The 288,358-nt window shown below is 34.9% G+C and overlaps 2 protein-coding genes and 1 pseudogene across 5 annotated transcripts; 1 reads left to right on the top strand and 2 right to left on the bottom strand.

The window, feature by feature from the left end:
- Nucleotides 1–59,809: 59,809 nt before the first annotated feature.
- On the bottom strand, nt 59,810–198,582 carry LOC149568347 (phosphatidylinositol deacylase). 4 transcript variants are annotated; one of them, XM_089821293.1, is made up of 18 exons: nt 197,986–198,582; nt 179,673–179,954; nt 147,488–147,678; nt 147,153–147,324; nt 144,646–144,783; nt 144,349–144,541; nt 113,397–113,548; nt 111,353–111,535; nt 107,426–107,536; nt 78,976–79,095; nt 78,593–78,749; nt 78,072–78,235; nt 77,863–77,949; nt 76,592–76,920; nt 76,395–76,476; nt 60,878–61,017; nt 60,451–60,685; nt 59,810–60,339 (listed from the first exon to the last, which is right to left on the bottom strand). In XM_089821293.1, the coding sequence occupies exons 1-18, from the start codon at nt 198,274–198,276 to the stop codon at nt 60,001–60,003; spliced, it is 3,366 nt and encodes a 1,121-aa protein (XP_089677419.1). In that variant the 5' UTR covers nt 198,277–198,582; the 3' UTR covers nt 59,810–60,000. The 4 variants fall into 4 exon arrangements, with proteins under 4 accessions (XP_089677419.1, XP_089677418.1, XP_089677421.1 ...); XM_089821292.1 differs by having other exon boundaries at nt 60,451–60,709; nt 197,986–198,578; XM_089821295.1 differs by having other exon boundaries at nt 197,982–198,550.
- On the bottom strand, nt 81,459–92,306 carry LOC149568349 (uncharacterized). Its single transcript, XM_089821296.1, has 5 exons — nt 86,743–92,306; nt 85,759–86,597; nt 85,440–85,661; nt 84,845–85,032; nt 81,459–84,747 (listed from the first exon to the last, which is right to left on the bottom strand). The coding sequence occupies exons 3-5, from the start codon at nt 85,622–85,624 to the stop codon at nt 84,704–84,706; spliced, it is 417 nt and encodes a 138-aa protein (XP_089677422.1). The 5' UTR covers nt 85,625–85,661; nt 85,759–86,597; nt 86,743–92,306; the 3' UTR covers nt 81,459–84,703.
- Nucleotides 148,384–150,917, top strand: LOC149568348 (shaggy-related protein kinase epsilon pseudogene; annotated as a pseudogene).
- Nucleotides 198,583–288,358: the final 89,776 nt, after the last annotated feature.

Raw genomic sequence — 288,358 nt, 5'->3', positions numbered from 1 at the left:
GAATGCAAAGATGTCTTCTCTACCCTCTTGCATGTATGCATTGATCTTCTACTGGCACTTGAATGTAAGGTCCATACATACAGATAAAAAATAAATTAAAAATGTGTACATAATAGTTTTGATTAGGTAAAAACAAGTTCGAAGGGGACATGAAACCCCAAACAAAAAGTAATAGGAGTTGGTTTTACAAGGACCAGTAACCTAGAGTTTCAAAAAAAATTTGAAGGTTGGTTTTACAAGGACTAGCAACCAAGTCTAGCTAGTTTTACATGGACCAGCAACCAAAATAATTCAACTAAACTGATAGGGGCCAAAAGACTAGACAAATACAAAAACTTAAATCAATTCTTTAATAGCTCTAGTGATAGAAGAACCTAAAATAGAAACCTCTTTGAGAGAGTCATGGATTCTCTTCACAGGGATCTAGAGGTCAATTTTCTTGGTACTTTGTCTGGTGTGCCTGCTCGAACCACCATCTAGCATCGGAACATGATCAATTGAAGTAGCTTAATCTAGAGAGGCTTTCCCTATTAACACAGCAATAGCTAGGATGGATGAAGTAACACCCTATATTCCCATTTCATTGTCCTTTATCAACTTCTTGATGGAGGCTTCATACTTTTAGTTGGGATGTTCCCAACTAGAGCTTCCAACTCTGTCTACTTCTAGCAATCCTCAACCAGCTTCACCAATAAACTTAGAGTCTTTTCCTACAAGGAAGAAATAGAAATGTGGAGTTTTTTATTTCATTATACAACCAATTTTTAAGTTCCATCCCAATATTGACTTTATTTTTATCTTTGTTCATAAATTCTAGTATATTGTCATCATCTTTTAAATCCTAGGCCTCCTTAGAAACCTCATTCAATTGAGGCATTTCCTTGAGTTCCTGGGTGTGGGTAGTGGGTTTTCTAGGATTTGTATCATCATGGTCGCTATTGGCCAGAGCAGTATCAGAAGACCCAGGATCAAGGGTAAGGGTAGAAATAACAAGGGTCACAATAGTCTCTATTTCCATAAGCATGGGAGGATAGGTTGATGGCATCATCAATACCTTTAGTGTTGGTATCCTTTGAATCATTTATACCCTCTGTTTTCACCAGAGTTTCACTATCCTCATTGATGGTAGCCTCTTTGGTCTTCAAACTAGAGATAAACCTTTTAGTTATTTTATGCTTTGAGGAGGGAACAATGTCCTTACCCTTAAAAGAGGAGTTCTTACCATTCTTGTTGACAGTGCTTGGGGAAGAAAGCAAAGAATCAAGAGTCAAGGTATCATCCTGACTTAAAGAGGCATCTTTGTTCTTAGAGGAGCACCCATCACTCATGTTCTGGGTCATGTCATCATCCAAGGGAGCTTTGAACTCCTCCATATCTTTTGAGTTGTGCTCAGATTCCATTTCCATAGTCAATGTATGTTGATAGCTACTTTTTTTTTTTCAACAAAGAGTCACCAACAGTTTCATTTTTTCTTGGCAAACCTTCCTCTTCCCTCTTCTATTTGATACTAGAAAGAGAAATAGAGTGAGTAGGGGTGTTATCACAAAAAAACTCAGTGATAAGTAGGATGAGACCCTCATGGATAATAGGTCTAGATTCTTTTTCCTTGTGGGATTTAAGAGCAGAAATGAGAGAATTTCCAAGTAGTAAGGGAATGAAATTCTTTTCTTGTAGCGAAAATGATTTTTTTTGAAAAGTGATAGAGATGAACATTGGAAACCCTACCATCTAGAACGAAATACATCCACACACAAGTGAGAACCTCCTGCCAGATTTCCTTAATTTGAGCAAGGTCATAAAAATTACCAACCTTAACTAGTTTAGCATCCTTTTAATCATTTTTGGGAAAATGCTTGACTGCCTCTTCGAAATCTTTTTTCTACTTAATAATTTTCATTCCTTCATTTGGTAGCCCAGTTACTTCAGTAATGAACTTAGCATTAATGGTGAATTGTCTCCCATAAAGGATAACCTTGTTTGCATCCCAAGTTTTGTAGAAGGTGTTTGTCCCATGAGGTTTGTAACCATAAAGTTTCTCAATGAAACTAGTCACGTTTCCTTTCTCGAGCTAATGCCAGACCTCTTTTTTCAATAGTGGCACTTCTCAAGTTCCAATTTTTTTGCTTCCCCGCCCATAATCACAAATAGAGTTTCTTGTAGAATGTTATGATTGAAAAAACATAGAGAGAAGTATCAAGAAAATATCTATATATTACTTCTTGAAAGCCCAAAAAAATACACATAATTCATGTGAGGTTATAATAGACATGCAAGCATGGAAACCAATTCATTTAAAATAATAAATGGAAGCATTAATGATTTGATAAGTGGAGGCCGCAGGCATATCAAATATTAATTTTCCCTTTTCAAGATTTTTTTTCTCATAATTCCTTTTGCAATTAATACGTCATCCATGCTTAGTTGGTCAATCCACATGACAATATCATTACTTTGAACTGCCAAGTTGGCCATCCAATCTGCCAGCATGTTCATCTCATGGTAGTTATGAGAATTGAACACATTATGAAAAAAATTGAGGTTTTCTTTACTTTCACTGAGGAGGTTAGAAATATTCCAAGTAGGTTCATGTTTATTGTTTAGGATATTGACAATATTCCTAGAGTTACCTTCCAGCCAGAGGTTCTTGCATCCACTATCCTTAGCCAACTTGATCATGTAATGGGCCCCTGCCATCTCAGCTTTATGACTTGAAGTTATACCAAGGGGAATTTCCTAAGCTCTTATGATATTGCAATTACAATCCCTTATGATACCCCCACAACCAGCCTTGTCAAGGTTGCCTTTGGAGGCCCCATCAAAATTAGCCTTAATCCAACCATGGGGGGAGATAAACAAATGGAATTTTCCCTCAAATTGTCCTTTTTAACTATGTGATTTTGACCAGGATGCTCCATGTTGAGATTAGTTGAGGGACCAAAATGAGATATAAAATTATCCTTTAAGTTTCTAATAACCTTTTTTCCTATGACCCAGGAGGCAGTGTTAGTATCTCTGAAGATCTAGCTTTGAAAATTGTCAACAAGATTCTCTTGAAAGGTCCATTGAATTTCCCATAAATTTAAGATTTCCTTCCAAATATCCCTAGCATAATAGCAATGAAGAAAAATATGGTTGACAGATTCCATACCCTTCTTGCAAAGACAACACCAATTGGTAATGATCATCCCTCTTTTTCTAAGATTGTCTATCATGAGGATTTCATTCTGTAGAGCAATCCTGAAATGTCCCTTCCTCTGATTTTATATGATATTTCAAGCCTCTAATCAGATCGTTAAGATCAAACAACCAATCTTTCAGAGATCCACCAATTTCTCAATAAACCCCAAATCGGGTATGCCGAAAATAGTGCCAAAAACTTCACAGCTTCACCTATTATTAGTAAATCTGAAAGTGGAAATTTTTATAGAAATTTAAGCAGCATAACAGCCCACAAAATGACATTTTCAGATCTTTATAACATTTACAAAACAGCTCCCAAACGGAGGATAAAAACAATGCTCATCGAGCTCCCAAAAATAACATAGAATAGCCTAGAAACACCACAAAAACACTAATAATCTATCACAGAATTATAATCATGACCAAATACATATATTCAGCTCTATTTTAACATCTAAAAGTCTGAAATACAGCAGCAAGACAAACTGATATGAAATGCTCAACTGAAAACACCAAACTCTTACAAAAAACACACCCGAAAAACCACAAATCTGCACTGTTCAGCACAAAGGCACACTCTGCATGAGAATGCACATGGAATGGCTTCAAACTCCCATCTTTATCCTTCCTATAAACCTGAAAAATCCCATTCTTAGGTCTCCTTCTCCATAGGTTTGGCAGCCTCTGAAGAATAACAAAGAAAATGAGCAAAAATAAAGTTCTGGAATCAGCCCAAAATGCCTCCAAACCCCTTAAAAGAGGCCATAACCCTAACTCACGTCCAAGAGGGGTTAATAAAACATATTTTAATAATAATTTTCATTTATTAGTCCATTCTCTTCCAAAGATTATCCCCTTTTTCTGAAACTTTGCCTTTTTGGGCCTGCCTACCTTAGAAAAGATTATTATTTTTAATTATTTGAAAAGGGGACATGACAAGTCCTCCCCTTCCAAATATTTCTTGTCCTCAAGAAATGGCTGAACAATAAACCAATCAATCCACCTAGATCCCAAATTTATTCATGAACTATACTATTGTCAATTAACACAGGCTCTTGCAATATCCTCTGCAATATAACCAAGAGGAATCCATAATCAAACTGACAATTACTACTCAACCAAACTCCAAAGTCACAAATTCCACAGTCAGAAACCCATGAGCCACAAACTCTTAGAACATCAAAACCCAATAAAGTGGACAAATCAAACTACCAACATAGTAAATACCATCAACGCATTCCACTAGCCTATACGGAATGTACAATCCAACTCTGCAACAATGGTGAATGCTCCCGAATGAAACTATACCAAGTATGGAGAATCCACACACTGTACAACTCCTACAGTCAACACAACTTTGTAGATCACCGAACACTGTCTCATAACCATAACTCCCATGCACCCCTAATGGTGAAAAGCCATCACAAGATAAATAGAAAGAATTGGAACCCAAACCAAATTTGTCTGCCATCAACTCCTCAACACAAGGATCAAATGCTAACTGATGTACATACCTTGCAATATAATGTTGATAAAAAAAACCAACCTCAGTCAACAGCTCACCATGAACAAGTGATACAACCCACTATGACTGATCACCAGCTAAGTCAGGAGATGTCATAGCCAAAGGAGTAGAATCAATAACAACACTCGCTAAAGCATCACTCCAAAACTCCTACTCTAAGTCATGTATTATCAAGTTGTCAACTATAGAACCTATCGCCATGTCGTGCCCATCACAACTCTCATCCCGAGGCATCAAATTGTCCCATAACTGATGATAAGCACTAGGAACCAAAGTACATCTCTAAATGATCAATAGATAGGAAACTATTCAGAGTGGGAGAGTGTTGAAGATATTTACTCTTCCATATTTTACTCCAGTCCATGTCTTCATTGAAAAATCTCCAACCTTGTTTATCTAGGAGGGCTTTGTTCATATCTCTAATAAGTCTAATGCCTAGTCCTCCAAGATTCTTGGGTTTGCAAATAGAGTCCCAAGCAATGAGATGAAGTCTTTTTTGTTCTTAGTCCCAAATCATAAAAATTTTATTTGAATTCTATCCATAGCTTCAGCATACTTAATTGGCATTTTGAACAAACTAAGAGCATAGATGGAGAGAATTTTGAGACAAGATTTGAGAAGAACAATTTTTCCAGCTTGACTTAGCAAATTTCCCTTCCATCCCACAAGTTTTTTGTTGTCTTTATCAATGAGAATTTTCCAGAAAGATTCAAGTGGTTTGGAACAAAGGGGGAGGCCCAAATATAATCTATGGAAGGTTGCAATGCCACAGCCCAAAATCCTAGAGATTTTATTCTATCTCTCCAAGATAGTATTCACAAAGAAGATTGAACTCTTCTCCGAATTGATTTGTTGACCAGAGGCTTGAATGTAAAGATTTAAGGCATTCTTATAACTCCTAGCTTCTATAATCGTGGCAAGCCCCATTAGAATTGTGTCATCCACAAATTGTGTCAATGCTAGGAGATAACTACCTTGAACATTGAGATGCTTAATGTATCTTCCTAGACACTCTGCCATAATAATAAATAAGATAGGATAGATGGGATAGCCCTTTTTGAGCCCTCTTGATGGAGAAAAGAAGTTAGAAGAAGATCCATTGGCCAGGATAGCCAAAGAAGCCATCAAAACAAGCTGAGAAATGAGTTGGATACATCTATTACCAAAACCAAAGGACTTTAAGATATTGAATAAGAAACTCTAGTCCACATGCTCATAAGCCTTAGAAAAATCCAACTTCATGAGGAACCCTTGGTTAAGAGAAGCCACCATAGAATGAATGTTTTCATGTGCAATAATTATCGAATCTATAATTTGTCGACCTGAGACAAAGCTACTCTGTTTAAGGGATATGATGTCCAGGAAAATAGCAAGGATTCTCAAGGTAAGGACCTTGGAGATGATTTTGTAAACAAAGTTACAAAGACTGATAGGGTGAAAAGCATCCAAGGAGTTAGCCCCAACCTTCTTAGGAATAAGAGCCAGAAAGGTGGAATTAAGCTCTTTTAAGAGGCATCTAGCTCCAAAGAATTCCTCAACAGTATCACACACATATTTACCAACAATGTTCCATTGTTTTTGGAAAAAAACCATTGGGAAACTATTAGGGCCTAGTGCTTTATCACCTTTAAAGGAGAAGACAACTTTATGAATTTCAGAGGCAGAGGGGATTGCAACTAAAACAGAATTTTGGTGGTTAGAAATGATGGAAGGAATAGTTTCCAACATAGTTAATAGTGTACATAATAGTTATCACCTAACATATTAAATATAAATTTGATTCAATTTAAATATTCAATTAATGTATCCCTGATACCTCCCAAAATACTCTGAATGGTATGACTTGATCCACTTGTGATGACATGTTATATGTATTTGTTTGCACTATAAAATATGTTTTACACCACTCAACCACCTCATGAGCATTATTAATATGATATCCTTTATAGTCCATTTGATACTTTCTTAAAGCACATTTGATACAAGCTCATGCACTATCATGTTCACCTTTTCCATGTCCACTCTCAAAAAAACTCCAAATGTTGGGTATATTAAGGTATCCATGATATCTACATGATACATCAAATGGTCTAGCTGATTTAAATTGTGTTGCACATCCATCCAACCATGCAAAGTATTTTTCTATTTTTATGCCTTTTTTTTTCAAATATTCAAAAAAGGTCTTAAAAAATGTTCCACAAAATGTGTATCATGTTGTTTGTCATCACTAATGTAAAATTTATGCTTTTTTTTAATGACTCATGCTTGATCTTTACTTTCCACACCATCCAAATTGAATTTTACATGTCGATGAGACACTTGAACCATAATATAACTTTCTCTATAAAGTAGTATTTTGCTTAAAGTTGTTTTTGAGAAACAAAAGAGTAATTCTCAGCAAAGTCAACAATAGATAAAATTGTTCTGGGTGGAAAAGTCTCTCTTAGTGTTTGAAGTTTTTATGCTTGCAATTTAGAAAAAAAATCATGTCGTATATATGGTTGAATCAATTTATGAAAATTTGACATAAATTATCCAATAGTTATCTCTTCCTCTACATATTCCAACCTTATTGATTGTTTTCCAACTTTTTCCCCGACTTTATGTACTTACATCTCTTACATTTTACCATCCTCATCATATCAGTATCTTCATCTCTTAAAGGATATTTACTCAAGTACCACATGTTTCACAAGTTCCTCTTATGCAATCTATTTCACCTATTGCACGATCATCTAGTTTGTTACATAAGATTGATGCTATGCAATGACTCATTCATTTAGGAAAAGAATTTTGAGAACCACCTCTTTCTTCTATCATCTTTCAAAACCCTTGATAGTAAAAATCAAATGTAACATGATATCGGCAACAAAACATTTCAAAATATTTATTTATCTTCACAAAATAAGGCTTCAATCTTTCAAACATTGTTTGTCCAAACTTTGTTTCAGGATTTAAATTACAAAATGAGAGATATAATTCATGTTGTGAAACATTCAACCAATGTTTTGTGTGTTACAGATATTCCTTAGGCTCAATCCTCTACTTAATTATATCTCTTCTATTTGGTGAAGGATAAGTATTATCAATCCAAAATTGGATAACTAAGTTCTTAACCATTTCCCTAATCCTATTAGATTGAGGAGCTCTACACATTAGTGTCCAATTACCTTCTAAAGTATCATCCAAATTATTTCTCCTTTCTAAATAATGTAATATTCTCTTCCGACTATACCCGATATGAGATGATAATGAAGAGATCTGACTTTTTGGGATGTTTTCTTATTTAAAATATGTCAGTATCACTCTTCGTGCAATGGGTTTATCTACATATCTAGTTTTTTTTCCCAATGGAATGTAATCCTTCCTTAACACTTTCAACAATATCTTTTTGTAATTTAGAAGTCATCATCTTTTTTATACTTGTATCTATACCCAATAGTTTGAATGGCTCTTTTAATTCATCTTTAAGAAGTGAAATTGATAATAATTGAGTTTTCTCCACTGTATCAAGATCCTCAAATTGTGCAATTATTTCCTTGAATTTTTATTCAATTTCCTCTTCATAGTATGTGTAGGTTGACTAGCATATTCTCTCAATTTTTTCACATCCATTTCAATTAAATGATCTATGTTTCTATGACTAATTTTTCTCTTCAATCTTTTAGCTAGATTAACATTCTCATTTGTTGTTTCATCTCAGGCTGCAAGAAAAATTTTTAAAAAGTCTTAAGATACAATCTTTTTAGGGGATACACACACACGCACACACACACACACACACACACACACACACACACACACACACACACATAACTTGAACTATTATATAATTTTATCTAAATCCCAACATCTGCAAATATTATAAAGTTTTAACTTTTAATTTGAACTAAAGAGATCAATATACATAATTCTTTGACCTTGGGATGATCCTTCTTTGATATCCATTGCTTCAAATTCAAATTCCTCATGTCCAACATTTCCATCATTGAATACTGTACTCACGATATAAAAAATAAAATAAAGCAAGTTTGTAAGGGGTAAATGTCCCTAAAATTAAAAATAATATAAAGTTTGCCTAGACCTAGAAATATAGATAGAGATTGTACTTGTGAGAGATGTGTGTAACTGTTGGAGTTTGGGATGAACCTTCTCCAACCTCGATAAGTTATCCTAGTTAACTACAACCTAAATATTCATAATTTAATAAGCCCTAATCTTAAATATTCTTAATTTAATAAAACCTAATCTTCAGTTAATAGTAACCCTAATTTAATATTTAACTTATTCCTAATTCAATAAAACCTAATCCTAACAAAATAAAACCCTATCTAATAAGATTGTACACTAAAAATTAAAAAATGCACTCAAATTGTACATGTGTACCTTTCCTCTTATTGTGTCTTGCTAAAGTTTTTTGACAATTTTTATCTTCTTGCTCCTCTATTTTTTTTCATGCATACTTAATTGTTCTTCTTTCTTTATTTCCCATCAAAAATTCTTCTTCAAAAATTTGAAAACAGAGAAGCTAAAAATATTTCCTCCCTCCTAATTGAAAAAAGAATTATTTGATTTTTTTTATTCTAAATTCAAATAAATGAATATTCATTTATATGGGAATCAAAAAATTAACAAAATTCTCACAAAAGGTCAAACAAAATTTTGATTGAAACTACTAATATAGTTTCTATTGAAACTACTAATATAGTTTCTATTGAAACTATCTTGCACCTAGTTAACTTGATGTTAACCAGACCTTATAATTTCAATAGAAACTAACTACAATAGTTTGGATCGAAACTATGTAAAAAAAAATTGACAGAAAGTTAGTTTCTATCAAAACTAGCAAACTAGATGGCTTTTACAAAGTCTATAATAATTTCAATTGTTTTCATGGCTTCCAAGGTCAATTGCTAGGTTCATATGGGCCAGTGAACACATATTAGTTTGCATGACACAAGCACACAGAACAAGCTTTCTAAGGACTATGGATTTGATACATTTTAAATTTATTAGGTATACATTTTTTTAAGTTAATTGAATATAGGTTCGTTATAAAAAAATAAACCTCTATATTGGACACTCATGGAAAAATAGTAACTAAGAGAATTTTTTTTAAAAAATAAGTACAATCTCCATAGTGGAGTCCTCTTTCAATAAAATAAATAAATTTTGAAATCAAGTAAATATATAATAAGTTGCATGTGTCAAAAGCCATGTATTTCCAAATTAGTGTTAGGTCAACTTTAACTTCGATAAAATATGAAATACTAAGGATACTGACATCAAACCACCTCCACGATTTTGGTATGGATGTTAACAAACTAAATTCAAAAGAATCACATTAATATATATTGTAGAAAAATGTTTTTTCAAAAATAATGTCACTCTTTAAAAATCAAATTTTTTATAACATACCAATTTTTGTGGGAGAAACAATAATTCAATCAAATCAATTCAAAATTAATTAATTAATTAATTTTATATATATATATATATATATATATATATATATATATATACAAAAATTCCTAAAAGACTCTAATTTATTTCATCTTCAAATTCCTAACTATTAAACAATAATTTGCATCTGCAAGTGGAAGTTTTCTTGAAAATTTATAGTTAAGAGTTAGTTTAGGCAAAAAAGTGTAACCCATTATTGTGGGTCCACCCTTTTACGAGTGCATTTAACTAGCCTTTCTTGGCTTCCACCACATGTATGACTCTTACCTTTCTTCATGTTAGATGTCTATGATTCTCTAAAGAAATATAGGATGCCAAAAAAAATAACTTGTTGAAAAAGTGATAGTCAACTATTGCATATAATTATCTAAATAGGATTCATTGGTTGTATGGCCTACACTATAAAACATAGATGTCTTATGACTCAGTAGTCACTAGACCCAAGTGATAATTGACCACTAATAGTCTAACTTGTGCCTACTAAATAAGGACAAACAAAATTATAGAGTCCAGACGGATAGGGGTTTGAGTTACTCATCTTTACCTAATTTATAATCGTCATTTTCCTATGCTCTCAACAATTTGAGAAATTAAGACTTCACTATCAATTGAAATAGAGATAACCTACTTATTAATGAATATATTTATACCAATATTTCTTTATAAACTCCACAGGAATATTATAGCATATACAAAATATTCAGCAAAGCCCATGTAATAAAAATATGTCTTATGTAATTTCCAAGGTGATTATAGTTTGTCCAATATATGACCATGCTAATATAGTTGAAAAATTAAATTGAATAAGTGTGGGACACGCATTCACATATTTGTGGGGTGAATTTCATCCCGCTCCCAAAAAAAATTTAAAACCATGGGCAAATTTAGACTGTCCAAAAAATTCCTTTCAGAAATCATAGGAGAATGTGTTTAATTTGTCGTATGCAAAAAAAAAAATGTGTGATTGGCTATCGTGTGAAAAGGAGAGCAAATGGCATAAACCCTATGATGATGGGACTAGGGGTGTGAGCCATTTTTCGTAAAGTTGGGATGACATGCCCTACCACATATGTGGAAATTATTGCTAAACTTATGTAGGCCGATGTGCAAAATTTTCCAATTGGCCAATATTCGCCACTAAAGTAAACCTTGGTGGCCTTGAGATTCATCTTCATAGATTTGAGGTAATATTTTTTTTTTTTTTAAACTTTTCATAAGTATTTCAAATTTTTAAGTAGAAGCCAAATTGGATTTTTTAGTTTACAAGTCATGTCCCAAGGGGTTTTAGTAGTTGTTGTTACACTCTATCAGAATTTTCTATGCATTTTTTGTTGTTGTGAATAATTTGTACTATTAGATCTCATATACATGCAACAATCTAGTGGATTTGTGACTATTATACAAGCCTATAAAAATCCAAAAATATATCATCGAAAACTATGAGTCATTGGTATGGGTCATACTAGTTTGTTATCATCAATAGGATGTTGCAGTTGATGTTATACATTTACTAGGAAGTTTTAAAGGTCAAAAAGTCCTTAAAACTCCATTAAACTAGTTGTAAAAGTTTTCAAGGCTCTCATGCAGACTTAAGAATTTTTCCAAATGTGTTGTATTCAATAGAAGGAGTTGTAGTAGGATTAAGGAGACAATTTTGGACATCATACTTGTAACGCCCCGCCAAGGGATCCAAAAGAACTAACCTAAAGTTTTACTAAGTTTGCCAATATTTTTTTTTTTTTTGAACAAGAAGAATAACCAGAAAGATAAATCATACACATCAAACACATAGTAGCATAAGTAAAAACATACAATCATCTATAAGCATACATAACAGGTTACATTCCTTAAGGATCCCATGATGTTGAATCACATTTAAATTTAACTAATACTAACTCTAACAACTACCTCATTCATATGAAAGAATGATTTAAAAGTCCAAAGTCCATAATATACATTTTTTCCTGAATGCCTCTTGGCAAATGAAATTTGGAATGATCAATCATCCACTGTACATGTCACAAGGTATGAAAGGCTAAAAGAATATACATATGTAGAAATAGAAATACATCATCCTCCTTAGATCCATGATATAAAGTACAATAAAGTAAATGAAACCATCCACCATACATGATATAACCATCCATCATAAAAGATATAAACATCCATCATAATGATACATAGAAAGAATGAAAGGAAATGTAGACAAGGAAACTCCAACCATGGTAGTAACGAATGGATCTCAATGGTAAGAGTGAAAAAGCACTACCACCTGACCGTATGGAACCTAAATGGCCCACTCCCACTGCGTTGAGAAGATATTATCAAGTCCCAAATAGGATATCAAACCACATATCAAAGTACACTCTAAGTCCAAGAAATCCTAAAAGAAATCTAACTCAAAGGTTCTAAGGTAGATCGACATCTAATTCCTAGAGGCACACAAAGACATGTAAGAAACCTACTATGTAAGTGGGCAAGTTTCATCACATGAATCATGCTAGAGTTACCCTGGCAGTCTCTCAGGACCCCGGCCCCCTAGTGATCCATATTCAACCACTAGTATCCTCTCGTACGAAAAAGGCATACTACAGATGCAAGGTCAAAACCAAGCATTCTCTCTACTCCCATCCTAGTCTATACTAACACTTGAGGCATGGGTGAGAACATACAAAGACTCTTATTAGGTTAATTTTAATCCCATTTAGTGTAATTTTTTCACTTATTGAACAACTTACAATGAGTTACCCTAGCAGCCACTTAGGGACCCCGCCCCCATTGCAAGTCACTTCCTAACACCACAAGTAGATAACCTACCCTAGGCTCATAAAAGTACAAATCAATAATCATATAAAAATCACCTCAGTTCTATAAAAGTGACTAGAAAGCATCAAAAGATAATTTATAATGATCACATCAGTTCTCTATGAGCAACTAGAAAGCATCCCAAGATAAATCACAATACCCATCGGTTCTCAATGGGCAACCAGAAAGTATCCCAATAATATTGATCAATGACTCAAAATGGTACAACGAGTTGAAAATGGTGAGCAAGAGAGGGGAGACTTTGGGCGGGAATCAAAATTTTAATTCTTTTGTACCTAGTTTGGGGGATTCCCCTATGAAATCTAGGGATGTTGAATCTGGGGATGCTGATGATGGTAGGTTTTTGGCAGACTCGAGAGGTGGGCCCAAGTAGATTAAAAAATGGTCTAGTCTTTTTGAGATATGACCTACTTGAAAGTCTACTTTCTCGCCGATTAAAGATATCTCTGTCAAGGATAAAGGTAAGTTCACAATCAAAATCCCTAATCAGATTATTGATAGAAATATTTCTTGTATGGACTCTACTTTGGTTGGGTGTTTCATTGGACCTAGACCCAATATTGAAGATGTGCGAGCTTTTGTTCAAAAAAAAATGGTGTTTGAAGGGTCAAGTTGATATCTCTACGATGGCTAAAGGTTGTCTTTCCTTTTGTTTTTCTTGTGAGGAGGATAAGTAGGATATCTTCTATAGTAGTCCTTGGATTATGGATAGACATACCTTGCTGCTACAGAAATGGACCCCCAACCTTTACTCGCTGGATGATTTTGATCTTCAAGCCCATGTCTGGGTAAAACTACATGGCCTCCCTCTTGAGTTCTAGGTGGAAGATGTGTTCAAGGGCATTGCTAATACTTTTGGGGAATTCCTTTCCTTAGATCATGTGACTATTTCTAGGAGGAGACTAAACAATGCCAAATTCTATGTTGGGGTCTCTTGTGGTGTGGATCTACTTGAATCTATCTCTTTGAAATCTAAACTTGGTATTTGGGACCAAAGGATTGAGTATGAATCTATCCCTTTTGCTTGCTTCCATTACAAGAAAGTTGGTCATTGGGCTAAGAAATGTCCTTCTCTGAAAGGAAAGGCTTAGAAGATTAAGAAAGTTTAGATGAAGAAAGATCTCTCTAAGGGTGCGGGCATAGATGTTGATGTGTCAGCTCCCCCAAAGGACCAATCTAAGTGCTCTAAAGGTGATGTGGTAAGTAGCATCCCTATGAATGTTTCTAGTGAACCTTCTGAGATTAATGTTCCCCTTCAAGATCTTGGTGTAGTCTCACCTTTGAAAAAAGAGTCTGGTGTGATCACCTCTACCTAGGTCCTACCAAAAAATCCTAATAGTGACAGTTTGTAGAGAAATAAAGAAGATTTGGTGAACATTTCTAAGGAGGGTAGGGTTTCTATTGAAGAAGGATCTCAAAAGGAGAAAGGTTTACCTTTTCCTTCGGTACAAAAAGCCATGAATCCTATAATGAAGGATGGTAATTTTGTTAGTGGTGAAGTTGAGGACCTTCTTACTATTTATCAAGCTAAGGAAGTAGTTTGGAAGAGGATAGTTTTGAGGCCAATTGGACTTCAATTGGGAAATAGTCGAAAGGTAGGAAGAAAGGTAGAAAAAAAGATGAAGACTTTGTTCAAGTGAAAAATAAAAAGAAAGGAACCAAAGTTGATTCCAAAAATGGGGATTCAAAATCTTTTAAGGTTAAACCTAGTTCTTCATCTAAGAATGGTGGAGTTAATATCAAAATTGGTGATGTTGGTTCTTCTCCATCTTCTATTGGAAGGCCTTCCAATCAGCACAAAAGAATAGTTGAGGCTAACAGGAGCATTGTTGATGGTAGTCAGAGAACCATCCTTGAATCAAAAAAATTTCTTAAACTATGAAGATAATTTCTTGGAATATTTGAAGGCTTAATAACCCTCATAAACATGACATTCTAAAAAATATGATTAGGGATAAAAGGCCGAACATTTTTGTTATTCAAGAAACTAAGATGCTCAAGAATAAGGTGGAATGCCTTTCTATTTTTAAGGGAGGAAAGATTATTGGTAGTGATTCTAATGGAGCATCAGGTGGTATGGCGGTTTTTTGGTCTAGCAAATGGATTCAAGGGGAACTCATTTCTCAAAGCAGAAATATGATGCATGTTCATTTTTTTAATTCAAAAGATAAGTTTAGTTGGGTCCTTACTAATGTTTATGCTCCCAATTCCAAATGGGGAAGGAAGTCTTTGTGGGAAGAAATTTCTAATCAAAGAAAGCTTTTTTTTGAGGATAATTGGTTGATTATAGGGGACTTCAATACTCCTTTAAAGGAATCTGAAAAATGGGGAGGTAATCAGACCAATCTGGATAATAGATTAGATCTAATGAACTTTATTGATCTTCATCTTCTCCATGACCTTGATTTACATGGGATTGAGTACACATGGATAAATAGAAGAGCTAGTAAGGATCTTATTCAAGTTAGGTTGGATCATGTTCTTATTAGTAATGATTGGTTTCTGAATTATAAATTTGCACTCAATGCTCAAGTTCGAGTGTGATCTGATCACTACCCTATTTTCTTTGTTGCTAACAAAATTAATTTTCATAAGAATTTTCATTTTAGATTTGAAAAAATATGGACTCTTCATCCTAATTTGGAGAGCCTCATTAAGGAGTGGTGGGATATCAAATTTGAGGGTATAGCTATGTTTAGAGTGGCTGCCAAATTATAAAATGTCAAGAATAATATTAAGATATGGAATAAAAATACCTTTGGCAACATTTTTGAGAACAAAAAAAAGATTTTGGAGGAGCTTAAAGACATTCAAGATAGGATTCAGGCTTATGGTTATGAGGTGGTCTGTAGAGAAGAGGAAAGTAGCAAATTGGTTGAACTTCATGATCTTATTACCAAGGAGGAGATGTTTTGGAGACAGCGTTCTCGAAAGGTCTTTTTGAAGGAAGGTGATCGGAATAACAAGTTCTTTCATCCAACAACCTTAAAGCATAGGATGGCTAACAAGATTTTCAAACTCAATACGGATGAAGATTTGATTGATAGTGAAGAGATTTTCAAAAGGGAGGTTGTGGAATTCTTTGGTAGTTTGTTGCAATGTGACCCTAATTTGAACTTAGATAAGCAGAAAATGTTCTTGGAGAGCATTCCTTCATGTATCTCAAAGGCCTGGAACTTATCCCTTACTTCCATTCCTTCTTCAGATGAGATGTCTAAGGTTGTTTTCTCCTTTGAGGGTGATAAAGCCCCTAGTCTAGATGGGTTTCCCCTTTTGTTCTTTCATAAATATTGGCATATCATTGGGACAGATGTTTGTAATGGCGTGAAGGAATTTTTTGGCACCAAAAATATTCTAAGAGAATTAAATAGGACCTTTATTGCCCTTATTCCTAAGAAGCTAGGTTTTGATAGAATGGATCAATTTAGGCCTATCAGTTTGTGTAATTGTTTTTATAAGATTATTTCTAAAGTTCTTACTCTTAGAATTCTTTCCCTTCTCTCAGCTATCATCTCTAGGTAGCAAAATGGGTTTGTTCCAGGTAGACAGATCTTGGACTCCATTATCTCCATTCATGAAAATATTCATTCTCTTCTAGTGTCTAAGAAGGAAGGGTTTCTTCTTAAGCTTGATTTCTCTAAAGCCTATGATAGAGTGGACTAGAATTTCCTTCTCAGGAGCTTGGAAGCATTTGGCTTTAATAAAAGATTCAGGGACCTTATCTTCATGTTAGTTTCCATGGCTTCTTTCTCAGTGCTTGTTAATGGTTCCCCTACATCTTTCTTTAAGGCTTTTAGAGGTCTTAGATAGGGGGACCCGATCTCTCCTATTCTTTTTGTTATCTTGGCTGAATGCATGGGGAGATTGTGAATAACATGGTTGTGAAAGGGGACTTTGTTGGCCTCAACCCATCTTCCTCTACTCTTGTGTGTTCACACCAACAATTTGTTGATGATTCTATTGTCTTGGGGGAGGCTTCGGTGAGAAATGCTAGGAACATTAAGAAGGTGTTGACTAATTATGGTATGGCTACTAGTCAAACTATAAATTGGAGTAAAAGTGTGATTTGCTTTATCAATGTTAGTGAGGCAAGACAAATAAAGATTAAAAGGATTATTGGTTGTGAGAGTGGATCCTTAGCAAGAACCTATTTGGGTTTACCTTTGGGCTTATCTCCTCCTAACAGCTTTTGGAACCTGTTGATTGATAAAATTCATTTGAAACTTGCTGGTTGGAAGGGTTCTCTCCCCAATCATGCTAGGAAGGTTATTGTTTTGAAATCTATCCGTCAAAGTGTCCCACTTTATGCTTTGAGTGTTTTTAAAATTATGAGAAAGTTTTCCCTTGCTATTGAGAAAATTTAGCAAACTTTCTTATGGATTGGTATGGAGACTAAAAAAAGACTTCCTCTTATTGCTTGGGAGAATGTGTGTATGCCTAGGGGGAAGGGAGGGCTTGGCTTGCAATAGATTTCAGCAATAAATGAACTCTTACTAGCTAAATTAGTCTAGAGATGGCACAAGGAAGAGGGGGAATGGAGGAATATTTGGGTTGATAAATATAATAGGGACCACTTTGACTTTCAACACTTCCTCTCTTCTAATGTTGATCAAGGGGGGTCTCTAATATGGAAGAATGCTCAGAAATTCAAACATATTTTAAGGAGAGAGGTTAAATGGAAGGTGGAAAATGGAAGGAAAGTTCTTTTTTGGGAAGACCTTTGGATCCTAGATTACCCTCTTTGTGATGATCCATGGTGGAATGAGTATATGGAGCAGTGCAAGAATCAGTTTGGTACTTTAGTGAGTGATTATTAGAAGGATGATTTGTGGGTGAATCTTCTTAGGGTGGATCAAAATTTGGCTGAGCTTGCTAAGTGTTTGAATGCTTTCTTTCTTAACCATGAAGAGGATGTTCTAATCTAGAAAATTGATCCTAGTGACATGTTCTCTATTGTCTCAGCCTTTGCTAACTCTTTTGATGACCATGATGAACCTTTCTAGGCTAGGGCTTGGGTGAAAGGTTTGACTCCCAAAGTTAATATCTTCTTTTGGATTCTTTTGCAAAATAAAATTTTAACTCTTGACAATCTTAAGAAGAGAGGCTTCATCATTGTTAATCAATGTGTTCTATGCAAGAATGATGGGGAATCGGGGGATCATATTATGTTGCATTGTCCCTTTACAAAGATGGTTTGGGATAAAATTTGGAGTTTAATGAATTTGGATTGGGTTTCCCATGCTACCATCCAACTATTCTATTCTAGTTGGAAGGTTCCTTCCAAGAATGCTTTGATCATTAAATTGTGGGACTTTATCCTTCCTTACCTGTGTTGAGGCATCTGGAAGGAGTACAATGATAGGATCTTTAGAGGGGTGGATTCCAATCTTGCTTAGGTTTTCCACAAAGTCAAGGCCCTTTTGATTGAAAACATTAAAATTTGTGGTTCTGGACAGCAACCTTATAATGAGTGGCAAGATGGGGTACTTAGTAACTAGAATATAAGGAGTTTGAGTATGAGTATTAAGGATCCTAACCATAGGGATAATTCTAGATGGTATTGTCCTCCACTAAATTGGTTTAAGATTAAATTTGATAGGGCCTCAAAAGGGAACCCAGGCATTGCATGATGCAGAGTTGTTATCAGAAATTCTAATGGTGACTTTTTTGGCGGCATGGCTATACCTTTAGGGAGTCAAACTAATCACATTGTTGAAGCTTTTTATGCTCTTCATGGTCTTATTTATGCCAAAGGTATGAATTTGAAGAATATATGGATAGAAGGTGACTCCCTCAATATCATTAATTGTTTAAATAAAATTAATCCACCTTCCTAGACTATTAGTAATATTATTTCCAAGGCTTTTAATATTATTAATTTGTTCCAAAACTTCATTATATCTCATAACTATAGAGAAGATAATGGTTTAGTTGATTGGGCTTCAAATGTGGCATGTATAAATGATCATATTATCATTTAGGAGTCATATGATACCTTACCTCCAGATGTCCACGATCATGTCAATGATGATAAATGGAGATCTTAGCAAAAATCCTTTAATTATGATGCTATCAGTGAATTATGAGAATTACTCCTTTGGAGTGAGGTGGGTGAAAATTTTTAGGAAGGTGAGCATTTCGCACAAATTCTGGGTTCTTTCTTCCTTCCCTCTTTTTGGCAGTGGTGTTCGCTGAGAGTTTCGGGGTTTTCAGAGAAAGATAACTAGTGATATCGACTTAGAGATTATGGGGGGAAAGAGGAAAAGGGTGGAGCCACCTAGTTACACAGAGTGGAAGAACAATCCGAAGGTGTGGGACATTTTGAGGCATGGCAACTTCACCGTTTACATGGAGAGGCTCAAAGGAAATAACCCTACAATTACATATTAGTTCATTAAATCATGGAAGGACAGCTTTGTGATGGTCGAGAATCAGCATATGGATGTCATTAAAGAGGTCATTACAGAGGAAACACGGTTGGATATGGATGGGATAAATTTTTATAGGGAAAGGAAGCTCTCGGATAAGGCTATTTGATGGCTTTGTTGAGACAGAATAGGAGAGGAATTAGCTGGTTAAAATAGGTAACTCGTATTATAACTCGGCCTCTATTTCTTGGCCTTGGCATTTTGTTCTCCTTGTGATTATGGAATACTTGACTATGGATGGGAGATTCACAAAATTGTATGGTTATCACTTTATGTTGGCAAATCGTTTCCAACATGATGTTAGGATCAAATTTCCTTTTTATCTTCTGCAGTCTCTTAGTGTTTCTACCCAGGCCATTCAAAATGACCTAAATGGAGAGCATGTTTGCCATGCGGATCTCATGGTTTCGATTATGAATTTGTTAAAATCCAAAAAAATTTTAAAACCTAGGACTTTGAAAGGGGCTGATCAGGATACGGAGGGGAGTATTGAGGAAAAGGGCTACAATTCTGAGACACAAGATGAAGCTAAAGGGGGTATGGTTAGTTCAAAAAAGGGCTCGGGTGGAAGCTCAAAAAAGAAGAAAAAGATTGTTGAGGATGTTGCTTCTGACCATGACCGGGAAAGTGACTTTGTGGACGAAATTGTCAGAGAGCATTACAATAAGAGGAGTGGTAGAAAAAGTAAGGGCAAAGGCTGTCAAGATGAATGGGTCTCTCCTCCTTCTGATGATGAGCCTTTGGCTTGACGGTTGGAGAGGAAAAGAAAATCCTCAAGGTAATTGGAGGATAGGTTTAATACAAAGAAGAATGGGGAATTAGACAATGAGGATGATGGAGAACAAGGGCAAATGTCAGATTTGGGTGATAAAGCTAAAGGTGGGAGAGGGTCTTCTAAGGGTTTATTCGGCAACCCAGGTTCTATTCTGAAGGAGATTGGTACCCTCAAGCAACAAATGTAGTTGTTGGGTAAGGAAATGGAACAACTGAGTAGAACTTCCAAAGGGGAGCGAACTTTGGGCCAGCATATTGACAAGTTCTCAAAAGTTATAGGGAATGCTAAAGAAGTGAAAAATCTCATGCATAAAGTCTCAATGATCAAAGCTAAACAAAAGGTCATGGATAAGGATATCAGCAGCTTTTAGGGGAAGGTGTCCAAACTGGAAACTAGGATGGGTAATATGAGGAAACTGGTCAAACAACTGGTGGACAATGTGAGTATTCTCTTGAAGAGGAATGAGCCTGATAACGGCTAGGATTCCCCTCTAGGAGTTGATACTCAGGGACCAAGTAAATGTACCCATGCTTTCTCTAAGAAGAACGAGGAGATTAGTAAGAAGGACGAGGTGAAGGTTATTGCTGATAACATGCAAACTCTAATGGATTGGGCTATTGACCTGATAAATACTTCTTAGTTGGTCAATTTTTGTTCCTTTGTTGTACTTTTGTTATTTTTTCTAGCTCTATCTTATGTGACCTCTTGGATGTTTTTTTTGGAGGTTTTTCTCATGTTGCTTTTGGATACTTTTATCTATTGTTCTGTTATCATGCTTATCTCTAGACTTCTGTTGATGTAAAGGTTCTGGGTCCTTTAAAACCTATTTTTACTTAATCAAAATGACTCAAAATGGTTAAGTCAAACATGTCACAACATGACATCACCAAGATCAAAGCAAACAGTTCAATCCCATCAAGGCAACTGTAAAGTAACCCAAGTATAATTGATCGAGGACTCAAAAATGGTTAAGTCAGATATCTCATAGCATAAATCTCACCATCCCACAAGGCACTGAAAACAGTAATCAGCAATAAAAATACACTCAACATAGAGCATACCATCACATACCATGGTTCGGTTTAAAAAGATCGAGAACAAAATATTAGCATGACATCACAAACACATAACCCACGAGCCTCTGGTAACAACGTAAGACTGGTCAAAGCTAGGACAATCCCAAAACCCCAAATCATAAAATACACCTTACATACAAAACATACAATGTAGCTTTCTCAATGCATTACGTTTTGAAAACACAAAGGTTTAATTTATTATATATTTTAAGTTTACATTTTTGTATAAATCCAACTAGGAAATAAAATCTCAAGTTCGCCTATTAAACATTAACATCTAACATTTCCAATTTATTTTAATAATAATTTAATCAAATACTCTAATTAAATATTATTAAATTTCAATAATCAATTTTCTCCTCCAAAATTATTTTAATAATAAATAATTAAAACTTTTAATTAGTTATCATTAACTTCTTTAATAGTTTTTTTTAAATTAATAAAATAACTATTATTTTATTAATGAATAAAAATGACATTAATAACCATTTAATTATTCACTTACAACTATACTTTAATAACAATAATTCTTTAAAAATTATTTATTATATATTAAATATATTTAAGCTTAATAATAATATATATTAATAAAATCTTATTAAATTAACCTTTAAACAAATATATTTATTTTTAAATTAAATTTTAATTAATTAAAGAAATTAATAATTTAAAATTTCATATATTAAATAATCTAAATTTTTTTTAAATAATAATAATTAATAATTTTAAAAGAAATCTCATGCGATTTTAAAATCATTGTCCATTAAAGGGACGGCCGACCAACAGCCTGTTGCCTAAGGTAATCGCTGCCTTGGGAGTTGTTGCTACGACAGCTGCTACCTTGGCAACACCGAGGGAGATAAGAGGATGGGGAGGTGGGGGTGTCACTACATCGCTTCCCCTTTTAATATATATTAATTTTTATTATATTTTGTTTTAAATTTTTATATTAAAATTTATTTTGTATAAATTTCCTTTTTTAAATATTATGTTATAACAAATAAACAAACCAACCCACCCCCCCCCCCCCCCCCCCCCCCCCCCCCCCCGCCCCCCCCACTTATTACAATTTTAATATTTACTTTTTATAAACATTTACAATTTTAGTCTCATAGGAGAAATACGAATATCCATTCAAATTTTTGATTTAAAAATTCCATGTTATTTCAAAACTCATTTCCTCGTTTAATTTTCCATAATCAAATCTATTGAAAGAACGTTTCAACAATATTATATCCCCCATGTATTCATAAAAATTACCACAAGCATTCTAATAAATTCAAAATATAATATTGAAAGATTCATCGCAAGAAAAATTGAACAAACAATTCTCAGTCACGATGAAGACAAGAAAGGAAAGAGAGAAATCAATTGTGCAAAAAATCACAACCATCTACCTGGACTCTGATGCTAATCGCTATGCTCAAGATGATTGTAGAGAAATCCCTCCTCTCGAAGCCTTCTCTTTTCTAAAATTCTTTTCCCTTCCAAAATTCCCCAATGATTTGAAAATGAACCCCCAAGTTGTGATATGGAGTTCTCTCCCCAAAATCGGGGCACTAATTGTGCGTTCACCCCAGAGAACTCCTTGCTCACTAGATTTCAACTCCTATTAACTTTTCTCAATCTTTGTTTTATATTTTCCATGCACGTTAAATAACTTTATTTAATTTTCACTTGACTTCTTTTTTAATAAATTTATTAATTCTTAATCTCATGCAAACTTTATGCAATTAAAATATCTTTATTAAATTCACTTGTTTTATTTTTTTTAATTAATTTCTTATATTTTAATCTCATGCAAACTTAAAACTTTTAATTAATATATTTTCACTTTTAAATTTATTTTTGAAACTTAATTGATAAAATATTTATTAACTTGAATAATAATAATAATTAGCATTTATTTAAAAATGAACTCTAAATATATTATTATTAAATTAAATTAATATTATCACGTTCTAAATTTAGCCTTATAACTTTTATCTTCAAATTTAATTATTTTTATTTAATTAATTTCTCAATTAATTAAATATAATTAGATATTAAAATATCATAATAATTTACAATTGAATTAAATCATTAATTTAATCTTTTAATTTGACTTAATTAATAGAAAATTCACCAAAGACTCATAAAATAAAATACGAAAACACATCATAGCAAAACACATACAAAATCAAACTAAAGGGTTATAATCACAAATTAACGTCATCTGACACATTTGGAGGGTACACAACTCAAATACTTGTCCTAATTTTCTAGGACAAATGGCTTAAAGGTTTAGGATTTGGACTTAAGAATTTATCTCCCCTCTCTTACCATTGAGATAATGCGATAGAGTATGCTCATCTGGCAATTCAGGGAAGTCGATACCCTATACCTGCAACCTGCATAAAATTAATGCATGTACAAACACAATATTCTAAGCTAAATAGGCAATGGCAGGAAGTGGTGCATCGTGTAGATCTCGACTAGCAAGTGACTATGACTCCCTTCCTTAACCATATCAGAAATGCCATACATAAAGAAAACAAACACGCACACCATACATATGCAATATGGGGTAAGTATCCATAAGAAAATACATATGATAATCCATCTAACTAAACATCATCAATAACTGAAAAAAACTATAATAATCATCATGCATACATGAAGTATAGAGTACCAAGTAATCTCATCATATACTAGTTGAATCTAAAACAATATCTGATAATCCCAAAATAATGCTACTAATCATCAAACATAAAACTAGCCTAAAAGAGTTTGGTAATGAAAGAAAAAATGAAAACTAGGGGCAGGCACTACAATACTAGTTCTTTGATTGTATTTTGGGAACTTCTTATGTTATGGGTTTCCTATTAAGTCTAGTTGAGTGGAAAACAAAAAAGGCATATGTAGTCGACACCAAGTATTTTAAAAATAATATACATTGGCATTCAACTTCATCTCTGATTATTGTTGCAAATTTGAATCTTGTTATATTTTTGTTGTTATCGTTATATGTGTGTGTGTGTGTGTGTGTGTGTGTGTGTGTGTGTGTGTGTGTGTGTGTGTGTGTGTGTGTGTGTGTGCATTGGAAACTGTTGGTATGTTTTTTCTAGATTAGTTGTTAGTAAAATATGTTAGATGCATTTGCACATTAGAAATAAATTTAAAATTAGTAATTAGTTTGCATGTCAATTATTTGACAAAATACATTGAGTAAAAAACACAAAATATGGCTTAAAAATGGGATGTCTTTACATAGACAATATCTCAAATATATCTTAGATATTTACTTACAGTACTTGTCTATATCCAAATAATTGAAGTCAATATGACTCTTGAGTTCTTACTAATTAATAACTCTGGATGATTTTAATCATTTAAACAATTTTTTGTTGTATTTACACTTTGTTCTTTTGGTGCAATACTATATGCAACATGATGGTTCAATGAATTTAACATTTTTTATTGTGCTTATGAATATTTTCATTTGTTAAGCACAAATGGATAGAATTTTCAAACTCAAAATTGGTTGCAATATCAATATTAGAAGGGACTCTCATCATTAGTAACTTCCGATCATCATTTGGTGTACTTTCATCTCATAGATTTGTCAAAATTTGACCAATTCCTTCTTGTTTGATTCTTTCCCCCATCTAGTTTAAATATTTTATCTAAAGTAAAATCTTGAATTCATCCCATAGTAACTTTTCTCATCTGTTATTTTCATATGTTGTCTCATCATTGCTTCTTGATTGATTCTTTCCCCCATCTAGTCTTAATATTTTATCTAAAGTAAGTACAGTCTTGAATTCATCCCATTGTAATTTTTCTCATCTATTATTTCATATGTTGTCTCATCGTTGACCAGATGCAACTAAGCCAAATCTCTTAGAAAAATCATAGATATGCTTCAAATATAATTGACAACAATAATTATTTTGAAATGTGTATTTTTTTCTCATATTTTGGTTAAGTAAAGTACGACAATATAAATCTGTTGTATTGATGATACAAAATTGAAATCTATACCTACAAAGCTTATGTGTATACTTTGTGGAAATTCTTATCAAAGTTTTGAATTTTTCAGCATGGTTAAGCAATGAATCTCATTTTATCAATTAGAATATATTTGATGTGTCATTTCCTTTTTTAAACTTGTGAGTCTTTCTCCTAGCTTTAAAAACTATAATATTAGGATTTCAGTTTTGAATGAAATACAAAGCCTCTTATACTGAATATTGTGACTTCTTTTGGTGCAAGTAATAAATAGGAGAATGAGAAGGAATCACGATATTTTCAAGAGATTGTTGGCTAATGGAACCAATTAGATGGCTTTCTTATTTTTTTTGTTCCTTGAATTATCATGAACAGTGGCTCTCCATTTTGATTTTTGTGGTAGTGTGTCATAATAATGTCGACGATCCTTTTTTTATTGTTGAGGGTAATGTAATTGATGTATTGGGCATGTCATTGTAGATAAGAAATACATGTTCCTTCATGTTACTTGTGAAAATGATTTATCTTTGAATGTTCTCTTCTCCTTGATAATCAGTAGAACGGTTTCTATGCCTATCAAATTATTTTTTCCCTAATATATCTAATTCTAAAAATTGTATATTTTGATTTGTGATTCAACCAAGATATCATTTTTCATTCATGCTTTGTAGTATTTATGTGAACATATTCAATCACTTCAATAGAATCACTTGTGTTTTCAATAATTTTTTGAAATAGATGTTTGTTCAACATGCCAAGGATTATAATTAAATCACTCCTAGTTTTCTATTATGGAGTCATCACCATGACCAATATGCCCATCTATATCATGGAATGATTTGTAGATAAATAAATATACTATACACATTTCAATCCATTTACTTGACTCAAATGAAGGAATAGATACATGCCTAGAGGAAACTATGATAATTGTTTCTCTTTCTCTTGGCTCCCATTTGTTGTTTCTTTTTTAGGATTATATATTTATAATTTAGGTGCATCAATTAATGTGATGCCTTCCATATCTAATGGCCTTATTTTTTATTTATCAATAAAATATTAATTTATTCATAATTATTCTCTTCATTATTTATAGTTACATGTTTGAACACCTTCGTCATATTAATAAAATTCTACTACTTTCCACCAATAAAAGTTCCAATGACATGTGACATGCATCCCGAGCCTCTATTTCTATAATTGTCTCAATTAGAAGTCTTCTATAGACACATAGTTAAATCATCAAGGTTCTCCATGTTAGAGAGGTGCATTAATATTCGGTGGTATGCTACAATTTTTTTCCTTTGCTTATGTTGCATACTTAGCTCAATGTGTTTGATTACTACATTTTTGGAAAGAACAAGTTGCCAATCTATATTTACACTCCATAACTATAATATATAGCACTTATATGAATTCACTCGATCATCATTTTTTTTTCTCTTTTTTTTCCTTTTTTTTTCTATGTCTTCATATAACTCGGATCCCCTCAAGTCTAATGGCCAAGGAGCATTGTACCTAGAATTAAAAGGCAAAATTTCTACATTTAATTACCTTATTTTTCTATTAAAGTTAATTTTGATATTTAAAAAAAATTTGCAATGAAATGTCGACCTACAAACCATTTTTCCTCTTTTCTTATGTAGACATTCATCCTCCTTGCAAAATGTTCATCATTGTACATAGTATGGGATCTCTTTATAGTCATGGTACAAATTCACCTTTGCAAGTTGTCTCATGTTTTTGAGACATGGGTGTTGTTGAAAAATTAGGAAATGCTACAATTCAAACCAATGATATTAAGTATTTCATCTATATCACAAGCTATAAATTATTATAGTGATTATATATTATATCCAAATATCCATGAATGTACTTATATATTCAATTGATGAGGATATTCTCTAGGGTTACATGCATGAACAATGTCTAAACCCGAAAAGGAAAAAGTTTAAGCAAACATCGTTTCACAAAACTAAAAAAATAATACCTTGAGGAAAAAAAAATTGTAGGAATGAAGCAAATATGATAGAGGGTTTCATGAAAATTTGGCTGAGAAAACATTTACAAACAAGCAAATCAATATATATTAAATGTTTGTCTACTTTATTCAACAAGGTCAAATATTTGCAATGATTTTTGCTTCTATTGAAAAAAGTATCTCCACTTAACAATGATTTTGCTTCCAATAAAAAAAGCCTAATAACTTATGTATAAAAAATAAAATTTTATAGACATTATATGAAAAGTACTCCAAATATTATTTATAAGCTAATTAATTTATATTTTTTAAATTTTTTTTAAATTCAATAACTAGATAAGAAAAATGCAAAAATAAAAATTTGAAATTGAAAAATAATTAAAATTAAATAAATCTTTATATATTTTTTTATTAATTTACTTTGAGAAAAAGTTCCTTATCATTTTAAATATCAATTTTCTAAAAATTTGATATTAACACTAATTTTAACTAAAATCATTATCAACTGAAATTTAAACTCAGATTAGCTTGAAAAGATTTTGTAAAAATACATGACAAATAGGTTGTATTAAAATGTACCTATTCTTCCAAATTCCAAGGTAATCCTCATATTCTTTGAAGCTGATATGCAAGAGTTGTAAATTGGAATCATCTAGCACCCAAAATTTCTAGACAATAAGAAATATTGAAGCAACCAGATCTTTAACCAAGTTATGAGCAAAGAAAAGTTGATTAAGTGTGCTCGAAGTCATTCAACTATGAATATTGATAGGGAAAAATAAATGACCAATAAAATGGTTGTAGAGTGAACAGTGAATGCCATTACCAGGTTTTTAGACTCTACTCATGATTAATATGTATGCCTCGCAATAATATTAGAAGGCAAATTTTACGCTATGATAATACTTGTTCCTTCAAATACACTCCCGAGAATAGTGAAGGAATCATTCTTAAAATCATGCATATTTGGAACATTTAATGACCATTCTCACGTTCATATGAAATTATTCATTAAAACTACAAGTCAATATAGCTGAAGTGAAATTGATTAGAAAATAAACTGGGGGTTTATTTGCATTGTAAGAGTTCTATCAACCCCTCGTCTTTGTTTGAGTCATTTCTCTAGTAACTGTAATAGATCATTTTGTGTTGCTACATATTACAAATTGCTATCAAAATGACAGAGCAGTAAATAGAGAAAGGGGTAAAATAGAGTGTTCCGGGAACATGCAACAATAATCTAAAATGCACAAAACCCATTCAAGAAATTGGTTATCTTTATATTAATCATTCATCAACAATTATCTACAGACATCTTACATTATATTTATATAAAGGATATTTAATGTATAAAATATAAGAGTAATATTAATAGGGTGCCAACAATCAAATTGAAAGTCTAAACTAGGCACCAACATCTAGAAGCTCCATAAAATCAAACTTTGTAAAAAATGCTTCACCTACTCGTAGAAAACTCTTACATACATTGTCTACATGACATTTGTGATAGGCCTAACATGACACTAACCAACAGAATGTATGAATTGTGACTTCATTTTCTTCACACATATAAAACATTCTCTCATTTGAATCCAATGATGTGGGATTAAACAAAATAGTAGTAGTCAAATCAACCTAGGCCTACTAAATCTCTGCACAACTCATGTTTTTCTCTTGGCCAAAAATTTGTGGACATATTAACAAGGTTTTCATTTGTATAAATCTTTTCCAAGTGTAATTGTCCTTCCTCTAGCACCTACCTAATCTAATGGTACCTCAAGTCAATGTGTTTGGTCTGTGAATAAAATACTAATTTTTTTTGCCAAATGAATGGCACTCTTACTACATAGTACAACACATATTTGTCTTGTTTTCTCCCAACTCTCCAAGGAATCATTGTATCCACAACATCTCTTTGCAAGCTTTTGTTACAGTTACATATTCAACCTCCATTGTTGAGAGACTTATACTTTGTCTAGTCTAAACACTCAAAATATTGCAGCATGTGCAAAAGTATATAGATAACCAATGGTGGACCTTTTAGTGTCTAGATCTCTAGCCATATCTACATCTATGTAACCTTTAAGCACAATAGAATTATTACCAAAACATAAATAATACTGATTGGTACCCTTAAGATACCTCAAAATCTATTTTACTGCTTCCCAATATTGTTTATCTAGGTTTGCAAGGAACCTACTCACAACTCCCAATGAATGTGTAAGCATACATCAAGATGTTAGTGTAGCTGAAGCATAAGGAATTGCACTCATTTAATTTTTCTTTTTTTATCACTAGGACATGAATCATTACTCAACTTGAAGTGTGATGCAAGATGTGTACTAACTTGGCATCCTTCATATTGAACCTATTAAGAACTTTCTCAATATATTTTTCTTCTGACTGGCATATTCTCTTCTTCTCTCAGTCACACATGATCTTGATGGTCAATATATTTTTTGTTGGACCTAAATATTTCACTAAAAATTGTTTACTCAAATCCTCCTTCAGCTAATTAATCATATTTTTATCATGTCCAACAATTAACATATAATCCACATACAACAATTGTACTGCCCCACCAGGGAAACCAAAAGAAATTAACCTAAAGTTTCACTAAGTTTGTCAAAAAAAAAATTGAAAGATAATAACAAACAATATATATAATACAGCAGAAGCAATAACATACACATATACTTAAGCAACACATAAACAGATTACATATCTTTAGGCTTTCATGACATTGAATCACATTTAAGTTTAATCAATACTAAATCCAATATATAAAAAATCCACATTAAAGAATAACTACAAGTATGAATCCATTTAAATAATATCCAATTACAAAGGATGACAATTGGCATAACTAAAATCCATAAGCATCCATTGTAGAAATCATTGGGTATGAAAAGGTCATAGAACATACATCATTAATAAAATACATCATCTCATGATATCTCTAGTAATCAAATATAGTATAGCATAATATAACCACCATTAGAAACACAAGATCAAAAAGAAAGGTACAAATGCATAAGTACATCAAATCTCAATGGTATAAGAAAAATGCACTACCACTCGACCTCGTGGAACCTAAATGTCTCACTCCCACCATGTTGAGGAGATAAACTCAAGTCTTATATGGATATAAAAACATAAGTCATAACCAACATCTAAGTCAAGGAAACACCTAAAAGAAAACTATCTCAAAGGGTACCAAGACACAAGTATCAACTAATCCCAGAGGTAACAAAGATATGTAGGAAATCTACTATGTAAGTAGGCAAGTGTCATTGCATGAGCCAACTTTAAGGTTACCCTAGCAACCTCTATAGACTTTAGCCCCCTAGTGTCTCTATGTGGCATCAGTATCCTTTCGTACAGATAAGGCATACTAACGAGTCAACTCTAAGGTTACCCTAGAAGTCTCTCAAAACTCTAGCCCCCTACTGACTTTATGTGGCACTGATATCTTATTAATTCATTTTAAACCCATTTAATGAAATGTTATCACTTATTAAAACAACCTACAATGGGTTACCCAAGAAGCCACTTAGGGCTCCAACCTCCATTGCAAGCCACTTCCTAACATGACATATAAATAACCTACCCTAAGCTCAACAAAAGTAGAAGGTCTCATACGACCATAAACCACACATCAATTCTTAAACAAGCAACTAGAAAGTACTAAAATATCACTAATCAAACTCATAGATTTTAGCAATACAATCATCCTAACAGGACTGATCCAAAATCAAGTACACATTTACCAAACCATGACATAACATGATATCCAAAAAAAAAATTCACATAATCACCTCAGTCCTAACAAGCAACTGGAAAGAAATCCAAAGATAACTTATCGAAGACTCAAAGGTTACACCAGAAAAGTCATACTATTCACCTCAGTTGTACACAAAAAATTGGAAAGCACAACAAAATTGTCGTCACTTAGGTTTGCACCCTTGTCCAAAGCCTATGCATGAGGACAACCTAGTGAAACATGGAAACAACCTCTAAGTTGTGGGACTTGAACTGTGAGGTTGAGTCTTTGGAGAAGGCCAACTTCCTCTTACTATCAGGATGCACCTAACTACTCTTGGAGAGGAAAAGGGAGAAGGAGAGCATGAAATAAAATCTACCTAATGTAATCTAAAGAGGTGATGCACCAAAATAGAGTGTTCAGACCAATCTCTGTCCATATATGCACTATTGAACCAAAATGAAACTAAGGATATACACATTGAAACTTGCTTTAATCTAATAATCACATGCAGATCAAAAGACCAAGATGAATGACACAGGGAAGAGAGATTCACTTATATTATCATTCATAAGTCAGTGAGATACATTCGTGCAGATTACTGATTTCCATAGAACACTAATGGAGGCAAAGAGTTCTTGTACTTCACACCAATGGTTGAAAGAGATAAGGTAGAAATCATGCAGTCCAGAGCAAAGGGAATGTTACACTATAATTGCAGAGCAACAGCAGAGAACAACAGAGAATGATCGACCTCAACAAAATCTACAAAATTTGCCTTTATAGTTCAGGCATAACTGAGATTTTTCCTCCAAAACTATCCTGCAACCACTGCCATCAAGTCCTGTAAGGAACAATCATGGGAAAACCTAATCTGGATGCAAATCCAGACACAATGATTTCTGATCTTGGTTGGAACAGGGCCTTGAGAAGATAGAAATGGTGTCATTAAGCTATTCTGACCAGGTACATAGATAGATCGGGTCGGTAGAGTGTTTTTCTTTGTTTCGCATTCACTTCTAGTGGTTGGAAAGGATCATGAAGATTAGATCGCACAAGAAACCCTCGACTTCCCTAGTTCCTGTCTCATGAATCAGCAAGTCAACCTAGTCCACCTATCTTTGGCACCAAGATGAGCCACGTGGGCTAATAGTCTTTTATCTTTTCGCCACCCTGCAAAGTCTCCCCAAGTTGACCATGTATTTCTCTAACTAATCACGCCATCTTCCTAAACCCTGACCGCGACAACTACAACATAATCGCCAGCCTTTAATTGTCAATCTTGGCCAGGCTCACAAAGACACGTGTCATCTAGGTGCTATGTCACTATGCGTATCCTTTGAGCACTTTCCCATAGCGAGATAGTGCCCAACGTTGATTTTCCTTGGATCTGACGATCATGAAGACTCGCCATATTATGGCGCTTTGCCCCCTAAAACTTCTAAGCCCACGAAACAGCTTAGCACACCTGGCGCCTGACTCGACCTGAATTGGTACCATCCCTGCATTTTCATAACGCTCGACCCCACCCTACTACATGTCACTAAGATGCTATGTCACTATGGTTAAAATTCTCACAGCTTTCCATAGCGAGATAGGGCCCACCGTTGATCTCCACAAGATCAACGATCGTGGAAGATCTTCGCTTGCCTTCATAAAATTTTTGATTCGTGAATCCACTTGGCAACCACCTGGCAAAACCTAGCGTCCAATTGGCGACCCATAGAGAAACTAGTCCCATGGAAACACGTGGCGGCTACCTGCTTTCTTGCATTTTTTACTTTCCTCACATCTTGATAATGCGAGAAAGCGTCAGCCCTTGATCTACCTGCATCAGATGTTGAACATAACTTGTACTATCCGAACCTCTGAGAACATTCTTTGTGACATCACCTAGGACATGTGTCGCCAAATTGCTTCCCCGCAATATTTAATTTCCTCGCATCTTCATAATGTGGGAAAGTGCTAGCTCTTGATCTTCTTAGATCTGACGATGATCAACAAAATGGTACAACTGCACACTGAGTTGGCTGAAAGGACCAATAGGAAACCACCATGTACTATGACCCACATAAAAACTGCCACTAAGGACGAGCTATACTATCACTTTGGAGAAGGGCAGGGCCATTACATCATCTGTGTCATGCATCGCCAAGGTGCTATGTTGCTATCGTTAAAATTCTCGTAGCTTTCCATAGCAAGATAGCGCCCATCGTTGATCTAGACTGATCTGATGGTGAGCAAGATGGATTTGGCCTATCAGTGTACCAACCAATGAGAACTGGCCATGTGCCAACCTATCTGACAACTCTTGTTTGTAGCCCACCAAGTGAAGCAGGACCCACATTCCACGTAGTCATACTTTAGCCAATGAAAAGATTGATCAACCGCTAATGTGTCTGACAAATCTTCGCTAATATCTGATGAGGCATACTTGGGACCCACCTAACAACTGACGTCACCATAGTAACACTTTTCATCTGGGCAATATGTCACTATCGACGAGAGCAGAGATTTTTTGATAGTGCCATGGCGCCCACCGTGGATGGAACAAAACCCAGTGTCGGAGAATAATGGGGAAAGGGAGGACCCATCGGACACGTGACAAAAGGGCATTATGTCACTAATGCAAAACAACGTGCATCTTTCCATAGCAACAAAATACCAACCGTTGATCTGGGGAAGATCTGACGATCGTGAACTTGCGGGCCTGCGAAAATAAGTCATAATGTTTGATCTTTCAACAATTTTTTGATATTTCTAGGGCATTTAAAATAATATTAAATGGGGAAGTGACTGTTGGCTGGCAAGCATTTAAAATTCAATTTTTGGCAGGGGCAAAAAAATAAGCAACATTTCTAGTGACTCATAGGGGATGCGAGCCTGCTACGCATATGACTAGTGGCCTGAAGCTTCCATTGGGCTATAGGGTCAAAAAGATGTAGATCCTGTGCACACCATGAAACCCTAACCCTACCTCTATGACAAAAGCAAAATACTAAACAAATTTTGCTTCTGCAACTGGAGTCAGCAAACAAAAACCTCCTTCTGCAACCTTCAAAATTTTTAAACTTGTTGTCTCACAGAGACAACTGTGGTCGTGCACTTCTTGGAAAAGCAGGGAACAAACAGGAAAACAAAACTAAGCTAACTATATACATGTAATCTCAAACCCTCAAAAACATGGCTTGAGATAAATCCCATTGACTGGGATGGGCAAAATTTCACCACTGGGCCTGCTTAACTGAAAAGCATTGGCCTATTTGCAACTGATAATCAGATAGGGGCCACTCCACAATGCATCAAACTTTGAGTGTCTTCTTGGTTTTGCCCTATCTGCATCCCATTTTAGAACCAAATCACCTTCTTTGAAAGTCCTGACCCTAGCCTTCCTGTCAAAACTCTTTTTTACCTGCTGTTGATTTGTCTCTAGGGTCTGCATGGCCTTACTTCTCTTCTCTTCCAGCTCCATCAGCTCTACCATTCTTACTCTCATGGCATCATCTCCAATCAACTCCATTTGATTAGCTAGCTCTAGGGATGGGAATTGCAATGAAATTGGAAGCCTTTCTTCTCTACCATAAACTAACACAAATGGTGAATTCCCTATTGACCTTTTAGGCATTATTCTATCAGCCCACAGAGCTGTCCTTAGTTTCTTATGCCAACACCTCTAGTTATCCTCTATTGTCCTTTTAATAATTCTGATGAAGTTCTTGTTAGATGATTCAGCCAGGCCATTACCTTGAGGATAGTCATTTGAGTATGTGCTCAAATAGATATTATGATCCACTACCCATGCACAAATCTGAGCTCCAACAAAATACTCTGCATTATCTGAAATAATGGTTGAAGGCACACCATACCTGGTCACAATTCCATCAAGGAACTCAATAACTAAAGATTCAGTGGCATCCTTCAATGCAACTACTTCTGTCCATCTAGTGAAGTAATCTGTAGTAGCTAAAATCCACTTGTGATCAAAACTGGAAGGAGGATTGATAGGGCCTATGAAATTCAATTCCCATTGAGCAAAAGGTTGGTCCACCTGAATAGGATGAAGGGGAAGAGCTGCAAGTCTTTGTTTTCCAGAGAAGAAGGCACATTTTTCACACTTCCCTACATACCTATGACAGTCATGGAATAAGGATGGCCAAAAGTAACCAGCCCTCATGATCTTTATTGCAGCTATTCTAGCTGAGAAGTGACCACCATCAGGACCATCATGAAGTTCTTTGATCATTCTTTCAGCCTGGTTTGTATCAAGGCATCTTAATAGGGCTCCATTAAAATCTTTTCTAAAAAGGATACCATCAACTATGACATAAAGAATTGACTACAATCTATACTATCTCCTTTTATTTCTATCTAATCCTTGAGGGTATCCATTCCCTAATAAGAAACTCTTCATGTCATTCATCCAACTCCTTGGGTCACCATTTCTCATCTCTTGTCGCTCTATCAGTATCATAGCAGCTTCCTCATCAGGTTCTTGAGATGATAACATATGTTTACACAACCCCCTCCCTCTTACCAGCTTGGTAATCTTAATTTCAATATCATATTCCATCACTTTAGTAATCCAACCAGCTCTTTTCTCACTAATATCTTTGCTCAAAAGGAATTCCTTCACACTGGCATGGGGTACTAACAAATGAATCTTATTATGAGATAGGAAGTGTCTAAATTTCTTTAAAGCTCTGATGACTGCAAGGGCTTGCTTCTCTACATAGTTGTACTTATCTTCATATTCCTTAATCCCTTCACTAAAGAAGGCTATTGGTTGCTCTTCATTCTTGTCATTTGCTTGAGTCAGGACAGCAGAAATACTTGACTCACCACCTAGGGTATAAAAGATGAAATGCTTCTCAAAATTTGGATTCATGAGAGTAGGGGTTGAGGCTATGGCTATCTTAATCTCTTCAAAACTTTTCTTCCCTTCCTTGGTCCATGCAAAGACCATACCTTTCTTGAGCATAGTTGTAAGAGGTTTCACCATGGTAGCAAGATTTGGAATAAATCTTCTCACAAAATTTATCCTACCTAGGAAACTTTGCAGCCCTTTCTTATGTTTAGGAAGGGGCAGGGCAAGTATTCTTCTTGTTCTCTCTGGATCAATCGTTAAACCATCCTTAGATACAATGTGTCTTAATAATTTTCCTTGATTAGTAGCAAAGACACACTTTCTTGGGTTAAGGGAAACCCCAAACTCTCTGCATCTTAGGAATACTTGTCTTAGATGATCAAAATGATCGTCTACATTCTTTGAATACATAGTGATATCATCAAGGTAAACTAAGACAAAATTGTCAATCAATTTTTTAAAAGCCATCTCCATTGCCTTCTGAAATGTAGCACCTGCATTGGTTAGCTCAAATGGAATCTTACAATAAGAATAGGTACCCCATTTAGTGGTAAATGCAGTCTTGTACCTATCAGACTCTTTAACCAGCACTTGATTGTAGCCAAAACATCCATCAAGTAATGAAAATCTCTTTGAACCGCTGACCTTGGACAAAATCTGGTCCATAGAAGGGAGAGGATGGTGATCTTTAAGGGAAGCTTGGTTAAGGTCCCTAAAGTCCACACACAATCTAATTTCTTCATTCTTCTTCCTAACAGGGACAAGGTTTGATACCTATGATGAGTGTTTGATGGGAAAAATTGCGTTGGCCTTAATCAACTTGGATAGCTCTTTTCTCATTAGGGGTTCAATCTTGGGATTCACTGGCCTCTATTTTTGTCTTACTGATTTTACATCATTAATTAAATCTATGGTATGCTGAAATAACCTTGGGTCAAAACCCTTTAAATCATCATATGTCCAAGAAAATATATCATTAAACTCTTGACATAGATGAATAAATTTTTCTTGCTCAATTTCAGAACATACCTTCCCCATGTTTAAGGATTTTCCATCAGCAACCATGACTGGAGTGTAGTCATCTCCATCAGTAGCTAGGTTCATGGCCCTGCTTCTTGCTTGATCATTAGGATTAAAAACACTCTCCAAGGTAATGAGACCTTTAGGCAGCTTGTTGGAGCTAAGGTTAATGATTTGGTTACCATACTGATCCTGCAGTCTTGACTGATTTCTCTCTGAAAATTTTGCCTCATTCTGCAAGAAGCTTACAATTTTCTCATCAGACTCAAACACTTGCCAATGGATGTTGTTATCATGGATTGCAAGTCTTACTACCACTCTGATTTGTTGCTTCTTCTCCTCCTTAAGGTTCCCTAGCACATCATAAGATGCACCTATTGCTACAAGTCTATCAGCATGCCTATTTTCTTTTCTAGGGATGCTTTGAATATTAAATGCATTGAAACCTTCAAGCAAATCCCATACCCTATTTTTATAAGACTTGAGCAAACCATTCTTGGTGGTATTCTGATTTCTCACTTGATTAACCACCAACTCACTGTCTCCATACACCCTTAAGGCTTGGATTCCTCTTTTGTGAGCAAGTAGGAGACCTTAAATCAAGGATTCATATTCGGCTACATTATTCGTGCAACTGACTTGGAGCCTGAAGGAGAAGTAGTACCTTACTTGTGCAAGAGAAATCAACATCACACCAGCCCCTAATCCATTTTTATTCCTTGATCCATCAAAGTACATACTTCATATCCCACTCATATCTTCTTTAGTACCCACAAGATTGGGAACTAGAGAAACCTTTTCCAATATACAATATGTACTGAGACCTGTCTCAATTTCTGATGTAGAATCAAATTGATATGATTATCCCATTCATCTAAGAAAAAATCAGGTATCTCTACTAGGGAAGTGGTGGTGGGCTCATTCACTATGTCATTCTCATCCATTTCTAGAATAGGGAAATTCATGTTGATGAGATTAGGGGTGTAGGGTTCAGTATGATGGAGGGCTTGAGGCTCTTCTCTGATTGAAGCATTGGCTCCATATCTCATCTTAAAAGACATATATGACCAATCAGAAGATATGAAACCACCTATTTGGGCAGTGAAGTCCCTTGACAGACACATGGCAAAATATGGCTTGACCTCAGCAACAGAGATATCTTGGGTTATAGTATAACCAGGGCATGCATGTAAGGCCATCTCCACATTCCTAAGACATCCAACTATAATACATCCCTAACAATGAGCTCATATTGCATTCCTAAAACATCAGCAACACACCTAGGCATCACTGAACTACTAGCCCCTGAACCAATCATGCAATTATGGACTAGTTTTCCCCCTATAATTAGAGGAACATAGAATGGAGGAGGTCTAACCTTTTTACTTTTTTCTACCTCCCTTGATGGTTGTACTAGACTTGTAGCACTTTCCATACTAGGTGGCTGATCCTTTGGTTCAATTCTTTCCAATTCTTGCTGCAACAACCTCTTTTGCATGGGTATAGTAGGAACAGCATCCCACATGGAGATATTCACATTTTTCTTCTTCATTTGCTCTACCACACTAGATGGCATAGCAGGTGTTTTGGTAGAAACTTTGGGAGCTGCAATTGTATGAGGTTGAGATGGAATAGCTTGAGGATCACTAGTATCCTTTCTGCCATGATTTTTCCTTTGCTACTGAAAGGTACTTGATTGATTATTTGTTGCTTGCTCATGAGATACTGTATTTGAAGTTGAGGCCTGATTGGGAGGAAGAGGGATAACATCTTCTATAGCTCTTCTTTTTCTTCTAGTGTTATGAGCAATGGAATCCTGGTTTACATTACAATGCTCCTCCATCTAATGATTCATAAAAGAGCAATCACCCTGTCTTTTTATATCTAAGGCATCCTTAAATTGGTCCTCCTTGTATGATTGTTTTGCTACAAGTTCTTGGACTGTCAAGGCCATAAAATATTTAGCCTTTTGACACATTCAATAGGCATAGGAGTAATTTCAGGATGGACAAAAATCCTGATCTTAGGCCATGTCATTTTGAGGGACTATGGCCCTACTTTGATTTACATTTGAGGTTGAAGCATGGCCACCCTACCTATTCTGATCAAAAGAATTGTTCCAATGATTAGGATTTGTAGGCCTAGCACTATTGGGTGCTTGATATTGCATTACTACCTTGAGCTTGCTGTCTTTCTAAAGTCACCACCTTGTTGCTTACTTTCTACATCATAGAGAAATTATCCTCCAGCCTCTTTCCTTGATCTTCTAACTTCTTCCCTTGATCTTGCAACTTCTTCCCTTGATCTTGCAAACTTTTCTCTAGGTTCTTTTCTCTTTTATCCATGGTTTGCATCAGAGATTGCATCATCTATTTGATTTCATCTATCCCATTTGAAGATGTGGAAGCTTGAGGGACTAGGACAAGGGATTGTGAGGTGGAAGCTGTGGGAAGAGGAGCCATTGCTGGTTGATGTTTGGAACATCAGGAAAGAAGTGCATAGGAGGCCTTGGAGCTAGCTTACCTCCTTGTATCAATATATTTTTCGCACTTATTGATATGTCATAAGCATTAGGTAAGGTATCTCCTCCCATAGTTTGGATTGTAGTGGAAATATCACTGTTAAAAGCTCTAAGATAATGCAAGAAGGCATTACCAAGGGTAGGCTTCACTGAAGTAGGTATTCTATCCCATGTCTTTTGAAATCTATAATTAAAATCATTCATACATTCATGGGGGGCTCTTTTTATAGTAGTCAACTGCTCTAAAAGCGACAAGTAGTCACTTGTATCCTCAAAATGTTTGCACAATCCTGCTCCTAATCCATCCCAATCTATTATAGAACCATGAACTAAACCTCTATACCATTGTAGTGCTTTTCCTTTCAAGGATGAGGCTAGGAGCCTACCTGCAACATCATCCTCTGTAATACCATGAATATTGAAGACATTTGCAACCTCTTGAATGTGTTCTGAGGGAGAGATAGAAGTTTCACCAGTAAACTCTGGTATACTTTTGAGTGCAATTTTTGGTTAGTCATGTCTTTGGGCTAATAAGAGAGGACTCCCACCATTAAAGGTGGAAAAAGTATGAGCTCTAGGTAACGCCATATAGACAAGTGATCTATTGATATGTATTGATGGCAATCTAGGCTAAGATCTAATAGTAGGAGGAGTAGAGATAGATCTCATAGGTATATTTGTTACTATTGCACTCCTAACTGGTGATAAAGATATTCTAATCTTCCTTCTTCTAGGGTTTGAAAATGAAAGCTCTTGATATTGGAACTTACCTTGAGAAGATGCCATTGTTTCAGCTCTGGGCATGAATTACTACAACTTTGGTCTTAAACCAGATATGTATTTGAAGCTCAGAGTCACCAAGTACTTTGAAGAATGAGCCTCTTGAAGGCTTAAACACCGAACCCAGTACTATCTCCTCGGTACTAGTCTTGAAATCTTCCCTTTTGACACCAGTAGGCTTGAAATTTTCTCAAGATTTTTCTCCCACTGGGCGTGCCAAAAATTGTTGTTACTTAGGTTTGCACCCTTTTCCAAAGCCTATGCATGAGTACAACCTAGTGAAACATGGAAACAACCTCCAAGCTGTGGGACTTGAACTGAGGTTGAGTATCTGGAGAAGGCCAGCTTCCTCTTACTATCAGGATGCACCTAACTACTCTTGGAGAGGAAAAGGGAGAAGGAGAGCATGAAATAAAATCTACCTAATCTAATCTAAAAAGGTGATGCACCAAAATAGAGTGTTCAGACCAATCTCTTCCCATATATGCACTATTGAACTAGAATGAAACTAAGGATATACACATTCAAACTTGCTTTAATCTAATAATGACATGCAAATTAGAAGACCAAGATAAATGACATAGGGAAGAGAGATTCACTTATATTATCATTCATAAGTCAGTGAGATACAGTCATGCAAATTACTGATTTCCACAGAACACTAATGGAGGCAAAGAGTTCTTGCACTTCACACCAACGGCTGAAAGAGATAAGGCAAAAATCATGCAGTCTAGAGGCAAAGGGAATGTTACACTGGAATTGCAGAGAAACAGCAAAGAACAACAGAGAATGATCAACCTTAACAAAATCTACAAAATTTTCCTTTATAGTTCAGGCATAACTGAGATTTTCCCTCCAAAACTATCCTACAACCACCGCCATCAAGTCCTGCAGGGAACAATCATGGGAAAACCTGATCTGGATGCGGATCCAGATGCAATAATTTCTGATCTTGGTTGGAACAGGGCCTTGAGAAGACAGAAACTACGCCATTAAGCTATTTTGACCAAGTAGATAGATAGATCGGGGTGGTAGAGTGTTCTTCTTTGTTTCGCATTCATTTCTAGTGGTTGGAAATTATCATGAAGATTAGATCACACAAGAAACCCTTGACTTCCCAAGTTCCTATCTCATGAATCAAGAAGTCAACATAGTCCAACTATCTTTGGCACCAGGACGAGCCACGTGAGCCAACAGTCTTTTATCTTTTCACCACCCTACAAAGTCTCCTCGAGTTGACCATGTCTTTCTCTAACTAACCGCGCCATCTTCCTAAACCCTAACTGTGACAGCTACAACATATCTGCCAGCCTTTAATTATCAATCTTGGTCAGGCCCACGAAGACACGTGTCATCTAGGTGCTATGTCACTATGCATATCCTCCGAGCACTTTCCCATAGTGAGATAGCACCTAACATTGATTTTCCTTAGATCTGACGATCGTGAAGACTCGCCATATTATCGCGCTTTGCCCCCTAAAACTTTTGGGCCCACAAAATAGCTTAGCACACTTGGTGCCTGACTCGGCCTGAACTGGTACCATACCTACAGTTTCATAATTCTTGGCCCTACCCTGCTACGTATCGCTAAGGCGCTATGTCGCTATGGTCAAAATTCTCGCAGCTTTTCATAGCGAGATAGATCCCACCGTTGATCTCTACAAGATCAACAATCGTGGAAGATCTGCGCTTGCCTTCATAAAATTTATGATTTGTGAATCCACTTGGCAACCACCTAGCACAACCTGGCATCCAACTGGCGACCCACAGAGAAACTGGTCCCGCAGAAACATGTGGTGGCTACCCGCTTTCTCACATTTTTTAATTTCCTCGCATCTTGATAATGCGAGAAAGCATCAGCCCTTGATCCGCCTGCATCAGATGGTGAACATAACTTGTACTTTCTAAACCTCTGAGAACATCCGATGTGACATCACCTAGGACACATGTCACCAAACTACTTTCGTGCAGTATTTAATTTCCTCACATCTTGATAATGCGAGAAAGCACCAGCCCTTAATCTTCTTAGATCTAATGATGATCAACAAAATGGTACAACTACACACTGAGTTGGCTGAAAGGACCAATGGGAAACCACCATGTACTATGACCTACCTAACAACTACCACCGAGGATGAGCAATACTAGCACTTTGGAGAAGGGCGAGCCCATTACGTCATCTGTGCCACGCGTCACCAATGCGCTATGTTGCTATCGTTAAAATTCTCACAACTTTCCATAGCAAGATAGTGCCCATCGTTGATCTAGACTGATTTGACAGTGAGCAAGATGGATTTGGCCTATCAATGTACCAACCAATGAGAACTAGCCACGTGCCAACCTATTTGAAAACCCTCATTTGCGGCCCACCAAGTGAAGCGAGACCCACATTACACGCATTCATACTTTAGCCAATGAAAAGATTGATCAATTGCCAATGTGTCTGAAAAATCTTCACTGATATCTAACAGGGCATACTTGGGACCCACCTGGCAACTAACGTCCCCGCAGTACCACTTTCCATCTAGGCGTTATGTCACTATTGGCGAGAGCAGAGATTTTTTGATAGCGCCATAGAGCCACCGTGGATGGAACAAAATCAGACGTCGGAGAACGATGAGGAAAGGGAGGACCCACTGAACACGCGGCAAAAGGGCCCTATGTCGCTAACGCAAAATAATGTGCATCTTTCCATAGCGACAAAGTGCCAACCATTGATCTAGGGAAGGTCTGACGATTGTGAACTTGCGGGCCTGCAGAAACAAATCATAAGGTTTGATCTTTCAACAATTTTTTGATATTTTTGGGGCGTTTAAAATAATATTAAACGAGGAAGTGACTGTTGGCAGGCAAGCATTTAAAATTCAATTTTTGGCGGGGGTGTAAAAATAAGCAACAAAAACATCTGATCAAACTCATCATAGAATGTAACGCCCGACCAAGGAACCCAAAAGAAATTAACCTAAAGTCTCACTAAGTTTTCCAAACAATTTTTTTTGAAAGATAATAACTTAACATCAACAGAAATAATATAGCGGAAGAAATAAAATACACATAAGCACATACCATAAAACAGATTACATTTCTTAAAGGTCCCATGTCGTTGAATCACATTTAATTTTAATTAATACTAAAACCAATATATAACACATCCACATTAAAGAATAACTACAAATACAAATCCATTTAAATAATATAAATTATCTCAAATGCCACTTGGCAATAATCTGAATGCACAATCATCCATTGTACAAGTCACAGGGTATGAAAGGCTGAAAGAATATACATCATAAAATAGATTACATTACATCTTAAGATCCATTAAATAAAATACACTACAATAGGTATAACCATCCATCATAGTACACAATAATAGAATGAAAGGAAATGCAAAACAAGGAACTCTAGCCATGGCATTGAACTGACAAATCTCAATGGTAAAAGTAAAAAGCACTACACCCAACCTCGTGGTAACCTAAAAAGGGTCCACTCCCACCACGTTGAGGAGATAGTCTCAAGTCCCTTATAGGATAAAAAACTTAAAAGTCAAATCGAACATCTAGGTCAAGGCAATCCTTGAAATAATCTAACTCAAGGTACCAAGACACAAGTGACATCTAAACCCAGAGGTAACAATCACATGTAAGAAATCTACTATGTAAGTGGGAAAGAGTCATTGCATGAGCCAACTCTAAGGTTACGTTGGTAGCCTGACTAGACTCCGGTCCCCTAGTGACTCTATGTGGCACTAGTATCCTTTTGTACTGACAAGGCATACTTACAAAGCAAGGTCGCAACCAAGCATCCTCTCTACTCCCATCCTAGTCTATACTAGCACTCGAGGCATGGGAGAGGAAGAAAAATGACTCTTGTTAATTCATTTTACTCTCATTTAATGTAATGTTATCACTTATTAAAATAACCTACAATGGGTTACCCAGGAAGCCTCTTTAGGGTTCCGACCTCCATTGTAAGCCACTTCCCAACAAGACATATAGATAACCTACCCTAAGCTCAATAAAAGTAGGTCTCATACGGCTATAAAATATACACCAGTTCTTAAACAAGTAACTAGAAAGCATTGAAAAATCACTTATCCAAAAATCACAGGTTTCACCAATATGATCATCCTAACTGGGTTGATCCAAAAACAACTACACCTAAACCAAATCCATGACTTCACCAAAAATATTAACTCCCAACCTCTAGTAGACATCCCAAACTAGTCAACACTCTAAGTCAACCCCCGAACCCAACACACAAGAAAGCATACAATTGGTAGTGTAGTTTCATAGTTTTGTTTGGTTTTGAAAACACAAAGTTTGAGTTATCAGTAAGGTTCAAGTTTTCATTTTGTTATAAGTTTTCAGTTTGATAAAGTCTACAATTGTCTCTTTGCAACTTAACCCATTTTCACTTTTAAATTTGAACGCACAACTATTGCTAACTCATAAAATAATATTGTCTTTATTAATCATTGTGAAATAATTTAAATAATAATTATTAAATTATTAAAACCATAGTTATTGTTTTATTAATAAAGTACTAAAATTATTAATAACCATATTTTTCAAATAATAGTATAAAAAACAACTTAATCTAAACCTTTTAATAACATTTAATATTAATTAAAAATAACAATTAATTATTATAATCATAAAACTCAATTAAATTAAATTAACAAAACTATATTAATTAACATTTAATAACATATAATAAAAATTAATTTAAAAAATTAAAAACTTAATTGTATCTGCTACATGCGCAATAGCTCTGCTGTTGGTCATCATAGGTAGAAGAAAGGTGGGTGGGGGGTTGATGGCCCCACCCACCAATTAATATTTATTTTTTGTTTTTTGTTTTTTTGTTTTAGTTTTATGAATACAGAACAACTCATCCCCCCCCCCCCCCCCCCCCCCCCCTCTTCATAATTTTTTTTTTTTTACAAAAATTGTGAAGTTAAATCTGATAGGGAAAACCCAGATAAATAGTCAAATTTTGTATTTTATAAATAAATTTCTTTCCCCAAAACTCTACCTGATTAAAAATTATATTCTCTTAAATTAACAGAATGAGGGTTTATAAATTCTCAATTCTCATATACAGATAATCTCAAAATGAAGAATAATTAAAATATACGACAAGGATTTCAATTTAATTCATTCATTCACAGACATGATCAAGAACAAAGAAAAACAATAAATTTTAACACAAGAGTTTCAACCAAATCTAAAAATTCTGAAAACAAATTAATCTAGACTCGAAGAAGACAGGAATTTGGAGAATGGAAAACTACTATGCAAATAACCCACAAGATTCTACCTAAATCTAATGCTAATATGACAAGGCACGGAGCACACAAGTATTTCCCTTTCCTTCTAAAACCCTTCTTTTCGAAAAATTGCTCCTCCAAAACCTCATCCTCGAGAAATGAGCTCTAAATTGCCAATAAAGAGTTTTTTCCCAATTTATGACTTTGATTGTACAATCATGCAAAAAGCCCTTTACCTTTATTAATTTATTATATTTTAATATTCATGCACAACCTTTTTGCCATTTAATTAACATATCTTTATTAAATGATTTTCTTTCTCTCTTTAATTAACTCTTGAGACATTTTTTTATAAAAATATTTATTAACTTAAATTATAATATATTTAGCACAAATCGAAAAATTATAACAAAACAAAAACTTGAACCTTACTATTAACTCAAACTATGTATTTTCAAAACCACAAAAAACTATGAAACTACACTGCCAGTTGTATGTTTTCTTGTGTGTTGGGTTTGGGGGTTGACTTAGAGTCTTGACCAGTTCAAGATGTCTACCAGAGGTTGGGAGTTATTGTTTTTAGTGATGCCATATGATGTCATGGATTTGGTTTATCTGTACTTATTTTTGGATCAGTCTGGTTAGGATGACCATATTGGTGAAACCTATGATTTTTGGATCAGTGATTTTTTAATGCTTTCTAGTTACTTGTTTAAGAATTGATGTGTATTCTATGGTCATATGAGACCTTCTACTTTTACTGAGCTTAGGGTAGGTTATCTGTATATCTTGATAGGAAATGGCTTGCAACAAAGGCTGGAGCCCTAAAGAGGTTGCTTGGGTAACCCATTGTAGGTTAGTTTAATAAGTGATAACATTACATTAAATGAGAGTAAAACTAATTAACAAGAGTCATTGTTCTTCCTTTCCCATGCCTTGAGTGCTAGTACAGACTAGGATGGGAGTAGAGAGGATGTTTGGTTGTGACCTCGCTTCGTTAGTATGCCTTGTCAGTACAAAAGGATACTAGTGTTCCATAGAGTCACTAGGGGGCTAGAGTCTAGTCAGGATGCCAAGGTAACCTTCGAGTTGGCTCATGCGATGACACTTGCCCACTTACATAGTAGATTGCCTACGTGTCATTTTTGCCTCTAGGTTTAGATTTCACTTGTGTCTTGGTACCTTGAGTTAGATTACTTCTAGGATTGCCTTGACCTAGATGTTGGATTTGACTTTTAAGTTTGTTATCCTATTTGGAACTTGAGACTATCTCCTTAGCGCGGTGGGAGTGGACCCTTTTCAGGTTACCATGAGGTCGAGTGGTAGTTTATATTTTACTTGAATGATTGAGATCTGTCAATTCAATGTCATGGCTAGAGTTCCCTATTCTGCATTTCCTTTCACTTTATTCTTGTGTACTATGATAGATGATTATACCTATTGTATTGTATTTTATTTCATGGATCTTACGAGGTGATGTAATCTATTTTATGATGTATATTCTTTTAGCCTTTCATACCATGTGACCTGTATAGTGGATGATTATGCATTCGGATTATTGCCAAGTGGCATTCAGGATAATTGTATATTATTTAAATGGATTTGTACTTGAATTTATTCTTTAATATGGACGTGTTATATATTGGTTTTAGTATTAATTAAACTTAAATATGATTCAACGTCATGGGGCCCTCAAGAATTGTAATTTGTTTTATGGTATGTGCTTATGTGTATGGTATTGCTTCCATTGTATTATTTCTATTGATGTTAAGTTATTATCTTTCAAAAAAAAATGTTTGGGAAACTTAGTGAAACTTTGGGTTAATTTCTTTTGGGTTCCCTGGTGGGACCTTACATAGAACAGACATGACACATCACCATGGTCAGGTATAAAAGATCGTAACCAAAATAAGCCATAACATCATCACAAAATAAAAACCCCCAAGCCTCTAGTAAACATCCTGATTGGTCAAAGAACTAAGTCAACCCAAACCCAACATTAGTAGACCATACATCACATAAAGTGCCAAACAATGTTACTTTCATAATTCATTTGGTTTTAAAAACACATAAGTTCAATTTTCACTGTAGGTTTTCAAGTTTTCGTTTTCATTTTCAAGACACAAAATTTGATATACAAATAGGGTTTCTATTTCCATAGTGTTATGTCTGACAAAATATTCGAGTCCACAAGAACCTCAAAAGACTCCATAATTCATTAAAAGTCATTTAAAAATAAAACCCCATTTTAATATAAAAACAATGAACCTATCAGTTCAATAACACCAATATCCATTCAAAATACTTTAATCAAAATATCATTATATTTTCCAAATTTTATGGATAACCTTATAACCATACTCTTAATAATTATTATTTAAAATTAAATAAAAATTATTAACTATCATACTAATTAAATTAATAATAAATAATATTAATCTATTGATGATAGTTACCCTTAACTTTAATATATAATGAAATTTATTAACACATAATGATAACAATTATTATTAATTTAAACCAATTAATAATATTAATTAAAATTGTATTATATATTTTAAATATTACATTATATATATATATATATATATATATATATATATATATATATATATATATATATATATATATATAATTTATCATATTTTAAAACTATTAAAAAAACTAAATTTAAAATAAAATTACAAACCTTACCTTATTATTTTTAAAGCCTATGGGTTGGATGGGATGTCACGGCAACCTTGCTTTCATAGTAGCAGGTCTGTGTCAACAGTGTGTGTTGTTATGGCAGTAGGTCTGTTGCGCATGGACCTACAAAGGTCGTCAGCAAGGAATTAGGGAGGAGGAAAGGTGGGTAGGGGGTGGTGGCCCCCGCCCACCCAAAAAAACCTTACCTTATTATTTTTAAAGCCTATGGGCTGGATGGGATGTCGCGGCAACCTTGCTCTTGTAGTAGCAGGTCTACGTCAGCAATGCGTGCTATTATGGCAGCAGGTCTACCACGCACGAACCTACAAAGGTCGTCTGCAAGGAATTAGGGAGGAGGAAAGATGGGTAGGGGGTGGTGGCCCCTGCCCACCCAAACAACTTTATAGTTTTTTTTATTAAAAATAATTTCATGCCCCCCTACAAAAAAAAATGAAACTTCCAAATTTTATATTATATTTTATAGTTATCACAATAATTATAAATTACTGTGGTAACTTATATATATATATAAGATCCTCCCAATAAGATCTGATATAGAAACCTGGAATAGACAATAGAAATAAATTAACAATTATGGGTTTTCTTTGCTAAACCCATAACCCGATTTTTAACAATCCATATATGAATCCTCAAATTAATAAGGGTTTCAATTCCTCCATTCATTACAGATGTTTTTGAAAATGAAGAACAATAAAGACACAAACAAGGGTTTCAATAAATTAAATCATTCACAGACATTTTCAAAAATGGAAAACAATAAATTTCAACACAAGGGTTTCAACCAAATTAAAATTTTGAAAATAGATTTATCCAATCACGAAGGAGACACGAATTCAAAGAACAGAAAACTATTGTGCAAATAACCACAAGATTCTACCTGAATCTGATGCTAATATGACAAATGCACAAAGTACATAAGTAATCCCCTTTCTTCTGAAAACCTCCTCGGAAATTACTCCTCCAAATCTCCAGTAATCAAGAAATCAACGCTAAGTCTCTAATAAAGAGTTTTCCCCAATTTAGGACTTTGATCATGCAATCACGTGAAAACCTTTTATCTTTTATTATTTTATTATATTTTAATTATTTATGTGCAAACTTTTTGCGTTAAAATAAAATAACTTTATTAAATCAATTCCTTTCTTTCTTTTATTAAATCACAAGATGCTTTTAAATCATATATTTATTAATTTAACTAATAATATTATTTAGGGTTTATTTTTAAAATTAAACTCTTAAATAATTATTATTAAATTAAATAAATATAATTACGCCAAAATTCAAACTTTAATTAATTCTTTAAATTTAATTCTTTTATCTAATGAATTAAATATAATTAAATATTAATTTTTCTTTATCAAATTTTCATTAAATTAAATCATTAAATTATCTTTTAACTTGACTTAATTACAACTAAAAAATCATAACAGACCCACAAGACTAAATATGACAACTCAACTAAAGACAATTAACATAATCAAACTCCAAGGTCAAAATCACGAATTCACGTCACTAGATGAAATCAGATGGGTAAACAACTCAGATACTTGTTCTAATTTCTAGGACAATTGGCTTAGGTTAAGATTTGGACTCAAGAATTATCTCCCCACTTATACCATTGAGATAAAGTGATCGGGTACACTCATCCTAGCAATTCAAGGAAGTCAATACTTGGTACCTACAATCTGCATAAAATCCACACATGTACATAGTCATATATTCTAAACTAAACAGGCAATGGCAGGAAGTGGTGCATCGTGTAGATCCCGACTAGCAAGTGACTATGACTCCCTCCCTCAACCACATTAGAAACATCAATCATAAAGTAAAACAGACAAGTACACCATACACATGCAAGTATGCAGTAAGTAACCATATAACTACATATAATTAATTCATCTACCATCATCATGAGATAATTGAAATTATTGCATGAATATACATGTATAATCATAGAAATATTCCTGAACACATGAAATAACTAAGTAACTCATCACATAAATCAACTAAGTATGAAATAACATCTAATCAAATCTAGTAACCAAGTACCGCTAATCATAAATCTGGCCTAAAAGAATCTAGCAATACAACAAGAAAGTCAACTAGGGGTAGGCATTACAACAATAATATAAAGTATCTTGGTCATATCTCTTGATATAGACATAATTATCATATTGTAACCTTTTGAAACCATGTTCCAACATGAATTAATCAAATTTCTTATACCACTAGTGAGGTGGTTGCCTCAGACCATAGAGACTCTTCTTCAACCTACAAACCAAGTTTTCTTTAACTTTTTCTTTAAAAACCTTTTGGTTGCTCTGTATAGATCTATTCCTCCAATTTGCCATGAAAAAAGGTTGTCTTTACATCTAATTGTTCATATTCTAAATCTAGACTAGCAACAAGACCAAGAATTATTCCAATAGTTGACATTTTAACCACAAATATGAAAATTTTAGTAAAGTCTATACTTTTTTTTAACAAATCCTCTCAACACCAACCTGGTTTTGTATATTTTATTTTTTTCATTATCCTTGTGCTTGATCATGTATAACCATTTTTTTTGTAGAGCTCTTCTTCTTGTTAGAAGCTTTACCAACTCCCAAGTTCTATTTTTAAGCAAGAAGTTTGTTTCTTCCTTCGTTGCTTTATTCCAATCTCTTCTATGGTCATCTTCATAAGTTTCTTGAAAATCAGTAGGTTCACCTTCATCAGTTAACAAGATATAATCTGAAGCATATACTTTTGTGAGGGCTTATGAGGTGTAGCCTATTAAAACTTGAGCCCATAAACTAAAAATGAAATACAGTAATAAAGAAACCATTAGAGAGAAAATCAACACCAAAAGATATCTTAAGAAAACCCTTCTAGAATGAAGCTAAGGCTCCTGCATCTCGCCCGGCCTCTTCTACGGATGGGGGTAGGGTCTCGTTTGCCCCTCTGTCGGCTTTTGGTTCTCCTGCTCCTGGGTTAGGCTCTTTTGGTTCCGAGGGAAGAACTTTCGCTGACGTTACCGCCTTTGAGGCTAGGCTTCATGGTGCTTTCCCTCATGTTAACTCATCTGGCCCCTCTCTAGTTTCGCCTATAAGTGCTTTAAAGCCTATTAGGGTCCCTTTGGATCCAGATTCAGTTGAAGACATTTTCCAAACGGTAGATGACCTTTCTTCTTTTGCTGCAATTTTTCGCTTCCGTGGCTATTGGCCCTCCCTTGCTGATCTACATGGCTGGATCTCTAAGAACTGGTTGCCACTGATTGACTATAATGTTCACATATTTCCGTGTGCTAAAGGTTTTTTTATAGCTAAGTTTCAAGATTTTAATGACAGGAAGATTATTTTATGTCACAATAATTTCTCTTGGGAGGGCAGATTTCCACTTATGGCCAAACCGTGGCATATGGATTTTGATCCTCTCTCGAAATCATTTAATAAGTACCCTATCTGGGTTCAGCTCCCTAATCTTCTGATTCATCTTTGGCAGGATTCAATTTTTGAATCTATTGGGAACGCTATTGGGGATTTCTTATATGTGGATGCTGACACTTCGGATATTTTCCACTCGACCTGTGCTCGCGTCCTTGTTGACTTGGATGTTTCTAAAGGTCTTCCTGAGGTGATCTATTTGGATTCCCCGAGGGGGTCTTGATCTCAAATGTTGGATTTCAAGGGAATCCCTTTTCATTGCAGGAAATGCCACTTGAGGGGTCACGTTGTTGCTCGTTGTGTAGCTGGGAAATCCAAACCCAGGCGTTCCCCCTCTTGGTGGACCGGGGCCTCCTCTGAGCATTATACAGTGAAACAATCCTCGGTTGCTCCTGCGATTTCAGAGGTTGAGACTAGTGTTCCTTTCGTGTCGATGGTTGCGGAGGTTGCTTTGGCGTCTCATCCTGTGGATTCAGTGGTTGTGGGCAGCATTCTTTCCAAGCTGGTGGTTAAGGATTTGGTCTCTCCCCCTGCTTCGGTTGACCCTCCTCGAGGTCAGTTGTCGTCTCTCTCATAGGGTTGTTGAGGCCTCTGCGTCCCCTAGGTTCCATGGGTCTTTGTCCTCTCAGGATTGGGTGTCCAAGGCAACAAAGTTTGAGGACGGTTGGATTGCGGTTAAAGGGAAGAAGGCTAAGCCTTCTGCTCCCCCTTTAGATATGACCCTTCGGTCACGTAAGGGTAACCTCATTTTAAAAGGATAATCTTTTGTTCCCTTATTCTGATTGGTTCTTCTGGGTTGGTGTTATGGTCTTGTCTCTGGTTTTCTGGTATCTGGTTTGAATAGCCTTCCTGGCTGCTTTGCTCTAGTCTATTTGTCCTTTCAGATTCCAAAGTTTTTGGTTAATTTTACTGGTCATATCTGTTGGTTTCAGGTCCCTACAAAACCTGGTATAATTGTTTGGCTGGTTTCAGGTCCTTTTAAAACCTGGTTGTGCTTAATGGTTTATCTTTCTCTTTGATGTAATGGGTTTCAGGGCCCCTTCAAAACCTACTTTTATCTTAATCTAAAACAAAAGATCATTTTATTGATAATAAAAGTTCAAGTGTACAATATCCTTTGCTTGATGCAAATATATAACAATAGGAGAGACTCTTCACATTATAACCGAAGGTCTCTTGAGATTCTCATAACTCCTATAATTAATTATAACTCTTCGAATATTCATGCCACAATGCATGTGAATGACATGTGGCATTTACATTTAATATTATAAATTAAACTCAAGTGCTTTTCCAGCTGAAGATGACAATAACGGTAATAACATCCAAATTTTGAGAGATAAAGATCTCTATCGCAGCTACAAACTTTAACATTGTCGATATACAAACCAATTGGTGTTCAAGTTGAATTTCTTGTAAGAGCTTCTACAAGATTTCTTGTTGTTGTTCCTCATTCTCCTCATGTTATCCATCACACTCTTCATTTTGTTGCTCAATTTCTTGCATTGGTGGGATATTTTCTTGTTGTTCTTCAATCCTATCACCAAATTTCTTTATCTCCAATTTTTTTGCAGTCCTCTAGAACATCTTTGACTCATTAATATACCATCTCTACTTCTAACAATCTTAAGCTTGATTGGATCCCATAAACAATAACCAAATTCACCATCTGCATATCCCAAGAAAATGCATTTCATGGATTTATAATCTAACTTAGTTCTACTCTCTTGGGTATGCACAAATGCTTCGCATCCAATATTTTCAAGTGAGAATACTTTGTCTTCTTACCAATCCAAACTTTTTTAGGAATGTCATTGTTTGAGGTTGTAGTAGGAGATTGACTTATGAGGTAGCAAGTTGTCATTAATGTTTCTACCCAAAAATATTTTTCCAATCTGGAGTTTGACAACAGACTCACCTTCTCCCTGATAGTGTGATTCATTATTTCCATATTCTCATTTTGTTGAGGAGTAAGGGGCATTGTTTTCTCATGCTTTATGTTAAACCCATTGCAATACCCCTTGAATTCTTTAGAGCAATATTCTCAACCATTGTCTATTCTCAAAAACTTAATCAATTTATTAGTCTCTCTTTTAATAGCAACATGAAACTCCTAAAATATCCCGAATACTTCATCTTTACTTTTCATAGGGTAAGCCTAATCCTTCCTAGATGAATCATCTGTGAATGTGACAAAGTATGAGGCTTCTCCTAAAGATATGATGTTTACAATTCCAAATACATTAGAATGTATCATTTCTAATGAATTTTTTTCCCTCTCATGACCACCTTTAACAAATGAAACTCTTTGCTACCTACCATAAATACAATGCTCACAAAGATCAAGGTTATAGGATTTCAAACCTAATAGCAATTTTTTGTCCGTGAAGATTTTTAGATCCTTCTTACTCATATGACTCAAGCACTTATGCCACAAATCCGCTGAAATTTCTTCTTTTGCAATAGCAACAACATTTGATTTTTCTTCAATTGCACTTGAGGTATAAAGTGTTCATGTTTGAGATCCTTTAGCCACAAGCAATGCCCCTTGAATAATTTTTCAAACACTTTTTCCAAAACAGGTGGAGTGGCCTTCATCATCCAAACATCCCATAGAGATTAGACTCATACACATCTCTAGAATGTGCATAACATATCTCAAAAAAATATTTTGTCTATCCTTTGTCTTGATTTGGACATCTCCCGTTCCAACAATATTACAAAAAGTATTATCTCCCAAATGCACTCTACTAGAATTATCAGGATTATACACAATAAAGTTGTCCTTATTTGGGGTTACATGATGAGATGATCCAAAATCAAGAATCCAATCAATGCTACTGAAGTATATAAACATGCATCTTCCATTGAAACAATAAATAGAACCTCATTATCTAAAACTACAGTTGTGGTCTCACCTTCATCTGTGTTGCTTGATCTCTTATTTGCATTGCCCAATTTTTTATCCTTTTGCTCTCGCTTCAAGACTCTACATTCCTTTTTCATGTGTCATTGCTTTCCACGGTGATAACAAGGCATCTTTCCTCTTATTGATTTTGATCTTCCTCTTGACCTTGAATGCCCTTAATGGCTTATTTCGACTCTTCTACAACAGTCAATTGTAGTTAAGACTTCTTATTGGAGTTTTGTGATATATTTTCTTCGGAGCTCCTCATTGATTAGCTTACTACAAACATCATCAAACTTCAAGGTTCCTACTATTGCAAAAGTTCTTCTGGCTACAATCAAATTCTCCTAGCTATCTAGCATAGAGTGCATTAGTAGGATGGCTCCAATCTCATCATCTAGAAGAATTTAAATATAGGCAAGTTGGTTGATGGTTATATTGAACTCATGTAAGTGCTCTATCACTAAAGCACCTTCCTTCATCTTGATGTTGTATAATTTTTTCATTAAAAAATTTTTATTTGAAGTTCTGCTATTCTCATACAAACCATCCAACTTTTTCCATAATTCTTCTATTCTCTTCTCTCCAACAACATTAAAATATGTTTCTTTGGCCAAGTATGACAAATGGTTGCAATGGCCTTTCTATCCAACTTCTCCCAATCTTCATGTCATTTTTGTGGATTTCTTTGATATTCCTTCAATTGGCAAATATTGATCCTCCAGAATCAATAAATCCTCCATTTGGGATTTCCATAGTGCAAAGTTAGCTCCATTTAACTTCTCAGTATCACTAACTGTTGTTGACTCCATTGCACTCAAACAAAACCATTCAGCAAACTTTGCACCAAATTCTAGGTACCTATTACTTGAATTGCTCTCTAGCAGCACTTCACTCTTTCTTTTTTTCTTTCTTTCTCTACGGGTTAAACACGATTGGTTTACCTTCTACCTCTGCAGGATACAAACACGACATGCCCGACTAAAAGATTCAATTTCTTTTAGTCATACCCAACCTTCTGCTCTCCTCCCTATGTCTCCAACAAATTCTCACAACTACAAACCTTTGGCTTTCCAAGATCTTCAACCTGGTGCTCTGATGCCAATTGTTAACAAAATGGTGAAGCAATGAGCAAAGAAAGGGGTAAAAACAAAGCATACATGGAACATACAACAATAATCTAAAATGCACAAAAACCACTCAAGAAATTGTTTCTTTATATTAATCATTCACCAGTAGTTATCTACATCTTGTTTCCATTACATTCATACGAAGGATATTTTGAATGTATAAAATACAAAAGTAATATTGACAAGGTGTTAAAAACCAACATGAAAGCCTGAACTGGACGCCAACATTTGGAAGCTACATAAAATCATTGTAATAAATTTTTCAACTACTTCCATACAATTCTTATGCATGCAATTAACATGACGTTTATGATAGGTCTAACAGGACATTAATCGACATAATGTACGAATTACAACTTCATTTGCTTCACATACATATAGCACAGGTTTGGGATGATTGCGACCGCATTATAAAATATTGAGTTGAATCATTATTTCTACATGTACCAAATATTAAATGATTGTAGCAGCAAACGATTTCAAATTTGACTCAAATCTCTAAGAAGGTCAATTTGCAATAACTTTTTAGAATTTATGGTAGAACCCACAACTACTTCAAATTCCATAAAAGTTGTTTATCTTATATTATAAATTGTAGTGCATGTCGAAAGAATCTTGAAAATCAATTCCAATGTTGTAAGTAAAATGACATGTTTAGTTGGAGAGAAAGTTGCAAATTTTTTGAGATTCTGCGATGGTTACTACAAACTTGGAAAATTATCCAATCTCTTTGTGAGACTATTTTTCTTAAGTGTGATATGAGTTGAGTGGTGGATTCTAGAGATATTGATATTTGCACACATCTTAACTTTTCTCTTCATTAAGGTGCTCAAGTGCATGCAAGTTAGATCAAAGGTAATAGATGCTAACATCTTGTAGGATGGTTCAATCGGGAGGGTCATTGGACTTTTCAAGGAATTCTCAAAATTAATATTGATGATTCATCTTGGGAGGATTCTAGGAATACTGGAATTGGTAGAGTTGGTTGAGATAGTTCTAGTGATATTCAATTTCTGTTATGTTTATAAGGGCTTTCATTCAAATAATTTAATGGAGGCTCTTGCCAGTTTGCATGCTATTGAGCATTGTTGTACTCTTAGCTGGCAAAGGATTATTTATACATTTGATTCCCAAGTGCTAATGACTTTTTTAACTTGAGAACATCTTGAAGGTGTTCGTTGGCACTTTCTTTTGGTTATAGAACAAACAGATTCTTGGAATCAATTACTTTCACTCACATTCCTAGGGAGTGGAGTAGTGTTGTGGATTGTCTAGCCAAAATGAACTCGTGATCAAACGCAAGTTAAAAATGTTGTGGATAAGGGGCAATTAGTTCCTAACATACTTCATATATTAGACCACCTAGTGGCCAAGTACAAGATCATATAAGGCTCTCTCTCTCTCTGTGTCTCTCACACACACACACACTCAATTTATTGTTCTATATTTTTTTGTGTTTGAATAAATTTGTACCTATCTTTTACTTGAAGTTATTTTTTCAAGTAAAGTAATTGTTAAGAAATCAATAAACTAATAACATAAAATCATCCTATTAAAATAATAGAATGACTTGATATATATATATATGTGTGTGTGTTGCTTCTACCATTTCAACAATGATATCTAAGTGTCATTGAAAACGGGTCATAATGGGGAAATGGTTGAAGCTTGTTGCTACATAGACAAGCACAAGTATGTTAGAAAGACATTTTCAGCCACAGAAGTCGAGGGTTTAATAGAATTTCAAGCCGCAACTACTCTTCAGAGTATAATCTACTTGCATAATATGACATTTGGTCTAGAAATGATAATATTCTAAAAGCTAGCAATTTAGGCACCCTTTTTGAGGAAACGCAGATGCATGGAACAAACGGCTTAATGAGTTAAATGTATTATCCAAAAGCTGACTTAAAAACGTGGTTTCAAAATATCTAAAGTTTTGGCACCCTATTATGGATGTTTCTTATTTTTTAGGGGGTCCCATAGGCTTCTTTGGCCGCACAAATGTTATTACAATATTTCATTCAATCAATCATTCATTCATTACATTAGACTTCGAAATGTGCATGTGTTTTCTTAAAGAATGAACGTGCTACAAATGGAGGAGGCTCGATCATTATTTTATTTTTATTTTATTTTTTCAAACTGTACAAAAGGAAAAAACCAATTAGCTCCAAAAGGAGATAATCGATGTCATTTATGAAAAACAAAGCATGATATAGCAAAGAAGCATTGACATTTTTATAGGGTTTGATGGAAGATTATAGGAAAAAACAAATACATATTGGTTTTGGAAAATATGTAATTATTTCTAATCGGTAAAGATCATCAAGAAAATACAGGAGGTTTGAGGAAATTATACTTTAGCTTCTCATTCAATAGTAATATTTTGCTTGAGAAGTACTTTTCTATTTGTATCCCTAAAGAAAAGAGGATACAATGGGAGAAAAAGATTTTCCTGTATTTAGATTTTGATTGTTGTCTTGTATAATAAAGAAAGATTGTTTCCACATCAATACTGGATACATGGACGTTTTTAAGACAAGCATCTTATTGTGTACAACAGTTAAGAACACTTTATGTTCTCTCATGCGTTTGTTGAGTTGTTGGTTTGTGTATTGATGAATCTACGAAGTTGGAAAATTGTTGGCAATTAGATAACTGAAGAAATTATGGATAGTTGTGTGTTAAATAATCAGAACATTTGTCTAAACACAAGGCGATCAAGTTAATGTTGATGTCAAATTAGGTAATCAAAACATGTAATCAGATGTGGGGAGTTTGGATTGATACTAATAATCAAGTCACTTACCTAGACCATGAAGTTTAGCTTAATGCTGATAAAACTTTTTCTGTTTTGTTTTCAAACCGTACCAAATTAATAGAAAATAAGGCTTGTATTGAATACACTAGCTAATTAGTTGCAAATGTTGTTCCCATAAATAAGCTTTATACAAGAAATAATCAATGTAAAATTCATCTTATTTGCGGCAACGAATTTATTTTATTTTAATAATATTGGCTCCACCATTTCCCACAACTAACGAGACCGCCACATGAGAAATTGAGGTGCAGATTGGTGAGCCTATATAGATAAATTATTTCAATTCATTATTCAGACAGCTCTGAGTCAACCAAAACAGTGGGATCACCCGTAAAATGATGTTGCTAAACGGTCAACAACTTGTGTACAAAAGACACATGCAAGATTTGTAAGAGCAGAAATCTCTTTTGCCAATAAATAAATTTAAAAACAGATCCCAGCTAGTAACTTTTACGTTTCGTTATTTGAACATGCATTTTAATTCTATATTAGTTTGTGTTAATTTACTTCCACTTCAATTAGTTTGAATTAAAGCTTTTCCATCTTACTTTGAACGATTCATCATTTTCAGATTTTATATTAAGTGCGGTATATCATAGTAATTCCAGGGTAGTGTGACGTCATTTTGGAAACTCGTAGCTAAAATTCCTATTAAGGTGCAGCCCCTTTGGCCAGCATGTTGTAATTACTCTAGTTCATCAGTCGCTTCCATCCTTGGTCTCATTGGTTAGATTCCCATTTAAGTGAGACCTCCTTTGTCAACTCAACTTGTCATCACTCTCTTTCATGTTTTCCTTTATGAATGTTGTATTAGAAAAAATCCATCCGCTGGATCTTCCACTGTCACCATTTTGATATTGTGGTTTACATCCAATGACAAGATATCGAGGATATCAATAGCCAAACAAGACGAAGGCAATGCTAAAATAAATAATTCCCTCTTGCAAAATGTCACCAATTTCCACTTGAATGGTAACTTGGGATGATTTCTCACATGTAAATCAGATGTGACCCTGTATTCATTCAATTTTCCATGTTTATCTACTGCTCAGTGGGGCTTTTGCAGATCATGGAAATAAGATTAATGTATTCCTGCTGCAGTGACAAGTCTATATATCATTCTGTGTTATATCTTTATTGCATGTTGGATAGAGGCAATTCTTTTATGGTTGTGACATCAAAATACAATGTAACCTAAAATATAATTCATGTCTGCAATTACCAAATTCACCCCGGGACAAAAATGATCATTTTATAAAAATGGTACAATCAAATGAATCCTAAATAAAACTATTTTCAACAATCAAAGGAATAATAAAAGAATCTATTTTAACTCGTTGAATCACACATTTGAAACTCGTGAAATTACTGACCATCCTCATCACTTCCAATAATGATCTATTTTCATTCTGATTTTACAAAAGGTAGTCCTGCTAGAGTAGATCTAGACTTTTGGGCCACCATTAAATGGGAAAAAGAATGAACCCGATGGTGCTAATTTAAGTGCACCGTCTTGTAGAAAGTTGTAAATGCACAATTTTTAATGCCGGTGGGAGTGCCTTCTATTCAAGTAAAAATCTCCTTTTTCTCTGTATCTTTTCTCAGCTATTCTAAAGCATACCGAAACTAAACCAACTGTTGCCATAGCATAGAAAGAACGGTATGGGGCCAAGGCTAAGCCAGAAAAGTAACAGTAAAACCCTGCCAAACAATACGCAATGCTCAAGCCAGCCTCCTTTACGCAAGCAATCCAGAAGTGTGGGAAAGGAAATAATAGAACATTGTAGTTTGCTCTAGAAGCACAAAAAGCATGAAGAACAATGCCAAGTGAAAGAGCTGAGTCAAGGAACCATGGAATAGTCTGGTCCATCCCAAGCCTCTGTATAACAATAATGTACACATCAGTGAATGAAGAAATTTGATTACACAATAAAGTATCCATAAGCTACCACATTATGAAGAAGACAAAATAAATTGATTGTATTACAACCTGTCCCCAGGCCACAAGGGATGGAACCAGCATGGCTGTTGCAGCCAAGTGTAACAAAAGCATGCCTTGCTGGTAGTTGAAAGTTTCTAGCTGTGTATCACCAAAGCTAATGGCAGAATTAGGCGAATGATTTCCCTCTATCTCAAAGCCATCCATCATTACACGATCAATTTGTGGCGGAAATATATCGGCTTTTAATTTAGAGTTCGACCAATCACCCTTTCTATATCGATGGCTGCGAAATGAAGCCGCCAAAAAACTGTTACACAAACCGAATTATATTTAGGTCAACACTACCTGAACAGTTGCTAATCAGACAAGAACTTTGAGTCTATTTATTCTATCTTCCAATAGTGAAGGAAAAATGTATGTCAGGAAGTTCTGTTCAAAGCTTTTGGATTACAGGTCAATTTACTCCATCTCTTACCTGCAGAGAGCAGTATGGCACCACCATGCATGAAATAACAACAAGAAAATCAATCCCAGAGCTGGATGGAGAAAAGAGATGAGCACTGTTGCAATCACACCAACCGTAAAAGTGGGTCTCCCCCTAAACATCTTGACTATCTGATTCACAAACAAATTACATCTGTTACTAACAATGTTGACTAACAAATGGAATATGCAATATATGAAACCTAGAGATACAATTGCCTTTGGTACATCCAGAATTACAGTATAGAGAACCCTTTGTCCATTTTTTTTGTCTCATTCTGTATTCATGTTGCAATTTTTCCAGCATTTAATGGCAAAAACTCCCAATAAGTAATAGAAATGTAAATTTTTAGTAGATTTAAAATAAATCCTCTGAAATGAGAATTGCATCATGTTCACAATAAATAAAATACAAAGGCTACTTTTATTTGAGAAACAATGGAAACATCGGTTTTCTAACATTCATCAGAATTGGATTTAAATTTGAAGATTATTTATCAGGCACTGATTTAAACAATACCATACAGAATAGTTAGATCATCACTTTTTTCTGGTACTTATCAGAACCCGTTGGGAAAAGATCCATATGATAGGACCTCAATAAAAATGGACAGAAAAGCACATGTATCACCCCCATTTGTGTCCCCGGTCAGCCTGGGCCCAGTGATTTCCTGAATTAACCAATCAAATAATAGTATTTTGACACTACTTTTATGGTATGACAAAACTACATGATTACTAGCACAGTTTCATGCTCCCATGGCAATTTCATATGACACTGTTCTGGAGCTCCGTGGCCAATGATAAATCTTGGACTATGTGACAAGGTTCCTTTAAAAGCCACCTTGTACCCGTTATGGGTATGGTTCAGAGCCACATGCCAGGTTTACTCCCCATTCCCCACTGGGTTTGCCCAGAGCCCCTGCCAGACACCTGAAATTTCAACCGACAAGGAACCCAAGGTACTTCGGAGGGGCCATGGACGAACCTATGCCGAACCCACATAAACCCAAGGGCTGCCCAAAAACACAGAAAACATGAATTCAAAGGCTGTTCAATGTTCAAGTATATAGTATTTGGCATTTGCAATTTTGCTAATTTACTTGTTACAGTTCATAAACATTTTCATAACTAGCATTTCAAGTAGTATATGTAAAGTATATAGTATATATACAGCACCCACACACCCCACCCCCTGCCTCCACCCCCAACATCCCCAAATTCAGGCCCTTTGTCCCCCCGTCCCCCAGACCTGGTGTTACACTGAAAAAAGGTTATTTTTCAAAACAATTTCATTAGCGGAAAGTATTTGCATACATATGAGATAAAATTGTGAAAATGGTGATTCACGAATGTTTGTGTGGTTTCCACTCATAGACCCCCTCTTTTATAAGGTCTTGTCAAATAGAACCTTGGTTGCAATGAGGGGTGATGAAGAATCCGAGGCTAACCCCTAAGTATGGTAACTTAGGAGTTGCTGATGCACAAATTGCCAGAAAATAATTTTAATTGAGGTATTTTGTACAGTATATGGCTAGTGGAAGTGGCATTGTAACTCACTGTGGTTTAGGTGAAGATTATTAAATTAATAAACATTGATTGGAATTTTCACTGTGTATTGACATTGATAAATTGCTGAATTAAGATTTTTTCAGTATTTTCAGTTTAGCAAATTATGAGGTATATATATGTTTTTTAGGCAAACTGCTACCGAGGGGGCAGCTCCCATTATATTATAACAAAATTAAAAAAGGAAAAAACACTACACAGTTTCTAGCCTTTCCGCCTATTACATGAAAGAATATTTGAAGGCTTTTGAAGATTTCTTGCAGTCACTCTATCTGTACAAGAGAAGCATTATGAAGCATATAAATAAAACATACATACGTATATAGTGTTTTTGTTTTCAGTCAAGCCAATGGGGCAGTTCATGTTTATTATAATATAAGTAAAAAACAATACATGGTTTCTAGCCTTTCAACCTACTACATAAAAAAGTATCCAAAGGCCTTTGAAGATTTCTTGCAGCCACTATATCTTTATAGAGCCAAAATAATTATTATTGTATCTCATAAAAAATGTGTAGGTCTCCCTATGGTTCCATTGTAGACTGTCCCTTATTAGTATGATTTTTTGTTGCTTGTCCCTATTTTCCTAGCTTCAGTGACACATATTGATATTGTGTATCCCACCAACCCTTCTTTCTTATCGCTGCTTAAGTTTGATATGGTGTTGAGGACATCAGCTCAGAAACATTGCTTGACTTACTTTTTCACTACTCTCTGGCCACACTCAAAGTCTTCCAAGGTTCTTATGATGCTGCAAAAGAAAAGCTCCATGAATACAGCACCAAGGATGTGGCTATGAGCCAAATGTTTCTCACAACGATGGTTTGGATCACACCTTTCACCACCTTCATTGAGATTTCCAAAACTCTGCATAGCTGGTCTTCCAATATCCTTTGTTCACTATCACACAAACAATTAAATATTATTTTCAACCTCTACAACATTGTGTAAGCCAATAGTGCCATTCTCCTAGCATCCTGATTCCAGATTTTATATAGCAACTAATGTTGTCGAAAGTTTTTTAATGGACCAAGGAGATCTAGGTGCACCCCTGCATCATAGATCATCTAATGATCGTATCCTTTTCTTGGAGAAGGACCTCATGAAGACCGTTCCAGGTTATCATCTCCCTGTCTTGTTCTCCGTCTTGATTGAACGAAAAGTCTACTACCTTAGTTGGTTCCCAATAGATGTGCCTGCATGAAATTTCTCCCAGATTGTCCAACCACTTGTCAATCTATTAAATCCACTTTGCGATATTCCAAATTGTGGCCTTCCAAGAGCAAATACTATGGATCATCATAATTGAATTTCCTATGTCCATGAATCCCAACTGCTTGTTGATGTAAAATATCAAACTGGCAAAAAGGGCAGAAAACTAAACATCATTATCTATTTTATCCAGTAATTTAACAAATCCTATCAAACACATACCCCCAAGTTCATTTTTTATGATTACGCCAAATGGACCTGAGTTCCCTTTCACAACACTGTTGAAATTTAGCTTTAGCCTCCCCTTGGAGGACTGCCCCTTTCAGTATGGGCAGAAGGGTTTAATGCATTTTGGTTCTCTCCAAGTAAGTGTGAGGTCTCCAACAAAATCCACACTTTGCTCACTTTATCGTCTCATGTAGTGATGCACCATGTTGTCTTGGATGGTGCCTTGATATTGAGGAATCCATTGTTCCTGACCTCCAAAATCTAGAAATAGAGTGTGCTCAAGCAGCTCAACTATCTCCAAATATTTGTGCCTTGATCAGGTCATCCTCAATATTGATATCTAGCCAACACTTATCATTAAACACCGGGACAAATTCAATGAGCATAATTGTGAAGTGGCAATGCCCATTAAATTATCAGTCATTGATGAAATGCAAGCAGAAATATCTATAGGAAGATCTTTATGGAAATCTGGAAACATTTGTGAGATTTGCATGAGAAATTAGATAAAGGCAAGGCCTTCTTCCTTAAATATGTGTTGTTCTCAATAATGATGGACGAGAAGATGTCTTTGCTAGACCATTTGATGAAGATTAAAGGTGTTCACAATCAATTAGCTACTATTGGTTACACGATGGAAGAAGCCATGGTAGTTATAACACTGAAAATCTTACCACAGCCATACAAGCATTTCATACAAACAGTACATCACGTCTACCAGTGTTGAGTTGAATTTTAATGATTTGTACAACAACACTCTTGCAACTGTAGAAATGGGAGAAGCAATTTCGTAACAATAATGATATACTGAATAAAGCACAGGCCTTTGCAGCCAAGGCCAAGGGCAAAAGGAAGTGGCCTCAAAAGTAAAGTTAAGGGCAGAATGAAGAAACTTCAAGAATCTGACTATCATATGTCATTATCGTGGTAAACATGGTCACATGATGAAGCACTGCGGAAAGAGAGTGGTTGATCAAAAATCCAACCAAGGAGGGCCTTTCCCTTTTTGTGTTTAGCCAGTTTGTGCACATTCAACTAACTTCATGTCTTTGGAAGGCTAATTGGTTAGTTAAGGAGAACCCAAATGTTCTTGGAGAAGCATTTGATCAATCTTATCGTACAATTGTTCTTGGGTTTGAGTCCCAACTTGTAGATGGAGGCCCTTTGACTTCTAAAATTGATTTCCGACCTTCAGGCTTTCTTTCCAAACTTCTTGTAGTAGGCTATATTTAGAAAGTCGCTTGGTTGCCTCCAATCTAAGTCCGTACTCTTTAATGTCACTTTGGTACAATAAAATTTTAAAATCATATCATTTGGGTGCTTTTAGCAATTGGAACATATTTTTTGAGTTATTTTACTAATATAACTTATGTTGTCTGATGTTGAAAGTATTAAAAGGACAAACTGAGTGTAATAGGCTATAGCTCATTTTCAAGGGGTTGAAAAGTTATTTCTAATGGATACCTTGGAAATTGACTTTATTCATGAGAAAACATTATTATTCCTAAAAGGGGTGAAAAAAAAGTTAATTATTTATTTTTTTAATGGAGTTTTGGAGCAAATAACAAAAGAAGCAAAAGTTTATCGCTTCAAAGAAAAATTTAAAGGAGGTTAAAGGCTAATTGTTGGAGTTGTTCAAGAATTTTTTTCTTCTAGATTATGGAGGAGAACTTGTGTTCTTCCCAAGAACCCTCAAGAATGACAACCCTGTTGAGTTGCTAGTTTCCATGGTGAAAGATCCTCCCTAGATGGTTTATGACAGTTTCACTGTCGAAATCACATTGAAGCTTTGATGAAATTGATTATACTATAGAGACCTGGTTCACTAATATATGTGAAGTTTTGGTATCATTAATGTGCAGAAATTTTTGTGGTGTTTGAAGATGCTTCATATTTTCTGAAGAAGCAAGTCACACCTCCCATTGGTACCAATAAGGCTGTTTTTTTGTTTATAACGTTTTGGGCATCGATCCAATGTTATTGTGATTGTTGGGTGCCCATTTTTGAATTATTTTTCTTGGGGTTTGTTGGGTGGATATTTTGCAACCGACGGTTTTGGGTAAAAATTCAATCGCAAAATAGGATGACCAGCCACAGCGTGTGAGACAGTGTCTCCTACCTTAAAGGGAAACCTCCCCATTCTCACCATTCCTTGGATCAACTAAAAGTAAGCAAGAAGTTGAGAGACTTTGTAAGGGGTGTTACTAATATTCTTTCCTCTTAGCTTTCAGGAAAGAATCCACTTACCTGCGGAGCAAGTAATGGGCAGAATGAATCTTTAACTACACTTATATCTAAGGATGGAAACAGTGATACCAATAAACTAATACTAACTCAAAGGCTAGCTAAAAGTGTATCAGTTTGGCTCTAAGTCCGGTCATACTTCTATATGAAAAAGCTTTACAATTAGGGCACAAAGACTCCTAAAAGTTTTTAAAAACTTAACTATTTTGCGAATTAAGAAAGAAGTATAAGCTACAAACAAAACTTCTAGCTTTATAATTTCCACAATTGCTCCTAGTCAAAGCTCCAGCTCCAATTGCTTCTTAATTCTTTTATATTCAATTACCAAGAATGCAAGATAACATGAATCAAAGATAACGCATGTGAATTACAAACAAAGCTTCTAATTTACACAAATAACAATCTAACTCAATCAAAGTTAAGTCTAAATTGCTTCTTTGTATTCACTTTTTTCTCAAAATAGTGCTACACCAACAAAGTTTTGCTGGCACAATTTCTCCAAAGCTCTCTTGCATACAATAAAAGATGATTTTTACAATTAGACCAAGGCATCTAGATCAAATCTTACCATTTCATCCCAATCATTGAGGATTTCCTTCAAATCATTTGTTTCTCAAGTCAAAGAAGAGATCAAGTTTCGCTCCATTTCATTCATCTCTTTGACGCACCTAAGAACTACAAATGTTTCCGTGATGGCTCGAACTCCTTCAGAGATGATTTCTCCTTTCCAAGACTAGGCGGCTTCAATCAGCTTCCTTTCCTTGGATGTTTGAGACATGACAATAGTACTTTGAGAAGATTGTTGTCGGATGACCTCGTTTAGGTGAGAAACCTCCTGTTTAAGTTGATTTTTCTTCTCCCATAGCTCATGATTGCTTTTTGATACATTAGCTAATGCATCTTGAGCATCTTGTAAACAACTTAGACATGATTGTTTCCAATTTCAACCTTAGTGAACTTTTAATGAGAACGAGTAAGTTCTTCAATAGGGTTGTCCACCAAGTGCTCAGCAACTTCTACAAATTTGGTTTTATCCGAATCAACCAAAATCCTTGAAACAAACTTATCTTTCAAAGATTTGGATTTGGTTTTCTTGACAAGCAGATTATCCGGAGGTACAACCACTTTTCTTCTCTTTGTTTTTATTCTACTCGACCATGTAGGCAAGTTGAAACTTTCATCCACGGAAACAGGTATAGTGGAGACCTATCGGCATTGATCCCGATTGTATCTCCATCGTGACTGAACAAGATTCAGTCTACACAGTTGAATGCATAGGAGCATGATGAGAGGACTCCATCATGAAAAGCTCAAAACCCATCAAAGATGTATCAAGTTGGGAAAATCGACCACTTGGAAGAGTTTGAAAATCCTCAAACACATTTCCCAAATGCTCATATTGTTCATTTGCGAGGATAAGAGGAGCAGCAGAAGAAATAGGAAGAGCCATTGTATTGATTTTCGAGACTAGAATAGGTGGTGTGAAAACAGTGGAGAATGAATCCACATCATCATCTACTTCATCCAGAAAGGGTGCCTCATGTATGGGTGGTGCACGAGTTTGTGCAGGCCTTGGGGGAGATATGATCATGACTTCCCCTTCTTCCTCCTCATCTTCTTCATCCGATTTTGTCTCCAGTTCCTCCTCTAATTCTTGAACTAGTTCAGAGATCTAAGATGACTTAGATCCCTTTCCGCCCTTTAACTTGAATTTGAGGGAATACTTAGCATCAGAATAGGAAGCACCATCTTTCCCTGTAATTTACAGTTGTGACTTCCTTCCAGGAGGGCCAAAGCTTCCACAATCCAAACCCAACTTAGGATTTACTCTTCTAAGGTCTTTAATTTTCCCATTTGTTGGTATTTGCCAAAATGGATTGGAATCTATCCAAGATAGATGTACCTTCTTTCTGTTGCCACTGAATAGGACAAGGGCATCTTTTATTAAAACTGGCTTAAAGAAATTCCGGATCAAGAATGTTGTCATCATCTTCAACTTGGAAATCTAAAGGAATCCCCAGATGTTAAGATCAATTATCTACTACAAAATCAATCTGCAATAGTCCATCTTCATTATATCCAACTCCCTTCTCATATCAATCCAAATGTCCTCAATGCGATGAACATGCGTGTAAGATCTTTTGATGTGAGAATTCATTTCTCGGTAATTAAAGTCGAATCTGTCTTTGAACTTTTTCAAGGTGATCAACTGCAACTTTGCTTCCATATTCTTTTCTTTGTGCACGGAGTTGATTGAATAGTTACCAATTTCCAAGGGTTTGGCAAAAATGATAATGAAACCAAGCCAATGCAAAGTATGTTGATCACTCTACACTTCCATGAGTTGTCTAGCTAACTCCATCAGGATGATTCTATTTGTAGCATACCTAGGTAAGGTATACAGTTCACCTTTGAAATACCCAACTCTCAAGTATGTAAAAGTTGGAAACTAAATGAAAATACAACCGTATTGATTCACCTTTTCCCATGCTACATCAAAGACCCTCTTGATGGATAACTATTTATCGAAAAAACACCAGAAATGCCCAAAGAAAGCATCTTGGACTCTTTTGTAATGAAACTTACTATTAGCCAAAGTGATTTGGTCATAGTAATCCCAAACTAGAATCTAAAGATGATCTCCTTTGGTTGAGACCAGAGAAAGATCGCATAGCAATAGCAATGTAGACGAGGTAAGAGTTCATGTAAAAGGGCGTTGAAGTGCCTACATTGAGCAACTATTGGCAAAGTGCAGTGCTAATCAGCTCTCCCCAAAAGATGTGTTTTTTGTTTTCCATGATTTGGAAGATGAACTTGTACATCCATGGCTCGAAATCCATAGAATCTTTAAGACCGCAAACTCTACTAAGTAGAATGTTGAGATCTTTGTATTCTTGTTTGAAATTAGACCAATGAACGGTCTTCGGCCATTTTGAGAAGTTATTCCTTTTATTGTCTAACTAGTATTGGTTAACATACTTCTGATAATCACATTTCTTCTCATTCTAGCTTGTCATAGATGATTCTTTGGTTAGATCTACACACTCCGCATTATGTGGTACTTTGAAGATCTGCTCAATGGCCTTTGTATCAAGACTAATGACAACCTTGTCATCAGCATCCTTGATTGTCTTTGATTTGGGGTTGAGATGTCTTGCACATCCAAGAACGAAATTAGGTTCCATGGCAGCCATAGGAAATGCAGAGACCAAGTGAATGTGACTTCTTTTAATATGCTTCATCTCGTGGCCAATAGGAGTTTCTACTCTCCGCAAAAAATCAACCACATCTACATGACCGATCTTTGTGTCCATCACATTATCAAGAACAGATGCAACTGATGATGGAGTTGCATGAGCCAACTCTTATCAAATTGATATTTCATCTTGTCTTTGGATTTTGATTTTGATGGTGAGGGCATCTCTTGCGCTTGCACTGCAACACAAAAATCCCAAAACATAAACACATCATCAACAAAGGTTTGAAAATAGATTGGAGATTTTATAGATCCGATGAAATGATCTCAAAGAGAAATCATATACGTATCCAGTGAATGGAGATGAAATGTGAATGGAGGTGAAATGCGGAATGAAGTGTTATGAAGGTGAAAAACAAAAGATGGAAATGAATATGTATGAAGGTGAAATGCATGGGAATGTATGAAGGTGAAATGCATGGGAATGCGCACAAATGGAGATTGTTGATTTTCAAACGTGACTTAGGGTTTTCAAGATGTTATTGCATGAAAAATGACTACATGTAAATGCAACATGCAGCAAGAGATGAAGGATGAGATGAGATGCCAAGGTGGGTGGAAGATGAGCTTTTACATACAAGTGCGGATTACAGATGAGATGCGAGGCATGGAAAGATACAGAAAATGGAATAAAATGTATTTGCTTATGAAGGCGTGAGTGCATATGGAGAGATGGAACTGGAAAATGGAAGAGGGGCAATGTACTTCATAGTCATCTTTGGTGAAAAGGTGAAGTCAAAGTACATGAAAATGACATTTTTGACTTTTCAAAAAGTGACTTTAAGTCAAAAATAGGGTTTTGAGATGCAATTATACGTAAGGCTTTTCGTGTAATCATGTCATGCGAGTGAATACAGAAAGTGAGATGAGTGAAAATGGAAGCGGAAAATGAGATTATATGCATGTCTAGATGGTGAATGAGGTGGAAAACATGTAATCGCATTTGTCGGATGAGATGCGAAGTGTTGTGACATGGAAGATGGAAGTGAAATGTGATGATGCTTTCCCATGAAATGAACCAAGAACAAGTTCTTGGGAAAGAACTTGTAACTTCTCCAAAGTGGAGAAAACCAAAAAACAAGTACACAAAACACAAAAACTTCAAAAGAAAAACGTACCTTTGGTAAATGACTCGAACATGTCAACAAGCAAAGCACTTCAGCATACAAATTTGAATTTGGAGATTGGGGAAAAACCAAAAACATGAAAATGAACAATTTCATCATTTTTAAAGGAAAAATGCACTTTCTATGGTATCAATTTCAACAAGTGGCAATCAACAAGCAATAATGTGCATAAAATCAGCAAGATAAGCACAAATTAAATAGCAAGAAAGAATAAGTCCACTTACATGAAGATTAGATGCCAAAAATGATGGAGAAAAATGCTCCAATATTGAAAACTTCTTCAAAAACACTTTGAATCTTTCAAACGTTGCAAATTTGAAATGGAGAAGGCAGCAAATAAGGCGTTTCAAATGGTAGATGCCAAAACGTGCCCTATCTTTGCTCCAAATCCCAACATTTTTTTTTGGTTGCACGCACATGGAATGTTTTTTTTGCCAAAAATTGATTCTCAAGGTGTGAGATCAAAATGTTTTGGCTTCCAAAAGCCAAAACATGTATCAATATGCAAGGTAAACACCAAGAAAGGCCAAAACAATTCTTCTTGGGGCAAAAACGTGGGCCAAAAATGGATTTATTTGAAGATTTTTCCAAAAACATGCCCTTGGAAGGAACTTGGAAAAATGACTTTTAGCGAGATAAATCGATTTTCATTGCTTGAAAACCCATGGCTAACCAAAAATGACCCTAGTAGAGAAGATTTTGTGAAAAACCGTGAAGTAAATCTCCCACAATCTTCAAAATCGGGTTCTTGTAGGCTTTGTCCTTCCAAAAACGAGTATTTTGAGGGCAAGAACATGAACTTTTAGTGCAAAACACACCTTTTAGTGTTCATACCATGTTTTAAAATATGCATAAGGTGAAAATCGCGCCTTTTGGTGTCCATTGCATGCTTAAAAATCCCTCCATAGTGCAAAATGCACCTTTTGGGAGGCATGGCATGTTTTAAAATATGCATTTGATTTGAAAACTCACCTTTTTGTGTTGATTGCATATTTTAAGTGAAAGCTCATTTTTAGATGCAATAACATATTTAAGTTATAAAACTCACATTTTTTATGTCATTGCACATTTCAAGTGAGTTATATGCAATGGCATCAAAAAGGTCCACTTTTGATAGACTTATGTTTCTAAGTTGAAAATTATATGCAATGACATGTATTTTGAGTATTTTACATATAATAGCATATAAAATGTTCACTTTTGATATCTTAAGTGATTTAAGAAGCACATGTCAATTTAAATTCATTAAAATGTTACTTAAATGGGACATTAACCATATTTACATATCATATTAAAAATATAACATATAAATCTCATTTAAAAAGAAACATTTAAATGAGCATTTGAAATGTCAAAAATTAAATTGAACCATATACTTAATATAGTCACTTAAGTGAAAAATCAAAAAAATAACTCAATTTAAAATTATAACATAAAGTGCACTATAGTTACTTTAAGTGAAAATTTAATTGATAAAATAACCTAAAAATATAACATAAAGTGAATTTAAGTTATATTTTTCAAAAAGTGAATGTCAAATTAAAAATATAACAAGATATTTTTAATTTGTGTTGCTGCATCAAAAAGGTCCACTTTTTGGGCACTAAAACAACTATATCACTTGACTGACAACTCCAATTACACTCTAGGTTAGATCAAATCAAAGGGGAAATCGGAAGTCATGACTTGAGCAAGACCAAAGGACTAAAAATCAACAAACGCAAACTCAAAAGCAAAGAAAAGGACGATGAAGGCTTCAAAAATCAAGCATAGGCTCAACAAAAGAAAAACGAAAAAGACTTGACAAAAGCTTTCAGTATAACAATTTGATATAGGAATTGGAGTTAATTGATCGATCAACATTAAGCAGTTGAATATCAAATTCAACTTAGAGAGATGTGAAACTAGTTTGAAAAAGTTTCATACTGTTACCTACATTTTGTGGTGACAAAATGTAGGACAATAGGGTTAACTGTTGGATCTCCTTTCCCAGAAGGGTCCAACAAGATTTGGCAAGTTATACAAGCATACTAGAGGTAGCATGTGGTATTCCTCTAGTCTAGCACAGACCTTTAAGGGTATGTGTGATGTCCCTTTCTTGGATCACCTTATACTTTAACCTAAAATCACAAATCCAAAACAAAACAAAGGGCACATATAGTGTAATGTATAGGATTTAATAATAAATAATAATTAAATAATAAAAAAATTAAAATTAACTATTGGATCTCCTTTCCTAGAAGGGTCCAACAAGATTCAGCAAGTTATACAAGCATACTAGAGGTAGCATGTGGTATTCCTCTAGTCTAGTGCAAGCCTTTAAGGGTATTTGTGATGTACCTTGCTTTGATCGCCTTATACTTTAACCTAAAATAACAAAAAACAAAACAAAACAAAGAGCATATATAGTGTAATGTATAGGATTTAATAATAATAAATAATTAAATAATAAAAAATTTAAAATTAAAATTTATAAATAAATAATTAGATATAATACAATATAATTACAAGTTAATTAACTAAGTTGTTGGTTCGGATTCAAGTGTTAATTTGGTTCAAAACTCATTCAAATTCTTTGGGGGTTCAATTCGGATTAGTTTTGGGTTCGTCCATACAAGAATATATGTTTTTTTTAATTTTAAAATGTGTGCATGTGTGCATGCACGTGCGCATGTGTGTGCATGTGTCTGCACGCGTGTCTGTGTGTGCATGTACATGTGTGTGGGTGTGTGTGTACGCGTGCGTGCAGCAATAAATAAGTTCATACACTACTATGCTATTACTAATAACAACATAGCAAAATACACCACCATATATAGCAACATTTTAGTCCAAATGACATAACAAAATGCACAAATGGCATATAAAACAACCTTTTCAATCTTTTTAGTGGTCACTTTTATGGTTGGAGGGTCGAATAGACCTAATTTGTGCAAAAAACCTATTCAAAAGTGTCAACAAAAGTGTTTTTGGATCAAATTTGCTCAAAATTTTGTGAAATTTTGTCCAGGTTTTTCTGCTGTAAACCAATGTTGACCAAAATTTGTTTAAATACCACCTGGCTTCCTCACAATTCCCAAAGAATTTTGGTCTCTACAGCAAACTTTTGACTAAATTTGATAAGGACCTAGCTTTTGAGCAAACCAAATTGGGAATTCCCAAGTCGAGGAGTGAATTTGGTAGGCATAGTTAATGAAGATTAATGAAAGGTCAAGAAATAGGCAACGGAGAATTGTGACTCCCTCAACATAAGATATATAAAGGAGGAGAGTTCATTTGAAAGGAGATAAGGAGGAAGGAAGAAAGAGGGAAGCATAGGAATCAAAGATTGATTAATGTGAGAAGAAAGGAATGGGAAGGAAATAAGGAAGTGACTCTTTCAAAGGGCGGCAATGATGAAGGGTTGTGACTCTTTCAAAGGATGGTAAACATGAGAGGTTGTGACTCCCCCAAAAGGTGGTAATTATGGAAGGCTGTGACCATTGAAAAAGGTCATGGTATTTATGTAAGTTGGAAATAAGTAAGAGAAATTGAAAAAGGAGCAGCAATAAAAGAATAAAATTCAGGTTTTAAGAGCAGATTGTGAAGATGAATAAGAGCACGAATTGAGGAAATAAAATAGAACTCCATTTATTGAAGGAGATAGTTCTAAGAGATTAGTCAAATATGAGAAATCAGACTTCAGATATATGTACACACGGCGATTGACTTTACATCCATGAATTAGTATGGAATTTACGTGCTTTATGCGTGCAATCTACCTATTTGCAATAACGGATAATAATGTACTTAATCTGCCCACATGCAATTATGGATAACCATGTGTTTGACCTACCTATATACAATCAATTCCATATATGTATTAGTAGTCATTGAGGCCAAGAGGGTCAATACTTAAAATGTGTGTTTGCATATATGAGTGTGTTTATTTCTTAATCGATCACATGAGCTGGAGGAAATAAGATAGAAGATGTGGATTACCGATTCCCTTGAACTAAGTATGCCACCCCACAAGGATGGAATTGCTCATAGTTGGGCATTACTGCCACTTGTGGGCTGAGAGGCAATTTGGCTTCCCCAAAGGAGGAATTGGTCATTGGTGGGCATTATTGTGACTTGTGGGATACCCCATGAGGGTAACTGGTCATAGTTGGATATTCCTGAAGCTTGCGCGATGTGGGTAAGTTTGCCATAAAATGAATGTGACATTCTCTTGGGCATAGTTAGACTAGTGCCATTGTGAGATTTCTACCAGACCAAGTTATGATTAGTTATGAGAAGGTAAACTCCAATTTGGGACATTACAAAGGTACTCCATTAATGAGGTTAGTAATACCATATGACTGAGTTAATGTACCTAAACCCTAGAGAGAGATATGCATTCACATTATATTGGAACTGTAATTTTGGGGAAAAAACTAGTGCATTGGAAAAAGGCGACACTGCATATAGTTAGAGATATAATCCTTACTCAAGAATAGTATGAGATAAGCATGATTTAAAAACATATGGACATGCAGACATCAATAAAGCTCACACTCATCAACATGAGGACCTCATGGTAGTAATCAATGGTAAGGCTTCACAGCACCTCACATAACACTTGGCAAGATGCAGACATCAGTAAAGCTTAGACTCATCAATGTGAGGACTTCATGGTAGTAACCAAAAGTAGTGTTTTACAGAACCTCACAAGTGACATTAGTTTATTAATTGGTTAATCATATATAAACACATCATTCTACTATTTTCACATAGTTCTTCGATTTCATTCCTGCAATATCACTATTACTTATCAAGTGTGTTTACCTCCTCTTGATAGGATTCTAAAAATACAAACTGTTCCACTGAGTGAGTTGATTTAGTAAGTGTTTCATACATCAGTTCTTATTGATCACATTAAAGGTCCCTTTTATCTGGTGAAACATTTTATTTTCTGGAAAGAGTGATCGAAATGAACTTTTCAGATCAAACGCATATTGTTCTCGTTACTCATGAGTAAACCAATGCACTCATTGATTATTCAATGTCAAAATATCCAGATTCACCCCTTAAATCCTAACTTGTCGTTTCTAGTCATCATGGGATGTAATGATAGAAACTGATCACCAAGAATTTTTATAATAACAGACGACCAGAAATCTTCTTAAATAAGAATTACAAACAGTTTAGCTGACAAGGATAAATCAACAACTAAGAAATATGATAACTAAAAAGAGAAAGAATATTCTATCTTAACAACTTAATTGACCATTTTAACGTAATATTACTATGTTATTTTACAGGCTACCTTAATGGCCACCCTACTAACTACATCAACCCATTCATTGTACAAAACCTTTTATGTAAATCTCATTCTTAGTTCATGTGATTCATAGGCATTATGTCGTAATGAAAGACACATTTATGTCCATACAAAGTAGTGAATTCACAACATTGTAAAAATTGCAATATGATTGTAACAAGCATTTTGATAATCAATTGATAAGTCCAGAATCAGTAGTATAACATTTGATGTTCTTGGATTATCCTATTTGGACTGGCTTTAATAATATTAAAATGTGCATTAATTAATATGCCTTGTATAAGCCTCGACACTTTTTACTTGAATATGGCTTGTAATTTTACTGAGACTAGCATCATATAGATTATTGGAACAAGCATATATGTTGAGGTTCTTGCAAGTCTCCATTTGTTTAAAATATTAGAGATAGGACACAATAACATTGAGCTACTGTGCAAACATAAAATTGGTATATTACATTGTTGAATTTAAATTATAGTTACTGAAAGAAAGCTCAAACAGAAAAATGCTATACCATAGAAAGTCATGCTAGAATAGGAAATAAAAACAGGGTGGAAAATAAATGTGACCTGAAAACTTGAAAGAGTGGAGAAACGATCCAAGAAACGACTGACAAAATCCACATGTGGTCTGTGTTCCCAGGCTTGCCACCTACAGGAAATAAGAAATACAGAAATAGAGGTAATCCAATGAGATGGCATAAATTATATGCTCTATAAATTTCAGAGAATCAGCTTCTTCAATGTTAAAGAATTTAATTACAAACCTTTGTTTAAAGAAGACCTGAATTGATGCGGCCACGTAGAAAAAAAGCTGCGTACTTAAAGTAAGAATAACCACGGCCCCATTTGCAAATGTATAACAAACCAAAGATACCATTACAAAGCTAGCAAAAGGAGGAGTAGGTTCTTTTGCGAACACTGCTAGGCCCATGTAAACAGCCAATGGGCCTAATGCTAATAAGGTGAATGATAAAGGCAATCTCAAATTAGACTCTATTGCGGATAATACAGATGGAATTGGCAAATCAAGTTCCCACGCACGTGCTTGTCTCATCAACATAAAAAAGAGTATTGACATCATAAACCCAATGATCTGCACCAAGATAGAATACAAGGTACCATTACAAATAAGGTGAATAAGTAACATAGCATATCACTAATGAAAATAACTCAATATGTATTCTAAGAGAAAACACAGAAAAGTAAAATAAGTTGTAAATGGGACGGCTATATTATATTTTGTTTAATGTGCACAAAGGTACTTCACAAACAATGTCAAATATAACTTAAAGACAGTAAGCTAGATGCCAAAGAACTGAGTAACAACAAATTGTGCATAACAAAAAAGTACGAGAAAAAGCAGCAGAATCTGAATTACTGCTATACAATATAACAACCAGTGTTCTAGATATGCTATAGTTGCTATTGTCCATCAAATTATCTGATAAGTTGTTCTAGCTTTCATAGGTTATTGTATGCTCATGAAATGTATAAAATGTGTATGCTTGTCAAATTGAAAATCATGTTTGTAAACCTATGTAACCCAAACACAAGCCTAGATCTACAAATTAATTCAACAGCATACTAATGAAGCACTTCTCCATTAATGCAGACATTAAAAAAAACAAATTATACCATCACATTCATTAAATGCTTGACTCCACTGTTCTCCTATCCTTTATGATACTATGTGACATTCTAATCTTAACTGATGCTTCTAGGTTGCATATATATAACATGTTTCATGTTTTTGTACTAACAAACCCAAAACCCTTCTAAAAATTTTGCCATACAAGCACACCGGCTCTTTGAACCCAACCTTGAATCGGAACCCGACTGGCAACTTAGCTATTTAGCAATGGGCAACCCAAAAGTGCTTCAGATATAGCATATGTGGATCTCTTGGCATGATCTATACGGAGAGAAACTTTGAATAGACATGATCATATTTAAGACATAAAGGAAACAATTATTAAATGACAAAAAGTTATCAACATTCTCCAGATTTAGTATGTTAAGCATAAACCATTTTTACCTGTGACCCATGTAGAAGTATAAATTTGCTTGCAGCAGCACTAAGAGAGATTGATGAGCTTATTTTGTAGGAGCAATGTGGGTCTACCTGCAGGAAGGAGATGCAGTAAGCAGCATAAGGCAAAATGAATTTCTGTGGAAAATGATCATAAAAATTGTTATTCTGTTCCTGTTCTCCAATCATTAGCCAAATGCCCTAAACTACCATACCATGAGCAACAAAGTAGTTTTTTCAGAATCGTGTCTTGAACCCCATAATGCAGGAGATGAATCCATGGCAATTGTATCAGAGTATAAATTTGGAATGACATTTAGACCGGACTCTGTATCCCAAGCAAGCGCAACTGGAGGAAAACATCTTAACTTGCAAAGACCTGAATCATCAAAGCAACAAAGACACACCCTAGTGATATATATGGCTTACTAGATTAAAAAAGAAAATACTAACTCAAAGCTATTTAGTATAAGAACATATTTACTGTAAACACAAGAATGCAATCATCAAGCTCCAATTTAACATATGCAGTTCAAATTTCCAGCTGGGCAATATAATTTAAAGTTAAAACCAAAAATATTTAAGGGAAACTGGTGAAATTGAAAGGAAAATACAAAATTTATGCTTTGCTTAATGGAATTTTAAATGTTTCATGCAATGTTTATCAATGATCAGCAAGATAAAGGAATCTATAGTGCCATATGGCTATACACCCAAGTAAAATTAGAAATATTACTGCTGTGTTCTTCATCGCCTGTTTGTTCATTTGCCAGTACAGAATCTTTTATTCCACAGCCTAATGTTTTGACTTTAAGATTAACAGGTAAAATTCCCATGCTTATTGAGAATGATAAGTTCAAAATCAAAGGATGATTCTCCTGCAATATTAAGTCCTGCAAATGAAAGGAGACAGAGTTCAGAACAGTTGTGCAGTACTGTCAGTGTAATTGTATTTCAGAAAGCTTGATATAAAATCTGAAGGGAATACGCCTGCATGAATACCCACTATATTAAATGTTCCATATGGCACAGGTTAAAGGGATTGAAAAATATTTTTTTATAAAGCTTTAACGAATGGGAGGTAACTGTCCCCCTTTTGTACAAGTTGTGGGGATTTACCTGTTCCTTGTAACTCGACTGCAGCAGCGACTGTGGAGAAAGTTTTACTCTCCCTTGTCTTGGATTGAAAAACTGACCAACAGCCATTGAAGCTGCTGGAGGTGGTCGTCCAGAAATTGTCTGCAAAACACTGAATCATTTTTAAAATCCTTATCACACTCTATGTTGTGGAAAAAAAAAGAGAACAGTACAAGATAGAAACTATTTTACTGCAGCACATCCCAAGAACAATAATAAAAAGTTGTCTTTTCTTATTGGATACTTCCAGATATCAAAGAATAGACTATAATACAATGTACCATTGTAGGCACGTTCTGAGTAAACCATGAGAGGTGCAAGTAAAATATTAAAAATGTTAAATTAAACAAACATTGGGGAGAATAAAAGAAAAAACAACTTAATAGAACTATTTCAATCAACAATCCCAAAGCACGTAGAACTTTTCCAAATGGAACTTTTACATGGCAATTGTTAAATGTTTAGCCCAGAAATAATAATAACAGCAATAAACAAAAGACACAAGAAATTATCCTAGGAAAACCCTTCAGCTTGAAGGGAAAAACTTAGTCACACCAAATAAATATCTCTTTTATTGATATAATAAATGTTCAAGTACAATGCTTTCCAATTGATACGATATGTAATCACACAAAACAATCATGTATATATATAGAATTGAAAGATACGTCATATCACAACTGAAGGTCTCTTCAATTTCCAAATACAAGACTATTCATATTTCCAAATGCATGATTCTTTATATGACATGTCTCTTCATAATATTATCTCAAATATTATCATAAATATCTTCTCTAGTTGTTGACACAAAATGAAAGTACTATCTCTATTTCAACATATAGCAAAATCAGAGATCCCTCTTAGCACTCCAATCTAGCAGCTACAATCTTCAACTCTCCCTCTTAGCAAGAGAGAGATCTTTAATATGGCAGGCACACATAGCTGCAACCAAATATGTCAATGATAAATTCTCATCACATAGATAAAATCATGTTATCTCAGCATAACATAATTCACCATAGTTGCTTCATAAGTACATAAAATTAAAGTCATGGAGTCACGCACATGACTTCCACCATGCCTACTCGCAGAGGGTGATCCACCATACCTACTTGCAAAGGGTGTAACAAGGGTTTTCACCTCAAATTTCTCCTAGAGAAGGATGCAATTCCACCATGCATATGCACAAAGGGTGATCCACCATACCTACCCATAGAGGGTGGAACGAGGGCTTTCACCTCAGACTTCTCCTAGAGAAGAATGCATTTTCACCATGCCTCTCATAGAGGGTGGATCAAGGGATTCCACCTCGAACTTCTCACGCAAAGAAGAGCTCAATAACAAGGGATTTCACCTTGAACTTCTCCTCCCCAGAGAACTCATTAACATGACAAGAATGGTTGAGTTTCTCACTCTACAAGGACTCCCTCTCAGCAAGGATAGCTTTGATCACCATAATAGGATAGTTGATTCCAATTCGACCAAATAGGGAATTTTAGCAATTACACTACCACATTAGCGTGCAATGAATTAGATGCAACTTCTCTATGAATCCAAATAATCTCCCCCTCAACATCATGATCTTTCTCTTTTAATGAAGATATGTGTTGGTTCCCAAAGCCGCAGATTGGAATCCTACGAGCCTTGCCTGCTCGATGCTAGGATATCCAATTGGTTAAGGCCAACTTGACGGAATTGAACAACAAGGTACGAGTTCCCTGCACTTCCGGCTCTGCAAAACCGAGGCGAGTGTACCTAATCCTGGACGAAACACTTAGATCCAAGATGCTCAATGCAGATTAATTAGAACACGAATGTTATGAAGGCTTCCAAAATGGCAAGAATTATAGAAAGCTTTAAGATTGCGAATTACCTAACTGAGAACAAAAGTAAATGATTGAAGTAATGTTTAAAATAAAGAATAAGTATAGATTAACGCAACAGATGAATATATTATTTCTTCAATGGAAAGAAATGAAACATTTGCCAGCATATGGATTATGAATCAGGAGTAAAAGACCAGTGCCTAATTAAATGGGCAATAGAGTCAACATTATTAGTTGAAATGTACAACTTTATAAAGTTTAATATATCCAACTATAAATAAATTTAATGATTCAGATGCGACGGATCAATTATATGAATGCAATTCAAATTAGTCTAAAATGCACTTTAACTCCTGCAGAGACAAATTAGACCTAAATACGGAAACAATAAAGTATTTCACAATATTTAAGTTTATCAAATTTAAAATGCAATAATGATCCAGTCCACTTACCAAATATTAAAATATTTATAGAAAATAATAAAAAACGTTTATAAAGGACACAACTTAATAAAAAATTAAAACTCTAATGCAAGAAAATTAAATAAATACTTCTTACTAATCTCGAAATAAAATCGTACTGGAGACATTCCTACAGGTGATCCATCCAATATAATTCAACTCCGGAATCGCACAAGAATTTATTCCATAATTCACCATCCAGAAGCTTAGTTCAAAAGGTCATTTCCTTTGCCAATTAAAAGAATATAATACATCATCGCAAGGCAGAAATTTTAAAATATGAATAACAATAATGTCATCAGTCTCTCCTTGCTTTGATTTTACATCATGTATTTATAGGCGATGAAAGGGTGTTTGGGTGAATAGACACACCCATTCGGTCTCTAATTTTTCCAAAATGATGCAACTCTTCATAACAACAAACTAATCATAACTCCCTTTAAATATCTTGGCAGTTTATTCTTAATACAAACTTTGTATAATCAATGCCAATAAACTCTTACCCAAAGATAAATCAGATAATTTAATCAATGCTTCATTTTGGAATTCTGCTTCAAAGACCCGCACGACAACTATTTTCCATCGTTCCAGACTCTCCTCATCACAATGAAAACTCCCTCTATAAATTTATTTATGCTTTCAGACGGCCTCCCCTTAATACATGATGATCTTATGCTCCTGACGGCTGGTTCGATATGTCTTGTTTGAAGGCTTCCATATCTCCCATGCACCTGGACCTGCAAAACAAAACACAAAACGTCAAACCAATGATGAATAGGCAGAACTTCCACTCGCAATCTTGGAAAATACTTCGCCTGAGAACATAATCATAGCATGAAGCACAATACGTGAAACCCCTTGCCGAAGACAAAACCCAGCCATACCTCATGCAGTTAGCAACATAAAGATCAATTATTACCATCGGGTTGATTTCACTACAATATACAGGTATAAATAATGGAATCCTCTTGACAATGATTGATAGCCTTCCAGTGGTTTATCCTGTGCGTGTCCTTTCAGGCAGAGGTTCACTTCATCACCATATATACTTTTCACCAAATAGTTTCTAGAAAATTTATGTCAACGCATATGTATCTAAAAGCTCTTCTACAATTGCTCTGGATGCCAAAGCACCATTATAACTTGTCTGCACCGATAAATATTCCTTAACGGGGCCCTTCTTGTATCAAATTTTCTGTAGCATTTATACCCAATGTGTTTCCCACTGCCAATATTCATTATGTACTACTTTGAATGCATTCTTCTGTTCTGAAAACATTCCTCATGCATCCTAGATACTGGTCTAGAAGCTTAAAGTGAGAAAAATACTATGGAGTGCACAGACAACACAAGGATCGCCCACATGAACACGCAGGGATTTTGACAGTACAAGAAGCTCCTCCCAAAATCTCTATAAATGCCATAGTGATTGTATGATAATATTAAAAAAACAGCTGCACTCGCCAACTTCATTCTGTAGTCCTTTCCCCAAAGTCTCCACTTCAGTCACCACTTTTAGATGCAAAACAGTTGAGGTTTGTACAATGCCATCTGTTATAAGATATCCACCTTAAGTTTTGGTAGCTTCATGTAAACTTAATAGAACTCTGCTTGGCATTATAGACATAAAGACTTTGCCGAAATGTTTGCTCAATATCTGCTTGAAAACGTTCTTCGTTGTCTGCCTTAATGTCTTTGAGTTGTTTTCACCTGAAGCAACTCCAGATTTCTCACTAAACATCTATACACCTTGTTTTAGACCTGGTCTTGCCAGTGCTGCAGCAAGTTGTCTATCATGTTTTTTAGAGCCAGAAATAGGTAAATGATTATGCGGAAGTGAATCTGGAAGTCCTATCATACTGTTCTCAGCAATTGGACTATTTTCTTGTTTTACAAATGCTTCAGGGATGTATGTATATGTGCCACATTCTGGTATTTGGGTGTTACTCTTCTATCTATTTCAATGTCCTCGAGCCTTTTGTCCAGATGAAGATAGCTTTTCACATTTCGTCACCATTACGAAATTACCTCTGCCACTCCTAGAATTAGAATGCAAATTGGAGCTCTAATGCAGATTGGAGCTCTACAATCTGTGTCTCTCATAATTCATTGTACTATTAGATATGCTTTCAAGGAACACAGGCTCTCCAGAGACTTTGGAGTCCATTTGTGTCCTTATCAATCTGCTCTTATCATCCATCAACAGACCTCTATCAACATGATTAGACATCTTCACTGCCTGGTGGTTTTGTTGCCCGAAAGAACCAAGATAAGATTTATCTTTTCTAGCACTTGCATATTTATCTTGATCTACCGAATAGCTATAACAGCTATCTAGCCAAAAATCTATCTCTTCGGGAACTGTAGATGCTTCTCTAGGATTACTACCAAAAGAAGACATTCTCTTCCCTATATGACTAAGCCCAGGCTTAACAGCATTGACTACTGCATATGTTATTGCTATCTGATGTAAACCCTCAGAGGATCCTTTACTGATGTATTCATAGTTGGAAAACTCGCCAAATGCAAAAACTCGCCAAGCCCCCCAAAAGTTTAATCGGGAAAAACTCGGCGATTTAAAAAAAAAACTCGGGAAAAACTCGGGAACCTAAAAATTTCAAATACATTTATTTTGCAAAATTTAATGAGAAGATGAATCTTATAAGTTAATTAAAGACAATACAAAAGAAAGAAACAAAGTTTAGATATATATAAATGCATAATGCGTACAAAATTGAATTCTCATGCAGAATGCTCATGGTAGGAAGCAAAATAGTAAATTACTAAATAGTTTCAATCTGTCAAACTAGAAGTAAATACTAAAAGTCTAAATACATCAATACAATGTCAATCACATCTTCCTCTTTCCACTTGCACTAGCAGGAAAGCGAGGGGGTCTAGTCCTAGAAGAAGTGCCCCGCACTGGGATAGGGCATGAGCTGCGTGACTGTGAACTCTGTGGCTGTGCCCCCTCGCTCGACGTCCCTACTGACTGGCTCGGCGTCCTAGAAGAGGATGCATCTCCTCCTAATGGTAATGACTGATCATCGCCTGAATCATCATCATCCTCGTCCTCATCCTCAATGTCATCCATAGTGAACTGAAAATCAGTGTTAGCCTCCCCCTGCATGGCCTACCTCTCCAAATCAGCGATCTCATCTGGTGTAAACAATGGACTTGGCTCCTGTGCTGTCCAATCAGAATAAGGATCTATCTCATCTAGATCAAGCGGACCAGGTAGTTCTAAGAGCTGTGCCTTTTTTATGCGCAACTTAAGATTATAGTGCACATAAACAAGATCATTAAGCCTTTTTTGAGTCATTCTGTTTCTTTTCTTTGTATGGATGGACTCAAATAAGCTCCAATTGCGCTCACAATGGGATGAGCTACAAGGTTGGGATAGGACTCTTAGAGCAAATTTCCTTAAATTGGGGGGGTATTGCCACCCCAACTTGCCCACCAAGCATCTGCAAAACAAAATTAAAAAAGTTATAAAGCAATAAAAAAAAAAAATCAGAAGCAAAACTTATCAATTAGCAAAAGTTTTAAAGTTTGATGCTTTACCTGGTGCTTGAGTAGATCTTGCTCTCTTTGCTAGCATAGAAGAGAACAAAGGACCCCTTGATTCCACATAGATTTGTTGTTCGGTCACAATAAGGTCTCTCTCCTCTTCACTTGATATCATTCTCTCAATGCATTTAGAGAGACCTTCCATGACCTCTCCATTAGAATCTGAGTAGGAATCATCAGCCCTAAAACAAATAGAAAATGATATCAAGTCTTACTACACAACCTTAAAAAGTAAAGTAAAATAAAGACTTATTAAAATTCCAACTTCAAGGACAATCAATTATCATAGTACCTGAATTTGAGATCGAGGAAGTAGCCTGCTGCATGAATAGGTTGGTGGAGCATATTGTTCCACCTCCTATCAATTATTTCCCAAATGGGGTCAAATCTGAGACTGTCCCATTGATATCATTCTCTCAATGCATTTAGAGAGACCTTCCATGACCTCTCCATTAGAATCTGAGTAGGAATCATCAGCCCTAAAACAAATAGAAAATGATATCAAGTCTTACTACACAACCTTAAAAAGTAAAGTAAAATAAAGACTTATTAAAATTCCAACTTCAAGGACAATCAATTATCATAGTACCTGAATTTGGGATTGAGGAAGTAGCCTGCTGCATGAATAGGTTGGGGGAGCATATCGTTCCACCTCCTATCAATTATTTCCCAAATGGGATCAAATCTGAGACTGTCCCAAATGGTAACTTCTAACAGCCTCTTTCGCCCTATCCATGGCCTCATAAAGACTTCCCATTGGAGATTGCTGCCCATCACATGTGCGCAAGACTAGAACCAGGGGCAAAGACATCTACATTTGAAATTTGAAAAATACAAATTAGTTAATAACATAGTAAGTTATGAATTGATAATGAAACTTGAATAAACTAAAAATATAATGAAGTTACCTCCACAATCTCCTTAGCCTTTGCAAAAAAACTATCATCAAAGCCTATTCATGCCACAGCCTCTCCTTCGAGCTTCTTTGAGTAAGGTGAAGCAACCCAATCAGCACACACAAACATTTGCTTCAAAGCCAATATGTGGTCAAGAATACTTTGCAACATCAAGAAGATCGTTGCAAACCTTGTCATAGCAGGTCTCATCAAATCTTTGCCTTTAGTGGCTTTTCTCATCAAACTGAGAACCCATGGGTGATTATAGATATATTTCGTGACTCGCCTAGCATCTTCCACAACTGGACTCACCCAATCAAGTTTTCCTATGTCCTCCAAAAGGAAGTCAAGGACATGTGCTGCACAAGGTGACCAAAAAAGTGTGGGATGCCTCTCTTGGAGGATTCTACCTAAAAGATTAGCAAAAAATCAATAATCAGTAACAAACTTTCCATATTTAGTATTTACAAATTACATCAAATCTAAATTGAATAATACCATAGCATTATATTCATGATTCATATTGATTCAAATATAAAAAATTAAATCTACCTGCTGCCACATATGCTGCTGCATTATCTGTGATTATTTGCACCACATTCTCTATTCCCACCTCCATGACAACATTCTCCAACATTAAAGCCAATGTGGCTGCATTTTTCACTTTGTTGGAGGCATCGACAGATTTTCAAAACACCACATCATCTTTGCAAGCAATCAAGAAGTTAATAATGGTTCTACTTCTTCCTTCTGTCCACCCATCAGATAAAATGGTGCAGCCATACTTCTTCCACTCTTTCTTTTGGTCTTCTATCAACAATGTTGCCCTACCAACCGCTTTGTCAAGCAACCTACAAAATTTAGGTGTAATATTAAATAAAGTGTAAGTGTTAGTAAAAAATTAAGAAATAAGTTATAACAATTAAGATTTAAAATATAACAATGAACTAAAGTGAATCACAATTATTTACAATTACTAAATAGTAAAATACTAACCTTCCACTCATATCCTTACGATTAGGCGGCTTGTACCCTTTGCCTGATATTGTCATTGCATTCACCATATTGACCCAATAGGGACTATCAGTGGCATTCATTGAGATATTGTTGAAAAACCAAAAATCAGCTGCTGCAATATCAATTTGCTCATGCACCTCCTTAAACCATGCAGTGCCCTCTAATGATGGCTATGCTCCAGGTGTGTTCCTGGGCACAAAATAACCACCTATCCCTGATGGGGATCCAGATGGTGATGATGAAGAAGTAGGAGATGTAGAAGAAGTGGAACCGGTAAAAGAGAAATTTTGTTTGCGGATCCGTGGGCCACGAAGAGATCCTAGTATGTTCTCAAGTGCTTCTTCTTCCTCTTGCATATCAAAAGGAGCTCCTTCAGATTCAGCTATGGCTGCCCTCATAGATAATTTTTCCCTCTCCCTATTCAATTTTTTCTCTTCAGCAGCTGCAAGTAGGGCATGGATGAATCTTTTTCCTTCATCAGTTACCTTGAGACAAGGATTTGAATCATGTTTCTTTATGCTTGCAAGGTGGTATTTGAGGCGGTTTATGCCTCCAGAAATAATTCTCTCACAAGGAATGCATATCACCTTCCCAATATCATTTGGACTTGGAGCTTCATAGGCATACCGCCATGCCTTATCTCTTGCATTTTTAGGCCGAGTGCCTATATATCCAAATGGGCATGGTGTTTGTGGCCACTCTTCTTGCGGGTTTGTCATGTTTTCTTAATGCTTGTCCACTGCCCTACACATAAATAATTAAATTTATAGAAAAACGAATAAACAAAGTTAGAACTTAGAACTTAGAAGCTAGAAGTTTAGAACAACTAGGGTTTCAACTTTCAAATGATTTGAAATCATTTACAAACAACAACAAAAACAATAAAAGCTTTGCTTAAAACTATAAAAAGTTTTCAAACAATGATAAGATGAACATACCTGGAAAGAAATTTCTCTTCTAAATTCGGTTAGAATCCTCCAAAATCCACTCCAATCTACCTTTAATCACTTGCAATTAGCTAAAACCTTCTTTGCTCCACACAAATGAAAGAAACAATGCAAAAAACAATGCATTTTGACCTATTTAGGCGTCATTGGCCGCGGGTTCCCTGAACCGCGAGTTTTTTACATTAACTCGCCGAGTTTTTGACTAAAACTCGCCGATTACTCGGCGAGTTTTTGGACTCACGCCGAGTTTTTTGGCAGGCGAGTTTTTGGGCAATTTACTCGCCGTCCCAAAATACTCGGCGAGTGTTTAAAACTCGCCGAGTAACCGGCGAGTCTTCCATATATGGATGTATCTAACTGCTTGCTCTGTTTCATGAATTCTACAAATCTTTTGGTGCCTTTATGAATCTGCATCATTATGATTATCTTCATCAATATATTCAGAATTTGAAATGTCAGTCCTCTCTGACAAGTTTCGTGATATAGACTTCTGATATCTTCAATTTTCAACATCATTTCACAAGTGGAGACCTAAATTTTTAGGCTCCATCAATTCAATCCAAGACTGTAAACAGTGTCCCCATACAATCTTCATTACTTTGCATATAATCTCTCATCATCCAATCACTTCCTGATCCCTCCTGCAACGAATAGAGATTAATAATAACTTCAAAAAAATGTCATTACATTACATATGACCTCTATGATTAAAGCTAGAGAAAATGAAAGAGTCTCCACCTTGGATAATGAAGAGATAATGGTTAAAAAAGTAATTGACGAGATCAATGCAATTATGAAAGAAGGAATGATAGCATCTAAAAGAGACCATGTCAGAGAACAAGCATGGCCGCATTATGGCATACTTGGTGCCATGTCACATTAGCTACACAGTGAGGATGATAAAGATAAAGTATATGAAATAAGCAGCTCTACAATATGATATAGATGAATGTCATAATCACCAAAAAGAACAAAACAAAGTTGTAGCTCGAACATGACACAGAAGACACAACACAGCCATGAGCCCAAAGACAAACAATGGTAGCAAGAATAGAGAAAAAAGAATGAAGCACTACTCTCAATCAGAATTAGAAACAATAATATCTCTGCAGCCATTGTGCAAAACAGAGTAAACAGAAATCATCAAGAATGAAGGAGCTCTATCGCAGCTCCATCACTTTTAACACTTGTGCAATCTGCATCAGATATACAAACTAGATAGGGAGAAAGACTTTCTTAAATGTTGTTATATAATTTGGCTTGGATACGATGTTAATGTTTAGACCAAAGATAATGATAAACAGAAGTAAACAAAAGACGCAAGAAATTATCCTAAGAAAACCCTTCAGCTTGAAGGGAAAAACCCAGCCACACTAGAAAACTATTTCTTTTATTGATATAATAAATGTTCAAGTACAATGCTTTCCATTTGATACCATACATAATCACACAAAATAATCATGTACATACATAGCATTGAAAGACCATATCACAATCAAAGGTCTCTTCACTTTCCAAATACAACACTTCATATTTCCAATGCATGATTCTTTGTATGACACATGTATCTTCAAATAATGTTATCTCAAGTATTATCATAAATATCTACTCCAGATGTTGACAAAATACAAAGGTATTATCTCTATTTCAACATATAGCAATATCAGAGAAAGATCTCTATCGCACCTACAATCTTCAACAGCAATAAAAAACAATAAATGAAGAAATTATGGTTGGAGAATGTGTCATTTGGATCCAAAGAGATATCCAAGAACAACACACAAATTGCAGGACTAGCTATATTGTATGTGTAGAGGCACATTATTAATAACTAGAGACAAGAAATATTTGAAGAAAGCCATATAAGAGAGATATTAATAGTAATTCTTTAAAAAAAAGTTAATTTCAACATTCTATCTATGCCATACTCACAAGGGAGAGGCATGTCTATTTATCTTTCATTGACAATGTTTAATCTATTGCTTTGATCTATGTTGCCAATTTCTTCAAATCCTCTCCCCCCTCCTTCAAATTCCCCACTTATCTAGTCAAACCTTGGGTCTTGGTTCAAGAGCAGGAAAACTAGGCATTTGTCGAAGGTGCCTGGGGCAAACCTTGGACAAACCCTAGGCAAACTAAGGTCACACCTATGAGCAGTAGTGCATGCCCATTGGAATACCAAAAGATAAACATCAAAAGAAAACTTATTTTTTAAACAAAAGAAAAAATGATCTTTGTTCACTTATTTAAAAACTATGCAGTCTTCATAATTCAAACTAGTTACACTCTTTAGCTTCGCTGTTAGTATTATGAAGAATAAATATTTGTTAGAAGCAATAAGGACTTACTATTGCAAAAAACATAGTGAAACTTTGTGAAAATGACTACCTCTTTCCTTAATGAGGGCTCTACCCCCAAACCCCTACTAGCTATAATCCCAAAATCTAGGTCCTTAACCTTGCGTGCTCACCTTCAAAAGATTCTCAACCAGATTCTTGTTACAAGCTAGAGTTGTCGTTGCACCAAAAGATCAACCTGTCAATTTCCGATACAACCACTAGACTTATAGAACATAGGAGGCAGTTAAGTCGTGTCATGAATCTTGAAGGGTAATGTTGGTAGATAGTCCAACAATTCTCCCCTCAGCATTACTCGAGGAGATTTGAACCTATGATCAAGCTTTGATACCACTTGTTACAAGCTAGGGTTGTCATAGTACCAAAAGATCGACTTGTCTATTCCCAAAACAACCACTAGACTTATTAAACACGAGAGGTAATGAGCCATGTCACGAATCCCAACGGGGAATGTTGGAGGTTAATCCAACAACTCTTATAGCAATTCACTAGTGTTTGTTTGCTATCTTGTCTTTGACCATCATTCCAGTGAGGAGTCTACCTTTTTTTGTTTTTTTGCACTGTGTACCTTTCTTGTGTTTTTCTCTTTTTCTGATTAATTTCAAAATCTTCTATATTTGGGATGCAATTGCTAAAAAAATAATAATAATACTAGAAGATTTTAACAGTGAATAATGAACTCCAAACAATGACTAGATGTTGTTCTTTAATCATCAAACAATCAATCCCATTTGTTCCAAGACTATACAGTATCTAGCAAGCTTGACAAGCAGTTAAATATATGCAAACAATTCTCCACCTCTGATTTGTATATGCTAATTGATTTCTGAGAAGACTAGTCCCTTCTTTAATTATGTTTCGCTCTTCCTCCAAACCTTAACGTTAACTCTGGAAGGATTGGAATTTTGCCTAGAGTTGTATAGTTGCCCCCAACTTCTTAGACAATGGTTAAAATCTTACAATCAGGAAGTACCAAGGAGTGGGAGGTGTATGTGGAGTGGGGGGTTGAATCGATGCAGTAATTTTCACAATCTTCTAAAATCCAAACCACAATTTAATACTAAATGCAATTAAGCCAAACAAGACACACAACATGATCATCATAACATCATGATTTGCTACCAAGGAAAACTCGGTGATGATACCCACAAATAACTCACTATAGCAATAATAAGTACTCGTTCAAAGGCATAAGTACAAAAGGAGAACACACTACTCAATTACACAAACCAAGTTACATCGAGGCATATAGCTAAGTACATAACCAAAATCGACTTATAGTCGTATACCAAACTAGCTAGTACCATACAATACTTATTCACTTTCAATGAAGCTACAAACATAAGTTTGCACATCAAACATAGCCTACAATCACCACATTCGCATTGTTATCTTCTTCTGTATCTGTCATCTATATCCTTCGCAACCAAAAACCAATCTAAATATAAGATCACAACCCAAAAACTCTAACTTTGTCGGCCAAAACAAAGTGATCAAAAGTGTAGAAGTCTTCATGCCAAGACAAGATCAAAACTCAAATTGAAATCTTGCTTGCCAACACAAGTATCCTATAATGTTGGCTTTATCATAAGCAATCACAAAACCAACAATTAAGTGTAAGAGTAACAATTATACCAAATTGTCTTGGTTTTCCCAAAAACTATCAACCTAATATTCAATAGTGAATATCTCGTTCATCAGACAACTTCAGGTGTTGTGATGAACAAATTAGACATAAGAGTATGTCTACATGCATGCCCTACAATCACACCCTCTAACTCTCCAAAACCTATCCAAACCAAACTGATCTATTTGACTGATTTGTACTCTGCCTTTCGGTACTTAGAAATATATTATTTCTAAATGTTAAGTCCTTCAATAAACTATCTTAACTGTAACATGGTCAAGAGTAAATGAAAGTAGTTGCCATAAGTGGCAACATACCATGCATATCATGTCATTCTTGCAAACAATCTCCCCCTTTGGCATTGATGGCAACACTTAGTGAAAAATGGCTAAGTGTCCATCCCAAAATGCAAGGTCCAAAACTGAACTACCCCTAAGATGATTAAGCATTTTTCACTCACTTCTTCTCCCAGTTTGACATCAATCACAAGGGTGGTGCCAAAAAACAAAATTTCTACCAAAATCCTATACCATTTGCAGTCTATATGCACAAAATATACGATCATACTCACAAAAATTTGAACACGACCAAAAAGTCTTTCTTCAAAGTTGTCTAATCTGCAATCCAGGACTTTGTGAAGCTATCAAGAATCTGAATGTCCACGAATCAAATAAGTTGATTCCTCAGCATGAATGATGTCTAGTGGGGATGGCACCTTGCTAGTTCCTTCAACATCTTCAATGCTTCTTTGCAAAATGTCTAACTTGGGAACTATTACATTCTAAGTCAGAGAAATGTCCAAGTACTCTTTGCCTTTCCATGTAATGCCCTGCCCAGTAATCTTTGGACACAAGGATAAAACAATAACAAACATTTTTTTTTTTTTTTAAGTTAATTGCAACACAACAATGTACCCAATAGAAACTATAAGCATTAATCAATATAAGAAGTATAGGGAACATGAAAAATCTAAATGCCCACATATACAAGCGAAAGTCTTCTAAACACTGCAAAATATTCCCAAGCTACTACGAAGTCCACGGGACGAATTACACAATCCACTAGTTCATTACATTAGAAGAGATTAACATACAAGAGTTTATCCAAGAGTTACTATGCTATCCATTTCCATTGCAATGTTCATTTTAAGCCCAAAGCACAATTCTTGCTATGGTTAACCATACAAGTTCATTTACCAGTCTAAATGCATAAACAACATGAGTATTGCATTCAATTACTACTACGATGATCAAAATCCAATCTGTTTTGAGTTAGAAGGATACATCTCCAAAAAGGGCATTCGAAACATCAAACCAAACTTTTCAACCAAGGGCCAAAGTGTCAACTATTTGAGAAATACAGGACAAATAATCGTATGAACCACAACTGACCCTAGTACGACAATATACTAAGTCCTAGACGATATTGAATCCAGAGTCATACGAGCAAGCACTTTCCCATACAACAAAATTACTCTTGCATACAGCAGATTGTCTCTCATATGACATAACCCTTGTTTCGTACGACAAACTACAAGATGGCCATTCCGACAAGATAAAAAAGCCTAAAAAGCAATCCAAGTCCACACCAAGAAGATTTGAAAGTTTGCATATTGAGGAAGTAGACACTTAGTTGAGTGATAAGCCTAAATAAAGCATACATATAACATTCTAGATCAATGAACAACATAAATCTACAATCTAACTCATCAATTACTACTACAATGATCAAAATCCAATCCGTTTTGAGTTAAAGGATACATCTCCAGAAAGGGCATTCGAAACATCAAACCAAACTTTTTAACCAAGGACCAAAGTGTCAACTATTTGAGAAACATAGGACAAATAATCGTACGAACCACAACTGACCCTAGTACGACAATATACTAAGTCCTAGAGGATATTGAATCCAGAGTCATACGAGCAAGCACTTTCCTGTACAACAAAATTACTCTTGCCTACAACAAATTGTCTCTCATATGACATAACCCTTGTTTCGTACGACAACTACAAGATGGCCATTCCGACAAGATAATAAAGCCTAAAAAGCAATCCAAGTCCACACCAAGAAGTGTTGAAAGTTTGCATATCGAGGAAGTAGACACTCAGTTGAGTCATAAGCCTAAATAAAGCATACATATAACATTCTAGATCAATCAATAACATAAATCTAAAATCTAACTCATCACAATCAGAGTAAGTATCATCAAGTACATATGCATACCATCAATGTATATACAAGGTAAAAAGTGAGCATTCAAGCTCCAGTCCGATAGTTGGAATCAGACCGTCTCTATACATTGATCCTCAACAATGGTGTAGATTAATGTCTCCCAACCATATGGAACTTGTAGGCACACCTCATCATTCTCATGGAGATAGCAACCCGGCCACAGTCAAAGGGAATACTAAAGCAAAGGCTACACACATCATATGATATGCACGACACAAGGGCAACACAACAACACAAAGTGACAAGGTAATGCAATACATTGAATAAGCTAGGAGAGTCGAGAATAGAGTGTCATCACACAACTCATGAGGGCCAATGTGGCTTCAAGTTGTCCTCTCATCAAATGTGCTCTACTAAGGCATATCAAAAAACACAGATGGCAAGGCTAAGCCATATCAACATCTGTATATGCTAAGACTGATCAATACCATATCAACGTCCTCAACGACAGCAAGGTACTAGGTCAATCAAAGTCCGTAGACAATAGCAAGACCTACCATATCTACATCCTCAACGACAAAAAGGTAGTCTTAAGTCACTCATAAATCTTAAATTAAGTTTTACACCATTTTGTTATTTATGCTTATCAATTGTCTATTAAGAACTCAAGCAAGTTTTCCTAAGAGCCCCTGTGTGCTTGAATACAACTTGAAGAGCCACTTTACCCCACTACTCAACAAGTCAAAACACCAAAATCTATAAAACTCAAAAGCCACAAATCTCGAAAATATCACAATTAACTTAATTGGTCCAAAGCCAAGTTCATAGGATCCCAATCAAGCACACTCATTGTGCTCATGGTGTGATCTCAATACCATGACCACACATCCCAACTACGATCCAATCAAGCATGGGGGTAATAATCTCAAAAGCAAAAGGCCACCGAACAAAATCACAACAAACTCAACAAGGCACTATGTTGAGAGCATGGGTTCGTCCACAATTCCAAAAACTATAAATAAAAGCTTGAAATGGTTGGAATCATGAAGAACAATCCATTCCAACATCAAACACATTCCAAACAAATTTACAACAAAACTTGCGTGACACAAGAAACAAGGCGAACACCAAAAATGTCCCAAACTTCAATATCTCAAAACTAAACAAAATTAAAAATTCATTTGCAAAACATGCCCTAACTCCTAAAAATCAAATAACAAGTGGAAAACTTAATTTACGCAAGAAATTAAATGAACCAACACATCCTTCCAACAACTAGTTCCCATCGCACAATCCAAAAGCAAGTGAAAGAAATCGAAAAGGCAAAGCAAACAATTAATTCTAGAGAGTCCTACCTCAATCCAAAAGCTCAAATAACTGGAATAAAATGAAGAAAATAACACAAGCATGAAAAGGGATAAAAGTCACAACAAAGATGAGGAATCTCACCATGGATCCAACAAGTTGCTCCTCACAAAAATCTGGCAAGCCAATCTCACACAAGCAAATTCCTGATTTTCTCCAAGAGGGTTTTGGAGAGCAAAACTCAATTCTTCAAAACAAATTAAAAGAAGTGAGTGTGCCCACTCACTTTTTGCCTAATATAAGCACTCTTACAAAAGTGACTTACAAAATAGATTATTAACCCATTGGCCCTTTTTCCCCTAATAAATAAATCAATCCCAAGTATATGGAATCCAACTACAACAAATTAGCTAGTAAAATAAATTAAACAATTAAAAACCCCAACATACAATTAAATCAGCATTTTAAATTAAAATCCTTTGCAAAAACCGTGGAGATCTAAATGCATAGATATGCTTACTCATCTAATCACATACTACATTATGATGTCCAAATTTATCAAATGTATTGGAGGGATAATTATGTAACCATAATACAGACACGTTGTCCATACAAGTACGATATTGGCTCAAAATAAGAGGTCAAGGTCACTATCTCTTGGTGTTACTACTGATGATACAGGTACACATTCAATTCCTGCAACTCAGGATGAATGTACCTAGTACTTGTTTAGTAAACAAGCAAACATCATGTGTAGATGTTTAATATATAAATAGCTGAAGCACATAACCACAAACAATCATAGTGAAGGAGAACGAGACACCGTGAAGATCTCACAGCAACTACGACTTTGTTCTCTCTTCAGACTAGCACCAATGGGTGAAATGATAGTAGTGGTTCAGTACAACATACAAGACATATAATCATACATTGCATTTAAATTAAACCATTTGACTAATTATTTAAAAGTTATTTGAGCATATATCAACTTAACGTAATAAATAAATATCAGCAGCAAAAAGGCACAATAATCATGAGTCAAATAAACATCCTCGGGATGCATAATCCATAATCCAAGTCTGAATACAAAATAAACCATGTATCAGCATAAAGCATCACGTCACATTACTAGCATCATCATGCATATATGATCAAGTTGAATAGCTACATAATCTAACATCTAATAGCTATGATAATGGTAATCAAAATAACATATAGTCATCGATGCATCTCATAATGCAGATAATCAAGCAATTAACAATTATAGTATCTATTAAGTCAAAATAACCACTGAACAAAATGCAAACACAGCCAACACTACATTCCACTTCAAGACTCTAAATCTTGTCATTTATCTTTACAGTTTCCGTCATGTTTAGATGCGAAATCCTTTGGTAAATGAAAGGTTTTTGCTTTATCTGCCAATAATTTCTTATATTCCTCAAAACTTTATCAATGTCTACAACATGTATGAAAGGATTTATACATAATTTTAAGACAACGTTGTCATCTTTATAGCTTTCCTAATCTCATTAATTTCATCATCTAAAGATTTCTTATCCTTACTGATCATTCAACATTAATGAACAAATCTTGTTTTCTCCAATGATTCAAATTGAGTACCAAAATTACTTAATGATTCTTCTAACTGATCATTAACAGAGTTACCTTGACCCAACTGCATATTCAGTAAAGCTCTAGAAAGTACATCTGCTGCCTTGTTCAATATTTTATCTTCTCCTTCTTACTCAAAGATTTCTCAATTGCCTTTCTATGGGCTGACATCGCAATTCTTTTCAACTCATCTTCCTCCATATTCTCTAAATTAATAGGACCTTGTAAATCAAATGATTCATGTGATCCATGAGAATCTCTTGCCAACAATGCATCAATTTTGCTACAAGATGGACAGTGATATTGTTTGCTCATGGTTAGAAACCTCTAGTGTCTTTTCACCAACTATAACCTATGCTTGCTACCTAAGCTCTTCAACCTTTTCCTCTACTCTTATTGCCTCAAGAATATCAACAACATTATCTGTCATTTTTTAAGATTATATGGACAAAAAATAACAGCTACATGCAACTATAACCAATATCACAAAGGAATAAAGCACACATAAATGAACAAAAGACACAAAGATTTAACGTGCTTCACCTAATCCTTGGGCTACATCCAACAAACAAGTCCAATATTATTATCCAATAACTTTAACCTATTAATATTTTTAATCTCCCTTATGGCTCAATATTGTTACAACAAGCTATATATTTACATTAGGAAAAAACCTAACCCTAAGCCAATATTATATGACTTATGTTGGGTTAACAAGTTGACCCTAAACATACTTGATGAGTAAACCTTGGGAAATGGTTGACTAGTCAACTCGAAAATGTTGATCGAGTTAACAAAAAATAAATAAGGCCAATGCTTTGAATCCCATGGCTTATGAAAAGTTTACAGGTACTTTCCTAATCAGTCACCACAAATCAACAATCTCCCACTTGGGGACTGATCAAGCTCCACACTAAACTACCTCCCACTTGGAGATTGGCCCTCTAGCCACACTACTACTCTTAAACCTCCCACTGTATTTATACACCCTAGACTCTGTTATTCTTTTATTATGTTCAATCTAAATGACCAACCAAAGCTAAAGAGTTCAGCTTCTCCCTTGGCACTGCCTTTGTAATCATATCTACTAGATTGTCATTTGTTTGTATCTTTCTAGACTAACCAAATAAAATGGCACTGCAACTATATGTGTCTTGTCTTTGAATGTAAAGCAAAACTCTTGGCAAGATGAATGGCACTTTGCTATTTGTATACAAATAATTTCAAGTCTGAGCGTTCCTACTCTACTATGAAAAATTAAAACCAAATCATCTCCTTGGTTGCCTCTATAGCAGCAACATACACTGACTTTGTATTGGACAAAGCATTCACCTTCTGTAATTGAGAAATCCAACTCACTGTTGTCCCACCAAAAGTAAATACATGTCTTGTAGTACTCCTCTTGGTATCTAGATCCCCTACCAAATCCATGTCAACATAACCTTGTAAATCAGTCACAGAGCCCCCAAAATGTAAACAGACACTAGATATATCTCTCAAGTACCTAAAATTCCATTTGACTACATTCCAATGTTCAATTCCAAGATGACTCATATACCTACTAACAACTTCCATAGCATGTGCAATATCTGGCCTAGTGCATACCATGGCATACATTAAACTTCCTACAGTTGAAGCATAAGGTACCTTGGACATTTCATCCTCCTCTTCCTATGTCTTTGATAGATCTCCTTAGTCAATTTCAAGTGACTAGGCAATGGTGTGTTGGCAGCTTTGGTATGCTTCATATGGAAACGCTACAACACCTCAATATAATCAGCTTGAGATAATGTCAAATTTCTAGTTTTCCTATCTCTACAAATCTTCATACCAAGGATTTGATTTGTTGCCCCCAAATCCTTCATAGTAAATAAACATGCTAACTATTGTTTCAATCCCTTGGTGTGATTCCTTGTCAACATAAAAATAATGTAGATGTAATCATCCAACCTCTTAAAATAAACACAGTGGTCTGAATGATACCAAGTGTATCCATGCTTATTCATCAAACTATCAAATTTAATATATCATTATTGAGCTGCTTGTTTCAAGCCATATAAACGTTTTTTTAATCTGCACCCCATGTTCTACTGGCCTTTGACCTCAAATCCCTATACTTGTTCCATATATATTTATTCATCCAAATCACCATGAAGAAAAGTTGGTCCAAATGCAAATCTTCAATAGCCACAATACCTAAAACAACACGAATAGAAGTCATTTTAACAACTGTAGAAAAGATCTCATCAAAATCAATGCCCTTTTCTATGCAAATCCTTTTACAACTAACTGGACTTTAAATCTTTTCTTACCCTCATCCTCTTCTTTTATCCTATAAACCCATTTATTTTGTAAAGCCCTTTTACCTGCAAACAGCTTACATAAATCCCAAATCTGATTTTTCAGCAAAGAGTCCATTTCTTTTGTCATTGCAAACTCCCGGTGAATCTTTCTATCCACCTACACAACTTTATCATATCCTTCTAATTCACTAGCATTTGTTAATGAGATAGAGTATAAAGAGAAAGAAAATCTTTCGAGAGGTCTACGTAGCCTTGTTGAACGTCTAACATTCACTGGGGTTTGTGGTAAATGTTGTTATTGCGAAGCATGAGGGATTGCTCAAACATCATCTTTTGGGGTATCATTCAGCACTACATAATCCATTTTTTCTTCTTAGGTTGTTGCAACATATCTTCGTACAACATTTTCTCATTGAATTTGACATCCTTGCTTCTTACAATTTTATAATTTTTAGAAACTCAAAGTCTATAGCCAAATTCATCAAACTCATATCCAACAAATACACATTTCTTTGATTTCAGGTTCTACTTGGTTCTATTTCTAAAATCTATATGTGCAAATGCTTCACAGCCAAAGGTTCTAAGAAAGGAATAACTCACCTTCCTGCATGTCCATGCTTCCTCCGGAATACCACAACCCAAAGGAGTAGAAGGACCTCTATCAATTAAAAATACAGCAATATCAACAGCCTCAACCAACATGTTTAAGGGTAGCCCAGCATGCAACCTTATACTCCTTGAACGCTCCATTATTGTCCTGTTCATGCCTTTAACCACTTCATTTGCTTGTGGAGTCCATGGAACAATTTTCTGCCTACGAATATCAATAGTGGAACAATAATCTTTAGTCTTTGCTACAATACTCACCACCATTATCAGATCTAAGACATTTTGGTCTTTTACCAATCTCATTCTCAATTGTAAGAACCCCAGTCAGTTATGGCTCAAACAAACTCCAATTAAAAACTAATTTGGGTTTGACATTTTGTCAAACACTTGCTAAACAATCTCTAATGATAAGTCTACCATGTAATCAAATTTATTGCTTTGCATTTTAGACCCATAGATTGAATTTTCAAAATGTTGGAACTTATTTACCAGTGATAACCTTTGCAAATTAACACAACTCTCAAAATTTCCAGAATTTATTTGCCAAAAGAAAATAGCTAGAATGATAATGTTTGCATTAAACTTATTCAATTTCAAAATCAATAGAACCTGATTATGATTTGTATGTCCTTTGCACTACCCACTATAGAAAGACAGAACTCCAAACAATATAATGGCTAGTATGTGGACTTGGAAGTTGATGGTTACCCCTCCTCTACTAATACAGGTTCCCTGTATGCACTGCGGTCCTTGGAAAGTAAAACACAGGCTGCATATATGTAACATTGGCCCCCCACTATGAACAGTGGATTAAAACAAGAAATTGCAGGTCTGCAACCTTTCACGCAGCACATGCAAATTGCACCTGCGGCCTCTAATATGCTCAGTTTGAACTACCAATATCCAAGGAAAAATGCTGCCCAACCTCCAAAGATTATTTATAGGATTGGTAATTGCTGATGACACCTGAGATGATTAAATAGCTGCCTCCAGGTATGAATCGGAGTCTACAAGCTCAAATCGTGGCCTCCAATAACCCAGGTGTAGGCTAGCAATTACTACATACACTAATCCTTATTCAGATTCTCACCAATTATTCCAACAGATTCGATCTCCTTGCAATATAAATGCAGTCACATATCACTGCTGCGGTAATATGAGACAGCAGCCTCCAACCAAATTACTAATTTCATTCAATAGCAGATCACAGATAATTGTTGCCTCCACAGGGCCAAACAATTTCACATAATTATTCTTCTCCTAGATACAGAAAGAACAGTAGGAGAATAGAGCAAATATATTTGTGAATGCAATTCTTATAGTCACCTTCAAAAATTCAATCTTACAGCAAGAAAATAACTCCCAGCAATAGGAAACACATTTATGGAGATAAATATTCAGAATATCACAAATCCCTAAGACCCTTATACCACAACAAGGGCGAAGGATTCAGAACTCAGAAAAAAGCCACAAAGGCAACAAAAGAAAATTAATTTTCAAGCATGCTTTTCCCAAAGAAATGAGCTCTCATTTATAATCCTTCGTTGGTCAAAGTTTCCTAAAAAACTCAACTTCAGAAATTGTGGAAGTTTCCCAAAAGAACTCAACACTAGAAACTTTCCAACACACTATTTAGAAATATCACTTAATGTTATTATTATAATAATATAAACATTATTATAATAATGCAATTTAATAATTAATGAATAAATAAGAGCTCATGCAATTCTTAAATTTACTGCAGGTGATGACCAACTGCCGAAGCCACCCACTGCACTGCCAAAAATAGCAACTGCAAAAATAGACCCACTAAAAATAGTAAATCTACAATTCAGACCCCCAAAACACCCTGTCAGCTCATGAGGGTTGCTATGATGAGCTAACTCCAACAACTACGTAGACCTACCAAAAACAGGGACATTACATCACCCAAGTTCTTCCATTTTTTTAAAGTTTCAAATACGTAGGATTTTTGTCTACAAAAATAAATCCATGCTTTTCTAGTTGCATCATCAATGAATGTAACATAATATAGAGAGCCACAAAAGGAAGATACCTGAGTTGGTCCCCATACATTTGTATGCCCAAGCTCCAGTTTCTCATTTTTCTTTTCCTTCCCACTCTTCAAAAAACTCTCTTTTGCTTTCCATACACGCAACTTTCACAAAAACCCATATTATTACATTTTAGACCTAGTAAAACTTTCTTGGAATGAAGTAATTCTATACCTTTTTCACTCATGTGCTCGAGCCTGTTGTGCCATAGTGTTGCTTTAGAATCTACAGCAATTGTTAGATGTTCACCTTGCTCAACTGCAACAACTGTTCCTGAACACTAATTTTTCTACGAAAAAATTGAAGTAGAAGGAACAGTATAGCCTGTACAAACATATAAGGTGCCTACTTTCACACCATTTGCTACTACTTAGGAATCCTTTGAAACTTACCAATTTTTATCATTAAAAGTACTGTGCAACCCTCATAACCCACTTGCCCTATTGAAATAAAATTTCTACTCAGCCTTGGAACATGTCTTACCTCTTGTAGTAGCCAAAGATTCTCTCTCTGCAACTTAATCTTAATTCTTCCCTTTCCACCATTCTAACAAGATTCATTATCTCCCAAATAAACTAGCCCAAAATCTCCTTGGACATAATCAACAAAATAACTTCTATGGGGTGTAGCATGAAATGAAGCCCCCGAATCTAAAGCCCATGAATTGTCAATATTTTCTAAGGAAAGAAGCAAGGCATCCTCTTTAGATTTATTACTTACCACATTGCCTTCTTATTCTCTTCTTGTTTGTATCCTTCTTTGTTCTTCCGAGACCAACAATATTTTTTCTTATGACTTGGTTTCCCACCGTACTAGCAATCTCTTGATCCTCTAGATTGAGACCTCTTTCCCTATGATTTTCCTCGAGTTTCCACAATTTTCATAATTGTTTCCTCTTAATCATTCTACCCCTACTTTGTGCATTCAAGCCACTTCTTGATGTAAATCCACCTAGACTTTTCCTACAAGTTTCCTCACTTAAAGTAACACCAATAACATCATCAAATTTTAGGGTATTTTATCCAGAAACAGAGTTATTGCCATTACCAATCCATTCCATCTTTCAAGAAAAGAACACATAATCGAGAGAGCCCTAATTTCTTCATCAAATTGACATTTAAGAAGATAACTAACTAGTAACCATATTAAACTCATTCAAATGATCAGCAACAGACTCACCTTCTATCATCTTCATATTAAATAAACGCTTCCTAAAAATACCTTGTTTGAAGTAGAAGGCTTTTCATAACACTTCACTTGTCTTTGCTTTCGTAATATTAAATGTCATTGATTGTGTCAAGCATAACCAAATACTTTCCAAGTTCCTTTCTATCCAAAATATTCAATCCTCATCTATCATATTTGGGTCTCTCTTGCATTTTCCCCAAATGGTTGCCATAAATCCTTCTAATAAAGACAGTCCTCCATTTGCGTTTTTCATAACTAAAAGTTCTACCCATTAAAATTCTCAACCTTCAGCTTACTCTCGTCTGCCATTGCTCCCACTCAACCGTGAGACTTTCTTGCAAAGGATAACTGGAACAACCTTGCTTTGATACCACTTGTTAAGATTAGATATACATAAATTAATAGTTACATGCAAATATAACCAATATCGCAAAGGAATAAAGCACACATAAATGAGCAGAAGACATAAAGATTTAGCGTGGTTCATCCAATCCTTAAGCTACATCCACCAAACAATGAGTCCAATACTATTATCCAGATCCTTCAACCTGTTACTATCTTCAATCTCCCTTACAGCTCAATACCACTGCAAGAAGCTATATATTTACATTAGGAAAAACCCTATCCCTAAGTCAATATTACATGACTTAAGTCAACTTAACAAGTTAACCCTAAACATACTTGACAAGTCAACCTTAGGAAATGGTTAACTAGTCAATTCGAAAAATGTTTGACAAGTTAACCAAATAAATTAGGTTGATGCCTCGAAACCCACATCTTATGAAAAGTGTACAATACTTTCCTGACCAATCACCACAAATCAACATCCCTATCTCATCACCTCTGGTAACTTGGGTGTCCATGACATCAATATCATGAGTGCCATCAATATGCATATCAAATTCCTTTACCAGTTCATTCTCAAAGTCTAATTCTTGGTCAACAGAACAACCAATGCCTCTCAACTCTTCCTCGGTAATCAGGTTGGCAGGATTATCAAAGGGATCCTTAACGTTTAGACCTTCATGTCGCTCTTCATCTATTGCATCTATGTCATCAAGTGTATTCGTTACTCCTGCAATGAATACATTTGGTTCCCGAGCTATTGAAAAGAATTGTTCAGTGTGTTTTTCTACGGAGTTGGATGCTCCATCAAAAACATACTTGTCTTCCTCTTAGTCCTTGGTTCTTTCTTCTTAATTGCAACTGGCACTGATTTCTTCAGCCAACATCTGCTTATAATGTCATCACTCTTAATACTAACCTCATTTAATCTTCTCACCAAAAGCAAGTTTACAACAGAAAAGCCACAGAAAATATCTTGGAAATAGAAACTTCCTCATTCTCTTGTCTTCCACCTTTCCTCTTTCAAAATAGCATAAACATGTTCAGCGATCTGATCTTTGAATCCAACTAAGGTTTTACTGAATTTAAGCACATGGTTTACCACTCCTTGTTCTAGTCTTCTTCTTTCTTCCATACTGAAAAACTTGATAGTACATTTTCAACTTAACAAGAATATCTTGATTTACAAATTTGTCAAAAAACTTTTCTACTCTATCTCCATTTTCCTTAATTCTCATAGGTTCATCAATAATTACTTTTGCAACTGTAGCACCTTCTATTCTGACTTTCTTCTTTAATTGATTTGACTTAGTGGATGACTCGTCATCATCTTCCTCACCTCTCTTCAATTGTGGACCAGTACTGTTCTATTTTGTTCTTCTCACCGGCTTTGACTGAGTCCTTTTGACCTTAGGTCTAGATGCCTTCGGTGAAAAAGTTGACTTCTTCCCTGGAGGTGTAGACGATGTCCTTGTAGAATTCCTTGTAGCTCTCAACATGGAAATATGTGGAGGAGATGTCTTCTTGTCCACATCAATAGGTATCAATGCCTCAACTTTCTCCTTCTCATCCTGCTTTCTCCTTACTTCTGCCATCTCTTCTTTGGTAATACCTACCTTTTTTGCAGCAGCATCTACAATCTTCCTTATTTTTCAGTTCCTCGTTTCTTAGGCAATTGTGACTTAACCTCAACATACTTCTCCTTATAGGTTGACTACTGAAAAGTTGACTACTTCTCTAGAGTGCTACCTATATGTCTTGCATTCTCCAATTCTATATCAGACTGACAATCGTGTGCACAACCCTTATTTTAAATTAGAGCCTCAGCACCACTCAAAGAATATCCATGAAATGTATGGTCTAAAAATTCTAGTACGTGATGTTTCTCCTTCAAATTCAATTTTGATGGAGGTGCTTGGTGTTACACTGGTTCAGAGGGCAGAGGTTTTTCTCTTAGAAATTATCCTATGAAGGATCTCTATTTTTTCAATATAAAGACAACTAATGAAGCCCAAATTCTCAAAACCAGGAAAAATTGATTATAGAGGGGTACTCAATGGTGGTGACTGATGCAATAAAAAACAATAGGAGCCCAAAGGGAATTTAAACAATATGAAGAAGGCAGACAACTTTTAAAGGAGACCTTTGAATTTATTAGCTTCATATACTGCAAGCATCATCTTGATTCTGTGGCAGAGTTTCTGGCCAATTCAGGAATTAAACAATAGCCTATAACACAATTTCCAATCATTGAACAAGCTTTTGGAAATAGTTAGACTGTATCCTCATTTTCAAGCCACCTTAATCAAGCAGGATTTGTACAGGAAGCTAAAAGATACAACTAATTCACAAAGGAATGCATAGAAATATCTTTAATTTAGAAGCTGTGCAAAGAGGTAAGTCCTCTTTGGATTGGAATGGCACATTTGCTAGATTCTCCACTGGAAAGGAGGTTGCTAGGCTGGTACTCATTGAAGGAGATATGGTATCACTACTAGCATTAAATAAATCAATGTCAGATCACAGAAGTGAATTTTTATAGGGGATTGGAGTAAAAATCTATATAGGTTGGAAGGTCTCCACCTTGCTAGTTAAGAAAACGAATGTAAGAGTGCTTAGCTCTAAAGCCAGTATAAGAAGAAAGCATAATTCTGTAGTCTAGTAAGACTAGCAATTATCTATGGATATGATTTGTTGGCATAACTTGACAGATCTGAATAAACTGACAACCTTTTGAACACAAAAAATTAAAGGAGAAGGCTATCTAGATCCGCAAAATTGAACACACAACCTGCTAGCATTAGATAACCTGCCAAGAAATAACATACTTTGAAAAACATCAAATATTGAACAATCTGGAAATGACACAATCATTTCTAATGTTAAGAAATGCTATCACATTTATGCAACTTTGCTTGAAAACAAAGATATCAGATTACCATCTCTAGAATAAATTGTTATTTATATATTTTAATAGTCAAGGTAAACCCAATAAGTCTAGTTACAGCTCTTGATTTTTAATGTCTCACATCCTTCTATATTCAATGTTGGCAGACAGATATTGGTCAATGTGTGAGTAGTGAAAGAGCAATGATTGTGTGTAGAGTGTCTATCAACTAAGAATCAATTACTCGTGTGTTAAGTATCTCAAGCTCCATGCATGTTTCAATCAAATATCAAGCTATATTGGGTAGGTGCCAAGCATATAAAAACTGGAATCAACAAACATTAAGCTAGTGTTTGAGGGATGTCTGTTAACTGCAAGTCGCTCACTGAAAGCATGCTAGGAAGAAGTCTGCCTGTCCGTCTTCCTTAATGATGTTCCAACATAGATAATTGGCAACTTTTGGCTAAAATACGATTACATAAATTTAAAATTGAATACCCAAAAGGCCATTATCATAATAGCTTTTAGAATCTTACTAAGATGAATATATTCCATCTCCAGCCAAGTTTTAATAACCAAGAGCCATTATCATAATAACTGCTATCTTTTTTACATAAAAGTTACTCTAAATCTTCATTTCCTACTTAAATCCACTCTTGCAAAGCACATTCCTGATACCTCAGTGCTATTCTCACTATTTGAGTATGACATATCTTTTGATTTCTTTGTCACCATGTAGACCTTAATATTTAACTCCCAAATTTTCCAATTTACATTCCTTCACTCCCATGCACTTAAACATAAAATATTATTAACTTCCACAAATGAACTAATAGTAATAAACTATCTGAACCTCAATGGGCATCAATTATATTTCCAAGAACATGATTAATTATGATTAAACAGTCCCTAATCAAAAGAAGCAGTACAGGGATTTTCCTACAATAACTACTGTATCACAGAACCATCTCTCTTTTCTTTCAGATTAACTAAAATTCCAATTAGCATGTTAGTCAAAAATTTAAGTTGACGGATAAGATATGCTATGACCATCAATGTTTTAACTAAATTCTCATCCATAATATACACTGTAATGTCAGATATAGTGACCATCAAATCTATTCCTCAGCATAATCCTACAATGCAATTGGTATAGACTAGCTCTGATAGTAGCATACTGATAAAATTATAGCATTTAACTGAATGGCAGAAATATACTTTTTACTTGGCATCACAAATAAGGAAATGTCATACCGGACGAGGTGCAACAGATATTGTCAGAAAGCGAAAACCATGCAGCTCATCTGGATCAAGACAGAGGACTGCTGAAGGAGGAGCCTGTTCTGTTTGGCTTCCAGGCTCGATCTGAAATCAGAAGCAAATTTTAGGTTAGGAATAATTTATATGAATATCATGCTAAATAATAAATCATATATATATATATATATATATATATAAACACACACTAAGTTAAATAAATTTTGTATGAATATTATACTAGATATATATATATATATAAACACACACTAAGTTAAATAAATTTTGTATGAATATTATACTAGATGATAAAATATATATATATATATCAAGGTTGCATGGATACGTGGGTACGGGAACGGGTACGGTTACGGGAGCAGGTACGAGTACACATATTTTTCAAAATAGGGGACGGGGGTACGTGTGTATGCTTAATTTTTTCTATATAATTAATATTTTATAGAAAATATAAAAATCAAAATATCTGTCATGAGTCATGACATTGAGCATTCAAAACAAGATATTTGAAAATATATGCCATAAGTAAAATATATATATATATATATGTTATTGCTGAATGTTTAAAGTATTTTTCATAATAGGGGAGGGAGGTACTTGGGTATGTCAAACTTATTTTAAAATTACACTTTTATATTTATAAAAAATCTGATTTTATGAGTCATGACAATGGTTTTTTAAAACAAGAACAGTGATAAAGTTTGCAAATTTAACGTACTGTTTTCAGTTTCAGATTTCCTATATGTTTGAAATAATAATACATGATAAATGCTTAGATGTCTAACAAAGAAGGCAGACTTTAAACATGAACAAGAAGATCCTAAACCATATGACATATTGTAAATGATAAACTTTTGACTTGAACAGTGATAAAGTTTATTGTTAATGAGTATCAAAGTTTCAAACTGATTTGGTATTGAATTAAGTTTGATAAACAACAAGCTAATACAAAAACAAAAAATCAAAAAAAAAAAATCAGAATCTTAATCAATGTCCTTAGCTATGATGCTCTCCACCGAGTACCCGGTACGTGGGATACGTGTACCCGGTAGTTGGGTACGTGGGTACGAGTACCAAGGGTGTGGGTACGAGTACCCATGCAACCTTGATATATATATATAAACACACACTAAGTTAAATAAATTTTGTATGAATATTATACTAGATGATAAAATATATATATATATATAAACACACACTAAGTTAAATAAATTTTGTATGAATATTATAATAGATGATAAAATCATATATTTAAACATATAGACACGTGTGTGTGAGAGTGAGAGAAACAAAGTGTGAGGGAAATTATAAAAGTGAAAACTAATAAGCAGAACATGCAGTTTTACTTATAATTTATTAAAGTGGACATCAAATTTTGATTTACAAATTCATATCTTGATATGTATAAGGAAAATCCATGCAAGCAAGGTTTGTGTTGGATCAGAACATGGTTGAGATGGGATTTACTGACAAGTGGGGAGGACTGTGATGGAGCCAAAATTCTTGAGTCTCCATTCTAATTTAAAGAGTACAGCATAGAGGCAGCATTAAGTTCTTTGTGACTCCAACCTCTGTCACCTCCAATTTTGTCTACCTAACAAATGCCTCTTTTCAACCATGTTTCCTCTTTTAATTACCAAACCAGGCTGCTAATATTATGAGTTTATATAGTTCCTCCCTGTTCTAAACCGTGTGTGGCGTTTCTCCATTCAGCTAAGTAGGCATTTTACAAGACAAATCATGCATTCATTAGTTACAGAAAATACAACAACTATCTTGAGGACTGAATGTAATTATCTCTCTTCTGTATGATAAAGGATATAGTCACTGAAAAGCATCAGATTAATGTTACAAGATTATATGACCACGTGAGAAACAACAATTCTATTACTTCTGGGGCCTTATTGATATCAGACATCGTTACAAGGATCAGATCAAGACACTGTTCGTAGAAGTAGAACTGATAGTCTTGAAAACCAGAGGATGCCTGAAAAAGTCATTTTGATGGATGTCTCATTGTATCTACCTGAATGAAAATATACTACCGTCTGCTTCAGTATTCTGGAAATCATCAACAGTATTGAAGAATCTATTTTGTTACATACACTTTGCTTATCCTAAAGGGGCTTAAACATGACTTGTAATATAAATTCATTTATTTTATTTTAATAATAAAATAAAATGTTCTTTGTTTATTTTTAAGGCATGGAGATTTAAACTGCAGATGATTCGTCCTTTGTAATTTTTTTATGGAATTCTATATACAATTTAAATGTTAGATAAGTGGACATGGTCATTTAACATCTTGAATATGATCATCACAGATATTGTGAAATATTGAATTGTTTCCATATCTGTGTCAAGTTTGTCTCCCTGCTAGAGGAGTTAAAGTTCAATCTAGACTAATTTAAGATTGCATAATATTTGTTCTGTTGCATCTTGATTATTTAATTGTTGGTAGTATAAGTGCATAGAACATTATAAAGTTGTACGTGAAAATCTTCGCTTTAGTTGACTCTATTGCCCAAATAAGTTAAATTACTGGTCTACTGAATTTTTATTTGTAGTCAGAAAATCTATAACGTCCTTACAAACCTCAAATCCATTATTAATAAACCTTACACAAAACATTCAATTATTTCAAATACTCAACATTCAGCAGCATTTTGGTCGTGTTCGAGGATTTTGCCAGTCGGAGAACTCCAAAGCTTAAATTTGCTATAGAAAAGCTTTGAACCAAGTGATCAGGGTCGAGGAGAAGGTCTACCCGCCTAGGTGTAGCGGAGCCTGAAGTGCACGGGAATCAATGTGATTCTCGTTCGTTGGCCAAAACTGATTGTGGAATCCTGTCAGAGAAGTGGCAGGCTCTTGGATTTCCAATTTGCAGTTTTGGGAACCAATAGACTGTAGGGCTTGGGTGTTGGGAAGTGAGTTGTTTGTCAATTCTTTGGTGTTTCAATGGCATATTGGAATAGTCACAATTGTTTCTCAGTGGTTGTGGTGTTGAAATAGAGATTTAAGTGGGATAGTTTCATGAAGCTACATGGTCTCTTTAGTTTTGGTCATAGAATACAATGTTCATGATAGTGGAGCTTTTTGTTCAAACTTTGAAGAGTTGTTTTCTTTTAATTTGATTTACTGTATTTTTTGTAATCTTTTTGTTTTAAATTTCCAAGCAAGGTCCTTATAGATTCCGCCAGCTACCTTATCTACAAATATGATACTTTATGGGAACAACATTTATGACTTCAATGAGATGAGTTCTTTATCGGTTTATTTCACCATCCTATCCCAATAAATTATTAATATTCCTATACAATCTTATGCAACCACAGGTTCCATTCATCCCATACCATTCTATAACTGAACTGTTTTTCATTTCTTTTAAGTTAATTTTCTTCTTTTCCATTAATATTGAAAAAAAATTCAGGAACCAACTATAAAAGAATTTAGATGATTCTTATGTGTCATAGTACTGCTCATTGGGAATGATTTAGCAACCATACAATACTATAAGGAAGAAGGTGTCATTCTTTCTTTCTCCTCTTCTTCTCCTCTTTTGTATTTTCTTGCACAACCAAAGACTTTCTTTGCTGCACAAGATGCATCAGGTTGTCTCTTCATCAAAGAAAGTCTTTCATTCATTCGATAAAACTATCCACATGTAGTAACTAGCTTAACAGATCTTAGTAAAAAAGATGTATACGTACACAAGCATGTGAAAACACATACATAAAAGTTCACATGTGTCTCTATGTCTGTATGCGCACTTGTGAGAGAGAGCAGATTAACAAGCAAACCATACAGTTTTTTAATTGAATGATAATTTTCTTAATTTATAACTTATTTGTTTTAAAAAACATTAGAAAAGAAGATAAATGCTAGTCATTTTCGAATTCACATTACCTGTCTTGGTGCCGGTCCTGCTGGAATATTTACCATCTTAGATGTTACCTCCACTACCCTTTTAACTACAGGGACCTTCTCTCTCGCAGACAATTTCCTTTTCTCGGGCCATAGATGAATTCTGACCCCCACACAAGGAGCTAGGTTTGTAACAAAAATAAAGTTATCTTTGCCATCAGAAGCCTGACAAAAGTCCAACCACAACAAAATTCCCAATCAAGACAAGAAATACAATCACATGCTGGAGTTAACTTTCAGTTAAGTAGGGAATCGTATTTCAGAATGTGAGAAACATAACAATGAAACTTCACAACAGAATTATAAGTCAAAACAAATGCCAACTACAAATTTTCAAGAACCCCAAACATTGAACTACAATATGATACATATTACAAACAACGCAAAATGACAATCTTCACGAACAACTTCCTGAAGTGGCTGAATCAAAAGTCATAGACAGCCCAAGTCTAGAAAGGCACCCATTAATTTCCAAACAAAAAAGCTACACAAAAATAAAACATAATGGGCATTATCTCAATCTACCCATAAAATACTTTGTTAAATTATATTTTAAAGAGTTTCAAGTTTACACATAATATATAAATCTAACATACACAAACATAAAAAAAATTAACTTGGCAAATAAGATTGAATAAGTACTAATAAGATAGCATAATTTGAAAACCATGAACAAAGCCATCCTTTCTTGCAAGGATCAATTTTGTTCAACTTAACGACAAATATGTTCAGCCATTGAATCAGTTTTAGTTGACAAAAATTGTCATTTCTCCCACAATGTTGGATACTTCAGCACAGGATTGTGTTGAAATATCCAACATTGTGGGAGAAATGAAAAATTTTGTCCTGTGCTGAAATATCCAACATTGTGGGAGAAATGACATTTTTTGTCAACTAAAACTGATTCATTGGCTGAATATTGTTGTTAAGTTGAACGAAATTGAATCCTGTGCTAAAATATCCAACATTGTGGGAGAAAATGACAGTTTTTGTCAACTAAAACTGATTCATTGGCTGAACATATTTGTCATTAAGTTGAACAAAATTAATTTGTCAAGATTGCTTTAGGAAACCTTTGCTGAAATATCCATCATTATGGGAGAAATGACAAGTTTTTCCAACTAAAACTAATTCATTGGCTGAACACGTGTGTCATTAAGTTGAGCAAGATTGATCCTGGCAAAAAAGGAGGGCTTTGTGCATGGTTTTCAAATTCTACCATATTATAACTTGGCAAATAAGAATAAAAAGTAATAATAATATGGGACAATTTGAAAACCAGGCACAAAACCCTCCTTTCTTGCAAGGATCAATTTTGTTGAACGACAAATATGGTCAGCCAAGGAATCAGTTTTAGTTGACGAAAATTGCCATTTCTCCCAATATGTTGGATATTTTAGCACAGGTTTCCTATAGAAATCTTGAATTTGGCACCTCTATAAGCTTATTTTGAAGGGTTTGATAATCCCATGTTACAGGAAATTAATACCATGATAACTTTTTAAATTAAACATTGAGTATAACAGATGAGGTATCATTCTTGCATAATACTTTTAAGCCAAAAAAAACAGTCCACATAGATGCATTAATAATTCGTGTAAACATTGTTTAAAGAACAGATGAAGGAATAAATCCAACAAGTTGTACCTTTTGACCAATAGACTTTCCTTTCAATATATTACTCCAATTACAATCTAGCCCCTAGTGAATATAACTCACCACTTTATTAAGTACTCAACACTAAAGGAGTGACCAAAAGGTAGTCCATTTCCAATCCACATAAGCACAAAGTTCCTTTTTGGTCAGGACATGACATTGCTTTCTTTTCCTGTAACACATGTTCTTTTAATTTGACTTCTAAGTATTTCTTGATTTAATAATGTCAAAGTTAGGAATAATCAAGAAACAGATACACTGCCTTGCAGTGTCACTACTAGATACAATAAATCAGATATTATAGCATTTACCATAGTCTGTTGCAATTACTAAAAATTTAGCAAAAATTCATTCTGCCAACTAAACTCACAAGTTTCTTTATGTCCATCCATCTCCTCCTTCCATCCATAGCCAATACTGTCACAGTTGTCCCCTCAATGTATAAATCTCTTTCTCGGCTATCATCTGCCCACTTAGTTGATCCAGGACAGGAGAATTGATCTTTCATCCATCCAGGCTCCCCTGCAATAAAAATCTTAAGCAGATGAATTCTTGTATTTCAATCATGTGATTTGTCTAGTTAATGAATGTTTAATGACTCCACATACAACTGATTCTCATTGAAAACATTAAATCCAAACAGGGTGTAAAAAGTGAGTATTCATTTAATGATTTGACTCAAAAACCATTTTAAAACTGTTCCAAATTAAAGAGGTCTCATGTCAAAAGTCATACAGTTTCTAGACTCACAGAAGACTGTTGAGCACTGAATTGGTTATAAGCTTATAAGTAACTTGAATAAAATACCAATCATTTGCATTCAACTTAGCACAAAGATACACTCATGACATAAATTCCATATTTGCAACCAAATAATCTACCTTTATTGTGATGTTACCAGGTTCTTCAACTTAACTGTTCAAGTTTTGAGAACCAGGATAGCATAAATAAATATCAGATAAATCAAAGCACATAAACTCTTGAGACATAGAGATTTACCTTGGGAAAACCCTCCTTCTCAAGGGAAAAATCCAACCACACCAAAAGACATTTCTTCATTGAGGTCTTAAATCAATTCAATAATCCCTTGCTTGAGATTGATGACTTCAACAGTCTATCAACAAAATAAGTAATAACCCCGATAATCTCCTAGAGACCACTATACAGAAGGTGACTTGCAGAAAAATAACTCAGTCATAGACAGATCGAGTAGGTAACAAAAATACACTCTATCTCTTCAGATGCATACAATAAAAAATGTGTCACTGATATACAGAACAATCTGCGAGACAATATATATCAGAACGTCTGCACAAAATCTGAAGCACACAGAAAATGAATATCGAGTGTCTCTTCTTCCATATCTGATTCATACAGAATAGACTCTATTTGAACCCAAAAACTGATCTTTCCAGCGGCAATTAAAACATAATTGATGACATAGTTTATGACCATGAACTGATGAGAATAAACACAAAAAGATGAAGACATCATCATATATACAAGGAACAAATCAACCATGATGAAGAAAGTCAGGGAAGTCTCTTAGCTGGACGAGACCATATATGGAAAACTCTCACTTGGCAAAAACACGCCAAGCCCAAGAAAAAACTAAGGAAAAATTCAGCCAATTTTTTTAAAAACTCGGGGAAAAATTCAGGATCCTAAAAAAACAGCTTAAGTTTAATGAATAAAGACATTTTTTTGTGCAAAATTCAATGAGAAGATGCATCCAATGAGTTAATTAATGAGAACACAAAAGAAATAAGCAGAGTTTAGATATAACTAAATATGAAGTGGGTACAAAATCATATTCTCATGCGAAATGTTGATGGTCAGAAGCAAAATAGTAAATAGTTTCTAAAAAACTAGAAGTAAATACATCATTGCAGTTAGTTTCTATGAAATTAGAAGTAAATACATCATAGTAAATAGTTTCTATAGAACTAGAAGTAAATACATCATAGGAAAATAGTCCAAGAGTGAGTTTGAGCAATTTTGGCCTATTGGAAAGTAGTGCTTGTCTTGGGTGTGAGCAAGTGGTTGAGATTAGTCTGTCGGGACTCGGGAATATAGAATTCAAACCAAGTGATTTCCGAGAAAATGAGTTAGAATCATTAGAAAATTGTTGTTTCAGCTTCAAGTTGACCTCAAATAACCAAGACAAATTTTGGAGATAACAGTGTTGAAGCCATGTTGAAACCTGAAATTTGGCTAAGCCTTGAATTTTTTGAAAATCCCCAAAACATAGAGTTTGTATTTTATCTCCTATGAATCTGAAACCTATCTCAAACATCTTGATAGTATTTATACAAATATATTTTAAAGTATAACTTATACTTAAATGTTATATTTGTATAAAACCTCTTCCCAGCTCTAGCAAAAACTAAGGGAAACGTAGAAGTAGAGGGTCTAGTCCTAGAAGTTTGTAATGGGCATGATTGTGCGTCCTCGCTCAGTATGTCTAACTTTGTCTAAGGCTTGTCCTTCTCCTAGCACTAGCAATGACTATAATTCAACTCAATGTTATCCAATGCAAAACTAAATCCAACACCCTAGTCCACAGCCCGCCTCTCAAAATCATTCATGTCATCTTCTTCAAAAACCACCACAAATCCACCTCAAATCGATAGAAAACAATTTACAAGTGTTTGTAGTACTAGGATTTAGAAGACTATTTTCCCCTTCTCAACAAAATACAAGTGAAGAAATGAGAAATAAAATTAATTTGGGCCATTTTTTGCCTTTAAGTGCTGTTATAAAACTACGCCCAAGTTTTTGTTTTTACCAAAACTTTGGAGCGCTTTTGGTGCCAGTAAATGAAAAACTCCCCAAGTTTTTGAAACTCGGCCAATTTTTGAAAGTCGGTCAGTACTCTGCCTATAGTATTCAATTCAGTAATCTATACAACCAAAATAGCTAATATGAAGTCCCCCACAAATATTAGATGTACACCAAGGCATATGAGCTGGCAATGATGAGAACAGCAAGGCTGCACACATATACACACGAAGACAAGCAGAGAATAGAGAGCAAGAGTCATCACAAGTACACATGATATCTCCTGCAGCTATAAAAACATTAATGTTAACAGCCGACACAAAGATGAAATGAGTTCAGGGCCAAGTCTAAAGCCTAGTAGTTAGGGGGTATACCTTAGGCAAAGTTACCGATTCTAGTGCGGATTCCAAAAGCGAATATAGGATGCGGGTAAAAAAATTATGGATGCTGATGCGGGAGAAAACGTGTGTATATATATATATATATATATATATATATATATGCAAAGAAATGCAATAAATATACAAAAACAAATTATTTGATAGTATGACTATGATACTTAACCTTTTATCAAAATTCAAGATATTTCAAAATTCATATGATATATCACTATGAGCTTGTCCAACATTAGAGTTTAGTCTTAGACAATAAGTTCAAATAGGTCATGCTCAAGATTCTAATAAAATAAAAACATAGTTAATGATTGAAGATTCAATCAACTAATATGCATCAGAGTCTGCACTCCGAATCATAAGGATTTGCAAAAAAATCCACATTCTCATCATCTCCACTGTTGAAAGATCATTTTAAACAAACATGGTTCTCCACTTACGCTAAATTTACCATGTGCCACGCTATCATGATCACCATCTCTGACTATAGTAAGATCATGAAGTGTTGCATCCAAATCCGCACACTCAGGGACTACATCCCAAAGCTTTGTTGCCCCTTGTAATGATCATTCTTACATGACATAAGACGCAAATTGGTGTGGACAAAGACCATGTCCTCAACTTTCTTGGAGCCCAACCAGTTGTGCTTCACTGAATGGATAAAGGAGCATGTACTCCAATTCCTTTCAGCTGTAGAAGAATTAGCAACCTAGATAGTTGTCACAAGACATACAAATGAAAAGAAAATTAATTTTAAAGAATGTGTGAAACACTAAATTCTAGAATGCAAGTGTAAACATAAAAGTTTAACACAAAACAAAATTAAAAACTTACTTGTGATAGGACCTTGATTGCAAGAGGTTGAAGATGCTTGAAAAGTTGACCATACATGTACCACCATGTGATAGATCCCATTTTATTTTGGTCCTTTAGTGCAAATGGAGAATGCTTTAACCCCGAAGCAAACAACCCAAATTCTACCCCCACTTTTTCATGCATTTCTTCCAGTAGGAAGAATCTTGTAAGAGCTTTGTGTCACCCCTCAACAACCTCCTTATCCACAAATGGTGCAACTCTACCTGGCGTACCAAGTACCTCCTCACTATAGTACCTAGCAGATAAGGCACATGCAAGGAGGTGCAATGGGGTAGTCATCTTATTCCAACAATGGTGGATGATTGCTTCCACTTGATTGCATAAGGCTTCATTTTGTGTGGGGTCACTCTCGTGTGCTTGTATAGAATGTTTTACCTTCTCAACCATGGTGTCCATGCCATCATACACATCCCCCAAACAAGATGTATATGTATCATCAAAGCGGAGCATAGTCATGATGGACTCATTAAAATCCAATACATATGCCACACAAGCCCACCAACTCTCATTCAAGACCAAATCCCTAACCCTTTGTGCTCTTTCTGAATTTGAGGCCTTCCATATGCCCCATTGATTACTGATGACCATTTGGCTCAATGCATCTTTTACCTTGAGGAGTCGTCTTATAAAAATCGTATGAGATGCAAAACAAGTCTCAACAACCTAAGCAAGTTAACAATATGTCAATTGACAATCTTTTATATAAATTTTAATTTTTAACTAAATTACAAATCCATGAAACTTAGTAATTTTAAGAAATTAATTTACCTTCAACAACTCCAAATTGGAGTCTGTTCTAAAAATGGATTGTGACATGTGGTGGTTTGTCACAAACATTTGTATCTCCTTTATTTTCTTCACCCAATGTATTTGAGTGCCAATCTTCTACATGATCAAGTTGATTGAGTGAACAATGCATAGGGTCCAAAAAATACGATCATACCAACTCTCAACCAAAGCACCCACACCCCTACAATTTTTGGCATTGTCTATAACCACCTGGACCACATTCTCACTACCCACCATCTCAATAGCCTCGATGAGAATTCTAGAAATGAATTTGGAATCCTTCACTTGCCCTCACAACCAACAGCCTTCAAAAACATTGCCCCTTTGGGCAAAACTACAATCACGTTAATCAATGCCGGTTTCTTGTATCCTTCCAACCATTTGACACAATAGTTAGACCTAAAGTTTTCCAAGATTTTTTGATTGGTTGAAGGTCTTTCTCTTAAGTGTCTTCTCTTGTTGCAATAGAGTTGTACGCACCATTTCATACCCCGGGCTTGTATAGTCAGCTGGTGATTCTTTGATTGTTGTCACCATTTCCTTACAATATGGTTATCTGACCAAATTGAAAGGAAGCCCATTCGCATAAAGGCAACGTGCAATAGCTTCATCAGCATGGTTTGTTGCCTCCATTTTAAATGCACTATGCAATAGGCCTCTTTTGCAGGTTGAAATTCCCACTTCTTCCTCATCCTCTCCTGGCACAGGTACTTGCAAGAATGGGTGTAGAGAAGATACATTTTGTTCAGTGGGTGCATGCATCTTGCTCTTTGACGATGGACCTTGATGGTAGTTTTACTTTATCTATTGACCAATGCATCAGAAGCTTCTTGTTTTCTTACAAATGAAAGTATTTTTGCACTAATCATCCCAGTACAATTTTTGCCTTTACACATTCCAAATCCTTTGCCAGCAAGGCCCATAAATGAAGCTTCATCTGGGAATCTGAGCTATTGAAAGGTTTTCCTTCGTTACTTTGATAATAATTGCACTTCCAATAGTATGAGTGTGATATTCCCACCCTTAAAAAGGATTTGGCCATCAGATATGAAGTTTGGAGCATTAAAAAGATAAATAATATAATGTTAAAATTTAGATATAACTTATAATATATGATTTAATATAAATATATTATCATATCTACATATTAATGATAATAATTATAATATATCATAATACCATAAATATATTATCATATCTACATATTAATTATATATTGATCTTATGACTGATAATAATATAATCAATAATAAATAGTATATTAAACATACAAATAAGTTATTATATGCTTAAGTATATAAGTTATTATATGTATTATTACATGAAATGTCATGACTATGAAGAGTCATCACATTTGAAAGGCATCTTCTTCCATATAAAATGGAGGAACAAAATATGAATTCAGGGGGAGAAGGTAATGAAAATGAAATCATTTCAGAATGGAAGAAATATATGTAAAGTTAGGTTCATAAACTAATGTTCTATTGAGGGACAATTACAAATGGTATTAGAGCATTGATCTTGCCATCCTATAGAGGTATACATAAAATTGTAGAAAATTGATATCCAGAAATATTTGGTGATGGCACTAAGAGAGCAATTTTGAAAGAGATAAAATTTTAATAATTCTATGTTGTTACTGGAAATAAATTCAGTATCATCATAGTCGAGGCTCTAATATAAAGTGATCACCTATTTAGAACACTACTGCTGCATATTATTCATTTTAATAATTGAAATCAATGTAATGGTGCTGCCATTAGAAGACATGCTTACATATCCAAACTCAAGAAATAAGAGTGGTTATACCCAATTAGATTGCACCCGAGCAGTTGGTAATACAATTAGTGATACCAGATCAACTTGAACATCCAACACGGATCAGTCAACCTATATATTTATGGCTGATTACATGTATATATTACGAATTGATGTGATTAAATTAAATCATCGAGAACGATAAGATGAGAGAAAGGAACAAACTTTGTGATTTTTAATCACTAAGTCAAGTGGAACTAGTATAGATATCTTAAATAAATCTATCTAAAGAAATTCCAATAGATATCCACTACAAAATAATTATTATTTAATTTACTACATCTAAAATTATTTATATTTCTTTTATCTCCATTTATTTAGTTTTTTACTAACTTAAAGTTTTTATTAAATTTCTAAAAAATGAATGATTTACATCTCCAAATATTATAATTTAAACAAATATTTTTTGTGGCATTTATTAAATTATTTTAGAAAGTATATTGTATTTATAAAAAGATTTAAACTTTTGAGATGTAGATGGTTGTCAAATTTAACCTAGAAGAATAAAAGTTAACATTAACACACTCACACCATCCCACTCCACCCATTCTGCCATTGTAGAATGCCTATCGGCATTACCAATAGTGAGGCACAAGATATTAACAACGTTCAAACATGAAGATAGTAAACCTAATATGAATAGGAAGAGCTTCATTGTTCCACACAAAATTAATATTCAAGAGTCAAAACCGGCATTGGAACGATAGGACGATAATATGCAAGTGATTAATTAATAATGAGAGAGTGAAATCAATCCCCTAATAACCCTCGATCACAAATGGGGCATATTGATTGATGTTTAAGGTTTGAAAGGTATCATAGTCAGCTTATGTATGAACTAATGGCACGCATTGAGTATTTTGAACATATCAAATAGAAACAGCTGTAAATTTGGGTACACAACCAGTAGTCTACAGAACAAGTCAGTGCATTGAATCAATGGAGAAGGAAGGAAGGACAGTAGACAAAACGAATGACTTGAATGAACAGGGCAATTACATGGATAGGAGAAAAGCATAAGAAAATAAAAAATAAAAAAGGGAAGAGTCTTGGAGAAAAGTGGCAGGCATGATAAGTCACCTATTTACATGAGTTTGAAATAAATAGAGATGAAGTAAAGCATAGGCACTGACTGCGAGAGATATAAGGAAGAAATGTATTTAGGTGCACGTCACCATTGATCAAAGAAATAGATAAGAAATTTATGTAAGCAACCATTATAGTGGACATCTACCATTTCATTGATAATCAACACTAAGAAGATGATATTTGTAATACAATACCAACCAGAAATAAAGGGACTTAATTAAGGCATGTGGTGTAACATAATAAAAACACCTGTCTAAAACCAAGGCAAATTTTATTATTATTATAAATGAAAAAGACCAAAAAGTCAAAATTTCATAAACTGGCAAAAGAATGGACGATACGTTACATAATACATTATGAGGGAAATATGAAATGAAAGATATATTCTAAAAGTGACATCTAATATTCCAAGGGAAAAATAGTTGGGGAGCATTATTAAGAAAATTGATTACGTGTAAAGCAAGATAACCACATCGAAGGACATAACAATTACATCAAACTCATGTATAATGAGGAGATTGAAACACATTACCAGTCCACTTGCGAAAATATCTAACCGGATCCATCAATCATGAATGGGTAAAATATAAACATTTTTAATGAAGTAACGGAAGATCATCGAATTATAAATGGCACGGAGGAAGAAAGGACGGGAATTGGAATAGTCACATCGCGCATTGACTCATACAAGCGTAAGTAACAAGACAACATGGAGGAAAAATAGAAATTCAATGAAGGAATGACATGAACTTAAGAAAAAAAAAAATCTTTTCAAGTCCGGATCCAATCAACGTCATACATATACAAATTCAAATGAGAAGACATTTTCATCAATTCATTATAAAATGTTTATTTGAATAAGAAGAAATCTAGAATTACCAAGGACATTACAGTGGTATCAGAGCACCCACCGCCCAAAAAAGGTAAGAAGGTATACATTAATATTAATGTTGCTATTAATATAAATAATGATAATGGTAATGGAATATAGTTAAATAAGGAATACAAAAATAATAGGAAAGAATATTTTCTTTCCTTTGAAATAATAAAATAAAGGAAATAAACATTTAATTGAGTAATCAATGAATTAAGAGATAATGATTCTAAAATGATCACAAAATTATGTTAATTAGTGAGAACTACGTGGATAAGAGGGTAGGGTTGAGTCCTAAGGCAAGAGGGTACGTATCGACTATTGTGCTTAGGTTTATCGAGCTATAGGACCCCACCACAATGTTTGAGCATTGTAGTATGGTATAGCACCTAGGCATGGTGAGGGATGGAAAGCACCCAATAAAAGAACAAGAGACCTTGAGAAAGGACCAAGGTCTTGTCGAGGTTTTAATGTGGTCTCCTTGTCCAATCCTCGGGTGACCTAGCCTATACATACAATGAAGTAGATAGGATATAAATGTACATATATATATATATATATGAAGAATTCTCTTGATTAAGTAATGAGATGATAATCTTCTAAATTGATTATTTCAAAAAACAGGACAATATTATAGGCCCTTATAAGTAGGGACGCTAGAGTGGTATCAGAAATAACAATATGACAATTACTATTACTTCCTATATTGAAAATAAGAGAAGGTAGTCATGTTACCAAGGAGGGGCTTGTCAAAGTCCAAGCAATTGGATCTTGGTCCCAAAATAAGGTAGGGGTCAGCGATCCGTAATCTTTTGCGATGCGCGCTTGGCCCTGTAAACTTTGAGGGAATCCATTGCACATTTGGCATCTAGGCAACTTGGATAACATCAACTCCTTCCATCTTTGGGGTTGACATGGAGTAATTTATCACAATTCACATTTTCTTGAAACTTACATATACATGTATGTACTAATGACAACTTGTGGTTGCAGGATTCTATCGAAGCAGCAAATCATCTTCTTGAATCTTGTAAGGCATTAATTAAGAAAACATGTATTATGTGTCTGCATCGTGTATTCTTCGTGTTTTCATGCATTCATATGTCTGCATCGTGTTTTCATGTGGTTGCTTCGTGTTTTCATACATTAATGTGTCTGCATCATGTTTTCATATGTCTATCTCGTGTTTTCATGCATTAATGTGTCTACTTTGTGTTTTCATGCATTAAAATGTACATTTCATAAATCATTTAGGTCTTATTGCAACTAAATATATGTTGTGTATGTTGCATCTAACTGAAAGCTTGTGTATGAATAATCTTTGCTTGAGGACAAGCAAATTTGAGAGGAGAGAACTATGATATTCCCACCCTAAGAAAGGATTTAATAATAAATAGCCATTAGATATAAAGTTTATAGTATTAATAAGATAAATAATATAATATTAAAATTTATATATAAGTTATAATATATGATTTACTATAAATATATTATCATATCTACATATTAATGATAATAATTATAATATATGATAATAATATAAATATATTATCATATCTACATATTAATTAAATATTGAACTTATGACTGATAATAATAAAATCAATAATAAATAGTATATTAAACATACAAATGAGTTATTATATGCTTAAGTATATAAGTTATTATATGTATTATTACATGAAATGTCATGACTATGAAGAGTTATGACATTTGAAAGGCATCTTCTTCCATATAAAATGGAGGAACAAAATATGAATTCAGGGAGAGAAAGTAATGAAAAGAAAATCATTTGAGAATGGAAGATATATACGTAAAGTTAGGTTCATAAACTAAAGTTCTATTGAGGGACATTACAAATGGTATTAGAGCATCGATCTTGACATCCTATACAGTTATACATAAAATTGTAGAAAATTGATATCCAGAAATATTTGGTGATTGCATTAAGAGAACAATTTTGAAAGAGATAAAATTTTAATAATTCTATGTTGTTATGGGAAATGTATTCAGTATCATCATAGTCAAGGCTCTAATATAAAGTGATCACCTATTTAGAACACTACTGCTGCATATTATTTATTTTAATAATTGAAATCAATGTAATGGTGTTGCGATTAGAAGACATGCTTACATATCCAAATTCAACAATTAAGAGTGGTTATACCCAATTAGATTGCACCCGAGCAGTTGGCAATACAATTAGTAATACCAAATCAACTTGAACATCCAAAAGGGATCAGTGAGCCTATATACTGATGGCTGATTACATGTATATATTGACAATTAATGTAATTAAATTAAATCATCGAGAACGATAAGATGAGAGAAAGGAACAAACTTTGTGATTTTTAATCACTGAGTCAAGTGAACAATAGTGAGGCACGAGATATTAGAAACATTCAAACATGAAGATAGTAAACCTAGTATGAATGAGGAAGAGCTTCATTGTTTACCATATGATCTAACATAGTACACATCGAGGAAAATGAGATTCCTTCCAGCAAATTGAATCTGAATGTTGCCTTTGGCGACAATAGTTTACTCTTCTCCACCACCAAAAATAACAAAGTCTGGATAAGGCTAGTAGTCAATGAACTAGTCTCGGCAGTGAGTGAACTGACAAGAGGCATCTGAATCAAAGTACCAGGCAGATGACTTGACATGATCTGCAGGTCTTTTAGCCATGAAGGCGTAAAAGGCTGATTCTGTCTGCTCAGTGTGCTTTGCACTGCTCACTTTTGGTTGGGAACCCGATTGCTTAGATTATGCAGCTAAGCATTTCCGGCATTCAACCTTCATGTGCCCAAACTTGTGGCAATAGTTGCATTGAATGTTCTTCTTCTGGGAGTCATTTGAAGTGGGAGCAGAAGACTCCTGCTGAGACAACTACTGAAACTTGCCTATATCCTTTTGAAAGGATTTAGCAGCAAACGGTTGCTCTGTGGATGTGAGGCCTCACCCGATTTGTCATAGTACCAATGAGATAATTGCATTATGGTGATTTTACTCCTATTTTTTGTTACACTTTTGAGACTATAGGGTTATGTCATTTTAATATCTGCATTTTGATGATCCACAATTATTTCTGCATATTATGACCTAATTGATGCATTTAGTGATTCTATTTCATGTTGTAAGCTATTGACATTGCTTTAATAGAAATTGAATGGTAGAAATGCTTGTAATATAAGAAGGTAATGTTGAAGTGGAAATTAGAGTTAAAAGATAAATTTTGTTATGCATTGAGACCTAACTCGCATACCTAGGGATTCAATAGTTATGGATTCAGCATCTTGTCGTAGAATATGAAGTTATTCAGAATATTAAATTGACCATGTTATGTTGATAAGTAAAGTTTAGTTTTATAGTATTTTGAACATTTTACATGGAAATTGTTAGAAGAAGTAATGTAATTAAAAGGAATGAAGTATGGAACTCAAATGTCGAATGTGATATGTAAGTTTTGACATTTTAATATTTTGAAGGTTATATTTGAAATGATTAAGAAAGGGAAAGTTAATTTGAGATGATGAAATATATGCAAGCCTAATGTTGAACGAGATAATGATTTATTTTACATATGCTTATATGATTTTCTTGGACTACTGACGCTCGAGTTTAGTGTGCAGGAATTTGACCATGGGTTAAAGGGGAATTAAGGCTCAAACTGCTACAAACATGACATAACCAAGGTTGAATCAGTGGAAAAGATCCAAACCTCATTGTAATGTGTTTTATTTCGTATATGTGAATTGTATGTGTGCGTAGTAGCCTAGTTCTTGTATTATTGTAAAACAAGTCATTTTTTTTATATAATGTGATATTATGTGTGTGTCACTTAACACTTGTGCTTGTTATGTGAAATGACATGTTATTCGTCAATAGATCATGTGGTCGCCTTATTCTGTGACAAATGCCTCAATTGAGGAATTTGATTATTGCCTTAGTCAGTAAAAGGGACAAAGTCATCACCTTGGGGAAGTTGAAATTTGAATCACCTAGCTTTGGGAGGGTCATAAAGTAACTTTAAGGTAAGTTGTGATTAAAATCAACCCAACCCATGTTAGTACTATAGGTTAGGGAGCTATTAATGACCCCTAGGGTGTCTAGTGGACCTAGGAGACCCCATGAAAATGACATTCTTTATGGAATCCGAAAATGAGAAGGATATATAGAGGTAGGGCTAAATGAGAAAACGACTTGGCCACTCTCTAAATCTTAGAAATAGTTAGGTTTTGGAGGGAGAGGGAGTGGAGCTCTACTACAACTATCCTTACCCTAGCTTGGACCAAGGTTGGTATCTCAAACTTGCTTCTTTTCAATTTCTTTTTTTTAGCATGGTTAAGCAAATCTGCAGAGTGGAGTTTACCAATGGAGTATGCATTGCATTGCATTGTGGAGTAGCATTCATGTGAGTGTTTGAATGGTGTTCATTCCATGTAGATTAGTGTGACACCATTGTGCATCTTGTTGTATTGTGTGGAATATTGTGAGTATGAGGTTTGGATTTCTTCCATTTCCTTGTTGTATTATGGGTGTTGATATTGTGTTGTGATAATGTGATGTGCTCTTGAAAATTTCTTGTTTTATTTCTACTTGGTTTTGTTTTCTTGTTTGTGCTTGAGTGTTCTTATGGGTGTGGGACTTACACTCACCCTTGTGCGAAGGGAAGAGAAGTCCAGGGTGAACGGGCAGCAGTTGGATTGCATAGTTGAGGACCTTGGAGTATGGGCTCCATTGTATGCCATTGTCATATTCATATTTTGCCTTGGGGGAGGACAAGAAAAAAAAAAAAAAAAAGAAATGGTGAGGAAGGAAGTAACTGAAGTATGGGTTTGTAGGAAGCTAAAGCTGTTGGTTATGTGTGTGGAGGATGTTGTGTTGGTAGTGTGTGTGGTGGAAGATGTTTATGAAGCCCCGAAAGGGCATGATATTATGAAGCCCCGAAAGGGCCTTGTATTTTGTTGATTTAGCCCCGAAAGGGCCTTGTATTTTGTTGATTTAGCCCCGAAAGGGCATGAGTTTTATGGCAAACATGATATGAAATGGTAAACCTCCTTGTGTTTCCACCTTCACCCTATGTTCAAGGTTCCAATGGTGAGCCTTCGTGAAATATCCGTGGGATGGGATTTGTTGCAGTTTTGTTATGTGGTGTATATGTTTCTTACAAGTGTGTATGTGGATTTCGTTTGAGCCTTGTTCCCCTAGTGCGGGGGTGGTCTCTTTAAGGCCTATGGTTGGGTGGAAAGGACCCATGGTCCTTGTTGTTTTGTTGTGATGCATTTGCAGGTTCTTAGAGAAAAATCTTGGAAACTTGGAGTCCTTGTTATCTTCCATGTGCATAGGAGGAGAAGACAATATTGCATTGAGATGAGATAGAGAGAAAAACTCCATTTTGTGATGTGAACCTAAATGTATTGTAAGAGAAAGCTACTGTCTTAGTTTGATTGTCAATGGAAAGGTTGTGAGTGCTCATGTGTAGTAACAGTATTTTCCATTGGGTATATTATGATACGTTGATTTCACCACCTTTTGTGTATTGTAAGTCTTATTGGAGTATGTGTGTATTGTGTGTAGGAAGATAAATTATCTTGGATCTTAAGTTATGGAGCTCTTCTATTCCTATGCAAAATGCAAGATTGAACTTAATTATCATGGAGGAATAGCCATATTAGAAGAATTAATTCCATAGAATGAGATTATCATTTCAATTCTCTTGAATAATAAGAGTATATACATCATTGTATTGGATCCTTGTATGTGAAAGCAATGCTAGATCTCGAGAAGATGATTTACTACATTTCATTCCTCACTAATTAGATTAAATCTGTTTATTCATCTAAGACTTCTGTCATATTTTTTGTTGTATAGTCATTGTATTGAGTTTTTATATATAGATGTTAAATGGAAAATCATTAACCAAGATTATACAATATGAAGAGAATTTCCAGATTAGCATAGTAATATTCTATAATTATGGTATGGATTTAGAGGAAATAAACCAATGGAGAACAAGGTAGCATATTGTATGAAGGAAATAAACTCAAGTTGTTGATGCACAAATCTTCTCTGGAAAATGTATGAGCAAAATAAGTTTAGTTTTTTTGTCAATATAGATCAATATAATATACACCCCCCCCCCACTAAAATAATATAAATTTTAGATTATAATATCATATTTATATATACATAAAAGTATGTAGACACCTACTTGATAATGGGTGTCAGTTTGGAAAGTGACATGATATAGAACTTTGTCAATTAAAAAATATATACATTAAATCAGGCAATCCCCAAGAAAAGGGTTGACTGAGATGATGGATGGGACATATAATTAATACATGATGAACAAAAATCATATAATAAACAAAAAATAATAATATTGGAACCCTCAAGTTGCTGCCTTAATTGTTTGAGGCGACCAATACTTGCATATCAGCAAGAGGATCGCATAGGGAAGAGGGAGGGGAAAGGTCCCACCTTCCCATCTCCCCATATACGCCTACCAATGTTGAAAATTAGCTTAAAGCGCTGCCCAAATCTGACTTAATGTCAGAGTTTAATGCACCCACCTCTCCTTTAAGCCGCCCACCTTGGGAAAGGATGTGAGGTCGGCTAAGAGGTCCAATCTTAATTGGGGCACGTGCTTAGAAAACAAGTCTTTTTTTTTTTTGAAGACAAAGTTTAATGTAAAGGCATGTTCAGACATAACTTTCGCATGGGTGGAGTGGTAGGGAGAGAGTAGAGGGTTTCAGGGTTCTATGTTTTGTGTGTTAGTGGTTAGTATGGGTTTAGATTAGTTTAGGGGTAAGTTTCTAAAGTTAGATGTTAGTATAGTAATATCTAGTGTTAATTCTAGATAATAATTATTATGATTGCATTAGTATTACTTTTAAGATTAGTATTATAGTATGATGATAAGTAGGTTGTGTTAGATGTTAGGTTAGGATAATTTAGTAGTAATAAAATGATAGATTTTATTATTATTAAATGTTAATTTTTATTTTATTTTTATGGAATTTCATATTTAAATGTAAATGTTAGAATTTAATTAAAGTCTAAAGCAGATAGACTATAACTATATCGAATTATTATTGTTTCAAATTTTTTGTGGAAGCTTCACAGATAAAATCGATTGTTAGGTTTGAAATTAGTTCTTTTAATAAATACATGCATAGCAAGAATTAAGTTGGGTTTCTTAGTTGTTTTAGTACATATATAAGATATGATTGTTATTAGATTAAGTTTAGAGATTTAATGGCTATCGTTTTGTTTCCAGTTGTTTAAACCTATTTAAATGGTATATAGTGTTTTAGGTTGAATACTAAAGTACTAAAATTTAATTATTGTAAGTGATAAATGAGAATACGTTGGGGTTAATGTGGTAGGTGGATTAGATTATTTAACTCAAAAAAAAAATTTGGTGTGCGTTTGCTCAAATTTTGGGCATGACAGGAGCTGGAGCCGGAGCTGTGTTGTGACATTTTCACACCATCGCCCCAAAATTTGTAGGGACCCCCTTTTTCGGGCAAGCCTTGGCAATTTTCGCAGTGTTGGAATTTTTTGGTTGCCTTTGCAAAATTTGGAGTTGTCTAGGTTTTCGATTTGGCATTTTTACACCTTAGACACCTTCAGGCCAGGAAAGGATTCAGTTTGCTTTTCACCTAGTGCAAAACTTGATTTTTCCGAAACATGTAATTTTGTCCTTAGGCCAAACAAAATTCCACAACATTTTTTCCAATCGTTAAGACAATATCTAGCAAGATAAACTTGCAAATTTTGCAATTAAGATGGATTTTTGAAAATTTGATATAATTGTACAAGCTTGAGCATTTTCAAAATGAATTTGTTAGATTTAGTTGTTTTGGAAAATTTTGAATTTTTTGGTAAAAAGGAAATTTTTTATAGTGAAATTGGATTTAGAGTTTGAATTTCGACTGCCAAGAAAAGGATTTATTTTATTTTATTTTTAAATTGAAATTGTATTGCAAGATTGAAATTGGATTGAAATGCAAAATTGCATTAATTTGGTTGAAATTTTGCCTAGACGATTTTAGAAATGTTAAAGGAAATTGGTAATTTGGAATTTAAAATCGATTTTGGCTTGCTAGGTTTGATTTTAACGATACTTTAATTGCCAAAGCATTGTTAAATGAAAATTTTGACATCTCCTAGGCTTACCTTGTTTCTATTTTGCAATTTCTGATCAAAACTGGCAATTAAATGGACCAATTTCACTATAAGGCTAAGTATTTTTTTTGTTGCATTTAAATCTGGGCCATTAATTAAGGGACTAACTTAATTTTGTTTTCCCTCCAAGCAAGTCGGCCCACTTGGAGAGGCAAAAAGTTTGGTATAAGAGGGGCTTCCCTTCCTCTTATTTCCTCATTTGTTTTTTCCTCCTCCTCCTTGGCAGCGATTTGTCCTTCCAAAATTGGGCGATTTTTTTTAGTGAAGAGGCAATGTGATTTAGGGTCAAAATTCAGTGGCATGGGCAAATTTTGCAAGGTTGGTGAATTCTGATTTTTTTTGCTAGGGCATCATATTTGCAAAGAGGATTGAAATTTCTAATATCTGATCTGAACTTGAAGAGGCCCAATTATTGGTAAAGGAAAATTTAAGATAAAATTCTCATTCATTCTTAGAGGTGAAGATTGGTTTTAAAGGCAGATTATATTCCTTGTTCTTGCTTGGTTCGTTTCCCTTCTCTTCTTCTTGCATTAATCATCCACCGCTTCATCATTTCCACTGATAGGCTGAAGTTGGGAGATAAGTGTAGATTTCATGATAGGACACTTGGAGAGGCAGAAATAAGCTAAACCACCCTAGGATTGAAGTTTGGAGATTGATAAGTGTAGTCCATCCTAAAGTAACGAAGAAGCAAAAGATAAGTGTAGTCCATCCTAAGGTAACGAAGAAGCAAAAATAAGTGGTAGTCCCATCCCTAGGAAAGAAGTTTGGAGATTGATAAGTTTAGAGATAAGATTTGGAGAGGCAAAAATACGCTAGTTTCCATCAATATAAAAAAGGTTGGAGTTTGATAAGTGTAGTTCATATCATTTAGAACGAAGAGGCAAAAATAAGTGTCTAGGATGGTAGATGTTAGTGCAAGCAAGAACCCAAAGGGAACAAATACCAAAAAAGACAAGGAAGACATGATGCCTAAAACCACCTTCTTCTCGAAAGTGAGGACAATAAGTGATACCAATATCGACACAGTGAACATGGTACAGTTGAAGGATAAATTGAACGAAGGACAATCCCCCATGGTGAAGAAGATCTACATGAGCGGAACTGTACATGCAGTAGCTTTCCCTCCTACCTTGCCTTGTCCAGAATTGGTAATGGAATGTGCATCCTGGTTTGATATTGTGACTAAGTCTATCATTTTTGATGAAGGGAAGAGAGTGTTGGCTAACATCAGCGGACAAGTGGTTGAAGAAGTATTCAATATTCCCTAGCATAGAAGTAGGACAGTGGTAACGATGGATCAAACAACCAAGTTCTTTCAGGGTAACCAGGCGGCCTACTTCATTCATCTAAAGCAGAATTGGTTACACGAAGGCAAGAAGGGAGTCACCAAGTCGTCAAAGCTCACTAATTCAGATTTCAAGCCAGAATATGGCAACCTTATTGTACTTCTCATCTGGATCATGGGCGTGGCTCAAAGTATGCAATTCGAGAACTAGATATATTACTTTATTGATGAAATTGAAAATGGAAAGAGAAAATTTGATTGGGCTAGAATTATAAGTGAACATCTAGAGTTGCAACTTAGGACAATGCAAAACCAAAAGCAATTCTATATGGGATCCTATCTTTTCTATCCAATTGAAAGACTATATGAAAATCCTAAACTTAAGGCCTTAGGAGTGATTGGCAATGGGTTGGGGCAATGTTTGATGCATGAGTGCTATCCACAGCTTCATTTGCACAACACCAAAGATTATAAGATGTTTTATGATGCCTTTGCCATGAAGACGTTAAGGATATTGTAAGGGAAACCTGCTAGAAAGCTCTCAACGGAAGCCGAAATAAAAGTTAAGAAGTATAGGAGTTGGTTCATCCAATTTCTGCAATTCACATATATCAGAGTGGCAGGGAGTACAGTTTATCCCAAGAGACTTCCAAGGTACCCACCCAACAAGGTAGTTTTGACGGAGTTGGAAAGGCAACTTGAGCATTATGACAAGATGATGAAACTTAAGGATGAGACAGGAATTACCTTCTCATTTGGAATAGGCAATGATACTTGCCCCAATCCTATCTCCTTTGCAGCTACGAAGAAAGAGTTAGAGCGATATCATCTAGGATGGTATAGAGCAAGACAAGGATTCGATCCTAATGGTCTTATCAAGGCATCTCACAAAAACGCATTCAAGCATATTCCTACTATAGAAGATTTTTGGGCCAATGCACAAGATGACTTTCATGTGAGAAAGCCAGCTTTGTCAAGGTTGCCAGTGGGCATGATGAGGGCAATCAAATGGAGACACCTTGATATTCCCAATCAACTAAAAAATGATGAAAATGTGCTAAGGGAAGATTATGTGATGGGGACACAACCCAAGCACAGAATGGACACAACAGGGAAGGGAAAATTTTATTAACTGTGAGAAAATGCTAATACATTCAGTACAGAGAAAATAGACTTCAAAACATGCCCTAAGGGCTTACAATAGTATAAAACTGGAGATAATTTCTTCTTTCAGTGCCTCCTCTCAAACTCCACTTCGAACTGCCTTTTACAATGCAAGAAATGTTCTTAAATAGACCCTGGAGGGTTAAGGATTAGGAATACATTCTAGAAAGTGCTAGTTGGCATCCACCGACCAAATAGAAGGCTCTAGAAGTCGCATTAGAAGTCGGCACAAAATTAGAAGAATCCAAAAACGATAACCGAACTTTCGGGAGGCATAACTTTTGAACCGTAGCTCCGATTGACGAACCGTTTACATTTTCAGAAAGCTCTCAAAGCGCTTTATAGCCCTATGGACCAACTTCGCTCGTCCCCCATTTTTCGGCCCTGTTCGAGGTCATTTAATGCCCCTAACCTAACTTTGAAGCATTCTTAGGTCTCCAGAAACCGAAAAATTGCAATAACTTTCAAACCGTAGGGCCTTTCGACCTGATTCTTTTTCTGGAATGCTCTAAATTACAATTACAATCTTCCAACCAATTTACACCTTCTAGTTCACCAAAATGATGGCTCAATTACATACTCCTATTTTTTTGGCATTTACACGTATCCCAACGTGTTCAAATACTCTATCCTAAAACACTGATAGTGGAACTGTGAGAGTTGGAACCTTTATTTGACCCAAATGGGTATCCAAAAATGAAAACGCATGAAACAAAAACTAAGTCTAAGTACATTTTTTTGGTTGACACAGGACTGCCCTTATACCTCTAGATGCTCCTGCATTAGACACCCAAGGTAGATTGAAAAGTGACCCTGTCACTTTATGAATGGTAGAGGAAATCCCAAATGGGAAACCTCAGCTGCTGAAATCCAAGTTGAGTCCTCTATCGGCCGTCCTTTCCACTTGACCAAATACTCTTCAAACTGCCTATTTCTGGTACTCCTACCCACACAACGATCCAGAATCTCCTCTATCTCCTCCTTAGAAGTAGGAATTGGACATGGCTCTAACATCAGCTCCTCATCTGCACCATCATCATGATACTATGTTAAGTCTGCAATGTTGAAAATAGGAGAAATGTGAATACCATCTGGCAACTCCACCTCGTATGCATTTCCTGAGTCATGTTTCTTCAGAATTTTGCAGGGGCCAAATTTCTTCATTTTTAGCTTGTTGTAAGTACCGACTGAAAATCTTTCTTTTCGTAAGTGTACCATGACTAGATCCCCTACTTGGAATTCCTTATGTCTTCTCCTTTGATCAGCCCTAGCTTTATACTCTCAATTCATCTTGATAATGTGTGCCTGAACCTCCCCATGTAGACGCTTGATATGTTCAGCAAATTCTTCAGCTTCAGCACTTATCCTCTACCCTTGCTCTATCTTCCTCAATTCTGGTGCAGTCCTTGGGCTACTTCCATATACAATTTGGAATGGTGATCTACCAGTACTCCTATTTACAGAGTTATTGTAAGCAAACTCCGCTTGTGGTAGAATCAAATCCCATCCCTTGGGCTTGTCCCCAACTAAACATCTCACCAAATTGCCCAGATTTCTGTTTGGCCGTCAGTCTGTGGGTGATGTGTGGAACTGAATTTCAAGTCTATTCTCAACTTTTTCCACAATGTTCTCCAGAAATACCCCACAAATTTAGTGTCTCTGGCAGAAACTATACTCCTTGGGAGACCATGTAGTTGTACCACCTCTCTGAAAAACAAGTCTGCAATATGGACAGCATCATGAATTTTGTGTCATGGAATGAAATGTGCCATTTTGGAGAACCGATCAACCACCACAAATACTGAGTCATTACCCCTTTGTGTCCTTGGCAATCCAAGAACAAAATCCATACTTATGTCCTCCCATGGCTTTGATGGAATAGGCAATGGCTGATATAGTCCAGTATTGTGACTAAATCCCTTTGCAACTTGACAAATTTGACAACTCTGTACAAATTTCTTCACATCCTGTGGAATTTGAGGCCAAAAATAATGTTCTCTAAGAATGGCAATGGTCTTATCTTGACCAAAATGTCCTGCCATCCCTCCACTGTGTTTCTCCTTAATCAGATTTTCCCTCATAGAACTCCTTGGAATGCATAATTGACTGCCCTTGAATCACATACCATCCTGAATCAAATAGTCTAACCACTTAGTTCTGTCTATAGCAACGAGCTCTTTACAAGCTTTCCACGCTTCAGCAAAATCAAGATCCTCAAAGTAGAGATTCTTGAGTTCATCAAACCCAACTACTTCAACCTGCATTACTATAAGCAACAACTGTCTCCTACTTAGTGCATCTGCAACCCTGTTAGATTTTCCACTTCTATACTTCAACACAAATGTATAGCTCTGCAAGAACTCTACCCACTTCATATGCCTCTGATTCAATTTACCTTGGCTATTTAAGTACTGTAATGCCTAATGATCAATATACAAAACAAATTCCTTTGGCAACAAATAATGTCTCCATTTCTTTAAGGCCTAAACTATTGCATAGAACTCTTGATCATAAATAGAATACTTTCTTTTCGCATCATTCATTTTTTCACTAAAATATGCAATAGGCTTACCTTCTTGGCTTAATACAGCCCCAATAGCGCTGCCACTAGCATCACAATCCACCTGGAACACCTTTCTAAAATCTGGAAGTGCCAACACAAGTTGTTCTGTCACCTTCTTCTTCAGTAATTCAAAACTTCTCGCAACTGTCGCTGTCCATTTGAACTCTTTTCTATCCCCTCTTATTGTGTCAGTTAGGGGTGCACAAATGCCACTGAAATTCTTAATAAACTTCCTGTAAAAACTAACCAGACCATGAAATGATCTTACCTCAGTAGCAGACCTTGGAGTAGGCCATTCCAAGATGGCTTTTACCTTCTCTGGATCCATTTTGAGACCTTCAGGTGATATAACAAACCCCAAGTAGACTAACTCCCTTTTTGCAAAGATACACTTCTTCAGATTAATTAACAGTTTCTCTTCCCTTAACCTTTCAAGGACACTACGAATATGCAATAAATGTTCTTCCAAAGTCTTGCTGAAAATTAAAATATCATCCAAATAGACAATAACAAATTTTCCCAAGAACTTCTTAAGTACCTCATTCATAAGCCGCATGAAGGTGCTTGGGGCATTCGTCAATCCAAAGGGCATGACTAGCCACTCATAAAGACCCTCCTTGGTCTTGAAGGTTGTTTTCCACTCATCTCCTTCTTGTATCCGTATCTGATGCTAGCCACTCTTGAGATCTATCTTTGTGAAGTACTGAGCTCCACTCAAGCAGTCCATAAGATCATCCATTCTTGGCAAAGGAAACCGATACTTGATAGTTATCCTATTTATAGCTCGAGAGTCTGTACACATCCTCCACTCTCCATCCTTCTTTGGTGCTAGTACTGCAAGTACTGCACATGGACTCAGGCTCTCCCAAATCAAGCCCTTTCTCAATAGCTCCTGCACCTGTCTGTTTAGCTCCTCTATTTCAGTAGGAGTCATCCTATGAGCAGCCTTGTTAGGCAAACTAGCTCTTGGGATTAAATCTATCTGATTACTGATTTGCCTTACTAGTGGCAATCCTTCTGGAACGTTATCAGAGATAATATCTCCAAACTCACCTAGTAAAGCTGAAACTTCAAGTGGTATTTCATTACTACCTTCTTTATCTTTCCTAGGAATTAAAGCATAGCACATATGCTGATGTTTCATGCCATCTAAAAACTTCCTTCCATCAACAAGAAAAATCCTAGCACTGCTACATACCTTTGCGCCTTCCTTTTTCATGGGCTTCAGTTTGTGGCGAACTCCATCCTTTGTTAAAGAGTATGTGTTTGCATGACCATCATGTACTGCATGCCTATCAAACTGCCACAGTCTTCCCAACAATAGATGGCAAACATCCATTGGAATAACATCACAGAGAACTTCATCATGGTAACCCCCAATTTTGAATTTCACTAAACATTGTTCACTTACCAGGACCTTATGATCATCTTTCACCCAAGCAATCCGATAGGGTTGGGGGTGTTTCTCCCTCTTGAGCTTCAACTTAGAGACCATCTCCTCTGATACCAAGTTATCAGTGCTACCACCATCAATGATCACATCACAACATTTATCCTCACACTTGCATCTGGTACGGAACAAACTCCTCCTTTGTCCTGGTTCAATCTCACCACTTAGTAGGACCCTTTCATTTAGTAAAGTCTCTCCTCTTTCTGCATCCTCTGAATGTGATGATTGTGCATCCTCATCCACATGAGCAACCCTAGCTTGACCCTCAGCGCTCCTATTTGTCCTTCCTTGTCGTTGAGGGCATTCAAAAGCACGATGACCTTCTTCATTGCAATGGAAATAGGTACCACGGAAACCTCCTCTTCCTTGTCCACGTCCTCTACCTCTTCCTCTCTGATTTCCAAAGTCTTGATCACGAGAGCGGTTGAAACCCTCATTCCTCTGGTTCCTGCTAGTACCCACATCTTCATTTTTCTTTTGGGTTTCATTTCGACCTCCAGATGACCTACCACTACCCCTTCCTCAACCACGCCCTCTTTGTCTCCCTTCAAACCTCTTATTTAGCTTCTTTTCAACTCGTAGGGCAAACTGGTATGCCTCTTCAACGCTGGTCATTCTTACCAGACTTAATTCCTCCTGGATGCTAGGTCGCAACCCACTGATATAACGAGCAACCTTCTCCTTATTTGCTTCTGCATGCCCTGCTCTAATCAGTAGTCAATAAAACTCCTCTGTATATTCCTGGACTGATTTTCCTGCTTGCTTTAACCCATGCATCTTCTTAAACAAATCAATCTCATAATCAACAGGAATGAACTGCTTCTTCAATTTGTCCACCATACGATCCCACCTTGTGATCTTCTCCTTTCCTCTTTTGTTTCTTTCCAATTGAACCTCTTGCCACCAGATTTTGGCATGTCCTTTCAGTTTGGCCTTTGCAAACTTAACCCTATCTGGGTCCCTGATATCCTCACACTTATTCTTCCAGCTCATTGATCCAATCGATCAACTCATTTGGTTTCAAATTTCTTGAAAATAGACCCACATCAATTGTAGGTCTTTTCCCAAACTTAATAATGGCCCTAAAAAGCCTTTCCTCTGCCTGATTCAGAACTTCCCTGTCAAATTCCCCTTCTGGTCCAATTTCTTCTTCTTCATTGTCATCCTCACTTTCGTCGCCTGCGGCAACATTTGTTCCTCTACGGAGCTCCTCCTGCAACGCTTGTACCTGCCTTTGGAGGGCTCTAACCTCCTCAGGATTAATAGCTTTGGCCCTTCCACCACGCTCTCTTCGTGGAGGCAACTCAAACCCACAACCACACAGTCCTAGTGCAAACTGCCTCACAGTCGGCGCTCTGTCTACACACTCAGGAAAACTAGCTCTGATACCACTTGATGAGGACACAACCCAAGCACAAAATGGACACAACAGGAAAGGGAAAATTTTATTAACAGTGAGAAAATGCTAATACATCCAGTACAGAGAAAATAGACTTTAAAACATGCCCTAAGGGCTTACAATAGTATAAAACTGGAGATAATTTCTCCTTTCAGTACCTCCTCTCAAACTCCACTTCGAACTGCCTTTTACAATGCCAGAAATGTTCTTAAATAGACCCCGGAGGGTTAAGGATTAGGAATACATTCTAGAAAGTGCTAGTTGGCATCCACCGACCAAATAGAAGGCTCTAGAAGTCGCATTAGAAGTCGGCACAAAATTAAAAGAATCCAGAAACAGAAACCGAACTTTCGGGAGGCATAACTTTTGAACCGTAGCTCCGATTGACGAACCGTTTACATTTCCAGAAAGCTCTCGAAGCGCTCTATAGCCCTATGGACCAGCTTCGCTCGTCCCCATTTTTCGGCCCTGTTCGAGGTCATTTAATGCCCCTAACCTGACTTTGAAGCATTCTTAGGAGGTCTCCAAAAACCGAAAAATTGCAATAACTTTCAAACCGTGGGGCCTTTCGACCTGATTCTTTTTTTGGAATGCTTTAAATTACAATTACAATCTTTCGACCAATTTACACCTTCTAGTTCACCAAAATGATGGCTCAATTACATACTCTTATTTTTTCAACATTTACACATATCCCAAGGTGTTCAAATACTCTATCCTAGAGCACTAATAGTGGAATTGTGAGAGTTGAAACCTTTATTTGACCCAAATGGGTATCCAGAAATGAAAACACATGAAACAAAAACTAAGTCTAAGTACATTTTTTTGGTTGACACAGGATTGCCCTTATACCTCTGGATGCTCCTACATTATTATGATACAATGGATGGAATAGAATTGGGTCCAGTGGATTGGGATGATCATCAGGATCCTTTCTTAGAGGCAGTTATAAGGACAGTTGATCTACACACTGTCATGGTACAATGAGAAGTTAAGGCAATTTAAAAGTCGAAAGGTACGCCTTATGAGAAGATGAAACCAAAGGAAGAAGGTCCAGCGAAGTCAATCGAACAGAAAGGTGAAGGCAATAGCCAGCCACAAAGAACAGTTAAGAGCAAGAAGAGAAATTTGGAGGTTGAGAAAAGTAAAGGACATCGGGAACCTCCAACAAAGAGACAAAATGCAGCACCGTCAAGGGAGAGCATAATTGAGGCTGGGAGCCAAGAGGATAATACAAGTGGACAAGGGGTCGCCGTAGAGGTGAGATCTGATTCAAAATCAAATGGTTACAACAATAGTACTGAGTACTCTCCTCTCTCGGAGAACCAAAATGGAGATGATGTGGCAGTCACTAGTAACGAAGAGGATAGGCCAATTGATATTGAGGAAATAAGCGAAGCATCTGAGGCTGTCGGTGATGCTTTTTCTAATCAAACCAAATCCAAATTTGGGGAGATGCACTGCACCACTATGGTTAAGGCAAATGCTTATGCGAAGAGGCGAGGTGGTGACTGCCTGAACAATTGAAGATATTAAAGGGTTAGAGGAAAAGGAGGATAGTGAGAACAGAAACAAATTGCAAAAACGGTGGCAAAGGTAATCAAGAGTGATGACGAGAGTCACCGAAAAGTTCAGATTGCTATACCAAAGGTTAGCAAGGCGATGAATGAGATTGTACCCCAAGAGTATGAAATAGTTGAGCATAACTTGGGAAGAATCACGGATGACATGGAATGTAAGGAGATCCAGGAAGGCATGGTTTCAATTAGAGAAAGGTTGAGGAAGGCAAATGAGAGGATTGTAAAGTTGGAGGCCAAAAACAAGTATTGGAGAGATTGCCAACCTATCCAACAATTGCATCAGGCAGCCCTTCTACAAGACAACGGGAGCAACATAAAAGAGATATTGGCTCAGCTGCATGAAATCAAAGATTGGACTAGTGATATAATTCAAGATGGGCAAAATTTCTTGCCTTCCTTTATCTTGACATTCAGGGCATTGGTGGCTATTAGAGACAAATTTAGAACATCTAGAGGTGAGTGGAAGGATTTCCTTCCAGTCAAAGACTTAGCCATTCCCAAGCTACAAGCATTTATTGAGCTACTGGAGAGATATTTGGAGAGAGGCAAGTTGGTAGATGGAGGAGGAATGAGTACGGTCAAGTCTCGGTTTGTTGCCTTGACCATCAGATTGAGGATACTTGAAGAGATATGGAATGAGATTGCACAGCACAGCCTAGGCATTCACACTTCCATTTCAACCATGATGAGTGATGTCGGGGCTGCATTTGATTTTGAAGATATCAAAGAGGAGAACATCAATGAGACAGAGTTTGGGTCAAGATTGGATGAGTTGGGGAAGGTTGCCATCAAGAAGAAACATTTAAGCACCCTTGCCGCCCTCAATGCCTTTATCGGATATGCAAAAGAGTATGAGAAGGATCATGAGAAGACACTGCAAGTAGCAAGCAACATGATGAATTCAGCTGAGCTCAAGATGAAGCATACACCTTGCCCTCCGATGAAGGAAGTCAACAACAAGCTAGCCAAGTTCATTGCCTTGACTAAAAAGATGAAAGAAAAGGGTAGAACTATATTAGAAGATCATTCGATGTAAGCCCAAGTGGCAAATTTCTCCTTCTTCTTGGGTAGGATAGGTGTTTGATTCTGATTGGCTACCATTTTGGTGCCTTCTCATTGGTTGCCACTTTGCCTTTTTTTTCACTGGTCCATTGATGAGGTGGCGTCTTCTCATTGGCCAATTGGGTGGCAGCTCTAATTAGAGTTTCTGGGATCTAATGTGGATCGTTGATTTTGCCTCTTAATCTCTACTGTTGGTTGTAATTTCGGCCCCTATATAATGCCATTTGCTCTCATTTGTAAAGGGTTGATGAAAATTGTTGCTTAAGATAATACCAAAATTGCTTCTCTTTATCATTGTTGTGACTTGCATGGTGATTAAAAACACTTGGTGTTATTGCATGGTTTCTACTTCCAATAGTTAAAGTTAAAGAGTTGAAGAAAATTGTTGCTTAAGATAATACCGGAATTGCTTCTCTTATCATTGTTGTGACTTGCATGGTTATCAGGGACACTTGGTGTTATTGCATAGTTTCTACTTCCAATAGTTAGAGTTAAATTTCATTGAAGTTGTTAAAGTAGATTTTATTTCAAGAAAGTTGTTAAGAGTAAGAGTAGATGGATAGTTGTATGGTGATATTAGTGGATGTTTAATAGGGATCTATAAACTAGGCCACTTGCATCCTAGCAGCTGGTTAGGAAGCCTTGCGTGGTAATCTAGTCTTTTTTCCCTTGAATCATTGCATCTATGGAGGTAGAGCCGCTGGTAAGCTTCCATCATATTTGATCCCCATCCATTTGCTAATCTTTCCATTAGCATAGAAGTAGAGGTAACGCAGCAAGTAGTTCAGTAGTTGGAGCTCATTTAAGAAGAAAGTTAGAAAAGGAGAAGCATCATTGGCAGACGTACCCTCCATCATCATCACCATCAACATCATTTGGCACTCATATGCATTGCAAGGCTAGATTTGATCACCATCACAACAAGAGTTCGACAATCCTTGAATGAACAACATAAGGCCGCCTATGTGATTAACTAGCAAATCACATTAATATAACTCAGTTAGTATCCACAGGTGTAAAGAAAATTGGAGTTTTTCTCATGTCTTCATGAGTATTTACTTTTCAAGAGAGGGTTGAGTGTTTGATATTCCATATCAAGCATTCAATTCCTATATGTTATGTAGTGGTACAAAACTGACATCAACAAGCTGCTACCAAATTGTTGTTTCCACCTCTCTTGTTGAAGCAAAAGTGTGCAAAGATCAGTGAACCAGAGCAACACCAGAAGACGTAATGTTGAGACTCTCAATAAAATGCTCATAGGACTTTGGTAAACTCCGAAGAGTGATAACCACAATGTCCTCTTCCTCCATCTTGCAACCGATGGCAAGCAACTAATCATGGATTTCTTGAATCCTATTCAGGTGTGCCTGAAGCAAGGTTTGCTCATCCATGATAATGGAATGGAAAACAGAGTGTTCTTTAAGAAGAAAGCTTTGCTTTTGTCAAAAGTCCCATGAAGACCTTTGAGATGTGTCCTTATCTTGGCAGCTATCTTACCAGATGGAATCTGAGAGAGCTGATCATCAGCCACGGATAATTTGAGAAGCATCACTGCCTCTCGATTATTCAGATCCCAAGTATCCTAATCAATACCAAGAGCAATCGAACGTTTCGTAACACCCAGAACAAGTTGATCGGAATTCTGATATTCAAAAATTGCGATGATTTACTACTTCCAAGTACCATAAATTAGACCATTGAATTTTGAGTTGTGTTCGAACAGAATGTTTGTCAAAGATGCCATGGCACGTTTTTCAATGAAAATCGTGAAAATTTGTCAAGGCGCATTCTTTGAGGCAAAAAACAAAAGACCTGAAAAATTTGGAGAGTGATCCAAAAGAGAGCTCGAAAAACCCAAAAGGAATATGTTGTCAATTTCTTGATCCATTGGCTCAAAAATAGAGGCACCCAAAAAAATATGACACCTCAGTTGAGCTCTCGAAAAACCCACCAAGAATTTAGAATAAAAAAAAAATCTAAGCTCAAAAATTAGGATTTCGAAGAATACCTAGTCGGCAGGCATTGAAGGTCAAATGTGCAAAAAAATGGAGTTTTGCAAACAGAGAACGACTGGTTTGTTTTTCACAAAGAACTTCTTGTGAACAAAGACAGTTGTTGAGTTGTGAAGAACTCACAATAAGGCACAAACATGCAGGCTCAGAGAAAAAAAATAAGGTAGACTAGCTTTTATAAAAAAACGTCACTAAGAAATTGCGATTTCTGGGATCTGGGTGTGAGTAGATGCACCGCATTCATGAAGATCTCCATGAAAATGGGCATTGATGTGATCAGATCATGTGCAGACTAGGCTTGATATGTGGCCAAGATTGGAAGCCTTTGAAGCCATGATTTGAAGCCTTTGAAACAGTCGTTGTTCCCAGAAATATGAGACACGAATTTGTGACGTGATTTAGAAGAAACGAGCTTTGCAATAATTTCAGACTCGACCAGAGACCAAGACCCCCACCAAGACAGAAACCCTAGGTGAGTTTTGGAGAAAAACCTTTGTAATGATTTTGAAAAATCTGAACAAATAATTTCAAAAAAATTGAAGAATAGGCTCTAATACAATATTACAATGTAATTGGTAAAATACTTGCTTGTTATTAACAAAGACTAAAAGGTCATTATATACAAAAGAATGGAACGATGTTTCCTTAGGAAACAATCGTAAAGAATAGAATCATTCTATTCTAACTGAAAGAACGCTAAAAAAGCTACAGCTAACTAAAGCTAACTAAATATTAGAAACATTCTAATATTTACAATAGATTACCATTAACTAATAATAGACTATTATCTATTATCGTAACAGTTTATAGTTTTAAATTTTAAATTAACAATCACAAAAAAAAGGGTATGTGATTGCATAGACAATAAGAAAGCTGAGTGGAGATCTGGGGTCAAGGAGCAGCACCCCTTGCGAGGATCTTGGGGCAGAGTCCCTAGAAGGCTCAAGGGCAGTGCCCTCACCAGCAAACACAAATAAAGCTTCACAAACCTACATTATAAATGCCATTTCACAAAAATTTCACCATTCTTTCCTTGAGGACTGTTTTTCTAAGTGGGGGCTATAGGCGACTCTTAGGCAACTCCAGGATACTCTGAGGACATCCCGTAATCCCCAATGTCTTGGTAGCATCCTGGTGGCAGTGATCGATCAGTGGGGAGACATCCCTGCATCCTGGACATGTCCCTGTCCCTAAAATGGCAAGAAAGGGGGTGATGGGCATCCCCGATGTCTTGGTAGCATCCTGGTGGCGGTGATCGATCAGTGGGGAGACATCCCTGCATCCTGGACATGTCCCTGTCCCTGAAATGGCAAGAAAGGGGATGATGGGCATCCCCATGTTTCAATGATATTTCTAGTTGCCGCTCCTAATTCCTATCAGTTTCATTTTGCTCACAAATTCATATTTGATGTTTACCTGAAGAAGGATAAGATATATTTTCCACCTTGGCTTTTTCTTTGACGATTGCATTTGATATTCCACGACAGTATCTGCATTACCCTGATGTAGTTATGTATAATGTTCCTGTGAACTGCCATATCATTCTACATGTTTTTGGGCTTCCAGATCTGTATTCATTATATAAATTTGCTTTCTTGAGTGATGTATAATCTGACACCCAGAGATCCACTAATAACTTCACATTTTTTTACCTGCACGGTAATCGCCATCACTATAGCTACTGGGTTATAATCAGATGGTGAATTGGTTTTAGCTTTGTTACTTTTATATATTGATGCTAATTTGAAATTTTCTAATATGAATGCTAACCGGGGATGGGACCCTTTGCCTTTTGCCTTATTGCATTTTTCTTGGTCCCTCCTCCCCCACTCCCAATTAGATATGCTTCTTTCAAATTCATATTTTCTTAAACTTCTCAATGGTCTGACCATTTATTAGTTCCCCCTTGCTCTATTTTTACTCATTTCAATTCAAAATTCTTTTAGAATCTTCTTGTAACTAATATTTGCGAATTTGATGTAATCATACCTGAAACACCTGGCTCTTCTATGGTGATTGGTAAATGTTTAGCATAATGCTGTAATTGTACGCTGCTCATCCAACCAAAATTTTGAGGTATTCCACTACGAAGAGTTGAGATAAATACTGCTAGCCTCTTTTGTGTGCTTGAAAATGGTTGACCTGTAGTCTGGTCAACTAAATGAAGCATTGCATGGGCGACCTGCAATAACATAACACTATATTGCATGACCGATTGATACTATAACGAGCCTAATATACAACACAATAAATATTTACTTTTGACTGCAAAAGATCTAGTTTTACCTGTACAACCAACTGATTGCACCATAGAATTGATTGATGTTCCATAGATAGCCACACATCCCTCATTCCTGTAGCACCAATTGTCAACCCATGTGTAGGAGGAACAATTCCTTCTAGAGACTCCAATGTTGAACGTACCTGAAAACATAACATGAAATTTTGAAACTTCCGAAAGATAAGATTCATTGAAATACAGAGAGACAAATTGTAATAAGAACTTGTAATTCTTCATGCAAAAAGAATATGATCTGTCTTGAAAATAGGCATTGGACTTGACATATGTCCTGACTTAATGATTTCAAAGTTAAAAACCTATTCATCACTTGAAATGTGCTTCATTTTTTAAAAATCATAAAACAAACTTAACTAGATTTTCAATGATCTTTAAATTCTCTTGGAGTACACAGGATAAAAATACTAGCTCTTGTAGTACACAGGATTAACATAATAGCAGCTAAAATATTCATTGGCATTAAGCCCTTGAAACCTCTTGGTGTAAACAAAATTAAAATAATAATAGCAGCTAAAATATTCATTAGCATTGCCTTAATGCCCATTACATATACAAAAGCAATGTCCTTTGCTTCCAACCATGTTGCACGCAATGGAACTATACTTTAAATAACTTTATAACTCGTTATTGAAATGAAGCTCATATGCCTCAAAAAAATTCTATATACCTTATGTGTTAGATAGGAACATCCTTCTAATCATAAACAACTCTAAATACAAGTTGGAACTTCTGTATAGATTATAGATTGTGAACCCTGGAAGTGCTCCCAGATTCTAAAACCATATGAGAAAACATAGCATTAGCTCACCAATTGTTACATATGAGTTGCAAGCAGAAATTCACTTTTTGCCATTTGGTGGGGGGAACAACATTTGCCCTACTCTATCTTGGTGGTGGAGGGAGGAGGAGGAAATAAAGTTGAAGGTTGGGGGCCCCAAGAAACCATTATTGCCTGCTAAACTATATGGAGGGAGGGGGTTTGAGAAGGGCACATTAATCCTCCCACCCCACAGAAGTAGTGATCATTCCTCTCACCAGTAATTCCCCCGCCCCTGTAGAGGTGGATATAGTACTAGCACAAAAAATTGCATCACAGGATGTAAAAGTGTCGATGTAGATTACACCATGCCAACACAAGTTAAAACATGTATTTCACATGAATTTCTTGAATTTACTAAAAAACGCTGCATTCGGCCCTCCAGTAAATACACAGCAACCACCAGAACTTTTATACCAGATTGGGAAAAAAATTTAGACAGTCTGAAGAAGAAATTCCAGAATTTTAGGTTTGCAACAGGTTAGCTCCGGAAAAAAAAATCTCTAAGACATTAAGTTTATGAATGATTTATAAAAAATTTAGCATGTTAAAAATTTTAAATTACAAGTTGAATTGATTTTAATCATTTAAATTTGCGGATTAATTAAATTTAAAGTTATTTATGCTGTTTTTCTATTTTTAAATATTTTAATATAAGGTCTACGTTACGGTTAAGCAGTTCTAATAGAAACACAAAAGTTGAAACATGCTTATATAAAAAGACAAACGAAAGATAATATCTAGTCAAGAAATTTACTGTTACAAAATTACAGCCTTCGGAGATTACAAGAAGCCATCCATATCTAAATATGAAATTTTGATGAAATCTGCTACACATCTAGAATAATGTATCGTACATATTCCTCGGAATTCATGTGTTCAAGACAAATTCATGCCTGGACAAAACACTGTCATGGGTATTTATGAGAAGAACATTTGCATAACTTAGCTGTCATTTTTTTTAGATATTTGTGAAAAGAAAACTGACAGTGCTTAAAAATGATTACTTAAAGTCTCTTTTTTCAAAGAAGGGTATTATTTCCTGGGTTCCCCTCAATGCACCATACCCAGAAAAACCCACAGTCCAGGTACAAACCCTAAGCATGCTCGGGAGAGACTGGACACAACCATCTAAGTCAAACCTATGTTCCCCCGAGTTTCCGGGACGGGGACGGCAGGGGACAGCAGGACGGGTTTCCGGGAAGGCAATTTTTTTGCCGATTTTGGGGACGGCAGGGGACGGCAAATGGGGACGGCTAAAGTGACTTTTTTTTTAGTTTTTTTAATTTTTTGTGTTAAAAAATTGGGGACGGATGCAAGTCCCCAATGAAGTTTCTGGGACGGGGACGTCCCCGTCCCCGAAACGCTGGTTTTTTTGGGGGGGACGCGTCCCCGGGGAACATAGAGTCAAACTATTAGTCAATAGCCAGTGCAAAATATCATCACATTAGGACATAGATTAAAAAACACGTTAGCTTTACTACACTGTTTTATTAACCACATTTTTGTTAGGTCGTGGAAAAAACATATTTTCTTAATGGTATAAAATTAGCCAAGAGTGACCATTGACATGCGGGTACACTTCTATAAGAAGGTTTAGTCTTTCGTAAACAAAGGCTGCAATTGTAAGATAAATATAACAATTGACTATCGAGTGATCAATTACAGCATCATTACCTGATAGTCATGAATGCCACCAGAAATGGATATAACTATAACATTGGACAGTATTGGATCAGATATCCAGCGACCTGATCTTGTCCTCTGTATTTGATATCCACTCCTCCAAGCTTTGTTCACTTGCGAAAAGAAGTGGCCAAGAGATGGTTGCAATGCAACTGGTGGTGATCTAAAACAGAAGCATTCAGTGCCTTTATTTTTCAATAAAAAATAATTATCTAGATCCAAAAACAAAAAATCACAACAGCAACTAGACATGCTTTTTCAAACATGAAAGTACCAAAATTAAGAATAACATATCCAAACCTTGTCATATTGACCCAGATTCTTACCGATGTGGGCTTGAAAGAGTGATGATGGTCTCCACTACACCTCTTCTCAAATTAGGGTGCACAACCGCTGCTCTAGCAACAAATCCTCCCATTGAATGACCCACCAAAATTACACTGGTTGGCAAAGTTCCAGCATTCTCTTTTGTCTCTTTCAACCTAGCATCAAAAGACTCCCTGTACCTATCCAAGACCTACACTCAAATTTTTAAAAGAAAAAATGGAATCATATTTAATCATACACATATCCTCACTGCCAGAAAAATCAAAAATCAAGTTGATTGTAAACAAATAGGTATATTGCCGCAAAAACTTCATCTGATTTTGATCATTATGATTCTCTTAACAAAATATGAACCAGATATATAAAAGTGTGTCTCAGAAGAACCAACTTTCAAAATGAAGTGTTGCCCATCCATCACATATTTAATACATACTGTGTGTCTGCCATAATGTATTCACATATTATCTTCAAAAAAACTCTAATTTGAAGGTTATTAAGTATGAGAGGTGTGTCTAAAAAATTGGCCTATCTGTGACAAAATATGTAAAATTTCGGCCAATATCATACACAACATTTGAATTGCAAAAGTACTTTGCATAAGACATTTTCTATTTAAAAATAAATACTGCTAGTAGGAGAGGTCATTATTTGCAATAAGATAATAAAATGTGATCCTTTGAGCCTAATCTCACTTCCACTTTTAAATGTGGCTGATCATCATTAACCAAATGAAACTATGTAACAAACATATTAAAAATTAATAATGCTAGTAATAGAGATTGTTATTTGGAATAAAATGATATAAATGCAATCCTTTGAGCCTAATCTCACTTACCTACTTATAAGCATGGCTGATCATCATTAACCAAATGAAACAGTGTAACAAAAAGACAAAATGGAGATCACAGACTTTCTCTCAAGCGTATATGAAACTTGAAAGCATCTTTATATCTATAGGGTATGGACTGTTCGCCACTTTCAATATCAATCTATGAGGAATTGGCTCTACAGAGACATCCTCTTCAACAAATCAAAAAGAAATCACTTCCCTTTCGCATCATATTCCTAAAGAGTTCAAGTCCATTGTTTCTAATGTCCCCTTTTTGGGACATTAGGAATATTGAAGTCTTATTATATATAATGTTAAAATTGACTAGGAGAGAGTAGATTCAAATTATTAAAAGGTCAATTTAATGTTACAAAGAGGGCAAAAGGTCAAGGAGGAATAAGACGAAATGCCAGAGGGAAGTTAAAGAGTCACAAGGGAATAGGACGAAAGCAAGAGGGGAGTCGAAGAGTCTTAGTTTGTGTATTAAAAGGGGAAAGAGGCTCATTCCTGGGCATGCTTGATTTATGATTCAGTTCAGTATTTTCTATTGTGAGAGTTTTCAGAAAGCTTCAACTTTTAGTTAATATGAGCACGTAACCCCTCATGTTGGCAGATAGTGGGTGCAAACCCATTGTCCTTGTAGACGTCAATCAGGTGTCTCGCTTGAGCTTACAAGTTCTTTTCTTAAGTTTTCCAATCTGACTGTTAAGTTGTATTTAGGATTGGATGTTGGTTATTTAGCCGGTAGGCTATTTGTGGGAACTTTGTTCCCAAAAATTGAATTTTTGACGTAAAAGTTGTCAGTTGGCCAGAAAAGTTGTCAGTTTGGCCAGAAAATTGTAAATCCTTCCCTTCAATTATTTACCGGCCAGTTCTTATCTCACTCCACTTTTAACTCTTGTTTTGATATTTATTAGTTGTTATCTCCACCTTTAACTATTCTTTTTCTTTTTCTATTTATTTTTAAAAATAATTACTTTTAATCTCCACATTAGCTCATGTTGTGATCTCTATTTATTTGACTTTTGATTTTTAAAATTGATTTAGATGTTAATTCTTAAATTATTTTAATTTATTTTTTATATTAGTTTAGTTTTTCCTTTAAATATTGTTTTTTAGTTTCTATAATTTATTTAGTCAATAGAATATTTGTTAGAGACGTTGTTATTTTTTTGTATTTCTCTTATTAATTTTTCATAGTAGATTTTTTGCTGGAGTTTTTTAAATGTTTTTTTATTTGATAAATTAAATTTAAATAAATAATATTTATTAATCTATTTAGAAGATTTTAGTAAATATTATGTTATTTGAATTGAAAACAATTAATAATCTAATTTGTTCAGATACGATTATATTTTAAATCTTCACTTTTAACTATTGTTTTTCTTTTCCTATTTATTTAAAAATAATTATTTGATCTCCACATTAGTTCATCTTGTGATATCTATTTATTTAACTTTTGATTTTTAAAATTTATTTAGGTTTTAATTTTTAAATTATTTTAATTTATTTTTTATATTAGTTTAGTTTTTTCTTTAAATACTATTTTTTAGTTTCTATAATTTATTTAGTCAATAGAATAAGAATTTGTTTAACAGTGACTTATTTGGAATAATAAGTCACGCAGCTGCATCTCGGGAAGATTGTAAAAAGTTATTTCTACTTGAATAATACATTCATTGTAGAACTCGAATGTATTTAGGAAGGTTAAGGGGCAGTTTGTATTATTTATTCAACCTTTACCCAAGAACCAGTCTATATAGATTCTGAATGAACACGAGAACCTTAGGATTCCCTAAATGTTACAGCATTACATTTTGTGAATGATGGGAGTCATAGGTGATTTCAGAATTGGTTTTGTTTACAGGAAATAACAACAGCAGTCATCAATGGAAATGGAACAGAGATAGGTCATATTATTATTACCACTATTGGGGGGCGGAATGGACAACCAGAGCAGGTTATTAGCTACATGGCAGAGCATGTTGTGGGCACTGGCTCTTTTGGTATTGCATTCCAGGCCAATTGCTTAGAAACTGCAGAAATCATTGCAATAAAGAAGGTACTACAGGATAACAGATATAAAAATTGAGAATTGGAAACTATGCGCATGCTTGAAATATAGTTCAACTCAAGCAGTGCTTATTTTCTACAACTGACAAAGATGAACTTTATCTGAACCTTGTGCTGGAGTATGTCCAAGTGACGGTGTATTCAATTGCAAGACACTTTAATAGGATTGAGCAACACATGTCATTGATATATGTTTATCGGGTCTGTCGTGCTCTTGCTTACATTCATGGGATTCGTATTTCTCATCCTGATATAAAGCCACAAAATCTCTTGGTTAACCCTCATACACATCAGTTGAAGCTTGTGATTTTGGTAGTGCCAAAATATTGGTGCTGACTGGGATTTTGTTCTGCCAAACCTGAAGCTATCTGAAGAAAGCTTAGTTGTGCATCTTCTCTATTATCAACGCAATGATTACTGAAATCTTACTAGAACCGACCATCGTGTAAAGAGACGTAATCAAACTACTCGAGTTTTGTCGTAAGTGTTTGAAGAAGTGGTAATTCCAAGAGTTAGCGTTGGCATTATTATCTTTACAGGTGTATCATTAGTAACCGCTGGAGGAATAGTAGAATTGAATGATTTGGACAGATTTCAGTGAACTACAGAGAAACGAATTGCCATCACACAAGGAAAAATTAGATGTCGTAGAAGGGAAGGTTATGTAAGACAACAAATCATGGAGTTTAAGACAGACATTTGAACAACACCATATTTAACTATTGTTATCAGGGTGCAGCGTTGATGAGGCATCTAGAGAATAACGCCCCCGACATGTTGTCATTGCAAGTGTTGCACAATTTCATCACCTGAGACCGAGTGTTCTTTTTTTTTGTTGGCTCTTGCTGTTAGGTGAAACAAAATGGCTAGTGGTTGCCGTAAAGGAGAGTAACACGGTCTGGAGTTAAAACTTTCCTGAGTCGTCGCCAGATGTCAAAATCAGGAATGAATGGATTCATTATTGCTAATCTCGAATATTAACGGCAAATATTTGGTGATGTTCTCGAAACTCGGCATGCGTATGATTATGTGTGTTAAATGGCTGGAAAAGTACTTGACTTGATAAGAGAACGTTAGAAATTCTAGTGGATTGGATAAATGTGTCCAAAAAAATTCTTTGGTAATAAAACGGAGTACAGGCCTCTCTAGAAACGAAAATATTTCACATCAAGACTTACATATTGGTCTACTTATGTCAGAGAATAGAGGCAACACACAAGCTCAATCCTTGCAAACAAGTTATTTGACAACAGACAATATCCTTCTTACTGAATTTTACAATTTTGAGTAAGGGCTAGGCCTAAAGCAAATTCGACGACAATCATTGAAGGGGACTCAAGGACAAGTAAATCGGGTTCTATTAACCATCTTGTGCCACCAACAGAAGAATAGAAAGCATGAAATGTTGAAGAAGTGAGAGTTGGGTAGGAAGGGGTCTAAGTGTAGACGTGAGGATAACGGCTGGAAATCGAGTGCCAACAAGAAGAACATAGCTAGCAGTCGGGGGTGAAGTGGAAGTTACTACCAGTCATCCCGGGTTTCGTTAGTTGTAACAGCAGTTGCAGGCAATATTACATCTGCTTCTAGTAGGCTTAGCCGACTCAAGGACACACCAGTGCTACTCGTAATTATTTTGAGAATCTTGTTCATACTTGTGAATGACTTATCGGATATGAGCATTCCACAAGCAATCAACAGCAGAACCAATACCTCTAAGGCTTCTAGTAATAACAAGGGCAAAGGCGGATTCCTAAAGGTGTCATCGTGCACAGTGATGCAACTATGATTACCAAATATCAAGAAAGACAACATAGCTTGTAAAGATACACATTATTTTCATTTGATCTTGTTGTTCGTGTTGATCTTTTGAGAATGTTTTATGTCACCTATAAAATGAAATTGATGCTCTACATTCAAGCTTGTGTTAGATAGGAAATTTCAAGGGTGGAGAGTAAAGGTTTACCGAAGCTAAGACTTTCTCTATTTGAGGCTTTTGAGCACATAATTGTGGGTCTTATTAGACTATAGTGAGAGAAAAGCTTCTGTCAAATGACCAAGATCTGAACAGTAGCCAATTAGTATCAAGCATCGTTGAAGGCATAGGTTTGGAAGTCTTCAACAAACAGAGAGGGAAGTTTCTAATGTACAATTTGGTTGTTTGAGAATATATTTGAAGCTGAAAATATTATGCGCACTATTATACTGTAAGCTCAAAAATTGAAGAAATATTATAGCAAACCAAAATAACACTTTGGGGATAAAATCATGATGGATATCATGAAGCGACCATAGCAATTAGCCTCGAATTTTTAATCCGATATAAGAGCAGAAATATTCAACATCTACAGAGAATATAAAAGACTTCCTAACCGAGTTCAGAATGACTTACCGTTCAGCAATTACTTGGAGCTTCATCTAGAGCAGCAAAATAAGACTAATATGGTGAAAGGAAAGTATTTGAATTGGGCTCAGGATCTCCTTGCAAAAGATCAGTGCAAAAATGTGTATGAAGAATTTCCAGCAAACCAAAATCATCTAATAGAGGGTCTTGGAAAAGAAAAGCAATCAACCCCCATTGATTTGCAGCCTTCGGGTGATCACACAGAAGAGGTTACATAGGGCGCAAGTTTCTACGTTGGAAAGTTGGAGATTAGCTTTGACAAGCAGGTTGATGAGGTCGGTTGCACAGGAGGTAATAGCAGGTTGGGGTCTTTGTGTGATGAACCATATATTTCCTACGCCCACCATGGCAGGAATTCAAAGGAACAATCCAAGATAACACTACAAGATGATAAACCGCTTCAATAGGATAATAATGACATGCATACCTTAAAGAATCAGTTGAAGGTTAGTAATGACATAGTTGTGGCATCGTTGGTTCCTTATGAAAACATTCACAAGATGATGGAAGATCTCTAAAAAAAGGTTTAAAAGGGAGTGGAAGCAAATTGGCTTGTTTCTGATTTGCAAGTGATCAAAGCAGCGTTTGAAACTATAAAATCAGATTATTTGTATTTGCTTTTGTCATGTCCCCTTTTTAGCGGCATAACTTTACAGGGGATTTGCCTATCATCGACTCTCGTAGGCAAATGGTCATGGGAAGAGGGTCATTTTCGTCTTCCGATAATTACAATTTTGCTCTCAAAGAATAATAATTGAGTAAGTGGGGCCTACTCGTCCTAATATTAAATAAAGGTTGTACTCCAACTTTATAAAGTTATTTATTTAATTTTATAAAGTTTTACATCATAAAAGATGATTCCGGAAAACTTCCAGAAACTCCTCAGCGAAGTGAATAAATAGAGGACATTGGGCTCCCATTTGGAACAAGCGATGTTGTGGATTCTACTTCTAGTTGTACTAGAACAGTTCGTGGTTTCTAGGTCTTTGGGAACGAGAAAACTCCCTTGGATCTGCACAACTGAGGAAGTGAGATATCTTCTGAAGGAGTGCACTTTGGAGCTAGCATTCAGCTATCTCAAGTCGGATTAATTCGCAATCATTGGAAGATTTGTTCAAAGAAGTTTCTACCCACAGCTTATGAGGGTTTGATTGTTGCGAGTGGAGGAAGGATTACAATCAGCAATCTCCAACCAGCAAATTTGAGTAAGATCTGATGCATTTTATTGGATTCCGAATTGACCAGCAGGGCATCGAACTACAGCTCGAAACTAGCTGTTTGGGCAGCACCCGATTTAAAAGCACGCGATTGACAACTTTGAATGCTGTCGTCCCTTGATTTGCAGAAGAAAACCGATCTCATGGGATGCCGTAATAACCGCGGGTGATATTCTTGAATTTTGCGGCAAAGGCAGCTTGTATTGGCTTCGATTTCTCATTGGTAATTAAGGCGCATCATTCCAAGGGTTATACCGAAGGTACTAGGGGTTATTGGAAGCTAGGAAGCAGCTCACATCTCATCCCATTTCAAATCTGAACAGAGACGACTTCTTCAGGAACACGTGCAGGCTGCATATAGTCTCCAACCTCCAAAATAACCACTGTTTTTCATAAGGAATGCAAGGCGATTTCTTAAACAGGTTCTTTGTCATTTTTAATGCCTATTAGATAACATTTAGCTGCATAGTTAAGGGTACGGCTGTTTGTGATATTCTGCTCATTAATTTGCATGTATTTGCCAAAACTTCTGGCTATTAGACATTCAAAATAATTTTACCTAACTCATAAAACGTTACAATTAATTCAACTACTGTATGAATGCCAAGCACTCGATTGATCTCCACAATTCAGCATTGTTCATTTGAGGTCCTTATAGTAAGGGTCGCTTCAGTGGTATCAGAGCTCGATTGCTAATTGTTTGACGAAATGTCAAACCCTTGAAGTTTTAGTATTTTGGTGTTTAAGATGCAATAATCCTGACAGGGTCATTTCAGTGGTATCAGAGCAGTAGTCCTGCCATCCTGATTGGGTAAGAGTACTTTTATGCAACCATATTTAAGGACGGAGATATGGGTGAAAGACAAACACAGAGTCCACCAAGATTTCCCAGAATCGATGATAATGAAACCAGAGAATTTTACAGAATCATGACTACCGGACAACAAGAAATAACTCAGACACTACAGGCTCTGACTACCATAATGGAAAGAGTTATTCAGCCCAGGATTCAGGATCAAGGAAGAGGCACATCTGATCACGATGATAGGAGTGTGGCAAGATCACAAGGTGCTCCTAGGCGCAGATCATGGACAGCAAATAGGCCTACTCGTCCCACCTTCCTAAGGAAAGAGGCTTAAGAGATGGGAGAAGACGATGTACCAGAAGATTTCCAGGATGATCTTAGGGTTGCTACGGCAGAATGGCAAGCATTACCCCCGCATGTGCGTGAATTATTGAACTTCGATCAATATTTAAACCAAAGAAGGGAACATATGAGGAATAGCTGCCAGAATAGGAGACCTAGAGGAGGTCATGATAGTGAGTTACAGCGAGCTGTCAGTAAACTTACTTTACCTTTCTTCGATGGGAGTGGTCAGATGACAGCACAAGCTTGGATTCATAAGTTGGACACCTTTCTAGCGTTAAGGCCTATGTCGGAAATAGATGCCATCAGGTATGCCACCTTGCATCTGGAAGGCGCAGCTCATGATTGGTGGTCACATGGAATGGTTACTTTGCAGCACAATCAGGTAACATCGTACCAGGACTTTGTGGATAGATTGGTTGAACGTTTTGATAAGAAGGATCCAGAAATTTATTTTCGCGACCTTGCTCAGTTAAGACAGTTTGGCAATTTAGAGGTTTATATTAGTGAATTTCAAAGGTTGTCAGTCATGGTACCAGATGTGTCGGAAAGGAGGTTAGTTATCTTATTTACAGAAGGATTGTCAGAACCTCTCAAGGGATGGATTAAGGCATTTGACCCACCAACACTGCAGGAAGCCATGAGGAAAGCACGAAGTATGGAGCTAACAGCCCCTTCTAGCAGGTTCACTCCCAGGAGTACTACCTCTTTCAGAGACAATAGGAAGTTTGACAAAAATAAAGGTAAGAGCATTGAAACCAAAGGGAAATCTACCACACCCCTAGATACAGAGGCATTAAATGACTTGCGAAGGAAGAAATTATGCTTCTATTGCAAAGGTCCATATGACAGGGATCATGATTGTCCCTTGCGACCAAAAGGAAAAGTCAATAGGGTTATGTGGGCATATTACGAACGGTCAGATTCCGACAGTGCAGATAAAGAAGATGATCACAGTAGCCCAGAGTCTGAGGAAGAAACAGGGAATTTAGACCAAAAAGAGGAACCTGAATTGCATCTACAGCAGGGGCGTTTGTCTAGCATTCAGCAGGAAGGATCTTTCAGATTACGTGGTGTTCTAGCAAGACAGAAGGTGATTACATTAGTTGATACCGGAGCTACACATAACTTCATTGATGCACGATTGGTTGAGCGTCGTGGTATTAAGACAGAAGAATTCGAAGGTCTTCGAGTACAGGTTGCTGATGGATACACTCTTAAGTGTAACAGGATAGTCAGAGACATGCCTTTACGCCTGAATAATTATGAGTTCAAAGCAGATTACCACGTGGTCAATATGGGTGACTTGGATATCGTTTTAGGAATGGCATGGTTACGTTTATTGGGTGAGGTTACCTTTCGACTCAAGGACATGGAGATCAAGTTCGAAGTAGATGGGAGGCAGCATGTGTTGAGAGCTATTCGAAATAGTGACATCCGAACGATTTCTCTTAGACGATTGGAAAGATTGGTGAGACACGAGGATCTTGAATGGGCAGCCATGTGTACTCTCATGCCTACACAGGAGGAACAACAAAAGACGGAGTATCATCCTGACATACGAACATTGAGGGAAAAATATAGTAAGGTATTTAGTGATATTCCACCTGGTCCACCACCTGATAGAGGGATCGAGCACATCATCGAATTAGAAGAAGGTGCTAAACCAGTCATGATCACTCCATACAGGCATCCAAAAAGGCTCAAAGACGAAATAGAAAAAACCATTAAGGAGCTTCTGGCGATGGGACACATCAGACATAGTAAGTCTCCTTTTGCTTCTTCAGTAGTCTTGGTTAAGAAGAAAGATGGTTCGTTGCGGATGTGTATAGATTACAGGATGCTGAATAAAAAAACCATTAAGAATAGATATCCTATTCCACGGATTGATGAGCTAATAGATGAACTACATGGGGCATGCTACTTTAGTAAGATTGATCTGAGATCAGGTTATCACCAGATTAGAGTCAGAGAACAGGACGTTGAGAAAACTGCATTCAGGTGCCACTGTGGGCATTTTGAGTTTGTAGTAATGCCATTTGGATTGACCAATGCACCAGCTACTTTCCAGTCCACCATGAATAAGGTTTTTCAGCGTCAGCTGAGGAAGTTTGTGTTAGTCTTCTTTGATGATATCTTGGTATACAGCCGGACATGGCATGAGCATATGGAGCATCTAGAGATAGTACTAAAGACCTTGCAAGCAGAATCCTTGTATGCCAAAGAGTCTAAATGTGATTTAGGCATGATCGAATTATTATACTTGGGACATATTATCAGTAAAGAAGGAGTACGGATGGACCCTGATAAAATTCGCGCTATTATGGAGTGGCCTACTCCTGAGAACCTGACACAGCTGAGAGGGTTCCTTGGTTTATGTGGCTTCTATCGCAGATTTGTTTGCGGGTATTCGCGACATGCGGCTCCTATGACGGATTTGCTCAAAAAGGGAGCTTTCGTTTGGACAGCAAAGGCACAGGCTTGTTTTGACAGATTCAAGGAGATCATGACTTCATGTCCGGTACTAGCATTGCCTGATTTTTCGAAACCATTTGAACTTCAGTGTGATGCCTCAGGAGATGGTATTGGGGCTGTTTTGATGTAGGATAAACATCCAATTGCATATGAAAGCAGGAAACTCCGTGGGCCAGAGAGATCATTCAGCATTTACGACAAGGAGATGTTAGCTATCATGCATGCATTAGCTAAGTTCAGGCAGTACTTAGTAGGTGGCAAATTTTGCATAAAAACTGACCACAACAGTTTAAGACATTTCCTTGGGCAAAGGGATCTCAATGATAGGCAGCAGAAATGGGTCAGTAAGTTACAGGCATATGACTTTGATATATCTTATGTTAAGGGCACACAGAATGTGGTAGCAGATGCCTTGTCACGCAGACCACATCTTAGTTCAATGATTGAGATCTCTGAGGACTGGAAGCATCTGATTATTGCAGAATATGCCAGAGATCCATGGGCATCTAGGATAGTTGATGGGACACTTGTTGATACCAGGTATACACTTGTGGATGAATTGATTATTTACAAGAGCAGGATATTTTTAGTCCCAGGATCGAAGGTGAAGCAGTTCATTATGCGAGCTCTTCATGATTCACCTATAGCTGGTCACCCCGGATACTTTAAAACATATAGACAGGTACGAGAAAGATTCACTTGGAAGGGACTCAAGACAGATGTATTGCGGTATGTCTGTGAGTGTCCTGTGTGTCAGCAGAATAAGCAAGAACACACCTTCCCAGCAGGACTCCTACAGCCACTTCCTATTCCAGCTCAGAAGTGGGAATGCATATCCATGGATTTCATTACCGGATTGCCCAAGGCTCAGGGTCGTGATTGCATTTATGTAGTGGTAGATAGACTAACGAAATACGCTCATTTCTTTCCCATCACCACTACCTATACCGCAGTTCAGGTAGCAGAGGTATTCTTCAGAGAGATTTTCAAGTTGCATGGGATACCCAGCAGTATTGTCAGTGACAGGGATAGTAGATTCTTGAGTCATTTTTGGCAAGAGGTGTTCCGATTATGTGGCACTGAACTCACACCCAGTACTAGTTACCATCCGCAAACCGACGGACAGACAGAGATAGTAAACAAATGGGTGGAAGGCTACTTGAGGAATTACGTGGCTGATCAGCAGAAGGCTTGGGTAAGATGGATTTATCTGTGTGAGTATTGCTATAACACCACTTTCCACATGTCTATCCAGATGACACCTTTTCGAGCATTATATGGCTATGATACACCCAGTTTCATTGACTTATTGATGGGAGATGTTCGGGTTCCACGTGTCGGGGATTTGATGCAAGAAAGTAAAGATATTATTAGCTCTCTACGTGATAACATCGCTCGGGCACAGAACCAGTATAAGCAATACGCAGATCAAAAGAGAACGGAAAGGAGCTTTGAAGTGGGCGACATGGTTTACTTAATGCTTCAGCCATTTCGACAATCTACTCTCAAAAAGAGTGGGTCAAAAAAGCTTAAGCCTAGGTATTATGGACCTTTCAGGATCACCAGGCGAATAGGGGAATTAAATTATGAACTTGAGCTACCAGCAGACAGCAAAGTATATAATGTGTTTCATGTATCACGCCTTAAAAAGGCGTTGGGACAGAATGTGATACCTTCTACAGTATTACCGCCTTTGGATGATGAAGGGAAATTGATACTAGTACAGGAATTCATTTTAGAAAGCAGAGAAAAACAGCTCCGCAGAAGAGTAATCAGAGAATATCTGGTTAAATGGAAGGATCTACCAGTCGAAGATGCTACTTGGGAGAATGAGACCATTTTGCAGCATCCAGCTCTGAGATTGCTTGAGGGCAAGCAATTTCAGTGAGGGCGAACTGTCATGTCCCCTTTTTAGCGGCATAACTTTACAGGGGATTTGCCTATCATCGACTCTCGTAGGCAAATGGTCATGGGAAGAGGGTCATTTTCGTCTTCCGATAATTACAATTTTGCTCTCAAAGAATAATAATTGAGTAAGTGGGGCCTACTCGTCCTAATATTAAATAAAGGTTGTACTCCAACTTTATAAAGTTATTTATTTAATTTTATAAAGTTTTACATCATAAAAGATGATTCCGGAAAACTTCCAGAAACTTCTCAGCAAAGTGAATAAATAGAGGACATTGGGCTCCCATTTGGAACAAGCGATGTTGTGGATTCTACTTCTAGTTGTACTGGAACAGTTCGTGGTTTCTAGGTCTTTGGGAACGAGAAAACTCCCTTGGATCTGCACAACTGAGGAAGTGAGATATCTTCTGAAGGAGTGCACTTTGGAGCTAGCATTCAGCTATCTCAAGTCGGATTAATTCGCAATCATTGGAAGATTTGTTCAAAGAAGTTTCTACCCACAGCTTATGAGGGTTTGATTGTTGCGTGTGGAGGAACGATTACAATCAGCAATCTCCAACCAGCAAATTTGAGTAAGATCTGATGCATTTTATTGGATTCCGAATTGACCAGCAGGGCATCGAACTACAGCTCGAAACTAACTGTTTGGGCAGCACCCGATTTACAAGCACCCGATTGACAACTTTGAATGCTGTCGTCCCTTGATTTGCAGAAGAAAACCGATCTCATGGGATGCCGTAATAACCGCGGGTGATATTCTTGAATTTTGCGGCAAAGGCAGCTTGTATTGGCTTCGATTTCTCATTGGTAATTAAGGCGCATCATTCCAAGGGTTATACCGAAGGTACTAGGGGTTATTGGAAGCTAGGAAGCAGCTCACATCTCATCCCATTTCAAATCTGAATAGAGACGACTTCTTCAGGAACACGTGCAGGCTGCATATAGTCTCCAACCTCCAAAATAACCACTGTTTTTCATAAGGAATGCAAGGCGATTTCTTAAACAGGTTCTTTGTCATTTTTAATGCCTATTAGATAACATTTAGCTGCATAGTTAAGGGTACGGCTGTTTGTGATATTCTGCTCATTAATTTGCATGTATTTGCCAAAACTTCTGGCTATTAGACATTCAAAATAATTTTACCTAACTCATAAAACGTTACAATTAATTCAACTACTGTATGAATGCCAAGCACTCGATTGATCTCCACAATTCAGCATTGTTCATTTGAGGTCCTTATAGTAAGGGTCGCTTCAGTGGTATCAGAGCTCGATTGCTAATTGTTTGACGAAATGTCAAACCCTTGAAGTTTTAGTATTTTGGTGTTTAAGATGCAATAATCCTGACAGGGTCATTTCAGCTTTCCGACAAGGATAACATTCTTAAGGTTGTTGAAATACATGTTGATCAGCTGAATAAAGAAAGGAATGAGATTATGGAGCTCAATAGAGAGCTTAAAGATACTCATGAAGCATTAGATGATGCTCAAATTTCCGTTCAGGAAGCAAAAAATCAGATTCGGAGCACAAATCAGTTTAGGAAACATGAGGACACAGAGAGAGGAATTTTTCCTAGAGGTAATTGATGAACTTGATAGCATTCGACAGACATATGATTTGGATAGTTTCCCCAAGCGACCAAGTTCCAAAACTCCAGATCACATTCAGCTTATAGATAACTCTGCGTTTGATGTGGATGCTGATTGGATTTTCGATAATCCCCTTTTTGAGATAAACGAGGACTCTCTTTCTGATTATCAGCAAGAAAATGATTCTGATTTTAGGATATGGAACCCTGGTACAGTTCCCAGCAATGAATATGGGTCACAAAATGGAAGTGATGAATTGATTACGGTTGTGCATCATTGGATCAGTCCACATAGGGTTCTTGATTTCACACCATACAGGAATTGGTTGGATTATATACATCAGCCTTTGGAGAGTTTTTGGTGTAGTATTGAGGAGAGTTATGTGTTGATCATAGGGAATGCTCTTTCAGCTTCATTCTTATTCATTGTACCTATGTACTCAGAGGTTCTCCAGATTGAAGATGATAGTATCGTATTTGTTGCACCCAAGGTGTTACCTTCAAATTTTGAGCGGCTTGTTTATTACATCATCTATTTAGGTCGGGTTGTCACCATCTACTAGGTTATGCATAGTTCATGGATACATTTCTACCTTATCATATTGGCTGGTTATGAGAATAGGGTTTGGGACCCAGGTGTTGATAGCATATATCTATGGCTTATTGAGGTTTTGGTTACAGCTCTAATCAGTTTGAGATTGGATGCAGTAATGATCAAAGTTATACAATTTACAGGTGCAGCATTTTTTCATGGAGTTATATGGGATCCAGGGATCCGGTTGACGAAGGGATTGCAGAGGGGCACCTTGTTTCGCGTATGGCCAGATTTGTTTTTTGTTTGGGTTACAGAGCTACCCACAGACTTGTATGGGATCTTGGTACTGATTGCTTGAGGACAAGCAATTTTAAGGAGGGGAGATTTGTAATGTCCCCTTTTTGGGACATTAGAAATATTGAAGTTTTATTATATATAATGTTAAAATTGACTAGGAGAGCATAGACTCAAATTATTAAAAGGTCAATTTAATGTTATAAAGACGGAAAAAGGTCAAGGAGGAATAAGACAAAATGCCAAAGGGAAGTTGAAGAGTCAAAAGGAAATAAGACGAAAGCCAGAGTGGAGTCAAAGAGTCTTAGTTTGTGTATTAAAAGGGGAAAGAGGCTCATTTCTAGGCATGCTTGATTTAAGATTCAGTTCAGTTTTCTCTCTGTGAGAGTTTTCAAAAAGCTTCAACTTTCAGCTAGTATGAGAACGTAGCCTCTCGTGCCAGTACACAGTGGACACAAACCCATTGTCCTTGGAGACATCACGTCAAGTGTCTTGCTTGTGCTTACAAGTTCTTTTCTTAAGTTTTCCAATCTGACTATTAAGCTATATTTAGGATTCGATCTTGGTTATTGTATTGTTGTTGTATAATGCAATAACATGTTTGAAGGAATGTAATGTGAGTTTACTTGTTTTTTTCTATTGGTATATAATGTACTTTCATGTGCTGGCATTTTAAATGTTATTTTGAGAAAGAACAACTTAGTATCTATTGGAGATTTTGTTGGTCTTATTGTATTTTGTATACATTTGCAATGTTTAGTTCTGAATATATTAAAAAAAAAAGAAATCCAGTAAATATCCGGTTTGGGATATTTCATTGTCACAAATTCTAAAACCATATCTAACAACAATTGGCACGATTTTCTCCTAACCCACATTCTTTAATTCATTAAATGATGCACTGCATGCCCATTCAATCTTTGTCATTTGCTTATAACTACATGAGATTGTCATATCTGACATTATAATATTGATATTTTTCAGGATCGAGGATCCACATCTATGTACGGACACCACTTCCAGTTCCCATCTCAGAATCATCAGTTCTGTACATTCCACATATTTAACTTCTTCGATGATATGTCACAGAAAAATGATTCCTGACAATTAAGCAAGCCTGAATGTAAAGAAAGCAACAGGAACCAGGTAAACAGGAGGTAGCCAAATACCTTTCATAAAATGGAACATCAAATAATAAGCTTGTGTAATGTCCTCTTTCTGGGACATTAGGAAATGTAAGGCCAAATTCATGTAATATTAAAATTGGCTTTTGAGAGCTTGATGTAAATTTATAAAAAGGTCAATTTAATATTAGAAGGTGAGCTGAAAGGTGACAAAGGAGGAGTAAGGCAATGGGACAGACAAGGAAGTTGAAGGGTTGCCTCTTTGAACAAAAAAAAGAAGGAAGTCAAGTCATTTTTCAGCATGCTTGGCTATTGGTTTTGTTTCTGAGATTTCTCTTGGAGAAATTAAGGAAGCTTCAGCTTCTGTTCAGGGATCCTGAGGACGGAAACCTTCAAGCTCTTCTCAATAAATCCCATTTCAGCTTGTGGTGGATTTGGGACATAGTTCACACTGCATATACAGGTCCATTCTTAGTAATTTCCAATCTGACTCTTGTTATTGTGCTAAGATTGGATATTTTGTGATTTGTTACTGAATTCCTGATTATTATGATACAATAACTTGGGCATTTAAATCTGGAAATTTTGGGGTTATTTTCTGTTCTAAATCTGAAGATTGTTGCATAAAATCTTTTGTTTAAATTCTAGAAATTAGTTTGAAGAATCTGGTTAAACATTCCGGGTGGGATACTACAGCTTATTCACAAGCTCCTTGCATGTACACAATAGCCTCAAGTATTGTATGCTACTCTTTTCAAATGCCAGAGTCTATAGTATTTGTTTTACTTTCTCCACTAAAACTCATGAGCATAATGGTCAGGTTTCCACCAAAGCATTTTCCTTGTAAACATTTCCCTCACTGTATCCCCGAAGGATTCATTTGGTACTAATAGTGCCTTGCTTCAATATTAGACAAAACTAGCCGAGCTCAAGGACATGGCTGCCCAGCTCTAATTTTAGCATTTACCACGTTGAAATGTTCATTTGTTGGAATGTTTATTTGTTGGGAGAGAAATTCAAGCATTAAACTTGTCAAAGATCTTTTTATAAAAAGTTAAGGAACTTGTTATCACTCTTTAGTGAGTAGAAAATACATTAACTAATAGAAGCCAAAAGTATCTTGAGCCTCAAAATTCATTCTCGATATTTGATATTTTGTAATCCAGAATGAACACTTGAGTACAATATTTAAAATAGAGCATGAACAAGTCCAGCATAGAACCTTATATGTTTGTAGTTAATACTCTCCCATTTTATATGTCATTAGCTCCCCCAGTTTATAAGTCGAGCACATTTGATCAACCTTTAGATTTAACAAATTTTGCAATAGATTGTGACAAAGAAAACTACAAACATATTATGGTTGGTCTAAATGATTGCATGTTCCACTCTATATTATAAGCTAACAATGTTATTGTATTTCTACCACTTAAAATTGTACTCTACTATTAGTTCTTGTAGTTTCCCCCAGATTTTCTCCAAATACAGTTCTTGTGGTTTCACACATAAGGCATTTGTCGTATGCTTTACTGATAGCACAAGGTAGGGTTCTTACATACCGCAGTAAAGTGTAGAACCCAGTTATCTCCCCCTCAAATTATCTACTCCAAATTATGAGAGGTGGATCAGCTCAGTTGGTTAACATGATAAAGAAAATACAATTATATTATTAAATAAGAACTTATTGAAGCAACAGGGTAGAGCAATAAAAGTCACAACAAACAGTGTTATTATTCAATAAGTCTAAAAAAATTGTTCAGTCCATATTTTTATCAATCAAATTGCTGAAAAGGTGTAAGTTTTTTAATTAAATAGGTGAGAGTCACGCAAACCAATAACTCACCAATCTTGTGATGATATTTTCCAATGATTGCTGATTTATTGACTGTATGGAGATGGTCCTCTGGAAAACCCTAAACCTTAATTTTCCTTTTTGAAAATTCAAACCCTGACCCAAGAATATTTTTGCTACTATACTAGATAAAAGTCCAAGCTTATCTCGAAATCGGACAAATTTATCTCTACTAAGCATTTAAGTCATTATATTTGCAATTAGCTCCCATATAACAAAATAATAAAGACAAATATATACATTATTAAACAGTTGGCTGACATAATTGTGAAGCACTTAAATATGTATGGTTCTGGGATAGACTGGGTTCTTCCCCATCTTGGGAACATCATAAATTATCACAAAAAAGTGAAGTTGGTGTAGTGAGTCTAAGTTGAAGATTGACCATTCTGCAACCACATTGCCTCAAACCCTGATTTAACAGCAACCTTAAATTCTGCTGTGGTGGAAGATAAGGCAACTATACGTCGTAACTTGCTCTACCATGAAATTACTCTTCAGTCTTGATCTAAGTGAAATAGATATATCTAGTTGTCAATCAATTAATAATTTGGCACTGTGTTAATAAAGTATGCCAAAGGGAAATGTTCCTTTAATGTATCAAAGAACATGTTTTGCATCTTGTCTGTCGTCCTACATCCTATCACAACAAAATGTAAGTGACAGTAAGAAACTTTGTCAACTTAGTTTCGTTTTTCTCTTAGTTCATTATTTAATTGGTTAGTATTGATCAATCAATCAAGTCCAATTTGCGTAATGAACTGCAGTGCCTCTCGTGTTTGCAGTCTGTACCTTGTCTATTTTGATTCAAGAGATACTTGATACTCTTATTGTTATTTGTATTTTGAGGTGACCTAAGGGTCAGATGTTGTAAAAAATGTAGGTAACAGTAAGAAACTTTGTCAACTTAGTTTCATTTTTCTCTAAGTTCAGTTCATTATTTAATTGGTTAGTATTGATCAATCAATCAAGTCCAATTTGCGTAATGAACTATAGTGCCTCTCGTGTTTGCAATCTGTACCTTGTCTATTTTGATTCAAGAGATACTTGATACTCTTATTGTTATTTGTATTTTGAGATGACCTGAGGGTCGGATGTTGTACTTTGATTCAGTACCATAGATGTTTTACTGCTATGCTGTTCAGTTTATCATATTTGCATGTTGATGCCATTTTGAGATGACAGTAGATCTATGATGATATCTGATTATCTGGTATTTTGGACATACTTTTTGATTATGTTATGTGATGGATTTTATGCTATGGTTATTTACATCATTCTTGTATCTTTATGCTTTATGCAAACATGAGTGGTGTAAATGGATCAATTAGTTATTTTATGCATTTTGCTTCGGCTATGATATTATATGCAATTGCACTTGATCGTGTGTTTTAGTGTGCAGGAATTATATCCCTAGCAATGGCACATGGAGTTAGTGATTCAGCTATTCATATTTACCAATGTCATCCCTATATGGTAGACGTATCCTTATTTTAAATTGTTTAAATTAAAAACCTTTCGGTGATTATTAAATCCGAACTCATCTGCATTATGTGATTAGACTAGTAAGCGTATCTGTGCATTTAGAGGTTCACATTGTCACGAAAGTTGTTTAGTGGTTTTCTGTGATTTTGGGTTTTCGGGCTTTAAATCTTTTCAAATTTAATTTTTGGCAGCTTTGCCTTAGGTGAATTCCTGTTACGAAAAATAACCTTTTTTCGTTTGGGTCGATTCGGTGTCTAGCTAGTCTAACTGGCTATGTGCCCTAATTGACTATTCACCTTTCGAGTGAATAAGTATTGAAAAAGAGTTTTTATTATTCACTTCTCACTTTTCAAATTAGAAATTTGAGAGCTCTTTTGAGAATCCTCTTCTGAAAGATTCCGGGAGCTGTGAGTGTGGGCTTTTCACGAGATCAATCTCGTTGGATCCGGCTTGGCGAGTTCTTGCTTTGCCGTCACTTTCAGCAGTTTTGGCGAGATATTTATTTTATTCTGTGGGTTTCAGTTTATGCCCTTTTTCTGTCAGGTAGGGCCTTCCCGTTTTATTGTTTTTGCTCCATTTCAGCTTCTGTTTCTTGTAGCAGTATGTTAGGAGGCTAACTAGTGTTCCCCTCCGTTTCTGGTTGCTGGTTCTACCCGATTGGTCGAGTATGAACATTTTCCCTGTTTTCAAGATGAGGGTTTGGGTTTTTGAGCCATTATGCTGGCCATTTTTACATATGGTGTTCAAACTCATTTATTTTTGGATTTTCAGAGTTTTTACACCTAAAGATCAAATGGGTTTTAATTTTCGAAGTTTTCCAAATTTTGGGGTTTTTACCTCGTTTTGCGTGCTGCCCTATTTTCTCGCATTTTCTTGGCATGAGTTTGGTCGCAAGCTTGGATGATCCGTTTGGATGTCAGTCAGACCTTTATTGCACTTTTATGTTGCATTGGGATGCATGTTGCGTCTATCCTCTCAATTCTATTTTCGATGGAGTGACTTTCTACTTTGTGTGCTCATCCAGTACTTGTGTTATGATCTTTGTGATGGTGGTGCACCACACACGAGTACGTGCGCGTTCATCTGTCGAGTGACTTGCGAGGCCCGATCTTTCGTGGTACTTCCAGAAGTTATAATCATTGGGGTTGGGTTGGGAATTTGCATGCCTATGGGCACTCATTGTTGGATGAGCATGGGTAGGGTAGGGTAGCATATGGAGGGGGCTTCTATCTCGCAGCTCAGCATTCATGGCGTCGGAGGTTGGCAAAGGAAGCTTTATATAAGTGATGACTAAATAAAACACTGGGTGGTAATAAAACTTAAGATAATGAAAAATGTTCTGTGCTAGAGCCTTTCCGTTGAGGGAGTTGAATCTACACGATCCGAGCTTGGGCTTGCCGATGCCAAGCGACTCTCCATGATGTCAACCCCTACTTAGTAGCCCACTAAGTGTCTAACCAGGACCTATAGTTTATACATTGTCTTTGTCTTGGATTCAGTCATCATACTGCTTGGCATGTGTGTTAGCCATGGACGTTTGTTTTGTGTGTTTGTGGTTGGATCATTATCTCCATCAGCACGGTGGGTGTCGACCTGTGGGCACCACATGGTTGGGAGGCCTAGCTACCTACACCACTACTAGGGACCAGTGTACAGAGACAGTCTTTTTCCTAGTGCGACCGTTGCTGGATGTTTTCACTTGGTGCTTCAGGTTCCGGAGTATGCTTTCTTGTGATTTATGCTTGTATATCATGTTTAGATGATGTTATTTATTGACGCATTTCCTTACTTTGATGATTAGCATGTGATAGGTGATGTTATCTAATTTGTAGGGTTATCTTATGCTTTACTACTAGCATGTTTGATTTCCTTATGCTTGTTGTAGCATGTTTTAGTAGTGGCGTCCCTATTACGATAGTATCGACGATTTGATCGGTGGCTTGGGATGTTACACACAAGGGATGGCTAGGGCCCACGATGGCCTTATGATGCTATTGACGGTTGGGAGGAACCGCGTACCTAGTTTGGTTGTATTGCTCATTGCGATGTTATTTCCGTTTACTGTGATGTTGCTTTCAGTACTCTGCGATGTTTCCCTTCTGTTCTTTTCCTTCGCCATATGATTAGATGGTTAGATGTTATTTCCAGTTTTCCATATTTTAGCTTTGTTCGAGTGTTTACGCCTCGAATTATGGATCCAGTACTCCCCGATGTGGAGGAACTTCATTACTTAGATTTCTTAGCTTTTTCTTGATTTTTGTGTTTGCATGTTGACTCAAGATCTCGCACGAGATTGCACTTTCTCGCATGAGGATGCAATTCTTCGCATGGTGTAGTGGGTTTCTTTGCATGGTTGGGCACTTCCTCACACGAAACCCTACCTCAATTTTATGGTGTTTTGGTTATACAAGCAAACACTTCCTCGCGCCATTGGGCACTTCTTAGCGCAGAAAAGCATTTCTTCGCGTGGCATGATGCACTTCTTCGTACGGTATTCTGGCAGAGAATGTTCTGGCGCGGAAAACAAGGAGTGTCTCCCTCGATTTTCAGGGTTCGATTTTCAGAGTTTCTAGTACCCTTTGGGTTGCCTTAAATTACCTTGGTCGGGTAGTTTTGAGATTCTTAGTGTTGGTTGTCGTTTTCAGGTTTTTGTTCTTGTAGTGTTGTGTTAGTTCAGGTAGTGGCGTTAGGATATCTGTTGGTTGCCGGGACGATGGTTTGGTCTTCCATTGTGATCTTTGTGATTCGTGTATTTTGTTGTCTTATGCACTTACACTTGTTTACAATAAAATTATCTTGGCTTGTATTTCATCCTTGTTCCAAGGATCTCCGAGCAAGGCATTACAACTCTTTTGCTAAAGGCTTTCGTCAAATCCTTTTAGTTTTTTTTATTTGTTGAACCTATGCTTGATTTTTGACGCCTTCATCGTCCTTTTTTTCTCGTTTTTGAGTGTGTTTGTTAGTTTTTGATCTTTTGGTTTTGCTCAAATTATTGCTTTCGGTTTACCCTTCGATTCAATCTATCTTAGGGATTAATCGGAGTTGGCAATCAAAACATACGATAATTTTAATGCCCGAAAGGTGGACTATCCAAGTGTAACTGTGTGATTTAATATATCAGGTTATATTTTAAATTTGACATTCACTTTTTGAAATATATAACATAAATCCATTTTATGTTATGTTTTTAAGTTACTTTATCACTTAAATTTATCACTCAAGTGACTATAGTGCACTTTATGTTATATTTTCATGTTAAGTTATTTTTTTAATTTTTCACTTAAGTGAATATGTTAACTATATAGTTTGATTTAATTTTTGAGTTTTAATTTAAAACATCTTAGTAAATATTACTTTTTGAATGATATTTACACATTATATATTAAACTATATACTATAAATATCATTTCTAACCCAATTAAAAGATTTCTTCAAAAATCAATAAACATGTGCTTAATTGGTCACTTAAGTTGTGCAAACATGTCTTTTAACCTATTTGCATGTAAAATATGCAAAGGCTCCTAGAGAATGTGTTTTGAACTAAAGGCATGCAAATGCTTTTAGCTTAAAATATGCAATGGGCCTTTTAGAGTGAGCTTATGCATGTTCAAGTTTTAAAATGTGCAATCACCTCTAGAGAATGTGTTTTGCACTAAAAGACACATGCATATTCAAGATTTTAAAATATGTGATGCTCCTCCAAGAGTGTGGTTTGCATCTTGAGGGCATATAGTTAGATGGGCAAGTCATATTACATATTTTTAAAGTGTGTACTAGCACTCTAAGAGTGTGTTTTTGACTAAATGAACATTTTAAGACATGCAAACATCTCTCAAGACTGTGTTTGGCATGAAAAAAGCAAAAGACATGTAATTTAAAACATGCAATCTCCTCTAAAGAGTGTGTTTGGATCAACGTCATGTACATTTGCATTTGGTAACCACGTTTTCCCTCTAAGTGCAAAATCATTCATGCTTTTGCCCTTGAAGAACACATTTTTGATGATTTTGCCCAGATTTGTCCATAAAAATGTCTTGAAATCACTTCCTCAAGAGACGTTTTTGCATTTCCATGCATTCTCATGCCAAAAATGTTGGATTCCACGCCAAAAATGATGAAGAGTGTTTGAATAATCATTATATGCATTTGCATTTGGTAACCACATTTTCCCTCCAAGTGCAAAATCGTTCATGCTTCTACCCTTGAAGAACACATTTTTTATGATTTTGCCCAGATTTGTCCATGAAATGTCTTGAAATCACTTCCGCAAGAGATGTTTTTGCATTTCCATGCATTCTCATGCCAAAAACATTGGATTCCTTGCAAAAAACAATGCATTTTATGGTATTTTGAAGCTACATTCTTGTCCAAAAAGGTCCATTTCTTGGTGATTTTGATTACGTTTTTTTACTAAAGAGGTGTTTTGACATTTTGATCCATATCCTTGCTATTGAGAAACACATTTTTGCATTCCAAGGGTAAATACAATTCATGTCAAAGCTCCAAGAGACCAAGTTTTTGCTATAAACGGGTCTTACTTGGGCTTTTTGACAAAAACATTTTGTGCGTTAGTGATCTTTGACCACATTTCTGGCATCCTCATGCCAAATTCAACCATTCATGGCACATTAATGATCATCACTTGCAAGATTGAAGAAGTCAATATTATTGTTTGATAATCCAGATTTGGAGGAGAATTGGTCTTCAAAATCTAGAAATCTTGCTGTTTTGGCTCATTGATCTTCAAGTAAGTGGATATTTTCAATCTTGTTCATTAATTTGTGTTTATCTTGCTATTCTATTGCATATTTTAGCTTGATGTTGCACTTGGATTTTAGATTTTCGTTTAGATTTTCCCCAAACTCAAAATTCGAAATTGCACTTGAAAGCAACTTGCTTCTTGACATGTTTGAGTATAAGACCAAAGGTATGTGTTTGCTTTGTGCTTGTTTTCGTTGGTTGTTTGTTTTCTTTCTCATTTTTCTTCTTGTCGAAGAAATTGCAAGTTCTTTCCCAAGAACTTAAGTTTTTCCCTCCATTCCATCTCTTCACCCTTTTCATGCAAGTGCATTGTTTCATTCTACCTCCATCATTACATGCCATAGCACATTGCATCTCATTCTCCACATGCGATTACATGTAATCTTGCCCTCCATCCGCATTTACATGCAATCTCATCCTTCATTCCCATTTACACGCATTTCCATCTCCCGGACCTAAATGCATGTCTGTTTTACATGTAATTCACATTATGTATAATGACATCCAAAGGGCCCGTTTTTTACCAAAGTTCACACTTTTCAAGTCAAAAGTTATCATTTGCACAAATTCCCATGCGCCAAGCCTTCATTCCTCAAGACATCTTTACAAGAACTCATCCTTTTCCCATGCGCATTTACATGCCATCCATCTTCCTAAGTCCCATTGTAGCCCTCCATATGTACTTTCCATATCACATCTAATTTATTGCATATGTTCCATGAGTATCTAATCAATACTCCAAATATATTGTTCCTCAGAGATCCATTTTGCCAATATTCTCATGGAGTCGGAATCCATATCTTTCAATGATGGATTCAATCCCATTGAAACTTTCATGTTGCAGCAAGTCAAGATATGCCAAATTTTTGTAAAAAATGAAGGCATCCAGTAAAGAAGGCATGCTTCGAATCAAAGAAGCGATAATTCATTTGGTCTCCATTTTCCCAATGGTTGCCTGAGAACTTGAGTTTGTGTTGGAATGCACCAAAAAAAAAAATAGTTCAAGTTGTTGGTGGAAAGTTGTTCCAAGTTTGTATCCGTGCACCATCAAGAAGGTCTTCAAAGTGTTAGAGACTCCATAATGTGCCAATCTACAAAGGAGAATTCATGACAACTCAAATGAGAAAAAGCTTGATCACATCAAGTTTTCAAATGACAATGTACAATCCATCAAAGAGAGTTAGAGGCTATCAAAAGACACAACACCATGATTATCAAGGTGAATATAGTAGCACAAAATACAAGAACTCCCGATCCTGTGATCATTTGGGATTAAATTGCCAAGTGCAAGGCCCTTCGGAACAATCCCTCGGATTGTTTCATTCTCTTTTGTCTTCTTCCTTCTTTAGTTTTCATGTTTGTAGATTGGAGAGGATGTATTGCATGAAATTGTGTAATTGCATGCAATTTGATTTACATGTCCCTATGACATGTAATCTAATAATTTCTCTCACCTAATTTGACCAGGTAAAAGTTGGTTGAGTTGCTCCCACTTTTTCCTCCACTTTTTTTCTCGACTCCTTTGCCTATATAAGGAAGTGCCCCCTAATTGTAAAAATCATTTTTTATTGTATGCAAAAGAGCTCTGGAGAAATTGTGCAAGCATAACTTTGATTGTATAGTGCTATTTTGAAAGAAAAGTGAATACAAAGAAACAATTGAAGCTGAACTTTGATTGAGTGCAATTGTTACTTGTGCAAGTTAGAAGCTTTAACTATGATTTGCATTTGTTATCTTTGATTCATGTGTTCTTGCATTCTTGATAATTGAGTATAAAGAGTCAAGAAACAATCAAAGCCGAAGCCTTGACTGGGAGGGGTTATGTTGATATATAAACTAGGAGCATTGACCGTATAGCTTGTATCTCTTTCTTAATTCACAAAATAGTTAGAATTCTTTACTTTTGGATGTCTTTGTGCCCCAATAGTTAAGGTTATTCTTATAGCGTAGATTACAACTGAACTTATAGCCAAACTGGTACGCTTTCAGCTAGCCTTTGAGTTAGTGTTAGTTTATCAGTATCACTGTTTCCAATTGTTAGATAGAAGTGTAATTTGAGATTTCATCTTGCCCATCACTCGCTCCATGGGTAAGTGGATTATTTCCTTAAAGTTAAGAGGAAAGAATATAAGTAACACCATTTCAAAATCTCCCAACTTCTTGCTAACTTTGAATTGATCCAAGGAACAGTGAGAAGGGGGAGCCTTCCCTTGAAGATAGGAGAGACTCTATCTCATATGTTGTGGTTGGTCGTCCTATTTGGCCACTGGATTTTACCCAAAACTGTTGGTTGCAAAACATCCATCCAACATTGTCAATCTTCTTCTTAACGTTTTGGTATGAATCTAGAATGTTACATCCCCCATTTTGTTAATTGTTAAATATTATATTTAGTGTGCAAGACTACAAGCAAATTGGAAATGGTTGGTTAAATTAGTTACTCATTTTGATTTCATGTGAATTGGAAATATTGGTTATTCAATATGTTTCATGTGAAATTGAAGATATTGGTTAATCATTTTGTTAATACACAAAAACTAGAAATGGTTAGCTAATATAGTTATTAGTTACGGTAACTAAATTGTACTCGAATGATTTTGAAATATACTTTCACCATGTTATTTTCTTCTTGCAAGAGCGCAATGAAGGGGAGAAGCATTGGCAGAGAGGGAATAAGGCACACGCACCAATCTGCCACCGAGCTATAAGGTATTCGTCTAAACTATGGGGTGAGGGGAAAACAGACTAGAACAAACTAGATAATGCCAAGTGTCCACCATGAGCTAACTAGGTCACCAAATGCATATACATATTTATATTTCACATAAACAAATAAAAGAAAAATAAAATTGTTACCTTTGAAGATCACTTGGGACGTCCACTCCATCTGATGGTGATTATGCCTTATTATAGATAATACCCTTTGTACCTAGGTGTAATTGTACGTATTTCAATACATATGTTTGTGTGTATGTATGTATGCATATATCTTGAAGTGATACATATGTGCATACGTATACTTCAATGTGCATGTACATACAAGTGTACTCAACTTTTAATATATAACACATATGTATATATGTGTGTAGACATCACATACAACTGCTCTTAGATAATATGAGTATTATCTATAATAGTTTGTATAGACCATTTGCAAAAGAAAATCATCTCATGAAGTCTAGTGGCCTCTTATATTCTTTTAATAACTTTGTCACCTTTACTATTCATATTTCGTCAAAACTTCAAGTTCATGCTCACCACCTTGCATATCTTTTCATGCACATAACTCCTTGTTTGGGTTCAATTCCTAATAACCAAGCATTTTCTATAAAGTGGGAAATCACAGCCACTCAGGGGCTTGGTCTTAATTCATGCTTGAAATTCTTACCATTCTGCGATAGTCCATATCAAGAATTATAGCCTATTAGTGGCACCGAACAGTGTCCAGTAATTTCAAACATTGAAGTGCATGGCTTGGAGCCGTAAGAACACCACATTTATATTTGCATAGTAGCTTTTGTCAAGTCGTAACTTTTAAATTTTTTCATGTCATTACTATTAATCAACACTAGATTGGATGATGCATATGTTTGTCCTTTCCTTCTCTGAATAGTCCAAATGGACTCATAAAGTTTTATATAAGCAGAGTTCGAAATTAATTGTTGAATTGACATGCCAATCATGGGGTGAGTCATCGACTCAAGTCTGTATTTGCTACTCCTTTCTTTCCTTTGCTCTCTAGAAACTTACGTGTGATCATGGGAAGGCAATCATGTGAGACCGTACACTTCCTGATACAATGACATCACTAAGACCATGGAAGTATACCCTATTGAGGTGTCTAATGTCTAAAAAAGGCTTAACAATTTATTTACTTGACCTTATCCAAGAAAACTCTTGAAAAGAATGTTGATATTCTCTTTGCGTCAATCAAACCATCACAATGTACACTAGAAAATTACACCAAGAACCATCAAGGATGGCCATGTAAGGCAAAGATGTGTGGTATAATCTATCTAAGTTAAATGGTTCAACACTTTGCATATAACAAAAAATTACATTGGAACAAAAATGAAATTGTAAGCTGAAAACAGAAATCTAGTTAGCTCATGGCAAGAAGTTTGGGTGTGGTCATTTTTGTCAAGTCGAGCAGTGGGTGATCAGGCACATAGTGTCCATTTAAATCCCTAGCCAGGGTAGGCTTAGTGGCAAATGATGTTGTTATGATCACTAAAGGTCGAGATAACTCACAGTTGGATGGATAGGCTATTTGGAGGGTTTCGCGGTCTAGCTGGCTGTATAGTTGACACTCTAACACCATAATGTTCAGGTGGCAGGATGAGATGGTGTACACGTGCCTTATCCTGTGCAAGGTAGGGCCATTCTCAGTTGAGAATCAGTCGGGATACATTAGGTCCGTGGTTGGGAGGTTAAGCCTCTGGCAATGTTTCTCCTCTCCTCTAATGCCAAGACTTGTACAAGACAAATCAATTGAATCTTGTTGGTAACCTCATATGTTATTTTCTTTCGTATCTTACCTTAGTTCAGCTACATACATTATGCAGTTAATTCTTGATTACATGAAATGGTAGTTAGATATTTCAATTAGATATCATTCGCCTATTATCTGTAATTTATTTGGTTAATTTAAATTGGTAGCTAAGACCAGTGATACAAGCCTCGTATTCGGCAAAGCCTATATTGGGCTCAAGCTCGGACTCAATGTCCAAACTCGGAAGTTAAAAAACCATGAAATTCAAAGATTTTTAAGGATTTAAAGTTTTTTCCATGCATTATTTAGCCAATCACCATCAAATACACGATAATTGAGATAAATAGAAGTTACTTTGCACACATACACAACTTTGCATAGATCGCATAAATATAAAAGCAAATTTTTGAAAGAAATTACTTTTAGTTAAACTAAATAACATAATAGAAATATAGTGTCACTGTCAAATGTCTACAATATCCATCGAATATGCAATCCACGTAATCAAAAGTTCAAAATATATATCAAAATAAAGGCTCATAGTAGCCTATGTTCTCCTACAAGTACGCATAAGATAGGTCATGGAAGACTCTAGAGCCATCCTCTCCCCCTATGTCTGAGGCTGAACCTCAATGACATGTTCATCATGATCATCTTCCTCGTCATCATACCCATACTCATAATCCTTAAAAATGGAAATGCAACTGAAGGTTGTAGAAGCCTCCTACAAATGCTTCTTTTAACTCCTCTCAATGTTTTGATGCAAGCTACAAAGTGGCACAAACAATCAGCAAATGATATATGAGAGTCAACCAATTTGCCAATCTATCTTCTAAAACCCCAATACTCTTCTCTCAAGGCTTCTTTCTCAATTGTTTGTGTTTGCAAGTGATAGAATTATCTTTTTAGGTCTTAGACATGCAATGCGTACCAAAAGAAGAAAGGAAAACTCATTAAATAAAAGTTTATTTTCACTTTTTATATGTTGGCTGATGCAGAGTCAGGGCAGCAAGACTCGGCGAGTCCGGAGAGTCCCAAGACTCGGTGAGTCCATGGAGACTCGCCCAAGACTCGGCCAAGTCTGGGGCACAAGGCTCATAGCCTTGGGGAGACAGCCTCACCTCGAGACTCGCCAAGTCCTTGGGAAACACGTTGAATCTTGTAACACTGGTTAAGACTTATCATGAGAATGCAGTCAATCAATTATAATCATTGATCCTTTTTCATGTGAATAGGAAGCTAGATTACTTTATTTGTTAAAATAAAGAGTAATTATGAAATTTTTGGATGTTACGTAGAAAGCCAGGTTACTGCAGAATGCAACTCCAATAGAGTGATAGTAAGGTAAAAGAGAATATCCATTAATTGATGATGCACTAACTCATTGATCATTGGTGAACCAATGCTAGTTGAGAGTTTTAGACTAATTTCTACAAGTGTCGATGATGGATTATACTCACATTTTGAATCTTTCCATTGAATCTTTCACATTCTAGATTTGCAATACAAATATGTCTTTCCGTTAAATCTTTCACATTCTAGGTTTCCATTCATGTTCATCATGATCATCCTCCTCGTCATCATACCCATCCTCATAATCCTTAAAAATGGAAATGCAACTAAAGGTTGTAGAAGCCCCCCTCCAAATCCTTCTTTTAACTCCTCTCAATGCTTTGATGCAAGCTACAAAGTGGCACAAACAATCAGCAATCGATATATGAGAGTCAACCGATTTGCCAATCTATCTTCCAAAATCCCAATACTCTTCTCTCAAGGCTTCTTTCTCTATTGTTTGTGTTTGCAAGTGATAGAATTATCTTTTTAGGTCTTAGACATGCAATGCATACCAAAAGAAGAAAGGAAAACTCATTAAATAAAAGTTTATTTTCACTTTTTATATGTTGGCTGATGCATAGTCAGGGCAGCAAGACTCGGCGAGTCCGGAGAGTCCCAAGACTCGGCGAGTCCATGGAGACTCGCCCAAGACTTGGCCAAGTCTAGGGCACAAGGCCCATAGCCTTGGGGTTACAGCCTCACCTCGGGACTCACCGAGTCCTTGGGAAACACGCTGAGTCTTGTAACACTGGTTAAGTCTTATCGTGAGAATGTAGTCAATCAATTATAATCGTTGATCCTTTTTCATGTGAATAGGAAGCTAGATTACTGCATTTGTTAAAATAAAGAGTAATTATGAAATTTTTGGATGTTACATAGAAAGCCAGGTTACTGCAGAATGCAACTCCAATAGAGTGGCAGTAAGGTAAAAGAGAGCATCCATTAATTGATGATGCACTAACTCATTGATCATTGGTGAACCAATGTTAGTTGAGAGTTTTAGACTAACTTCCATAAGTGTCGATGATGGATTATACTCACATTTCAAGTCTTTCCATTAAATCTTTCACATTCTAGGTTTGCAATACAAATATTGCAATCTGAAGTTGCCACAACTATAAACCTAAACAATACTGCAGGACGCCAAAATCATGTCAAAAATGGAACAATGATCAGATTTCCCCTTTTAAATAGACTTAGCTATACTACTGATGACTGTAAGATAATCAACATAATCAAACTCAGCATGACTCCTATATCTAGAATCTCAAAGTTAGCAATAAATTTTACATATTGGGCTCTAGGATCCTAATTAAGCCTGTACAACTTAGGCAACCTGCAAGACCTAGGTTTCTTTTGTCCTGGAACCTAGAATTGTTGAAGCTGTCATGTAGATCTCCTCTACTTGATCTTGACAAACATTCCATTCAAACTGAACAGGAACACACCTTACCTTTTGAAACATTACCCTTTTTTCAAGCAAGTGAAATGTCCCCCGATAGTCCACCCCTTTCTGTTATGCATATCCTTTTGCAACAAGCCTAGCTTTGTACTTGTTTAAAAAACCATATGATCTACATCTGACCTCATACACTGAACTGTAACCAGCAGGCTTCTTTCTTTGGGATAATTCAAATAGCACCAAGGTTTTATTCTCTATCAAGACTTGAAATTCTGCCTTCATGGCATTACCTCGTTCAAGTTTTCTTCTGGCCTCATCAGACATGCAAAGCTCAAATACCTGGAAAATAATAGATCTAACAGAAAATTCTACCTAATCCCCACCTTGCATAAGTTCCAGAAGGTAACTGAATCCCAGTTTCATTCTGATCATGTTCCATATTTACCAATCAGTCACATCCATCAGTCTATATTTTTTAATAGCTCCTGTGATTTGGTGTACAACTAATTTAGTTTTATCTCTCTTTTCATGTCTAAACTTCTTTGTGCTTATTGTTCTGTTTTTTTCATAACATACGGCCTTCTTACCAAAGTACTTCTCTAGCATAACTAGTTGAACTTTTAAATACGACTCACCATCTTTGTTTATTTTTAGCTTTCCTGTGGGGTTTGGCCCCAAATTTGGCATGTTCTCATTTGAGAACGGAATAACATAAAAAGTCTATAGCAAGTTCACCACTGTATCCAAAGCCTACTCCAGAACCCCAGTGTTGGAACTGAACAGCCAACTAGCATGGAAATTTTAGAAGTTTCTTGTGCTTTAGCACTATAACAGCTACACAAATAAGAATTAATTCCCATACTATACATAATAACCAACAAAATACATTAAATACCACAAAAAAAATTCAAGAAGGAAATTCTGATGTCTTGGGCTTAATTTTCAACAGAACAAAGACAAAAACAGAATGTCTCTCCTTCAACCAAAAACTTACATTGATGTCATGATTACACGATGATTTAATAGTTTGAACTAGTCATTTTATTTTATAGTACATCTTATTATGATTATGAGTTTAATGTTGATTGAATAAAATGATAAACATCAGAATAGAGTACACTGTTATTCATTCAAAGAAAAGCTACAAAAGACTGAAGAAAAGCATCTAATTAGAGATAAGGAATATAAAAAAATATAAGAAAATAAATTTAGCTTAAGATTCATAAATATAAAAACCCATCTTAAAATAAAAGTAAAATATTCATACCCTGTGAATGGCTTGTACGACATATTCTGTATGTTCTTCAAGTATGCGCCCATCCATGGCAGAATGTTCGCCTTCAAGATCAACAGCAAACCAATCGAGAAAATTTGAATATTGGTTTAGTCCTCTAACACTGGAAAAAATAGTCCGTATATCCTCCTGTCTTTCATTTGAACCAGAAGTTGCACCTGCCTCTTCAGGTGTAAACGAAGATTCCTGATAAAATGTGGGCTCTAGAGGACCTCCTTGAAATGCTCGATCCGACTCTGCTGCCAATGAGCGCACCTTTTGAAAACCAGAAATATTAAGTTCAGAACATGAAACAGTTGCAAACCTGTGTCCACTTCACATTCAACAAATATTGAGCATTTCATTAACTTTATAAACTATACATGAGACATCAATAAATATTTTTTTCTTTTTTAATTTGTAGTAGTGTGATTCCTATTTCTATCAAAATAGCAGGACTCAAATTTTAGAAACTAGGCAGATGTAACTGTCCACCTAACTTCTCTAGTCACTATCTTGAACTTAATCCTTATTTAAAGCCCTTGAAAACTCAGAGATAGGACAAGGATTACTAAATTGTATTAGGAAGCCCACTAAGAATAATCATTTTATCATCGACATCCGGACACCTTACATATGATTCTGCATCTGATTCAATAATCAATGATGAGGAGAGTATAAAAAGGGAGTTCAGGCTTAGGCACAGACTCTATTTCTGCTGAGAAGGATCAGGTAGGAAGACAGGGTTGCGCAGGTAGGATCAGTATGCAGCAATCCAAACATTGCCCAGTAGAAACCAGCTGAGATTTTCTGCAATAGAGGCTTCATCTCTAAATCATGCTTCATATTGCAGTCACGCTTAAAACATTTTGATGCTTCTTTCTACTGAGGACAATATAAGGAAAGAAGCAAGAATCTTGTTCCAGTACATTATTCCATCTATTAATCTACACTAGCAGCATCTAGCTGAAATTGCAATGGGAGAAAACAGACCTCCTAATGCACTTCAGAGAGACTAAATACAAGCATGCCTTCCACCATAGAAGAGTTGAGGGAGGAGAGGGCAACCTTAGAGAAGGATAAGGATAAACTATCCATGACTCACTTAGATGCCAAAAAATAAAGAGTATAGGTAGACTGAAAAGGAAAATGTCCAAGCATGTGTAAAATTTCTTTATTTAATTTAAAAGTTTTAACTTCTAAAGAATAATGAGGGTTTTCTTTTGAACTATATCCTAATTAGGGTTCAGTTTTGAAAACATAAGGGCTGCCCCTAAAGGGAATGACATATTCCATGACAGAACATCCAAGTATTTAAGGATCAGTCATTTATTTTTACATAAACCCTCCTAATGTGTACATGATAGTTTATTTAATATTACTCAACCTTTTATGATAAGCATTTTTTTTAATTATTATATCTGATTTTATCCCTGCAAACTATGTTTGACATGAATTAGCGAAACCATTTTTTTCCCTATGTTTACATCCAGTACTTCATTTATTAGCTCCTGAACTTTTGCCATTTTCTTCCAATATTTAGATGCAAGTAATTAAATTCCATTTGCACTTTCAACATCATTTAAATGGATTAGAAAGAATACTACAATTATATTATTATAACAGTTTATTTACATAAAAGACAACAGAATGCATGCATAACACCCATTGGCATGGAAGACAAATAGCATGCAGCTTATTCCTTATTTTATAATCTCAATGTTCGTGACTAAATAAGTGTCATGAACCCTTTTATTTTATATAAATATTAATTGTCAACAAGTGGGAATAAGTCACCATTTTATGTATTTGGGTAATATTGGGGTTGTTCGTCTTCAAACACACCTTGTTGGCCTTTAGGTAATGGGTCCACTGACACACACTTTAGGCGAATAAAAAACCTATATTCACTGTCTGCCATGCTCCCACAAAATACCTCACCATTCTTTTAAGAAAGAATAAATAAATTGAATATGCATTGATACAAAAAGTAAGTTTATCATACAGCGACTCGTTATGGAAAAACATCAATGTTGATTACTTGTGTCAAAGAGCTCGATAACTAACGAAAAGGAACAAGATGTGGCTGTTGGGAGTTCTATTAAGCAGTGATTCCTATTATGAATAGCAGAAAACATACTATGCATTAATTAATTAATTAATTAAAGAGCTATAATTATAATGTTTGCAGGCAGCGTTTACTTTATTAAAAAAGTCATTTGTTTGTAGCAATAATTATATTCATAGTTCAGAGATCAAGTTTAGAAGGGATGCCTCAATTATGATGAGTTGCATGTCTTGAGAAAGTGATGACTCTTCCTCCCTTCTTGAGGGAACTTCATTGGAAAGGGGCATCAAAGAAAATAAAAGAATCAACGCAGACTAGAAATTCATATTTACAGCATTCAATAGCAGAATTCTGATTAGAGTAATATACACGAGGATATAAATATGTTTGATAGTATGCTGAGTTATGTGCAATGTGGTTGGACATCTATGCTATTAATACTTCATTAACTAAGATTTTAATAAAGCCTTTTCAATCTATTATGTTTTCTTCATTACTAAAATGTATCTATTACTTGTTCCCACAAGCAATCATAGGGGAATGGAAGGCAATCTGTAAGTGAGAGGCAGTAGCCTAGTTCCCTCAAATTAAGCAGGCCAACCCAAGTGACGGAGTTGTATTAACAGATATTCCTGCCACTAGTGGGCCAAGGGATGAGTTATCTTAGTTGGATGTTGCACACTCTTGGGCTTAATTGGGCTGACCAAGTCTTCCCAAAGACCGAGGTTCCCTCAAATTAAGCAAGCCACCCTGAAGTATCCTAACTGGTCTTACTTGCAAAGAATGCTAATATTTATTCAAACAAATTGATCAAAACAAGATATTCGTCATTTATTACAGACTCACGATTACAAATTTATTTATAACTGAAGAAATTCAGATCGCAGCTATTGTCCTGTAGGCTGAAATGGTTGATTACATACCAAACAATGAAGATTGTGTGTATTAGAAGTTTCAACTGTTCTCTTTGATTCTTTAACTCTTGCGTCCAACTGATAGTTATGGCTGCATGCAAACCTGGGCACTGATTTTCCTTCACAATGATTATGATATGCACTACAAAGAATCACAGGTTGTTATTATGTTCCTGCCAGACAAAATCCTTCACCTCGAACTGCCTGAATTACGAACTGCCTTCTGGTTTGTCATCCAGAAAGGCAATCTGCAGGGTTTGCATCGTAGAGATAAAATTAGAGATAATAAGAATAAATAAAGATTCAGAATGAATGATGAGTTTGCAGTCAAACCCTTTAAGGCTGTAGCCTAGCATCTCCAAAAAAACAGATTTTTGGATGTTTCTATCTTGGTTAATACATGCAAACTTCCAAAAATGTGTTCCCCATTGATTAGCTGTGAACAGGCCGGAAAGGCTGAGTTTGAAGAGGAAATATATCAAACCGATGATCTCATCAAGGCCTCAACTATGACTGCAAATTAGGGACTTATGTGATAAAATGAAACCCAGCGTCCCTTTTATTTAAATAATTGCTAAGTCTAGTAGATGGTGGACTTGGCAAATATTATTTTTCAATTTAATGAACCACTCAAGAGGGGACATTACAGTCCTCCCTTCCTCAAGTTGCCAGTCCACTAGGAATCATAAATTAGGATACTAGGGTATCTCATCATCTTTTCATGAAGCATCATCAATAGACAATCCCTTCCACCCTCCAATCAGCAATACATTCAGATTCTAGAATCAGCTTTCCCTCTTCATCCAACGGAGGCAATTTCAAGAGAAGCAATCATTTGTTGTCCCAAAGCCTTCGTTTGGCAAGAGACGTGGAATATATTATGAATCCTACTTACTGTGGGAATTGAAGTTCATACGAAACTTCACCAATCTTCCTAAGCACCTTGTTTGGTCCATAAAACCTTAGTTTCAACTTTTCTACTCCACTACTTTTCAAAGACGATTGCCTATAAGCTTGCAAGTGTAGGAAAACCAACTCTCCCACCTGGAAAGTCCTCTCGATTCTATACTTGTTTGGATACATTTTTGTTGGTTTTGTGCCTGCACGATATCGTTAATGGGCCCTGCAGTGAAGTGGAAAAGTTCTTAAAGAGCCCACTAGGGATCAAGTCTTGCTGAGTGCGTGGCTTCGATGTTGAAAAGGGATGAAGCCGGAATAGTACCCCAAGTGAATTTGGCAGAATGGATACCCCTTGGTCCTTGGCTCTTAGTTGAAGAGGTTCATCCATATGGCACGTGTTCCCTATAGGGTGGCTACAAATATTTCATGGAGAACCTCCATCAAAAAATAAAAGATATTGTCTTTTAATGCTCTGAGAATATCTTGGTAACTCTATATGGTCTCTTTTGCTCAAGGAACCTTGATATCATCAAACACTAAGTCTATAAATGACAAAGTGTCGTATCCATACAATGCCTTGAATTGGGACAACTCAATAGTCATATGATAAGTAGAATTGTAACAGTACTGACCTAAATGCAGCCATTTGACCCAAGCATATTGTTGTTCTAAAACATAGTTTGTAAGGTAGCCTTCAACCCATTTGTTCACAATCTCAATCTGATCATTTGTCTAAGGGTGGTAATTGGTACTAGGTGTCGATTTTGTCCCTATCGAACAAAACAAATCATGCCAAAACATGTTCACAAATCTGTTGTACCTATCACTAACAATGGTCTTAGCAAGACCATGCAATCTGAACACTTCTTGAAGAAATAAATCAGCAACCTCTGAAGCGAAGTAATCTATAGCAATGGCATAGAAATAGGAAGATTTAGTCACCCTGTCCACCACCACAAACATACAATCCCTTCCTTGAGCTCGTGGAAGTCTTGTGATGAAATCCATTTATATGTCTTCCCACTTTTGTACCAGAATAGGTAGTGGTTGTAGAAGACCTGCGTGAAAGGTGTGTTCTGATTTGTTCTGCTGGCATATTTTACATTCACGAACATGTTGCAGCAGATCATCCTTAAGTACTTTCCAAGACAATCTCTCTCTTACCTGCATATAAGTTTTGAAGAAGCATGGTCATCCAACAAGAGGAGTGTCATGTAATGCTTCCATAATATTGTGCTTCAACTTAGAATCAATTACAAGGTAGATCATGTTTTTGTAATATATCATATCTTTTATCATGAAATATTTATCATCTTGAACCCTTCCATCCAATAAGTCACAAGCATATGAATTCTTAGTATACTTAGACAACAGTTGACATTTCCAATCAGCTGAAATCTCTACAAGTGAGCAGAGAGTGGGTCTCCTAGAAAAAATGTGAGCAACCACATTTTTATTCCTTTTAATATATTTTACATCAAAGTCATATGCTTGGATTTTGCTTACCCACTTTTGTTGACATTCATTGAGGTCATTTTGTTCCAAGAAGTGCTTCAAACTATTATGATTAGTTGTGACAATAAATATTGCGCCTACCAAATATTGTTTGAACTTGGCTAAAATGTGCAAGATTGCCAACATCTCTTTGTCATAAGGAGAATACAACTTTTATGGATCTCTGAGCTTCCTAATCTAAAAAACAATGGGATGCGTATCCTACATTAGCACTACTCCAATACCTTGTCTGTAAACATCACACTACAATAAAAAGCTTTCTGAAACCAAAAAGTCCTAAAATTGGACATATGCCCATGATGTCCTTAAGCTTGTTAAATGTGTTATGTACCTCTGGAGACCACTAGAAAGCCCCTTACTTAGTAAGATTGGTCAATGAAGAAGCCAACTGGGAGAAACCTAGCACAAACCTTTGGAAATAGCAGCATAAACCCAAGAAGCCTCTCAAGTCAAATATGTTTTTGGGAGGGAACCAATCTGTGATTGCTTGAACTTTCTCCTAATGAAGTTAACCCCTTCAACCTTGATTACATGTCCTAACTCTAAGTAAATAACCTCAAACATTTTGAATTCACACTTTGAAGCTTTTGCAAATAAGGACTACTTTTCCATGATACTCTAAGTGCTGCAAATGTTCATCCCATGTTCTAGTATAAATTAGCATGTCATCAAAGAATGTTAAGACAAACTTCCTCAATTGCTCATGAAAGATATGATTCATAAAAGATTGAAAAGTATGTTTGTGAGTCCAAAGGGCATAACAAGGAATTCAAAGTGTCCACAATTACAATGGAATCATATTTTCTATATGTCTTCTTACCTCACACTTATTTGATGATAGCTAGACTGTAAATCAATTTTAGAAAAGAAAATTGAACCATGCAGCTCATCCAAAAGTTCATCTATCCATGGTATTGGATACCTATTCTTTGTAGTTTTTTTATTCAATGCACTATAATCAATACACATACATAATGTGTCATCCTTCGTCTTGAACAGCACAACAAAAGAAGCAAAATGGTCGGAACTTGAGCGTATGTGTTCCATTTTTAGCAGCTCCTTGATTGTCTTTTCAATTTCCTCTTTGAAATGACGAGGATGTATGTGAGTGGTCGCAACTTGTTTTGAACCTTCTTCAAGCTCAATTACATGCTCAAATCCCCTATTAGGAGGACCGCCCGAAGAAATTTCCCCAAACACAGCACCATGTTTATCTAACACAGATTGTAAATCAATATGGTGAGAGAGTTCAGATTGCCTTTATCCTTCTAGAAGGATTTAGCAGCAAAGGCTTGCTCTGTGGAGGTGGAGCTTCTACCGAACTGTTGTTTCCAACGATCTTGCCAAAGCAGAAGTGTGCAGAGATCAGTGAACTTCACATCAACACTAGACGACGTAATGTTGAGAGTCTCGATAAAATGCTCATAGGACTTTGGTAAACTCTGAAGAGTGATAACCAGAATATCCTCTTCCTCCATCTTGCGACTGATGGCAAGCAACTGATCATAGATTTTCTGAATCCTATTCAGGTGTGCCTGGAGCAAGGTTTGCTCATCCATGACAATGGAAAACAAAGTATTCTTCAAAAACAAAGCTCTGCTTTTGTCAGAAGTCTCATGAAGAGCTCTGAGATGTGTCCAAATCTCAACAGCTGTCTTGTTGAATGGAATCTGGTAGGGTTGATCATCAGCCACGAATAATTTGAGAAGCATCATCGCCTCTCAGTTATTCAAATCCCACGTATCCTGATCAGGACCAAGAGCAGTCGGACGCTTCGTAACACCCAGAACAAGTTGATTGGTGTTCCGATATTCAAAAATTGCGATGATCTATTGCTTCCAAGTGCCATAATTTTGACCATAGAATTTGGAGTTGTGCTCAAGTAGAATGTTTATTAGAGATGCCATGGCACATCAGAGAAGGCACGTTCTTTGAGGCAAAAAACTGGAAGACCCAAAAAATTTGGAGTGATACGGAAGAGAGTTCAAAAAACCCAGAAGGAAAATGTTGTTGTTTTCTGGATCCACTAGCTCGAAAATCAAGCCACCTAGAAAAATCTGACGATAACCCAGTTGAGCTCTCCAAAAACCCACTAAGAATCTAGAATCAAAAAAAAATTGGAGCTCAAAAATTAGGGCTTCGAAGAAAACCCTTGTTGGCAGCCATTAAAGGTCAAATTTGTAGAGAATAATGGAGTTTGCAGGCCAAAACAGGTCGTTTTTTGTAGCAGATTGAAGCTTCTATGAAGCAAAAACAACTCCAAATATGAAGCAAACAGCAGCCAAAAAACATGACAGACTGCTCTGCTGAAACACGAGCTGAGTTCAGACCCTTTAAAACGGGACCAAACCAGAATGATGCCGTGATTTCAAACGCAATTTTTGAAGAAACTTGGATGTGTGGAGAAGAACACCCAAGAAAAAATGAACTGAGCTAGTATGTTGACTGTAAAAAAATCCAGAAAATCGCGATAGCAGAGGCATCCAAGCTGGTCGCAATTTACTAGTTGGCAATTTGATGCCTTTGATGTCGTGATTTTGCAGTCACTGAGCCAAAAAACCTAGCTGCAACCAACGTTTTAACAGAGGAATTTTCTCAACTATGGAAACCCTGTACATGTTTCGAGAAAAAACCATAGAAATTATTTTGAAAAACCTAAGCAAATAATTTCGAAAGAAATTATAATTTTTTCAAAAAAATTGAAGTATTGGTTCTGATACCATATTACGAAGTAACTGGTAAAATACTTACTTGTTATTAACAAAGACCGAGAAGTCACTATATACAAAAGAATGGAATGATGTTTCCTTAGGAAACGATTGTAAAGAATAGAAACATTCTATTCTAGCTGAAAGAAAGTTAAAAAAGCTACAGCTAACTAAAGCTAACTAAATATATACAATAGATTACCATTAACTAATAATAGACAACTATCTATTATCGTAATAGTTCATTTCCCGTCATTGTGTTGGAAGAAAGCCTCCATTCTTGTAGCTAAAGCTACCCTCAATCCATTGTCTTCCATAGCTTTTAGTATTGTTTCCTTACCATTAACCATAAATTCCAGCTGCATTTGTTAGATGTCCTAAACATACCTCTCTAATGACTCAAGCCATTGAAGTCCCAAAATGGCATCAAGATTGTTGAGACCAAGAACATTGGAATCACCCATAAATGTGGAATGACATTAAATCCAAAAAACTCCTCTGCTTGGAGTCCACGTCTACTGACTAGACACTCATAGATGAAATTACAGATAGCATCGCAGTCCACTAAACATACCATTTGCTGCCCCTAAAGAACTCCTTTCAGCTAGACAGATGTACCTTGAGGAATTCCAGGTAAAGTGGCAATGTGTGGGTTCTCTATAACAATAGTTTCTTCTAGTTCTATCTATTGAGGCTGATTTTCCTGAGGTTCTTCTTCCTCAAAGCTGTCCTCTGGTTCACCCTGGTCTTCCTCTTCTAAATGCACTTCAATCAAGTGTAGCTTACCTTAACCAAGGCAGCAATTTCCTGGTTCCCAAGATTCTTTGCATGAGAAACACAACTTCCTTCTTCTAAGTCTATTTCTTGTTTCTTGATCAGCTTTTGAAGGTGCACTTCTAGGCTGATTGAAACATGTGTTTCTTTGATGGTTTGGTCCTCTTTTATCAGATTTCCAAGGGCTGAAATCTGCCTTGTGTGACTGAGGAGAGGGTATAACATCCAAATCATAAGCTAACGCAATGGCATCGTCAAGAGAACTGGGCCTATGGGCTTTAACTTGTCCTTTCAATTTGTCCCACTTGCTTCAACTGAGCTAATTACCTGTAATATACCTCTCTGTCTTTTCAATCAAAGCATGTAACCAGCCTATTGACAAAATCTTCATATGATTGAATCATAGCATGATCCTGGGAGATAAGACTGTGATGCCACCAGTCATACGCTACCCCTTCTAAGTGCATAGTAGCAAATTCAATTGGCTTTACCCCTTCCATGGGTTTGAGTGCCAAAAAGGTGTCCAACTTATGAACCCGTGATCTAGCTGATAATTCTCCTGACCTCTTGAAAGTAGGAGTTGTAATCTTGTTCAAGACATCCTTCTACACCGCTGGCTGGAAGCCCTATCTAGCTTTGCCCTCTGGGCCTCTTGTCTTGCCCTTCCAGACAATTCCTGACTTTGTCTTTACATTAGTTCATGAACTTAATTAAATTTAGCAGCTCCCTTACATCAGCTGGAAGCTACATGCATTCATCTTGAGCTACCATGATATCATCTTTGATGCGCATTTCTTCTACCTCAACCTCTGCAATTGGTTCTCTCTCAATGAGGCAAGGTAAGAAGGTAATATTAGAGGTCGCTCTATCTTGGTTCTCCTGCCCTGCTGCACTTTTGTTGTGGCGACTACTGGACCTTCTTAACCTCAAACATCCAACTCTCAATTGTCCCATTGTGTTGTTGTGCAAACACTGTCGAAATTTCACTCAATTGATTATTCACTCACAAAGAGGGTCTTCATTTCCTCTCTCCCCCATTTCTGCTTCAGTTGGGTTTATTTCCTCTTCTTCAGTTTGCCCAACATGCAGCCAAAAAAGCACAAAAAAGAAGACTAAACCCCATAGGCTGGCAGGGCATTGGCTTTGATACCATCGAAGTATCCTAACTGGTTTTACTTGCAAAGAATGCAAATATTTCTTAAAACAAATCGAGCAAAACAGGATATTCATCATTTATTACAGACTCAAGATTACAGATTTACTTATTACTGGAGAAATTCTAATCGCAACTATTGTCCTGTAGGCTGAAATGGTTGATTACATACCAAACAACGAAGATTATATGTATTAGAAATTTCAACTGCTGTCTTTGAGTCTTTAACTGTTGCTTCCAACTGATAGTTATGGCTGCATGTAAGCCTGGGCGCTGATCTTCCTTCACAATGAATTAGATTTTCACTACAAAGAATCCCAGATTTTTATGATGTTTCTGCAAGACCAAATCCTTCACCACAAACTGCCTGAATTACGAATTGCCTTCTAGTTTGTCGTCCAGAAAGTCTATCTGCAGGGTTTGCTTTCTGGAGATTAGATCAGAGATAATAAAAATAAACACAGCTTTGGAATAAAGGATAAGTTTGCAGTCAAACTCTTTAAGGCTGAAACCTAGCATCTCCTAAAAACAGATTTCCGGATGTTTCCATCTTGGTAAATACAACATGGAAACTTCCAAAAATGTGCTCACCATTGATTAGCTGTGAACAGGCTGGAAAGGCTGAGTTTCAAGAGGAAATATATCAAACTGATGATCTCATCAAAGGCCCCAACTATGACTACATAATAGGGAATTGGCTGATAAAAAGAAACCCAATGTCCCCTTTTATTTAAATAATTGACAAATCTAGCAGAAGGTTGAATTAGCAACAATTTCTTATCACTTTAATGAATCACTCAAGAGGGGACATTACACACCCCCAAGTGATAGAATTATATTAGTGAACATTCCTACCACTTTTCGATCGAGGGCCAAGTTGTCTTAGTTGGATGCTGCATGCTCTTGGGCTTAATTGGGCTTAACAAGTCTTTTGGTACCCTTTGTGGTTTTCGTCTCCAAACCCTCCTATTGTTAGTTATGGGAATGTACCTATTGTTGGATTGGTTCCTTGAGTTCAAAAGCTATTGCATAAATTATCTAAACAGATTTAGATCATTATGTATATGCATCTAAACAGATTTAGATCATTATGTGTATGCACGCATCTGCAAGCTTATATTTGTTGTTGGATCCCTAACTATAATAGAAATAATTAGTCTTATGAATTATATTTCAAATATTGTCCGACATGATTGCAGGATCTAAAGCAGGATTATCTTGATAAAGGTGTTTTATTGGTAAAGATATAACTCTAGCTATACTGTGATTTCTTATTTTAATTGTACTTGTGATTTAAGGGAAACTTTTAGTATCATCCCAAAGAATGACATTACAATCAGTACCAATGCATCATTCTCCTGCCTGGGGACGAAAGATAGTTTATGAAACTTAGCCAAAGAGCTCGTATGGCCTTGGAGGGGGGAAAGAAGAAAATTGCATCAACCAATAACTCCTCTCAAAACTATAGAACAAACGAACAAATGAAAAATTAATTGAGAGCCTTCGTGGAGCACCATGAAAAAACAACTCAAGCTCTCATGGAGCAAAATGAGAAAACAACACAACTACTTCTTCAAACCCTTCAAAATATGAACGCTATAAGCAACCTCTGAAACAACTAGAATAATAGAAGCAGTGTCATCTCTAATCATTTTGAAAATGTTAGAGCTCCATTGGGGTCAACACCAAGAATAGCTAGACCCTCCTCCATACCTAGAGAAGGGCCTATTAGAGAAGATGTTCATATTAGTGCGCCAAATCATAATTTAGATGAACTTGCTGAATCATATTCAAGAGTTGACCCTGATATTAGGAGAAACAATCCATTTACAAAATTTTGTGAGGCCAAATGGAAAACCAACCCTAGAAAGGAAAGAGGTCGAGCCAAAAAAATATTACACCATAAATTCGGCAAAATCACTCTTCTTAATTTTGATGTGCCAAGGAAGGTCAGTGCTCATTCATGGGTCTAAAGATTGGATACATGCCCATCTCTTAACCTTGTGATGGAAGAAGATGCTATCAAATTTGCCATCTTACATTTAGAAGGGGTTGCAAACGACTAGTAGCACCATGGTTTTATTACACAAAGCCATCAAAACGTAACATCTCATGCTGACTTCACCAAAAAGCTCATTGCAAGATTCAACCAAAAGCACCCAGAGAGGTATTTCAAAGACTTGAGTCAATAAAGGCAAGAGGGGACTGCTATGCGGCAAAATTCCAAAAGATCACTATCATAATTCTTGGAATTACTAAAAAAGAGACTCACTTACCTATTCATAGAAGAACTATACGACACTATTTGTGGCCTACCAGGTGACCTCAATCCTTCCACTATCGAAGAAGCAAGGGATAAAAGTTACTCTAAGAATATATCATCAAAAGATAAACTCTTTTATGAGGAAGATGGGCATAAAAGAACATTTCCTCCAAGAGATGATCATAAAAAAATTCGAAGGGCAATTTATGTTACAAGTGCAAGTAAAATTGGAGAGTGGACATGTTTACAAGTGAAAAGAGTTTCAAAAGAAAGATTTGTGCTACAAGTGCAAAGAGAGATGGAAGTCGGGACATATATGGAAAAAAAGCCAAGTAGCAATATAGAGGTGTTGTCCGACAAGGGAATGTGGGAAGAAATAGAAAATCCAAGCAAACGAAAAAAAGGAGGGATGAAAAAAATCTCTAAAGCATCGAATCAACGAAGCGTAATGATGGTAAAAGATGCTATCAAATTTGCCATCTTACATTTAGAAGGGGTTGCAAACGATTAGTAGCACCATGGTTTTATTACACAAAGCCATCAAAACATAACATCTCATGCTGACTTCACCAGAAAACTCATTGCAAGATTCAACCAAAAGCACCCAGAGAGGTATTTCAAAGACTTGAGTCAATAAAGGCAAGAGGGGACTGCTATGTTGCAAAATTCCAAAAGATCACTGTCATAATTCTTGGAATTAATAAAAAAGAGACTCACTTACCTATTCATAGAAAAACTATATGAAACTATTTGTGGCCTGCTAAGTGACCTCAATCCTGCCACTATCGAAGAAGCAAGGGATAAAAGTTACTCTAAGAATATATCATCAAAAGATAAACTCTTCTATGAGGAAGATGGGCATAAAAGAACATTTCCTCCAAGAGATGATCATAAAAAAATTCAAAGGGCAATTTATGTTACAAGTGCAAGTAAAATTGGAGAGTGGACATGTTTACAAGTGAAAAGAGTTTCAAAAGAAAGATTTGTGCTACAAGTACAAAGAGAAATGGAAGTCGGGACATATATGGAAAAAAAGCCAAGTAGCAATATAAAGGTGTTGTCCGACAAGGGAGTGTGGGAAGAAATAGAAAATTCAAGCAAACGAAAAAAGGAGGTATGAAAAAAATCTCTAAAGCATCCAATCAACTAAGCGTAACAAGTGGTGACAAGGGGTGAGGCATCTTAGTTGGATGCTGCATGCTCTTGGGCTTAATTGAGCTAAACAATCTTCCCAAATGACTCAGGTTCCCTTGCAACAAGCAAGCCACCCCAAGTGACTGAATTATATTTGTGGATATTCCTACCACTTGTGGGCATGGGCATAGGGGCAGGTTGCCTTAGTTGTCTTGGGCTTAGTTGGGCTGCTCCAGAAACCTTACTGGTTTTCCTCTCCAAACCCTACCATGATTAATTATGGGAACTGGAATTATTGTTAGATTGGTTCCTAGAGTGCAAAAGCTATTGCATGATTTATCTAAATAGATTTAGATGATTATATGTGTGTGTGTGTGTGTGTGTGTGTGTGGGGGGGGGGTGCACACTAATATTCATTGTTGAATCCCTAACCCTAATAGAAATAATCGATCTTATGAATTATATTTAAAATTTTGTCTAACATGATTGCAGAATCTGAAACATAATTATCTTAATAAAGACATTTTATTGGTAAAGACATAATTCTAGCTATATTATGTTACTTATTTTAATTGTACTTGTGATTTTAGGGCAAGATTTAGGATCATCCCAAAAGGGAACATTACATTGTCTATGTTAGTGGAGTTAGGTAGATCTGTAAGAAGTAATCACTGATATCAGATCTGATCCAAATCAGGGCATTTCTAGATTGTTTGGACTGGCCAGTCTTGTCTGGATCAGTAAAAAAATTCTAATTTTTCCCATTTTTTAGTGAAAATCTTGGATTTCTGAAACCTTTTAGCCTCCTTGGCAAATTGAATGTTTTAAATCTGGTAACCAAAGAAATAATTAATACAAAAAAAAATGGCTAGCTTGTCTCTTCAGTCCAATTTTTTCAATTCTTATAGAAATCTTACCCTTTTTTGAAAATTTTAGATTTTCAATTTTTTAAGCCTCCCAAGCAAACTGAATGTTTCAAACCTGGAAACCATGGCAATAATTAATCCAAAAAGAATAAAATGAGCATCTGCATAGGGAATGATCATAAATACCCTGAGGTCGATGAAGGTCATGATGTATATTAATGGAATTGCTTGCATGTCTGCAAAAACCTTTGTTTTGGACCAGGTAAAGAGCTCATTCTATATGTACTATTTGGGCCTGAGTTGAGGTGCAGACCATGTCAGGAAAGTGTTCTTCTCTTTTATGGAATATTTGTCTATTTTCAATGATCGCAGGTCTGCACATTTCACATCGTTGATGAGCAGAGTTTCAAGCATATTCCTCTGAGCTTTCAGTCTAGTCTCAGTTTTAGATTTTTGTACAGATTGCTGTCACAGCAGCATACCAGTTAGAACAAGAAACAGCATGCATGCATAAGAGAGTCATTTGTTTGCATGTAAGTCAAGTCCATGCCAAACTCTTCCCTGATATGTCTAGCTGGTGCTTGATAAGTTGATAATGCTCAATTCAGGCCTTTGTCATCCCCTTCATTTGTCATTACTCTGTTTCTTAACCATTTCAGTTATGACAACTTCATCAAAGTTCCACCTCTGAGGTTGTCATCTACTTGATCATATTTGGAATTTAAATTATATTCACCAACTCCTACATGCATCATCACAGTAAGTCCCCTAGGTTAGGCCACTATCGATAGCATGCACATGTTGACATGCAAGTTTCAATGTTAAATAAGATCGTATTCGTCACATACAATTTTCTTAATTTATTAAGAATCTCTAACACCAATTTCATATAGCACACACATGTTCACATGCCAATACATGTTGTAAGCCAATCAGAAGAGTGATATTAATAATAATATCTTGGCCTACACTTCTACACTACTATTTTAACCTTGGCCGAAAGATGATTTCCATCATTTCTGATACCTGTAGAAACTATTGTTGCACATACACTGTTTATTGATGACCCACTTGAGCACTTAAGTGTTGATACTTTGTCAAAGTCATGAAGAAGCTTAGTCACTTTTATATTCTATCTTGGGGAGAAGAAAATAAAAACTTCTTGCTTAGAATCTAAATCAATAAGTTACTAGAGTTTTAAGTCTTCATGTAAAATCTACTCATTCCACATATGAGCAACAAAAGAGCTTAAGTGTGAACAAAACTGTAGAAATGCCATTGGGAGCTGCATCGGGTTATTTAAAATTTTGGATTATTAAGGTATGTGGATAGTATCTGAGAGTGTGCAAATTGGCAAGTAGAATTTCTGTACCTCCCCAAAAAAAAATTATTCTTTTTCCTCTTTTGTTTACTAAGTTCTGTGAGTATTTCTAGCATGTTATGTTCAGATTGGCAATTCCTGACTATGTACTCAATTTTTGTTCTGAGCTAGTTTTGGGATTACTAAAAATATTAATGTAACAGCCTGATACAAGTACATTCAGACCCTATTCATGATGTTATAATTTCATAGGATAGTATGGGCTGAGTTTCTAACCAGTTGCTCTGTTTTCAGCTAATGAAGGTTTCTCCTGAATTATAAAATAATATCATATTAAAGGAGATTTTTAAAAAATTACATCTGCCCATGTCGCTGGTCTGAACTGAACATGGGAGCTGGTATTTCTACTGGATATGTATGTTTACATCAATTTCCCCAAGACCCTCAGAAGACCAAAAAGAGATCAAGAACAGTACTGGACAGACAATTGAAAAGCAAATGAATATTATAATACATATAGTATTATTGAGATTCTTCATATTATAAAAGTGCAACAAGTTGTGATAAATATGCTCTGCAGCAACATTATTTGGATTCTAAAATATGTTTTCTATACAGTTATGTTATGTTTTTCTGTAACCCAAATGAAATAAATAAATACAATTTTGCACTTTCTTGTAGTATTAAAAGTTGGGTTCACAAAAGATATGACTTTTGTTGCTCAAAGAATGTCATTATAGTTATATGGTGTAGAATCAGAGACCTCTTTTTCCACAATGATTCATTTAAATGCCACCTTCCACATGGACCCTTCAAGCTGAGTTTGAAACAAACTGTTAGAATGTGCCGAACTCATTTATCAAGCCAAACTGAATTACAGACACTTGTGGTATGTGGTTGGGTTGTGTGCATCTTATATGAACCCTTATGTACCTCAAATATGGAGTCTATATGCATTAACATTCTTTTAATTGCAATGTTAAATATTAAGATTAGCACCTTATTGGATTGTACTATCCATGAGATTAGCAATGTTAAATTTTAAACTTTGAACAATGATTATATATAGCCACTGCCCCTCAACATTTCAGCGAAATCCATTTTTATATTATAGAACGATAGCTTCTCTTTTTGTCCACCGCATATTAACTTTCATTTTCTTTGCTTATGGAGTTTACTTTCATTTTGAAATGGAACCTTTGTCAATAATCCTGCAACTATGACATCCTTACTATATTGATTCGTGGATTCAATTGATCTTGTTCTCATTTCAAACTACTTCAGCATGGGTGCACTTTACAACCTTGACATCCTTGAGTTTTGATATCATTCCTCCATCAATATATTGTTGTGGATAGTCATCTTTCTATTTTCAAGAAGAGCATGTGTTTGCACTAGGTCTAGATTTTGGTCAAGGATTAACAATTAGTTTCCAAGGTTCTTCACCTGTGAATTGAGGTTTCTTTTCGTAAGAATTCGTCAATTGTTACTTCAGGGAATATTTTTAAGGAATTGGAGTATTTCTTCCCAATTAGGATTTAAAGCTATAGAATATCAAAACCCCTTTAAAAGCTTGTTAAGTGCACTCTGTTTGTCCCCTTACAATCAAAATTAGATTTGAATTCTTTGAGTGAGGCTTTTAATTTCGAGCTGCAAATCTACTCTGAAACTGAACTGGTCGAGTTCCCTGCAATCTCAGTATAATTAAACTTGAAATTGTTTTCATTGGACATGTGAAAGAGGCTCTTATTTTTTACTTTCTGGAGAAGATCCTGGTGCTTTGAAAAGTATCGCAAGCCCCATGGACCAGGATAGTCTCAATATGACATTAATGGGTTACTTCTCTAAGGCCGGGAAGAGCAGCAGGACTGCTAAATAAACCTTTGAAAAGATTCAGGAGCTGGTGAGAGGAGAAACCAAAAAGACATTGCACTTCCAAAGATTAGATTTCGAGCATAAACCATATTGCATACTCTGGACTGGTTTGAATGTGGAGGAAGACACTTGTATCACTTTGAAGCTGAGCATATAACCACAGAAGAATGCTTTGAGATAGAAATTCATGACCCTCTCAGTCAATGACCTTAACTTTATCAGACTTAAAATTCTTTGTTTGGTGACAGAAGGATCTGAAAAAAGAATTGACACAAAAAAATGTCGAGCTTAACGGTGGGAGACAATACTCTTCTTATAAAAGTTTAATCTTTGTAAAAAATTTCCAGAAGGAAAAAACTGAAAAGATAAGGAAGAGGATGATAAAGGCCTGCACTTTAGTATTCAAAATGTGTCTTCAACGCTATCTGTGACGAATTATAGAAGCAATTACCATTCGATTGTAAGTTTAGAAGCAAATAATTAGACCAAGCAATTTATTTTTTTATTTTTTAAAAATTGATGAGAGCGACAAGATGAAGATATCATATCTGTCTGTGGGTAAAATGCACCAACAAGGCTATTATGATGAACACTTGAAGCAATCAGCCACCAAATGTAATTTTGTGAACAATTAATATGCAAGAATGATTAAATTATGAATTACTTAAAAAAGAGGAAAAGAAAAAACGATAAGATCAAGAAGACAACTGCCTATTAGTAGCTCAAATGCAGCTCTGAGGCTAGTAAAAACGATTTCCAAGAAGGTAATTTATGTTTGTGAAGAATTTAAAAAAGTTGATGAAGAAGAAGACCTGCCTGTTTGTAGCTGCCGCCATTACCGGGAATAAAAAGCACAGGCACGCCAGAGAGCTGCTTGAGATGCAAATTATAGTCGATCTTTCTCCAGCCCTCGTGGTACAAATACAGTCCATATTTCTCCGTGGAAATGTTGTTAGCAGCAGAAATGGGAATGTATGTCGGGTACATGTACGTCATATTGCAGCCGTTTGGAACAGGCTTCAGCAGCTCCATCAATCCCGCTAAACCCACGCATACTGCAAATATCACAACCGCGCTAACCCTCCACTTGGATGTAAGCTCGCCCATGGTGGAAAAACGTGCAACTTTATGACATTGTGTTGCCAACCAAAGCCGATCCAATCTGCAAATGGTCAAATCTCGAGCATTTAAAGCGTAGTCAGGGGAATAATTCGGAGCAATTTAGATCCCAGAGAAAAATTAGGGCAATGAGGTGGAGGAAGTGTCAGCGATTGAAGATTGGAGGCTCGGACAAGTTTCTTGGCAGCTGGAGGTTCATGAATGGGTTGCTACCGCCAATGGGCGGTTGTTTCCATGTGAGTTTTGAGCGAAAAAATATGCCGGAAAAGGCCTGGGGATGCTCTTGGCCTGTTGTCTCCGACGTTCTAGCTAAATGATTGTTTTATGGATATGACGTATTATCATATCTGACCTGCCACGTGGCAAGCTGCAATTTGATTTTACAAATTATAATTGAAATTTTCCCATCCGCGCCTACTGATATTTTTAAGTGGGTAGGCTTCTCCTATGGAGCGAAGGCTTCAAAATTGATTTTTTCCTTGTCTCACGCATAGTCCCACGCTAAAAATATAATTTTTTTGTTTAGGTCGATCTGGTGGCATTTTCGAATATGTTGTTCAATATAATAGCTACGATGTGGAGTTCTTATCAAGAGACCACATTGTCAAACCAAGTTGTCAGCGATTAATTTTGCCGACCTGGTGGCATTTTGAATTGATTGACCAGAGAAGAGTGATATTGCATTTTAAAAAATTTAATCACCGACTCAACTTTGTTTTATAGTTAATGCATTGCCAAAGTATAAATGGAACCCATCATAGTAGTACGATACATCAGTTCTTTGAGTTTCTGTCGAAAGAAAAGGAAAATTAAAAAGTAATGGTGTGCATTAAAATCTTCTCTATCTTACCATTTTCTTTCGCTTTCGCAGATTTGTTTATAAAATGCACTCACGTTTTCTCCTTTTCCATCGATGACTTTTGTGAATACGAGATAATGTCTCGTCTGTTGAACCACAAAGCCAGATCCACTTAAATAGCGTTTGGAGCGTGCTTTCAAAATGTGCAGTTGAAACTCTTTTGGCCTTGCTGAATCATTTCTTATGTAATTACTCATAAATATTGTTGTCTTTGTTGTTTAATATATTGGATAAGATGTGGAGTTATTATTAAGAATTCATTTTAATTGGATTACTTCTTAAAAGATACACTCTCAATCTAAATGATATTAAGGAATCGAAATTTGTTTAGGAAACTATTACATAACATAATCAAAAAAATGTGGACAGAAGCTTGAAGAAGATTTGTAATAACATGATTACTATCAAAGGTGGTGTTTACTCTCTACTTATGTTACATGTGTCATGCCAATTGTATTTTGCATAGAAGTATGAAGCTTCGTATGGCATGTGGACAGCAAAAGTTTGCGAAGAAAAAGTATAACTAGCCCCATCTTCTATGGATATAGACACAGCATTAAATCAGAAGCTCTTCATTGCCTTCCGAATTCGTTTACATTTATAGGTATTTATTTACTTTTATTTCAATGTTTTGTGATTTGATTTTTAATTGACTCTCTTGTTGTAGTTCTGAATGTTTGAGGATGCTTTTCTGTAACTATTTTTCTGCTTAATTGTTTTTTAGCTCTATGTGTTGCTGTTGTAGCTAGCCAACAATGTATCACCTTACCATGGAACGTTCTGTCTCTACTATTATATGTTGATTTCTCAGCTGTGACTTCTTAGGGTCTTTGATCCAATCTCAAAGCAAATAAAGGTATTTATTAAATTTGCAACTATTATTTTTAGATTCAGACATTTTGTGCATATCTTGAATATATACTAGATTGTAAATATATTTTACAATGGCGCCTCATAGCATCCCTCGGGTTGACTTCCTCATTGAAATTGAGAACGCCATCCGCTCTCTCCCCAATGATGTTGTTGAAGTTATCAGACAGGATTGTGCGGTCACCCTCAGGCGTGCCAAACCACCGAGGCACAACATCCCCAAGGTCGAGCTTCTTGCTTTCAATAGATTGTTGCGTCATAATGACCTAGCAATCATCAAAGCTGACAAGGGCAATGTTACCGTCATTATGAATAAACAAGACTATGTCTCCAAGATGCTAGACCTCCTCTCCGACTCACAGAGCTATAAAACCTTATCTCGTAACCCTTGTGGTAAAATCTTGAAAAAAGTCAAAGTGAGTGTCTTGGCCTCGTCTTTTGATGATGACATCAAGAAAAAGTTGGTTCCCTCTAAGGAAGTTACTCCTCGTATCTTTGGGGTCCCAAAAATCCACAATGGGGGCATCCCGCTTAGACCTATATAGTTGACACTATAGGTTCCCCCACGTATCCCTTGGCTGCTCATTTGACCAAGTTAATCTCTCCTCTGATAGGCAATTCTAACTCCTTTGTTAAAGACTCCACTCACTTTGTTCAATTTGTCAAGGATACTCGGCTTGATGTCAATGATGTCTTGGTAAGCTTTGACATGGTCTCTCTCTTCACGAAGGTCCCTATCCCCGATTCCATTAAAATCATGAAGCGCAAGACCAATGCGGAGATTGTCAGTTTGGTTGAGCTTTGTCTCAAGTCAACCTTTTTCTCCTTCCAAGGGGTCATCTACGAGCAAGTTGATGGTGTGGCCATGGGCTCCCCTCTCTCCCCTATCATCGCCAACCTTTATATGGAGCATTTTGAAGAGGTGGCCCTTCGTTTGTTCCCTCTTCAACCTAAGTGGTGGAAAATATATGTAGATGATACTAACGTTTGTTGGCCTCATGGGTTGGACAAACTAGAAGAGTTCCACCAGCACATCAACAACTTGACACCCTGTATTTCTTTCACCAAAGAGCTAGAGTCTAACAACCAATTGCCTTTCCTTGATGTTCTGCTCATCAAGAAACCGGATGGCTCCCTTGGCCGTCGTGTGTTTAGAAAGGCCACCCATACCAACCTGTACATTCACCCATCCTAGCCATAAAACTGGCACTCTTAAGACGCTGGCTCTAAGAGCCCACAGGATTTGTGATGATCATCATCTAAATCTTGAGCTCAACCACCTCCGCCAAGTCTTTAGGCTTAATGGTTATTCTCCCAAGCAAAATTCTAGGGCCCTCAACCAAGCTAGGTCCCTCCACCTTGCCTCCTCAATCCCTTCTCTTCCCCCCCCCCCCCCTCGTGCTCTACACACCTCCCTCCCTTTCGTGGAAGGCATTTCCCATAAAATTGCTAAGATCTTGTCTAAAAATGGTTTGCATGTTGCTTTCAAGCCCCTCTTCAAGCTCAAGAATCGTGTCCCACCAATTAAAGACCCCACAGATTTGTATTCCAACCAAGGGTCTACAAAATGGTCTACTCTTGTGGCACACCCTATATTGGTGAAACAGGCCGCTCCTTCCACACCTATATCAAGGAGCATGTGGCGGACATTAGACACAATAGGGTTTACAAATCGACACTAGCTGAACATTCTTTCTCAACCAAATATCGCATATGTTTGGAGGACATGCAAATCATTTCCTACGAGGACAACTATTTCAAGAGGAAACTTAAAGAAGCCGTTGAAATTAATAACCACCCCATCAAGCTCAATTATGATGATGGATGGCTTCTCAACCCCTCGTGGCATCCAATGTTGACTTCTGGTGAGAAACACCCTCGTTGTGTTGGTTAATCTCTTTCTCTCTTCGTACCTTCTTGCTTGGTTGCTCCCCCTCTCCTCGGTTCTTGTCCTCTCTCCTCCTCTCCTCTCCTCAGGTGCCCCACCTCCTTCCCCCAGGTTGGCCACTTCTTTTGTGTCTTTGGTGATTCTTTCTCTCTCCTCCTCATTCTTTTCTGTCTTATTTGTTTTCGTCTCTTTGTGGGTGGTATGATTCCCCTCCCCCTTTTCTCTAGTCTTCTTTAGGTCCTTGTTGCTGCTCTTCTCCTCCTCTGGCGTTTGGGTCTTCTTAGTTGGGTAAGTTGCGCCCTCCTCCTTGCTTTTTCGCCTTTTGTGCTGCTCTTTCATCCTTCATTCTTTTGTTGGAGTTCTTCCTTGCTTTTTGTTTCTATCCTAATTTTGTTTGCATCTTTATTTACTTTTATATATATATATATATATATATATTTATTTATTTATTTATTATTATTATTTTTTTTTTAATTTTTTTTTTTAATTTAAATTTTTTTTTGTTCTCTTAATTTTTGGCTCTTGCTCTTGCTCACTCTTATTCTTTCTTGCACACACACTTATGGTTATATTTGTGCTCCTATTCGTATTCATATTCTTTTTTGCTTACTTGTGGCTATTTTTGTGCGCCTACTTGTTTGCATTTTCTTCTTTTTCATATATATATAAAATTTGTTCAGATATTCCATCTTGATATTCACTATACAGAATATACTTATACATATATACAATATATACTTGTTACCTATATGAGAGTATATATCATATATATTTTTAGCATTCTCATGCTTTTTGTTTCACACACACACACACACACACGCACGCACACACGCACACACGCACATATATGTATGTATGTATGTCTATATGTCTTTATGTATGTATGTATGTATTTTATTTTTTTATTTTTTTACTTCTATTTTATTTTTATTTTTGTTTTTATTTTATCTTTTATTTTTTATCTTTTTATTTTTATTTTTATTTTCATTTTTTATATTTTATATTTTTTATTTTTTTGCATATATATAAATATTTATTAATTAGTAGTATTATATTGAATACATTCTTACATATATGTTGCATATTCATATGTTGATACTATATATAGGTTTTAGTTTTGTTCTTATATAGGTTATATATATTCTTTTACTATATATATATATATATATATATATATATATATATATATATATATATATATATATATATATATATATATATATATATATATATATATATATATATATATATATATATATATATATATATAAAAGCACATGCCATATACATACATTTTTATAGTTTATTGTCATGTCCTAATTATTATCTTTGTTATCTTTCTTGGTGCTTTCACTTTGTGTCTTGGTTGGTTTAGTCTCTCCCCCATGTTTGTTTGTTTTTTTTGTCTTTATTTTATTTTACTTCATTTGTCTTGCATTGGAGTGTGTGCAGTCCCTGTCTTCTTGGTCTCCTTTATTAAGTGACCATGTGCCAAATCTGCATCTTACATTGTTTGACACCTCTTGCTCTCTCATCTTGATGATGGATCACGTAGTGTGATTCGAAACGTTGATGAAAAATCTATACACAATCTAATCCAAAAACTTAGCATTATATATACTAGATTATCGCTTGCTCTCCTTCACTCTATGATTTTGTTCAATTTCAAAGCTCACTATTTTTTGTATAGTTTGTTCTTACTATTAATAAGCGATCATTTTTTCTGAAGTTTTTTTTTATCGAGGGCAAAATGTATGTTTTTAGACACTCTTGCATAAGTTCCTTTCCCTTTATTTCATAGCTCTGCACCTTTTCGTACCTTAGAACTGCCAGCAAATTCAATTATGAGACAATGATATTAATGTAGGGGATGTTTTTCATCTTTTTTCAATTTCAAATTGCTTTCCTCTTTTGATCCAATTAAGTATTGAGGTTGTCTTTAAAATCTGAAATACCCACTTATGCTCTAGAATTTTGCTTCTTTAATACTTAACTATGATCCCAAAAAAAATACTCAACTGAAGGCATCTGCTCCTGCAAGTCGGCTTTCAGACAAATATGATGAATTTCAATGCAAAAATTGTATATCTATTTTAGACATTGCAGTGTACACGATAACATGTTATGGTCATTCTAAACATGCAGAAAATAGAAGAATGTGTTATACAATATTTAGATATTGTACGAAACAAAAGATAGTTGTAGCCATAATAGGTGTGGCAGAGGATTAAAAAATAACCATTTAAATAGGTCAAATAATAATAAATATAGAAACAAAATTAAAAATTGTCTTTTAAATAGTTTTAAACTCAGGGCTCCAAAGAGGAATACATGTAGAGTTGATGTTCTTGTATGGATTGTCCTCATGGAACCTAAGGTTAGGAAGGTATGGCCTCTTTTTTATCATATGTTTATGGACATTAGAATAATCATATGTGATATTTTTGTATCTTTTTAATATGAAAAAACTATTTTCTAAAAAAAACCTTTTAATTCAATAATAATATTTTCTTTGCAAAAAACTACTTACTATTAAGTTAACAAGAGCTCTTGTAGAGCTAGATTCCCTGCTTATTGTTTTAGAAAAAATAAATAAATTCACTTCAATTTGAAATTTTGAATATGTAGATTAACATATAAATTAAGTGTATAAAGAAAATGTGTCATATCCATTAATTGAAAATGAATTCAAGTCAATTTGAAGCCAACCCAAGAAGCTCACAAGTAAAATCATATATTATAGAATAGAAAACTTTGTAATAAATATTAATTTATATGATGGATATATTTTTCAAAGTTTAAATTTTAATTTCTATATTAAATATAATAATAATAATAATAATTCACAAGAAAAAGAGAACTACTATTTCTAAAAATGAAATTTTTTTTTTTAAAGTTTTAAGTTTATTTCTATATTAAATATAATAAGAAGTAAAATCAAATTTAATAATTAAAAATAAAATTAAACCATGCAAAATTTAAATATGATATGACATATTTTAATGATTTTAGAGGAAAATAACAAATAAAGTGAAAATCATCCAACACATTTGTATCTTGTTTGTCTATATCATCTCTATTGTGAATAATTAAGTTGCAAAGATTTTTGAAGGTTTGATATATAATTTAATAGTGCACATGTTAAGATAATTTGAAATAAAAACAAAATGAAATTTCGCAATCTTGTCTATAGTGATTTAAAATATTTGTCCGTCGAACTTTGAAAGTAACTTTGCTCTTAGTATTTTTCTAGATTTTCATGCAGAATAATTATTTCAGACAATTATTTTAAAATAATACTAAAAGAAGATGAAAAATTGGGCTTGCAGAGTGGATTGGTTAACAAAAATTGTGATTAACCTAGCTCTTGTGGTGGTGAATCATCTAAAAAGTTTGTATATTTGAAACCAATTCGGCCTATTTTAGTTCAAAACATGTTGCATTGCTTGCAAGAGGAGATCTCTAAGTTGCTTACACACCTCCAGCCACCTACCCCTAAAAAAGTGAGAATTCCTTCAATTCGACTTCCATTGGCATAGCTCTGTGAAGAGATAAGTGCGAGAAGAAAGCCACATCGAGCGTTGGAGTTAAGCAAGGCTTCACACCCACCACTCACAGAGTGGTTTGTAATTAATGTTGAATGGAGGAATCTCTGGTCTAGTTCATAAGTGGGTTAAATTAGCACTGGAAAATTTATTTTTGTGGGGATGCCTTCTACCTAGAATGGCTTTGGCGGATAATGAAGGGAGATGGAGCAACGTAGTTGCCTTGTTTGTAAATCCGTCATTTCAAGTTGCCCCTCCCTCACTCCCACTGGGAAACTACATCACCGAAGGAATACCTATTTTCTCCAGCTAATCATCGTTAGCTCAATGTTAATAGTTGAGGGCTCTCCACTGGCTTGCATTCAACACTCGTCTGCCAATTCTAGAGACTTTGACAAGTAGTGCTCGCAATTCTCTGTATTCATGTTATGATCATGATTTGCCTTTGTGTATGACTTTTAAACAAACATAGGAAAGAAATTTATATTTGAAGTTGAAGGAACAAACCTCTAGGATAGAAGGTAAGGCGAGTAGCAGTGGTGTAGGGGAGAGGACTGAGGTTGTGGAGATTAGCTTGTTTGAGGAGATCAGTGAAAGTGTGGCACATGCCATTGTCTTGGTGCATGTAGTTGATGATGCAGTTGTTGAAAGGGATGACCCTCACTCAACCCTCCATCACTACAGATTGCCATTGTTGCAATATGTGGGAGCAGTACATGACGAGGATGGGAGGCCCACTCTACTAGAGAAATCGAAGTTGATGGTGGTGCTACTACCAAGTACTCTCCCATGGAAGTAGAACTTAGGAGATGCTTCAAGAAGGACGCAAACATTATTTTCTTAGATTTTCCAAGGAAAACAATCATTTTAACCACTGGGAAAATGACCAGAGAGCAATAAGAATTTAGTATTTAATGCACAGGAAAGTATTTTTTAAACAATTCACTCCAAACCTTTGAATAATACATATAGATTTCTGAAAAAATTAATTACGGCACGCTAGTGGAAACATTAATTCCTTGCCTATATAATAGGCAGGGACTAATAAATATAGTATTGGCATTGTTGGGGTGTGAAAAGGAATAGAGATTATTTAGTTATGGGTCAAGGATGTCTTGATAGGAAGAAAGGTCGGTTAGGCATGTAGATCTTCATATCTTATGTTCAATAAGTTTTTTTAATATCAACATTTAATTATGTGGATAACAAAAAATTAATCTCAATAATGATATTTTAACATTTTTGTATGTTCTTTTTTCATAACTATATATACAATTTAATAAATTTATTTATATTTTATAATTGTCAATATATTGCACTTGATCAACTTAAAATAATGTACAGTTTGTATTTCATCATATAATTAACATCTCAACTATTTTATAGGTCATGGCACACATCTGCTTCAAGACCATATTATAAATATATCGAATAGTATGTCTAAAATAAGTATTCCACTTTCATCAACTGCCTCAAACTCATCCATCAACTACCAAGGGTTTCCTGAAATAGAGATTGAGCATTATGCAAGTTCACTTAATCTTGCTTGTGATATAAATGTTGAACAACATAAATTAATAAGTGGGTGTACATGTGATGTCAAAGAATGTGAAGTTTTTGCTATATATGATATGCTTGAGAATTTTCATGCCAATTATGTTAAATTTTTTGGATTCTATACTTACTTGAGTGGAATGCATATTGATTGAATTTTATCATCAAGGCAGTCATTTGTTGTGCATTCCAGGACTACCTCAACCGCACTTAGCAATGTGTTATGGATTTAATATAATGTTCTTTACCCTATATAGACTTGAAATGGACGTTGGACATTGAAGAACTCATGACATAGTTTGGTTATTTACTTTTAAAAGCTATCATTGTTTTGGTCTAGTAGATGGCCCTATTCCTCTTCTTACACCTTGTATAAAATCTACGTGTACTTAGTTCCTAAAGAATGTATATTGATTATTAGATACTCTTGGTAAAGAGTGTCATAAATAAATGATTTCCAAATATATTGAAAAAAAATTCTACTCTATCAAATGTTGTTTTTATTTTTATACACTTTGTTTCTAACCAGTAGGCCAAGACCATTCTGGAACAAGATTTCATTACCTAAACAACCTAAAGATCCTATCAATACAGATGAATATTGGAATGTTGTTGTTAATTATTGTCTTTTATTAAATTATAATATTATAATATATTATATTACATTTCTACATTTACAAAATTGGAAACTAAATGTTACTCTTCGTATAATACTATATGTTTTTTATAATACAATACACTATATTTAGGCAAAAGCCTACAACACAATGGTAACTTGCGAGCCTCTCTTGTGGGAGGTCTTGGGTTCGAATCTACCTTCGCTTAACATATAATAATAATTAATTTCAACAAATAATAATAATTAATCTAGGCTTCGGTCATTTGCCGATCAAAAAAAAAAAAACAATACACTATATTCAAATTGTCATATTATTATTTTTTAAATAATTTTGTTTAAGCTCATAAGTTTTTTCATACCATGTTTGTTAATTTTTTTGTTTTTTTTGGCAATTATTTACATTTTTATCCTTCCCTCATTATAAATCCTCCATAATAAAATTGGTCTACTGAAATAAATACAATCTTTACTATTACTTATTAGACCATTCAAATTAATAGTCTTTACACCTCATTTTTTTCAACCCTTCAAATAAATAATTTTACCTTTTATTTTTTCATAATTCTATGTTCTTTGTGGTTGTTCTATAATTCATTTCATTTAAATCTTTACTTAAAAATATATATATTACACCACTAAATTATGATATTTTAAAGTAATTTTATTGCACGCAAAATTTGGATATTTAGTAATCATTTTAATTGATGCTATGACAATTTCTTTGCCTTTGAATTATTTCTTTACTAACAAATTCTAATAAGCTAAATTACCATAACCCAAGTTCTGCAACTATGCATCTATTTACTTCTATTATCTAACTTCATTTTCCCTCTTTTTGTATTCATAGGATTTACTGTAGCTATCATTTACAAGTTCTACATCATACTCTTATCTACTTCTTGTGTGAAGGTGCATCATTCTATCCTTTTCTATATTTTTCCTTACAACTTATGTTAGCCCAACTTTTAACTTCTTTTCTATACATGTCTACACAAGGAATATGTCCAATAATTTTTCATCCATGTTATTTTATATATGACAACCTAACATTTTTCTATTGTCTTTGCTTTACTAGTCTGCTTATGGTTCTATGTATATTACAAACATCTTATCCTTGCATTACATTCTTTGTTTCCATGCTCCTTAGTCTTGAAAACATTTTGTTTCCCTTTCTATTCTAAACAATGCTTAATACATATCAAGTAATAATAGGTTCACTACAAAATCATTTATTCATGGCTTCATCTCTCACACAAGATGTTATTACACTTCTCAATAGTGACAACCTAGACGTGCATATGTTTCTTCAAGTGTTTTTGCTTGTTGATCATACAACTCAATCAACAACTAGATACAAGTTAGAGCTCTCTGATGGGATCCACTTACAAAAAGTTACCTTGCCAAACATGTATATTGGTCTTGTCACAATAAGACAAATTCAAAAGGGCACTATAATCCAATTTACTGCATTTACTATTCCTACCATTTGTTCCTCAAGGTAAGCCACCTATTGTATATTCTTTCTTACAATACACCATTTCCATTGTTTCATCCAAATATAATAAATACTTAATATACATTTCTTCTCTTTTTTGTAGGTGGATTGTAGTCTCCAAACCATTGGTCTCCTCCGTGACACATGCAATAATTGGTGACCCCACCTTCTTCTTCAAAGAACCTGAGAAACTTGTAGATAAGGAACAACCTTCTTCATATACATTGACAAATGCAAAAAAAAATCTCACATTTGTTCCACCAACTCCTCCAAAGTTTATGTTTGGCATGCACACATCCCTATGAATTTTTTTTCCCCCACTACTATTTCTCTTGTTCGAAGCTTGAATCAATTCCAACCATAATGGATTATACAAGGTCATGTTACTGCAAAGAAAGAGATCCACCACTTCAACAACAACAAAGGAAATGGGCACATGTTTAGTTTTGATGTGATTGATAGTGAAAGAACTGAGGTTCATGTCACTTGCTTCAATGAAATAGAAGACCTCCATTTCCAACATATTCAACTTGGAAGTGTTTATACATTGTCCTGTGGTACTATCAAATCTACGAACAAATGTTATAATAAGCTTAATAGTGATCTAGAAATCACATTGACTGATGATTCTAGGGTCAATCATTGTGAAGATGATCACTTAGTTCTAACACTACATTTCTCATTTATACACATTCTAGATATCATGTCTCAGAATGTTGATTCTTCCCTTGATCTCATTGGAATCGTTATATGTGTTGATCCTTCCTCTATAATAAAATGCAAAAGTGATGCAACTAAGGTCCTTAGGTGGAGTCTCAAACTTATGTCTTTGTCCACTGTATTTGTAACTTTGTGGGGTAAACCGCCCAAAAGGAAGATAATGAACTATAAGAAATGTACCATCTAAAAAAGGTTATTGTTATTTCTTAAAAAAATGGTTGTGTCATTGAATACAATGATAAGGTGGTAAATACATTGGTAACATCACAATTGTGTTATCAATCCTAATAGCACTGAGACAAAGCAACTATTATCTTGGTTAGCATCAAATGGGCCAGAAATCCTCCTACCCCAAAAAGTCCTTGTAGGGTCAGCCACCATCTTAAAGAAAAATACCATCTCATCTATCACTGAAGAACCTTCATGCACATTAAAACCAATACAATGCATTATTAGGGAAACCTTGGTTTTCATCAAGACCAAAACTACCTACTATCCAGCTTGTCCCAATGAAATTGGAGGGAAACAATGCAAAAAAAGAGTAGAAAAAAACATTTATGGGCATTGGTCTTGTTCAAAGTGTTTAGCTACTTTTCCTCAATGTAACTATAGATACATTTTTCAAGTCATGATTGAAGACCACACAAGTGGACTTTGGGCAGCTACTTTTGATGAAGCTGCAACTAAACTCATTGGGATGCCTGCAAAGGAACTATATATGCTACAATTTAACCATGATAATGAACATTGCTAAGTGTATTATTAAAAATCTATAGTATCATCAATTCCATTTTACCCTTTCAAACCACATGGAAACATACAACAATGCAACATGTTTGAAATCAACTATTGTTTATGTGACACAATTTGGTTTTACTAATGAAAATAACTTTTTGTTATAAGGTATACCTTCGTTTTGTCTTTCGAGTGCTACCTAGCACCTCTATCCTCGAAACCTTCATATGTACCTCTTGTATGCACCCTAAAATGGTCACCTAGACTATGGGCCCCCATTATTCAATTTATCAATTTATCAATTTCCTGAATCAATGATTTGCAATATTTTATTAAATCAATTCAAATCAATTTCCTTGATCAAATTCGATTATTTCAATATTTTTTATGGTTGATCATTTCATCCTAAGTCTTATTTAATTAAAAGAAAATCTCCCTTTTAATTAAATAAAATAAGTCCCCATTTAATCAAAAGAAAATCTCTCTTTTAATTAAATAATTCGTCCACATTTAATTAATTAAGAGAAAAATTGCTCTTTTAATTTAATTAAATAATTCTTATTTAATTAAAAGAACTTGTTCCCAACCATATACTTGCAAAATCTGTCATACCATATCATATTCTAAATACAAAAGAAGATTAAAAAAAGATGGCGAAATCCTACAAAGCAGCGAAAAAAGCAGGACAGTCTTACTACCAAAAAATTCAAAGTAGAAAACCTAGGTTACCTCATTCAAAAGGCAATCCTCCACAATTTCCTCCAAACGATCACATCGAAACATGGTTTTCTTTGGCTCCTCAATACTTTCATAAGTACATAGTCACAATAGCAAATAGTTTTTTTGCATTGGAGAAATTTGAAGGAAATAATCAACATCACCGAGAGCATCGGGGCGCATGTTTGATGCAAAAGACAAATAAAGGGAAGAGATTTGCAACTGAAATCCCCCCTTTTTTATCATGTCTATCAAGTAACCCTAGACCACATGCAATCTTCACCATCGATAACCTGGATAATCAATTTAGGGTTTTCAATTTAATCAAATATGCTTGTCCTCAATTCTGCGAAACAATCCAAAATTTAGTAGATTCAACATTTCATCCATCATTTGACTCACCCCATCTTGATAAGTCTAGGAATCTGTCTTCATCTGATACCCCTCCTCTGAATTCTTACATCCCTCCTCATTGTCATCCAACAAAGACACATGCCTCTTCTCCACCAAACCCTAAAAATCTAGATGGTTCTTAGTCTTCGGCAAAACCCTTAGATAACACTATAATTATCTCCAATAAGGAAGTCGAAGAGACTTGGATTGAATGCCAAAAGAGAGGAATTTTTGCAGTTTGGAATGGTCCTCAAAAAGATCTCCCCCTTCTCTCTAAGTGGCTAGAAGAAAATTACGATGATCAAGTGAGTATTTCTCACTTCTCAAATAGGATTCTATATTTACAATGCATGGATGATTCTATTAAGAAAGAATTTATGTTAGTATCTGAGTGCTTTTTAAAGGTCATGTGGTTAAATTCATAGAATGGTCCCATGATTTTAAAGTAGAAGAGCTAGATTGTATGATCCCAACTTGGTTTAATATCCAGTCATTACCTCTGGAGCTTATACAAATATAAATTCTTAGATCTATAGGATCAACTCTACGAGAGCTTATTGGTATTGATTCCTCCTTTTAGTATTGTAACAATGTTAAAATGCTCATCAAAACCAAGTTTAATCAATCGACTCAGATGTAGAGGGAAGTAAGAACTAACAAAGCTATTTATGAGGTGAAAATGAAAATCTATGAAGGCAAAATAGCAGAGATTATAAGATTAGATAGCACTAACAAAATTAGATTCAAGACTCTACTACTCACTTCAAATTTCAACACTAAATTTCCTTGGTTAAGAATCATAAAGAAAAGAAGTTGACAAAGATATATAGATCAGAACATATATGCAACTTCCCATGAGCAATTTGAGTTCTAGACAGAGCCTTTCTGTATAGAAGGGGTAGCTAGTAGATGGACAAAGGGTTCTCTATCAGACAAAGTTAAGCTCAAATCAGTCATAGTGGTTGATCATAAAGAGAAACAATAAATTTCAAAGGATCTTAATTCTAGCAAGACATAGAAATCAAGAGGAAAGAAGAAGTCATCAAAAAGTGGTAGGGGACAAAGTAAGATAGCAGAAAAGGGCAGAGTCAAGGAAAACAATGAAGACAAAGAATCAAGGAAAACAATGAAGACAAAGAATCACAACATCTGTAGGAACTGTTGATACACAAAGGAAAAGAAAAAGAAAATTCCAATACCACCACAACAAATTTTAAGGAGGCAGAGTTCCAACCTGATGATAAGGACTCAGAGATTAAGTTAAGTCACAAAAGTGAAGATACCGATCATAGAGTGAATCTTGAATTGTAACAAGCAGAAACTACATGGGACATTAAAAAAGGTAACATAGAGGATGTAGAGAACTCATTGCTATTTGATTTAGATGAGAATAATGAAGAGGAACATAAATTATAGAAGGAAAAGAACCAAATGGAGCATTGTTAGCCACAGAAGCATGAGGATAATATAGTAACTCCGATTACTAATAGACTATACAAGTTCCAGCAAACTCCAGGTTCTGCAATAAATTCACCATTTACCCCAATCAGCAACCAAAAGAAAATAGAAATGGATTCAAAGAATGCAAAAAAATTTTCATTAGAGGAATTTCATGATTTCTTGAACAAGGACAATATCTTGGAACCAATGGGGGAGAATATGAGCATTTCAAAATTAGAAGAAGACAACCTCAATCAATTAACTAATGAATTAGTTCAAGTTTTTTGTTTAAAGAATATTGATAATACCATTGATGCTCAGAAGCAGGACTTAATTCAGAGAATCCTCAAATTAGGAGGGAGCAATTACACCTGTGAAGATCTAAGAAAATATCTATTAAACATTGAGAATGAGGATAATAACAAGGAATAAGGGCACTCTTAGCATTTTTGAATTAGTCGATTCTCAGCTAGGTAGGAAACTGGTAGGGGGAAATTCGGCAGGAGGTACTGATCTTGGAGGAACAATAGAGTATTTAGAGAAGAATCTGGCAAAAGCTGATGGGACAGAAAGCATTTTTTTGGATAATGTGGAATCTGGAAAAACCTTGTCTAAAGTAGGTACCACTAGTTGTGGGGTTCGTGACCCCTCCTTGGATTCTTCTTCTGCATTTCACGTGCATGGGCAGGTATTCGATAAGGAAAAGAATCATTTGGTTAATGTGGATGCTAATATTGAGAATAATATAGAAGGGTCAAAGTTAGGGTTTTTAGATCAAAGGTCATGGTCTTCCTTGTTTGGCAGAAAACCTGGTGGAAAATCTTCCTTCTCACCGATGACTTCTAAATCATGCTAGGAGAAAGGTGAATTTCAAATCTTTATCCCGGATCCCATAGTTGATTTTTCCATGTCTTCCATGGAGTTCACTCTTGTGGGTAAATTTTTGGGGGCTAGACCAAATTTAGATTCTTTGAAAAAAATGATTAAGCGAAAATGGGTTATTCGGGGTGATGTTGATATAGCTCCTATGTCGAATGGATTTTTCTCTTTTATTTTCAATTACAAGGAAGACATGAATATGGCTTTGTGTGGAGGCCCGTGGTCATTTGGAAAAAGCTCTCTCACTATTAAAAAATGGGAGTTGAATATGCATTTATCTTATGCTTTTTTCTTAACCACTCCGATTTGGGCAAGACTCCTTGGCCTCACTTTAGAATTTTGGCGTGAAGATATTTTTACACGAATCGCTAGCTCTTTTAGCGAACTAGTGGCATTGGATAATGCAATGGCTTCAAGATCTAAACTTCAAAGTGCTAGACTATATATTAAAGTGGGAAACCTGAATCATCTTCCATATAAGGTGGAATTAATCTCAAAGTTAGGAAAAAGAATACAAGAAATTGTTTACGAAGATCTTCCAAATTCCTACTATGCCTGTAAAAAATAGAGTCATTTGGTCAAAAACTATCCTTATAAAAGTAAGAACCATCCAAACATTGAAAAGGAAGTGAAGAAGACTAAAGTTCAAAAGAAAGTGTGGAAACCTAAAGTTGCTCACAAAGAGAATCAGGGGAAACTGGAATTGGTTCCTCAAGATGAAGTAACTGTAAAAGAAATTGAGAATATTGAAAAAAAAAGGGAATCCTATAATGCCTGAGTAGAATATAGATGATACAATGGATTTAATGAAACAAATGGTTATTTATCAAAAGAAGGATGAAAGATGGGAAGATCTAATTGAGATGGATATTCTAGAGGAAGGGGAAATTTAGTTTGACTTTGGAAATTTGATGGAGAAGGGAGAAACCCAAAACACCCATGTGACTGATTATCAAGAACCAAACTCAATACCTCAGGAGATGCCTGATCATAAAGATATTGTTCCCTTTAAGAATGGTCTTGATATTGAAGAAATGAAGGAAGAAGGGAAAGATCTTAAACATAAATTGAATCAAAGAAAAAAAGCTAAAAAGAAGAGTAATACAGCCCCCAAGGGAGTGGAGACAAGGAGCAGTAAAGTGGATTAGCAAGATAAGGTTAAACCAAATGTTGGTACTCCGAATAAACCTAGAAGAAGATCCTCTAGGAAAACTAGAGAAACAAAAAGTATGCAGAATATTGTTGATGGTAGACAAGCAACTATTCTAGATTTTACTCCTAAAAAATAGAAATGAAAATTGTTACTTGGAATATTAGGGGTTGAGTAGCATGCACAAACTTGATGTTGTTAGGAATTTTGTTAGAGAGCAGAAGCTGGATTTTCTTCTTTTACAAGAAACAAAGATGGAAAAAGAGAAAGCTGAACAAATTAAATCCTTCAAAGATTACTATTTAAAAGCTAGCAGTTCAGAAGGAGCTTCAAGGGGTACCTTGATGTTATGGAAAAAGAATTATTACTCAGGAACTATTTTGAATGCTAGTAAACATCTAATGGTGGTTAAAATTACTAGTATTGATCACAAGAAGGAGTGGTATATTGTTAATATGTATGCTCCCAATACTAAGAACCTCAGGAAAAAGGTTTGGGATACTCTCTCACATATTAAAAGTAATGACTATTTTGGGCAATGGATCATTATGGGAGATTTTAATGTTCCTCTTTATGAACATGAAAAAAAGGGAGGAAATGTGAGTCAGCTGGAAGGTTAATTGGATCTTATGGATTTTATTAATAAGAGGGTTTAATGGATATGGATCTTCATGGAATTCAGTTTACCTAGAGCAATAAGAGATGGAATTGATTGTATTCAGGCTCATCTTGATAGAGCTCTTATTTCACCTGATTGGACTGAAGAGTTCACTTGTAAGCTGGAAGCATTTCAGAAAATTGGATCAGATAATTTCCCTCTGATCTTTACTGCTACAAAGATTAATATTAAGAAAAATTTCCCTTTCAGATTTGAAAAAATGTGGATGCAACATCCACTGTGTTGAAAGTAAACTGGCTGATTGGTGGAACATACACGTTGAAGGTACAACTCTTTATAGAGTTGCCTCCAAGCTTAGAAATGTTAAAAAGATGGTTAAAATATGGAACAAAAATTGTTTTGGTAACATTTTTTAAAATAAAGCAAGCATAAAGGAAGAACTTCAAACCATTCAAGATAATATATAGAAGGAAGGATATACTCCTGAACTTGTTATTAAGGAAAATGAGAAATTGGCCCAATATCAGGGCATAATCACTAAAGAAGAAATCTATTGGAGGCAAAGATCCAAATTGACATGGTTGAATGAAGGACATGAAAATACTAGATTTTTTCATCTTTCTACTCTAAAGCACAGAGCCAAAACTCGTATTTCATACATAAAAAAGGGAGATTTGAAGATTTCTGAGGATAACAATATTATGGAAGAAATGGTTTCCTTTTTCTCTTCCTTAATGACTGCTGATCCTAACATTAATCCTCTCCACCAGGCTAAGCTTTTAAAAGTGATCCCACCTTTAGTTACGAAGGAGCAAAATAAATTCTTAGGATCTATTCCCAAGGAAGAAGAAATCCTTAAAGCTGTGTGTTCTTTAGGAGGAGATAAAGCACTTGGTCTAGATGGTTTTCCCATGTTCTTTTTCTAGAAGTCATGGAAACTGGTTGGAAAAGATGTGTGTGATGCTGTGCAGGAATTTTTTGGAGCAAAACTAATGCTTAAGGAAATCAATTCCACATTCCTTTATGTGATTCCCAAAAAGATTGGGGTTGACTCTCTAGACCAATTTAAACTAATAAGCCCGTGTAACTCCTTTTACAAAATTATTTCAAAGGTCCTTACTTCTAGGCTGCTCCTCATGCTTCCTTCTCTTATTGTTGTTCAACAAAATGGCTTCATCCTAGGTAGGCAAATTCTTAACTCAGTTATTGTAGCCCATGAGAATATTCACTCTTTGTCTTGTTCTAATGGTTTATTATGAAAGTTGATATTGTGAAAGCATATGATAGAGTTGAATGGGCCTTCCTGGCTAAAATTTTACATGTCTTCGGTTTTGAACATAAGGTTGTTGGAGCTATTAATCAATTGATCTCTATTTCATCCATTGTTGTCTTGGTCAATGGTAGCTCTTCTCATTTTTTCAATCCTTCTAGAGGTTTCAGATAGGGTGACCCTTTATCCCCCATTCTCTTTGTTATTATGGCTGACTGTCTGGGAAGATATATAGGGACTTGGTTCAAAAAGGAGTTATTAAAGGCCTTCAACCTTCCTCTCATGAAGCAAGGAAGCTCAAGCAAGCCCTTAATTTTTACTCCTTAGCATCAGGTCAATTGATTAATTGGAATAAAAGTGTTGTGTTTTTTTATTAATACTCCTATCCTCAAACAAAACAAAATTGACAAAATTCTTGGGTGCTCTTTAGGATCTTTTCCCTCTATTTATTTGGTCTTCCTCTTGGTCCAAAGGTTCCTGATTCCTTCTAGGAAGATCTCATTATGAAGTTTAATAAGAAGTTGACAGGCTAGAAAGGAAATCTTTTGAGCCAAGCAGGTAAAATTACTCTTCTTAAAGCAGGTCTTCAAAGTATTCCTACTTATGCTTTGTTGATAAAATTTAGAGAAATTTTTTATGGACTAGTATTGAGGAAAAGAAGAGAATGGTTCTTATTACATGGCATCAAATTTGCAAACCTAACAGAGATGGTGGATCGGGGATCATATCTATATGAAGTATGAATAGAGCCCTTCTAGCAAAACAAGGTTGGAGAACTTATCATGATGATAAGGAATGGAGCAATATATGGAAGCATAAATACCTTTTTAATTCTAAATCTTTAGCTAATTTCCTTTCAACTCCAGATGTTCTTTCTCCTTCTGCTATATGGGGAGCTGTTCGGGGAACAAAGAATATTCTTGGTAAGGGTTGTTCCTGGAAAATTGGAAATGAGAAAAAAGTGAGATTTTGGGAAGATGTTTGGTTGCTGGATCATCCTCTGATTGATGAATTTCAAGATGTCATTCAAGTAGACAGATGTAAGCAAAGGTTTGGTATTTTAGTGGGACATTATTGGCATGATAATACTTGGGTGAACTTGATTGATGTTGACCAAAGTTTTAATAATATATAGCTAAGTTTGAATTCTTTCTCTCTATATCTTAACCATGAGGATGAGATGATATGGAATGCTGATCCTAATGGTCAGTTTAAAGTCTCATCTTTGTTTTCTTCACAAGAGAAAGGTATCCAACCTCTATGGTCTCAAGCCTAGATAAAGGGTCTTATTCCTAAAATTAATATCTTCTATTAGAATTTGCTTCAAAACAAAATCCTCACTCAAGATAATCTGCAAAAAAGAGATATTAATGTAGTGAATAGATGCATTCTATGTAAAGATGGATTTGAAGACAGAAATCACTTGTTCTTGAATTGCTCTTACAGTCAACAAGTGTAGAATATTGTTCTCACCTACTGGAACATAAATTGGGTCCATCAAAGTAAAGTTGAACTTTGTTTTAAAAGTTGGAGGTGTCCTTCAAAGAATCTTAATGTGGATTTTCTTTGGAAAATTACTCTCTCCCATCTCTAGTGGGGCATCTAGAAAGAAAGAAATAACAGAATCTTTAGAAATAAAGATTTGCCAGGATGGGTGCTTGGATAGAATATTGTTAGAGCCATAAAAGAAAATTTCAAGTCTCAAAGGAAAAGCAATCAAACCTTCCAAATTGATAATCTGATGTGATCACAAGGCTCTCATTTGAAAAAAAGATAACCCAAGATTGACTACCAAATGGAGGCTGGATCAAAGGAAACTTCGATGGTGCTGCTAAGGGTAATTCAAGTAGAACAAGGTGTAGAGGAGTATTAAGAGACCATATTGGTAAAATAATTGATGTCATTGCTATCCCTATAGGTAATTCTAATATCCACATAGCAAAAGATACTACTGCTCTATATACTATAAGGCTAGCAGCCGAAACTGGTTATCTTTACCTCTGGTTAGAAGGTGATTCATTAAACATTATAAATATGCTCAATAATAAAAACTCAATCACTTGGTCGATTGAGGCAAGTGTGATGGAGATTAAAACTTTATTAAATAAGTTTGAAAAAGTGATTACAACCCACACTTACTACGAAGGCAATGGGGTGGCAGACTAGGTTGCCTACTATGCGGTTCAAATGGGTCAGAAGATGACATGGAATAGAGATCTCAGAAAAAATGTGGATCTTAAAGCTCTCATTAATTATGACACTACTCATGCAATGGTGGGAAAGATATGCCAAGATTAGCAAACTAATGATCTTTGGAAATGGGCATACGGTTGTCAGAATTCCTTCCCTGGCAATGCATGTATCTGGCATAAAGTGGGTTTTATTTGTTTTAATGAACAATCTCTGCATGCTTAAACCATATGTTTTTTTTTCCTTTTGCTGAATTTGGTTTGGTATAGCATTTTGAAATCTCTAAAAATGGGAGGAGAGCCACAAAAACAAGAACCCCCAAATTGCAAACTTGGAAGGGCAAAGAGGATGTTTCAAAGATTCTACAAAAGGGGAAGGTGACTAATTTTTTGGAGTGTCTTCATGGGTTTAAACCCCATGTTACCACAACCTTCTTCAAAAATTGGACAGAGGATAGGGTTACTCTGCATGGTGTCACTATGCAATCGACAGAGAATTTCTTTGTGGAGATCACAAGTTTACCCATGGAAGGCATTTAGTTTAGCAAACAAATGAGCATCTCAAATGCTACATTCAAGAAATTTCCCAAGATGGAAGCAAAGGAGAAAAACCTGGAGAAAAATGGGGATTTCTATGAACTGGACCAGATCAAGACCATATGGCAGGATGTGCTTTCATGTACTCATGAGTATTTTATCCTAGATGGTAGAAATAAATGAGTGCATAAGTTTCATTTTGTCTTCCTTAATCATTTTAGGCATAAGGATAGACGTTCCTTTCCATTTTATTTGAGATTCTCTCTTCTTCAAAGCTTACAAGCTTATAGGAAAAAGGAGTCACATCCTATATTGCATGAAGGGTTGATTCTTCTCATTGAAGGTCATTGTAAAAATATGGTCATTGTTTCTTCTCCTTCAGGTTATAAAAAGAAGGGTTTTGCCACTTACACCCACTCTAGGAAGAGCAAGGGCAAGGAAATTGTTAAGGGTAAGAGGAGTAGTCTAAAACATGAAACCCAACAATCTCCTTAGAATATTGTGGAAGAGGCCATTGAATCTAAGAACTTGGAGAATAAGGAGGAAAAAAAATTGGATGAAGAAAAAAAACATGAATGAGGGGGATTTTAGTTCCAACTTGGAAGGTTACCTGGATAGCAAGGAAAAAGGTGGGAAAGAGGATGAGGAAGAAAATAGTGAGGAGAACGGTGAGATGGGTAATGTTGGTGATGAGGGAAACTAGAGTGACCACTTGAAAGAAATAAGGGATGATAAAGAGGAGATGGAGCAGGCTAAGGAAGACATCGTAAATATGAGGGAGGAGGAACATATTGATAAGGAAGTATCTCCAACTAGAGTTGATGTGGAAGAGGATAAAAATGGCTCACCTCATAAAGATTCTATGCTCTCCTTTTTGCCCATTGCAAAACTAAAAGTTGATACCATGCTGCAAGCTAACTGATGGTTGTATAATGAGTTAATGAGTCTAAAAAAGAAAGTGGAAATTATGCAGCAAAATCAAGATATGGACCGAGGTAAGCTCAGTCAAATGGAAATTTAGGTGGGAAACATATCAGTCAAACTCAAAGACTATGAACACAACCTTCAGTTGCTTATCAAGGAAAGTGGTAATAAAATGGAATAGGTTACATCCGATATCTATGCCACTGCTGCAAGTCTTGGAAAGCGTACCAATGAAGAAATTATGTCACCAGGGGGTCCTAGTAAGAGAATCAAGTAGAGCTCCAAGAAGAGAGCTATAGAGGCTGTTGGTGGATCGGCTACTGATTCCATTCAAGATACTGTGGAGATTGGAAAAGAAGTGGTCAAAATGATCAAAGAGTTGCAATAGCAACTTTTTTTGGTCTTTGGTCTCTGGTTTTTGTTCTCGTTCTAGTCTTATTTATTGGTCCTGGTAAATGGTTTCTGTTTATGGTTGTGATATCTGGTTTTTAATCAGTTGTTTAAACTAGGTTCTATGTCCTTGTAAAACTTGGGTTCATTTTTTGGATATATTCTATGGTTTCAAGTCCTTGTAAAACCTAATTTTGATATTGTTTAAAGAATAGGTTTCAGGTCCTTGTAAAACTTGGTTGTGTTTAAAGCTTTATCTTTTCTGCTTTTATTCAAGGTTTTTGGGCCCCCTTCGAAACCTATTTTTACCATAATCTAAAACTTGAACCAATCTTAGATGAAAGAGCAAGGAATAGTTGTAGAACAAAAGGACAAAGATATGAGCAATGACAACAAAGCAAGGTCAAAGCTAGATCAAGGGAAGCATTCTGGTCTCATAAAATAGATATTGAGAGAACTCAAACATAAAGAAACTAAAAAGAGCACTTGTGATAAGATTACTATTGTACAGAAAGCAAAATCCAATTTAAACTGACTTGGGATTCACATGAATCAAGAAGGTCTTAAATCACCAATTTGTGGAAAATTGAAAGGCAAAAGAAGAAGAAGAAGATCATTAAAGGAACTAAGGGAAGCAGATGGGCACAATAGAGAACAACAAAAGATAGATCAACTATTTAACAATGAGAAGGGGAAGTGCCTTCCTGAGGAGGTATGAAGATCACTACCTGGAATGTTAGGGGTCTTAATGCCCCAACAAAAAAATGTTATTTAAACATAACCTCAAATCCTTTGAATCTGATATTGTGCTAATTGAGGAAACTAAATTAAATAAATTAGAAGGAACTAAATTAGATAAGATGCTAGGTCTTTGGAATTCTATTTTTCAAGAATCATTAGGAGCTTTAGGAGGTTTGGGAATCTTATGGAATCCCAGGAAGGTTTCCATAGATATTATAAACATCAGTAATTACTAGATTAGTGGTAGTGTTCAGAGTTTAAAATCAGATCTTAAGTTTATTCTCATTAATGTCTACGGTTCAATTAGTAATCTCAGTAAAAAATCAATTTGGGAAGATATTGGCATCTTTATGAATGATCTCAAAGGTAGTTTGTTTTTATTAGGGGGAGACTTTAACACAATTCTAGATATTAATGAAAAAGTAGGTGGAAATCTACAATTATCTCAAGCATCGAAAGACTTTAAAGAGTGGTGTGATTCTCATAACATGATTGATATTCTGATTATTAATGGGACTTTCACATGGAACAATAGGAGGAAGGACTTCGCTTACATCGCTGAAAAACTGGATAGGTTTTTTATTAAAGGTGATCTAGATGCTAGCAATCTAAATTTTCAATCCTCTATGTTACCAATTGCTGGGTTTGATCATTTCTTGGTCAGATTTGAATTTTCAAAGCCACATAGACCTGTGAGGAACCCGTTCAAATGTGAGAAAATGTGGTTTTTAGATCCCAACTTCATCAATAATATTAAAGATTGGTGGGCACAAGACAACTTTGAAGGCTCAAAGATGTTCATTTTTGTGGCCAAAATGAGGATGCTTAAAGAAAGAATTCTCAAATGGAATAAGGAACACTTTAATAACATCTTTAAAGAAAAATTAGATTTAGAAAAGAAATTAAAGGATTTAAACTTATAAATTATTAAGAAAGGTATAAACAATGACAACTATTTATTAGAAAAAGAATTATTAGCAAGGCAAGAGGATATATTATCCAAAGAGGAAAATTTCTGGAGGCAAAAATCAAGAGAAAGATGGCTAGATGGAGGGGATCGGAATACGAAATTATTAAATAATTCCACTTTATACAACAGATCAAAGAGTAGAATAACATCTATTAAAAATCACTTGGGAATCCTAATTGATAAACCAAGTGAAATTGCAAATACTTTCATAGAATACTTTCAGAATATCTTAAACAATTATGAAGGATCAAACAAAATAGCACAAGATAACCTTCTCAAAGTCATCCCTAAAATCATCACAACTGAAGATAATAGGGTTCTAAATAAACCTATTACCTTGGAAGAAGTAAGGAGGGTAGTCTTCGACATGAATCCTGATACATCCCCTGGCCCAGATGGCTTTCAAGCCTTCTTTTTTCAAAAATTTTGGGATATTATAGGTATAGATCTATGGAAAGCGATTGAAGTTTCAAGAAATGGTGGTTCTCTTCTATCAGAAATAAACCATTCCTTTATTACCTTAATTCCCAAGAAATCAGAACCTAAGACTCTAGGAGATTTTAGACCAATAACTCTTTGTAACACTGTTTACAAAGGTTTTTCCAAGATCTTAGCTAATAGACTTAAGGGTATTCTCCCTAAAATATTATCGAAGGAACAAACAGGATTTGTACTAGTCGGATCCATTCTTGATGGCATCATTACCATTCAAGAGACAATACATTCTGCATGTACGAACAAAGAGGCATGCATGTTTATGAAATTGGACATTCAAAAAGCACACGACATGGTTGATTGGAGGTTTCTATGTAAGGTTCTTGAAGCCTTTGGATTCTCTAATCGATGGATAAATCTCATTTACAAATTCATATCCACCCCCAAAATCTCTATTCTTATTAACGAAACGCTAGAAGGTTTCTTTGATGTATCAAGGGGCATTAGACAAGGAGATCCATTATCTCCATCTATTTACATCATCATGGTAGAAGTATTTGGGAGAGCAGTGGCTGAAGCACATAGAAATCAAAAGATTTCAGGCATTATGGTTACTAAAAATATGCCCAATATTACTCATTAACAATATGCAGATGATACAATCCCGCTTGGCAAAAGCACAGTTGAAGAGGCTCTTGAGACTTGGACTTAAAACCATCATTAAAGCTTATATGGAAGCCTCAGGACAAAAAGTGAATGAACTCAAATATGAGATTTACTTTATAAATACAAGACTTGATATAGAACAATGAATATGCAAGATCATGGGATACAAAAAAGGTTTGTTTCCCTATAAGTACTTGGGAATTGCCTTAGAAAAAGGGTCGAGATCAAGTAGGGTATGGTACAATACCTTGGAAAAAATGGATGCAAAGCTTAGTAGATGGAAGGATAAATGGCTGACAAAGGCATGAAAAAGTACCAAGATCAGATCAGTCTTATCTACCATTCCAACCTTCCCTCTATCTTGTCTCCCTTTATCCAAGTGGAATCTCCTAAAATTTGAATCTAAACTTTGGAATTTTCTTTCGAAGGATTGTGAAGAAGATAAAAAACCAGCACTGGTCAAAAGGGAGAATATTTGTAAGCCTAAGGACTTGGGTGGGCTTGGGATCAAGAATTTACAATGGCAAAATGAAGCCCTTGGGGCAAAATTAATATGGCATCTTTATAAGGAAAGAGCACAAGTGGGCTAAGATTCTATATAACAAATATCTCGATGTGGATTATCCTTTCTTGATCTTTAGGATGATTAACCCTCCCAGAGGTTCAAAAAGCTAGAACTTTATGATAGAGTGTCACCATTTGATCTGTAAGTATTTGACTTGGGTTGTAGGCAAGGGAAATGAGGCCTTGTTTTGGGAGGACTCTTGGGACGGACACCCCCCTTTGCAACATAGCCTTATCCCTAAGGATCTCAAAGATAAATTAATTGATTTATGGGGAAATAAAGTTGATGACTACAAGACGGTGGTATATGTAGAAGGTGAATCTAAATGGGTGTGGAAATCTCTAGATGGTATGGGTGTGGATGCTGAAACGATTAAAGGTTATGAAAAAAATTTAGAAGATAGGAGGATTAAGTATTTAGAAAAGAGAGGTGAACTCATTTGGGCAGCCTTAAATGATGGAAAATATAGCGTGAAAAATGGTTATAGGGTTCTTCTAGATTCTCAAAAATGGGACACAATGGATATTCCACTAAAACTGTACTAGGATTCTTCATGTCTCCCAAAAGCAGGATTCTTTTTATGGTTGGCTTTCCAAATAGAATTTTGACCTTGGACAGGTTATGTAAACTTGGTTTTCAAGGTCCATCTAGATGTGTTTTATGTAAATAGAATAACAAAGATGATGATCATATTTTATTTAACTATCCTTATTCCCAAAGTTGTTGGGAATGGTTAAGATTCAAGTTGGGATGGTCTTCTCCTTTTCTGAAATCTTTTCCTGAACTACTCAAGGGTTGGCCCACTAACATGGTCAAGGGTGTTTATAATAAACTATGGAACATTTGTCCTTCCATATTGGTTTAAGAAATTTGAAAGGAAAGGAATTGATGTATCTTCCATAACTTAGAACTAAAACCTAAAGAGTTAATAATTAAAATGGAAGCCAACATAGTGGAAACAACTAATTCATATCTTAGGAACACTCAAAAAGAAGAAGGCTCCTTCTCTATGTGGGATGGGAAAATGAAAAAGAACTGGACTAACTTCATTAATCTTCCTCTGTTCTATGCAAAGACTAGTAAGAGGCAAGGGAAAATTGTAGATGGGATCCTTTGCCGAAAGGATGGGCCAAACTCAACTTTGACAGTGCAACTAGAGGTAATGTAGGCACAACAGGCATTGGATGCATTATTAATGATGATTCAGGTCACTGGGTAGCCAAAAAAGCTATGTGTATTGAACCAACTTCCAACAATCTGGCAAAATTAGAGGCTTTGTATCAAGGACTTTAGTTGTGCCATAAGTTAAGTTTGTCTAAAGTTGTAATAGAAGAAGAATCTCAGATAATCTTAAATGTGATTAGAAAATGATCAACCCCTAATTGGGTGCTTAATTCTAAATTAGAAGAAATTCTCACTCTTCTAGATAAATTTGCAGATAGCAGAATTTGTCATATTTTTCGGGAAGGCAATAAGAAAGTGGATTATTTAGAAAATCTGGGGGCAGATGGGGTCAATTCCTTGATCATCAAAGACTTATCAACCATTCTGGGTTAATTATGTTCACTTTTGTTCCTCAAGCTCCTTCTTCCTTTGTATCTATAAATATTTACATGCTCAAATTCTGTCTTATACCCACACACACACACACACACACACACACACACACACACACACACACACACACATTAAATATATATATATATATATATATATATATATATATATATATATATATATATATTTATATATTCATATACTTATAATCTTATATGCTCCTATATCAATATTTAATACCGTTTATATCGATACTCAATCTACTTACGATGGCTCTTGCTAGAGTTCCTAATCATTATATTATACTCAAACTTTAATGGTAACATTTTAATTGATCCTCAGTATGATTGTCTCTCATTATGAATTGGTTAAGGATAGTTATTCACACCTATTTCCTCTGTTGGTTTTAGCCTTTTCCATGTTCTTTTCATCATGTATTTGTTAAGGCCAGCTCAAGGTAAGATATGGAGGGTGACATAATTTGATGTTGTCATGGCATAATAGGTTTCTAGAACCTTCTTCTACCTTTTTTTCTTCTTGAGGCATCGCCTTCCATCATTGTCATTCGATTATCTCTTTCCCTAAACATGGAGTCAAATATAATTAATGTTTTTCATGCTACTAAGAATCGAACAATGGCATTCTATGGAAATGTTAAACCAGAGAGATGGAACGAGATTCTCTATCTGGTGGATGATATGTCCAGGATTTCCATTAGCAAAGCCATCAAGGAAGGGGTTTTTGACTACCAGTACACGTGGAGGACCAACAATAATATCATCGGCTCTTTCATTGATTGCATGGCAAGAACAAAGGTTGAAGCGAGTGACATCATCAGACTCTGCCATGACATATTTGATCTAGTATGGAGGAAAGGTCTGGAGCAAGTAGTTAACATCATAGATGAAAAGCTTCAAATCCCTTTTCCAAAGAAATAAATGAATCTTCCTTTGGGGTCTCTTGAATTAGAAACAACTTATTGACAGCCTTCATTGGTAATTCACAAGAACTATGCTTTCAACTGTGAGTGGCCCAAGATGGAGGAAAACATTCAATTTTTGCTTCATTGGAGAGGAATTATCGTGGATGAAAGTAGAGAATGGTTAACAAATTACCTCAATCTGTTTAATTCATATATTCAGCCGGGCGTGGTCTTCGACAATTTGGATGCCCTAAAATTTTACACTCTAAACTCAGAGAAAACTAGCAAGGCTAAATTTGACTTTGAATTCCCCTCGAATTTTTATGTTGAGAACCTTAACGACATTCCTGAAGTGATCATGGTGTATTGGAAGTAAGTTGTTATCAATGGCATCCTCCTGACAATTTTGCTCTATTTTTAGGATAGGGTTAGTAATTTGGCAGTAGATAGATATCATATATATCGTTGTTTATATGATGAGTATATGTTAAGATTAATAGACTATATGAACTTCATTCTCAGATGTTAGTAGATTATAGATGTAAACAAATGGAAAGATGAACTTTTTTATATCATGTATACATACTATATGGACTATAAGAAGTCTGGTTATTAATTTTGCCTTTTTGGAGTATTTTAGATTTGGACTCCCACAAGGGTTAAGATTGGGGTTTTCATGCTCTATTTTTGACAAGATTCACAACTATATTGGTTTTTAGGAATTTTAAGTGGATGTCAATATCTCCTACGCATGCCCTCAAATAAGATATTATGCTATATGCTTGACAAACGATTTTATTTCCTTTTATTTCTCAAATAATTGAGATAGATGATACATGCTAGCTAAATTATAGGTCGTTTCTATTTGTAGGGCAAAAATGGCAGTTGAATTATAGATCATTTCTATTTGTAGGTCAATAACAAAAATTAGCACGATGATAGCAAGTTGAATTCTGAAATAATGCATGCTATTTAGCAGGATTCATCCTGGTTCTAAGCTCATTATTAGTATTACTATGACAATGATGGGTATCTATTTGAGCGATGGTTAATTGACTAGTAAGGGCTTAATATGTATGATGAACTATTGAAGTATTTGTTGACATGTTTTATTTTTACTCACAACTATTCGATTTACACTTATGTACATTCATTTTACTGTATATAACTAGCCTCTCGCTATAGTATCTTAGATTTTAAAATTCTGTATTGGATTTTCTTGGGAAATAGGGAGGCTATTCTTGTGATTTTGTTTTAAGGAGGGTACTCTATTTTATCTACAGTTGATCAGAATGCTGGAGATAAATAGGGATGGTGGCCTTATATCTCTCCTTAACTATGTACTTTACATGTCACTCACAAGTTATTGGCTAAATTAGTAGAATTTATAATGTATTGTACTTAATACTATGGCATTCGACTATATGCTTCTATCCTTAGCTTGCATTTGGTTTATGTTTTCAAGACCTCTGTTGCCATCTGGTTTCATCACCTATTGTGGTTCTGTTATATTTAATAAAGCATCTCTGTGTTGGTATATAGGATGTTGTTGTAGTTTAATGGTGTTGGCTAGAGTATGGAAAAAAGGAATCAGGGGTGGATACTGTTAGACTTGTTTACTGGAATTGAGTAGTGGAATCTAAATCTAAATCTTGTTTTTGTTATTGAAATAATCTCAACTTTAGGCTTTTAATTAATCTTTTGTCCTGTTAGGCCAAGCATAATTAGTTTTATGATCTTGAATTTTAGAGGAGACTTTAATTGCATTTATTGATGTCCTATATTTGTTTTGTAATTAGGATTTATGCACTCTAATTTGCATTAGATGGATTTCTATATTAATATATATCATTAACTAGTTTGATGGCAAGATATTAAGACATGGATGAGTGCATTTGGTATCTATGCATAAAGAAAAAAGAAATAATGGAATCCTTGGCAAAAGGCACTAGTGGCTTCAAAGAGTGATGCATTTGATTATCACTATAAACAAATATTTACAATGTAATGGATAATTAGAATTTTCTAATTGGGGTATGCCCCTTTTATGTTGTAATAATATAGGACCGAGGTCCTAGGCTAGACTGGAGGTTTTGTTTCCCCGTTCTTTCCTACTAGTGCCCATTTGAATGGTGGAATGCTATTGTAATTATTTTATGATTATTAATATAACATCATGGCCTTGGTCGTTTATCGATTAAAAAAAAAAAGAACTTGCTCCCTTTTAATTAAATAAATCCCCACTTAAAGAGGAAATAAAATAATTAAAAATTAAAAATTCCTCTACAATTAAATGCACATATTTCTAAGTGGGATTCCATTTAATTCTTTTCCTATTTTCTCATTGGCAGATCTTTATTTCACATGGATCATTCTTTCTCCACCCTTGCTTAAATCTTTTTGCCTCTTAATCTTGATCATCCAATCTTCTTTATAAGGGAGAGCCCTCTCCTCATTTTACATACACACACTCTATGCTATTGTTATGCTGCAGGTTTGGAGAGTGATTTTTGAAGGAGGAGTTTGAATACTAAAGCTTTTTGTGGAGAAATTTTATCTTCTAATGTTCTTCTCTCATGCATCTATGGCTTCTATTATCATATCTCATCCATGTATTTTCATATTATCTTAGATCTTGCTTTTATAGATTAGATCTTGCATTCATAGATTAGATATTGCATTGTTTTGCATTGTTATCATATAGATTAGCTTTCATCTCCATTTGCATGCATATTGGATTTTTGAATCTCTCATTTTATGGTGTACTTACATGGGCACAAACTAGGTCAAAACTAATGGCCTTCATTACAAACCCTTGCACTCCATGAATAGAGAGCTATGAGCCACCATTCGAGACCTCATTCTTGAGTAATCTTGAATATAATGACTCATAGAAGTGTGCTCATATTTTAAGCACATTTTTGGTACCTTACAAGAAAATGGTTGATTCTTTGAGATGCTACTTCACATTTGTCTCATTTCAGCAAATCCCTAGAGTAGAAAACAAAGTAGTTGATGCTATGGCTACACTTGCTTCACTTCTTCAATTAGAGAAACATAAATCAAGATTTGAATTCTTGGTGGAAGAGCTACACCATTTTATCTATGATTCCCAAGAAAATCATGTCATTTGTACAATTGTTGGTCATGAGTTGTCCTGTTATGGTGCTATTTACTCATACCTTTGTGATGGAATTATAATTGAAACCTTTAATTGATTTGAATGTAGAAACCTTATTCAAAATGCCTCTTGCCATTCCCTTAACTCTGGTGATTTGTATAGGAGGGGTCTAGATGGAACACTTCTTAGATGCTTAGAAAAGGAAGAATTTGATCAAGTGTTAGTTGACATCCATGCGGGTATTTGTGGGGGACATTCAAATGGTCTTTCCATGGCTCGAAGGTTGCTTAGGGTGGGGTACTATTGGCCCAGAATGCAGATTGATGCAATAACTTTTGCAAAGTCATGTGAAAAGTGTCAAAAATGGTAACCTAATACATGCTCCAGGTAGGGAGCTCATTCCTTCTATTTCTCATTGGTCATTTAGCACTGGACCTTTGATCTTATTGGGCAGATTCATCCCAACTCATCACATGGACACAAGTTTATTATCATTGCTACTGATTATTTCACTAAATGAGTAGAAGTTGTCCCACTTTCTGTTGCCTCGGGCAAGACAATTCTTCTTTTATTTTGAATCATATTATCTATAGATATGGAGTGCCTTTTAGGATTATCACTGACAATAGAGGCCAATTTAAAAATAAGGACCTTAAGCAACTTTGTAAGAAATTCAAGATAAAACAACATTGGTCCTCTATTTACTTCCCACAAGGAAATGGTCCAGTAGAAGCATCAAATAAAACTATTCTTAAAATCTTGCATAGAACAGTTCATAAGAATGGTAGAGATTGGAACTTACAGATAAGTTTGGCTTTGAGGGCTCATAGAATGAGTATTCACACTCCTACTGGGGCTACTCCTTTTGCCCTTACATATGGTGCTAAAGCAGTGTTACCTTTAGAGGTTGAGATTCCTTCACTTAGAGTTTCTCTCAAAGGTCTAGTTATAGATAAAGATTATCTCATGATGAGACTTCAAGAGTTAGACCTTATAGATGAGAAACATCAAGCATCATTTGACCATATGAGGGTCTATCAAAAGTGCATGTCAAAAGCATTCAACAAAAAGGTTCACACTAGAAAATTCTAGGTGGGAGATCTTGTCCTACGTGTGAATCCTAAGAATCAACATAATAGAGATCAAAAGGGTAAGTTTGAACCTAATTGGCTTGGACCATACATTATTATAATAGCTTTTGGGTCTGGTGCCTATTTAATGTCTACAGCAAAGGGAGAGCAACTCCTTGATCCTATCAATGTCTTGCACTTGAAGAAGTTCTACGCATGATGCCCATTCTATCTGGGGGCATTGTATATTATTTGTATATATTTATTGATCTTGAAAAAATACAAAAAAAAAATCATATATTTCAAAAATCCAAAAAAAAAATGATATATTGTGAAAATTCTAAAAATTGGAAAATGTCTTGAAAAAAATGATCATCTTAGTGAAAACCTAGCAATAGGCGCTTGATGTATCTCATAAAAAAAAGATTATATATTCCAATAATACAAAAAAAATTAAAAAATAGAAAAAGTGCCTTGGTGAAAACCTGGAAACAGGCACCTTGGTAGCAAAAATACATTTAAAAAAAATAAAAAGTCTTGAAAAAAAATAAAAATAAAAATAAAAATCCAAGTGGTGAAAACTTGGAAATGGGCACTACTTGAGGCCTTTGCACCCCTATTTCTTAGTGCACATCCTCAACACTTAGCTTTCTCCATCATGCCTTGTCCTTGTTGCCTTGGTTTGGAATTGGTCTTTGTCTAGGGGGCATAATTGTGCTAGCTTCGGTCTCTTGGATGCATTAGTATTTAGGACACCTTGCAAATGGTGTTTTTCAAAACCACCCCAATTGTATTTTTCAATACAATCCCTAACATCAAGTGTTTTTCAACACTTATTGGTTTGGTCTTACCCAGTTTTGTCATGTAATATTACATGTTTGTAAGCATTCGATCCTTATCCTTGGAACTCGATATCAGTTAACACACTTAAATTTTTAAACATAAACACTTAATGTTTGAGCTATGTCAAGATCTTCTCTTTGTGTGCTGACTTTTTTTTATTTTCGTTGAGTGTCATTGTTCCTAAGTCTCTTCAGGATGCATAACTAGAGGACTTGGGGCATGAGGTATATGTTTTGTTTGCTACATTAAATTGGGTAACCTAATATCGAAGTCATCTTGACCTTTCTGTCTTTGATGCTTATGTTAGAATCTTTCCACATTCCAATCCAATATAAATCACATTCATATCTTCATAGTTGTGCTTGTGACTAGTGATGATTGTGTGATTTTTCAATGTCCATTAATAATGGCCCAATGATGAAAATAAGTTCTTTTACATTCTCTAATGAATGATGAACACAAAATCCTATGTTATAGTTGTTCTATTACAAGTACACCTTTGCATTTTCATGTAGCTTGCATTATTAGGCTTCATGTTAGTTTGCATTTTTAGGCTGCATTATGAGTTTGAGAGGGTTTTCCCTTCATCTTTCTTGTGGACTTTTAATCAACTATGGTTGCATTTTGATCTTCATTTTCTTATCTTCTTTCGTGATCTCAATCAAAATTTTCTATCTTAAAAAATTGATTTATTTTGGAGCATTCTCTTTCTTAGGCAAATTCTCTTTCTTCTTTCCATTTCTTTCCATCTTTTCCAAATTTCTACCTTCCATTTACTTTCATCCCACATCTTTTCTTCTGATTCCACTTTAGGGCATAATATTTCATGTTTGATGATCTACCTTGGTTTTGTGATACTTATATTTCTCATCTTATATCAAGAACCTTATCTTTAGTTTGATTTGATCAATTTGATCAATTTGTTGTTTCTCCTTTATCACATTCGATTTCGATCACAAGGGGGTCGTACTTATCAAACTTCAATTCTTGATTCAGTTTTATCAATTTTATGTTCAACTTTTTCAAGTCAAAACTTATTTGTATTCTTTTTCCTGATGTGTTCCCAAAATGACCACATATTTGGGTTGTTTTGTGATCCCGAATTGACCTCACACTTGAATTTCTTTCTTTTACTAAATGTGTTCCTGAGTCAACCACACATTAGTCAAAGAGGCAAATGTATACACCCTAAAATGGTCACCTAGACTACGGGCCCCCATTATTCAATTTATCAATTTATCAATTTCCTAAATCAATGGTTTGCAATATTTTATTAAATCAATTTCCTTGATCAAATTCGATTAGTTTAATATTTTTAAGGTTGATAATTTTATCCTAAGTCTTATTTAATTAAAATAAAATCCCCCTTCTAATAAAATAAAATAAGTCCCCATTCAATTAAAAGAAAACCTCTATTTTAATCAAATAATTCATCCATATTTAATTAATTAAGAGAAAAATCCTTTTTTTAATTTAATTAAATTTATCATATTTAATTAAAAGAACTTGCTCCCTTTTGATTAAATAAATCCCCACTTAAAAAAGAAATGAAATAAATAAAAACTAAAAATTCCTCTACACATAAATGCACATATTTCTAAGTGGGATTTCATTTAATTCTTTTTCTATTTTCTCATTGGTGGATCTTTATTTCACACGGATCATTCTTTCTCCACCCTTGATTAAATCTTTTTGCCTCTTAATCTTGATCATCTAATCTTTTTTATAAGGGAGAGCCCTCTCCTTATTTTACATACACACACTCTATGCTATTGTTATGCTGCAAGTTTAGAGAGCGATTTTTGAAGAAGGATTTTGAATACTAAAGCTTTTTGTGGAAAACTTTTATCTTATAGTCTTCTTCTCTTATGCATCTATGGCTTCCATTATCATATCTCATCCTTGCATTTTAATATTAGCTTAGATCTTATTTTCATAGATTAGATCTCACATTCATAGATTAGATCTTGCATTGTTTTTCATTGTTATCATATAGATTAGCTTTCATCTCCATTTGCATGCATATTGGATCTTTGAATCTCTCATTTTATGGTGTACTTGCATGGGCACAAAATAGGTCAAAATTGAGGGCCTTCATTACAAACCCTTGCACTCCATGAATAGAGAGCTATGAGCCGCCATTTGAGACCTCATTCTTGAGAAATCTTGGATATAATGACTCATAAAAGTGTGCTCACATTTTAAGCACACACCTCCTTACTTTTCTTTTATTCCATACTCTCTTTATTTTTCCACTTCTTTGTCTTCTATCTATGTACAAGGTTTCAAGGCCCCTTCAAAACTTGTTACATACTTTATGCCTATACATAACACTTTTTTAATGGTTTTATTAAAGCATCTAATGAAGCTACTACTTGTCTTGTATACAATTGTGTGATTCTTTTTTTTTAATGCACACTTTTATGTCCACACTCTTTGGCGTTGTTAATATTGATATTGTTTATGTTTAGCTTTATGATGTTGCTTTCTTGGAGGCTTACAATTAGATAATGTAATATATAAATCTATTCATTGTACATCCACATAGATTAGTACTATAACCTTTATCCTACAATTCTCAAAAAAATAATCATGTAAATCGTTAATTACACAAGATTTCTTGTAACACAATATAACTTGCTATTAAAATAACTATTACTTCTGTTGATATCATACCTTCTCCTACACTTGTATATTTTATCAAGAATCAAAGTTATTGCTCACTTCTTTTGTCTCTTTTATGGACTACAAAAAATGAATTCAAATCTACATGATTCAGATGAATGACCTAATTTAACTAACCTTGTTGATCTTTGATCTCGTGAAAGAAGTCAGTTGTATTATTTTAGCCATAGAGCTGAAATTAGTGCACGTCGTACTTTAAATCATGCATCTTCATCCCACACCCCTCTTCTACATACATTCCAGTCTTGCTTCCACCATTCTACTACCTCCCCACATCGATTGGCCATTCCACCCATTCAAACAATTCTTCCTACACAAGCCCCTCCAACTCCACTTTCAATTGTATAAACTTGTTGGTGTAAATAATTATTCACTATTTACACTTACTTAAGTTTACTTATGTTAATTCATTATTTTAAAATTTATTTATTAGTTACCTAGGAGTATGTACACTCTTGTGAGTTGTCATGTTGACAATACAGGATTTCACACCTCATTTATGCACATGGTGTCTACAACACAGGAGTTAGCACACTAATTAAGCACGTGGTATCTACAACATATCCACGTGAGATACACCTCATCATCCTTATCCTATCATCTAGAATGATGGATAAGACATGTGCTTAGTTATCATGCTTATCTTATCTCCTTGCTCTTTCTAGAGACATTCTAGGTGCTTCCTGAGAGGCCTTTATATATAGGCACTCCTAATGTGTATATTGAATCTAAATATAGTGATGTATCAGGACATGCTATGATACATTGATCATACTCCTTTTTGGTCTATAGTTGTGCTTGTGTTCTAGTTCTTTGATCTTGGGTGAATTTTCCCTAAGAAAAATTCTTACATGGTATCAAAGCTATACCAAATTCTTAAATGGTATCAAAGCTCTTGGAGAATATCTCTTCACAAAACCTTTTGAGACCATCTTCTTGCTTCAGTACCTCGGCCTGAATCCAGAGTATCACAAAAATTGGGAGTTTCTAGAGCTAGATTTGACCTCACCATTGCATTCAGAACATCGATTCGGTGAAAATTGGTTATAATTTCGCCTACCCTAGGCATAGTCAAAATTGAGGCAATTTTTTTTACAAACCAGCACCCGAAGGACCAATTTGTAGAATTGGCATGATTATTTCAGATCTATACATTTAATTTTTAGATCTGCATTTTTATTCATCTGCATCTCTACAATTTTTTTGGATTTACATTATTTTCTGAATTCTTTTGGCCATTGGACCATAGGAGAGATTTTTTGCAGGTGAAGATTGGTGCTTGCTAGTACAAATCAATTATTTGCATCACATTCAAAAGGTCAAAAAACCCCCATATCGACTTTTGTTTCATCAAAATTAGACATCTAAGTGAAATCTAGAGTCATTTCATTTTTGGAGGCATGATGACGACGATTTAGAAAAAATAACAACAATGATTTTCAAATAGTGATATCTCCCTCATGCAGACTCCTTTTTGCGAGTAATTTTTTTTTTGTTTTTGGGTAGAATTTTGTGATCTACACATTGGTGTAGGTGGTTTGAGATCTCTGTTCCTAAATTTTTTTGCAACTTGCAAATCCCAATTTTTGCCACTTAAAATACTTAGTACGGGTCCATCTGGACTCCAAATTAGGTTCCATTTTTTTTGAAAGTGCATTTTTTTTTGTCTACTTTCCAGATTTGTAATCATATTCTAGGTTATGTGGGCAAAAATACTGCTTTTAGAAATAGGCCCTAAATTGGAAAGTGGCTACCAAGTGCCTAAATCATACATTGGGGGGGAGGGGGTCTTGGATTTCTTTTACATTTTGGGAGGTTTATTGATTGATCTCATGGAGTCTTTTCAGAAATGTCAGTCTGGTATTAGACCACAATTGACAACAAGGAACTATCACAAATGGAGTGTGTTGATACTTGATCATCTAAGAGACCATCAAGAATTGCTTCCTTATCTCTATTAATTGCCACCACATTTTAATTAGACACATCTTGTACTACTTTGTTGCTTTCTGTATAATAGTATGAGTAAGGAATCTTTTGCTCTTCTTAGAATGGCAAGTTTTCCTTATGATATTTGAATGTTTATTTTGGAAGCATATGGAGATCTGTGTGTTCCTCCATCTCCAGAGGACATTCTACATCCATTCACTCCAACTATGGTTTCTTCAACTCTAGATAAGATCACACCTCTAGATGCTCCTGTTTCTCCTATTGATCCTGTTCTAGCCATAGATGCTTCATATTCAGTGCAGTATGATCCTTTATGTCTTCCTACTTTACCTTCATGTGACGACTTCCTTCAAGAGATTGTACACTTGTCTATGGAGTCTCACATTGAAGATGTGGGGGACATCCTTGATTATATTCATCTTCTTTTTGAGGAAAATTCTTCATCTATTGCCATAGTGATCGATTCATGTACTTTAGCACAATAGGGTACATTTTGTCTTCTAGTTCTAGCCTCAAATTATGACTTCTTGATTGACATTTTAGGTTTGTTTGTGGATTCACACATAGTCAATTTTGGATACTTTTTTGATGATATACCACTTCTCTTTGATGAGGGCGATCCTTCTACAGTTGTTGTGAGGGCTCACTCTAACCCTCATGTCCATTCTCTACATGATTAGTCTTTACAGGCTGATCTGATTGTGGATACTCATGTACAACATCTGTAGGAGGTCTCTTTGTCATTTGAGAAGACAATCAATTTCTTGAAACAGGTTCTACATGCATCCTTGCTTGATCAACACTTCTTCTCAACAGCTTTGGAAGGAGCCACCTTCAGTATTAACATAGGGACACTTGAGCAGGTTTTAGAGACACCGTTCATCATTGAGATTCTTTCCACACATAGTGGAAGCATCTCATCTGTACCACTACCATTGTTTCTTCCAAAGGGGAGGAACATCATTCAATGGTCATGGATTAACTTCTACATTGGAGCATTTCTCACTAGTTGGCACCTTACATTTAGGGGGGGGGAGGACTACCTTGTCTCCTTCTTCTTCTCCTTTATGGGGGTACTTTTTCCTCTTAGGGAGTATTGTCCTTCTCCCATTTCTCTTTTGTATATACTTGATGTATGTTGTAATGGGGGGGTCTTGATTATTCCATCCATCCATGCATCTTGTCTCTTTATCTCTCTTTTTGGGTGAGGGTTTTTCCTATGAGGTTTTCCCTCTTTCTCCGCTTTATGAGAGATTGCATTGCATTTCATTTTCATTATGTACATGGGTACCTAACATAGCCTAGTAGCCGAGACCCATTATGCATTTTATCCTAGTTTTTTTGTGACCTTAAGGGCATTCCCCTAAGTTGCACATAAGGGGGGGTGTTGGTGTAAATAATTATTCACTATTTACACTTACTTAAGTTTACTTAGGTTAATGCATTATTTTGATATTTATTTATTAGTCACCTAGGAGTATGTACACTCTTGTGAGTTGTCATGTTGAGAACACAAGAGTTTGCACCTCATTTATGCACATGGTGTCTACAAAATAGGAGTTAGCACACTAATTAAGCACATGATGTCTACAACATCTCCACTTGAGATACACCTCATCATCTTTATCGTATCATCTAGAATGATGGATAAGATGTGTGCTTAGTTGTCATGCTTATCTTATCTCCTGGCTCTTTCTAGAGACATTCTAGGTGCTTCCTGAGAGGCCTTTATAAACAGGCACTCCTAGTGTGTACAATGAATCTGAACATAGTGATGTATGAGGACATTCTATGATATATTGATCATACTCCTTTTTGGTCTATAGTTGTGCTTGTGTTCAATTTCTTCGATCTTGGGTGAATTTTCCCTAAGACAAATTCTTACATGGTATCAGAGCTATACCAAATTCTTACTCTTAAATCCTTTCACTCTTTAATAGCCTCGATCAAGTACAGTCTTGTAAGAGAAGCCACTTGTATTATGCTCATCATAAAGAGGAAATAAGTGCTCACTGAAAACTTTGGCACATGCAATTGCTCCACCAACCATCAAGTCATCCATACAGTCCATCTCTGTAATCTTTTCCAACCACCTTTGCAAGCTCTTCATGTACACCCATTCAAACACACCTTTCACAACATAGGTCTCCCCATCCACTCTCACTTACCCACATGGATTTGAATGTACCCTCTTCCTTCTTAGACACAATTAAGTCATTTAGATTTAGGCTAGATGCATTGGCCAACTTACACACATGTCATGTATGTAATGAGCTCGGGTGTGCTTGTGCACTCCTCAAACAGAGGCCTAGCTTGTAGGAGATGCATTACTGAGAAAGATCTTCGTCGCTTCTCACTTGTGAACAATATGGATGCACTTGAACAAAAAAATGTTCTTAAAGTTCTCACACAAGTAGAACAGATGCACATTGTGCGTGTTAATCCAATCTTACAAGTAACACATGCCCATGGTGGAAAATACAAATATAATGGTCATACAATCAACTTCCCCTGGAAGATATAAAACTCATTGCAAAAAAATTGCCACATAGGCTTAATTCACATGCGAAGGCTTATGATTGTTATGTGTGTAAAAGTCATGTTCATAATGCAATCGAATACAAAATCAAATATGACCCTTACTACAATGATGTGCTAATTGATGAGATACCATTATCACTACTTCTAGATACTATTACTGACCTCACTGAAATGCTTTGTTCATTTCATATCAAACATGAAGAGACACATTTAACCAACAATGACCTTGAAAAATAACCTATTGGCCACGACCATTTCATACAAAATATGACCTCATTTATGGTCAATCTACCAAACAAACAACATGAGTGGCACATCATTAAGGAATCTTTGCACCTTGACCATGAACCAAACACCATACTCAACTGGCACCACATCAATTCAATGTCTATTAATGAGTACACCACTAAGGGATTTTTTGATATGGCATTTTAAACTCTATTCCCAAATGGAACTGCACAGCCCATGCAAGCCCAGGCAAGAGATGTGCAACTTCATGAATATACTCTACACCTTATGCACCTCCATGATGATAGGTTCGGCAGTCAACAGCCACTCTTTACATACTTCCTCCTTAAAATTATGATGCACCATCATAGCCAAGCTCTAGCATCAATTTTTATTAAATGCAAAATTGATGATAATATACCTTCAACTATAGAAAACCTTCGTTGCCACTTAACAAACCTGCTTGATTGTCAATTAGCTAAAGAGATCATGCATTTTGGATCCACCTTGTGAGGTACACACTCATACTAGAATAAAAATTGTACAAATCTAACATATTTGATTACCCAAGCTGGTTCCCCCATATTGTTCTTCACTTTGAGCACAGATGACAGAAAATGGCCTGACCTACATGTTGTCCTTTCCCCAAATGTATCATTTACCAATCTAAACAACAAACAACACATACATAATGTTATTAGGAACCCCCATTCAACAACATTATACCCATATCAACATTTCACTATCTTTCATGATGAGTTCATTGAGAAACTAATGGGTGCAATGAATTATTTGTACCATTATGAGTGGCAAAATCGAAGGTCTTCTCACATTCATGGGTTCATCTAGATAAAAAAATGCACACAATATGGATACATTAGGTTGGGGTAACCCTATCGAAGTGAAAAAGCCAAAGAGTTCTTTGACCAATATGTCATTGCCAAATGTGATATTGATAATGTTATTCATAGGGCCCCAATTGACGATCCATGCTTGCTCAACAAACGTGCAATATATGCTACTAATCTACACATTGACTATGAAAAATTAATTAATTATGTTCAACAATACACTAAATACACTGAGTGAACTTGCCTACAAAAAAAGGCCATCAAGTAGAATGCAAGTATACAACACCTTGGAAAGAATGTGATGATTCACAATTGCTATCTGACGATTCAGGTTGAAATTCATATGAGCTCGCATGCAATGATGATAGGGTTAACATACATAATCCACATATGCTCTATATGGAGGGAAAACATTGATTTCTAGCCTATCACCTCATGACTTGTTATTCTCAGATACATCTCCAAATACGCTTCTAAAGCAGAGAAAAAATTAGAGAGTTGTGTTAATATGCTATCAAGGATTTGTTTATATGCTAACCAACAAGATAATATCATCAAAGCATAGAAAAAATTCATGGCCAAAATTGTTTATGAGCACGACATTAGTGCACAAGAAACATGCCACATGCTACAAAAACTTCCTCTTATCATGTGTAACTAACATTTCATAGTGCTCAATGTTGACAAAAAAATCTTTCATCATATTAAACCAACTGTTGATGGACATGAGATATGAAATATGCTTCTAAAGTAGAGAAAAAATTAGAGAGTTGTGTTAATATGCTATCAAGGATTTGTTTATATGCTAACCAACAAGATAATGTCATGAAAGTATACAAAAAATTCATGGCCAAAATTGTTTCTGAGCATGACATTAGTGCACAAGAAACATGCCACATGCTACAAAAACTTCCTCTTATCATGTGTAACTAACATTTCATATTGCTCAATGTTGGCAAAAAAATCTTTCATCATATTAAACCAATTGTTGATGGACATGAGATACAATCTACCTACATACAAGCCTACATAAAGTGTCCCACACACTTAGAGCTACTTTCACTCATTGACTGAACTAGATCTTATACATATTCGACCAATTTTAAAGGGTGCAAATGGAGTCCTAAAGACAACAAAGCAATTGTCCAAGTCTTCCCAAAATTTTGTATTGTTCCACCTGAAAGTCTGATAATTTTGAACTATTCTATAGGAGTGAGCTCCTTTTGTACAAACATTTTTGCTCTATCACAACAGATATTGGTCTTTCCAAAGAAGAAATCATTTCTCACGAGAAGGCCATGTCATTGCTGAAATACAATGTCTAGCATATTGATCACCAAGACGAAACTGAAAATGACTTGGGAGAAGATAATGAAAGTGAGGATGAATTATCTCTACAAGACCCACCACAATTTCATGAATGGGAACATCTTTTTCATATGTCCATTTCCAATAATTTGAACTTCAATGAACTTGACTTGTTGGGAAAACATGATTTTGACAACAAACACAATTGGGAAGGTCACAATGTTCCTTCATAATTGCAAGAAGATGCAAACCAATTTGTTCATAGAACTAAGATGTCTCGATGATCAATTCACCCACCAACACATGATTTAAATCATAACTACGAGTTGTCACCTAAATAACAGTTGGGCCTTTCACTAATTTTAGACCATTCCATTGCAAATTGTTATATTGAACCTTTGTACATGCTCTTGCAAGGCACAACAGGAATGGGAAAGTCATATCTAATTATTTGCATATGAACATCTCTCCAAAATAATTCCCCAAATGGCTTAACTCCTATCCTTTTTCTTGCACCAATAGAAATTGCCGCATTTAATATACATGCAACAACTATACATGCAACCCTGAAGATGCCAATTAAATAAATGCAACCACTACAAGGACAAATGTTAACAACTTTCCAAGAAGACATGAAAAATATTAAATATATTTTGATTGATGAGATGAGTTTCATAGGCCCAAAATTGCTACTAAAAATTGATTCTAGGTTACATGAGGCATTTCCCCACCGACAACACATTTTATTGGAGACCTTACACAACTTCCACCTATTATGGACAAGCCTATCTATGTAGCACACATGATAGCTAAAAATCTTTGGCTCAAGTTTACTATCATTGTAACATTGCAAACAATTTTTAGGCAAGACAATGGCGACCCAATGCAAATAAAATTTCATCATGCATTAAAAAACATGCATAATGTAGAACCATCTAAGGATGACTAGAAATTACTAATGACACACACAAACAAACACCTACCATTAAATGATCAAGCAAACTTTAGCCAAGCAATACATTTGTTTGTCCCAAATGAACTAGTTGCTTTACATAATAAACAAAAACTCAAACAACTAAATGTACCTATTGCACTTTGTGTAGCTATAAATACACAATGCAAATATGTTGAAACTTATATAGATGACCAGCTCTCAGAAGAAGTTCTCCTATGTAAATTCTAATGTTTCATGCTTACCACAAACCTATGGATACAAGTTGGTCTTGTGAATGGATCTCTTGTTGAAGTAAAGGACATTGTATATGCCCCATCCTCTAAGCCTCCTAAGTTGCCAACATATGTTACTATCACATTTTATACCTAAAATGGCCCACCATGGGATGTCAATAACCCAAAAACCATACCAATCCATCCAAATACCCAAAGTAAGCATACCCAACTACCACTAACCACTACATGGGCTATTACTATACACAAATCACAAGGCCTCACCCTAGAGCGGGCCACAATTGATATAGGTAAACTTGAAAGACAAGGACTTACCTTTATAACCATTTCTAGGGTCAAATCCCTAAAAGGTGTTCGATTGAACCTGCCTTCTCTTTTGAGAACTTTTGCAAAATGAAAAAAAACCCCTACAATATTATTAGAAAGAAAGAAGAAGCTCAAGTATTCTTGCTCTCACTTTGATATGATACTTTTTCATATTCACTACCTCTCTTGTATACACTTTTCCTTTCTTCAATTACCTAAACTAAGAATGTCATTTGTTTGTTGAAAATTTTATCTACTTCTCTTTTACAGGTTCATTAGTTGCAACAAAGAGATGAAAAAGTCATTTTGACTTGTCCTACAAAAGATTAACTAATGTACTCTAAATATTTTCACAACTCAAATTTTATGGGATATCCTACAAGTTTTACCTATAGAAAGACATTGTATCATCAAATTTGGTACACTTACTTTAACTTACATACAATGCTTCTATCAAATATTATGCATGCTTCTAATGTAAATTTATAATTATATTGTAAAATATTATTCAACTTCGAAATTACCTTTGTTATTAAGCACTTTTATCAAACATTATGCATGTTTCTAATGGCAATTTACTATTATATTGCAAACTACTATTCAGGTTCTAAAATACCATTGTTGTTAAGAACTTTGGGACCACCCTAGCCATTATTGTTTCATGACAAAAAATTGTATATGTCATAAGAAAAATATGTTTAACCCTTTACTAATATATGCAATCTCGAACAATGATACTATTCATAAAATACACTATCGTCTTATCCCTTGAACCTCTTACAAGTACAAGTGCTAGTCTAGTCAAAAGTGCAATACTTCATATCATGGTAATGACTTAAATTGTAGACTTTGTATTTATAACAAGTGATTCAATGAATATGATGATTAATTTTGCAATAATAATTTAATAAATATGGGATCGATCAATCTATTTAAACAAAGGAAACCTAAATATTAATTTATGTCAAAATCAATTATGGATTTTGTATTATATGTCTAAATTTGCACTTTAGAAAGGATAAATATTAACTATTTTAAAGATGCAAGTGTAATGGAAAAAAGAGAGATGCATGGAGATAGTAGTTAAAAGTGATTCAAAGTGATGGAGATGGAGACATTAGATTAAAGTGATTCAGCAAGGAACTGGCCAAGAAAAGTTTATGGAGGAGCCAATATAAGAGTACAAGAGATTTTTAGCCAAAGAAGTAGCTTTGAGGTGACAAAAGTTAAGAGAGTGTTGGTTAGTAAAGGGTGACAAGAACTCCTATTTTTTTCTAAATAATGCACCTAAACATAGAAGGGATGTGAACAAAATATCAAATTAAGAAGAGATGATGGCTTTATAGAAACTCTATTGCAAATTGCTAGTAGTATTGTCTCATATTTCCAAAGCATATTAAATACTTAGGAAGAATCTAATTGGAGAAATCAACAAGAAATAATTGACAACATACCAAAATTAGTAACAAAAAGGTAGAACAATAACCTTGATAGGAAAATTCTCTAAAGAAGAAATAGAGACAACCTTAAAGCAATTATATATGGAAAAATCTTTAGGCCTTGATGGATTTTCATAAATATTGACATATCTTGGGTTATGAACTGGTGGAGACCTTAGAATATGTAAGGAGCTCAAGTAGATTCTTGAAGGGGATTAATACCACATCCATATTCCTTATTCCCATGAAAAGAGCTTGTTGATTTCTTGGATGAATTTAGGCCAATATCGCTATATGCAACACCACCTATAAAATAAAGGTGAAGGAAATGGAAAACAAACTTAAACTAACCTTTCCTAACATGATCTTTGAATAATAAACTGCCCTTGTATCTAGGAGATTAATTTTAAATAAGTTATGATAGTTCAAGAAGTATTCCACTCTATGAAAAAATAAAACACCTAGTACACTTATCAAGCTTGAGACCAAGAAGACATTGTTCAAGGGGAAAATGAAATCAATGCACAAGATAATGCGAACTAGATGTAATAAGTTTAACACTTTCTCCCTAAGTCATCCAATACAAGAGAAAGAGGGGCAAGTTCCAAGCATGAGTCTTAATAAGACCTAGGTTAGATTAGCAAAAACCCAAGTTTGATGAGGGATGTCAATAATAAACCAAAATTTTATCAAGGAAGTACACTAGCAAGGCCTCTTTCATGCAATGTTATGTGATTAATTAAATATTATGTAAAAGTAATAATGAACTAAATAAGACATGCAAGACAACTAGATATCACAAATACATGCAAATAACCCCATATCAATTTGATAACAAGTAAATACTGAAATATGAAATGAATGACAAAGGACTTAGCTTGAGATGGGCTCGGGAAAGTGACTTTTCACTCTAAAAATAACATATCTAGAACTCCTTTTGAAAATCTGACTATGAATTCCCAAATGAAATGAAAAACCTAGAAACTAGTTTTTGGCTGATGTATTTGGAACAGGTTGACTTGGTGGAAAAGTGTTTAGAACATGTTTTGTGAGGTAATCATCTTATTGGGGCACTGTAGGTAGGTCAACTTGGCTTTTCCAAAAAGGTTCTAAGATGTAGTTTTCATATCTGAAGTCGTAAATTCAATATTCTACAAACCTGTTATAGATCTAGTGTGTGTGTGGGTGGCTATAAAGGGGTTTGCCTTAGTCAATCCCCCTACTTTGGTGATTTTTACCTCCACAAATAGCCGTTAGGAAAGTTGTTTTGTGTGTATGAGTGTCAGTGTATACTAGATTATAGAACTAGAATGCAATAGAGCTAAAAATGCGAAGAATCTACTCTATGAGTGAAACCCTAGCATATAATTTTGCATGTGAATATAAATGTAGGTAAAGAGTATGAAGGTGCAAAGATTAGATCTAAAAAATTAGTGTAGAAATTATTCCAATCCCCTAAGGCTAAAGTAATTTGACCATCTTCATAATCCCCTTACATCTCCATGATGATATGCAATACTTTGAATGCATGATTGAAGAAAAGAAAATGAAGATCTCACTTTGCAATAAAGAATCAACTTTAGTCCTTAGTTTCCAACTTGCAATTTTTTGATGAAAGATTAAGGTGTCCATGCATTATTATTCATTACTTGCTTCATGTACAAATGAGGGGTTTGATGTCCTTTTATAGTGATTTTCCAAAATCACCCCCACATGAGCCAACTACAACAAGCGGGAATTAACAAGAAGAGTAAAATAGATCTAGGTTTGAAACCATTGGACCCTTTGGGAATAGATCAACCCAATTGACTTGTTCTAGAACAAGTCAACTTAGTCTTGGAAGAGGTCATGGTCAACCTCTTCCCCAAGAGGCAAGTTTTGTTAGCATGAATGCTGATGATACTGCTTTAGTGAGTATCTTAAGCATTGGAGAGTATTGAAATGTTGCATTCATGACTATTTCTATCATTGATGTCAATATAGCATGGTTTCTGTAAAGACTAGATGAGTAATAGATAAAGATCTTAATGGTACAAACAATGGTTTGATTGTCTAGTGATGTGCAGTCATGGACATGTTCTACATTGTGTCCTGATGACATGGTCAAGTGTGTAAATTCTAAGTCAAATATGTATGAAAGTTGTATTTGATTTACAAAGAGCAGTTCAAAGACAAAGTATTGGGAAAACAATTCCTGATGTTTGTTCTCTATCTTACATCTAAGATGCAATGAGAAGATACATAATCTGGCAATGATAGAAGACAATCATCTGATGATGTTAGCAAGTGTGCAAGCTCTAGTATCACACGTGTGAATTTTTGTATAGATTGTGAGCTGACAATGCTATTGTAATTGTAATTAATTAATTATCTTCTTATAATTAATTGAGAAAGCCTCAAGGTTGACTCAAGGAATTATTTTGAAGATATGGTATAAAGAAAAGATGTTTTCCTTGATTGAAAGAAGTATCCATTATGGTATGAAGTGTGAAGTGTGAAAAGGAGCAGAGTGCTTGAGGAATGCGTGTAAGTGATCCAAGGGATTATTGGATGTGCGATTTTTGATTTGGTTACAAGATCAGAAGGAGCAGAGGTCCAGTTGACATGACATAGAACGAGGAAGGAACAATACAGAACAATTCTATTATTTTGCAAGGAATAATACAAATATAATTTGGACAGTGGGCTCATTGGTCTTGCCCTTGAAGTTGTTTGGGCACTGGGTCCAATTGTCTTCCACAACTCCTAATAGGGTTGGCACAACTCCTAATAGGGTTGGAATCTCGTAACATGGATTCAAAGTCTCCCAACAGGGACTCATATGTACTGAATGTATTCATAGATTCTTAACAGGGTCCATGCTCTAATAAGGAACATTTATATTAGTACATAATCTTGTGGGTACCATCCCCACTAGGGTTTTCCCTTTGATAAATGGTTTCCCTATTTTACATATCTGGTGTTATTGTGTATGAGTATCTTGTTACAGTTTTAGTATAAATCATTCATATGGTTAAGTTTGTTTAAGGTCAATAATTGTGATAATAGCTGTATAACTGATCCACCCCCCCACCCTCTTAGTTATATCAATGGACTATATATTCTAACAAGTTTTACAATTTTTCTTGTTCCAACACCAGGTATTGCAGAAGCTTGAGGGCGTAATGTGCATTTGAGTTTGATAATTCATGATTAGATTTGATAAATGAAGCCTACAACGAGAAGAATTCTTAGAAATTATATCCTACCTTGATCCATGTGTGGAAAAAGAGGAAATCAAGGAGGAGTTATTAGGTCCTACCTCAATTCCACGTAGGAGAGAGGAGAGAAAAGAGGGAAAGGTGTGTGCTCCAAGTGTAATCATGAAATGAATCACACTAAAGAGGAGCTAAAAGGTCATAAATTGAAGTGCTTCCAATTTAAGACAATATATTTAACCCCCACTTTAGCATTATATGACAATATGTGCATATGCAAGATAAAGTAATAAAAGCATAAATTAAATTAAAAAGGGATATAGCTATGTCCACATGCATAGTTCCTGCAAGAAAACATTAGTAACCACAACTTGCAAGACTATGAGTTAGTGATGATCAAAATAACTTGGGACTTACTAGGTAAGAATGGTGAAGTTTGAGGGTAGCTATATGCCATCTCCCCTTGTTTCAGTTCTCATTTACAAAAGGTAAAATAGGGTATCATGTTTACCACAACAAATTGAAGATGAGATGTTGTGATAAATGGCCTTTAAAGCATTTCAATATAAACTCAAAAATCTCTTAAAGGTTTGTGTTGGTTAATAGTTTGTTCTTCTACTTCTTTAATTGAAACCTTCCAACCTCTTGCCCAATAGGTGAAGAAGAAATGAATCCCAATAGATGGGAAGCTTCTTCCACTTTCTTCACTTCCCTCTAAATTCAAAGGTACAACTCCCTTTACAATATATTTACAATGAATTTATTTGAGTATCCTACTCAAAATGGGTATACTCTTAACCAAAGAGTAGAAGAGGTCATTCTAAGTTTTCCATAACTATGAAAAATCTAGGTGAGATTTGAATTTTCTTGGTTTAACTACTTCCACAATCGTGAGAGCAAAAAACCTTTCTCTAACACTTTGTAATGCCATCCTAGCAACATGATTTGAGATTTACTATGAGATACTAGATTCATTTTTTATGTTATTGATAAGAGATATGTTACTTTACATGTTGTGGTTAGAGATACATTTCTTATGATGTACTTTATATGCTTTCATACGTGGATTGTAACTCCCCACCAAGGAACCCAAAAGAAATTAACCTAAAGTTTCACTAAGTTTTCCAAACATTTTAAAAAAAAGATAATAACTTAACAACAATAGATATAAAATAGTGGAAGCAATAACATACACATAAACACATACCATAAAACAAATTATAATTCTTAAGGGTCCCATGACATTGAATCACATTTAATTTTAATTAATACTAAAACCAATATATAACACATCCACATGAAAGAATAACTACAAGTATGAATCTATTTAAATAATATACAATTATCTTGAATGCCACTTGGCAATAATTAAAATGCACAATCATCCATTATACAAGTCATAGGGTATGAAAGGCTAAAAGAATATACATCATGGAATAAATTACAACATCTCTTACGATCCATGAATTAAAATACAATACAATAGGTATAACCTGTTGGATACAATTGATTAATAGTGTGTTGTCTTTGATGTTACACAAATGTCATATTAGTTGATAGTCAATACATGCTAAACTCACTTGGTTAGTGAAGACAATTTTCCTAGTCTACTGAGTGGTCCTGAGCTTACTCTATGCAAAGGGCAATATCTATTGAACTCACTCGGTGTCGAAGGAAGTTATGCAAAAAAAAGTGTTAACCAAGCTCACTCAGTTAACAAAGGAAAAGTTGAACAGAGTCAGTGTTAACCGAGTTCACTTAGTTACCAAAGAAATTATGTAAATTCACGTGTAAACTGAGCTTCTATTGGTTAACATAGGAAATCGCTTTAGAATCAATTTCTACCAAGCTGGGTCAGCTACCAAAGGATTTTCTTATTTTGGCATGTATAGCTTAATTATTTTACCTATTGATTCTAGCCGACTGAGGTGATGAATATTAGTTATTCTAATTTGTATTTGAGTCGACTTGACAATCTGAAAGGTGTAAGTAAAAGGTCAAGTTGTGATTTCAATGTATGTGAATGTATGCAAGTTGAATGAGTTGAAAGAGATAAGAAGAGAGGAAGCAAAATTGAAAGATAAGTAGGTATCCTTGTGGAGTAGAAAAGTGTTATTCGATCAGGAAGGATCAAGTATGAAATAGAACAAAGATCTGTAATCAACAATTCAATTGCATCAAAATTAGGTCATTTCATTGTCACTTTCTAACCATTATAGCAGTGATCTAAAATCTCTTAATAGAGTTGGTTTAATAGCCATTTGTAAATCCTCTAACAAGGTGGCAATTCCATTGAATTGTTTCAAGACCTTTTGCAAGGCCACTCCTAACAGGGTGATTAAATCCTTTAACAGGGTCACAACTAACAGTGTGTTTTGTAACCTTTAACAGGGTTGGCTCCTAACAGGGCTCACTTCAGAAGAGTGAAAAACAATAACTAGTTAGATTGGTGGTTTTTTCCAAATTGGGTTTCCATGTAAAATCTTAGTGTATCATGTGTTCATGTTATTCCTTTCATGATTGCAAGTAATTACTGATAACATCTTAAGATCCATTAAATTAATACACATTTTGCATTTAACAAGTTACAACAATTTCTGTATGTTTACCGAGTATTAGTAGTAATCTATTTTATCAGTTTGGTTTTAATTAACATCTAAGGGATCTAGGATTTATTTTAGTAGTAATTGATTCACCCCTCCCCTCTCAGTTAATTATCTTATATTTCCAACAATAACCATCCATCACAGTACACAAGAATATAATGAAAGGAAATGCAGAACAATGAACTCCAGCCACAACATTGAACTGATGGATCTTAATGGTATAAGCAAATGTACTACCACTTGACCTTGTGGTAACCCAACAAGGGTCCACCCCCACCGCGCTAAGGAGATAGTCTCAAGTTCCAAACATGATAACAAACTCAAAAGTCAAAACCAACATCTAGGTTCAAGGAATCACCTGAAAGAAAACTATCTCAAAGGTTATCAAGACACAAGTATCAACTAATCCTAGAGGTAACAATGACATGTAGGAAATCTACTATGCAAGTGGGTAAGTGTTATCATACAACCCAACTCTAAGGTTACCCTAGTAGCCACTATGGACTCCGAACCCCCTAGTGTCTCTATGTGGCATCGATATCCTTTCGAATAGACAAGATATACTAACAAGTCATCTCTAAGGTTACCCTGGTAATGTTTTAATACTCTAGACCCCCTAGTGACTTTTTGTGGTACCAATGTCTTATTAATTCATTTTAAACCCATTAAATGAATTTTTATCACTTATTAAATTAACCTACAATGGGTTACCTGCTAGCATCTTTAGGGCCTCGACCTCCATTGCAAGCCACTTCCCAACATGACATACATATGACCTACCCTAAGCTCAACAAAAGAAAAAGATCTCAAATGACTATAAACCACACATTAGTTCTTAAACAAGCATCTATAAAATGCTAACATATTACTAATCATAATCACATATTCCACCAATATAATCATCCTAACAAGATCGATCCAAAATCAAGTACACATAAACCAAATCCATGTCATAACATGACATCACCAAAAATAAATCATTTAATCACCTCAGTCCTATACAAGCAATTGGGAAACAATCAAGGATAACTGATGAAAGACTCAAAGGTTATATTAGGAAAGTCACACCATTCATCTCAGTTCTACAAAAGAAATTGGAAAGCACATCAAAACATTTGATCAAACTCATCATAACACACATATGACACATCACCATGGTCAGGTATAAAAGATCATTTACAAAACAATCCATAACATCATCACAGAGAAAAACTCCCAATCCTTTGGTAAACATCCTGATTTGGTCAAAGCTAAGTCAACATCTGAAACCCCAACACCAGTAAACCACACATTGCATATAGTACACACAATGTAACTTTCTCAATACATAAGGTTTTGACAACACAAAGGTTTAATTTTCACTATAAGTTTTCAAGCTTTCATTTTTATTTCCAAATATTACAATTCATAATATTTTTGATCTCAAATAGGGTTTCACTTTCCATTTCTCTAGCTGCCAGATTCACTAAGGTTTTTGAGTTCACTAAAATTCCAGACGATTCAACAATTCATATAAAGTTGTTTAAACATTGTTTCATAGTTCAATTCGTTATCAAAACATAAGAGTTCAATAAATATACACATTATAGTTTTCGTCTTTTCAAAGTATTATATTTGTTAAGGGTTTTCGAGTTTACAAAATCTCAAACTGACTTAAAAATTCACATAGAAGTCATTTAAATATAAATCCTCATTTTGTATAAAAAGAACTATCGATTTAACAACACCAATATTCATTTAAAATTCTTTAATTAAAAATATCATTATATTTTCTGAATTTTATGGATGACCTTATAACCACACTTTAAATAATAAAAATAACACAAGACCTCAATTAAATATTATTAAAATTAAATCCATAATCATTAAAATAATAAAGATAATAATCATTTATTAATTAATAAGGTAACTTATATTAAATTATTAATAAAATAATTATTAATCTAATAATAAAATAATAATTAATAAAGATAATAATAATAATAATAAATTATATTTAATATTTAATAATTAATAAAATTTAACAAATTTAAAACATTTGATAATTTCAAAACATAAATTAAAATTATATAAAAAATAAATTTTAAACAAAACAAAAGCTACAAACAACGCTTCTAGCCTGTCAAATCTAATGGCACGCTGTGAACGATAACACTAGTTGCGACAATAACCTTGGCTACTGCAAGAACTATGCTACTAATGACAACCCTTTTTGCCTTTGTAGCCAGCAACTGACATAGGGAGGAAGGGGGACGGGAGAAGTCATGGCTTACAATCTCCCATTTTCATTTTATATTTTAAAAAAATACACATAAAACCCTCAAATTGCCCCAGACAAAAAACGTAGATCCTAATTTATTTTAAATTGGTAATTCATAACTCATCATTATATATATATATATATCATACTAATTAAATGTACTATGGTAATTATATATTATATATTTTATTTTTACCCAAATTATAATAAAGATTTGATAGGGAAAATACAAGCAATCAGTCGAATTCAAACCCTATCAAATTTTGATTTCTTTTATCAAATCTTTCTCATATCAAAAATCATCAAATTACTAAACTGTAAAATCTACCAAACAAGAGTTTCAATCATTCCAATTTACAAACATATGATCTCAAAATGAAGAATAATAATATTAGAAACAAGGGTTTCAATCCTTCCAATTTACATATACAGAGGTTTCTCAAATGAAGAATGATAAGAATCACATGCAAGGGTTCAAATTCAATTCAATTTTGAAAATACGTTCGCAAACACAGAGAAGATAGAGAAATCAAAGAGCGAGCAAGTACTGCACAAAATCACAAGATCCAACCTGGATCTGATGCTAAATGACGTATGCACAAAACTCGTAAGAATTTCCTTCCTTTCAAAAACCCTCTTCTCAAAGATTGGCTCGTCCAAACTTGTGTATGGAGAAAATGAACTCTAATTTCTTGATAAAGGGTTTTTCCCCCAAATTAGGGATTTGACTATGTAATCACATGAGAAGACTCGTTGATCTTTATCTATTATTATATTCTAATTTCATGCACAACCTTTTTGTCATTAATTAAAACATCTTTATTAAATAATTTTCTTTCTCTCTTTAATTAATTACGAGACATTTTAATAATATATTTACTAATTCAATTAATAATATTATTTGGAGTTTACTATTAAAATAAAACTTCTAAATAATAATTATTAAATTAGATAAATATAAATATGTCTAAATTAGACTTTAATAAAATGTTTTAAATTTAATTCTTTTATTTTATTAAAATCTTAATTAATTAAATATAATTAACTATTGAATTTTCTTTATAAAATTTCCATTAAATTAAATCATTAAATTATGTTTTAATTTGATTTAATTATAAAAAAAAAATCACAACAAACCCACAAAGCCAAATATGACAACTCAACTGAAGACAAAGAACATAATCAAACTCTAGGGTCAAAATCACAAATTCAGGTCACTTGACGAATTCAAAAAGGTGAAACTAAATCAAATACTTGTCTTATTTTCTAGGACAATTGGCTTAAGTTAGGATTTGGAATCAAGAATTATCTCCCCACTTATACCATTGAGATATTGCGATAGGGTACACTCATCCTGGCAATTCAGGGAAGTTGATACCCAGTACCTACAATCTACATAAAATCCATGCATGTACATACTCCTATATTCTAAACTAAAAAAACAATGGCAGGGAGTGGTACATTATGTAGATCTTGACTAGCAGGTGACTATGACTCCCTCCCTCAACCACATCAGGGACACCAAACATAAAGAAAACATACACGTACACCATACACATACAAGTATGGGGTAAGTAACCATAGAACTACATATAAATCATTCCTCTATCTAACATAATGAAATAATTGAAATCACTGTATGAACATACATATGTCATCATTGAAATAATCATGAACATATGAAATAACTGAATAACTCAAGTAGCTCATTACATAACTCAACTGAGTATTAAATAACATCTATTCAATCTGGTAACCAAGTACCGCTAATCATAAAACACAATTAGAAAATTGGCCTACAATCTAGCAATACAATTAGAAAAGTCAACTAGGGGTAGGCATTACATGGATTATGGACTTTATGAATTTCTAACCCTACTAAACCATGTAGTGCTTGTACTATTGTATGACATATCATGATATTATGTGTAGACATGCATATGTACTTGTTGGTGATGTAGGTGTGTGCAGGAACAAGCATAAAAGTCTCTATAATATTTATTGATTTAGAGATGTTAACCATGATCCACATAGGCATCTTGAGCCTATAATTCCTTATATAGAAGTCAGTACCCAAATTGGGATCTTGCGGATTTTTATATTTAATTTTTTTGGTTAAATGATTCTTTAATTTTATATTTACTAAATTTCAGTTGAATTTATAAATATATATGTTTACCCAAGTATGCTAATGTTGGATGTCATTTCTTCCATTTAAAAAAAGATTACAATTTGACTAACAAAATAAAATAATTAAAATAGGTAAAATAAATGTTAAGAGATTCAAACCTTGAACCTAACACTCATGCAATCTCACCCCAACCAACTCACCTTCACAACTCTTCAAGATCCCTCTCATAGAAACAAGCCTTGAGCTAAAAAATGTAGCAAGGAAATTTAAGACTATGAGTAAAAAGAAAGGATTACATGAATAGAACCCATGACCTTTGGGAACAAGATGACACAAATTAATAGACACACGACAAGATGCCTTTGAGATTTAACCTCCTAATACATTTTGGTAATTGGAAAAAAATAGGATTTAATAATAAAAAATTCATTAAAACATAAACAAATGTGGAGATTTAATAAATTAAACTTTAGCAAATATTCAGTTGCAACATTCACAACCAATGCAATGATATTTTGGCTTATAAAGTAGGATTTTTACTAGCAAGAAAAACATAGGAAATTAGAGGCCAAAACTATAGTCCAAATTATTGAATTAATTTGCACATAGAATAATTAGGAGGACTAGGAGGAGAAGGATAAACATACCAGTGAGAGACTTAGGAAGATTTGGGGACTCACACACAAGGACAATACCAACATCATTTGCATAGGACAACAAGTAGGTCTTGAATTCCCTCCATACACTTTACACTTGCATCTAGTTAATAATTAAAGAAATGATGGATGTTCTTACTTTGTATACCAATAATCTATGGGCATTATTTTGATATTTTGGGTGATTGCATTTTCTTGTCCTTTTGTTCATTTCTTGTATGGTTGGGAGGGGGAATCAATATGCTAAGGATTGAATTACTTGAGAAAGGATGACAGTGGGTATTAAAACTTGGAGGAGATGTTGGAAGAGACCTTACTTGATCAATCCTACTCTGGGAACTCAATCAATAACATCTATTTATTTTATTTTTATCTTCTCTAGAACAAATGTGCAGGTATACTGCACATATGTGCAGGTATAGAACACATATGCGTCACCGTGTAAGTACCCATTTTTGTTGGCCTATCTATTTTAAATGTGTTGCATTGCTTTCCAAATGTGTTGTTAACAAATGCATATCTCTACAAAACATATGCAACAGTTTGTTGTTTACAAGCATTGTTTAAACAAATGCACCGATATATTGAACAAATGCATAGAACTGGTTATGAAATCACAAATGCAAAGTCTAAATATGTAAATGCACCAAACTACTTGATAGATTCCCATGTATAAATAAATACTACAAAAATGGTCAAATGCACAGATAAAATGAATGGATTTTGCATTTCTGCTTTATTGCTTGGATATTTTGAATTACTCACTATGTTGGTTTCCCTTCAAGTATATCTTTCTTGTTATTCTCTTTGACCAAGGGCAGGATAATGATTTCCTTCTTTATGGTTGTTTGTGCTCAATTTTCTTGAGTATGGAATAAACCCTAGGTGAGTGGCCCATCATAGGTGCTGGGGCCCAGAAGTGGCAACCACAGATCCTATGTTTGGAGATAAGAGGCATGTGTAGGTTGACTCTAGTTGTGGATTAGTTAACAAGTGATAACATAATCAAATAAACTTGGGTTTGGATTGGGTTTTCACACACTACACAAGATAATTGAGGTACTATTGTTGGAGTAGTCAAGGAAAGGACACCTTGTGTAACTTATAGGTCCCTAACCCATGTGGTTAATCCCAACATTACTTGGTCTTGCCTATCATTGTTGGAGTACTAAGGGAAAAGGTGTTATATGTGGTATAATGTAATGAACCTGGATTAGTATGTTTTTCTCTATCAGAAATATTATGTATTAAGTTCAAATATTTAAAAATTGAGATAATCCATTTATTTCTATAATGGCAGTACTTTGAATTGTTTCCATCAAATAGCATACAAGTTGTAAAAAAATATTAAATCCATAATCTCCAAGTCCCATACAAACATTCACATTATAAATATATTATTATATATTAACTTTCAATATATTAATCTTGTTATTACAAATATAATCTATGTTCAATAAATATAATTTGATTATTATAAACATTCCTTGAAAGAAGACTCTAATCAATTAATCATTATTATTTTGATACTTATGTATGATTACAAAACACTTACTACATAAATATAATAATGCTATTTGAATAAACATAATTCAAGCATTGAATTATACAAATAAGAAAGTTCAACTATAAATCATATATATAAGTCACGACTTTACATACGTGACTACCACAAGGTATATAAATACCCATTATTAGGGTTAGGTTAAAAAAGACAAGGAAGCAGTGGAAATCAGTATATCAACCAAGCATTGAAGAAAGGAAACAATATTACTAAACCGCGTACGTTCTAAGCACAGTGCGGGAGTAACTTTTGTGATCTCCGGACACTTAGCCCAATCTCTCCAGTGTCGTAGATTCGCATTCGCAAGTACGTCTATCGGACCTCTGCTAAAATTTTTATATATCAGATTTCTATAATATTAATGGCATAAGCACCATTGGTAATTCGGTTGTAGAATCCACATTTACAAATACTCATACAGTGCATTATGTGAGTATGGGATATTATGCACTTCATAATTCTAATTAATACAATACCATGTCATTCACGATTTTTGGTAAAGTAATTCATGGATGTATTTGAATATTCCTCAAATCAATATATGTGTATAAAACAATTGGAAGTATTATATATATATATACAATGCTAAGTATTTTCAAATAGTAATAATGTGTAAATAATTATGATAATAAAGAGATATTGTTGCATTATATTTAACAATAATCTTAAGAATTACAACGTGTTTTCAAATATAGTCCAGGAAGCTTTGCTCTCATCTAAGCTATGACATCTTTAGATAGGGAGTGGGTGGAGGGAGAGGCAAAGTAAATTTGAGCACCTGATGGTATCCTCCAGGCAGCCGCTTGTCGCTTGTTTCACGCGCCCTTTGCACCATCAATCTACCATCTCCAGATAGTCATAACTCGAAGAGAGTAGCTTGCCTGGTGTTATGGAGTGAAATTTTATAAATCAATTAAACTAATTAAATTATATTGCTCAATTCCTCCATTTTGAATATTAATAAGGATCTAAGGCATGTTAACTAGAATGACTACCTAAAATTATACTAAATTTTGAATAACAGGTCAAAGTATTAAAAAGGGGTCATTACATATAACAACCTTAATCCCATGTGGTTGATCCCAACACTTTGGGAAGGTGTGATGACACTCACCTAGATGAGATTATAACTCCTTTACTCATACATTTTCCCTTGGTGGTCCTTTGTGATCTTTGGAATTTACTTTTGTGCCTTTTTCTTTCTGTCTTGGGACTCAAACACTAGTAGCTTAGGCCTTAGTTGGGTCATGGTTTTGTCTCCTAGCTCGGATGGTGGTTCCTTAAGGTCCACATGGTTGGTTGACAAAACTTGAGGCTTGTTTGTGGCTTGATAATGGAGTTCTTTCATGAAGATTCTTTGTATAATGTTAGTGATGATATTTTTAAGATCTTGGTTATTTTGTTCCTGATGTAATTTCAAATGATGTGTATTATAAAGGGAAATTATGGATATATTCTAAAGAAATCCAATGTAAAAGGGATGGATAGACAGGGGAAAAAAAAAACTTACCCAACTTAGTAAATTGTGGCTTAGTCTTTTTAGGTTCCCTGGTGGGGCATTACATACTCCATCTTTTATTCCTATGTGCATCTACCTGACTGAAAGATTGTTTATGCGGTCCTAATTTCTACATGAAATTATAAAAAGTGGATTTTTTTTTTGGCTGAAACTACAATAATTCTCATATTAACAAAACCATTAAATATAAAAATCTAATTAAAATTTAATGATTCATAGTTTCACCATAATTCAGTTCACCAAACATGAAAGAAATGTGCAGTGAGATGAATAACAAAATCTAACAATGATTTTTGAGACTCACTCAATTGTCTCTACAACAGAGGGAAAATTCAATCCAAAATTTTGTCAATGATTTCATTAATTTTAAAATTATAACCTATAGGTCCTTTAACTTTTAATCATTATAAAGATTATAGCTTCAAAAAGATATGAGAGAAACCCAAAATGGGGAAATTGATACTTGTCATTTTGGAATAGAACAATGATTAAGCCTAGGAGTTGAAGAGCTTTGGCTTTCATCATTAGTTGGTTTGATGCTTTCCTGACTCACTTTATGCTATGTCATAGCTCCTCTAATAATTGGAAGATCCTTGACATCAATTTTTTTTACATTACTCGACTAAATCATCCAAAAATCATGATGTGTGGCTAGCCCTTCCATGATGTTGGCTTGTACTTGCAACTTCTCTTATAAATTTTCTAGAATTTCATCTATGATAGTCAACTTATAGAATTAAAATATTTGGAAGTTAGCAGGGCACACCAATTCATTTATAAAGTCTTGATAGGCGGTCTTCATATATCCCACATTAACCACCTTGCCATCCTTTCTCACATGAGATTTTGTGTTCAACTTTCGAAGATACCCAAAAAAATTTCTTCTATCTTCTTCACTGACTCATATGTTTTCTTCAATTGCCTCTTATCCTTAATCACACCCACTCTTTTGAATTTGAGAGAGCACATCCAATGAGATAGGGGTTTTTTTCCATCCTTAGGGATGCCCAAGCTGATGACATTCTCAATCTTCAAGCTCATGATTTCATGTAGCAAAGACACTTTTTTAATTTTTATTTTTCCACATTTGTTCAGAGAGATTCTAGATTGGTGAACATAATATCTTTTAGTTTTGTGACCATTGTGCAAAGGGTGCCCAACTTCTCAATCAAGGGTCAACCCCTAATCTTCATATCTTTGAGCCATCGCACCAAATTTGATCAAAATGCCTTTCCTCTTGAAGCTTAGAGAGTATATCTTTTTTCTCTTCTATAGAAGGGTCAAAATATTTTACATCAAAGGACTGTCCTACATGTTCAGTGAGTGGAGTGAACAATTTTATGAGGAACTTAGGCAATTCCTTATTTGAGGCTTTAAGCTAAGCTTTGATATCTTTATCTCCTCTAACTCCTCATTCACCCATTGGTTAAGGAATCTCCATATCCCAACCTTAGTATCATGTCTTAGAGGTCCCAAATCATACCACTTAATTTTGAATTTTTTTGGGGCAAGATCAACTAGGTTCCCTTTGGTTTGTGCTTGAGCAGTCTCTATAACCAAGTTGTATCTATTCACATCTTTTCCTAGTCACCAATGTAGGAGCTTTCTTAGTCTTCTTGGTAGTAGAGGGCCACTTCATAGCTTTAATAATCAAGTCTTGTGGAGGTGCCCCTTCCTCTATCCTTTTTCCTTTCCTCTCAAGTGTATATTCAATCCATTATGTTGAAGTGAGCACATTGAGGGAGGATTGGAGAGTTGTTGCATCAAAGAGTTTCCTTGCCATAGGAGGAGTGCTTGTCTTTCAAGAAGAGACAAGAAAAATGATTATCTGAGAAGAAGAAGTAGTAGTAGGAAAATTACCTTGTCTTCCTAGTGCTTGAGGCATCTCCTGTGGTGGTGATCCTCCATCAAGTCCATCATCTGGTTGGGCCCCATTTGAACTGTCTAGGTTGATCACCACGAATGAGGCATCTTTGTCTTTTATGCCCTTTGCTTCCATTTCCTTATCTTATCCTTGTCGGGCTCCTCTATCACCCCTATGATTGGGAGTAGACCTCCTTTGTAGGTAGGAGATATTATTTTCTAAAGGTTGGTCTCCTCCTTCTCCTCCTCCCACAGTTTGAGAGGGTCTTACGGATGTAGATATAGTAGTTGCCACTATGCCAATAGAAGTTGTGGTGGATGACTAAGCTGAATGGGATCCTGCATGTGAACCCCTATCTCTCTTTCTTCTACCTTTGGTCCATACCATCCATTTATCAATTCTTTTGATTACTTTATATGTCAACTCCTCTATATTATCATTGGTAGGGCTCAACAAAGAGGCCGAATCAATGGGAGTGCCTTTGATTTTCTTCAAAATGTGGAGGAGTGCATGTATAGGACATCATTACCAACATTTAGACAACTTCATTTGTTGTACCAACATTACACAACTTCACTTGTTGTACCATCATCCTAGAGAATAAACTTTCCCTACTTTCAAGCTCATTTGATCTAGTGTGAGGATGTGCACAAAAGATGAGCATAATAGAAAATCTTTCTTGATGTAATCTACTAGGTCAAATTTTCAATTGGATCACCTTCTACACATTTGGATTTTACTTTTCTTCAAATGCCTTGAGCATGTTCTTGGTTTTTGGATAAGAGGCACATGAATACACTCCCACAGTGATTGAAAAATGGATGCTTACCTTTTGAGCATCTACACACAAGTTGTTTACTTATGGGATCTAGTGGCATAAATCAACCAAAATGATTTGGTCATTGGGGTACTTGGGGAGCTTCAAGGGGAAACCATCAAAACCCACAATTTTGATGTAGGAGAATGTTGGGAGCTATATGAAATAGTTGTTGAACTAAGTAACAACAAACATGACTTGAGGGGAGAGCTCCCTTTATGGGCATCCATACAACATTTGACATAGCCTCATTGTGAAGGAATCATTTACCTTCATGAAATTAGTGTAAGTATGGTGTAGTTGCAGATAAGGGTTAAAATCATACACTTGGATCTCTTCATCAAATTATTTAACCTATGGTAGCCTAGGCCATAGCTGGATAGTAGCAAGACTATAGATCAAGTACGAGATGAAAGACTCTTTTGAACTTGTACAGTCTGAAGCCAACCAGTTAGGTTATCACTTATTATCTAAACCCAATCAACATACTCACCTTTGGTGCATACCACATGAACTAGATAGAAATAATCTTCTACAAAGTTGAGTGAATCCTCATTCCCATTTAGCCTATGTAGGAGCATAAGGATATCAACAATGCACAAGGATGTCAACAATCTCCTTCTTTAGATTAATACCATAAAGATTTTTGGGCACTTTGCTTTTGTTGATCTAAGGATTTTGGAACTAAGTAGCCATCATGTCTCTTTTCCTTGCTAACTTCTCATTGTAGAGAGTGGCCAAATTTAAAAAATCCATGTCATTAAAGACCTCCCTCATCAAAAAATAGAAATAATTATATATAATGTCCCAGTTGAGGGTGAGAAACACTTCATTGTCTAGAGCCTTGATCTGGTGGGTGCCTGGGTCATAATGGGTAATGCATTCAAAGATCAATTCTAGCACCTGCACTACTACTGGAAAGCTTGTCACCTCCATTAGGCCACTCTCCTTTAGTCTCCTTGTGATGGGATAGATTGGGTTTTCTTGCAATGTCCTATGTAAATCACCCAGATCGTAGAAAAACAATTAGGTATCACTCAAATTCTTTAGTGTACAGTTGATTCCATTCAAGTTATCATACCTAATAAACTTGGAAGCCATGGCAGAGAACTTATAACCATTGAAGCAAGTAACTTGACTACAAAAATTGAAAATACATGATGAAGATGAGATGATAAGGTAAAGCAAACAAGTCTTACTTTATAGATCTCGACTTTATGATTATTGGTTGGAGTTCCCATATTGCACAAGTGAGCACATTTGCATTAAATTTGAAGAGACATTTTGAGCATTAATGATTAGATTTGAAATAAATGCAAGGTTAATGGCCAAAAGTGATGTCAACCTTGTCTTGTACTTCTTTTGTTTTAAGTGAAAGAAGTAAGACCTTTAATCTTTTGACTCCAATTTAATGTTAAGGTAAGTGGCAACCCCTACCAGACTCAAAATTTGATTTCACATGTAGTCATTCTATCTGATGTGCTAAAGAAGACACTTTGATACTTTTACACATAGCTACAACTTTCATCTTTTCCTTTATTCTAAGGATTATTGAAAAGAGTTTCTCTTCGAAGATGCACCTTGGTAGAATCTTTGCTAGAATATTCCTTGAACTTCAAACATACATCTCACTATGGGATTAATTAGCAATTTTTTGGAGTCACACTGAAATGACTTCTTCTCCAATTAGAAAAGAAGTAGGAGAGGAGAGATCCAAAACTCCACTTAATGGAGTAAGAATGCATGACTTAGACTTCATGATCTCATTAGGGGGTGGTACTATGACTCTTATAAGGGAAATAATACATAATCTGAACAACAATATTAGTTGAGTGATGGTAATAGCCAAGCAAAATAAAGGAAAAGTGTAGTCTTGACCAAGCACAATGAATGTAGAGTGAGCCAGTGTAAGCCAAATGAGATACATCAGTAGAGACTGAGGTACATACTAATGATTGAGTTTAAGAACATAGTGATGACCAAGTGTTAGTAAATTAATAGTTTGAGAAAGAATTAAGATTTGAGGCTGACACGGTTGAGTTTACAAATTGCTCAAAATGTGTAAATGGTAAAGATTGATGAGCTAGTGTATTTAATGTATGATTTGAGTTCGTAAAGTGACCGAAGGTGATGATTTAATGAGAAGTTTTGAGAAATTTCAAGAAAGGAGAAGAAGGAAAAAATGATGGACAAATTCAATGAACCTGATCAAACCCTAAGATCTATAGTTATGTTTAAGCGACAAAAGATCAAACTTGTCTATTTAAGTAGGCATAAGAGATGTTTTGTGAAGGGTTTTTGGTTGTTGGATTGAAAAATTTGTGGAGAACCTATAAAGAAAAAAATTATAGAGGCAAAGTTAGAGGTTGGTGAAGAATGATTTCTTGAAGGGTTTCCAAGCGAAACAGTGATGAAGTCTAGAAAATGAACCAAGAATGAGTCGAATGGAGATCTGAACTTCCAAAGTGAGTTGTATTTTATTAGATCAAACCTAGTTGTTATTTTCTAACCATTGTGGCAATAAAATCCTTTAATCAAGGTCAACCTAATAGTCATAATGTAAGTCCTTTAATCAATGTGACATTCTAATGAAATGATCTAAAGATCTCTAACAAGGCCACTCCCAATAGGGTCATTAAATCCTTTAACATAGTCACACCTAATAGTATGTTTTGTAACCTTTAACAGGGAGAGCTCAATTCAAAAGAGTGAAAAGTGGTAACATGTTACTTGGTGGTTTTTCCCAAATTGGGTTTTCATGTTAAATCCTTGTGTCATACTTGTGTGAATGTTGTTTTAATGTTTAATACTATTTATTCTTATATGTTTCTATTATTCGACATGTACTAAATAGAGAGCTAAGTGTTGGATTACTGATGAATTTTTATATTGGTTGAATGGATTTATGAGTTTGAATAATTTGTTTGAAGTTGTTAAAAATTGAATTGGTACATCTAGACCTAAGGATAACTGATTCAACCCCCCTAGTTATTCTAATAAGTCTAACAATCAATATCAGAGCTTTAGTGCTTGTAAGGAAAGTCAGAAGTGACATAAGCTAAAGATTAATATGCACACGAGAGAGGTATCTAAGCTGAACCAAGAGAACTTACTTTTATGACAATGCTTGATGAGACTGTATCTATTTGGAGTTGGAGATTCTGCACTATACTACTTGGACAATGAATAAATTGAAGTGCCTAGACCCATGACAATTGAGAAAATCAAGGAGAAGTAGAAGCACAATTATATGATGATAGATTTGGCATCTTCCCTAAGTTATGTTGAGTTTGATGATATAAAGGATTGCAAAAATGCAAAGCAAATGTTGGATAAGTTTGCACAAATTCATGGAAGAGACAAAAATGTGTTAATGGCTAAAGGAAAAAGTTTGAGAGGCAAGTTTGATGACATGAGAATGAAAGGAGGATAGACTGTTGCACAATATTATGGCCAAATCAAAGAAGTAGTGAATACAACTAGAGGAGATGGAGCATACATATCTGAAGAGGCTATGATCAGAAAGGTATTGAGGAATTTACTTCCTATCTATGAAATTAGAGTATCTATAATACAAGAATTGAGATGTACACCTAGTAATGATCTGACCCTAGAGAGTCTAATTGGTAGACTTAGTGCATTTGAATTGTTAAATTTTGATAATTATACACCTTTAAGTGTTGAATATGCTTTCAAGTCTTAACTAATGCTTGATGGATGTAAAAGAAATAAAAGGTCAAAAAGCAAGCCTATGGATAGTGAAAGTGAATTAGATGATGACCTTAATGATCTAGAGGCATTATTGGCAAGAAGGATACCAAGAGGAAAAGGAAAATACAAAGGTAAACTTCCTATAATTTTTCTTTCACATGTAACAAAGTTGGTCATATTACTGCAAGGTGTCTTGACACAAATGAAAAGGAAGAAAGGAAAGACAACAAATATCGAGGAAGAAGAGACAATAGCGACAATCGAGGTAATGTAGACTACAAAGGAAAAGGTAATAAATCTATGTACATTATTGAAGAAGATGGTTTTGATAGTGATTCTAATGAACATGTGAAGAAGTTGTTTATGTTGCAATGAAAGATGAATTTGATGAAGACGAAAAGCTTGATAAAAATGCTATTATTTCACATGTGAGTAAGAATGATAAGTGGATAATTTTTAGTGGTTGCTCACATCATATGACTGGTGATATAAGTAAGTTTGAAAAGATAAAACATTATAATGGTAGTTGTGTTAAGATTGGAAATGATGCACCATGTTCTGTGAAAGGTAAATGATCTATTATATTGAATGAAAAGATTAGATGTGACAATGCATATTGGGTTGATGTATTGAAATGTAATTTTTTGAGTGTATTACAACTGAATAGTTTAGGCTACCAAGTTGAATTCCAAAATAAGAAGAAAAAAATCTATGACGCTCTGTTGAACTAATTGGAAGTGGAGAGAAAACAAGAGGTAAGTTGTTCTATTTAGTATTAGAATGATTAGAATAATTGAGAGAGAGGGTGAATCAATCATCCTCGGGTCTAGATGTACTAATTAAACTTTTAACAACTTCAAAAAACTTATTCAAACTGTAAGAATTTGCCTTAGGGAAAAATTCACCCAAGAACTAAGAACTCAAACACAAGCACAACTGTAGACCAAAAAGAGAGAGTATGACCAGAATGATGATATATTCATTCAATATGCATTAAGAGTACACTAGGAGTCATTTTATATAAAGGCCTCTGAGATACATCTAGAATGCCTTAGAATCAATATCATGATAAGTCATACAACCAGACACATGTCCACCAATTATGGGTTATCTTCCATTAAGCATGGAAGTAAGTGTGATGACGAGAGGATAAGCCTACAAAGGTGTAACATGCAAATTAGTGTTGTAGACAACATGTGCAAAATAGGGAGTGCGAATAACTGTGTTGTCTACATGAAAACTCAGTGAATGATGCAAACTCTAGTGTTGTAGACACCATGTGCTGAAATAGAGTTGCGTACTTCTGTATTGTCAACATGACAACTCAAAATAAAATAATAAAATGGTACATTAACCTAAGTAAACTTAAGTAGGTGTAAATAGTAAATACTTATTTACACCAACACAAACTTATAAAAACACTCAACTAATATAGGAACTCATCAACAACTTAACTTATTCATTCATCACTTAACTCTCTATTCTGTATATATTGACTAACAATACTAAACAAAAACAAATAATATACATCATGAAAATAACATTCACACATATAAAACCCAATTTGGGAAAAACCACCAAGTAACATGCTACCACTTTTCACTCTTCTGAAGTGAGCTTGATTAATAACAAACCTTGTTAAAGGTTATAGAAGACATTGTTAGGTGTGACCCTATTAAATGATTTAATCACCATGTTAGGAGCAGTCTAGTTAGAGGTCTTTGGATCATTCTGTTAGAATGTCACCTTGACTAAAGGATTTACAAAATGATTGTTAGGTCAACTTTGATTTAAGGACTTTACTGCTACAATAGTTAGAAAGTAACAACCAGGTTTGATCTGTTAAGATACAACTCACTCTACAAATTTAGATATCCATTCAGATCATTTTTTGGTTCATTGACTGTACTTCATTATACTCTCCATCTTTGATCTGCTTGATAATCCTTTAAGCAATCACACTTCAACAATATTCTCATTTTTCCTCTACTACTATGTTCTTCATAGGTTCTCCACAAAATCAACAACCAACAATGAACCAAACTTTCAAAACATATCTTGCTCCTCCTTAAATAGGTAGCTTTGATCTTTTGTCTCTTAAACATCTCCGCAGATCTTAGGGTGTGATTAGATTCTTTGAAGTTGTCCATCATTTTTTCCTTCTACTCCTTTCTTAATACTTCTAGAAAATTCTATTTAAATCCTTTCCTTTGATTGCATAACAAACTCAATTCATGCATTATATATGCCCACTCACTAATCCTTATCATTCATGGGTTTTGACCAATCCAAATATTCAATAATGTCAACCTCAAAGCTCAATTCTTTCACAAATTGTTATTTTGTTGACACTTAGTCATCAATGTGTCCTTCTTCTTGGTAAACACTGGGCATCTCAGTCTCTATTATTCTTTCTCACTCAACTTACATGGACTTGCTTGGTCTTCACTACACTCGATCAATACTACATTTTCTTCTCCATCTTGCTCAACCATATCTATCACTCAATTGATACTGATGCCTTGGCCATCTCTTAAGTTTCTTAATATTTTTCTTCATTGACCTAGTGAAATTGTCACTTAGTCAAGCTTAGTGTTTTACTCAAATTTTTGTCTTCTCTTCTATACATCAACTCAATTGCCTATTTTACTTCATATAATGATTAAATGACACATTATCTTGTCAAGGACTAAATGATCACATGCCCATTGTAATTGCAACACACTTGCTCCTGTTTACTCAACAACTTCACTAGTTCATCTAGTTATCTCTCTTTTCAAATCCTCTTCATCATTTAACTAATATGGTGCTCTAAACTGCTAGCAAATATCTCATCAATATTGTGCAACATTAATGACAACATACAAATTGTTCCAATTGTAGTTTCCAACATTTAGACCTATCTCAAGATACATGTCTATTTACATAGTTAGAAGATGTTTGGTTATGGCATAAGAGGCTATGTCATGTGAACTTTGATAATTTAGTAAGCATTAGTAAGATGGAAAGAGTAAGAGGATTACCAAGATTGAGAAAACTTGATAAAGCAATGTGCAAACAAAGTCAAATGGGACAAATAACAAAGTCTAGTTTCAAGAGAAAGACCTGTTCTTTTGATGATATTTTAGAGTTGGTTCATAGTGATTTATGTGGTCCTATTGGAGTGCAAAGCTATTATGGCGACAAGTACTTTATTCTATTTGTTGATGATTTTTCTAGAATAATTACAGTGATGTTTCTTAAAGAGAAATCTAATGCTTCTCAATTGAGTGGTATTTGGCTAGACTTTAGATGGAAAAAGGTAAAAGACAAATTTTTTTGAGATCATATAGAGGAGGTGAATTCATATTAGAGGAATTCAATACATTCTGCAATGACAAAGGAATCAAAAGATAAATGTTAGCACCAATGACTACAAAAAATGAGATAGCTGAAAGAAATAATAGATTAATTATGGACCATGCAAGAACATTGATGATGGAGAAGAATATTTCAAAAAAGTATTGGAGAGAAGCTATAAGTATTGTTATTTATACACTAAACCAAGTTCAAGTCAAGAAAGGTACAAACAAAACCCCTTTTGAATTGTGCTATGGTTATGCACCTAATGTCAAATATTTTTATTAGAGTAATTTTTTTTCTTATTAATTAAATCATATTGATTTAATTATTAAGTCACATATTATCTCTAGTTTACTTAAGCTAAACTTTGGGTATATGATAATTAATTATTTTATTAATTATTATCATGCAACCTAGGTTAGTTACCTTCTAGGGTTTTGATTTCTTTTATAAGGATGATTTCTCTTTGTAATAATTACTAATTCACTTTTGATAATAACAATCTTTTTTTTTCTCATCAAGAATGTCTCATATGTGGATCTCTGAATTCCAACCTCCATAGCTTTTGCTTCTTTTTTTCTATGACAGGTGTTTGCATGTAGGTGATTCTTGGGAGGTGTGGGGTTGATATTTCATCAACTTCAATAATTTCAAAGTTTTTGGAAGAAAGTGTTATATGTTGAAAGATACAAGGGAAGGAAAATTTGATGCAAAAAGTGATGTAGGTATATTCTTAGGATATTCCACCAAAAGTAATGCATAAAAATGTTTGAATTCTAACACTAACAAAATTGTGGAAAGTGCAAATGTTAGAGTTGATGAATTTGCTGAAAAGAATGAATAACAATACAAGAAGGAATATAAAGATTACAAAATTTTTGTATACATCTATGAAGGAGAACCAAGTACCTCACCTAAACTAGAGAAGGATACTATTGACCATCAGTAGATTGACACTATTGAGTCCTAATAGATAAGCTCTATCGAGCCTTACCAAGTTGCCAAGCATTAGGCTATAGGAGCCAAGTCATAGAGAGAGGTGACCAAACACCAAACATAGGAATTCGAGTTACACTAGGAGATACCTAAAGAAGATGAGCAAGCTGAACCAAGTGAATTATCACAAGGAGAGAGAAGATCTAAACCTATCATAGCAAAATATGTAAGAAGACACCATTCACTAGATCAAATCATTGGAGATAAAGATTTAGGATTCATGACAAGAAACAAGTTGACGAATGGTACATGTTTACTATGTGAGTTTGAGCCAGGGATAACTTTAAGAAATCCCTCCTGAAAAATGCCTAAAATGTTGGCGAATCCAACATTTTGTGGGCAGGAAAATTTTAATGTCGAGGGTGATTTTTTTGTTCCATATAGGGAAATAAAATATTATATGTTGGCAATTTTTTTCTTGCCCTAGCAAAAATCATTTTAAATATCGTGAATTAATGGTTTTTCTTGCTAATAGATAAATAAATGATGGCTATTTTTTTCCTTGCCAAAAATGAATTACTAATGTCAGAGGCAAATTACTTGTTTTGTAGGAAAATGAATAATAATGGTCTTGGCCAATCTTTAGTGGTAAATTGAAAAATTATTTAATCTGAAAGCGAATTTGCATATGTATTGGCTAGTGACTGTACTAACTACTGAGTAGTCACTTCAAGTTTCAACTTGTGTATTGTCTTAGGTCTATTATTAATAATGTCATAATGTTAGTGTCACTATTACCAAGTCAGCTATAGTCACTTTTTTTTATTGTTAATACAATAGTTTTATCGATCATTGATTAATTAGAGATCAACGAAAAAAGATGCATTTCAAGGCTAGTCATTTGAAAAGACTTGGAGTCGCATGAAATTCTCCAAAATGGAGACACATGTAAAGTTTTGCATGAAAACCATTAATTGGAATGTACTCAATGTAGTCAACATCACATCAAGATTGAAATCATAAATGTGGTATTGACAGTTACAATTATTACATTCCATTTACAACCACCTTGGTCGACACTTTCGAGTGTCCAACATTAATGTGAGTACATTTTGTACACTTGAAAATTAATTGGAATACGAAAAAATAAGATATGAAAGATTGCGAATGTCGAACAATATAATGCAACTACCATTAAATAGTCTCTTCAATTCCTCTTTCATTATCATTTCTCAAATTCTTGAATCTAAATTCAGTTTGCAAAGTTTCTTAGTCATGGATACACCAATTCGATTGAAATGCACTAGAATGGCTCTACAAAAGCCCTTTTTGGGCATGATACTTGACGATGTCCTAGCCATGGTTTGCAAGGAAGATGCCCAAGGTCCTTTTATCCACCATGCTTTATTCATGGTTCTCGGCCATTAATTCTTAAGAAATGATAAGAGGTACCATGTGTCTACAAATATTACCTCCCACTTCCTTGCATCTCTTCTCGACCTTGGAGGAAATCAAGTAGACATTCTAATGCTTCTGCATAATGTTTTTAAGGAAACATTTTTAGAAGATGATATCAAAATTCTTGTATTAGTCGAGTAGGTACCAGGGTTGGGCATTGGCATCCCTTTTGCAAATGTAGTAGATAAGTGTTGGGAGCAAGGCATATAGAGCATTGTACAAAAAATCCCTTCCTATTTGGCATGAATTAATGACAATTAACTCACCATTGGAAGTGGGCAATGACTCGGAAGGGATTTTCTATGGAAGTGGTTGTTATTGGACGACATCAGTGAGACTAACTTCACATGGTTGGATGAGTTCAATGACATCATCTTCTCTAATAAATTCCTTATGGAGAGACTTGAAGACCTTTATGATTGAAGGATTCAAGCCCTCAGCTCCTCAGCCCGCGAATGCTTCTAGCCTCCCTATTCCTTGGTTCTCTGTTCCCTATTTCCTGAATTCTATAACCATGTTCCCTTGACCCTTGCCCTTTGGACAAAAAAATGTTTTTAAGATATCTGTTTTTTCTTTGGATTGGGCCTTGACCTTTAATGTAAATTATGAAATAGTAAAACTAGGTTGATTTAATCAGCTATTTTAAATATCTATGCTATGAATTAGTATTATGTATATTGTACACTCTAAAACATTATCAATGAAAAAAATAGTTTTTGGCATCTCAAATCGTTATTCTTGTTAGTCTACAACTTTATTTTTGGCATCTCAATGCATTGTTGAAATGTTAGTCTGTGAATCTGTTATAAAAAATTAACTATTAATAGTTGTAAGTTAGAAACAAAAAAGGGTTTCAACAGTCCCTTTATGGTTTCATATTTGATTAATGATTTATAGTAAAGAATTATTCAATTGAAAATTATCCAATAAATATTTGTAAATTTGTAACATGTATATGTATGTCCTTTAAATTTCAAAACTTGTAAAATTTGATAATATATGAATGCAAGGGCTAGGGCCATGCAAGTTAATAGTTATTAGTTATAATAGTTTCAACTATTATTAATTTATTTAAAGATATTAAATAAATTTAAAAATAATTTGTTAAAGCTAAACTTATGATACATTTAACATCATGAATCATGAATCTTGAATCCTGATCAATGATCATGTAATTTAAATTGTATGGATAATATTGAAATTTGATTTGAAAATAAAAAGTTCAAATATTAACTTATATATAAATATTCATATAAAATATTGAATATTAATTAATTTATTCATTTCTTCCTATTTTGAAATGTAAATTTATTTAAATATCATGATCATCATAATATTTTTAACTTTTTTATCATATTTTGAATTAAATGAAAAATGCCAAAATTATTTAAATTTAGAATAAGTTATCACTTATCATTATCAAGTTGGAACAATTTGGTAAATATTGATCGTAATCTAAATAAATTTAATTAAGTATAAATACTACGATTATTAAATCAAGTTATCATTATCAAACAATTAATGATCAATGAATGATAATTGATTACAATTTACAAATTATAATTTTATATATTTGAAAATTTGATGTTTCATTAATTTTATCAAAGTCATGGATTTTGGAAATTGTCAAGAAGTTCATATAATTGGTATGTTTGCAATTGGTTACTGCACTTTGTGATTAAGTTTTAATTTGCATTGTGCAACAATAAGATAGGGGAGAGGAACTAGTAGTCGTGAGGGCTAACTACCTATAGGCTACAACTAAGGTTTGAAGCTATGACTTGTCACACAACTCATTAAAATATTGCACCTAGTGAGATGTGTCCAAAAAATGACTTTTTAAACATTCGACCAAAGCTTAATCTAAAAATATCTAATAATTAAATTTAAAATGATTATTTGTTGTTAATAGAATATTGTATAACTATATGAAATGTAACATATATGTAACTTAAATGGACACACAACAATTTTTTTTTTTAAAAATAAAAATGCTCGAAGTTTGGTATGCTTGTGTTCACAATTAAAGCAAAGGTTCTCTATATTTAAGCTTAGGTTTATAATCTTCACACGTGAATTAGTCATTAATCTAACTTTCATCATAATTAAACTTAAGCTAATTCAAAAATCGACGATCCTTAGTTTAAAACCGAATTAACGCAAACTATCTTAAAATTATTATTAACTAAATTAAATACAATCTAAACCCAAACTTTGCTTAAATTATATACTACATTAAATCTTACACAATCAAATTGGAACTAATTAATATTCCCAAAATTAACTAGTGTCCTACGCTAACACTAACTTAAGCTTTTAATTCATTTTAATTAATTAATTCCATTAATCTTAACATTAAGTCTAAAACTTTTAAACTTTAATAATATATATATCTAAAACATAACTAAGCTACAAAACATATTAATCACTTAAAAATTAAAACTAACCATAATTAAACTAAAACTAATTATACTACAAACTTTATAATCTAAATGAACACATATTTCCTACTTCTATTAACAATTAAAATAACTTAGGCAGTTAATATCTAAACATGTAGTTTAAACTAAAAATACAAACTAACGAATTGATAACTTAAAACTACCCTTAAATGGTTACTAACCTAATTAAAACTTAAAATAATAACAACTACACAATTTTAAAACATTAATGCATGACATAAAACTAATTTTAATAAAATCTAAACTAGCCTATACTAAACTAACTACTACTGCACTAGCCTAAACAACTAAAGGCTCAACCCCAACCCTCTTAACCCCTAGCTTCATTACCTAACCCTACTCCCTAGACAAGTGGCCTAGCCACCACTTGGCTTCCCTACATTAATACCACGCTGCCCCATGGTCTTTCACGCTGACCAAGGTTTGTTAGCGCAGACCTGCACTCTCCCCCTTGCGTGAGCAGTGCCCAGCAAGAAAGCATACGCATGGGTTTAGAAATACATGGGGAATAAAGTCTTAGCAAGGGTAGATTTACTTTACAACACTCTTGTTTTCCTCTTTTGATGTGACAAGGGTTAGAGCTCGGTACAAGTAAATGTACAACCAATGGCAGGTGAGAAGATATTTCCAACGCCCAGGTTTCTCATGGAAAAAGGCCTAAGTTTCTGCTTCAATTTGACTAGCCTTGTACCGCGTGTACAGAGGCAGTTGGGAAGTATGATTACACCTCACTGAGCATGGGACGCCATCCAATGAGAGCGCTAGGTGGAAAGGGGGGTGGGTAAAAAGGTTAAGTTAAATTGAGTTGCTTGCTAACTTTTAAGCAATGTAAGCTCACTCTCTGCCACACACAATGTCATTACCATGGCAGATCAGTACATGAGCACGTAGGGAATTAGTCCCATACTCCATCAATGCAACATGTAATTGTTGTTGTCAATAAGCCTGCGCCAAGGGGAAAGAAGATTAAGGTTTAAAGTTTTATAGGTAGACTATAGGGTATTTAAGATAGAAGGCAGGGTAGTAATTGCATAAAGATAATTAGGTAGGATAGATAGGATATGTGTTTAATAATTCTTATTTTCATTATTTCATTTGATTTATATTATTTATAGAACTAGCAATAATTTTAATTAAAATTCTAATAGAATAATTTAGGGAATATTCTCTGTCACTAGGGGAATTAAAATTCTTTTCTCATACATTTTCCAGTGAGCCTTTTAAGCCTAGAGATGCAAATTTTTTTTTTGAAAGCCAATTTTGGCTAAGTGTTGGCATGCTTTCTTGCTTAGGTTCTTTAATATGCAAGATGAATTTAAAAAATTCTAGAGTTAATAGAGTTCCTATGAACAAGCACACTAAAGCCAAAAGGACACAAGGGATTATAATTATCCTTCTATAATAGTTCATGTTAATTCAATCATCTAAAGGCAAGGTTGTATGTTTTATCTATAGTCATCATAGTAAGGTGTGTGTTCTTTCTTCATTATTTAAAATCAAAGAAATTCAAGCCTCTTAATCAATTGCTCTTGTTCTTAGGAATCTTAGCAAGGGATTATGAACCAATATTCAAAATTCAAAAAGGTGATGAATTAATCCTTATCAAATTTAATTGTATCACTATTGTAACTTAACAATGAAAGTGCTAGCTTGGTGATCACAATATAGGATTGATACTATAACATGTTAATGTTCAAAATATTGAATTGAAACTTCAACACATCCATTTACCTTTCATCTTCATAATTGAAACTCAGAATTTCCCAATTCAAGACATTAACTATCATTCTAATTTCTCACATACATATGCCAAAATTTGAAACCACATGAGAGCAATGCAAGCGAATTTTCATAATCTTTTCTTTCCTCTATTATTCATCCTGGTTCAAGGCTCCATCGGGAAAGAACTAGTAAGAAAACCCGATGTCTTTGCCACTACATCAAATTCAATTACAATTTACATAATATTACAATTCAATGAGATTTTCTTCAAGGATTCCACAATAGAACTTTTATCAAATGACTTCATTGCATCAAGAGTAAACATGGAAAATACAAGAAACAACATGGGGATAAAAACACAAGGAGATAAGCAAAATGAACATACATTCCCACCCGGTTGCACAATAGGTCCAACAATGAACCAATATAGGGGAAAGGTGGATTTTCTCAATAGGAGAAGTCAATCACCATACCTTCACTTAGCCTTTTCGGGGCTTAAAACTTCAAGAATTTCCATTCTTTCTCAAGGCCTTTTCGGGGCTATATTCACAAGGATTTTCATTCTTTACCACATTCAAGAATTCTCAATAACAACAAGGTATGGGATGACAAGTAGGGGACCATACACCCTACCCTTTTTTCCCTCCTCTCATGGTGAGAGGAGACTCTACACTATTGAGGTCCAACTAATGCCCTTTCCCCAAGTATGGCCACTTCTTCCCTATCCAAGGGTGAGTGTTGCCAAATACATCCCCATGAAAATCTCTCAAAAAAAACAATCAACACACCAAGAAGGCATAACATCAAAGAAAACAAGATAAAATCTCTCCCAATACCACCCTCAACACACAAGCAAGGAATGCATATCTACACAATGTCTCCAACATGATTCAACAAGATTCAAAACATGAACACACACAAAGAACCATTCATGGAGTGAAGAAATCCTACCTTCATAAAAGAGTTATGGCAATGGTGGTTTGAGAAGAGCTTCCCTTTTTTTTTCTTCAATCTTCAAGGCTTCCTCCAAAACTAGAGGATTGGGTGACAAAAAAACTAAACTCCCCCCAAAAGCCTCTCAGTATGGTCCCTAACCCCACTAAGCTTCCAGTAACTCAAGATGGAGGTTTGGTTTCACTAACCCAAGTAAAGAGCAACCCCATTTTCGAAATCAGCCTATAATAGGATTTTTAAGAGACCCTAAGAGTCAACCTAGGAGGCTAATGGGTTGGAAAGTACCCCCACCCATACCCTTACCCATAGGGGTACTTAAATTTAATGCTTCTAAGCCTTTAAAGGCTTATTAGGAATAATTACAAGTTAGTAGAATAGTAAGATCAAATTACAACCTTTAAAGAATTACAATATAAATTAGCAAAAAATTAACAAGAAATTTAACTCCGTTTCTTCCATTGGGTTATCTTGGCTGATTTTCCTGCACACTCATTGCACACATCAGTAGGTCCAAAAAAAAAATCACGTGCATAATGTGAATAACATGATAAAGGAAATTATATATATATATATATATATATAAAATTTAAAGCATCTACTTCTTAATAATTAGTTGTTTATCTAATTCTACTCATATTTCTAGCCTTTCAACTTGCATAACCAAATGTGTTAGCTTGCATACATTTTCTTTCATCATTATACATATTTATAAGCATTAAATGGCAAAAATCAACTAACTGAAGTAAGCATCACACATCACAAAATAGCATAACAATGTTCAATGTATCCAATAATGTTCTGACATAACAAGCATGAGTATCAAAATAACAATGTATCATAGGTGCTAGGATGGGTCGGGGTGAGGCCTCACATATTTAAATTTAACTATTATAATTATTATTTCATATCTTGCATCAATTTTATTTTATAAAATTTAATACATCTTCATTGAATTTTTCATATCATCTTTACAATAAAAAGTTTATGATAGAAAATAAAATCATTTCTATAATAGAAAAGAAAATCCTTTACTTATATTATATTATAACTATTATAATACTTATTATAAATTATATTATATATATATAATATTTTATATAAATAATTAAATTAACATCATGATTTTGACATGCTCAAACTTAAAAATAAACTAATAATAATTAATAATAATTTATTTAACAATATTTTTCTCTATATTAATTAATATGCTATTTAAATTCTTTTCATGCTAATATTTTTTTTAATTCAAATTTTTTACTAACTCTATCAATTTTTTTGGCATGAACTTAATTGTTATGCAACCTTGTTTAAATAATTAATATTAGTTATGCGAAAGGTTTAACAATTCATGATTTGATCTAGACCATTCAATGAATGATAGATCAATGACCACGGCTCTATTTTAGGCCAAATTTTAAAAGATTGAAGTTAAAATTCTATTTCTACTTGAAATCAGGATACATATAGTCGAAGATTCTTTCTTATAAGTTATAGTTATGTCTGACTCCCAACTCCCGAACGTTGATTAAAAGAAACGATCTAAGATGAATTTTAGGTCAATTTGGAGAATATTTTCCCATGTGCCTAGATTTATCTAGAATCATGAAACATGTTTGGTCATTGCAAAGCTCAATTAAGTGTTAGGACTTGGTTAATATTAATAATAATTATGTTTAGTCCTTTAAAAAAATTATTACTAAATCCTGACTCGACGATGCTACGATTGTTAAGTAAAAGATAGATCAACAACCCGAGATAAATTCTGGGTAAATTTTGAGAATGCTATTGCTGTTGTCAAGAAACATTCAGAATCATGAGATGTGTCCTTGACAAGTGTCACGATTCCGAATGACTCTTGACAACAACGATAGCATTCCACAAATTGACCTGAAAATCATATTGATCATTAAGTTCAACTTTTTATTAATTAATTAAATTAAAATTAACAAATTTCAAAATTCAAATGTATATTAATGTAATAAATTTTTACTTTTTATTATTACAGTTACGTACATTATTGAGTCTTTATGTCGTTTACATGTACATTGTGCATAGTATTAGTAAAGTACCTAAAATCATTAATTACTTAATACTTACATTTTAACTTTTAACTATTAACCTTTTATCCTTTTAGAGTATGAAGTTCAGAGTTCTCCAAGTCGAGAGTCCGATATGATAGGGTTTTCAAATTTCAACTTTTTGAAGGTTGATTAAATTCTATTTTGTGTTTTGAAGATTAAAAGTGTGAAACTTGAGTATCACATGACAATACCAATTATCTGAGTATCTGCTAGCACGAGTATTGTTGAATCTCGATTCTCGATTCCAGGTATTTAATTTTTAATTTTTTTTTTAGTGCCATTTGCAGCAATAGAAATCTTGATTCTTATTGTCTTAGGTTTACACTTTATAATTTTTTTAAATAGGGCTTGAAGAATAATTTTGTGTAATGACTAGTAACAGGCATGGGAAAAACAAAGTAAAAAATTGCCAGTACAAGTGCAAGCATACAGGAAAAGAAAGACATTATAAAACTTAGGCAAGTGCTACAAACCCTAGGTTTGACCAATGAATGTCATGATATTTTTGATCTTGTTATCCATAGAAATTTGGGAATCATGAGAATTAGACATTCATTGTTTAATAAGTGGAAGGATTCACAAAAGGGGAGAAATTATTACAAATATAACAACAATATTCATGTACATACAAATAAACTAGCTTCTTTGGTTATTGGATTAGCAAACCTCGTTGTACCCAAAGTATTCCCTTGCTTGAAAATTGTAATGCTATGTTGTCAAAATTATGATGAAAATAGAAAGGCAATTGTAAACCAAAACACCTAGGAGGAAATTTTATTGATAACCGAGAGTGAATTTTTTACTTTGTTAGATTTAGGGTTAGGGTTTAAACTAGAAAGCTTTAACGAGTGCATTGACTTGGATAAACTAGCATAGGCTTATGAAAAACTGGAAAGAGTTTTTCAAGATTCGCATATTAAGGGTTTAATAAACTCAGAGTCATCTACTAGTGTTACTGTTACATTGGACATAGACCATAAGCCTCCTTATTAGTATGATATTTTTGTGCCATGGGTTCAAAATACTATTTCTTTGTTATCATTTTCGCTGGGATTGGACAGTAAGAAGGAAGTGGGGGCAAGTGTTCTTGAAATGATTTATACTATCCATTGTTGAGGTCAGTCAGTTGAGAAGGTAGATGTAAGATATAATTTTTTTTAGCACATATGCAACAACAATTACTAATGATTAAATAAAGTACAACTATAGGCAAGACACAGACATTTAGGTTCACAAGTTACTTGTGCTACCTTCTTTTAGCAAAGTATTGCCTTATATTTGAGACAGAGAACAACAAGCTTGATATTGAGGTTTATAAGTTTGATGAGAAAACCCAGAAGAAATTAGAGACTCCAAGTCTAGTATATGAGTGGACACATAAAATGAGGATGACTGCTAACAATAATAACTACAACTATTTTGTAGACTTCTTTTTGACACCTATTTACCAAAATATCATAGGCACTTTGATGCTTCGATTGCCCTTGTCTTGTAAATATTTCATTCAACTAGAAAATCAAATTCAATTGGCTGATTGGTTCTTCATGGAAGAGTACACTATCTTAAGGTTTTATAGTTCAGTGGTTGAACTATGCAAACTTCCAATGCATGTTATAGAAATAAATTTTGCAATGGAATATGTATGATAGATAGAGAGTGCAGATGAACTTTTCATTGGACAACAAAAGAAAATGATATTTCCTTCCTTTCCTTTTACAATTGGAGGCCTCACATTTGAGAGAAAGGCTTTCAAAGTGACAAATGAATTGGTAACTTTTTTGGCTTTGATTTTGTTAGTCATTGAAATTATGATATATTGAAAATAATAAAAATAAGAGTTATTGCCAATGAGAACTCTATGAGCAAATATCAACATCTAGAGATGCCATTAATAGAAAAGTTAAAAAATAAGGATTCGTGGGATGAGATCAAGAAAGAGATGGAGAAACATGCAAAAGAGAATAATATTCCAATGTAAGAATTGTCATCCCAAATTACAACATTGCACATATTAGAGTCACACAAATCAAAGCATCTGACATACTTAAATTTCTAGAAGAAAGTATCTCAACCTTTTAAGCAGTCTATACCAAAAGAAAATAAAGAGGCATGCACATCTAAATTTTGGTGTCAAACCAAGATGATTGATTTTTTGAAAATGAGACAAAATTTGGGTGAACCAAAGACATCAGTAGGTTTTGAGGAAATTTAGGAGGATGAACTTTTCAACAATTATTGTGATAAAGAGCATCCAACTATACTATATGATTTTGATAGTTATAGAGACAATACTATTCAAAGACATAAGGACCTTGAGTCTGATGGAGACATTCAAGGTATTTAGGATTCTGAGTCAACCAAGGGCAGACATATTGTTAATCTTCAAATAAGTGATTCTATTAAACAAACGTATATTAAAGGGGCAACTATGATACAAAAAATGGATTACGTAGGTATAGGGCCCATTGGTGCAAGTGCTGAAGGGATTTGGAATCCAATTCTAGTACCAGACTCACCCAAAAGAGGAAAAAAACCAATCATTGGACTCTCCAATGAGATTAAGATGATTCATCTAGAAAGGGAAAAAAAAATTATACTTCTGCTTTTGAAGGTCATCCCAACACATTATTTGTTAAATCTTCAAATCTAGTTGTAGTTGATCCCACTGGCATTGGCACTAGCATGGATGAACCTTGTGCAAAAAAGTAAAAAATAATGACAATTACACTACAAGCAATGTTAGTGGTTACTTCACCAATGTATGCACCAACAACTTCTATACAAAACCCTAAAAATAGTCCTAAAACACTAGGATTTGGAATGGGCCATCTTCAGTATGTTGAAAATTCTCAAAATACAATTGTAGGTGGAGTAAGTTTAACTAGAGTTGGAGGAGCATATAAAAATAAAACTGATAATTCACCTTTCAAACACTTAATTGTGTCAGCAAACCTAGATTTTAGTTTGAAGTAGTTTGCATCAAAGTTTGATTAGAAAAGTAAAAGAAATAGGCAAATTATGAAGACTTTGAAAAGTGATGCAGTTGCTAAATATCAAGGATCTACTAACAATATATTTCCAACATATGATCCAAACACTGAAATGATGAATTTCATGGCTATTATGCCCCTAGCTAGAGATAACAATCCACTAGAAAACGTAATAAATCATAACGATGTACAAGTTATCAGTCTTCAAATGGATTTCTCAAAAGTGAAAAATATTGATAAAATCAATATATCAAAAGAGAGCAATAAAATGGTCTACTCTACACTTTTGAAAGCGAAGAGGGAAAACAAAAGGATTACAAAGCAAATAGAAAAGTTACAAGCAGACCTTGATAATGTGAAGGGCAAGGAGAAAGCAACAGATAATTGGTTCAAAGAATTGCAAAATAGGATAAAGAATTCTTCTCCTATAGAGCCAATTGTCTAGCAAGAAAATATGAATGAACAACTAAAAAAATTGATTAAAGAATTGGATGAGTGCAAAAAAAGAATTCAACATGAAAAAGCCTCTACTACACAATTGTTCAAGTCTGTAGAGAGTAATGCACAGGTCAACAATAAATTGAAAACTGACTTGGACTCTACTGTCAAGGAAAATAATAATTTGAAGATTGAATTGGAGAGTGAAAAGAAAAAAAAGAGAGTCTAAGGTAAGGATAATTGATAATTTTCAGAAGGAATTAGGGAATGAAAAGAAAAAAGAGGAGTCTAGTGCAAACACAATCCAAAATTTAAAGAAACAATTGGAGAATATGAAGAAAAAAGAGAAGTCAACTGCAAAAAAATCCTTGATTTGAAGAAAGAATTGGAGAATGCAAAGAAAACAAAGTCTAGTGCTACTGCAAACAGTAACACAATCCGCCATATGAAGAAGGAATCAGAGAATGCAAAGAAAAAAGAGGAGTCAACTACAAAGAAAATCTTGGATTTGAAGAAGGAATTGGAGAACACAAAGAAAGAGGAGGCTACTCAAACACTCCATGATTTGAAGAAGGAATTGGACAATGCGAAGAAAAGAGGAGTCTACTATGAAGATAATCCATGATTTGAAAAGGGAACTTGAGGATGAGAAGAAAAAAGAGGTAACTACTGCAAAGACAATCCAAGATTTGAAGAAGAAATTGGAGGATGAGAGAAAGAAAGCAACTAATTGGCAAGGGAAACTAGGGGAAATACAACAAAAAAGAGTGAAATAGAGATGTTTGAAATGAAGAAAAAGATGAAGAATGTAATTGCACAAAATATAATGACATCTTCTAAAAATCATAATGTCAAGGATACTATAATAAACATAATTAAGCTTGTCAAACAAGAAAATTGGGACAAAGTAATGAAGAATAGTGATAGTTTGTTTGAATGACTTGATTTAAATAGAAATCTCAAACTTTTCTTTGAAAATGTAAAAAAAGATGTTGAGGGTAAAAGAAGTATCTTCACCAATTCCTTAAAAAGTCTTGCTAATTTTTTTTGAATAAAGTACAAAGATTCAGTGACAGGGATTTGGCAAACCAAGGAATAAACAACTGCTTGGATGCCTCTATAATGACCTTTGCTATCTGTCACAATTGTGAACAAGTAATGGAAATAGATGAAACTCTCAAATATACTTCCAGAGACTTGATGAAGATGAATCACAATATATTGAACTTACTAAATGTTGGATTACCAAATCTAGCTTACTCAAATGAAAAATTCATTGGAAAAGAATATTACATGAAAAAGTTGCACAACACCATGAATTCTGATTTAGGCAACTTTCCTGAGGAAATCACTTCAGAAAGAATTGCAAGTTGCATCAAACTGCTATCAATAATGAATGCAATTATAGATAAATTCCTTGATTCATGTAAAAATATCTCTTCAAAGTATTCATTGTTGATGAGCTTATAACTATTTAGATACAACCTCAAAAAAATAGAGCTTCCAAATGATGTAGAATGGAGTGCCCTAAAGAACATCATTGGAGCTTGGTCATCTTCTCAAACTGATACTGTTGTTGTTAGTGACAATCATAGCTAATAGCATTAAGTAGTAACAACTTAGTAAGTGGTAGTACTATAATTGTTTTGTTACGTGTTGCTCTTTAATTTCAAATTTTGGATTTAATTTCAACTTTGTTTAATGTTAATTGTTATAGGAATCAAGAGCCAACATATCAGGATAGTTGGATAGCTAGGCACTGGCATACTATTACTACACATAGCAGATGCAAAAAATTTCCCCACTCCTACTTGAAAAAATTGTACAATTGGCAATGTGATTGTACACATAATGTATTATGCAATAATAATCTGATTATATATACAATTACAAACTGACCTACAACTATTGTTGCTCCCTTCTATCTATAAAAGGGAATTTAGGGTCATTTGCAAAGGGTTGTATTTTTTTGTAATTGTTAAATGTATTATGTTATAGGCTGACTTATAATTATAAATTATAATACAATTTTTTTAAAATAAAGCTAATTCTGTTAAATGCATTATGTTACAATTTTTTAAAGAAACTAGAATCAATGGAAATCTAAAAGTAAAAATGTCTAAAAATTGGAATGAATGAAAATCTCAAGTTCAACATGTACTATTATATTAAAACTAGAATCAATGAAAATTTCAACATGTGGACTCTAAAAGTAAAAACTAGTTTCAATGAAAATCTAAACATGTAAATTTGTAACATCAAAATGTTTAATTTTTTTTTAGTCTCTATAAAAGGACAGTGAATGAAGGCTATAAATTAACTTCTAAAAACATAATTAATTAGTATAGAGTCTTAGATCAAAGCTACTAGTCTACTACTTGACTCATGCAAAAGTTGGAACTTGAAGTTGAGAAGCTGCTATAGTTGCCACTTCGCTTAGACTAGCTTAACATCAATATCATCAAAATCTTCCTCATTTATTGCACATAACATTTCATTGTTCATTGTGTTTTCTTCAAATTCACTATTTGTGTCAGTATGCATGCCAAAGTCAAAATCATCTTCATTGCTTTCAATATCAGGACATGAACCACTGCCATTGTCACTACCACCGCTACCACCACTGCCACTTCCACCACTGCTACAACTGCCACTTGGCTTGAAATGTTGGCCATCCCTCTTTTTCCACATTTGTTTCTCCAAATTCTAAGAGCTCTATCATAAGGGAAACTATCTACCTTATATTTAGAATTATAGAGCCTCAAACGATTATCCAAATTTCTATCTAATTTATTTCTAACCTTTGACTTTAGGAAGCCCAAAGTGCTAAAAACTCTCTCATCCTCCATTGAACCCAATATCATTATCAAAAATAAATCGGTAAGCTTGAAATATTCTAGTATTGATTTTCTCAACTAATTGCTTTGACCAAGGTTTTTCCAAAGCTTTATTACCACTCCCTCTTCATTTGGATTCTCCATAAGATCATATTGTTCACTCATTATGTTTGCAAAAGAATATGATTGATCTCTCAATTGAGATTCATCTAAAATTCCATTTATATTTACTTCATCAATTACTTTAGGTTTGTAAAAATGCTGAATCAAAGTCGTCATCCTTCTTTGAAAATCAGTCAGATAGTTTAGAGATCAATATTGAGGAAAAAAAAAAGACATAGCTTTGAGTAGTTCCTTTGGAGGGAATCTAAATCTAATTTCTGATGAAAGATTGTAGCAAACTCACTTGACAGAGTCAAGCAAAAAGTCTTTTATCTTCTTGAAGTCTTCACTTGTAACACGTGAAAGTACCTTCTCTGGTTCTAATTCTACTTCGCTTCCTACTTTGTTGGGGTTGGAGTCAGGGTTGATGCATGCATAGTACTACATTGGTATGTCAACTCCATGTAACCTAACACATACCTCATCATTTGCACGAATATGTAAGAAGTTCACAGGATTGTTCAAATCTATGATTTCTATCCACTTTGCAAACTTTGATTCATCTAATGGTAGTAATCGATACAGAGTATCTAGGCTACTACATGTCATTTTACATAACTTATTATATTCTGCAATGTACATAGCTCTTTGTTGAACTTTTTTTTCATAATATTTCTCATGTCCTGTAGCATGGGGAAAATAGCTGCTAAAATTAAGAGTATCTTAACATTAGTTAGACTTGAATATAGTCGAGGGAATCTATCTCACACAAAGTGGATTAGTCCAAGAAATGATAGATATTTAGAGAATACTTGATGCACTAGTCCATCTAAAGAGATCCATCTGGTATCATTGTCTTTATGAAGCTTCCTCCCATTAGTAAGTTCTTGAGAAAAGTATTGAAATTCTCAAACTCGTTTTGGACTTCGAAAAAAGCATTGGTAATTATCTTTGATTAGAGATTCCACTTTATTTACACAACCAAAATCACTAACAATTCCAAAAGCTAGATTCATTTGATGGGCCATGCAATGAATGGGAATAGTGTAGGGTGCCAAATCATTCTTGATCTTTTTGCAAAGACTACCTTTATGACCTTGCATAACTGAAGCTCCATTTGCTCCAACACACACCAAATTTTTGGCAATCTCCATGTTATCCAAACATCCACATTTAATTAGAGTACTCTTTAATAAATCATATAGATTTTCAGCTGTTGTACTATAATTCAATTTAGTAATAGATAGTAGAAAAGGTTGACAACAAAGATCATTTATAGAATAAACATGCATGCACACCTAGAAAGTATTATCAATTACTGTAACTTTATCTAGAGACAATACAATGAACTTTGAGTGTTTTATTTTTTCCTTCATATCTTCTTTTTCAACCTATGCAAGACAACTAGCCCATTCCCATCCGTTGTTTACTGACAAGTGACTATTCGGATAGTTTTGAAATTAAAAAAGTGCAATAAGGTAGTAATTGAAGGGTAGTTAGTCATAAGACATCCTCTACTCAAAATATAAAAGACTTCACTTAATTGAACTACTTTTCCCATATTTTACACTTCCACTGCTTTCCCAATGATATCTTCAATGGAACTTTTTACTGTAGAATGCTTCTCTCGTAATTTCTTATGTAACTAATATATTTTGGAATTCTTGATATGTAGACAGTTTGTGACTCCCTACTCAGGGAAGTACCTCCAAATCATGTTCAAGTTTGTCCTCGACTGAGATATCAAGTTCACCAACTTGAACTTCTTCAATATGGTCTCCAACTTGTGATGAATCTCCCTTTTCAATAAGCACTAGAGATCTAACTTGTAAACTTTTTAGGTTGCCAACATTTCCACCACCAAAATATGCCAATATGGTTTTGCATTTTGGTAATGGTGGCCTTTCTTGGCTTTTAGGGATCCTATCGGAACCCTTGTTACCCTTCTTGTTTGACATTGCAAATTGATAAAGGCTGCGAAAAATAAATCAACTTAGTTGTTGAACAAAAGACTCAAATAGTGATAAGTCAAAGACTATGAACAGTGATAGTAGACTACTTAGACTACATATAATAACAATAATATGATTCATTCTCATAAAAAGGGTACTACTATTATGATACTATAGTCTATGGTACTACCCAATAAAATTCACTAACCTATAGGCTATCTTAGCAGGTGAGATGTCTAGTCACTAGTGGACACTAGACAATAAAACTAAAAAAAAAACTAGCACCAGTACCACTATCCATATAAAAAATAAATTAAAAATCACTTGCCTTTTACAAAAACCATGGTCCACGAGTCAATGACCAATGCACTTAACACTCAAAACTTCGATAGCAATAAGAAATGCCAGTCTCCAGAAAGAGCGAATTGTGTAGAATAATAATATTATATAGTCCAATATAGATTGGAAAATTATGTGGGATTAACAATTGGGAATGTCAAAGGTAGAAAAAATACACCTTCCTATGCAAGCCCACAATAGAAAATAGTTGACTAAACATAGCTGGTGGTTGACACACATTGGAAAAATGGTAGGTGATGTCCAGCCCAAGGGAAAATTATTTGGTTGTAGTAATGGCAAAAGAATATTGTCTAATAAGAAAAAACATGCAAAGGATGGAAATTTTTAAAAAATAAATATATCCAAAATGTGTATTACATTGGCAATTGGAATGATATTTTTGACTAATCATGTGATAACTAATGAGCGACTACCACGGGCATTGGACCCAAATATGATAAATATCTGACAATGCGATTGACCTACGTTACATGTACTTTTCACCAAATGATGATCGACCCATGAGATGGGATCACCAAATGAAAAAGATTCACCACTAAAGTAATCTCTAGTTTGAGCCAAGAATACCCACTTTGTTCCACTCAAAGAATGCATCAATAGTCAAAGATGCATTGGAAAATGATGATTGGGTTAAAGTAATGAATAAGGAGATTGATCAAATAGAGACAAACAAGACATGGACATTAGTACCAAGGCCAAAGGATAAGTATGTGATTGGAACAAAGAGGGTATTTAGAAACAAGCTAAATGAGAAAGGTGAAGTCACAAGGAACAATGCAAAATTGGTTGGTAAGGGATATGCACAAGAGGAAGGAATTGGTTATGAAGAGACATTTTGCCTAGTTGCAAGGTTGGAAGGTGTAAGAACATTGCTTGCATATGCTACTTACAAACGTTTCAAAGCATATCAAATGGATGTCAAAACTACATTTTTGAATGGAATATTGGAGGAAGAAATGTATATTGAACAACCTGAAGGGTTTATTGATCCTAGCAAGAAGAACATAGTATGTAAGTTACACAAAGCATTGTATGGTTTGAAATAAGCTACTAGAGCATGGTATGAAAGGTTGCATACATATTTGGTAAAAATTGGTTTTACAAGAACTAATAATAATAAAAATATGTACTTGAAGAGTGAATATGAGAATAAGATATTGCTAGCTAAAATATTTGTTGATGATATCATATTTGGAGGACATGATATATTGTGCAAATCATTTGCTAATGAGATGCAAAAATAATTTGAGATGTCAATGTTTGGAGAGATTAAATTCTTTGTTGGTTTGCAATTATATCAAATGAAAGGAGGTATATACATTACACAATTAAAATATATAAAAGAGGTAATAAAGACATTTGGAATGAAAGATTCAAGACCAGTTAGAACGCTTATGGCTACTAGACACAAAATTTCAAAGATGACAATTCTGGTGAAGTACATAAGATATTGTATAGGTCAATAATTGGCAAATTGTAATATGTTATTCATAGTAGACCTAAAATTGCATTAGTTGTTGGTATTGTTACAAGATTTTCTATTAATCATAAGGAGAATCACATGATGGATGTGAAAAGGATCCATAGATATCTATAAGGCACAAAATACTATGGTTTATGCTACAAGAAGAATGACAAGTTTGAGCTAAACGTTTACATAGATGTTGATTGGGCTGGAAACATTGATGAAAGAAAGAGTACAAGTGGAGACACTTTCTTTCTAGGCAAGAAGATGATTTCATGGACAAGTAAGAAGAAAAATTGTATTTCTCAATCTAGAGAAGAAGCTGAATATGTTACTGTAGTAATTAATTGTTTAAACATTTTATGGACCAAGCAATTATTGGAAGGAATGAAGGAAGAGATTACTGAACCTGTGGTGATATATTATGATAACAAAAGTGCTATAAATATATCCAAGAATCTTGTGAT

This window comes from Cupressus sempervirens, chromosome 3, assembly GCF_028749045.1.
Source record: "Cupressus sempervirens isolate cs-2001-9-10 chromosome 3, ASM2874904v1, whole genome shotgun sequence".
NCBI lineage: Eukaryota > Viridiplantae > Streptophyta > Pinopsida > Cupressales > Cupressaceae > Cupressus > Cupressus sempervirens.
Note: the sequence above shows the minus strand (reverse complement) of the source record. Positions and strands in the feature narration are given on the sequence as shown.

What these genes read in the sequence shown, in the direction of transcription:
- LOC149568349 (XM_089821296.1), bottom strand. Translation starts at nt 85,624, where the DNA reads ATGGGCAGCAATCTCCAATGGGAAGTCTTTATGAGGCCATGGATAGGG. An exon ending in TTCCTCAATCCCAAATTCAG is followed by an intron (nt 85,033 to 85,439) that starts GTACTATGATAA and finishes TATTTGTTTTAG; the next exon opens with GGCTGATGATTCCTACTCAG. An exon ending in AAGATCTACTCAAGCACCAG is followed by an intron (nt 84,748 to 84,844) that starts GTAAAGCATCAA and finishes TTTGTTTTGCAG; the next exon opens with ATGCTTGGTGGGCAAGTTGG.
- LOC149568347 (XM_089821292.1), bottom strand. Translation starts at nt 198,276, where the DNA reads ATGGGCGAGCTTACATCCAAGTGGAGGGTTAGCGCGGTTGTGATATTT. An exon ending in ATGGCGGCAGCTACAAACAG is followed by an intron (nt 179,955 to 197,985) that starts GCAGGTCTTCTT and finishes GGTTTTCAAAAG; the next exon opens with GTGCGCTCATTGGCAGCAGA. An exon ending in GTGGCATTCATGACTATCAG is followed by an intron (nt 144,784 to 147,152) that starts GTAATGATGCTG and finishes TTATGTTTTCAG; the next exon opens with GTACGTTCAACATTGGAGTC.